General features: G+C 39.9%; 5 protein-coding genes and 1 pseudogene across 10 annotated transcripts; 1 reads left to right on the forward strand and 5 right to left on the reverse strand.

The window, feature by feature from the left end:
* Positions 1-215: 215 nt before the first annotated feature.
* Positions 216-106,199, reverse strand: Armh4 (armadillo like helical domain containing 4). 6 transcript variants are annotated; one of them, XM_076544904.1, is made up of 9 exons: positions 106,095-106,189; positions 99,356-99,418; positions 95,714-97,106; positions 91,780-92,019; positions 89,690-89,881; positions 72,399-72,656; positions 10,427-10,458; positions 2,633-2,767; positions 216-2,422 (listed from the first exon to the last, which is right to left on the reverse strand). In XM_076544904.1, exons 3-9 carry the CDS (start codon positions 97,053-97,055, stop codon positions 2,354-2,356), a joined length of 2,268 nt encoding a protein of 755 aa, XP_076401019.1. In that variant the 5' UTR covers positions 97,056-97,106; positions 99,356-99,418; positions 106,095-106,189; the 3' UTR covers positions 216-2,353. The 6 variants fall into 6 exon arrangements, with proteins under 6 accessions (XP_076401019.1, XP_076401020.1, XP_042140705.2 ...); XM_076544906.1 differs by having other exon boundaries at positions 2,252-2,419; positions 106,095-106,166; XM_076544905.1 differs by lacking the exon at positions 99,356-99,418 and having other exon boundaries at positions 105,855-106,199.
* Positions 106,200-138,954: 32,755 nt separating this feature from the next.
* On the forward strand, positions 138,955-140,427 carry LOC143267126 (armadillo-like helical domain-containing protein 4 pseudogene; annotated as a pseudogene).
* A 52,281-nt stretch (positions 140,428-192,708) lies between these two features.
* Positions 192,709-193,716, reverse strand: LOC102915264 (olfactory receptor 4N5). Its single transcript, XM_006998016.3, has one exon. The coding sequence runs from the start codon at positions 193,633-193,635 to the stop codon at positions 192,709-192,711; it is 927 nt and encodes a 308-aa protein (XP_006998078.3). The 5' UTR covers positions 193,636-193,716.
* A 17,271-nt stretch (positions 193,717-210,987) lies between these two features.
* LOC143267127 (olfactory receptor 4L1-like) lies at positions 210,988-211,917 on the reverse strand. Its single transcript, XM_076544036.1, has one exon. It carries the CDS (start codon positions 211,915-211,917, stop codon positions 210,988-210,990), a length of 930 nt encoding a protein of 309 aa, XP_076400151.1.
* A 48,411-nt stretch (positions 211,918-260,328) lies between these two features.
* LOC143267160 (olfactory receptor 4L1-like) lies at positions 260,329-261,497 on the reverse strand. The gene has a single exon (XM_076544053.1). It carries the CDS (start codon positions 261,495-261,497, stop codon positions 260,559-260,561), a length of 939 nt encoding a protein of 312 aa, XP_076400168.1. The 3' UTR covers positions 260,329-260,558.
* Positions 261,498-275,316: 13,819 nt separating this feature from the next.
* LOC102915928 (olfactory receptor 4L1-like) lies at positions 275,317-276,269 on the reverse strand. Its single transcript, XM_042269992.2, has one exon. The coding sequence runs from the start codon at positions 276,244-276,246 to the stop codon at positions 275,317-275,319; it is 930 nt and encodes a 309-aa protein (XP_042125926.2). The 5' UTR covers positions 276,247-276,269.
* Positions 276,270-288,358: the final 12,089 nt, after the last annotated feature.

The raw sequence follows: 288,358 nt of genomic DNA on the forward strand, positions 1-288,358 counted from the left end.
GCAGACAGTCCTCCAACATCCATGTCACAAGAACAGGATTCCTTTCTTCTTTTTAGCACTAAGTAATAGTCTAATGTATACCACATTTCTTTATACAGACAGTTAAATAGATTTGTACAGAAATCTGCTATAAACTAAGTAAACCCCTTTTCTGTACCTGTGTCAAAGGGGATATAGAGATTGCTGTTAAAGGACAAATTCACACACACGCTATCTTCAGTGTGAATTTATGATGGTTACAGATGACCTTTTTATTCAACAGTTTGAAGAGGCACTATTAGCCCTGAGCTAATCTAAAGCTATAGATTGAGCAGCTCTAGGCATGACTGACCACCAGTTTTACCCATATGTCCTTAAATCAACAGAACCTATTGTTAGTTTGCTACATATGTATTTTCAAGGATGCAGGTGACAGTGTCCCCTCATGCTCACAGCAAGAGACTGCTCTTAGAAAGCATCACTTCCTCAGAAGCAGGATGGCTCTCCTAGTGGGACTGTGATTCACTGATGAGAGTCAGGACTTAAGTTCTACTTTTTTAAAAAAAAATCTGACTTCAACCCAATTTAGGAACTGCTAGCTTGTATTTGTCTCCATGGAACTTTGATTTTTCTTCATCAGCTTTACACAGTTGCTTTCTTGACCAAAAGGGTTAAGCTTACTTGATGAAAACATTTTTTGTGTGTGAGCTAGCCATTATTCAAAAGATAGGTTCCAAGAAATTTTCCCTATTAGATTCCTAGGAATGATACCTAAAATCCATCTGGGAGGGAAGAACTTGTGTGAAAAGTTCATTCATTTAACAAACAAAGAAATGAATAATAAATATTCCTTGACCAAGTAGCCTTGGTTTTAAAGAAGGACCTTCCAATGTCATAATACTTCTCAAAGCACAGAAAGGGCACTGAACTGAAGATGCAGTACAGAGTTTGGTCTAAGGTGGTCTTCATGCTGAGTCCACAGACGTAAATGATGATTGATTCTTTCTCTCCTCCACTTTCGCTCCATCTTCAGTGGAATGGAAAAAAAATTATATGCTCTTCCTCACCCAGAAGCTATGAGGAGTAATTAAATAGACCCTATCAGAGTAGAATAGGCTCTAACGTCTATGAACAAACTCTCCATGGTAACAGCATTATTGGTAACCTTTATCTATCCTTGGAACTGATCCAAGCCATACTGCTAAATACAGTGAGTTACAATTCCCAAATACCCAGATTCAAACAGGGTGTTTGAATGTGTTATTTGGTATAGAAGAAGGAATTGCATTCCAAGGAAAACGAGAGAGGATTTAACAGTCCATCATCCCACATGAGGGACAGCTAGAGCTCATTTGTACATGAGGACTCTGGCCACAGGGCCACCTCCTACCGAAGAATGCCTGCCTTTTGTAATAAAGCCAAGAAAAGACCACTGGTGGCCCACACCTCCCATAGCAAGATCGTAGACATGGAAAAGTGATGCTTTGACTTATCCATGGTACTGGCCACACAAACACAGAACCAAACGTCAGGGACAAACACCCTGGGAGCCTACACACCCTCATCCTTTTTGCTTCTTGGCTAATTTCAGCAATATACCAAAAGAATATTTTGTAATGATAAGCAAATAAAAATCTTTCATCATACCCATTGGACTAACTAACACTATTTAAGACAGCAAGCATAAATTAAGGTTAAGGGTTCATTTAACATATAATTTCTAGTGCATGTTTTTCTTACTAACAGTGAGACTAAGATACAGACAAAAATAATAAAAACTAAGAGACTGGAAGGTTTAATGTAACACTGTGCAAACCTGAACATAACCCTAATAAGCTGCCATATCTCAGGGAAAAAATTTTCATTCCAGGTGGTAACTAGTCTTGGATGCAGACATAGGATGCACTGATGTCTATAAGTCAACAATTTCAAAAAATCAGAGAAAAATTATACGGAGTTTCTCTTCCTTGGAAATTGTCTATCAAAATCAATGCTCTCACGGCAACACCATTCACTGCAGGCCAGTAATCCAAACCAAGGAAAAGGCGATGGAAAAATACAAGATATTGGCTCTACCCAACCCAACTACTCCTACTGAGCACGTGTGCCATATGTCTCTAAATCACAGCCCCTGGTGATGGCAAACACACTACAGAATAACCGAACACTGAATGCTGCATTTAGAGTACAGGGTGTCTCTTCTGCTTAGCACAAGAAAAATCTACTCTCCAGCAGAGACGAGGGCTGGAGTAAAGGCCCAGCAGCAGCAAGGTGGTGAGATATTGTTGGTTTTTATTCATGTATTTTCTTTCACCTTTTTGCCCCCAAATAAAAAATGAAACAATTATCTCATTGAATGAACCCCAAGTCCAATTCAGAATTCATCTTCAGAGCTGTCCGCTAACAGCATCACTCTATCTTGCATGCTGTTGAATTCTCTCTGCTGGAGAAAGAAAAGAGGAAAGCATTAAATTCTTTCTCCTCAAAGCCCAGAAACAGACCCATCCTAAAGAACAGGGGAGTAGCTAATACAAAACACCCTGAGAAGAAGTCTTTCTTGCACCATTAAATCCTCCATATTTTATCAGGCAAATTAGGCAGGCAGTGAAGAATTCTCTGCAACCCATTAGGTTTGCTCTTGTTTCTTGCATACCTTCCTTTTATGCCGTTTGAAGCCATTTCTTCTTCGGCGATTCATAACCTTAATGCTGTAGAGTGCTCCCAAGATGAACAAGGCTCCAGCTATCCCAACCCCAACAGGCACCAGCATTCCAGACATGTAGCCAGCCTGAACAGAGGAGAGAGACAGGTATCAGAATGCTACATAGACCATTGGATTCCAGGTTCCTTGTCCCTGATACGTAGCAGCAGGTTTTTAGATGTGTTGAATTCTTCTGTCTGCTATGTTATAATTTAAAAGGGAACCTGTAACAAAGGTTTGGCTTTGGGGCTTTGGGGGAAGAGCAACAGAGAAAAATAACAACCTTTTTTTTTTTTTTTTTTTTTTTTTTTTAATTTCAAATCCCTTAGAAGTAAGTTCTGAAATAAATCAGCCAGACCTAGTGGCCCCTCCAGCCACTTGATTATGCACATTTGTCAACATCAATTTTTGATGACAGAAATATAATTTGTACTAAAGATGGATGGAGTGGGCTTCTGAGAATGCCAGGGCTATTAAAATGCAATAAATTGGAAACAGCCTGAGTCGCATGCCAAGGAGTTGAAGTGTCCTCTGGAATACTGTGTTCCTTGGAGGGTAATGGAGGACTTCTCAGTTTCTTGGCCTCCCTTCCTTCCTCCGGCTCCCACTCTTCTCAGCTATATTACAATAAAAAAGGAATAATAAAAATGCATTATGAGTAGAAGTTGAGAGCACCATAAACAGCAAGGAAGGGGCAGGCACAGAAATTAAGAGGTGGGTTAATTACTGGAAGACAAGGACAAGAAGATGTGTGTATGCAGAATGGATCTCTGAGGGAAGCAATGTGCCCAGTGAACAAAATTGAAATAGAGTATCTTCAGTCCCAGGGAAGCAGTGGCCAAAAAGGGCACAAAGAGCACTGCCAACTACATGGCTACTTTCCAAGGAGCCTCGGGTGTTTCCAGTATATCCAAGGTAACGATGGACTCCTCAGTCCTCAGCGAACAATGTGATCCCTGCACATCCCAGTGCTTCAGTGAAAATCTCAGGACCTGCTCACTCTTGGAGCAGGGCCCTTGTCCTTAGGTAGATCTTTGCAGCAAAATCCCTGTGGGCTGCGTGGGTATACACTCACCTAGAACATTTTCACGGGAGAGCATAGGCTACACCCCAAGTGGATAAAATACATTACAGCTATAACTTTTAAAATCTAGAATAAGATAGGTATTTTTCTGAGAGAGGATGACTCTTCAACTACTTCTCCTTTTTTTAGTTTATTTAATTTATGTCTGTGTGTGATGTGTATATGTGTGCCTGAGTGTATGTGTGTTGCCAAGTAAGGGCAGAAGACATCCATCTCACCTCGCACTAGAGTTACAGATGGTTGTGAGCCACCACATAGGTTATGGGAACAGAATCTGGTCCTCAGCAAGAGCAGCAAGTGCTCCTAAACCACTGAGCCCTCCTCCTAGCTCCTATTTAATTTCTAATCAACAAAAACTATTTCTAGTGCCTTTCAGAGTGATCCAAAATGAGATAGACAGATAGACAGACAGACAGACAGACAGACACACACACACACACACAGAGAGAGAGAGAGAGAGAGAGAGAGAGAGAGAGAGAGAGAGAGAGAGAGAGAGAGAGCAAGTGAGTGGGAGAAAGATTTTCAGAAAGCACTGAGGTCTGTAGGCTGCGATTCTCTCTCTAAACTTACACATGGAGGAGCAGAGGCCCCCTCACAGAGCAGAACACCCTTGCCTGTGCTCAGCAGCTTCCTCACTGGTCTTGTATTCCAGATTTTTAAACTGGGATAAAATATGGATTTTTTTTCATTAATTTAAGAACAATGGGATTCTTTTAAATCAGTGTAGTGTTTTCCATGGAGAAACAAATTCTAGTCATTCTTCAGCAAATTCATACACTTTGTAGAAAATCAAAGTTTTTCTAAAATTCTTGAAGATTCACTTGAGTCTTATAAAAACTCTATAATTTTCCACATAGAGAAATATTGGACAATACAAAACTTGTGGTGCTCTCATAAAAAATACAGAATTAAAAAAATCAGCTCCAGGAGTCCAGTCAAAGAGAGAGAAGAGGGGTTCTATGAGCAAGGGCATCAAGATCATGATGGGGAAACCTACAGAGACAACCAATCCAAACTAGTGGGAACTCATGAAATTTAGACCAACAGCTGTGGAGCCTGCATGGGACTGGACTAGGCCCTCTGCATAAGCAAGAGTTGTGTAGCTTGATCTGCTTGAGGGTCCCCTTGGCATTGGAATTGGGATTCATCCCTGGTGCATGAGCTGGCTTTTTAGAACCCACTGCCTCTGGTGGGACACCTTACACATCCTTGAGGCAAGGGGAGGTGCTTGGACTTGTCTCTACTGAATATACCAGGCTCTGCTGACTCCCCACGGGAGGCCTCACCTTCTTGTAGAAGGAATGGGGGTGAGTTGAGGGGGGAGGCTGGAGGGACAGGAGGAGGGAAGAGGGGAATCTGTGATTGGTATGTAAAATGAATAAAATTTTCTTAATAAAAAATCAATATTTTCAGTGCATTGAAATGTAACACGTATTAAACATGAAGAATGATGAAATTTCATTCCCATTAATGAACTTTTTTTAGGTTGTACATTCAGAGGACAATATTCTGTTCCTTGGAATATCAACCTGACAACCACTGCCTGAGCCTCCTGCAGATCTATAGTCTAACTCCATACCAATAATGTGGGTATTCCAAAATATGTCACTCTTGTCATATTTCACACACACACACACACACACACACACACACACACACACACACACACAAATTCAGCTGTATCTTTCATTTTTAATGGTATTTGCTTTGCCTTCAAGTCACAAATACATGATAGGATGGGGCTGAAGCCATCAGCCCACCTTCCAACACTATGTCACTACATGTTCTTCAAACTTGACTAAGGCAAAATAAGGTCTTCCTCAGCACTGCCCAATACTTAATTTTTTTCTGAAATAAAATAAGAGGGCATGCACTTATTTTTTAAGTTTTTAATTCTGTCTAGTAGCTTTTTTTGTTCAAAATCAAAATGACCGTGCATATGCTTCCAGAAATGGCATCCAGAAGACACAGTTTACCCATGTGCTTTTCCAACCAAGACTGCACAGAGTGAGTCTAATCATGATAAAATAGCCAGCAAGCCTAAAATGATGGATATTCTATTTTTATATAAAAACTATATTCTTCAAAGATATGTGTATTGTGAAAAAAAAAGATATCTGTAAAATGATGAAAGGACATGAAAAAAGTATGATAAAGGGATATACTACATAATTGTTGATGTGATTTTATACTAGAGGAGAAATAATATTTTTGTAAGTGTCATTTTTGGTCTGTTGAAAAGTTGCACTGCAGATACCAGAGAACATAAATGTGCTGTAGCTATGTTAAATGGGCTCAAGCTAAAACTGCAGTAAGATTTGATAACAGGATGTTCACATTCTTAGAAAATATGCACTGAAGAATTAGGAATAAATAGGCCATAGTCTATGCAATTTATCATCAGATGGTTCAGGTAAAAATAAGGAAGAGAATGTGCCTATAAGTAAAAATCCAAGGTAGTAAAATGTTAGCTGTTGGTGCATCCAGGCTAAAGGTGGTAGGGGGATTCTTGGTGCTATTATTATTTTTATATCTTGCCTATGAATGATAAATTATTCCTGCCTAAAGGTTAATCATTTAAAATACTTTGTAAATGAAAATCTGGCTAGACATACTTGAATTTATGTGTTTGCTTTTGAAATTAATTTGTTCAGAAACATCTGTTTTCAATAAAGCTATAAGAAAAGCTCATGAAAGGCGCTGACGATGTGATTTACTTGGTAGTGTACTTGCCTAGCATGAACAAGGTCTTAGGTTCAATTGCCAGCATCATGTTAACCCAAGCATAATGGCACACACCTGTAATCACAGAATTTGAAAAGTGGAGGCAGGAAGATCAGAAATTCAAAGCCATCCTAAACTGCATAGTGAGTTAGAGGTCAGCCTGGGCTACATAAGGCCCTGTCTCAAACACACACACACACACACACACACACACACCACACACACACACACACACACACACACACACACACACACACGTACTACATTGCCCTGCCTCCGATCTGCTGCTCTGAGATTGGGCCTTGTGTTTTCTATGCAGCAGTACCTCTCCAACTGGAGCACATATCAGATTGACTCATCAGGCTCAGTAACATGGACTATTGAGCCACATCATCAGAGTTCCTAACTCAGGTCTAGAGTGAGATCTGAGAATCTGCATTTCTAACAAGCTCCCAGGGCTTCTGAAGATGCTGGACCAGACTGCACCTTGAAAATCTCTGCTAAGAAATACAACCTGGGTCATTCTTTTCTTCCTTAAAGCTAGAAGAACCAGAATGGCTTTGGTGACCTAACAGCAGCACTGTCTTTATTATACAATCTAGTCAAACATTTTTATTTCTGAGAAGCAATTCTGATGTTGAAAAGACATCAATAGGTAACCAAGATAAGCGTGGTCTAACAAACACCATCAACATGTACAACAATCAGGAACGTTAAGCCTTGAACTCATTGATACATCTATCTTTGCCTCCCCCACAAAATATAGTCATCTGAGAGGAGGAGACCTCAACTGAGAAAATACCTCCATAAGATTTGCTTGTAGGGCATTTTCTTAATTAGTGATTGATGGGAGAGGGCCCAGGCCATTGTGGGTGTGGCCACCCCTGGGCTGGGGACCCTGGGTTCTATAAGAAGGTAGACTGAGCAAGTCAGTAAGCAGCACCCCTCCACAGCCTCTGCATCAGCTCCTGACTCCAGGCTCCTGCCCTGCTTGAATCCCTTTCCCGACTTCCTCTGAGGATGAAATGTGATATGGAAGTGTAAGCCCCACAAGTTGTTTTTTGGTCATGGTGTTTCATCACAACGATAGTAACCCTGATGGAGACACCATGACACATGCAGATTCATATGGAGATAGCAGAGTTGGACATGCCATCCAGAATCATGAGTTATCATTGGAAATGAACTTCAAAGTGGTGTATCATCAAACTGAAGCCATGTAGCCTGTTTTTGTGTCATTACCCATGAGCCTTCGACTGCAGGTGTGATGGGCAGGAGCTTCCTGTTACTCATGATTAACCTTAATATTAACATCAAAAACTTGAAAAATCAACAAAAGGAACAAATCAGAACTTTTGAAAACACCTTCTTTGGTAAAGCTCCTGTAGTCAACAGAGAACCGACATTGGAACATTTCATGAAACTAGATTGGGAGGGTGTCCTGGTTGGGTTTAAGAGCTCCGTTGAATATGGGTTCAGTTCAGTTTTCAGTCTAAGGGACTCGGTGACTTTCACCAGAGGCAGTAGCTAGGCTCCCAAATTGTTTCTGAAAAGGGTAACTAGTAAGAGTTGATATTTGCATGCAGATAATAAAGTTTGCAATATCTAACCTCAACGCAGCTTTACGCCAAACTTTAAGCCTATTTTAATCATTTTTTGTAATATATTTTAGAAATCTTTCTCAGGATATTCTTCTAAATCTTTCTCTGTCCATCTGAACATATCCTTTGACTTAACTAGATCCATAACAAGTGTCAAAAAATGGCACACACTGACCTCAACAGCCTGAAAGTTTCCTTTATCACTTTTAACATGTATGAAAACAAATTAACCTTGCTCTCAAAAACCACATCTATGGAATTTTTTACTGAAAAGCAAGAGGGTAGAGAGAACTACTATAATCACATAATATTAACTGCAATTGGATGTCCTATTCTTTAACATTAAGTTGTAGCAAAATTAAAAACTCGCAATTCCAATATAGGAAAACTTGCTCAAATAATAAAATAAAATATATAGAAATCCATAAGCAGAGATGTTTTTGAGGCTGGGGAACTGAAGGTAACTAAATGTCTGACCATTAAAAAGGTTTTCAAGCAACTGAAATCCCAATTAAACCTGAGCTGAGGCGTGCTAATGGAATCTGACACAGACTACAACCAAGGAATTCAGAATTCCATCAATATTTTGAGGAGTAGTTCCAGTTAAAATTACAAAGTTACCGCCGGGCGGTGGTGGCGCACGCCTTTAATCCCAGCACTCGGGAGGCAGAGGCAGGTGAATCTCTGTGAGTTCGAGGCCAGCCTAGTCTACAGAGAGAGTTCCAGGACAGGCACCAAAACTACACAGAGAAACCCTGTCTCGAAAAACAAAACAAAACAAAAAAAAAAAAAAAAAAAAAAAAACAAAAAACCCATTTTGCCGGGCGGTGGTGGCGCACGCCTTTAATCCCAGCACTCGGGAGGCAGAGGCAGGCGGATCTCTGTGAGTTCGAGGCCAGCCTGGGCTACCAAGTGAGTTCCAGGAAAGGCGCAAAGCTACACAGAGAAACCCTGTCTCGAAAAAACCAAAAAAAAAAAAAAAAAAAAAAAAAAAAAAAAAAAAAAAAAATTACAAAGTTACCAAATGTGGAAACTTGGAGACGATTAAAAGTCAAAAGAAAATGAAAATATGAACCTGGAAAGGAATTAATATTGTCAATCAGTGTGCCAAATGTATGCAGGAGAGGGAAATACTTTTCCATAGCTGGTCATCTCGGCAGAGTGGCTTGCTAGTGCCTCCTGGGAAGCAACATTGCAATAAGCTACACACCTACGTCAGTTTCCTGTTTCGCAGACAGAACTGAACCACACTGCCAATATCCCCTAAAAGAAACTCTACCAGGTAGATCAAGGATATTATTCAGCTGGGTGTACCACTCACTGTAAATGTTTATACATTTGTGACAATCATGGGGTGGCTCAGTGCCTAAGGGGGCTTGCTCTTTGGGCTAGAGAGAAGGCTCGGTGATTGAGAGCCTTGGCTGCTCTGGCAGAGAACCCGGGTTCCATTCCCAGTACCCACATGGTGACTCACAACTGTCTGTGACTTCAGTTCACATACATTGAGGCAGCAAAACGTTTAGACACATGGAATAAAAGGAACAGACCTTTTAAAAAAATGTTTTGAGAGTGCTTGCTCTGCAAGTATAGGATCTGAGTTCAGATCCCAGAGTCCACACTGCAATTAGATGACAGGTCTCTCTCACGCTTGCAACCCCAGTCCTGTAAGGGGTGGAGATATGAGAACTTCTGGGGCTTGCTGGCTGCTAGTGCATCCCAAAGCCACCAGCTCTGGGTCCAGTCAGAGATCCTGCCTCAAATGAATAAGGTAGGGAGTGACAGAGCAGGGCATCTGACTCAATCTGTTGGCCTCCATACTTGCATATATGCACACACATATGAGCATATACCACATGCACACACACACACACACACACACACACACACACACACACACACACACAGAGAGAGAGACAGAGAGACAGAGACAGAGACAGAGACAGAGAGACAGAGACAGAGGAGGTGGCGAGAGGTGCTGAGGCTCCAGAGAATAAGGTGCCTGTCTCCCGTGTTCCCAGTGAAGGAATCTGAAGGGAATACCTCTCCTGCTGGTGGCCCAGAACAGCAAACTGAAGCTCCGTTGTTATTGGTGGTGGTGGTTTTCTTTTTAATTGCAATTTAATTGTAACATTTATTCCTTTCCTTTCCTCCCTCCACACTCTCTTATGCCCCTCCCAGCTATACTTCAAAGCTATGGCCTCTTATTACATGTAATATGTGTTTGTATGTAAACATATAAATTCCTGAACATATAAATTCCTGTGGTAGCTCTGCTGTTTTGCAAATCTTTTATTTGCCCTTTAGTAGAAGTCAAAGGGAAGAAGAGACTCTCCTTACCTTGTCTTTCAGCTTTTCCATCCAGCTTCTCACTAGGAAAAACAAGAGAATCAGATATAAATAGCCATCTCCCACTTACACTTCACAGTATTGCATTAGCTTGTTAACTTGATACACTGAAAGGTTTTTTTGCATGGAATATACTAAAAATATCAACAATATTAACAAAATGACAGCAATGATTTTGTTTTTTAGACTGAGTCTTTCTACATAGCTCTTGCTGTTCTGAAACTCTCTATGTAGACCAGGTTGGCCTTGAACTCAAGAGATTTGCCAGTCTCTGCTTCAGAATGCTGAGATTAAAGGTATGTGCCACCAAGCCCCTTTTTTAGAAGTGCAACTGAGAGCCAAAACACTCCCATGTCATTATCAGATGAATAGAGAATAGTTTGTATGCTAGCCAAGTTCTACCTACTATTCAATGCAGTAGGAGAAGGCCTGAGAGAGAAGGGACAGGGAACCACCCTCTAGGTGCTGTGTTCACTTTGTTCCCGTGATGGTTTTTCTTTAACCTGATGCCTTGTCTGTCTCAGTTCTTAGGATCAAAGAGAATGCTTCACTGAAGCACATCAGATAGCGGAGAACAGGGAAGGAGAGGGCAACGGTCCACCAAGGCAGCCCAGCTCTGGCTTCGAGGAGAAGCATCGCAACCATATTGGAAGAAGAGAGAACGGGGTCAAGAACTCAAGACTCTACAATAGCCACTGTTAATAACAGAAGTAACATGAGCAAAAGGGCTAGACCACCTAAGTAATTTCCTGTAGATCCTGATAACAACAGTTTTGAGTTTTAACAGGAAAAGAGAAAGCTATCATTCAAAGTGTGAAAGGTGACTTGAAGTTGAAGGTGGGCATTCCACCCCTCACTGACTTTTAATGTTAGATTGGTGCTTCAGCCTGCATGTGACTTAGCGGGGAGACAGTGTATCTTCCCCTCATCTTTATTGTCAAGCAAAAGAATTCAGTATACAAAGACAAACATGGGGTTTCTTTATACTTACTTTCCTTTCTGGAAACTTCAACAAGCAGAAAGGAAGGACCCTGAGCTGCCCTTTTCCTTATAGAGCCCGAGAGTAAAGGTTTGAACTCAGTTTGGATACAGTCTTCCATAACGAGCCAGTTCTGCCGATGCAGCGCAAAAGCAGCCATGGATAGTCTGCAAGCAAATGTGCTCAGCTATGTTCTAATGAGCTGTATTTGCAGACGCCGAGATTTGAATTTTATGTAATATTCATGTCACATAGTGATTTTCTTTTAAAATCAAATTAAAATATAAAAAAAATTGTTCACTCACAAGTTATATAAAAACAGGAGGCCAGCCAGAGTTGGTCAGAAGCCGTAACTTGGGGCCCCTGGAGTAAGAGTACTCTACTCAAGATTTAAACACTTCCATTTACAGTCTGACTCCGGAAATGAGTTATTTGATCTTGCCAACATTTGATCACGGCTATGGCTACTTCTTACAAAGCACATGCATTGCAGCACGAGAGCCAGATAAGCCTACACTCACAAGTCAGCTGTGCTGGCTCCTGTCCGTAGTTTAGCACTCCGAGGCTGAATCATGAGGACTACTCAAATTTAGGGTCAGCCTGAGCTACAGTATGAGACGGTGTCTCAAAAAGTGAGATTATGTGTATGCTCATAAAAGAAAAGACGGGGAAACCGAGATTCAGAGAAGCTAAGAGACACCTGCATTCAACTGGTGAATACTCACAGGGATGCCAGTCTAATTTCTAGGAGCGAGACGTCTCTACTACCCATCTCAAATGCGGAGATACTGTTGGCTCTTCCACCTCCTTTAACTGGCTTCAACCTCTTATGCAAAGACCTTATCAAACCTCTCAGGTTGCTCTTCCCTCATTGCTCTGTACCAACTGGGTTCAGACAGGGATGAGGTGACTGATCAGGATAGGATCAGAGTCATAGGAAGGTCAGAAAACACATCTAGGAACTTCAGAACAAGGCCAGGAGTTGGTGCTTCTGGGAGTGAGCCTACCAAGAAGGGAGGGCAGTCATTGACTTTAGAGGAACTAATGAACCTGAAGACCCTCAGGTCCCCCTATGTGAAACACAAAGGAGACAACAATGCTTTGAGAGATCATTGTGAAGATTAGAAGTGTTATATACAAAATTACAGTATAGTATCTGATATAAAATCCGAATAGGAAAAAGAAAGACAAGTGAAATTTGTGGTTTGTGTTACTATATCTCAAATTCAAAACAGATTCCAATGCAAGCAAGAAATATTCAAAATTCATTCATTCATTCAAAAAAGTATTTGCTGGGTATATGGTGTTTGAATGTGACCCATTGTTTCTATAAGAAGTCAGCATATGCTATGGGACCTAGTTCCAGTGATAAGGGGCTCAGCTATCAAATCTCTATGAGGTAGAAAACAAGAAGTAGTGTGGGGTATGAGATAGTGAGGAACAGAGTTCAGAATCAGGAAATAGGGTGGATATTACATAGAGAACAAGGCGAGACAGGTGGGACCAGGGTGACTATTGTCAGACAGAAAGATAAGGGTGGCTTAGAGCAGAGGGAAAGGAGACAAAGGTCAAAGCTGGATTTAAGGCACCTGTAGGCTTTTCCGATATAAGAGACTCATTGCCAAGGGGAACATTTTCAACTTGTGCCTCACCTGGGAAGCTACCCAAGTCTGCAGTTTGTGGAGTTAATTGTATGGAGCCTGTGATGGTTAGATTTCAGGATTTGTTTGGTTGGTATTTTTCAGTGGTGTGTGTGTGTGTGTGTGTGTGTGTGTGTGTGTGTGTGTGTGTGTGTGTGTGTGTGCTTTACGTGTGCTCCTGCCAGAGTGCATGTGTGAAAATCAGAGGATGACTCCAACTTGGGGGATTCATTTCTCTGCTTCTACCATGTGGATCCTAGGAATCAAACTCAGGTTACAGGCTTGGTGGCAAGCACCTTTATCCACTGAGCCATCTCACTGGCCCATGGTGGTTAGTTTTTGTTGCCATTTTTCACAATCAAGAATCACCTGGAAAGTGAGTCTCAATGAGGGTGTGTCTAGATCAGGTTGACCTGTGGACATGTGTGCAGGGGGTTATCATTATTGCCTTAATTGAGGCAGGAAGATTGTAAGTCCAAAATACATAATAAATCTAAAAAGGTTTAGACAGAGGTCTAAAAATAGTCCAAAAACTTGAAGGGAGAACCTCAAGCAATGTCTACAGAGTGGACTAGCATTTTAAAATAATTCTTAAAGATTTTTATGTGTATAAGAATTTTGTTTGCATGTATGTCTGCATGCCACATGTGTTCCTAGCGCCTATGGAGCCCAGAAGAGGGTTCCTGATCCCCCTGGAACTGAAGTTACAGATGGTTGTGAGCTGCCATGCAGGTGCCGAGACTTGAACCCAAATCTGGAAGAACAGCCAGTCCTCTTAACCACTGAGGCATCTCTACAGTCCCTCAAGATAAAATTACTTAAAGAAAAAGAATTCTCAAAGTTTGTAGATTCAAGTCCTAGATGCCTGCGAGCAGAGCACAGGGGTAGCTTTCCTCGCAGCTCCTGAGTAAAAATACTATGTGTAACTAGAGCAGCGCACATCAAAATAGTAGCCGAATTAAATAACAAGAGGCAGAATTAAGGACAATATTTCTTTTATTCTTTGTCTCTTTTGGGACTTGCCACATTATATATAATTTTGTACTACTTCTTAATTAGCAGGAAAACACATTTCCAAAACCCCCACAAAACTCTGCAAACCTTTACAACTTCAAGTTGGTGGTAAATTGCTGACTGTGAGGGGCCACAGAAGCTCAGACTTCCCCACTTGGCTATCTTTCTTAGTGACAGCTACAGCAGCTAGTCCTTCTGAGGCTAGTTCGTGTCTCAAAATTTTGTTTAATGGAAACATCACTATAACAAGACCTCTGTTCTCCTTCAAGTAGGGATAGAAGTATCCAGACAAAAAGTAGGCCTGAATAAAGGCCATGTATAGAAGTTCTCAGCTAACATACACCCCAGTAAAAAGCTGAAGGATTTTTGTCTAAAGGTCAGGGACACAAGAATGCCTAATGTTGCCACTTCTGTTCTATACAGTAGCTGAAGTCCCAGCCAGAGGAGTTAGATAATAGGAAGAAAAAGCCATCTACTTGGTGCTGTGGGATGGTCTGTATGTCAAAGGCTCTGATTGGTCAGTAAATAAAACACTGATTGGCCAGTGGCCATGCAGGAAGTATAGGCGGGACTAACAGAGAGGAGAATTGAGAGAACAGGAAGGCAGAGGGAGACACTGCCAGCCGCCGCCATGACAAGCCGCATGTAAAGATGCCGGTAAGCTATGAGCCATGTGGCAAGGTATAGATTTATAGAAATGGATTAATTTAAGCTATAAGAACAGTTAGCAAGAAGCCTGCCACAGCCATACAGTTTGTATGCAATATAAGTCTCTATGTTTACTTGGTTGGGTCTGAGCGGCTGTGGGACTGGCAGGTGACAAAGATTTGTCCTGACTGTGGGCAAGGCAGGAAAACTCTAGCTACAACTTGGAAATAAGTTAAATGGGAAAATATAAATTAAAATCCACAATCTTTTAAAGACACAACCCTAAAAATGTGCCATGCACATCCATACAGATGGAGATAGAAATGCACAGGTGTATGCCCACAAATGCACAGAGAGGCACACACATGCACACAACATATATACAAAGATATATTATTAACACATGCACACACACAAGCACACATATAAAATCTAGAAGAACTTATAATTGGATTGAGTAGAGTTACTGGATACAAAATCAACATGTGAAAATCTGTAGTATTGCTATACACCCATAAACCATCTGAAAAAAAAGAGGAAAACAATCCCCATTTACAATAGGAATAAAACAAAAAGTTAAATAATCAGGAAGGAATTTTGCCAAGTCCTACAAGATGAAAGTATATAAAGACACAGAAAACTGGAAAGCTGCCCTGTCTTCATGGATCGGAGGAAGAGTTTTAATATTGTTGACATGTCCATTGAACCCCAAACAATCTGTTGATTCACTGAGCTCTTCGACAAAACTCTAATACTATTTTTCACAGAAATTGAAGACACAATCTAATATCCATATGAAACAAAACAAAGGGTTTGAAAATCACTTCTCTGGTAAGTAGTAAATATCCAAACTGTGTGAGACGAAAATAGTTCAAGATGAAGAAGGTAAATATCCTAATTTAAAATAATCCCAGCACTCAGAAGACAGAGGCAGGTGCATCAGTTTAAGGTCAACCCTGTCTATTTAGCAAATTCCAGGCTGCTTGGGGTTACATAGTGAGACAACAACACCCACAACAACCACAAAGTTGAAAGTGGCAAAAAAAAAAAAAAACCCTGAACAGACATTTCCCCCAGACAATGGCCAATGGAAATATACAAATGACTATATTCATGTTTTATGTTACTCTAACAAAAATACCAGGGGCTGGGTAGCTGATAAGAAGAGGTTTATTGTAGCTCAGAGTGATGGTACAAGGTCAAGGGCTGGTTGACCTTGTCTTGTCTAGTGATGGCTCTATGGCATGTTCAAGAGGCCACTCTAAGGAGGGATCTGTGGGTGAGAGCAAACACACCAGAGTGCACATAAAGGCTTTGCTGAGCTGTGGAGAAAAGGGCTAATGAAAAATGGCAAGGGGGGTCCTTACCTGACTCCTCGTTTATCTTCTCTTCTCTGCCTGCAATCTTTGACAAATGTCCTTTCTGCTTGCTTTATGTGTGTCATTTCCTGACTCTGTCACTTGCCCTCTGTGCCTATCTTTGCCCCTTCCTCACTCTAAGGAAGGGAACTGGGGTGGTGAATGTTGAGTGCGTGGGTCCCTGTCTCTCCCATGTGGCTCTCATTCAGACAGAATAAGCTAGAGTTCATAGTTTCATCGTAGCCTGCATATTTTCCAGCTCTTTTGTATGTACCAGGGCTGCAGCACCCAAGCGCTTCTTTGTGCAACAACCGCCTGAGATGCAGAAATCCTGGGTGATTTAAAACTCACAATGAGCAATGCTGAAGACACTTAGTCTGGAGACCATTGTGTCTTATTCCATGCCAAAGGCACCAATTACAAAAGTTACAAGCTGGGAGAAACAAACTAGGTAGAACATTCAGGAACAGGTTTGTTGTGGCTAAAAGTGTTGGAATCAGTTCCTTTTCTCATCAGTGAGAAAATACCTTAAAGAAGCAGGTTAAAGAGGATGATTTATTTTGGCTCATGATTTCAGAGGGGACTGTCGGCCACAGTGGGTGATACATAGTGGAGCTCATGGGAGTGGGAGAATGAAGGTCCTCGCATCTCAACAGATCAGGAAAAAGGAACCAGACAGGAAGTGGAGCTGGGTTCCATACATCCTCAAGGTCCATCTTCCATTAACCCCTTTCCTCCAGCTAGGTCCTACTTCCCAAAAGTTCTACAACCTCTCAAAACAACTCCATGAACTGGGACCAAGTATTCAAATACAGGAACCTATAGGAGACATTTTGCATCCAAATCACAACATACAGCTATGCAGAAATCCACACTGAAGACAAGGGTCCATGAATTACCAGCATATTGGCAGAAATGAATCAAGAAAATAGATAAGGTCATCCTAGGGTAGAAAGTATATATGAGTTAAGGTTCTCCAGAGAAGCAAACCCAGAGAGAGGAAGAGACTAAGAGGGAAAGGAAGAGAGGAAGAGGAGAGAGATGGGGAAAGAGAATTGTGTGTTCATAAGGAATTGGCTCACAAGATTATAAAGGCTGAGAAGCAAGAGCAGTGGTGGCTTGGTTACAGGGCCAACCCAAAGACCTGGGAAACATAATAGTCACTGATATAGTATCAGTCCAAAGGCCTGCAGACCTGAGACCCAAGAGAAGTCAATGTTTCCAGTCTCAAGGTAGAAAAAGCCAAATTCCCAGTTCACAGGCTGTAGGAAGATAAGGCCTATGAGTCAGAGAGATGAGCCAACCTGGAGTCTGCCTGAGGGCCTAGCAGCAGGCTCTATCAGAGGCCCTTCCTGATCGTGCCTAGCCAACGAGGAGCAACCACACAATGTCACCAGATCAGGATACAGCCTGGCTGCTGGGAAGGAAGGTATATAAGGCTCTCCTCATTGCTGAATAAACGAGTCTGCTGTTTACCTTTTAACTGACTACTGGTGTCTGTGTCTTTGACAACAACGCTGTACCTAAGGGGCAGCCATTAGAACCCAGCGACAACAGGCTTCCTACTAGAAGGGATTTTCTTGAAGTTAGCATTTTCATTCTTTTTTGGTTGGATAGGAACTACCTCATCAGACTTTACTCCGTCTACCAATTCAAATGCGAGTGTCACATCTTCCCACCTTCCCTCATCGTGAATTTCTTCTATCTCTGACCCTCCTACCTCTCTTAATATGAATCTCATGAAAATCTTCCCATCCTAACTTAGTCACATCTGCTGTCTCCTTTGCCGCAGGAGGCAACAGTCAGGCTCCAGGCAGTAGGAGGATGGTATCTGTAAGGTAGCCATTGTTCTGCCTATCCAGCCAGGTAAATCTCTGCACATCCCTCTCCATGCTCCACACAGATCCTCAGAGAATCCTTAGCAGCAAGAAGCCCAGGGACAATCCATTCCATTACTGACTTTCCAGCTGCCTGTCTCTTACCTACTCAATACATTTCCCATCTCGGAGACTGCTTTCAAGGAGAACTCTAACTTGGGCAGTAGTCAAATTTCTCTGCCATCAGCGCAGGCTGGCCCTTTGCCATACCACCTTTACTCACTTTATTCGGCAAAACAAAAGTATGAATGTGAGCCCAAGGCAAAAGGGAAGGAGTGGGGGCATACTGGCCAAGTTCAAGGGAGCCATCTCCCTTCATCTAATGGAATTCTAGCTGAAAAATTTCAGTAAGTCTGGATTTGTAAAACATCCCCTTTCTACAAAGTATTATAGCAGGGTCCATTTAGCTCACACTCCATTCTGAAAGGGTCATAAATGCAGCCTCTTCAGTGAAATACTTACCAGCAATTTTCCCAATTATTTCAAGACTTAAGTTTTTGTTTTTTAACCTGAATCAAGAGAAAGAGAAGTCTGTATTTCACCAAAATAAAAAAATGAAGACCACACCCAGGCCATTGTTTTGTTAAAGTGTGTGCACCTAAATTACAGAGTGTTTCTACTCTGTCAAAAACCAAATGAAAACCAGCTCCTTCTCCCCCTCTGTTGCTTACTCATAAGTGCCCTTCGGACCTGAGGAACAAAGCTGTTTTCCAACTTACATACAACACATAAGAATAAGGAAACCTACTGCATTTTAGGTATTAAATGTGTGTTTAAAAAAGAAAAAGTAAACATTGAGTTTTTGGATCTATGGATTAGTCTCTAGAGATCCCAAATTTACCTGCCTTAAAGTCACATAAACCCCTTCTATAATCATTCACTCTTCACATAATTTTAGAACAGCAAGATTCCAATGAGCAGAATGACCTACTTCTTGGCACGGGGCTAAGTGAGCAGTAACTATGTGTTCAAGAAGCAATTAATTCTGAAGGCTCTGAACTGATATTTACAGAGAAGGGCACAGAGAGGCCAGATAACCTAATCTCTACTTTCAAGTAACATTAAAAATATCTTTATTTACTGAGCAGTTAGGCATGATAAGATTCCAAGAGACTGGCTTAAAATCAACTTAGTATCTGCCAGGGTCATTTAATGATAACCGTGCCGATACCAACAAATTATATATGATATTGTTACAACTTCTATGATGAGAAGGTGGTCATAAACCTCGACCATGTGGAAATAAATGGTGCCCAAATGAAGATGTCCCTCCCCTTAAAGGAAGGCATACAACATTACTTCCCACTATTCACCAGAGGAGAAAACAGTCAGTCAGCTTCCACCTCCCACAACTGAGAGAGATGAAGGATTACGGCTTTTTGACTGTGGCATCCTGAAAACACTGCTCAATGCTGAGGTTCCAGATCTCTCATTCACCAGCCCTTACTCCACACTCAGGGGTCAGAACTTCTCTCCTCAAGGTTTTTCCCTCACATTTTAACTACCTGATCTCTCTCCATCCCAGTGGTTAAAAACAGAAAATACTTTATTCTTCCTATATTTCTTTATTTTAATCAATGTGTAATGATTGTATGCATCTGTTGGGCAGGATATAGGAATTTGATATTGGCAGGCAGTGTGTGATGACTGAGTCTAGAGTGATTAGCATTTCTCCCTCCTTTAAAATTTACAGTTTTGTGTTGGGAAGCTTAGAACTCTTCTAAACCTTTGCAAAAATATCTAATAAATTTGTAGCAATTGTGTTCTTCTATATTATTATGTGTTTTAATGTCTAATACTTCTGCCCTACTGTGCTGGGGACACTAGACCTCATTCCTCCTGTGTAACCACAATTCCGTGTCTCTTCTCATATCTCTCCTATCTCCCCTCCTCCTATGCTTTCTAGACTCTGGTAAGCACCAATCTATGCTCTGCTCCTCTGATATTATTTCTAGAGCCCACATATCAGTGAGCTCACATAGCACTTGTCTTTCTGGGCCTGGCTTCCTTCATCAAACAGAAACATCTCCAGTTCCTTCCACATTGCCAGAGATTGCAGAATTTCCTCCTTTCATGGCTGTGGAACACTCTGCCCTGCACACGTTTATCATCTTTATCCAGTGACATTGATGAATACCTCAGTGACCCCATATCCTGGCTGGCTTGAACAGTGCTTCAGTGCACATAGGAGCTGGGTACTCTTTGATACATGTGCTTCACTTCATTTTCTTTAGATATATGACCAGAGTGAGATGCTAGAACCTGCTTTTTTCATTTTTTTTCATTTTACATATCAACCACAGTTCCCCCTCCCTCCCCTCCTCCCGCTTACCCTCCATCTACCCTCTACTCCACCCCCAGCCCCTCCTCAGAGAGGGTAAGGCCTCCCATGGAGAATCAACAAAGTCTGGCATATCAAGTTGAGGCAGGACCAAGCCCCGGCCCCACCTCCACCCCCACTCCCACCCCTGCCCACCTGCCCTCCTATTGAGGCTGAGCAAGGTGTGCCTCCATAAGGAAGAACCCGCTTTGTTCTTAATAGAGAGTTTGCTCTTTTCAAAATTCCACTGGAAGGAAAACAAGTCCAGGTGAGCTGTTTACACAGCCATTGATGTGACACCATCCCCAGACACAGCTGGGACTTTAACAAGAGTTAAAAAGCTCATTAGCCCTGCACACAGCCTTTCTGATGCTTAATTGCTGTGTACAGTGGTAGAGCACGTTAGCTTTAAGGTAGGGCCACATGGCACCCCTCTTCTTTCTATGAATTCTGGGCTTCATTGACAATAGCTATGGTTTGGACCCAGGGCTGAGGTGAACAGGACATTTCCTGGAGACCTCATTTGCCGTTGGCTCTCATCTAGAGCTTTGGACATGATTTTACTTAATCACATGGCGCTCCCACTTCCCGCTGCTTTGACACAGCCAACAGGTGAAATCAATTAGCAGTAGAGTGCTGAATGAACACTAATGTGGTTTTCAACAGTGCTTCAGGGTTTGTTTTCCTAAAGTCCCACTTACCAGTTCTCAAGCCTTCTCTCTCCAAAGTACTAAGCAATGTCAAGCTACACTCTCATGAGAAATTAAGGCAAATATTTGCCTAAGAACATCTGTGCATTGATGGTTCAATGGGGGAAATCTACGGTTCTGTAAGATAAATAAGTCTGCAGATCTTCCATACAGTACAATACCTGAAGCCAACAATATTATACCGTATTCTTAAAATTTGCTACAAGGATAATAAGCCTTTTGCTAAAGTGTAAAATGATGTTATACATATGTATGCACTGTGAAATGATCATTATAATCTGACATGTCTACATACAGGATTGCATATTGTGTTTGTGTATGTGTTGAGAAGACTTACGTCCCATTCTTTAAGAAAGTACCTCTTATGTTAAGGGCTCTTAATAGAAAATTATGGTGATCAGAATGATGGAGACAGGAGGAAACTTTGGGAGGTGGCAGATTCATTTATGATCTTGGTGTTAGAAATGTGCACTTATCCCCAAACTCATCAAGTTGTAGACATGAATCATGTGCAGCCTGGAGATCACTCAAGCATCATGGCAAATATACTCAAGGGTGGAACTTGACTGCCACCTCAGTGAGTTACCTGAACTTTCCTTGGACTCTTGATCTCGAAGGGAAAGTCCAAGGGTCTTGGTCTCCAACAAAGAAGAGCTGATCAGGCCACCAGACTCTGTCTTCTTTCTTTTCAGTTTCTTCAGCGAGGTTTCCCTGGGCTAATGGGAGCAGTTGCTCATTCACTGTGGGTGTGGGGGTGTTACTCTCGTTCCCTTGTTTCTTAGCTACTTGGAGCATAAGCATCTGTACTCACTGTTGGCTGGTTCTGACATTCACTTACTCTCCCTCCTGATGGATCATGTATTTCTTTCATGAATTGGCATTTTTTTTTCTGTGAACTTATTTCTTCAATGGGGGTTGGTTTCCTTACAGATCTTGAATTACAGAAATGTGAAAACAAATGAGTTTCGGGTTTGCCCTTGGTGTGCACACCAGGACCAGGACCCTCACCTTTCTGGTGGTCCCAGATTCCTTTCCCAGCTGGACATCATTGCAATTGTGAGGTCAAGCCTGGAATTTCCAGTGTCTTTTCTTCCTCACCAGTAATGAGAAACTCAGGAAGAGAGGTGTTCCATCAATGTTTCCCAGGCCTCTGTATTGGGTAGGGTATGTCCCTGGACTCTTTCTCTGGGAGTGGGGACAACATTCACAGAACACTTTCATTGCTCAGGAACTCCAGCTCTGCCCCCCACCCTACACCAGCCCAAGGCCATGTCTGTTGGTCACATGTTGGTTTTGAACTCTTTTTCATTCCAGTTCCTGTGTTTGGTCTATCATCTCCATACCCACAGTCCACCACGTATCATCTGGTAGCCACACTGCTTGGGCTTCACATTGCCTCTTCCGGCAACAAGAGAATGCCTGTCAAGATCAGCTGGATCAATATTCTTTGAGAACACCATGGTTTATCCACTATTTACCTGCATTCTACCAGAAGGTGAGAATCCATAGTCACTCAGTCCACTCTGCTGCAGAAACTGGAAATTCAGGTTTAACTTCAAACCAGGTGCTTTCTTTCTTTCTTTCTTTCTTTCTTTCTTTCTTTCTTTCTTTCTTTCTTTCTTTCTTTCTTTCTTTCTTTCTTTCTTTCTTTCAACTGAGATGACATTCTTGTAGCAAAAATGGGAGTTTTCAAGTGACAGTTCAATAACATTTAACACATTTACAATGTTATGCAGCCACTACCTCTAATGAGTTCCAAAATACTTTTAGCACATCATTCCATGATAGCCTCCCTACAAAATCCTCAGAAACTAATAACGTTTTTCTTGACTCATACATGTTCAGAACATGGAATATGAATAGACTTATATAGAACATAACACTATGTCTGTATCCTTCTGTTTAGCATAATATTTTCTAGGCCCATCCCTCCAACTAGTAGCATTCATACAAACAACCAACAAGCATATAAAGATATGCTGAGTGTCATTAGTCATCAGAGAAAGGCAGATCAAAGCCAAGGTGAGATAGTACTTCACAACCGGTTTAAACCAGGAGCCTGTTTATAAAAAGAACAGGAAATGACAAATGTTGGCAAACATAGAGAGAAATTAAAACCACTACAGAAAACAACCTGTCAGCTCCCCAAAAGCTGATCATAGAATTACCATATAACTTATATCTTGCTGTTATGTATATACCCAAAGTGCTGAGAACAGGCCCTTAAGCAAATGTTTGGTCATAAATAATAACAGCAGACCATTCAAATATCCAAAGGAATAAACAACTCAAATATCTGTCAGCTAACAGACAAAACACAGTGGCATATTATCTAGCTACAAAAATGTACCATTTTTACATGCATGAACCTAGAATTATTTTTCTAAGTGAAAGAAAATGGAAGTGCTATATGATAAAAGGTGAGGTAAAGAATGATATGTATCATTCCAGAAGCCAAGGAAGTATCGCCAAGAGGAAAAGAACAGAACTTACATTCCATCAACACATACTCAAACCTCATGCCTCAGTCCCCAGGTGTGGCCCACTTGGTGTTCTTTACTGGAGCAAATGGGGCCAGATCAGCCTATCTAGGGTGCAGAAGTCTTCTTACTGAAAGGATCTCCTGTTTAAGCTGATTCTCTAGAATGACTGGACCATCAGGAGTCAATTCTGGACTTTTTGCATCCGAGCTAGAAGCAATGCTCTATGCCTGATACTTCTTTTCTATTTTTAAATCTCCTCTGTGTGAGATACACATAATATGCACCATACCATCATAAACACTGTACACTCTAGGTGTACAGCTAGATAGCATTAACTATACTTATGCTGTCACCAGCCTTCCTACCATTGACCTCTGGAATACTGACTCCCTGTCTCCTTCCTCCTAGTGACCACCATTCTACACTCTTCCTCCATGACTCTGTCCACTCTAAGCCTTCATATACCTAGAATCATAGAATATCTGCCCTTGTGACTGTCATGCTCTACCTACCATATTGTCCTCAAGGTCATCCATGGTGCAACTTGTTTTATAGTCTCCTCCCTTAAGCCTGAATGATAGACCACTGTTTGTGTGGAACACATCTTATCTATTCCTGATGATGGACACAGGTTGCTTCTACATTTTAGGCACTGTTAATAAAGCTGCTACATGCACATTAGCACATGACTATCGCCTCATGATACTGCTTTCAATTCATTGGGGGTATTTATCCAGAAATTAAATTAGGTTTATAATTTGATATATTTCAGTACAATTAGAAGAGTTCTACCATGTAGCCAATACTGAGAGTCTAATGAGGACCAGGTACTACTGTGCTAGAAAGTAACTATGAAGCCTTCTACATATATGAGTTGAAATGGACACTGCAGTTAGGTTTAAAAGAAACTGAATTCTCTCTCTCTCTCTCTCTCTCTCTCTCTCTCTCTCTCACTCTCTCTCTCTCTCTCTCTCTCTCTTTCTCAAAGCAGCCATAATTAAATCCCAAATCTCTGAGAATCAATTAGCCCACTAGAAATAAAATCTGATTGTCCCTGAGATTCATTTCCACATGCACTTAAGAGTTGTCCAGCTGTGAATGGTCCCAAAGTCACCCATCTACCAAAATAGATCTGTTTTCATCTAGTAGCAAACAAATCCTGAATCCTTTGCAGAGGGAACAGCTAAAAACTTTTCATTTAATTGGCAATGTAACTATCTGCATTATTAATAATAAGTTTATTTCCTTCATAATGTAGAAGTCTAAAGGCCATTAACACCATGGCAAATTACAAATGTGCATTAAGAAGCTAAGCAAATAGCAACCATTTTCCCTGTGGGACAGTGTTACAGGGAAAGCATTCCAAGATTTGTGTGAGGTTTTGTATTTCACACAGAGGTTTTAGAGCAGACTTCAGCAAGAACTTCCACCCCTGGGAACATCCAACTCTCAGAAAGATGATTATTATTATTATTATTATTATTATTATTATTATTATTGAGACAGAGTCTTTCTATGTAGCTCTGGCTGGCCTAGATCTCACTATATAGCCCATTCCAGCCTCAAACTCATAGAGATCCGACTCTCTCTCTGCCTTCCAAGTGCTGGAACAAAAGAAGTGCATCACTACAGTTGGCTGCTCCCCAATTTTTCATGCAAATCATGGTAAACCAATACCCTGAAATTCAGGACCTAGTTATTCACAGAAAGAAAATGACGCCCAGCGGACATTGGACAAATGCACCCTCAACAGTCTTCCCCGGCATTGGTTTCTGCCACACTTGTTTCCTAACTGGCTCCAATAAGCCTTCACCTTGTCCCTCGGACGCAGCCTCATTTCCTTCCAAGTCATCATTTCCCAGGGCCATTTGATACAATTACTTTCTGCTTAAAATCCCTCTAGAGTGTGTTGCCCTTAAGGAAAGGCATAAGCTTGTCTCACAAGATCCTATATAATTTCAGTTCTGTGAGCAAAGTCTGCCACACTTCTAAACCTTCACAGCCACTCTACCTTCTGTCTCCACGTGGACCCTTACTGTTTCCCCCACCCAGCTCCTGGGGCCATCACATCTATGCAGCACAGATGCTCCCCCTGCAATGAGGAATGGCAGGTTCCAGTGCAAGCCCATTCCTGTGGACAGAAGAGCCTTCTCATAAGCAACGAGGGCTGAAGAACTCACAGTGAACCTTGTCCAAACCGTCTCTGAACTGAAATACCATCTGAGTCCTTTTCCACTGGGAAAGAGAGATGAACGTTGTCAGAACCAAAATGGAGTCATCAAGAAAAAGTTCTGCCAATAAAGATTGCCTGACAGGAACTATGCAAGTGGCTTTGCCAGAGCCACAGGCTTCCTTGGAGGCAGCCTCAGCCTCATGCAGAAAGTATTTCTACAAGGCGATCAGCCCAGAAACTGCTTATTTAACTTTGGATCGAGGCCACTGTTGTTATTAATCACCATGGCCACAGAGCACTGTTTCAAAAGTACCTGATGGAACCGTCGTCGTTTTTGTCTTTAAGCATTTCCCCTTGCCTCAACCTCTCTTAGAGGTCAGAGTTTACCATGGGATGGACCACCATCATAATGATCTGCTGATCCCAAATGAGTAGCATGGCTCGCTGGGAAATCCTTAGTTGATTCTTTAACGTAGTCCCATACTCCTCAGTCCTTTTCCTTTTGGCCTTTCCTTTAAGGCAGGTTAGATAGACTTAAGTGGATGGGTGGGCATCATGAAAAGGGAGGGAGTCCCTTTCCCCTGGTAAGTTGTTTGACTTTCTTTCTGACAGTCAAGAAACTCCAACACAAATTGTCAAGCCAAACTGCCTACAGAGATACTTAGTGGTTTTCTTAGACACTGAAGACAAAGATTAAAACAAGTGAACTGTGATAACAGGGCCGGACTGTTTGTGACCTTGATGTTTACCATGTTAGTTCTCCCCTTGAGAGTGAAAAGCATATAGGATAGTTTAGCCCTGGGACTCCACTTGGTTTGGGCTTTGTGCACCCCTCTCTTCTAATAATACACTTGACAGACTGAGACCTTTACCTGCATGAACTAGACCCCTCTCTGAACAACAACACCTAGAAACCTACTAGCAACTGAGAATACCTACCTGCATCAAACTGCATGTACATCCCTCCCTGAGCAGCATAGTAAGTTTCTCCTCTCCCTAGAGATGACCAAATTTCTATTTAATCACAATCCAGTTATGTTTGGGTAAAAGGCTAAGGGCGCTGCTCCAGTCTGAAGTGGTTTTGGGTTCATATAAAATAAGGAAACTGTCCTTTACAAGTGAACTTTTAATGGGGGAATCGCCTATTAACCATCTTATGCCTATGCACAATTGGGTATGCATATATTTAAAACCAAATGCATCGTGGGAAGGGATATGCACAATAGATAAAAGGGTATACAACTTTAAAACTGTCCATCAAAACAGACAACCATCTATGTCCTTAACAACAACAAAATATGTCCAATTTCTCCTTCCTTTAGAACACATAAAAGGAAGCCCCAGGCCATTACCTAGGGCTCTGCAGCTCCCTCACTCCTGTGGCCTTCATGACCGTATACTTCTTTCTGGTCTGTACTGTCACTGTGCTTTGTATAAATAGTCTTGTTATTTTACAATCTGTGTGTCCCTTTATCTGATTCTTCAATAACCTGCCAAGAACCTGGAAACACCCGACCAAAAGCATGGGTCTCACCCCTAAATCAAAACAGTGTGGTGCATTATAAATCACCTTATCATTTCATTTACTGGTTCCTGTTAACTTACTTAATTTTTAAACTTTAATTAAAATTTACAATTTCACTTTCTTTAAACCTACCAAATCATCCTCTTTGAGGAACATAACTTACCAATCCACAGCATCATATGTATAGCCACTGTAAAGATATGTAGCCCCGCCTCCCTTCCCACCACCCATGTCTTAGTGCGGTGTCTGTCTTTTTCCTATGTGATTATCTAAATACTTTATAAACTCGCTGACTCTGCTTTGTTCTGGCTCATCTGAAATCCTCTTCTGTAGTGCACTACCAGCTTTATCTGAGTGGGAAAGATCCTGCCCAGGCTGTGACCTGGGTTGCAGCTGACATTGTCACAGAGGTGGGACCTCCACTGCAGTGGGGGGCGCTCTCCCAACCTTGCCATGTCTCCTGTCTTTACCAAGTGTTACCTCACAACAATCTTTGCCATGAGGAAACACATTTCAGTTTCCTCAGAGACACTGGTAAGACCCAATTCTCTTTTAACTGAAATGAACAAAAAAGGGAAAGACTAATGTGTGGGAGTTTATTTCGATCTGTTTTTCTGAAGATACGTGGACAAGTTGCATTTGCAACAGTTTACCAAATTTTGACACAAATAAATAAATAAATAAATAAATAAATAAATAAATAAATAAATAAATAACTTTGCTCAGGTAAACCTTCTCCCCTCAGTCTCTCAAGTAGCTTGAACTTCAGGTATGGAACACCACACTTGGCTTTGTAAAGAATTTTTAAAATAAAAATCTTTCCCATTGACTCTTTGTCATCTAAAGAGAGACTCATGAAGTAGCCTCCTAGAACAGATAACTATGGCTCACTAAGAGTCTGGGACCAAAAGAAGAGGTTGCTTCTTTACTAAAACAAAACCGATGTAACAGCATACAAAAGTTATCTGCTATCCCACTCATTCCCAAGAGCCTCTCTCTCTCAGTGGATCATGGTTGGGGAAACACACCCAGACTTCTAAGGCATGCTGGGGAAATGAGTATATTGCATGGTGAGGTATGACAACATTGCAGAGGTGATGGAGAGGATGGGGACGGAGACAAATGATGGGAGGGAAGCTGAACAAAGGATGTGCACAGCGGGAAGCTTTTCTCTTTTCCACCCTCTTAAGGCTGGTCATTCCAGGCATGATAGCAAGGAAAGGTAACATGAGGACCAACAGGACCTGTATTGTACACTGTGAGCTACAGTAGTTGTGGATCACCCTGGTACCCACCATGGTTTCTAACTGGTTATGCCCTCTGCATTTCAAGTCAGTTTTTAGGCAATAACTCGTTCCACATTGTAAAATAGTCTACATTTCCTTAAGTGAAAAAGAAACATGGTAGAATGGATTAAATTGTACAACTCAAAAAAATGACATGGGGAGCCGAGCACAGTGCCACACATCTGTAATCCCAGCACTTAGGAGGTAGAGGCAGGAAGATCAGAGGTATCAGTCATCTTCAGGTACACAGAAAGTTCCAGGACAGCCTGGTTACAGCCATAGATTCCCCCTTGCTGCTTCACTCCAGTGCCTGAGTTACCTCTCCTGCCTAGGGAGCAGTCCATACGCTGAGTTATTCTACTTCAATTCTGCCCTTGACAATTACATTGAAATTGTACTTTTCCTCCAAGATCACTTATGGAAATTGCCTCGTTAATTCTCATCACTCCCTTGGACAGTGGGAAATGGACAAGTACCATTATCTCATTTGTGAAGGTGAAGAACAGAAAAAATGCAGAGAACAATCTTGACAGCATTACCCTGATGAACTTGGCAAAAATACAAATACACAAGCCTCATTCAGCATCTCCGTGCTACAACCCATGTAGCTTTAACAAACACCCAAAGGAGCTGTTTCTCATAATCTGCCCAGCACAGTTTATGAGCTCATATTTAGTCTATTCTTTCTTAAATTTGAGAAATATATAAACACATTCTTTCAGATAAAAGTCTGCTGGCCTTCCAGTGCTAACAAATTACTTTTATCATAATGTTATTTCAATAAATGTAGAAGTCTATATAAAAGCCCACTAATCCTGGCAGTTCATCTATATGACAATCAAAATAAGCCAAAAATAAAATCCAACTTTGTGGATTAAGTAGAATTCAGATAAAGTCTAAATTTACTTTGGCCCCAGCCACTGAGGCAGCCTCACCAACTGCTTGGAGCTGGTCTCTACACATGGGAAGATCAGACCACAAGGATGGAGGGAACTTCTCTCCCCTCCATCATTCCCTCTAAACACCAAGGCCCAGCCTTCACTGTATCATGAGCACAGTGAGAAGTTGGGCTTTCCTATAAAAACCTTGCTCAGCTACTACAGAGTCAGTCAAATAACAACTTTAAAAAATGCTGATTCTGATGGGTTTACATGTTCATCTAAATGTGAGCACAAGATTGAAATTTCTCGTGGTGTGTGTTCCCTTAGATGAGCATGAATTCAATGTATCAATTTTCTTTCCAGCAGACTCAAAACATGGGTTTTAATATATTAATAATAGTTAACACCTGGTGCTACACATGGCGCTTTGTAGCAAACACACCGACCTAAAGCCTTTACCTTGATGGACTTTATGTAACATATTCTTTATGTAACATAAGGTGGACCAAGGCATTATATTCATCTGATAATATGAGCACTGGAACAAGAGTAGTAAACCAATTTGCCCAAGATCACACACCTTACCTTGTAAAAGCTGGGGTGTAAGCCCAGAGAGGGGCTGACTCATAGCCTGTGCTCTTCACCGGCAACTACAAAGACATCCCACATGAGCTATTTACCTTCTAAGACTAATGCACAATCTAACTTAGCTCAGCTCCTAAGCTGGACTTTGAGGCCAAAGAATGAAGGGGGCACAAGGTGCAGTAATTTGGACCTTGGGTAAATTGGGGAAAAAGACTTTAGGGAGTCGAGTCTCCAAGTCAAAAGCCAGGTAAATAACCCACTTAGGCAACCACGCTGAGAACTAGGTGATGTGGAAGGATGTGCAGGGATGTCAGGAGAACAGAAACCAAGGTCTGTTCATGGTGGTACACATTTATAATCCTGAGGAACACCAGGAACCCAAGGCTAGCCTGGGCTATGGAGCAAGTTCAAGGTTGGCTGAGCCACTGTGTGGGACCTTGTCTCAAAATAAAACAAAAGGAAAGAGAGAGAAGCAAGGAGAGCAGGGGGTGGGGGAGATGGCAGGAATGAAGCAGAGTCAGGCAGACTCGAGAAGCAGTCCCTGTACAGAAGAGGAAAACTGCCGCAGCTCTGAGTGTGATGAAGAGAAACCCCGTCAAGTTACCAGTTTAGCTGCCACAGAACGCTGCAGAAGGGACCTGCTATATGCTACCTCACAGGACCCCTCCCAAGAGATGTGGAGTCTTATCACAAAAATAACTCAAGCCTTATTTCTCTGAGACAATCAAATCTTGGATGTTGTCACCTGCTGGACATCTATGTGAACTTTGCTAACTTATACTTCTTCCTTTCTGAAAACATAAAGCTGCACCAAGGAGAGGTGGACTCAGTCACAGATGAAGTAACATTAAGTGGCCCTGTTCTTTGATGAGTGACATGCTTTTCCAAAGCATGAAACCAAGTTTTTTTGTGGTGATGTTGGACATCCCTAATATACTGACCAATATGGCTTTTTTCTGTCCTTCACATGCCTCACGGTTCACCTTGAAAGTCAGCGCTTTATGCCTGTCTGCTTCTGGGGAGAACCTGACACACTTTCTAATAGCAGAGTGATTTTTTGAGGTGAATAACAACTCAAAAAAAAAAAAAAAACAGAACAAGGAAAATGCTGGAAATGAGGTGAACAGAAAGAAAGAAGAGCGTGCACACAGAAAGTCTGATAGGATCACGCAAGAGGCAGAGCTTGTGTGGCACACGACATGTAAGACAGAGAAGGGAAAGCAGGAAAGATCATGAAAGCGATGGCAATATCAAGCCAGGAGACAGACGCCATCGAAAGGCAGCTTGAAAAGGCTTTATCCCTTAATTCAACCTTTGATCTTATAAGTAAGAATATAAGCCCACCAGACTTATTGATCCAAGGAGGAGAAACCATCAGTGGTGAGAGATTAAAAATAAAAAACAAAAAGAATAACAACCAAAATCAAAGAAAAAAATGCCATAGAGAATAGACAATCCCCATTGCTGTAAGAAATACTAGATTCTGGACTACGGACAGTACCACAGTCATAGATATTGAATTTCACATTATTTTACAAAAAAAAACAAACAAACTGCCTTATCTACGTCATCATCTTATACAAAAGGGTGAATATTCTAGATTACCAAGTAAAGTATGGAGGCAGACCTAGAAGAATCAGGTGTTTGAACCCCATTGGCCAATAAAGCTATCTGTGGTGATGTGAATCAATTTAACAATCCATGAAGCTTTCGGTGGTCAGGCACTTGCTGGGAAATGGACAGAGGGAAGAAGAGAGTCCATACCTTCAAGGGGTAGCCCTGCCATTGATAAATCACAAGTAGTTACATGCCCAGGAATGACAAAAGTGAAAAATTAATGAAAGAATTAGTTAAGGGAGACTTTTATCACTACCCAAAACTCAGGCAAAGACCTCACTTCATTCCCAGGATTTCAAAGCAATAACCTAGTAACTTAGTGGTTCTGTACTTGCCTCGTAAACCATCCCTTTTAAGGTTACAGGCATCTCCCTGCAGCCCAGAAACTAAGCGCACACTTCTTGTACCGAGTCTCAACCACGGGATGTGGACCTTGAATACTATTTCATTCCCTGTGACTCGATTTGATGCTCCTGTGGCTTATGACTTGAAAGATCTATCCGGAAGTATCTCTGTGGATGGCTTTTTCTCCAAGTAGGTTCTCACAGAGAGAGAATCACAGCAGTGATGTCAAACCTGAATCTCCCAGTAACTTCTCTTCAGTTCCCAGGTCTGCTTCATGGACCTGTCACCATGTCATGGTCCTGTCCCAGTCACCTCACTACTGGCTTCAAGTGGAGCACTTCGAGTGGGTTTGATCTGTGCACTGGTCTTTCAGCAAGCCAGGCAAACACTGTAGTACCACACTATGTAGCCCTGCATTTACCAAGTCCTAGGAATGGAGGACAGATGAAGAGATTCCTTTTTGGGGTCTTTGGTGGCTGCAATAGAACTTATGGTTTCATTGTTCTTGGTCAGCTCAGTCTTATAGTGAGTCCCAGGAGGATCATATTCCCTAAACCCTTGGCTTTATCTTTACTCAAACTCACAGATTCCTTTCTCTTTTCTCGTCAGTTTGGTCATAATCAGTAGTTAAAAAAAGAGAGAGAGAGAGAGTGCATTCTCCCAGGGAAGCAATGATCAAGGAAGAGCCATAGATAGGTACAGATGTACAGACCTATAAAGATCTTAAACATAATAAGCCAGGGCACAAGAGACAGTTAAGCTGTACAATCAGTGAAAGAGAAGTTAACTGCTGATGTGGTCCTGCCTCTCAATGGAATTTGCCAAGTCCTTGATTTTGTTTTGTTTTTCTCCTTAAAATTTAGTTCAGAGAGGCTGGAGGGATGGCTCAGCAGTTAACGTTTGCTGCTCTTGCAGAAGACCCAGGGTTGTTTCCCAGCTCCCCAGCCTGGCTTTGAAACCATACTGAAAGATGCAGCGAAAAGCTGGCTACTTGCACGGTTATACTGATATGGCTTCCTGACTGCATGCATCCATGCTACATAATGTCCTCACACAGAGCTTGGCCTGCATGTCAGTAGCACCAAGGAGCTCAATATAATTTAAGAAATCGCAATATGCATTTTAGTCAAATGCCTGGGGGACAGGGCTTGGAGAGGCATGGGTACACATTATCTGGTGCTCAGTCACTACCCACCAGTAAAAATTTGATGGGAGCTGACTTCAAAACAGGGGCTCAGAATTTTATAGAATAAGTGCTTAACAGCGTGTTTTTCAAGTGGGTCTCTGAGGGATTTGTTTTAGGGATTTAATGTACAAAATAAGATTCCAATGCTCAGCAAATTGCATGGCCCTGCATTTTAATACCCTGTTAAGTGCTCAGACCCTTGCTTGAAAGGCTAGATGATTTTATAATACAGCTCTGTTCATAGGGGTGAGGACAGTTTCTCTTCAACTTGAATGCATATTAAGTTGACCTTGCAGCAGTCACTGGAGGAGATGGAAACTTTTACCCCAAATTTAACTCGGTGATAGAAAAAACGTGCAGAAGGCAACTAAGATGGGATTTCTCCCAAGCAAAGAGCTGCTGAATCATGGGATTGTAAAATGTGAGAAGAGAAAAGACCTTAGGTGTTATTCTCTCGGCTCTGCTCTATCCCCAAAGAAAGACATTTTGCAGTACTTTGAACCAGCTTGGTCCAGTGAATTCCAATTGATTTGCATTTGTCAATCCATAAACACCATTTGGCCATTTGCTTTCTGTAGATAGACAGTTAGGCTTGTTTCTTCGCAAGGCTCATTGTTTGATGAAGTGAAATCACAGTAAATAAAGCCCTTTTAGGTATGTTCCAAGAGAAGTACTGGGAAGAAGTATTGATGAAGACAACCTGAGATGATTGGACAGGGCGAGCTCTCAGAATCGGGAGAGCATCCATCATCCCACATCTTCCACACAAACCAAGCTGAGATGTACAGGGTTCTGTACTTTGGATAATATCATAATTCAAATCTCTGGTTGAAGTAGAGTCAGAATCTGGACTCCCGAGTCACTCCTTCTACTGTGCCACAGACCCTCCTCATCCATGCAGGGTTCTTTAGGTTGGATTTCAAGGACAAGATGACATGCTGTGTAATCTGGCTTTGCCCAACAGCAACAGATCACATGTGTTGTCATACAGTGCCCAGCTGTGCCAGCCTGCTTTTCATTTGCACTTACATGTGACTGAGTTATTGTCAATGAACTGTAATCGCAAGGCCCATTCATGATGGAGGTGGGCACTGTCAGCATTCAGGCATCTGTATTGGCCTGCCCTTAGGGTCCCGACCTCAGCTGCAGCCACCAAGAGCACCCCCTGTGCACATTCGCTACGTTTCCTTATAAAAGGCAGGCCCTGTACACCTCCTGTCTCTTTCTCTTTCTCTTCCTTTGCTCTTGTCCCTAGGGACCGGTCTCTGCCCCCTTCTCTGCTCCTTCTCTCCCCTCCCCTCAATAAACCTTCCACATGGACCCTGCTGTATGGTGTGACTCTTTCCCACCACTCTTAAAATACAACAGATATGTCTCTTTCACACTCTACATTTTTCATGGACTATACCCAGGTGCCAACAGTGCCCTAGGAAACAGCAGAACAAAGCACAAGAAGAAACCTGGATCCCAAATGACCAGAGAATCAGAACCTTCTAATTATCTGGGCCCTACCTTGGGGTCCCAAATCAATACAGTATCGATTCAATACAGTGCAAGCCAAGCGGGGTTAAATATTAATTGCTTGCTAGGATAAGAAGGCTGCTGCTGCTCAACTTTAATAAGAAGTATCACTCTGCATTACCTCTTTGACCAACCTCAGTGCTTCCTACATGAGTGGAAATATAACCAAATATTTCCCTGGGCACACTGGTTGCAAACAATTTGTTAAGCAATATCCACATAGGTTGGATTACTTAATCCTCACAGCTCTAGTTTGTTATCTTACATTTACTGATGAGAAAAGTAAGGCTTGGAAGGATGAATTAATCCAGAATTCACATAATTAATCAATTTTGGGTGGAATTGTGCCTAGATTTGATGACTCTGGTGCAGGCACTCTGAGAGAGAGAGAGAGAGAGAGAGAGAGAGAGAGAGAGAGAGAGAGAGAGAGAGAGAGACAGACAGAGAGACAGAGAGAGACAGAGAGAGGGGAGGATACATTGAGGGATCACATGAATGAAGATTTGTTAGCCTAGATGTTGTGACTAGAATACTACTGGCCCATGAGATAAAAGACTGTAAGTCACACAGGTTATCACACTTGATATGGCGCTAGGCTTATCAGAGCCTAAGTGGCCTCTGGAGTCAATGACAATTGACAATCATGGGCTGGAGAGATGGCTCAGTAGGTAAAAAACACTTGCTTTGCAAGAGGCAGGCAGAACTCTGTGAGTTCCAGGAAAGGTGCAAAGCTACACAGAGAAACCCTGTCTCGAAAACAAAAAACAAAACAAAACAATAAGCAAACAAACCACGTGTTTTGCAAAGATGAGGACCGGAGGCAGTGCACTCCTGTAACTCCAGCCTGGTAGGCAAAAGGGGCAGAAACAGAAGGATCGCCAGGGTTCTCTGCCCACCCACCTAGGTCCAGACCTAGTGAAAGATTCTGTCTCAAAGAAATAAAGCAAAGAGGGATACGACAGGTCAGATGCATACACCACACATATACCAGACAGTTCTAATAGCCTGCAGCACGCATCCCAAGAGTCAGCTGTCACTTGCTCACTGCACTTACCTAACCACTTTTCTTCTGAGAGCAACCACAGTGGGCACAGCGTTAGGGAATGTTCATTCCTTTCCACCACTGTTTTTGTGTCTTGCAAGGGACATTTTAGCACCAACGGTCGAAGATGCCCGCTAAAACTATTACAGCACACCCCAAACTCAAATGTATGGAGCCCCAGTGTGTCATAGGTGAATCACCCGAGATTCTGCTCCAATTTGGTTCTTTCAGAATGAAAATTTGGGAATGTCCATTCCTTTCCACCATTGTTTTCATGGCTTGCTATTAAAGCAGCAGGCAAACAAGAGCTCCATCCATAGATCACAGGAAGGAAAAAGAACTGAATGTCTTAGGACAGCCACTAAGAACACATGAAAGGCATTCTGAGAGACAGGAGACCTCTTTAAACACTGAGTGATGTCCTGAACAAAGGGCAAGAAGTGCACAGTTTAAAGTTGAGCACAGAATCCATCTTATAGACACAAAGAGAAGGGCAAAGTGATGTGATAATCAGAGGAGAACCATGCTAGCATAAGCCAAGGCTGAGCAGCTCAGGCACAGAAGTCTGCATAAAATATGTAAGGGACTATTCTGATGTTCTGTTGTTCTGTGCATCCCAGGGTACATATAAATCCAGGAGGTCATGCTCTCAACGGACCTGCTGAGTGCTGGGTGCTGGGCCATTTTGACAAATACATTGTCCAAGCCAAGGCAGAGATAACGCTTGTAGAAAGGAACCCTGGTGAGGATGCCAAATCTCCTCACAGAGTGAGCTCTGGTTTTGGAGTCACCAGCCTTTTACATTACATAGATGCCAATGCACATTTACATTTACATTCCCTAGACCAGCCCCATGGTCTAGGGAACAGAGAGAGTAAATATGTGTCTTCTATAGAATAGCTCAACTAAAGCTTAACACAAATCATCCCAAAGTACCCTATAAATACCAACTCTCACTCCATCACTCAGCAAAAGTATGCCATTGAAAGCCCTCTGAAGCAACCCCTCTCTGTGTACAAGGCATTCATGGAGAATTAATGATCAGCTAGAGCCTATAGACTTTGACCAGACTGGAAATTATGAATGCCTGGGAAAAGCTCTTATACTCTGGCTTATTTTTCCAAAGGTGGCATCCTGTGATATGCATAGCATATAAAGCCCTTATCTCCCTGGTTTGTCTGGCCAATGCCCCCATTGGCAACTCCAGCTTTAAAGCCATTGGAAAGCAAGTCACAGGATCTTTTGGAAGGATGTTTAAGTTTCAGGCTGTGCTGTGAGCCTACAGAAAACCAAGTGAGAGTCAGAGACACTAAAACATAAAGCCACCTACACCCTGGGAAAGGGTGAGATAATCTCACCATTTTCACACCGAGTGGGTTGGAGCTCAGCCTATTTTAATCAATATTGGATGTGTTTTTGAATCTTACTAACATGATCATGATTTAATCTTTCTAACCACTTTAACTGAGCTGCAGTGCACTCAGTTTTTCATTTGTCTGCCTCCATGAAAAAGGCACTAACTCATCCTCAGAATAAACAGGGCAGTAAAACCTGCACCAGTGACTCAGCTTTGCTGCTGGTGCCTCGTAACGCTGTCACAAATGGGGAATAGCTTGTTCTTGCCTCCAAATACCCCTTACACTACGTTATGTCTTCATCCTAAGGCCATAAAACTTGTAGAACACAACCTGGTCCTGAAGGTAACAGAGAAACTGACTAAAACTGGTAGGGATATAAAGACTTTGTATTTCTTTAATGCTGTGGGATGTTCTGTATGCCCTGTGAGAGAGAGCCCGTTCTTGGGTTCCTCATAGCTTTACCCAGCAGGTCCGTATAGAGGATGATTAGGACAATGGGGTCTGAGTGCAGGTGTCTGAGATGGTCTGCACTTGGCTGTGCTGGGGGATGGTCTGTATGTCAAGTTGCTCTGATTGGTCAATAAATAAAACCTGATTGGCTGTGGCTAGGCAGGAAGTATAGGGACTAACAGAGAGGAGAAATAAAAGAACAGGAAGGCAGAAGAAGTCACTGCCAGCCGCCACCCTGACAAGCAGCATGAAAAGATGCCGGTAAGCCACGAGCCATGTGGCAGGGTATAGATTTATAGAACTGGATTAATTTAAGAACAGTTAGCAAGAAGCCTGCCACGGCCATATAGTTTGTAAGCAATATAAGTCTCTGTGTTTACTTGGTTGGGTCTGAGCAGCTGTGGGACTGGCGGGTGACAAAGATTTGTCCTGACTGTGGGCAAGGCAAGAAAATTCTAGCTACACTTTAATTAAAGAATGTCTTTGTTTCTCCTTAATAACTGGTGAGCTTCAGAAGCTGGTTTGATCACTGGAATCTTAAATTCATTCATCTCTGATAAAGAATAACTAGGTGAGCCGGGCGGTGGTGGCGCACGCCTTTAATCCCAGCACTCGGGAGGCAGAGCCAGGCGGATCTCTGTGAGTTCGAGGCCAGCCTGGGCTACCAAGTGAGCTCCAGGAAAGGCACAAAGCTACACAGAAACCCTGTCTCGAAAAAGCAAAAAAAAAAAAAAAAAAAAAAAGAATAACTAGGTACCCATGACTGATCTTGTGGACTGTCCCTGTGGAGCTACGTCCCCCGAATCTTTGCGAAGGGATATAACCCCAGAAAATTGCAAGGTGAGCTTCTGAGTCAGAATACTGTTTATAAACACCTATGGCTGAGAAGGGCCACTCCCTCACAAACAAGCAAGGCCTGGGGAAGGAGATCTCTGGAGTCTCCACAGTGGCATGGGGGTTTCCTTGGAGTATGCTCAGCGACTGTGTCTAGGGAAGATGTTGTCAGAACTCCCAGGTCCCCTGACTGGCCATGTGTCTGTAATATTTGTGAGCAACAATGAGCTAGGTATCCATGAGCTTTATTCCCTTCTCTCCATCTGAGACTGTTGGTGCATCCTTGACCAATCTCGGCACCTAGTTTACTATTGACAGAGGCCACCTGGACCACATTCCCCACCCAAGCTCCCCCTCCCTGGCTCCATTTGGTAACATTCAGAAGACCCATCTCAGATTTCATGTTATGTTCCCAACCCATGATGGTCTTTCTGACATTGCTGGACAGGAGCATGCTTACTTGCCATTTGCAAATCTTGCACCTAACACTTATACTGGTTCAATCCAAAGGATTCTCCTCCATCGATGAGTCCAGGCTAGAGACACTTTCTGAGGCTCAGTTCAATGGCTATGTCCTGAAATTCTACCTGGTTCATGCAAGACCTTCCTTCAGTTTGTGGACCTGGTACCCCACCCACTAGATTCCAAATCCTACAGCTCTAGCCCCACCTCCTTCTCGTCACAAGTGTCTCTGCATGAAGCCTTGTGTGTAACTTCTGGATTTCCCACTGCTCAGTCTACCTGAGTGGCTGCTTTAAAACAAATCATTTTTGCCTTTTTTTTTTTTATTGCTGCTGTTTATGTGGTGGTCCTGGGAATCAAACTCAAGACTTAGAACATCCTAGGCAAACATTCTCCCACTGAGCTAAACCCTCATCTCAGAATCAATCAGTTCTGAAACCAAGTGTGGTATAGTTGCCTGTTATCATTCCTATGTCTAGCTACCTTGCTGTCCCTTCCAAAGGCAGGGTCTGGTCAATCGCTGTTCTCAAGGGAGGATGTGTCTGAGAGCTGTGACCGAAGCTAAAGCAATGAGGCTGGTCACCTCTACAGAGGCTGGGGAGATGGAAACATCAACCATGACTGAAACTTAATCTGGTAAGGCTTTTTTTCAGCTCCTTAGGAACTAGCCTCAACCCCAAAATCTGATGTGGAAGACTGGGTTTCTGCATCATAATGCACTTCATGTAACTGACTCTCTGTGCCATTCTGAAAGATACCAACTGCACAAACTAAATGGCAGCCTTTGCCTGGGTACAGACCATGACCCGAGACCATGATTCCAATCCAAGTTCAGGAGGGCCCTTTGCTTAATTTATCCTATTTATTCCTCTCACAGTCAGGTTGTCCTTATTTTATCAGATATATCTTTTTAAACAATCTGAGGCTCGTAGAGGTTAATTTATTCAAAATTACTTAGTAAAGCTAAGAACTATTAAGATTCTATACTTGGGCTCCACCCACTAGATACAAAGCATTTGAGGAGATCATTAGTAAAAGAACAGCCAGAGGCAAGGGGGATAACCAGACTGCAACAGAATATAGGGAACAAGGTGGCCATCATAGTCCAGGACTGCAGCCAAGGAAAAGGAACTATGAAGGGACAATGTGTGGCAATAAATAGTATAATGCACATGTGCTGATGTAAGCCATGCACAAGGTACTACAATGAGTGTCTTGGTCTCGCTATGTTCTGATACTTACAGCAGTCCCTAAAGATGGAAATATGGTATTAATGAACACAAACTAAGGCACAGAATTTTTAAATAATTTATCTGAGTTCATTCTGCTAGGGGGGACTTGAACTCAGCAGTAAGGATCCGGAGTCTGCACCGGCAGCCCCTCCTTAGAGGTCCTGAAGACCTACCTCAGCAAGAGCAGCTTTAGTGGAGCTGTACTATCTAGTCAACTTGCAGCTTGCCTAGGAGAAAGGGAGAGGAAGAGAGGTGGAGAGGGAGGGAAGGAGGGAGGGAGGGAGGCTCAAAGTGGGTGCACTGCTCCCCCTGGCAGCCAACACAAGCACTGCAAGCTGAGCGATTGGAAACCATGGAAATTTATCCTTTCAAATCTGTAAAAACCCAAATCCAAACTCAAGCTGTTGTCAGGACCACTGTCCATCCAATACCTCCAGTTAAGGATCCTCACGGCATCTTCTAGGCTCTGGACTAGACTCAGACGAAGACTGAGTTATGGCAACAAAACTCTAGTCAGCCACAGTTTTCACATGACCTCTTTACTCTGTCCAAATGTTCTTCCTCTGGTACAGGCACTAATCACACTAGATGAAGACCTTTTCTATGATTCATCTTAACTGAAAAAATATCTACAAAGACTCCACTTCAAATAAGTTCAAACAATCAAAAGACCTGCGATTTGGGATTTCAGTGTACTTTCTGGGGTAGAGGCCTAACAGAAACCAACGCTGGAACACTGGATCCTAGGACGGCAGAGCTTTAAAGACGAAGATGGGAGAGACAATTTGCATCTTGCTTAAAATAACATTTTATTAAGGATCAGTAGGCAGGGCACGGTTTCTTTCTAAATAAGCAGAAAATCTGATTATCTCCATCCCAAGAAAGGCTTGCCAGGCCATGAATATAATTTTTAGTATTCTGTTTTGATTTAATGAGTTGGAGAAGGACAAGGCCTCGCAGCTTTGGCCAAGAACACTGTGGTACTGTCATCCATCACCACTTCCCCGACTCGTGTCTGCCCTAGTCAAGGAGGAGGTAAAGGCGATGCACATGCCAAGCTGCACAGTTTAACTATCCATCACACGGGCTGACGGAGGCATGCAGTTGTGTGTGCACTAAAAGTGACCAACAGAAACCTACAAGATGCAATGGGTCTGCTTTTCCGTTGATGGGTAATTTTCTTGAGCAGTGTAAATAGATCACAAGCAGACATAATAGAGGAAGCTAGCATCCCACAAGTAGCCAGCCTGGCAAAAGTAAACCAAGACTTGTTCATGCTTAGAATGTGAGTGGTAAGGGGATCAAACACCTAAAATATTGGTATTAAATTTTTGCCCTAATTAATTCAACAAATATTGGCTATCATATAAAGAAACTGTCTTAACGTGTCTATATTCATTCGCTTTTCCTGAAATGCTTGCTTAATAGTTACCCAGTCCTCACTGATTAGAATAGCACCCTAAACATGAACATTCAGCCAGACTCTAAACGTAAACACCCACAGGGCATGAGCAGGCAGTAGTGAGCTATTAATGTGTCTCTAATGTGCTAAGATGCATAGGTGTCACCAATACTGTTCTTTACATTCTCAGCCACTGCAGCCACTGTGAGACTGAACACAGAATAATGCTTGCTTGGAGAAGAAGACAGCATTATCAAGGAATCCTCTTAAAATAAACACAACCCTTTCTATAAAAGGAGAGTGTTTTATTTCAATATGCAAGTTTATGACCGTTACTTATGCCAATTATATTGACATTATACAAAACTATGCAAGTTTATGACCGTTACTCATGCCAGTTATATTGACATTATACAAAACTTCTTTGGAAAGCTTCTTTCTTAAAATTGCCACCAGAGTATATAAAACAGTCTTGGGAATACATTTTTGAGAATTCATAAAAATGCAAGAATTTACCAAACTATGTTTCAGTGCCTGCCATGTTATATGATACTGTGTGTGCTGTGAAGGGTATTGATTTTTTTTGTAAGTTTTAAGACTAATTCAGAAAAAAAAAAAAAAAACAGACAAAACCTAGTTGATCAAGTACAGTAACACTATTTTGAATTTAATATCAAGGGAAAAATGCTCAAAATACCTATTATTAGCCAGAGTACTTTTTGCTGTTGCACTGAGTGGGGCCCCCTGCTGGTTTCAGAATTTCTTCTGAGCAAGTCCCTGGACTCTGCAGGAAGGATTCCCAGCCAGCAGTGCCACCAAACAGCACTGGGGCTACCTGCACACACTGCCTCCTTGCACGATGCAGCCTCTGTGTACCCTTGACCCTCCAACCTCCAGAAGACACCTCCAGTCACAATGCAGGCTGCTCAGGCTCTGCATACCAGGTCTCATCATCTGCTGTCATCCCCAGAGCTCACAGTATTTTTCTTCCAATTTCCCTCAAAAAAGTGAAATACGATGGTGAATTTCTTTAAGCATCCTCTCCCCTGAGCTGCCTGCCTTCCCTCGCAGTGTAGACCCACACTTTCCTCTAGAAGTGACCTCTTTCTTTACCTGATGTGCTCGTTTGCATCTTTCATTTCATCTTTAGTTGTCATACCTATTTACGGGGGATAGTGTAATGTTCCAGTACATGGCTATATCATTGCATTACACCCCATAAACAGGATTTGACGAAGCAACTTGAGTTGTGAGCCACCCTATAGTGAAGCCCATGTGGTAAAGAACTGAAGACAGCCTCTAGCCAACGGGGCCTGAAGCCCTCCTTCTTACATCACAAATTCAAATTCTGCCAACAATTATGTAAGTTTGGAGGCAGGTCTGCTCTAGTGAAGCCCTGGGGTGAGACTCCACCAATCCCTCCAAGCTGAGCTCCTGAAGCAGAGGACCCTGGTAAGCTGTGTCTTGTTCTTCACATTATTTCATCTCCTGAACATGTTGCTATGTTAGTGGTCTCACTGGCCATTTACTTCATGCCAAATGGTCATGGATATTTAGATATGTCTGGGCAACTCCACAGCTACCCAGCGCTACCCAGCGCTACCCAGCGCTACCCAGTGGTGGTTAGGGAGTTTTCTCCCAGGGAGCAATAAACAACTCCTCCACATCCTTCTACAGGTCTAACGACAAACCCAAGATCGACTTCACCAAAACTCACCCTGGGGAACTGATGAGTTGTTAGGCTTAGTTATAGAGCTATGGGTGAGGTGTGAGAGGCAGGGACGTGGGTAATCATAAAGCAACTATACCTGGAGGTGGAAACCCAGCATGGATGAGAGCCCCCCCCCCTGGCTGCACAGATGGAGCCCCTCTGCCCTAGTCTTCACCAGCCTCCATCCTCAGTCTACTCCCTCTCTGAGACCTTGAGACCAACTTCAATTAAGGCAGAATTTCATGTAAGTCCTTGGAAAGAGTGGCTGGATATTTAGGTGAGGGTCCGATGAACCGCCCCTTCCTTCCTTCTCTGGAGAATGATGACAATCAAGGGGCCCAATGGTACCAATCCCCTGCAAGCAGGCACAGCTGAATCCTGATGATGGCAGCTTTTATGCTCAGGACAGCGCTGTGAAACAAGTGTTCTGTCCTAGTGAAGGCAGCTCCCCATGTACAAACATGTGATTACATGTATGGCCCTGCCTCTGCATGCCAGTTGAGAAAGCCAGTTCTGTTCTAAACAGCTACCGTAAAGAGAAGATGGAATCAGGGAGAGGGAAATCTACTTAGCAGAGACTGTTCACAGTTGTCAAAGCAGAGGAGAATAGAATGTTAAGTAAAAGCACTTGCCTAGTGAATGTGGGGTTTCTTCTTGGAGTGATGAAAATACCTCGGAATCAGATGCAGGTGATGGCAGGAAACCATGTGTACTAAATGCCACTGAATTCCACACTTTAAATGGTTGCAGAAGAGGAGGCAAACATAGAGTGAGAGCCAGAGGATCAGGGAGTTTTCTGTGAGGTTGTGTCTCCCAGTATTAACAGAAGCTTCACTCACAAAGTCTTAGTGACGTGAATGCTCAAATCAGAGCTGAACAAGGATGATGCCAATGAACATGCCAGAGTGGAGAGAGAAAAGCACATGGGGCCTCAACCCTACAAAAGGAACGATACAGGCAACTGAGGAAAGTTGGGAATGGGAGAGGCGGTCTTCTCCAAGGAGGAGCACACACATTGGTTCTTTAGTGCTAAATGGTAAGCACTGAAAACATACATACAAGTAACATTAAACAGACTGAACATTTTATATTTAGGAATACATGTATATAAATATGCATATATGCACACAATAACAATTACTGGGAAACAAAGACCATGAACTTGAAGGAGAGTAGGGAAGGGTATATGGAGGGTTTGGAGGGGAAAAAGGGAAGGTAGAGACATTGTAATTAATAATAATCTCAAAAATTTAAAAAAAAATAAAATCTTTTTATTTTCATGTCCCTGAAAATGGCTGTCTGCAAATTGATTATAAGTATCAGCTTTACACACGTGGCCATGATGGGGTGGAATTTCCTTAGTCAGCCTCCCAACAGAAGAGCTCAGTTGCTAACGCCCTTGCATTAAAGGCAGCACTAATGTCTCTACTACAAACTTTACATACAACTTGACATGCAACTCACCACCAACAGTAACTGTCTCTGCCCGAGGCAGGTTGTAGTCTTGAAATACGTTCTTTGCTTCTCAGGATGCAGCACATTAAGGTGCCTGTTATGATTAGGCAGCATCATATCTGACATACTCAGCTGAAATTAAGATACTGTGCAAGCCTCAGTGAGGTCTAACTGACAATTATTTCATTTGGAAAAGTGTCTAATGATTTGTTACAAAGGGACCCAGAAGTGGATTCAGAGAACCACCGAGCCTTGTTTCTCAGTCACCGAGAAAGTATGCTAATTTTTGAGTTAAGTGATATGTAGCCAAAATAAAGTTGTTGATCCTTCCATCATAAGAAGAATCTAGTCCAAAGATCCCCTGGCTATTAGTTCAGTATTTATATAAAAACATCAAAGCAAAAAACAAGCATGTCATTTCTTCTTTCCCATAGTTGCTGAGATTTCCACTGAGGTGTGAAACATGGTAAGGATTATGTCCATCAATGCATGTATGAAGCATACATACATCTGTTTGTGTTTATAATCACAGCAACCACTTACTACAATGTGCCAGATACTATGACAGAACAAAGAAAATACAGAGATGAAAAAGGCATGAGATTTCTGCCCTCAAGAAGCTCACAGTCTTTGGCCAGGAGAGATGGCCCAGCCATCAAGAGCACTGGCTACTCTTCCAGAGGCCCCAAGTTTGATTCCCAGCACCCACATGGCAGCTCACAAAGGTTTGTCGCTCCAGTTCCAGGGACCCCGTTGTTTTTTTAAAAATGGCTCTTGGCAGTCACAGTGGGTGGGAGTTACCTACTGTATACTACATGGAGAGTTTTATTGCGGGTGAGGGAGAGAAGGGAGCTGAGGAGAAATGAGGAAGAAGAGAAGAAGAGAAAAAGAGATGGGAAGAGAGGGAGAGATGAGATCTGAACACAACCTCGTGGGAACAGACAGAGAGAAAGCGGGTGGGCCTATCCTTTTATGAGAGAACGTCACACATGCACAGAGAGACCATGTAGCAATGAGCACTTGAAATTGTCAGAACCCTGAGCAGGTCAAGGTATTGCCTGCATATTGGCCAGGACCCTAAGGGGCGGGTCTGAATGCCCCATTCAACACCAGCACAAGTAGTTCATAGACATACATCCAGGCCAAACACACACACACACACACACACACACACACACACACACACACACACACATACACATATAAAATAAATTTAAAGAAAAATTCAAATATTTTTAAAATAAAGCTCACAATTTTATAAGGAAAACAGTAACAAGTTTAGTACAGTGAGCACAGGGCTGTGGGCAATAAATTAGGGGACAGTTATCTCATAAGGGTTCCCCAAATTAAACCTCTGCATCTGTTGTAGAACAAGTGGGCATCCCACAGACAGAGGAAGGAGGACTGGGAGAGAGAATTCCAGCCATGAAGCCTGGCTATGCACAGCCGTAAAGCATGGAGAAACACAGCACGCTCCAGTCGAGAGGATTTAGAGTGCCAGGTACAGAGTGCACAGACAGCAGGCGAGGCAGCAAAAGGCCGGTCTAACAGGAGGGTGGATCTGAAACCCCAAAGTGCAGAGCTCCGAAGCCATGCAAGGGGAAGTTATATTGTCCTAGAAGCAACTGGGGCAGCTAGCACAAGGTTTTCGTATAAAACAGACTGTAGTGTCTTGTGGGAGTTGTCAGAACCTGATATCAGCACCTCCTAACATGGGGTTCAGTGGAGATGTTGCTATTTAACAGATGATGAGATTGTGTTTCAAAAACATATCTCTGTACTTTTTCTAATCATGGTTTCTATATCTAGTGGAAACACATAAACTGTGAACCAATAGCTGACGAGCACCTATGGTACTGACTAGAACCTCTGGATAAGTGAGACAGTTGTTTAGCTTGAACTGTTTAGGGAGCCCCCAGGCAGGGAGACCAGGACCTGTCCTTAGTGCACAAGCCGGCTTTTTGGAACCTGGGGCCTATGCTGAGACACTTTGCTCTGCCTTGGTGCAGGGAGGAGCGGCTTGGACCTGCTTCAACTGAATATACCAGGCTCTGCTGACTCCCCAGGGGAGACCTTGCCTTGGAGGAGGTGGGAATGGGGGGGTGGGTTGGGAGGGAAGGCTGGCGGGTGGGAGGAGGGAGGACGGGGAATCAGTGGTTGATATGTAAAACAAATAGAAAATCTCTTAATTAAAAAAAAAAATCTCTGAAGCCGTGTGGAGGACAGACTGGAAGTGGAAGTGACTGAACAAAAAAGTGGGGGCATAGGCTGTGCACTCATTTCAGTTTGAGGAAGACAAAGTTGGCAGGGCTTAGATCATAGGAGGAAGGGTCAGACCAGGGGCAGCAACATAAAGAGAAGATGAATGGAATACATGTAAGTGACCTCATATCAGGCAAAACCCCTTTATTTAAATGAAAACACTAAAGGCTCTGAGTGATTAAAGGGTTTCCTCAGGACCACACCATGCTAACAGCAAAGCCAGATCAGTAAGTTGTCCCAACCTACTATATTATTGGGCTTCTGTTTTCAAGTTATAGCATCATCAAATGCTTCCAACTTCCCAACAGACATGAAGGAGGACCCCGGGCATAGGGAACATATCTGCAGGACTGAGGGTCTGATGCCAGCCTGGGCTGAGCTCAAGACCAGTTTCAGCTACACACACCATGAATGACATAGACACTGAGACATACATAAATTAAGAGAAATTGTGGATTCAGCCTTTCAGTGTTCTGAATATTTATTTTGTATTCTGGTATATGTGAACTTTTACTTATCTAAAGAAAGTGGTTGGACAGATCATACCAGACTTGAAGCCATACTTTTTATAAAATCATAAATAAATGAAGGTTTTGAATGCATTTAAAGAAGATGACAGCAGTCTTGAGTTAACTTTTGGGAAAACAAAATAAAGTAGTAATAGCATCAATAAAAATAAGGCACTTGCTTCTGCAAGCTCCTAACTCAAGGCAAGAAGTGTTGCCACTGATTCATTAGAACATATTTCCTTACAACACAGATTTTTAATCCCCTTAAAATGAGACAAACAGATTCAGTTTTACTCATTCAAATGACAGTCTTTGGAAGTCTTAATCAATTGAATTTGGATTTTAAAACATAATTAACAAGCCACTGGAGATACAGGTAAGTATGGAACAGAGGAATTTCATGTCAACCTTTATTTTGTTATTATCTGCTTACACTGCTCAAGACTGAATGCAACGCCTGTCCCTTCCTGCTGGCCAGATTTACTCTCCGCTATGTTTTTGGCTGACTTCAACTCCCCTTGGTTATTAACTCAAGCACTTCACTGTTAAATGAATGAGAATCCTAGGGAAAGACGGACTGCTTCCACATTGAATGTCCCTTCCACAAATCGCATGCTATAAATACTGAGAACTTCTCAAAGTGTTTCAGTGCCAAAGTCAAAGAGGAAGCGGCGTGCATTCACCCAAGAGATATATGGCAGCACTCATAATTCATTTTAGGTAGTTGAAGTTATCGAAGTAGCATCAGGAGGAAGTGGCTATTCCTTATGCCATTCAAATAGTGAAGATGGCAAAGGGGGCCAGTCACCCCGTTTACAAGCCTGTGAGGGTCTTAAACAGAGTGAAGGAACCCAGATGCCAGTTCACCAGTTACGCCTTAACGTGAGACACAGGCACCTTCTCAAACTCCCTTTTAGCTGAGTGTTGACCCTGCTTCTGCACTTCAGTCAGGGGTCTTCTGTTTCACCTAGCGTGTCCCCTGTGGTTATAACAAACTCTACATAGTGGAATCCTTTCTTGGCGGGGGGGGGGGGGGGGGGTCGTCATTACCTCTTTAATTGCTTCTCCAAAATGTTCAAAAAGCCACACCCCTCCTGCTACTGTCATTTTGCAAACCCAGACACCCAGCAAGTGCCTAACATAATGTCATTGCCTCATGAGCATCCATTGGGTGGATGGATGGGAGGGAATGAAATGGAATGATTTGCAAATCAATTTTTCCCTAAAAAGAACTGTCACTATTAGATACATATTGTTCTTTTTGAATAAACAATAGTATGTGTCACAGGTGGTCAATCTGCAACTGACAAGTATGATCTCAGGATTTGTATTTGGGTGGAAAAGGAAAAGGGTAAAACTGGATATCATTATGTTAAATGAAATAAGCCAGACCGACAAATACTGTACGTAGTCTCTCATATACAGAACTTAAATTTAGAAGTGTGTGTGTGTGTGTGTGTGTTAGAGAGAGAGAGAGAGAGAGAGAGAGAGAGAGAGAGAGAGAGAGAGAGAGAATGTGTGTGTGTGTGTGTGTGTGTGTGTGTGTGTGTGTGTGTAGATATGGAGTGGAGGCCATGAAGCTCAATAGGAGATCATAAGAGGAGAGGAAGAGCTCTTAAAGAAATATGGAAAATGAGAAGTAACAGACTATGTTGACATGAGAGCACAAGGGAAAACTATCTCGTGGAAGAGAACTAACCAGAGGGGAGCAGGGACTACAGTGTGTGTGTGTGTGTGTGTGTGTGTGTGTGTGTGTGTGCCGGGAGGACAATCAGAACAAAGGATATGGACACTTAAGTGTAAAATGCTATAAGGAATCCATTCAAGAAACCTATGAATTTGCATACCCACTTTAAGAGCTAAGTATAGAGCTCAGTGACATTGCTCAGCAGGCACATTTCCTTGCTGCTAATCCTGATGACCTGAGTTTGATCCCCAGATCCCACATGGTGGAAGGAGATAAGCAACTCCCAAAATTTGTCCTCTGACTTCCACATGCGCACACACACACCATGACACCCTCCCCCCGTACACATGTACATAAATGAACAATAATAAATCTATCGAGTTTTAGAAAGAGCTATGTTAGGTGACGGGTTTGAGTTTGGAGTGAGGAAGAAATTGTGATGCTTGGGAAAATTTGAAGCTACTTTTCCTCTAATAGAAGTCTGTAGGTCAGACTGCCACGTGCCCCAGTTGACTATAGCACTAGCACCACCTAGTGCTAAAGTTGAGGAAGTGCCAGCTTTCCAAATGCTCATTGCAGATGATGCCTCAGACAAGACCCCAGGGCATTCAGATACCATGTGTCATTATGTATAATCATCCTTAAAGTTTTCTCTGCTTTAAAGAGAGAATGATTCTCTGTTTATTTCATTGCCATGTCCACAGCGAATTAGGCTCAAGACCCTGAATATCAGTTCCTGGCTGCAGCACCCATCCTGGGAGCCTGGCTGAATAAGGACAGGAGGTGATTGTCACAGATGGGCCACTAGAAGAGACATCACTAATTCAGCTCCTCTTGTCCGAATAGCACTTTTAGGTTTATATTTGGCTTTGTGAAATTCCCAGTTCTTTGGGAATTTGTCCCATAAAAATCGACAACTCCAACCTAAATTTTAAAAAAAAAAGCCTGAAACCTAGAATAGTATGAGTCATCTCTATATCTCTTGTATATATAAGATGCTCGGCAGCCAACTTGGTGGTAGAGAAGCTTACATGGCATGTGCCAGGCCCTGGTTCAGGTCCCCAGCACCACAAAAATAAAGGTGCAAAAGATCCCAGAGACAGTACCGGTAGTGATCAGAGTCAAACACCAGCCCCTCTGGTGTCTACACATCTATGTGCAGCGCCTTTGAATTCTACAGGAGTTGTTATCTTAAAAAGAAATCCATTGTTGCTTTCTCTCTGTTCTTTGCTTAATAGGAAAAAAAGAAAAGGGACTCATTCATCAGGGAAGCATTCTTCCCAATATTGTGACATACCTTTAAATAGACTTATGCTTATGTAAGTTGCATGGTGTGACTGTTACTAGTGCAACGGGATTGTTTGCTTAGATTGGGGAGAAGAAAAAGGGGGTGTTGAGAATGGGGGGAACAGGCTGGGAGTGGTGCTGAATACCTTTAATCCCAGCACTCTGGAGACACAGGTGGACGGAACTCTGAGTAGGAGGCCAGTGTGACATAGAGGACCAGTCAGAGCTACATAGTAAACTATATGTGTGTGGACTGTGTGTGTGTGTGAGGAGCAGGGGACAGAAGACAGAGAGGGAGGGAGGGAGAGAGAGAGGGGGGAGAGAGAGATAGAGAGAGAGAGAGAGAGAGAGAGAGAGAGAGAGAGAGAGAGAGAGAGGGAGGGAGGGAGGGAGGGAGGGAGGGAGGGAGGGAGGGAGGGAGGCAGACAAATGTAATGGCTCAGCATTTGAAGATCAAGGCTGGTAACCTGAATTCGGTCCCAGAGCCCTACATGGTAAAAAGAGAGAACTGGCTCTGAAAGTTATCCTCTACACCCCAAATGAACACTTTTTCAATATTTAAAAGTGTGTGTGTGTGTGTGTGTGTGTGTGTGTGTGTGTGTGTGTGTGTGTGTGTGTGTGTGCGCGCGCGCACGCGCGCGCGCGCGCGCGCACACACACACACACACCCCAGCACTTGGAAAGTAGAATGTTGCTGGAGGGCTTCTCTCCAGGTTCCCCAAGCCCCGCAGTCCCACAATCCACGTATAAAATAATCACTCAGACGCTTATATCACTTATAAACTGTATGGCCGTGGCAGGCTTCTTGCTAACTGTTCTTTTATCTTAAATTAACCCATTTTTATAAATCTATACCTTGCCACGTGGCTGGTGGCTTCCCAGCGTCTTCACATGCTGCTTGTCCTGGCGGTGGCTGCAGTGTCTCTCCCCTCAGCCTTCCGCTTCCCAGAATTCTCCTCACTCCTTGTCCCACCTACTTCCTGCCTGGCCACCTACTTCCTGCCTGGTCACTGGCCATCAGTGTTTTATTTATATAGAATGATATCCACAGCATTTCCCTTTTTTTCTTTTTTTAAAAAGTAAGGTTTTAACTTTAACATGGTAAAATTACATATAACAAAACAATTACCGAGCAAGAATTATAGTTACAATATTAAAGATGTCCTATCTATCTTATATTTGTGAGTTTTATATCTAACTTATCTTTTATCATTACTGAGGAAATTACAACTATCTAGTCTTCAACCACATCAAAGACCTGAGAAGGAACATAATGGTACCTGAGAAATGGTAGATGGATGCAAGCAACTTTCGGGAATCTTGCAAGAGTAGACCAAGACAGCTGGCAGCCTGGACAGTCACCTGATGTTTCTCAGCATTGTTGGTGCATTCAAATTGGCTACAGGCCTAGAGTTTCTGACAGACCATTTTCAGAAGCAGGAATTCTGAGAGACCATCTTACCCTGTCTTGGCAGAGTACAGTGGTCGCTTTCCTTGTGTCCCACTTGTCCAGAAAGGACAGCATTGCATTTGTACTGTCAGCCGTCAAGGCAAGGGCAGTTCTTTGCCCAGTAGGCCATTTTGTGCCAAAAAGACAAACTTCCAAATGGAAATGTCTTAGAAGCCCAACATTCTCTCGGGATCAATTGGTGCAGCCAGGAGCAACTGTGTCTCACATCAACAGAATTTTAAGTTATTTAAATGCCATATTCTCTAGGTTTATGAAGTGTTTGAAGATTATCTATCCATCTGAAATATATCTATGTATACCTAGAAGACTTAACTAACATGGCTACAAATATGATTATCATAGATGACTAATTATTAATCTATTTTTAATTATCCATTACAATTTTAAATGAGTTAAACATAATACCTCAAACAAGAATAGAAATATATATATACAGTATAACAAAATTAACTTCAAGTTTGTATCAATTAACTAAAATTTATACCAATGTAAAACATTTTAAACATAAACTAAAATCTATACCAATGTAAAACATTTTAAGAAAGTTGTTCTTTAAAAGTAGGTTCATTAATCTTATCATCTCTATGCCCTTTTATATATCTATATCATATCCCCTTTTCTTTTTTAGAAAGAGATCATATTTATAATCAATCCGTTTTAAATAAAAATATTGTTTTTTCTCTGTCCCACACCAGAGGGCTCTTCTGATTTGGGACAGAAGAATCTCTTAACCATTTTTTTTTTTTTTTAAGCAATATGTCTGGGTTTAGAGGGGGAGTGAGCCAATTCCACCTCTAAAGCCAGCTTGGTATATTTGGGAATTTGGGCGTAGCATCTCTTACTACTTCCTGCTGGAGGGGGGCGCTGTATCTTATGGGGACACAAAGAAAATTTTAGGCCTATGAGGTAGTCCGTGAGGCTGTATTGTGTGAATCAGTTGCCTTGAAACCGCTCTGGATGTTGGATCATCTGGGCCATGGTGTCATCGGAGACCTTTCAGGGGGTCTTGGCTGATGAAACCTGATGTATCTCAATCTGGAACAAATCCACAGCCTCTGACTTTCTGTGGAAACAAAAGCAGAACCTCTTTTCCAAAGCAACATATCCTTAAATCCAAATTTTGAAGTCAAGGTAACTTTAAAATATACATTTTGGCATAACTCAACAGCCTTTGTAATCAAATGTTTTTCTTTAGTTACGAATATTAAAGAGAACATAATCCAGATTCTCTGTGTGGTAGCCATCTTTATGTGACTTATGTTTTATATTACCTTGAGCCCATTGCTTTAAACTGCACCATTCTAAGACTGAAAAGGCGCTGTGGGTGCTGGCTCCGCCCACTTCAGCTTCCCAACATGGCAGTGGGATGTTTTCCGCCAGCTCTGGGAGTCATCAAGTCTCAGAAAAAGTGGGTCTAAACTTTTATCAAAGCAGCGTGTAGCCCAGAAACCTCTTTTTTTTTTTTTTTTTTTTTTTAAATACTAGTAAAGACTAAATCTACCACACAGCGTAATGTGCCGCTGGCAGACGCCTCATTCCCGCCATACTGCCGGTCAAACGCACACGCCAGGAACCCGCCAGTGTTCAAACCCGTGTTTTGCGGCGTCTAGCTGCCCGTATGAGACAAGAAGCAGGAACCTGGTTTTGGTTCTGTTTAGAATTGGTTATTAAATATTCTCAGGTTTAAGGTGGAAACTCGAGCCGTTGGGCGCCATTTGTTGCTGGAGGGCTTCTCTCCAGGTTCCCCAAGCCCCGCAGTCCCACAATCCACGTATAAAATAATCACTCAGACGCTTATATCACTTATAAACTGTATGGCCGTGGCAGGCTTCTTGCTAACTGTTCTTTTATCTTAAATTAACCCATTTTTATAAATCTATACCTTGCCACGTGGCTGGTGGCTTCCCAGCGTCTTCACATGCTGCTTGTCCTGGCGGTGGCTGCAGTGTCTCTCCCCTCAGCCTTCCGCTTCCCAGAATTCTCCTCTCTCCTTGTCCCACCTACTTCCTGCCTGGCCACCTACTTCCTGCCTGGTCACTGGCCATCAGTGTTTTATTTATATAGAATGATATCCACAGCAGTAGAAGCCAGTGAATCTCTATGAATTCAGGGCCATCTGGTATATATAGCAAGCTCCAGGATAGCCAGGGCTACATAGTGAAACCATATATGACAAAACACGGAGAAAACAACATGGATAGCCCAGGCTCAGGGGCTCTACTTAGCAGTTATACACACGAAACAAGTTATGAAGGACCCCCAGTCCCACCTTCCTTGGCAGTAAAATGGATATACCAATAACCCAACATTAAGGTCGTTATAAAGACAAAGTAAAGTCTGGTAGAGGTATGGTAGACATTAAGGGATCAGTAAGTTTCTGGAAGTCTAATCTCATCTCTAATTGCACTAGGATTACTACATCTTTTAGTCTCTTCATAAACCAGCAAGTACCATATTTAAATGGCATCAGCATCCCAAGCAGAGTTGCAGGTTTACAAGCCAAAGGACTGGCTTTCCCTATGATTCTAACTTTACTTTCAGTGAAGAGACTGTGAGGATTGTGGGGACAGCCTTGCTAGGCTGGAACTCATTGTTTCCAGGGCACTGCCCTGGGCTACCGGTGAGAGGGGCTGCTTCCCTCCCCAGCAAGTGTCGCCTTTGTTCCGAAACACTGCCATGTGCCCAGTTCTACACAGTTCAGACTTCTTTGAGAACACCTAGAGAGTAGGACTTACGGGGGAAAGCAATGAATAGGACGCTTCCCGGCAGTTCCCAAGCTGCACAGCAGCAGTGGAGCAGAGTGCGGGTTAAAGGCAGCAAGCCACTTCCTTAGCAGAGGGGCAAAGAGGCTTCATGTGCTCACCTCAGATTCTGAGTGAGTGGCACAAAGAATGTTCAAACAGTACTAGCATGTATCTTTATTTCAAGTCTCTTGAAGCCAACTGATTGTCACCGAGTAATTTTTTTTTTTAAATCATGTTCTCTAGATATAACTAACCCATTGATGCAACTCACTTATAATTTTTGTGTATTTATGTGTGTGTAGGTAAAGGTGAAGTGGGGGTGTGCATGCACATATGTGTATGCAGGCATGAGTAGGCTAGCCAGGGGACAACCTCAGGTGTCACTCTTGGACACCATCCACCTTCATTTTTGTTGTTGTTGTTTTTGTTTGTTTGAAGTAGTAGCTTTGTCTGGTATTCACCAGTTAGGCAATGCACACAGGCACATACAAAATAAATAAATGAAAATGTAATACATTTTTTTAAAGAGTGACAAGTTCATCCCAGGGCTCTTCAGCAAGAGTAGCTGTGTAGCTTTTCCTGAACAGAAACCACTTCTTCTCTTCATCACTCCTGCTTTTTCCCAGTTTCATAGAATGTCTTCTTTGAGGAAGTTTGGAGGTCAAAACCCAGAAAATACTACATGCTCTCTAAGCCACGTTTATCACCTCCACTGCCACTGCCTCTGCAATCCAGTATAGTCAGTCAAGTAACTGATTCCCTCTAACAGGATTTCGGGGTCATCTTCCAGGATCTCTCTTTTTCCCACATCTTGGCTAAATGTGGAAGATCCAGGAAAGTTTCAGAAGTCAGATGGTAAGTGAGGGACAGTGGATCACGAAGAAGATAAGACATACATTCATGAGCGATGGAGACTTTGCAGCTGTTGTTACAGCAGCCAGCCTTTCTTCACAGACACATCCTCAGGTATCTAACAAGCTGATCTTTAGCAATGTAAATCCTGCCAAACTGAGGTTGCAATTTTACCTCAACATGTAAGAAAAATTAACTGAGCATGATGGTGCATGCTTATAATCCCACCATTGAGAAGTGGAGGCAGGAGGATTAGAGGTTCAGTCATCCTTGGCTACATAGGGAATTTAAGAACAACTTAAACGACATGAGACCCTGTCTGAGAAAGAGAGAGAGAGAGAGAGAGAGAGAGAGAGAGAGAGAGAGAGATACAGATACAGATACAGATACAGATAGACAGAAAGAGAACATAATTTGAATTTTGAAATAGGGAAATATAAGCATTGCATATCTTTCATTGGAGTGTTACACCTTTGTGCATTACCTAGTTCCATTAGGGTTTAGAGTATTTTATTATTTATGAACTATTGTTTATAATTTATTTCACAATTGTAGGTGGCTAATAGCAACACAGATCATTCTCTAATTCAAAATTTAGTGGTGGGAATGAGCCTTGCCCTTTGGGAGATTCCGCCTTACATCCTTCACTCACATCAGTAGCTCCTCACTCCAGATAAATCTATGGTTCTTTGATGTCTACATTGAGGCAGTAGTAGCCCCTGGTTCCTTTATGAATTAATGAGATAGAGAAAACCTTTGACGTATGATATCCATGATTACATCTTCTTTTAAAATATATCTTTTAGCAATATGAATTATTGATGGACCCTCAAACAGTCATTTAACCACAGTAATTCCAAAGCCTCCATCCTGTAGGGAGGTGCAATGCCATATCAGTCTTGTGATAAAGGGATCCATGTGGTAGTGTCCCACCCACATGCTTTCAGGTAATTGCATGTCAATCCTTCTATACTGAAAAGTTCTTGTAGTTACTATGGATACTTATTGCCAAAGATCATAAAAATCCACCCTGTTTCAAACTATTGCTACCTTACTTAAGGGTAATTGGAAATTCAAATCCAGTTAATTGAAAATGACCTTCAGCTCTGCAGAGGAACTCTGATGTGGAAGATGTTAAGCTAAAATCTCCACATTGGTGAGCATGCCTTCATCCTTATAAGACCCAGTTCCTTCCCTGGGTCTTAATAATCCATATGTCCATAAGTAACTCTAAACAGTCTTCATGTGGACTAAATTGGAGCTTTTGGATAACCACAGATCTGGATCTTACACCATGTTCTACGAAGAAAGCTTTCTGTGCAAATGAGAAGAAGTGATCTGAGATGAAAAGCCAACCACTGTTGTTATCAGTTTCCAAATACTGAAAAGAAATGGTCACCTTCACAGTCTGCCTTCAACCTCAGGGGATCAGGATGCTTAGCAGTAAGTCCTTTCTCTGACACTAATTGGAGATGCAGGGTCAATTATTGAATTGCTCTGATTTCTATTGTAAAAATGAAGTGCAGGCCTGGGGAATAGGGATAGTGGGTGAAGGGCATTCTGGGCAAGCTTTCACAGCACAAGGTACAGGGGCAGTATATTCCTATAAGCCCAGCATTTGGGAGGGAGAGGTGACAAGAACCCTGGGGATTTCTAGTCACATGGGTGAGTTCTAGGTTCAGCAAGAAGCCTGGTCTCACAGACTAAACTGGAGAGTGATTGAGGAAGATATTCAATATAGACCTTTGGTCTCCTCACACATGTTCATTACATGCACCCATAGGAACATGTGTACACACACACAGAGAGAGAGAGAGAGAGAGAGAGAGAGAGACAGACAGACAGACAGACAGACAGACAGACAGACAGACAGACACAAAGTAAAATGTATTCTTTTTCTAAACATGATTAAGTAAATCCAGTTATATTCTGGGACCCTATTCCAGATTCTTGATACAGTGGCCTTGCATTTGATTAAGTTAATCATCTTAATTAGCATAACCTCAAATTAAGGGGTAAGGACAACCACTTGACTGATTTTGTTTGGACACTGCTGGAAGCCCTGCAGCCTTACCCTGGCTTGCTGTCGTTGTCTTTTTTTTTTTTTTTTTTTTTCTGAGAGAGCAATTTATACTTGCTTCTTCCTTTGTGAATATTTTTTTCAGTTCTCCCAATATTTCTTATTGTTTAATTGCTAGAAGAGCCTACTTAGATGTTTTCACATGTTAATAATTCCCCAACTGATGCCTGCAAGTGCATTCTGATTACAAGGAAATTAGTTCAAAGTATTCCTAGGGTATAATGTGCCATATTAATGTTTTTATTAACTGTGGCTGATGAGGGCATTGGTTTCTGGCTTAATTCCAAGGCTCCCTTTGCCTCTCTCCAAAAGAAAATCAACTAGTGGATTTTGACAGAAGTGCATTTTTAATGAAGGAGATGAGATGTTCTCCGGTTCTCTAATTCGGTATGATTCAGTATGATCCGTTATGAAAATATGGGTGAGGACTTCCAGTTCTGGGAAGCACTGAGTCCCATCACCTCGCTAGCATGAATGAAAGAAATTGAATCAAGATGAAGATTTGACACTGAGATATTCGGGTTTCCAGAAAGACTTTCAAAAATCAAATGAGTCTAAATCTATATTAAACAATCTTTGATACAGGAACCAATGCCTAGAACCTCCTATAGGACATTAAAGACAGAAAAAAGGAAAGAGTTCTCAAACCAGGACCCATAAGCATTTCAGAGACTAGTTAGTTAGACGTGGGAAGCAGAAACAGCAACTCTATTCTCTGGTTTAGGAAATGACAGCGAGAACACAGTAAACAATGTTCATAACCACAGGCAAGGCTAAGCTGTTGTCATTCTTTGGTGGGAGCCTTCAAAAGCCTGTTTTTATAAGGCAATCTAATGAAATATTCTCTCTCTCTCTCTCTCTCTCTCTCTCTCTCTCTCTCTCTCTCTCTCTCTCTCTTTCTCTCTCTCTCTCTTAAACAGAACCTCACTTTGTAGCTCTGGATGGCATAGAACCCAATATATAGTCCAGGCTTGCCTTGAACTCAGAGATCTGCCTTTTTCTGCTGACCTAGTGCTGGAATTGAAGGCATGTGCCACTACACCCAGACAGCCTGGAAGTTTGTCATGGACTATCACTCTGAGAATGAAATATCTGATTTTCATCTGAGTCATAGTCTGCACCAATGAAGGTAACTGGCCCATCATTTCCAAAGTCTGATCATTTCTGCAGCACAAAATAGTTCAAGGCTCATTAAAAAAAAATCTAAGATTGGAGTCATAGCGAAGTTTGGAGATCAGATGCTAAATAAAAAGCACTTTCCTGGTGTCAGCAAAGCTCTGGGTTCACTATCTAGCAATGCTTAAAACTAAAGTCTCCCATGGAAGCACATGCCCATAATGCCAGCACCTGCAGAAGTATCAGAAGTTCAAGGTCACCATCAGCCACATAGCAAATTTGATGCACAACTAGGCTGAATAACATTCTGCCTTAAAAAGAAAAGTCTGAGATGTTGAATTATGTTCTGGAAAATCTAGCCTCAAAATGTTCTCCAGCAAATAAATAGTAAGTATGCAGAGGGATTGGAAGAGGGATGAAGAGCAGAAGTATAGTGATACATAGTGACAAAATGCTACAATGGAACTGCTATTTTGTATTCTAACTTATAAACTTAATTGTTAATTAATGAAAAAGAAAGGTAAAGGAAAAAGAGAAGCAACGTGAAAAAGATATTGTGGAGGGAGGAGCTAGGGACAAGACCCTGGAGGCTAGGGTCTATGTACAGCTAAGTGCCTGGAGCCCGGGAAAAGCACCTGAGTTTGATTCCCAACACCCATATGAACACTGGACATCATGTCACATGTCTGTTACGTTCTGTGTGGCAGGGGCAGAGCCAGCGGATACCTGGAGCTCATGGGCCCACCAGCATAGCCTAGTTAGGGAACTCCAGGTTTAGTGAGAAATGCTGCCTCAAAACACAAGGCAGAGAACAATTCAAGAAGACACCCAGCAATTGCCTCTGCACACATGTCACACACATGCGTGTGCATCACACATATAAATACCTACATCACACACAAGGCCCTTAATGAATGTTAACACAACCAGTCAGAATCCCTCCACTCCCTACTCCTGTTGCTTAATGCAATGGCAGGTTGCATAAAACTATCTTGTGTACAGAGTTGAGACTGGGTTACTAATGTGAGTTTGGAGGTCAGGAGCCAGTTGAAAAGCATTCAAGTTCCTACACTTGCCAGAGCCCACCCCGTGACCCATGTCCTATGTCTCTCATCTTTAAACATACACAAAGTAAAATCAGGCAACAAGGCAATGGGGGTGGTCTCCAAGGCTTACACCTGGATGGCATAATTAGTTACTATTAAAGGTTTGGGAGTTGTTAAAACCACTTGGGTTAATTATTATATAGAAAACTAAAGATGAGCCAAATCAGTGGAGTTTCTACTACAGTGTGATATGTAAACTTGGTGTTAATTTTGAGCATGCAGAGAGAACCCCGTGTCTGATGAGTTACCATTGTACCAGGAATCAAAGTAATGGCCTTTAAACTTCCACCATGAATGTAGCTACCAGAGACAGTGTCCTAGCCTTTTTCCCAACGGGACTGAAATGTTTCAGACTCAGAGTTGCAGCTAGCTCAAAAATCAGCCTTCTCCTACCTTCAAGCAACCAACAATAGTCAGTGCTGGAGGCTAGGGTCTATCTGCTGCCTAAAGGAGTTCAGGTGAGTTGGGTTCCTAAGAAAGCCTTTAACCAGTTCTGAGTGTGGACAGATGAAAGGGAGTCAGACCATTCCCAGAAAGAAGAATGTGGGAGCAAAACTGCCTCCTCAGGAATGGTCCATGCATGTCCCAGTGGTTCTGACTATGGCTGGACCATGGCAGAGCTCTCCACAGAGCAAGTGAAGGAAGCATGGCAGGAGGGTATGACATGGAAATCTTGCACACATCAGGAGTGCAGAAAAGAGATAACTACATTTTAGGAGATGCTCCCATCCTTGGTTTGCTGAACCCTAAGTTACTTGATCTCATTTGAACATTTAATCTCCCCTTGGCTTTTGCTATGCTGTATTTTGACTTTGTATCATCAGCCCTTTGAATTCCAAACACAGCTTTGCCATCCCCATGCAGCTTAACAGTTCCTTTAGAAAATCATACAGCACTCTCTTCAAAGCAAAGTCACTGTGAGCCCTCTGAGTTGGGACCCAATTGCTCTAAAGACTATTTTATGAACCCAAATGTTTCATTTCTTGTCAAAGAAATACTTGAAAGAATTGTTGAAGCACTCGGGGACACACTTAATTGTGAGCACACGTAGCCTTAGCTGCCATGCTTTCTCAAGCAACACTCAATGCAGCAGTATGTTTTCTACTCATTAACATTTGAAATGTAGGACTGGAGGTGTCTCTCAGAAGGTAGAGAGCTACATGCTTGCTACATTCATTGCCTGGCATGCAAGAAGCCATGTGTTTGATCCTGGCACTGCATAGTGTTGACTGCCTGTAATTTCAGCACTCAAGATGTTAAGATAGGATGTGAAATTCAAGGAGATCATTGGGCACATACCCAATATGAGGCCAGCTTGCAATGTGTGAGAGTGTGTCTTTAAAAAAAAAAGCCTTGAACTTGACATTGTTGACATTGTATTAATTTCTTAAAATAAACTTAGAAGGAGGGGGTAGGAGAGATGGTGCAGTGATTAAGTCATGGGGCATGTATTTGTTCATGCAGAAGACCCAGGTTCGAATCCCAGCACCCACATGGTAGCTCACAACCATCTATAATTTCAGTTTCAGAGATCTAACATCTTCTGCCCTTCAGGGCACTGCATTCATGTGGTGCACAGCATGAATGCACACAAAACACCCCCACACAAAATAATAAAATTTTAGAAAAAATGACTTAGAAGGAGAAAGGTATTTATGGTGTTCTGTAGCTGTGGTAGGCAAGGTGAATGGTGTCTTGCTAATGACAGTTGTCTCTATTCCTCTTGAATGAATGAATTTGATCAGTTCTCTCTTCATGAAATCCTGGGGGAGAAAGTTCTTCATATGCCTATTATGCATGTCAGCCTAAGGAAACCACACACACAGCATAGCAAAACTCACAAAACTATGCTTGACATCAATTCAGCTGGGAGGTAAAGAGTGAGACAGAGTTAGAACTCACTATATAGCCCAAATTTTCCTCAAACATTTCAAAATCATCCTGGGATTACAACTATACACCACCAAGCCCAGCTCATGCTATCCATTCTTTCCTCTTTCCAGATACCTTCCCACACCATCGGTGCAAAGAAAACAGTGGCTTATAAATAGCAACATCCAGAGCTGCTCATCACAAGTCTCCTGAAGCATAAAGCAAAAGGAAATCCGTGAACATCCAATTCCAATCAGGCAGCACCTTGTTTTCTTCAGGCTTCTGAGGACTCCTCCTGACTGCTGGTGCTAATGACTTTCTGGGTTTGCAGCCTTCTGGACATCTGGGGGCACAGTGGGGATGAGCTGCAGGAAGTCCATCATGTTGGTGTATCTACCCTATTTATAGCCTACCTCCTGCTAAATATTGGATTGAGAATGCCTCACCAAAATAGTTCCAAAACAAAGTGATAAAAATAAATACATATAAAATTCACACAATAGGAATGTTTAAAATTGTACTTGCTGAATATTTGGATACAGACAGAGAGAAATCTCCAACTACTATTAATCTGTAAGTAACCCACACTTAAATTGGAAAGATCTATGAAGAAATAGTACCTTGAATTTGAAGGCAATATGTCTTAATGTGTTTATGCTCTGGAAGCAGAGAGAGAGATGTGAGAATCTTTATCTCTTCTTTAAATGCAGGCACTAGTGTGTCTGACCTAATACAAAGAAGTGAGGTCTGCATCCAAGTTGTCTGTTTTACCTGTCTGGGAAAAACAGTTCAATTCTCTAAAGAAAAGAGAGTGACTATAAACTATAGTCCAGAAACCTACTTGGGTACCATCTTCTGGACAGAAAGAACAAAAGCATCTGGCAGATGCCTGACCAATCCCAGATACAGGTGTCTACATCCACACCTCTCCAGTCTACATGGAAGAGTTTGTAATGGGACCATGAAGTTTCTAAGGAAATTAAAGTTTGAACACTAAATGCAAGTCTGATGAATATGTGACCTGTAAATGCTGGAAATTTTCTTTTTTAAGGAACACCAATAGCCCTTTGGGACAGAGCTGAGCATATAGCTTACTTGGGAGACTGCTTGCCTACCACACAGGAAACCCCAGGTTTGATACTGAGCTCTGCCAATATCTGGGCATGGTGGTACAGTTTATAATCCCAGCACCTGGAAGGTAGAAGCAGGGAGATCAGAAGGCTATTATTCTTGGCTACACAACAAGTTTGAGACTTTGAGATCAGTCTGAGCTCACAAGATCCTATTTGGGGAAAAAAAAATCCAAACCAAAAGTTTTAATACATAAAATACTACTAGAAGCAATAAGAGTTTTCACTCTTGAAGATTCTATTCATAGTAGAGGTAAACACTTTCAAATCCTCCTTTTCACACCTTTACACGTACTGAAGCTACCTCCCCATGACAGGACTATCAGTAAATGGTAAATTGGGTACTTTAAACTCACAAAGATAGACAATAATTTTTTTCTCTAAATTTGCCAAATACAAAGGACTGGATATTGTAACTGTAATTCTTACTTGAAAACTATTTTCTTTGTATATAATTTTACTATGTTAAAGTTAAAACTTCCTTTTTAATTAGACATAAAGGGGGAAATGCTGTGGAACAATCTTTGTACACAGTAAATATGCATTATTCTCATTGGTTTATAAAGAGATTACTGGCCTATAGCTGGGCAGGGAGAGATTGGGTGGGAGAGCCAGACTAGAAGGATGCTGGTAAGAAGAAGGGTGGAGTCTTGGGAATTGCAAGCCAGATGAAGAGGAAGCAGGACATGTAGAACATGATGTAACAAGCCATGATCCATATGGTAAAACTTAGATAAGAAAAAAATGGATCAATTTCAGTTGTAAGAGCTAGTAAGTAAGTAATAAGCCTGAGCTGTCAGCCAAGCATTTATTATTAATATTGAGTTTCCATGTCGGTTATTTAAGAACTGGTGGGGAGAAAAGAAAAGTTGCCTACAAATGCATCTAGGACAACTATTCTGTAGGTGTAGCATCCAGCTATCTTTCATTGTTCTCTAAGTGAGCCACAGTAGGCAGTCAAGATTGAGGACCTTAGTCCGGGAGATTTGGCCAATCAGCTGTCTCTCTTTGTGCTCCTCACATTGGACTAAGGCACTTTGGGATGATGCTTTTGTACACTGGTTTAATAAAACACTGATTGGCCAATAGCCAGTCAGGAAGTATAGGCAGGATAAGCAGACAAGGAGAATTCTGGGAAGGGAAAGGCTGAGTCAGGAGATGCCATTCCGCCATCCAGGGAGCAGCATGTAATGGCACACAGGTAAAGCCACGGAAAATGTGGTGGTATATAGATGAACAGAAATGGGCTGAGTTTAAGTGCAAGAGCTAGTCAGTGGTAGGCCTGAGCTAATAGCCGAGAAGTTTTAATTAATATAAGCCTCTGTGTGTTTACTGGGATCTGAGCAGCTGCAGCCTGGGCAGGACACAGGAAAACTTCCAGTTACACTAAGGCTTCTTTCTTTCTCCTCATTCCATATACACAATTAATTGCCATGGTCCTAGCAGCCTCCTGAACAATGTTTTAAGCCATAGCTTACCATGTCCTTCATCAAAATGCACAAAGGCACCGACATTTGCTGTAACTTTCCACACTTCTGTTGTCCTTTTTTAAAAACTGTTGCTGCCTTGTAAGCCATGGCTACCCTAATCAGCACCTGTAACTGCGCAGCTACTGGTAGTGGATTGGCTACAAAGGCCATGTCTGGAGGCACAGACTCTTTTATAGCTACCAATGGAACTTATCTAAACCTCTGTCCCTCCAAAGAACCCAAGATTCAAAGGTTGAGATGGAATTCTCCTGAGAGAGACTGAACAGCAAGTCGCTCACCTTTCCTTGCTGGAGTCTCCCCAAAAGCCCTAGTCCTCCTCCTCCTGACTCCCCGCTACCACTTCCTGTCAGCCAGATGCTGATGCAGTCTCCTGACCACAGGTGAATTTTATTTAATCAAACAAAAGTAACACATCTTTGCATCATCAAACAAATGTTCCAGAGCATGAACAAAAGTAACACACCTTAAAATAATATTCCACAACACACTTCCCACTGTCTCTTAGAAAGCAGCTCTTCCTTGCTGCCATAGCATATGCTGCAGGATATTTAAGTATTCAGTCTTAGCTGTGTGATAGTCTCTGTTCCTTTCCCTTTTATCTTGCAAACTACCAGCTAAGGCAAATGATAAAGTGATTCTTGGTGGAGTATCACGCATGAGAAATTTGCAATGAGTTACCGATCCAGATGGCAATTCTGCGTTTTCTTAGGGCCTTCTGGAGGCACATTATTCCAATCCAAGGACTGCTCCACTGGAAAAGGTGACATAAATGAGTGGATAGCAATGAGCCCTCCTAAAGTCACACCTCACAGATGGCTGCCAACTAGAAGCGAAGCAAAACAATGGTGACCATTCTGTCCCCTGCTGTGGAACTACTTGGCCACTAACCTCACATCTATGAGACTGTTCTCTGCTGCAGGATGATTTATGAGATGGTAACATGTCAGCCCTTCTCTATCTACAAAACACAGAGCCCATATTCAGTAGGAATTCAATGAATGTCTCATAGAAAGTAGACACTGAGTGCTGTCCGTGTATCAGTTGCCAGCATTCACCCTTAGACCATTCACTGAATATTTATAATGATTTTTAAAGGAACTCCAAAAATGTTCTATTTTCTCAATCAAGTACCCACTGCAATGTGACACACAGGCTTTTTGAAATAAAAATAAAGACCATTATAATAATTCAGCACTGAGCTAACTAATGGCCTTTTCATATTTCATTCCTCTAGAACATCAATCAAATGTTAAAATGGCCAAAACAGTCTTTATATGAGGAAAGACATGAATTAATACCACATTTAAGCTTTCACCCAGAATTTATGAACTCAATGCATATTTAAAATAAAGATATTAGCTTAACAAGACTAGTTTCAGAAATCTTTAGAGGATAGAAGAGGCACAGATAAAAATGTACATGAAATGAAGACAGAGTGTACACTGGAAATCACTGATGGGTGGTGACTGATACCCACTCCATCCCGTGTTCCAATAGTATTTCCCCTGCCCAGGTGGACATGTGGCTTGATCTCATCCACTTCCTGGAAAGGTGAATGAATACTGATGGAGGCAGAACTCTCTGCACAGGCATATGGCCACGCAGAAGACAGAATTTCAGAAAACTGGGGTCTGTAAATCTGCTGCTTTGTTCTAGGAAGTCATCTATATTTTCTGTTCTTGTGACTTCGTGGGAATTGATTATAATCTATGTAAAGATTTTGCATTATATTTTTAGCCAATCCCAACTACCTACTTCAATCTGTTCATTTAAAAAGAATTATAATTATATTGATTTTAGCCTTTGCTTTGGAGTATCATTTCTATTATAAAAGAATATGTGGTAGTCTATAAATAAAATAACCTACTTAGAAACAGGCACGAATCAGGCATCCATCTAAATCACTATTGTAATAAGTGGGATTGTTTTGTGAAGGGTCTTTGTATATTTGCATTTTTGCTGATTTACTGTGAGAAAAAAGTAGAACTAAGATTAAAATGTCTACATGCTTCCTATTGGTGACATACAGTTCTACTTTCAAAATTATGGAGCTCATTAAGTAGTTACTGGACCCTGTATATGTTTCTTCTTACTGTTGTAATAAGTTAACACAAAATCAGGGGCTTAAAACATCACAAACTAATAACATCATAATTTTAGAGGTCAAAAGTCCAGGATAGGCCTGACTGGGCTCAAATCAATGTTGACGGAATTACATTCCTTCTGTGAGCTAAAGGGAAATCTATTTAATTGGCTTTTCCATCTTCTAGGGCAGTGATTCTCAACCTGTGGATTACAACCCACTTGGGTGTCAAACAACCCTTTTACAGGGCCCACATATCAGATATCCTGTATATGAGATATTTACAATGTAATTCATAACAGTAGCAAAACTACAGTTATGAAGTAGCAACAAAATAATTTTACCATTAGGGTCACCACAGCATGACAGCAAACTATATTAAGGGTCGCAGCATTAGAAAGGTTGAGAACCACTGTTCTAGCGATTTCAAGCATTTCTTCCCTTGGGGCCACATCACTCCAACATTTACCTCCACAATCACATCTCCTTCTCTGACTCTGATACTCTGAGTTTCTTTTCTCTGTTTGTTTATCTGTGGAGAGTTGTGGGTTTTCCTTTATTGTTGTTGTTTTTGTTTGGACATGGTCTCATGTATCCCAGGCTAGCCTTAAACTTCTTATGTAGCCTAGGATGATTTTGACCCTCTCGTCCTCCTGCCTCCTCTTTCATGCACCACCATGCCCAGTTTATGCAGTGCTGATAGCAAACCTTGGACTTTTCCTCTACGCTAACAAGCACTCTACCAACTGATTTATGCCCCCAATATGCTACCCATATGAATACACTGGGAACACTCCTTTCCAGACTAATGTCCCAACTCCCACCTCAAGATACTTTCCTTTTCCACATAAAATAAAATACCTAAAGCCTTTGGAGATTAGGTATGTGCTTCTTTGAGAAGCCATTATTCTACTGATCACAAAATGTACCAGGAATAAGCACCTGATGTGAAGGTACTTAGGACAGTAGATCAATTAATATTACCCCACAGTTAATTTAAAGATATAAAGAGCCAGTTCAGGAAAGAGTTGGGCTAATAGAATTCTAGACTCAGACACTATTCAATCACAATCTTTCTCCAGTGGAAGAAGGCCCAGCTTTAAGGACTCATTCCTATAGCTGAAAGTTTTCCTGGTCCTGTCTGGCTCCCATGGCTCCATGTTCTGCAGCCGCTCAGACCCAAGTAAACACACAGAGACTTACATTAATTAAAACTGCTCAGCCATTAGCTCAAGCCTACCACCGACTAGCTCTTATATTTAAACTCAGCCCATTTTGGTAATCTATCTGTTGCCACATGTTCCATGACTTTACCTGTGCACCATTTCATGCTGCTGCCTGGACGGCAGGCTGGTGTCTCCTGACTCAGCCTTCCAGCCTTCCCACACTTCTCTGCTTATCCTGCCTATGCTTTCTGCCTGGCTGCTGGCCAATCAGCATTTTATTTATTAACCAATCAGGGCAACACATTCACATCGTACAGAGCAATATCCACAGTACATTCCTTGTTTTGAGTTTCCACAAACTCTGCAATGCTAATAACAGTCTGATGAAATTAACTTACTGGAAAATCAATGGTGATAAAACATAAGAGATCTCTAGAAAAATAGTAAATTACTATAGTAAGAAAAAACACTGCTTAAAAAAATCAAAGGGCAAGAGAGATGGTTCAGTGGTAAGGAACACTTGTTGCTCTTCCACAGGACCTGTTTAGTTGCCAGTACCCACATTGGACAGCATATCACTGCCTGTCACTCTAGCTCCAGGGAATTCAATCATCTCTTCCGGCGTCTGTGGCATCTGTACTCATGTGCATATACATGACACAGAGACACAGAGACACACTCATAACCACAATTGAAAAGAAAGTAAATCTTTAAGAAAACACTGAGGACTAGGGAAATCAGATGAAAGCTAACAAATCAGGCTGTCAGGGTGGCTCAGCAGATAAGGTCACTTGTTTTCAATCCTGGTGACCTCTGTTTGATCCCCAGAACCCATATGGTGGAAGGAAGGAACCAGCTCCCACACGTTGTCCCCTGACCTTGACATGTGAGCTGTGGTGGTTTGTACTTACACACACACACACACACACACACACACACACACACACACACACACACTTAAATAAATGTAATTTTTTTTAAAGGCTAACCACTCACTAAATGGGTATCACTAATTTATGAAACTTTAAAGTTCTGCTTGGGCAATAGGATCAGGAAAAAGGACATAAAAGCTATTTGTCCTTTCAGGGCAGTGGTGGCGCACACCTTTAATCTCAGCACTGAGGAAGCAGAAGCAGGTGGATCTCTGTGAGTTCAAGGCCAGCCTGGTCTACAGAGTGAGTTCCAGGACAGACAGCCAGGACTAAATAGAGAAATCCTGTCTTGAAAAACCAAAATAATAACAACAACAACAACAATAATAATAATAATAACAAAAGAAAGAAAAAATAGAGCTATTTGTCCTAAGCTTTATGTCTTATATATCTCACTATTTCAATTGTTATTAAACAAAACTAGGAACAACTCAACTGGTTATGAATGGTGACTTATTAAATAAATGTGACAGAATCATACAACAGAACACTACTCCCACCATAATAAGGAAAAAAAGCTGTCATGGAACACTGTCCCCTAGCCATAGCATAGCCTTTGTCCTTTTATTCAGATTAGCTGTGGTTACCTGCAGACATTCCTGAGCAGGATCCACCCAGTTGAAGGTCCCCCACAGAAAGTGAGAGAAGCATTATCAACCCTGACCTGAGGTTATGGCCACTGAGAGCAACCTGCACTTCCCCCCCAGCTGCACGTAGAGTTGGGAGGAGATAAAGGGAGGTGACATTAAACTCACTAATTCCCCAGGAACATGGATTCAACAGAACCACTCCATTAGTCTGTTGCCAGTACCCCACATAAAGTGAGTATATGCTTGTTCACATCTCTGCAGAAAAAGTTAATGAGGCAATACCAGTACCCGTTCACATGAAACTCTTAAAACTGTAAACTTCTAGCTGGGCGGTGGTGGCACACGCCTTTAATCCCAGCACTCAGGAGGCTGAACCAGGTGGATCTCTGTGAGTTCGAGGCCAGCCTGGTCCACAGAGCGAGATCCAGGAAAGGTGCAAAGCTACACAGAGAAACCCTGTCTTGAAACCCCCCCCCCAAAAAATATAAACCTCACTATACAAAAAATGTCGATCAATGTGAGCCAGAGAGGTGGCTCAGCAGGTAAAGCTGCTTGCCAAACAAGCCCGGTATCCAGAGCTCCATCCCTAGAACCCACATTAGATGGAAGGAGAAAACAAAATCCACAGAATTGTTCTCTGACGTGTCATGACACAGGCACATGCACTCTCCCACATGCATCATACACACAATATTAATAAACAAAATAAAATATATGTAAAGGGCATTGAGACATGGTATTAAGAACACTTTCTTGGTCTTTTCACAGATTCTGTTCATTTCACAGAATCTACATCAGATGGTTCAGAACTGCCTGTAGCCCCAGATCCAATCGATCCAATGATTTCTAGCTTTTATGATGGGTGCCTGCACATATATGGCATACACACACACACACACACACACACACACACACACACACACACACACACACACACACACATAAGCACAAATGAAAATAATATATTGAAAGTAAATGGATAAGTTTAAAAGTAGATGAGTGGTTCATTGGAGCAAAGGGCATTGGGTGGGTGATGGACAAGTTGACTGTGGGGGGAGAACATGGGTGACAACTAGAAAATCCATTGAACTAGCTGGGTGCCGTGGCACACACCTGTAATCCCAGCACTTGAGAAGCTAGGCAGAAAAACCATGAGTCTGAGGCCAGCCCGGGCTACCTACAGAGACCTGGTAAAAGTTAAAAAAAAAGAAAAGAAAGAAAGAGAAAAAGGAAATAATTAAAAACTGCACTTCACTGAATTATACAGTGGATACAATTTACATATGTAATACGTAAATCAATAAAATAATCTCTTAAAATTTTGCTTGCTTTCAATAAAAATTTGTATTTAGGGATATGGTTAGAACACAACCCGAGTAATCATTGCAGCATTGAACTGAAGGCCTTCCACCTTCTCCTGAGCTCCACAGTCCTTCCAGATGCTCATACTAACTCACACATGGCAAACCACTTCCTAAGTGAGGAGAGTTCATTTCCTTGACCAAAGCCCAGACATAGATGCCCTACCTGCTGCTTTTCTGTTAATTTCTTCTATTTGGGTTGTGATTTCAGATACAAGTTCTAGCTATAGAGTTCAGATATCTCAAACTGGTTTTATTGTCCAGACTTGCCTCAAACTTCAACCTTCCAGTCTCTGCCTTCTGAGTGTTAGGATTGACACACCACCATTCCTAAACAGCCTACTTACTTTTTATAGAAATGCAATCTTTCTCCCATCTCTCTAGCAAAATAGCCAAGTCTGGAATACTCATCCTCCTCACACTATATAGTCACAAGCAAAGACTTGTGTGGTTACTTTTCCACTGCCGTGACAGAACATGTGACAGAAACAATTGAAGGGAGGCAGGGGTGCAGTCATCATGGCAGAAAAGCATGATGGGACAGTTCACATCAAGGCAGACAGGAAGCAGAGTAAAGGAAGGGACTTATGACCACATATAACCCACAAAGCACACCACCGCCTAGACATCAAGGGTTCACACTGGCCTGTAGGACACATTTCACATTCAAGGCATTACAGCTATTCAACTGTAGATGATACTGTCATATGACAATACCACTGTGTGGAGAATCACTTCATGTAGAGATTGTTGTGTTTGTCTTTAGCATAATTGGTAACAAATTCTCTTTATATTTTTGTATTCTATCTCATTCATTATAAATCTGTTTGTCAGAAGCGTTTCAAAATAATATTTGTTCACAAGTCAATATTCATATTATTCTGTGTTTATTTTATATTTTGATATATTTTAATACCTTATAAGCTTTTAACACTCTTGTAGAACACACATATTAACATAATAATTAATTAATAATTTGTATTAATATATTAACTATACATGGGAGAGAAAGGATGCCTTAATATATAGTCCTAGTTGTCTAGAACCTCACAATATAGATGGAATTCACCTGTCTCTACTTCTTGAGTACTGGAATTAAAGCTATGTGCCATGACCCCTGGTCCTTACATTATGTATCTTAAATAATTATTGCCCAATACCTGATGTATTTTTTTCAGGAAATAATTCAGTAAGCACTATATGCAAAGTTACAAGCTCTGTCTATACCCTAGAGAGCCATTATCCAGTGTGATCTCTCTTAATTATGTACATAGTACATAAGAAATCTCATCTATACATTCACTATAATTTTTACACCAACTACAAAGTAATAAGCCCAGAATTACATTGAGAACAATATCCCAAATCCACAGTCAAGTTTTGAAAGAAATACCTCCAGAGGTGGCTCAATGACTCTTATATTTAATGTTTGTCCCAGCTGTTAAAGACTCAGAGTATTTTAGAGACAGGATATTTTGGTGAAAAGGTTATTCACCACACATCAAGAGTGAGTCTTTTACTTAGGGATCAACAGCATCTTCCAGCAATTAGAGGAAAGGGATGACTTGGAAGCTTCCGTACAGCAGGAAAGATGCTGTAGAGGTAGGATCCAGCCCATAAGTTCAGAGTCTATCATAGCAACCTGGACCACTCACAGAGAAAGAGGCACATGGCTGGATATGTGACTTTGGAGTGAGATTGTGTTTACAATGAAAAGTCCTAAGCTTCCCAAATGACTAACCCAATACCAGTACCAGGATAGAAACTTCTAGGGAACAAATTCTGAAAGGACAGAGGGTGATAAAAATCCATTCATTTCCTGACTCCAATTCATGTGAACTGCTTGGTTAGGACCCTGGTTATGTATCCCTCCTCCCATGGGAAGACTTTCTACAGGAAAGAAAAAATGGAGATCCTTCCAAAACATCAAGTAACCAGACTGGTAATGAGCATTGGGGAATTGGATTCAGTTATGTAAAAGCACAGATCTAAAATCCTGGAGGAAGTAACTGATAATTTTCCCACAAATAAACACCCATAACCGTAAGCAGATTATGTTTTTCTCTAATAGATGCCAGTGAAATGAAACCTTCGGCAAGGGAAAAGAAGGGATTAGTCAAAGGACACTTACCTAAACCTTGATTCTGCTGCTCCCACTCCATGGTTTCTGGCACCTGGTAGGTTGCTACCTCTAGTAGGGCCATGCTTCCTGGCTCTACGTCAGGTTTCTGGGATGTGATTCCAGGGAGAGTAAACCCCGGCAGCTCCGTATCACCATCGAAGTCCTTATACAAGGAGTCTGCTTCTTTATCATCCTCATCTTCTTCCTCATCCTCCTCTTCTTCATCTTCATCTTCTTCATCCTCCTCATCCTCCTCATCTTCTGCCTCTGGACAAACAGAAATCAAAGGGAAACTTGAAGATATGTACTGAGCATGTACTCAAACATGTTAGTTCTTCTGAAGTGATACAAACAATACAAAATAATCATGTTTACCTTTTAAAACCAATTGTTAAGTCCAAGCTTTATGAGTTATGTGCCTTCTACATACCCAGTGATTTAAACTTTCAGCACCACTGTTACATAAGATAACCACCACAGTTATTAGGATTAAAGTGTAGGAATTGTGGCTGTTAGTTTTTTGTCATATGACACATGCTAGAATCATCAAGGAGGAATGACCCTCAACTGGATGATGCTTTGCTAAGATTGGCCTGCAGGCAAATCTGTGGAACAATTTCTTGATTCATGGTGCGGGACAGCCCACTGTGTGCTGCATTATCCTTGGGCAAGTGATCCTGAGTTGTATAAAGAGCAGGCTAAGCCAGCTATGAGGAGCAAGCCAGTGAGCAGCACTCCTCCTTGCCCTCTGCTTTGGGGTCCTGTCTCCAGGTTCCGGCCTTAAGTTACTGCTTTGATTCCCTTCATGGTAAAACATGAAATGGATTTAGTCTCTTCAGTTGTCCTTGGTCAGGAATAGAAGGCAAATTAAAACAGGAACAAAAAGTTTATAACTAATTTTATATTTCCAAGGCTAGGAAGGAAACATTTATGTTTTCTGGAGATCATAAAATGTTTATCTGTTAAAAATTACACAGACATATAAAAGGACATAAAAGAAATTTCTTTTTTGCATAATATTATTAAAGAAGAAAATTCGTTATTTTGATATATTTCTCTTCCATCTTCTCAATGAATAGAATTCAGCAATGTCACATGAGAGGCAGATGAACTTAGAATGCACTCTCCATGTAGGAGAATAAAACAAAAATCTAGAAATCATTGCACCAATGTCCTCAATCCAGGGCTAAGGGAAGTTATGAAATGGGATATTCACCAAGGATGTCCTTCACCTGTGAGAAAACATCACTAGCATTGTTAAGAGTTAATTTTTACAGCTGAGCCTCCTTGGTGCTTCAGCTGGAGTGGACTGAGGGACCTAAGAGTCCTAATGCAATTGGTTTCACCGACTTTAATTTTTCAGGAATATTCATGTCCTCTCCTCAGTGTAGATTGAGCCCATAAAGGCAATGACTGATGGCAAAACTCACCTAAGGCTTTCTTGGTGTCTCTCCTGAGATATTAACTTAAGAGTCCCTATGGCAAGGAATTCTCCTCAGAGGGCAGAGAAGACAGGAGAACAGAAAACTAAAGCCACCCACAATCCTTCATTGCAACTTTTCCTATTTCCAGACAACTATATACATACTCCTGTCTTTTATCATTTAACGATTTTCTAGCTTGTCAACATATTAATTCTTCGATGGTATGCCACTAAGTGGAAGAGCACATGCCTGGTGTGTGAAAGTTCCTGAGATCAACTCCTAGAACTACAAAAGACAAAGCTTTTCTTCCTCTGTTCATACATGAGCCTTAACTTTGTAGGATCAAGTACATGTAACTGTTGTCAAATTTTAACAGATTCTTATCTAGCATCAGATGGAAGCTGTTCCTGGCACCCGAGATACAGGTTCTGGTTCCAAGGAGCCTATCTTCCCCTCAAGAAGACATAGAGAAAATATGGATCTAGCATCAGGTACAGAGACTGCACTCTGAAGAACACCGTCGGAAAGATAAAAAACACTATTATTTCAAATGGTGAAATGGAGGAAAGCTTTTCTCATAATATAAGGATTGTGTACCAAGATAAGAAACTCTCTTGTGCAACGGAGATCAATATTTACAGGAAGAGCAGCCCCAGAAGAAGGGCTAATAACACCAAGAGCTTTAATGCTGGTGTGCACAGGCTGTGTTTAGAGACTAGCAAAGAGGTCACTGAGGACTGGGGATGGAGCGAGGGGACACTGAGGATATTGGAAAAGATAGGGGTTAGCAGACTTACAGCTCTTCAAAATGACTCAGGCTACAAGACAGAAAATGACCTTAACTGAGCACAGAGAGAAGGAAACCCTCTTGTAACTTAGGGAATGAGCGATGGTGCCTGAAAGTAGATATGATGCAGATCTGCTGAGAACTGGTGATGTAATTTGGAGGTAGTTGCTGCTGCTGCTGCTGCTGCTGCTGCTGATATGAGATAGAAGAAGGAGGGAGATCCCACATCACCAATGGGAATGCAAAGATTATATTCGAATTTAAGAATGTGATTTGAGACACATGGTGTGATAGACATGCCAATGACATCCACATGCAAAGGCTGCAAGTCCAGGAAAAGTCAAAATATGGAAATTTTTGATGGACAACAACAGGGACTAGGTCCTTGCTCCTCTTAGTTTGTTATGACTGAAATGAACTATAATAGTTGGAAGTGGAAACTGTCGGGTCGGGATGTACCTCAGTCCACAGAGTGTTGTTGCCTAGCACTGGTGAAGTCCTGGTTTGATCTCCAGTACCACATAAAACTAGTGTGGTAGCATATGCTTGTAATGCCAGGACTTGGGAGATGAAGGCAGGAGTTTCAGAAGTTAAGGGTCATCCTTAGCTACATAGGGAGTTGGAAGTTGCTATGGGCTACACGAAACCCTGTTTCTTAAGGAAGGAAGAAAGGGAGGGAGGGGGCAAGAGAGAAGAAGGGAAGGATGAAGGAAGGAAAAGAACACTAAAACATTAAGCAGCAGTGTCAGATGAACAATGCCTCGTGACAGTAAGTGATATGTTCCAATTTGAAGAGAAAGAAATGTGTTGTTACACATGGCCAGGAGAGGGGGTGTGTGTGTCTAGACAGTAAGCTCTCTAAGCAAATTTCATCTGTCTGGCCTCTCTCTGATAGAACATCTTAGCAGCAGCTTCATAGCCCACACCAGTCCTTTGTTCTGTTTAAGTCTCTGAGCAACTCAAAAGCCTTGCCAGCAATATTCCAGGAATTCACATTGTTAGCTGAACAGGGAAGAAATTTACAGGCGGTTTTACTTGCAGGCTGCTCCCTTAATAACCACATTGGGTGCTCAAATAATATCAGAGCAGAGCTTTAAATGAGTTTTTTTTTTTCAAACCCAAAACAGTTACCTAATTTAGAGCTTGTTTTTTTTTGTTTGTTTGTTTTGTTTTGTTTTTTGTTTTTTGAGACAGGGTTTCTCTGTGTAGCTTTGTGCCTTTCCTGGAACTTGCTTTGGAGACCAGGCTGGCCTTGAACTCTCTAATTACAAACATATCTTCAGTCTATGGTCACCAAAACCAAGCTTTAATTTTGCTCAGGGCTAGACAGAAACAAATTGCACTGACCTTCTCCATAGGCCGACCTCAGCAAAGACTGACCCAGGATCTCTCATGTAGACACTATTACTTATTTATATTTTCATGTCTGAAAGACCATCACACAGCGAGCACCTCCAGGCTGTCACTCACACATCACAGGAGTGAAGAACCCTTGCAGATGTGTTATCCCTGTCCAAAAGACCATCACACAGCGAGCATCTCCAGGGTGTCACTCACACACCACAGGAGTGAAGAACCCTTGCAGATGTGTTATCCCAGCATGAGGAAAGGTACCAGATCAGGAACACGTGTCCCCAGCCTGTCCTGCCTGCCTGACTCTGCACACCTCCTCACCTGTTCCTCCTGCCTTCTTAGAGAAGCCATTTTTCCTATGAATCCTCACTTTTGCCTATTTGCTCATTAGTTTTTGAGACAAAGGTCTCTATTCAGTGACTTCCCTTCCCCTTTCTAAGCTAAAAACAGAACCTAAGGTAATAATGATGCACGTGAGAAAGCAGATGGCTACCGTGAAGAAGGGAACTTTCCTGACCCCAGTTGTATTAGTTTCTGCCATGTCCCTGTGAAGAACGGGGACATCTCTCAAATGAAGAAATGCTCACAGGTATCTGGGACCCCTATGCCAATAGATTGTTTTTAACCCCAAATTAAGGGACCAGCAAAGACGGCTCAGTGGGTAAAAGCACTTGTCACACAACCTGATGATCTGAGTTCAGTCCCTGAACCCATGATGGAAGAAGAGAACCGGCTCCCATAGGTTGTCTTTGACCGAATACACACATACACACACACACACACACACACACACACACACACACACACACACACACCATGGCATGCACAAACTCACACTCACATGTGTCATATGCATGCACATGCACACACAGATAATCTTAATAAATTGAATAAAATTGTTTTCATTAAAAGCAATGTCTCTAAAAAGAAATTCCACACACGAGAATAACTAAAGCCCCGCGAAAGGTACTGCTTTTATATCCAGATTGTTCTTAAGTTGAGCATGAAATTTGAGTGTGAAACTTAAAAGCCAGACAAGGAAAACTTAAATTTGTTCTGAGGATATGAAGCCATTCTCCAGCAGATGGCTCTCTAAGAGTAGAGGACGCTGAGGAACCTCAGACATTTCCGACTGTCACAAAATCTGTCACCCCAGGGCACTAGCTCATTGAGAATTTGATATATCGCCTAAAATTTCTAAGATCTTAAATATTCCCACCTTTATATTTTTATCATACATAAGATATATCAAATATTTGTGCATATGTATGTTATGAAGCTTAATATAAAATTGCAATATGAATAGCATACATATATACACACCCATATGTGTGTTACCAAGCTTCCTGATATAATAACCCCAGAGAGCTCAGCATTGCACTAAGAATTAGAATGTGGTTAATATTCTTGCACAAGGGCTGAAGTGATGGTGATGAGGTTAAGATACCATAGCACAGTTGCAGAGGCCCAAGTTCAGTCCCTGGCACCCATGTCAGATGGCCCACCAACACCTTTAACTTCAGATCCAGAAGGATCCAGCCTCTAGAGTCAAGTCACATGCACCTGTTTATACAACACACACACACACACACACACACACACACACACACACACACACACACACAAACTAAGTATTTATAATTATAAACACACACATAAACAAACAAAGTGAATATTTTTAAAGGGCTTTAGAACACTTTCCTTCTTAGGATACCTTCCTGATTTATATTGCTCTCCACTATTTTGGCTCTGTCCTCTCCTCCTACATCATAAAGTATAAATGGTTATATTTTCTATATGTGTTCACTGATTTATTTGCTTCCTAGTTCTTCCAGAATCTCAGTCTTCCTGCCAGAATTGTATTTCTTCCTTTGTTAGTAGTTCATTTTTTAAAGTCCATTTTTTCTTAAAAGCATAGGAACATAATTCTCAGCTACCCACTTCTCTCAGCACTTTGACGACAGCATTCTGTCTCCTGGTTTACATTTCCAGTATTCTGCCGTGACATCCATTCTCTGTCTGTTTTTTCTTTGGAAGTAATCTGTCTTTTTTTTTCTGAATTTGTTCCTTCTGATCCGGAATTTAAGAGTCTCTCTTTCTCCTCCTCACACTCTCCATGCCATCTGCTCGGTCATTTTTAGTCTCGTGTTACTCAATTGTGTTTGTGACTTCATTCCTCATGTTTCTGCTATGTGTCAGACAGTGTAGTCCCCACAGTGCCTCAGTTGTCTTTTCTGATACCCTCAGTTAATGATGAATCATCTCCTTGTTATCTCGTTGGAACTCGTTACAAGTCACAGGTTTGTTTAATTCTAATGTATAAGAAGCTTAAGGGTTTCTATTGGGAATTCTTTTTTTTTTTCCCAGAAAGAATCCACATTTTCCCCTCAAAACCAAGCTAGAGTATATTTCTTATAGACTTTTCTGTCTACTTATAAACTCATTTACCCAAGACTTAGTCATCTTGTTATGTTAAAGCCTATCAGGTTTTCTGTCAAAAACTGAAATCCAAATACCATACCTTTAAGAAATATTTATAGTATATACCTTTGAGGTAGACCCAACAAATTGAGTAAGAGATTCTTTTGTTATTAAAATTCCACTTTCAAATTATCAAGTTTCAAATAAGTTTAAGGACATCTGCTGTCTGAGGTACTATTTAAAATTAGGTAAATACTCATGGGGTGGTGAGATGACTCAGGGAGCAAAGGCACCTGCTGACAAGCAAGCCTGAAGACCTGAGTTTGAATCCTGGGTCCCACATGATGGAAGGAGAGAATGAATTCTCAAAGTTATCTGGTCTTCACATGCACATCACACACACACACACACACACACACACACACACACACACACACACCTAAAAGCTAATTAAAAATTACTAAACTCAAGCGATATTACCTATTGGACATTGCCTTCTTCAAAAACTTATGTTCACTTCAATCTGCTGTTCTGAATGCCAAATAAACATGGTCATTGAAGCTTTCCATATTTGTCTGCACAATTTCATTGAAAATATTAAATTTCAAACTTCCTACCGAATGTGCAACAGCAAATATAATTTAAAATTTCCTGAAAAGTCACCTTAACACTATTTAAAAGTGATGTTATTGAGAAAAGAAGAGGTCTGAGACAAGACAATTAGTCTACTTAAAACAGTAGATGAAAATGTTTTAATATTTATTTTACTTCATTTAATTTTCCTTTCTTTAAATCTAAGGGTTTTGCTCTTGATCATATCCTTGTGCCTCTCTGGCTAACAGACTGAAGAGACCACTCAATCCAATGCCACCGGCTGTTGGTAATGAACACCTAGCCTCCTTTCAGCCTTGACCACATACAATCTCTGTTCCCACGCTATCTGCTGTAATTCCTGCCACATTCAAGTATCTTAATGTGGGGATCCCTTACAGCAATAGTGGTGGCTTCTAGACTGTAACTTCTGCTTGCTAAACAATCTGCTCTTGATTCAGATAACAGCCTCTTGGAAACAGGAATAGAAGACTATTCTCTTCCTCCAGCTGCGCAGTGGAGAAGCACAGAGGCTGCATTAGCCTTGTATCCATACATCTCGAGCCATCCAACATAAAATCTTTGATTTCAGCAACTTAGTTACCATAAAAGAATATTTTCTTTAATAAAATGAATAAAACTTGGGTATAAAACTCCACATCCATGCAAAAGATAAATTACAGATTGGACAGGCTGATTATTGACTGCAAAATTTCCAATTTAAGTAGATTTTCCCTTCAAAGTGTAAAAGAGGTCAACCTTTCCAAAATGAGGGGCACGTACTACTTTGTGAAGATTCGTTTTATTTATTATACCTGTGAGCCTTCACTTCTTGAAAACAGAATTTGTCATACCCCTCACTGGACCCAACACTAAGGACCAAGCATTGCCTCTCCCTTGAAACACTCCTTTAGGAAACTGAATGTAGTTTTTATAAAGTTGTACTATGTGTAATGTGTCAAAAGAGTATGACATCATCTTTTAGAGGAAAGGTCATTTGTACCCTGTTGTCATGCTGGGGAAGGTGTCATGGGGGAGATGACACTTTATAAATCAACTCCAGCCAGTGCTAGAGACTGATAGATACCCTGTGCCTTCCTTTTCTCAATTTCCCAATATGATTTAAAGAATAACTTAAGAATACTGAGCTCCTCTTGCTTAATAGAGTGCAAATGTCCATGCACATTCCTTCGAGGATTTGAAATAATGTGTGACCCCTCAGTGGCGTCCATGAAACCTACACAAATTCTAGAAGAATGTAATTGGGAACTATCACCTCATTCACACTGTTTTAAATGCTCAATTTTTGGGGAAAAACAAAACAAAACAAAACACTAGAGTGGTCGCACAAACAGCAAGAGAAGGCAAGCACAAGGGTCATTAAAAAGACAAGCACTTAATTTTACACAACACCTGGCCCTAAGAGGCCATTGTGCATATGACTGGACAGGAAGAGCTGACCCTCCTCCTAAGTAGGATGTAAAGATGACAAATTGAGACATCATACACTGACTGTCACTGCATAGGAGAGCAGATTCATTTGGAGTGTGCAGAATATAAATATAAAACTGAGGCCAGGCCTGATGTCACCTGCAATCCCAGCACTCAGGAAGTTGAGGCAGAAGGATCATGAATGTGTGTGTCCAACCTGGGGTACATTGTAGGATTCTGCCTCCAAAAATTAGAAAATTACTTATAACAGATAAACATCTGAATTGATTCCTAACACACACAAATCAGAATGTTTCACCTAACAGTGAAAAGACTGAGCTTTTCTTAGATCTGGTACCACTAAGCTCAGATGTTCCTCCTGACAATATAAACCATCTGTCTGGATGTGCTCTTCCTGAAACACATTCCACTTCCTACTGTCTTCCTGTCTTGATCATTGCTATTGCCATGTCATCTACTTGGCACCCAGACAAAGACTACATAGGAAGATGTATTTAGTTATAATTATTAAGACCCAGTAGTACATGATAAATGACATATAATTTTAGAAGATGAGGTCATCAGTCATAAAACCAAGTCATATTATATATTTACTCTATGTGTAAAAGTACATTAAGAATATTACATGCAAGATCACATTTACTTTCACAACTCAGGTAGAAATAGCAATGTCTTTGTTTTACAGATGGGAAACTGGGTTTGAAGATGGTAAAAACTTTGGTAAAAATTCAGTGCGTTTTCATGGTGGAGCCAGGACTTACACTCCAGTGAGTCCTTTGAGACCAGAAGCAGGGTCGTTTGCCCAGTGCATGCTGTCACTCATTGTTGGAACTGGCTGGTCTGAGAGGCTTCACAGAGGAAGGGTGTGGACAGAACTAATTCTGTCTCTTTCTCCTCTCTTAATTTTAATTTCATTGCTCTGTTTTTGGAATGATGGAGTTCTGCTGGTTCTTTCCCTACAATACAACAACCTCATTATTCTGTAAGTGAGAATAGTGTTAAAATGTGTAGAAATGAATCAGGCTTTGTCTTGATTAGCTCTGATTGTCAATTTGACACAGCCTAGAGTCATCTGGGAGAAACTGCCTAGACCAGATTGGCCTGTGGGTGTGTCTGTGGGAAACTATCCTAATTATTCATTGATGTAGGAGGTCTCAGACCACTGTGGCGTAGCATCACTTCCTTGGCAGGTTGTCCTGGGCAATATACAAAAACTAATTTATCACAATCCTGCCAGAGAGTTATCAAGCAGCATTCCTTCCTGGTTTCTGCTGTTGTTCCTTAGCTGTGAGTTCCCTGGTTAGAGGTAATGCTGTATGGAATGGCAAGCAGGCTTGCTTTCAGGTTCCTGCCTTGAGTCCCTACCCTGACTTCCCTCAGCTATAGAAACACAACCTGTAGTTTAAAAACAGACAAACACAACAAAACACCTTTTCCCTTCCCAAATTGCTTTTGGTCAGAGTGTTTCATCATGGACACAGAGATGAAACTAGAACAGCTTCTGATGTGGATGGGATTATCTGTGAAGGATGAAATGTACACGGATGTTAATTAGAATTCATCATGAGGCTCATTGAACTGTTTCTTTCCCAGAGTTAAGGGTATGCCCTTCAACCTAGAAGAATGATAGGCAGTGTGCATGTGGGAGTTGGGGGGTCTTTACTTGGCCTCAATAAGCTTATCATGCTGAAGCCAATGAGACTTTTCATACCATTTTAGTAGGAGATATTTCCACAAGACACTATTGCTTGGAATTATCGGTGTAGAAAGAGCCAGCTTGGCTGCAGAAGAAGACACTAGTAAACATAGGCAGAACCTACCAAATCAGAACAAATTTAATGTTTCAAAGTATGATGATATTTAAAAATCTTATATGAGCATTTAAATAGATCTGTCGCATCTTTTTATGACATTTTCTTTGAGAGTCATGTATGCATTTGAACATTAAGAGGGAATATGTTCTAAGTGGGGTGGCTCATGCAAATAATCTCAGAACTTGGCAGGCTGACCCAGGAGGACTGCCATAAGTTCAATGCCGGCCTGGGTTATATAGTAATTTCTAGAAGAGTATGAGCTATAGAATGAGACCTTTCCTTAAAAAATAAAATAAGGTAGGTGGGTACCCGAGTAGCATCATGTTGATAATGCTAGCATGCCAGTGATATATAGACAGTATGCTTACATCCATTCACACCTTTCTCAGGTTTAATAATTTGTACTCAGCACAATGAAATCATCATGTTTATATCTGTAAAGGAATATATATATATATATATATATATATATATATATATATATATACCCATCCTCATACTGAAAACCATGCCTTGATAAAAGGCCAGTGGGTCTGTGGGTAATGGCACTTATTGCCAAGCCTGACAAATGGTGGAAAGAGAGAAATGACTCCTACAAGTTGTCTCCCCAGCCTCCATGTATGCATGGACACACAAAACAAACACACACAATAGTGCAAGTTTAAAATATTCTTAAAAAGAAAAATGTCTTCTCTGCGAATATCTAAAATACTTTTGATGTCTGTATGCAAATATCATAATGAAGCCCATCATTATTAGGATTAGTACATGCTAAGAACATTTTTAAATATCTTGAAATCTCTGCAAGCTATTACATACTTCCAGGCATCATGTTTGCTTCAACTGCAGAAAATCACAACAATTAGAAATTTCTGCTTCAGCTACTTCCCACAGAGACTCTGGACTATGGAGCATGAGCCAGATCAGTCATTCAGAACAGAATCCTCTGTTTGGTACCCGAATATCTCTCCCAAGAGAAACAGAGTACAGCTTCTAATAAAAGGTTTGTTGGCCTAAGACTGAGCACATGGCTGGCTCTTCTGAATTGCCTCTTCTGTCACATCTGTTATTAAAGCTATTTATTTTTAAAGACAGGGTCTCACTTTATATCTCTGGCTGGCCTAGAACCATAGAGATCCCCTTGCCTCCTTCTGCCTTTCAAGTGCTGAGAATAAAGGTATGTCCTACCACTCCCAGGTTAAAACTAATCTTAAAAAAATTATTCATCTCACCACTATCTGAATTAGAAAATTTTGCTTGGTTCAATGTCCATAAGGTAATTTATCATTAGTGTCATACGTGTGATATCTGTTCACTTCTCTGTAACATTTTTCCATATTTGAGGATTTGTCACACCTATTTTTATGTAAGTATCAACATCATAATAAAGAAAGATATTCATGCAAATCCAAATACACAGACATATGAGCATATATGCCTATCCCATATTTCTCTAGCTGGGAGCTAGCATTTTCCTCCTGACCTTGAGTCTCTGTTCATCTTGCATTCTCTTATTTACATATCTATTGTGTATATTCTACTATATCTGTGCTGTGTTAAGTCAAGCTCAATCTCTGATTCTTCTGGGTATTATCTGAGTTGCCAAATACTTTCCAAATGCATTCATAACCAAATGATTAAATAACATAGCTACACCACAGACTATAAACCAAACAAAAACCCTGTCTTTATCATGAGTCCTCAGAGAGGGTGGTTTTTGATGACTAAAGATGAGCCTATCAAGTAGTACTGGGTTGGGCAAGAAAAGTACTCACAATTGTACACACACACACACACACACACACACACACACACACACACACACACGAGTCAATGGAGGGTATCAACTCTGCAGTAACAATGATCCTGAATCATGTAGGTATGTTGACAAATTAATTATTCCCTATGTTTTTAAAGAAAACATACCGAAAGAGTAGAGTGAATGTCAGGTGTCTGTCTTCAGTGGCAGAATTTGTGGATATAACTTCATGATAGTGCATCACAATTTAATTTAAAATATTTTTGAAATACCACTGAACAAGGGAATATTACTAGCAAGCATGTGATAGCCCTTCTGAGTGCTAAGGGATCAGTTGTGCTACCCTGAAGAGCTGACAGATGCTCAGGAGAGGCCAGCCTGTCACAGATGCCAACAGAGAGGAGAGGAGGGGAAGGGAGGGGAGGGGAGGGGAGGGGAGGGGAGGGGAGGGGAGGGGAGGGGAGGGGAGGGGAGGAGAGAACTCAGAGCAAAGCAACAAAAAGACCTACCCTAAGAGGCAATTGATATCTGAAATGGCCAGCAATTTGTTTTTCAAAAGCTGCTACATGAGACCCTTACAAATGATGCCTAGAGGGCTGGAGAGTTAGCTCAGAGGTCAAGATCACTTGCTGCTTATACAGAGGAGCTGGGTCAATTCCCAACATCCACATGGCTGCTTACAACCATGTATAACTCAGTTTCAGGGGATCCAACTCTCTTTTGGCCTCTGTGGCCACCAGGCATCCATGTGATGCCCACACATGCATGCAGGCAAAACACCCAATGAAATTAAATAATATTTTAAGTCAAAAGAACCCTTGAATATCCTCAGTGGAGCTTTCAAGAAAAGTATCTGAGAAACTGTTCTATAATGTCTCCTAGGGCACCTCCAAATTGCTGTCTAATTAACCAACAAGAAAAGACAAAGCTTTTTGACTTTAGTCAAACTGCAAGAAGACCATCGCCTTGCCAAAAGTGTCATTTCAGTTGCCAAAATAAAGACATCCTTTCCAAACACAACTTTCTGTCCCAGCATTTGTGAGGCAGAAGCTGGTAGATCTCTGTGAGTTCCAAGCCAGCCTGGTCTACACAGATAGTTCCAAGCTAGCCAGGGATACAAAGTGAAATCCTCCCTCAAAAAACAAAACACAACAAAGAAACATTAATTTCTCCTGAAATTCTTATGCCATCTGTAGAGAGAAATTTATGCTTTCCCTTGTTTTTATACTGTAGATGAATCATTTTATAATTATTAAACTAAATAAAATATATAAAACATAACCCTCCAACAACAAGTCAAGTACCATTCCATTATCCTTGCATTTATTATAGAATTATTGTTCATTTATTGTATTAAAAAACTATGTGCAATGGGTCATTTGAAACAATGAAGAAATGGGAATTGTCTGGGATAGTGCATTGAATCAACACTGTGCTCATATATTCATCAAACAGGACCAATCCTAACACTGAACTCAAGTTGTCCAGATAGGGCATCCTGGCATTCCTTCATCTCCTGCAGCATCCCAGGAGAGCCTGATCTCTGTCTCCCTGTCTCTGCTGCACCAGTTCCCAATTCCAGACATTTAACAAAGGGGATAAGAGAACAGAAGGAGGGTAATCACAAGACCTGAGATATCTCAGCCTTTAATTTTATAGCTCTCACATAAACTTATTATCTGGCAGAAACAGAGCCACTGCAAATTCTTCTAAATTTTGAATTTCTCTTCTGTAACACAAATCTTAAAAGGTCTTAATAATAATAATAATAATAAATAATAATAATAAATCTCAGAGCCAGATATTGGGGCAAAAGCTGAAAGGTCAGAGAAACAGAATAAGCCAGCCACGTTCTTACCTCTATGAAATCCTCAGCCTCAAGAGAGAGAGTTTCTGTTTACTTATGCCTTATATACCTTTCTGTGCCCTGCCATCTTCCTTCCTTCCTAGTGCTGGGAATAAAGGTGTGTGCCACCATGCCTGGCTCTGTTCCCAGTGGCCTTGAACTCAGAGAGATCCCAATAGATTTCTTACTCCCAAATGCTAGGATTAAAGGCATGTGCTACCACTGCCTGACCTCTATGTTTAATATAGTGGCTGGCTTTTCCTCTGATCCCCAGGCAAGCTTTATTGTGGTGCACAACATAATTACACTCTTCTTTTCCTTTTTGCAATGCTTGGGATTGAACTCAGGGACTCACACATGCCAGGCAAGCACCAGACCACTGAGCTAAATCTTCTGTCTGTAAATGTTGAATTTTTCAAGCAATGTCCTACTTCCTATAGAATCATTGTTGTAATTTTGCAACATAGATTAATTTCCATCTTCTTGGAAGTAAACAAAACATGAAACAAGTTTAAATTATGTAAAGTGAATACATACCAGTTACTGAGTTTTAACATACAGACAGTGGAAGTTTTAAAATATTAAACCTTATTCTGTTTAATATCAGCACTAAATACTCAGCTTAACAACCCGCCAAAATTTCAAGTATGCTTTCAAAAATAATCACAAATTTAAATTAGTATTTCAGTGCACATAGAGACATTAATATCTAAAAATGAGTTTAATTGCAAATAGGTACATATATAAATTTCCCATCATCATATCTTTAAGAATTACATTTGACAAACTTGAATTTAAAAAATGCTGAAATACTAGTAGCGTTATAACTGTACTAAATAGAGTGCTTTTAAAAAATTGTACTGAAATACCTTTTTTTTAAAAAAAAAAGGTGCATAAAAGAAAAATGTTTCTGATAAAGTGAAAAATAAACTATTATCTTTTCAAAAATCAAACTGCATTTTGTGGACATAGCAGAAGACTTACTAAATATGCAGAAGGTGGCATATAGTCACAAAAGGAGGCTTCCCTCGGGGACCAAGAAAGCAAAACTCGCCAACATCTCTCCTATCACTTGGGCAGATGATCAGAGATGCCCATCTGCTCTCAGATCCATCTGGCAGACTGTCTGGGACAAGACCCCTGTCATGAGTTTGGAATTGTGTCCCCAGGAGAGTCGTCCTAGTTTTAAGAAGTGGCACTTACGAACATGGCTTTATTGACAAGCAGAGTCTGGGTGGATAAAGTCAAATTGAGATGAAACTATTAGGGTGGATTCTAATCCAATGATTTACGACCCAGTCAAAGAAGGAAGCTGGAGCAGGAGCATGAAGGAAGACAGTCTTGTGAAGACAGTGGAGCTAGGCTGCCGTGAACCAGAGGGCTTCTGGGACTACCAGAATCCGACTGGGGTGAGGCAGGTCTTGGCCTAGAGGCATTGCAGGGACTATGACCCTGTTATACCTCAGCTTAGAGTTGTGGGCTCCAGAACAGCACATGAAGAGGTTGCTATTATTTTAAGACATTGTGAGCTTGTGGGACTTTTTATGGAGGTTCCGGGAAACTAGCACATCTTAGTCATCATATGTGAGAAGTACAAAAGATAATTCAAGAAAAAAAAAAGTTATCTTTAGCCTCTTTGGGGCTATAAGTTATCTCACACATGATAAATAGATCAGTGGGTTCTGAATTTGCACAATTCCTAGGCTCTGTCTCCTTGGGTGTCTGATATCTAATATGGGCATGTTTTTTTTTTTTTCACATATCCCATTGAGGTAAAGTAACTCAATTATCTGGAGGAATGAATTTGTCTCTTTATAGGAAGACATTCAAATAACACAAAAGATTAAGTGGTTAAGCAAATAAATACACTTTTTTTTTTCTGTGTTTGACAGAGTTTGATGTGTCCTAGACTGGCCTCAAACTCATCTATAGTTAAGTCTAGGCCAGTGTGGATTACATAGTAATACCCAGTCTCAGAAGCAAAACAACCTCAAAAAGCCATTAAAGAATATACGACATAACCAAAACATTATTTTGTTAAGAGTAAATTCACTTCTGGCTTTAATTCTGTGGTGAAATTAAAATGCTTTCCTAATCAAAACTGCAAACTACATTTATATACCTAGTAAAGGCAGAAAACACATGCTGAAAATGGAGATTCCTATTATATCCAGGAGTCTGGTTGGTTCATCTGTTTAAATACATATAGCCCTTTCACCTTTCCGAGAGTTAAACATGAGCATAAAATTGTTATGTTTTTAATACATTGTAACTTAACATAAAGCATGCACCTTGGTCTTTAGGAGAAATTGTATGCTAATCTAATTCTAGGCCTTACAATGTAGGAGAAAAAGTATTTTTTTTTTAACCAAAACTATCTTTCAGAAACCTTGGCAAGAATCATAATTCAGGTCAAAACCTGACAAAACATATTCTCAAAAAAGAAGCTGAAACTGAATTGTGTAGAAGAAAAGATTTCAAACTCCAGGATATCTTTAGGTACATCAGAAAAATTCTAACATATTTCAACACAACTGCCACCATCTACTAAATTTAGAAAATTACTACGGTTTTTACAAGGATAGACTATTCATAAATATATTTTTTCTTTGATGTAATGAGCCTTGCCAAGAGAGCTGCCAGCTATATCTCAGGTTAATTTAAGGAAATCCGATTTTTTTAGATGGTATTCAGAACTAAAAACACGAGGCACTGAGCCCAAAGCAGTGTGGTATCTGTCTTCATGTGATCTGAGAGGGATGTTAGCCTCTGGGACCACGCTGGTCTGCTTCTTTTTTTCCCCAGAATTCCTCTGTGAAATTCTCCGAGCCACTCTTAAAATGTTCTATTTCTCAGTGAGCAGATTACAAGTACCACCCTGGAAGACTATAAGACTTGGCCTGGAGGGATGGCCAGGTGGTTAAGGGTATGTTTCCCTTCTGCGGAGGATCTAAGTCTGATTCCCAGCACACATGGCAACTTGCTATAGCTCTAATTCCGGGGAATCTGATGTTTCTGGCCGCTAAGGGCACCAACACACACATGGGATGCACTCATACAGACACACACATAAATTCATGATTTAAAAAAATGATAAAATGAATGTTTTGTGGGAGGGAGCATCTCTTACACACCCAGCTGAACCTCTTCTTTACACCTGAGAGAACAGAAAATAAAATCCCCAGTACTTCTATCCTTTCTCACCTAGGACATGGCTGGCTGCCTAATAAGGACTTCTCATGCTCTGGATTAGTATCCCTGTAACTAGCCCTCCAAACATCTGCACCTACAACCTGATACTCCTCACCTTTCAGGGTGCTCACTCAGGCAGTCACATGACGGTGGACCCTGTCTCCGTTCTTACTCTTTGTTGATGTACAGCTATGCCTCAATTACATTTTTCATGGCAAAAACCAGTGTCTTAGACAGTACAATTTTGGCACCGATTTCTCAGCGTTAATTAATAAAGAAACTGTTTGTCTCTAGACAGTAATCAAAGATGTTACTAAGAGAATATCCCAGTACTGATTGAGTGATATTATGAAAACACAGTAAACATTTAAACATTCATCAAAACAATCAGATGGAAAATACACCGCTCCTCCATGTAAACCTGCTCTTCTCATCCAGTCTGCATGATGGAACCAACTAAGACACTCATTTTAAATGTTAGTGCCATATCCCACCTATGTAAATTTAATTAGAATCACAAGGAGAGATCCCAGGCAGAGGGTTTTATTAAAAAAAAAAAACAAAAAACTCTTTGGTGGCAGGACAGTTTATCCAGTGACTTAAACTTACATCTACTTATTTGTTTACCAAATATGTGGTCAAAGGTCAAAGACAAGGGTACCTTCAGATTCAAGTTGTTCCAGGCCATAGGAGGGAGCTGTACTGGGGTGGTTGATGGACGAAATAGTTCTTTCCTCAGACTGGAGTGCTGGAGAAACTGTGGGAGCGTCCACAGTCAGTGCAGGGGGTGTCATCGGGGAGCCCAAAACTGGCATGAATTCCTCATTTGGCCCCGTGATTGTGTCCATTAGGTCTACCAAACACAAGAGACAGGACCTGACCCACCAGACAATCGTGATAGAAAATGCTAACACGAGCTTTAAAGGCAAGGAAGCAGTGTCTTATACACAGCAAACTCAGTACTCAGTTCAGCTCCTCTTCTCCCATCAACCCAGCTACACACAGAAAACACCTGGGGTGATACATGGCCTCAAATCGTAATTTTGCTTTTAAAATTTAATCTCCCACTTATTCTATCGACAGTATAACGGATGGCACAGTATTTTGTATAGGGTACCAAAGGCAGAAAATTTAAAAAAAAAAATGCATGAAATTAAATTCCAGGGATTACTTTGGAAAGAACAAGTATGCTTCACCAAATCACATGGAAGAGTCTGAACCTAGATCTGTGACTAAAGTAGACGCTCTTTCAAAGCATCCAAGCTTCCCACATCTAAAGAAACTATAACAATCATAGCTTGAATTGTCAAACTCTCTTCAATTGTCAGATTCTGAATCAGAATCTCTTTGCCTGAGAGCCACAGGGGAAATATATACATACATATATATGCATATATATTTAATACTTAAATATATATATTTAAATTCCCATGACGGAGAGCCACAGAGCCCCTTATATTTCATATGGGAATACAAATTGGTGCAACAACCACTATGAAAAGGAGACATTGGCCTCTAATGTCAATACTCATACATCCTGTGGCCAGCAACTCCCTATGAGAAAGTCCTTCACAGGTCTGAAGCAGAGCATACAGAAGAGTGATCATTATAGCTGTAGTCACAACAGTTATATCTGGAAATGGCCCAAATACAGACAGCAGGAGCACGGATGAACACTGGATGAGATGTGTTTCCAAAATGGAGTATGATACGATGGTCAGAACAACAACAACAACAAAAACAAAAAGCAAAAAACTACAGGACGCTTGGCAACCAGAACAGTAAGCAAAGCCTAAAATGCTAAGTTCCAAAGGATTTATCTCTAGTACAATATTATGTCTTCTAAAGTTAAAAACAGCAAAAAATATGAAATGTGTACTTGTAGTAGTAAGTATGGATACATGAAACCTGGAAGTGGTGTGCAGTGAAGGAGATTATGAAAACAGAATTGATAATCGTGGTTACCAGTCAGAAGAGAGACATTTAGGGTAAGGGTCATCAGATTCCATGAAGGTTATTGTCAAGACTCTAGAGTTGAGTTTTGTGTTGTTTTGTTTGTTTTGTTTTGGAAGGAGGATAATGAGGCAGAATTAGAAAGTATTTGTTATATTTTAAAAATATCTCAATGAATCTTTGCTTAGACAATGATGAAATAGATAAATGAAGAACTATATATATTTCTGAAATATATTTTCTTTCTCTCTCTGTCTCTCTGTTTCTCTGTCTCTGTCTGTCTCTTTCTCTATCTCTGTCTGTCTCTCTGTCTCTCTCTCACCCAAAAGATTCTGATAACCAGAGAGATGTCAAAACTTTATTGCCCTCAAGGGAGAGAGCAGGGCACCTGAGGGTCTATGATATAGAAAGCCCTTTTCATACATTACTTCTTTATCATATCCTAAATAGACTACTGGAAATAAACAGAGGCCTACAAAAAGAAGTTCAGCAGCTTATCTGAGGTCACAGTCTTCCACAGGGCCAAAGGTGGCTTTAAACCCAGGTCCTTACAATTTTTAAATTCCCAACCCTGGCTCTTAAGAGGGAGTCCTCAGGAGGTTTGGACTTGGCGACCAGGAGAGTCACCTAATCCTTTGAGGCTATAATGCATTTTTACAAGCAAAGAGAGTTGACCATCTCTCCAGGTAGGGAACACATGCAAGCTGGTGAAAGGCCAGGTGTCTCACTCATCCCAGTAACTCACAGTAAAGATTCACACTCCTCCTTTAAACACTGAACCCACACTCCCCTACTGACCTTCCATAGAAGAGGTCACTTCAAGAGGCAAAGGGACAACAGTGGTGGAGGCTGGAGTGGCCAGAGACTCCCATCTTCTGGGTAGCTCAGTGGCACCCACATCAGCAGACACAGGAGAGTGAGATGGCATGCCTTCTTCAGGCTCCCCACTGCCTCTGGGAACCTCAATGTTCTCTTGTGTCACCACGGGTATTATGGGGTCTGGTTCTTGAGTGGCCATAGTCATCTCTTGAGTGATGTCTTAAAAGGAGGGAAACATTTTTAAATAGACCAAATTCTAATACATTAAAGTCTCTATGAGGTCAATAAATTGAAAAAGGACAGATAACTCTTTCAGAGGCTGGAACAACAAAGACAACTTGGGAATCAAAGACCAGTAAACAAATGTTACTGTGGCTACTTGGGGGAGTTGTGGAGCAAACTAAGGCAGAAATAAAAAAAAGGAAATGTGAAAACAAACAAATAAACAAAAACTCTAGAATAAAACTGAAGCAAAATAGGAAGATGGCTAGCTGGGCTTCTCAGACATGCTTGAATATTGGTTGAATCAGTCTGCTAAGAAACAAACTATACAAAACTAAGTCACACTAAAATCTCTCCGAAGTATTTTTTCCATATCAATGTTCACATTTGCATATAAAAAGGGGAAAGAAAGTTGGCATTTTAAAACAAAACAAAACAAAAAAATAATGATTACACCAACCAGTGTTCACCTAGTTTCCAGGATAGACAGGCAGAGCAGTCAGGGTATGGTGTGCACTCTTACCCTCCCACATGTGTTAAAGGAGAAGGATCGTGATACCACCCATGGAATCCTGTCCCACAGTGGACAAGAATAATGATGACACAGCCAGTTTACTTGGGTCTGAATTTTGATTCAACCACTCTCTAGCTTTGTGACCTAAGCTAACTACTGATCATCTTTAGCCTTCAGTGTCCTTCACTATTAAATGAGAACAGTGTTTACCTACTGTTTTTTTCCTTCCTTCCTTCCTTCCTTCCTTCCTTCCTTCCTTCCTTCCTTCCTTCCTTCCTTCCTTCCTTCCTCCCTTCCTTCCCTCCCTCCCTCCTTCCTTCTCTTCTTCTTCTTCTTCTTCTTCTTCTTCTTCTTCTCCTTCTCTCTCTCTCTCTCTCTCTCTCTCTCTCTCTCTCTCTCTCTCTCTCTCTCTCCTTCCTTCTTTAATTTTTTTTTGAAACAGGTAAAGTCTTTCTATTCCAAACATGAAATATGGTACCTTGCACAATGTGGTCGTATTGTGTTCCCCAAAATATTGTGTACCTTAATAAACTTATCTGGGGTCAGAGAACAGAAAAGCCACTACTTAGGCAGTGATAGCACACGCCTTTAATCCTAGCATTCCAGAGGCAGAAATCCATCTGGGATCTCTGAGTTCAAGGCCACATTGGAAACAGCCAGGCATGGTGACTCATGCCTTTAATCCCAAGAAGCAAGCCTTTAATCCTAGGGAGTGATGGTAGAAAGCAGGAAGGTATATAAGGCGTGAGGACCAGAAACTAGAAGCATTTGGCTGGTTAAGCATGTGGCTGGTTAAGCATTTGGCTGGTTAAGCTTCAGGCTTTCGAGCAGCAGTTCAACTGAGACCCATTCCCGATGAGGACTCAGAGGCCTCCAGTCTGAGGAGACAAGACCAGCTGAGGATCCGGCGAGGTGAGATAGCTGTGGCTTGTTCTGTCTCTCTGACCTACCAGCGTTCACCCCAATAACTGGCCTCGGGTTTGATTTTATTAATAAGAACTTTTAAGATTCATGCCACAGCACAAAGTAGTTTTTCAATAGACATCTTTTTCTTAATTGTTTTACTTTTACGTATGTTGTTGTGCATGTGTCTGTACACACTAGTACAGGTGCCCATGGAGGCCAGAAGAGGATGCTGGGTTCCCTGGACCTGGAGTTACAGGTGAGCCCACCTGATGTGGGTGCTGGGAACCAAACTCGAGTCCTCTGCAAGAGCAATATGGGCTCTTAACCACTGAGCCTGTTCACAAAACAGTAGGTAAATGAGGCAATTATTACTGAGAGCATATTTGACCACCCAAATAGCCTGGATGTTATCAAATCTACTTTTCTTTTCAGTTTGCAACTGTAAAATCCAAAATATAACAATATAGACTTGCTGGTGTAATGTATCCTAGGGGCCATGTGATTTTATGTTCTAGAAACATAGGTGCTATGGACAATTGGAGCGAAATTATTATTTCATCCTATTTAACATCCTCATGCTTACATGAGCTCAACTCAATGTCTTTTTAAAAGCAGCTTATTCTGTGAGTGATGGTGCATGGCTTTATCTCAGCTTTTGAGAGGTAGAGGCATGTGACCCTCTACACTTTTGAAGCCACACACGGTTACATAGTAAAAAACTGTCCCCTCACAAAAAGTTTAAGTGGAACTTATAAAACATTTTCTGGAAGTATCTATGAAAATGTACACTTTATAGCCCTTTCAGTCTTCTAAAAATGAATTAGAAACTGGGCCCGGTAACACACAACTATAATCAGAGGAGTCAAGAGGGAGAGGCGAGAGAATCAGGCATTAAAGGCCAGCTTTGGTTTAGCAAGTGTGAGTCTGAGCAACTTGAGATAACTGTCTCAAAACAAACCAAACCAAACAAACAAAAACTAAAAACTCAAATAGGCATGTAAACTATTCCATCTTACTTTTGTTATTTATCAAATGATCACTTTTACCATTTTAATTAAATCTCAACAAGACTTTATAAGCCATATTACAAATCTGTTTTTTTTTCTTTTCATTAACAGGTTATTTGACTCAGGTCTTAAGATTTGCATATTCTAAAACAATTGGAAATGAATATATCCACTTTTTACATAGTCTTTCCTTCTGGATACTATTATGTGGCCAACTGCATAATAATAACAAAATCCATCAACAACCAATATTAAGGTTTCACCTTCTCATATTTTAAGATGAGGAGGTCAAGAAAAAGAAAATTCAGAATGAAGCCACTAGATAATTTATATTTTCTTTCCATAGTATTTCTAACCAATTTATTTTGGGGCAAATAAGGTCAGAGAACCAAAGTGGATAATAGCACAGGATAAATTTTACCTAATTATTTTTGGTGAGAAATATCAAAGGTGTGCATATATTTTGCAGTGAGGTATAAATATGTATCATACCTTGTTGTGAAACTAAAACATATACCTGCTTACTTTATATTTTCATATGTATTTATATATTTTCATAACCAAAGATTTGAAGAATATTCAGCTACATTGGTTTCAATGCTGTTGATATATTGACTGAGACATTTGTTTTTGGAAGCTGTTCTGCAGAGGTAGAATGTTCTAAAACATTCCTGGCCCCTAACCAGGAGATATCAGAAGTAACCCTCAGTCAAAACAACTCAAAATATCTTCAAACATTGCCAAGTATCCCAAGGAGGAGTGGGATGTGCAGGAAACTGTTTTTAGTTGAAGAGCTTGACATGTGCAAGGTTTGATTTTTTCATAGAGTAGATATGATTTATTTGAATACTCTGTCTTTGATTAAAACTTGAATAACTGTTTCTAAGTCGTCATTTAAAAATAAAACCAAAGGCTGACTTAGCAGGACACGTCTATAATCTCACTATGCAGGAGGTAGAGAGAGCAGGATAGTCTTATGTTTGAGGTCAACTGAACTACATGGTAAGTTTAAGGCTAAAACCAAAGTCAACAAACAAATTAACTAACTAACTAACCAGCCAGGCATGATGACACACATCTGCAGTCCTAGCAATTAGGGGCAAAGGTAGGAAAATAGTGAAGTCAAGGAATCCTTTCACGATCCCATCTCAAAAAATTGAAAAAATACATAACAATAAAAAATAAATCCAAATTAAAAGTTTTCAAATTGAAAAAAAGTTTGGGGGTATTTTTGTTGTTTCAGTTTTTTACTTTTCTCCCTTACCTTTTAGCACATTTCCTAGTGCCTGATGTGTCTCAGACTCATATTGAGAGGTAGAAACTGCATTCCTTGAGAAAAGCATAGTTCTGTCCTCCAGGGTGGATGCTGCGAAGCCTCGGGCACTTGGGAACAGGTTCACACTGGAAACCTCGGGGTCTTCTGTCAGACTTGTGGGAGTCGAGGAAATTTGATGGGTAAAGACTGGTGATCTCTCTTCCTCCAGTGCAATTATCAGGGCTGTCCCCAGGGGTCTTTCTCCTTCCGGCAGCCCTGGAGTCACCTTGTTAACCTCTGTGGAAGCAGGGCTCCCCTCAATCCCTTCATAGCTCTCAGGCATTCCGTGTGGTGGCTCTGTCATCACTTGAGTCTCTGCACTGTCTCCTGAATCTGGGGTGCTTGTCTGACTCACACTCTCAAACTTGGTGTCATCCCACTCATCACGTGGGACAGAAGAAACTGGGACAGCTGTGCTGACACTCACTGTGACCTTGAGGTCCCCCAGGAGACTGTCAGCTGTTGGATCAATATTTAAAATATCCTCAGGGGTTGCCACCAAGTGTGTGGTGACAGTGGTCTGGGCATTGTCAGCCGGCTTCTCTAAGGGCCTCTCTCCATCAGACTCTGTGTCTGCTGTGGAATCAGCACCAGGAAAGGCAGTGGTCCTCTTGGTTTCATCTGTTTTAAGTTCCTCAGTTCTTGGATTGGCAGTTAGCATTTCTTTGGTATTTATATAGGATGAAGGTGTATTTCCCAAGCTAACTGCTTCCTGACTTTCAGTTGCAAGCAACTGATTATCCACATACTTCAGGAAGTCACGTGTTACATCTGTGATCCCGTCTACAGTGGGCTGGGTGCTAGAACTGCTGTATGGTCCCTCCTGATGAGGACTAAGAGAAGTAGGTGATGAGACAGCAATGATTGACATGACCTTGGAAAGTCTGTGTTGAGGAGACATTCTTTCAAGCTGACTGGGACCATGCCTTTGTTCACTGGTTGAGACCACTGGCTCACTGGAAGAGTGAAGATCAGGGATCTTGAGAAGCCCAGCTCCTGGAAGGTGGTGTTCTTTGTTGACAGGGAATACTTTATCTAATTGCATCACTGATGATCCTGCAGACAGTACCATTGGAGCTTCAGAGGACATCAGCTGGGACATGGACTTTGGAGCAAAGGAGATGTTTTCCGGGTCACCTGTGTCCATCTTCTGAGACTGCTCTTTCTCCCCATAAGCATGTGCTACCTCCATCTTTTCTGCTTTGGGGAAAGCCAGGCATTGTGTGGCTAGGGGGAGGAAGAGAATGCGACAGAAAGCCACAGAGCTGTGCGTCAGAGTTGATCTGCTCATAGTGGACGAGACACACAAGCTGAAGGAGTTGACAGCCCCAGCAATTGAGTCCTGTAGAAAAGTAAAGCAGAGCACACTGTCAGGTGGGCATATTTGTAAGTGAGCTCCTTTAACTTAACCCAGAAGTACAGTGGTCTCCTTGACTTCCTCCCAGAGAAGGGAGGCAGGAGACGCTTGTTCTATTTCTCTGTCCCCTTGAGACGTGGATAACCCAGTTTGCTTTTCCTTTCTGAATTCTGCAGCTGACTTAACTTAGAGCTCCCTGGGAAATGGTACACACAATGACTGTAGAAACAGCACCATGTCTAGGAGATGGAAAGAAAATGTTACAAACACATTTAAAGATCTTCTGTGTTTCTGTGGTCTGCATGCTGGTGTCCCTAAAATTCATGAGACTTAATCATAAGGATGGTGTGGGAGATGAGGCTTTTAGAAAATTCGGTCATGAAGACAGAGCACTGACGAAGGAGACCAGGGCCGCTGTGAAAAAGCCCTCAGACTCCACTTCCCCTCTTGTCTATCATGGGAGGCTCATCAGTACTCAGCTTCTGGGAACCAGGCCCTAACCAGATACCACATCTGCTACTGCCCTTAGCTTGGACTTCAAGAGTCCAGACATGTAAGAGCTGAATTTAAGGGCTCTTGTTGTTCTTCTACTGTAACTGGAGTTGTATACAGTTCCCTTTTCTCTCCCCTCCCAACCCCCAGCTATGGTATCTTGCTACAGTGGTCAAAATAGAAAATATGTTTTAAAATTCGATAAATATCAAAACGTACTGAAAACCAATTATTGTCATGAGTTTAAAAAGGCATGTGATTCATTTTTTAGCCAAAATATACTTTGTAAATGTTCAAACTCTTTGCAACAACAAGAAAAAATATATGCAAAATTTTCATGTTTCAAAATTTTAGAATAAGAAAAGATACTTAGGCAATGTGAACATTTGTTATTTTTAAAATGTTAAATTTTCACTTCTTGCTAGTTAACTCTGGTTTATAGTAATTAGATTTTTTTATAGTCTTCAAACTACTCACATTCTCATTACAGCTAACCCTCCAATTATATATTAAAATAGTTCACCACCCCACAATTTAAAAGTTTGCATTTAATGCACTATCCATTGTGCTATGTATAGCTTTTTGATTTCACATTATTGAAAATTTCCCAAATCCTGATCCCCAGCACAATAAGAAAAGATTGTCTAAGATTCTGTAAGTTTTCTAGAAGATTCAATCCAGAAATTAAAATACAAAAATCACATCCTCATCCTTATGAAGTTTACATTTCTGCTTTTGTTCAAGTGCACTCAACTAATCTGCCTAGATTATGCACATAACTTGAGGCTGTAAAATACAGAAACACACAATTTCATGAGATGTTCTTCCCTGAAGGATAACAAGCTTTCACACGTTATCCCATTTTGTCTTTTATTGTTGTTTTGTTATTTGAGCCAGGGTTTCTCTGTGTAACAGCCCTGGGTGTCCTGGAACTCACTTTGTAAACCAGACTGGCCTTGAACTCACAGAGATTCGCCTGCATCTGCCTCTCAAGTGCTGGGACTAAAGGCGTGCGCCATCATGCCTGGCTCCCATTTAGTCTTAAAGGTCCTTTTACCACAGAAAAAGAGAAAGTCAGCTTCTTGAAGCATGATTTGACGGCTGAAGAACAAAAGAAAACTGGATTTTTTTTTTTTTTTAATGTGTGGAAAGGAATCCACAGATTGAAGCTGAGGCTGCAAACACCAGTACCACCCAGGGAACCATCGGTGAGCTGATCTTCCTGGGAAACCTTGAGTCAGAAGAGCTCAGATGAACAGCATCCAAATCCCCAATGTATAGAAATGGATAAAGCAATAGGCATTTGCCATGCCAGAGCCACTGCATTTCTAGAATGGTGAGCCACACTGAATTTTGACTCCACGGGCTTCTGGGAAATACAGGAAGAGAACCCAGCCGTGAGCTGTCACAGTGCCATGTTCAGAGAGGAACTGTGTCATCCAAGATCATATAGTCAGCAGCTAAAGGAAGCTGAGGCCAGAGAGACTAGGAGAAACTAGGAGATCTCGTCTATCTCTTCAAGTCACCCCACCCCACCAAGACCCTTAGTCAAATGGATACCATTTAAATGGCAAGAATTGGAACAATCTTAACTAAATATTAAGTTATCTCTACATAGCATCATTTTAAAAAGAGAAAATTTGGAGAAGACATTTGATTAAAAAAAAAGAAAAAGAAATAACACATGCCAATGCATACCAACATTTGAGATATCACTCTATTTTAGATGTGCCAGAAAATACCTTATTCCATCGTCAGGTGACATGTGCCTATAGGTGTTTGCCCTGATGTCTCACTTTTCCTTCCTTGAAAGAAAGACAAATGAAAACTGTGAATCAAAAGTGTCCATGGGCAATGAGTCCACACCTTTGGATTTCTGTGGTCTCAGACAAACTGAACTAGGGAACTCTATCGGTATTGAAATAGACCAAAACGCCTTGATAATAACTACAGAAGTTTCTGGTTTGTTTCAGATCTGCTCAGGAAGATATCCATTCTTTTTCCATTTGCTAAAACCATACTAAACATACTAGAGGATGGAAGGGGCGATCTAGGGGCTGGGCCTACAGCTCAGTGACAGAATGCTTACTTAGCAGGCACAAGGCCATAAGTTCATAAAAAGATAGGTCTAAAAGCTTGGTCTAGATGATGCTATGCTTCTGGATAAAATCCAGAGTAGCCCAAAACATCAAGGGCTGTAACAGAGTTTAGAGGGGCATGGACTAGCATTAGGAAATGATTTCTGAATTTACTTATCTTGTTAAAAGCTGAATAAAAAGCTTCAGCTCCTCCTTTGACGAAACAGGGAATTAACAAAACACACTTTGAGAATCCTTACTTCTGTGAGCGTATACTCATGTGTTGTTACCATGAAGCAAACAAAACAAAACAACAAAAACTAAGAATGTTTCTGCCATCTCAGCATGCTCCCTTCAGGGAGTGGAGGTACCCACACATGCGAATAGTACTGTACATTTGATTGTGGTCCTACGAGCTGAGAGGAGAATTTTATGGACAAATTAGATTTGAGTGGAAAGGGGAAAAATGTAAAGGTTTAACTAGCCTCAGCTTTCCAAGATAGAATTCTCCTTTAGGGTCTTATATCCTTCTGCATCTAGAGTTCTAAATGTCTGTGTGCAGGGAAACCTGCCTCAGCTCTAAAGGCTGTTGCTTCTGTGATTAAGTGCTGGCCACCTGCTTTCTAAATCCAATTACAGCAGAGAAAGTGGGGGTGAGCCACAAGCCTTCTGTGTGTCTGTGTGCTGAGGCCAGATGCTCCTTTTCTCCACTAGTGAACCTTAGGAGAAACATCTGAACCTTAGGAGAAAGTGAAAGGATGGCCTGTAGGAATGGCAGCAGCAAGCAGTCTGCCACTCAGAGAAATTAATAGATGATTTCAGATCCCTTCATCTTCCAGGACCAGTGCAGGTCCTATTACCCCTCTTAGGAGTTGGCATTAGACAATGGGAAGTGCATGACATTAGGAAATATGAATGAAGGAGTGACCACAGTCAGGCTGATGATAATATCCTTAGCCCCACAGAAACCATGAAGCCATATTTTGTGGTCTCTGGCCTTTTCTTTGATCTCTCTACACTCTACCCACTATGTGGCTAAGTGCCCAGGAGAGAGGAAATGCTGAGCAAATACTGTCTGAAAAGCCTCAATTGTCTTTAGGCTACTCTGCTGGGAGAAGGGAAAAGGGGATATTTCACTGTGTGTGAGCATCTGCGTCTCGCATTAAATTGTCTCAGTCATCAGAACACTTAAGGAACAACAAGAAGGAATGCTCCTCTACTGTTCATCCCGCGCCTCTGGGTGCTTTCCTTGCTGTGTCTCCCAATGCCGGTTAGTTCTGACAGACTAATCAAACTCCTAACAAGAAGCAGATATTAGCTCCACCCAGCTTAGAAAGCATTTCTTAGGGAGCTAATCGGTATCACTTTGTCTGTCACTCCCCATCAAGCTCCCTAATGGCTTGGCTGTCCTCTAAGTAATTTGCTGCATTTCTGCCACTGGTGGGTGAGCAGATAAGCTGTTCTGTCAAGCACTATCTTTTACAGTCTTGAAGAGACACAGTCCAGGATCTCCTTCTTTGTCCAGTCTGGGCATGATCAAGCCTAAGTAACAGTGAAAAGTGGTATTAAAAAGCAAACAAAGAGAAAACTGTAGCCTTAGACTAAAACATTAGGTTTTCTACACACTTATGTGATCAGTGTTTCCAAATGGGATGAAGAGCATTATTGCTTCAGTGTGTTACCAAAACAAAGACATGACAGGAAGACCAGAATGCTAAACATTTTCATTATGACCAAACTCAAAGGATAAATTGAATTTCATGTCTATTATAAAAGGACCGTGAACACTGTCTTAAGAGTACCGAAGACACAGGTAAGCTGTGACAAGTGGCTGATAGTCACAGAAATGTTGTGAAAAGCTGAGGAGGAATGGAGAGGGGAAAAAAATCACTGCTCTTAGATTTCCTTTGACTACTGGGATGATGGGATTGTAGTGAAGCAGCAGCCTTTTGTGGGTCTGCTCTTTCTCCTTTCTATCCAAAGGGACGCTTGAGCTTTCAAGCAAGGAGGACGGATCCTGTAGTGACTGCTACAAAATATTCATTTGCAACTCAAGCTGACATATAGCCTTCAAGTAACAGATGGGGGTCTTTCCCTGTCTTTTAAAGCCCAGTAGCTACGCAGGTCTGTCTCAGACACAACTGTTTTTCTCACCCAACTTTCAGTATCATCATCAATGTTTCTCTTATAAATGCCAGAGTCCCAACTTCTGTGACTCTGTCCTTCATTGTCCCTCTTGGAATTGTTGCTTCCTAACTGGATCATTCTTATAATTGCCTTCTAATTGGTGACTCTGTCTAGACTCTCTCCTTTGTAATTCATTATAGACCACCCAGGTGGCTTGTTCTTGAGGATAAAACAACAGTGATCAATCAAGAGTGCCTAGTGCTTGGGTAATGCTTTGTGCCAACTTTCGTTAAGTGCATGATGGAAATGTGCCTCATCTAATCCCGCCTAGTGAGGTAGGTGCTACCATGATCCTGGTTATCTTTTGGATGAGAAAACTACATGCTTACAGAGGATAATTAACTTCTTTCAGTGGTAGCATGCAGTTTTGTTTGATCTTTTGGAGTCTTTTGGACTTCAAGGTTCTTACTTTTACCACTCGGCGTCTCTGCCTTTCCAAGACACAGAATGTAACGTTTCCAAATGTACAACCACACAGCTGCACATCTCCTATCCAAATCCCACACCAGGGCCCAGTAAATCCCCACCTTTAGGCAGATACAGCTCCCTCTTGAATGCTTTACTCATGAGCTTTCCTATGGATTTTGTTTCTACCATACTAGACCTGACACTTGCTCTGCCCTGTTCCCTCATCAAGCCCTGACCATGCTTCTGACAGGTAACTGCTGCCCAAAGAACCCCCCTGTCCCATTCTCTGGCCATTTTTTCTCAGCTTCTTTACCCATATTATCTTCCCTGTAAGTTTTCTCACTCCGAACAAGACTACTCTTCTGCACTGGTCTTTATTGTCTACAGTATTTAATAATGCCAAGTAGATGGAGGAGGTAGTCAACAAATAACTGAGGGTAGGGAGTCAATGTAAAAATCACTTAAGAACAAGGAAAAGAGTATGCAGTGTCTGTTTTGTATCAGTTTGAATAGCACTCAGTCTCTCCTTATATGATTGACCACGTGGTCACTTTAGGCTGATTTTTCAATGTAACATTTTCACAGTACCAACAAATTGTGTTATCAATTACACTATATTTTACCTTTAGAGAGTTTCTCTCTCTTTCTTTCCCTCTCTTTCCCTCTCTCTCTCTCTCTCTCTCTCTCTCTCTCTCTCTCTCTCTCTCTCACACACACACACACACACACACAGAGAGAGAGAGAGAGAGAGAGAGAGAGAGGTAACAAGCCTCAGAGCATCAAGTCATCTTGTTTCTCAATTACCCTCTCACCATTTAGAAATCTAATTAGTAGTTCTCTGATTGATGAAGGAAAAAATCCTTCTTTGTAGGTCTCTCTTCATTTTGTGCTTTTCTTGATTCTCATTGATCCATTTGTCATTGTTTTATCTTGTCTTGTTCTAAGTATCAAGGTTCTCCTTGTCAATACTATTTTATTAGTCAACTCTGGACCTATTAATCTAGCCATAGCTCTTGGCATTAAGGCACCCCATTACAGATTCAATGTAATATTGGCAACTGTCACTGGTCTCTAAAACAAGGTCTAAGAATTGGGCTGGATCCATCCTTTACTGTAAATTAAAGAGTTAGAATGACAAATGATCCTTTCAGCAGTCTGTTCCATCACAGTGGAATGACAGAAAATAAAGTAGCTATAAGAAGAACTTTTCCCCCCAAGAGCTGCAGCATCCCAGGCCAGCGCTGACTGAGAAGAGGGTGAGTGGGCAAGTCAACTACAAGCAAAGTGCCCTCTCCACCCTGCAGACCACAAATGAGTTCTTCATCTTGCTCCCTTCCCAAGCTTTAGTCTATTTCATGATGCAAACAAACTAAATATCCATGTTTCTCAATTGCAGAATATCATCCTATCCTTAGAAAGAGAAGCTGGCCTTGGAGATTAGAACATAACCTTCAAGTTCCAGCCGAACCTTGGAAAAAATCTCCACAACAAAATTACCACATGGAAAAATGAAAATAAGGAGACTCCTGCTTAGCCATCATCATCACCACCAGAAGCATCATCATAAGCATTCTATTTTCTTCAAACAGTGGAGGACAGACAAGAACCAAATGACAAAACACATGAAGGCAGTTTGGACAAACTTAAACATCATGCAATGTAAGACATGTCAATACAGTTCCAATGTACAAGTCCCTCAAACTGCAAAGATGGGACAATTTGCAGTATCTACAGAATCAGTCAATTGTGGACTACTTGTTCTTCACCTAACTTCCCTTTTCAGATTTTCAGTGCAGAATCCTTTCCTGAGCAGTTCCCTTCGGCAAGCAGTTGCTTCCGTATCAGACAGTTCTTTTCAATGACCCAATTTGACACTTTATTTCTGTCCTTTGGGATTCACAAACCTCATTCACTTGGCAAGATCTCTGAGCACTAGTTGGCCTTTACCGGAAAGCCGAAAGAAATTTCACAGAGTTTTCTCATTGTCAATAAGTAAACGCAATATGGAAAAATTGGCTGACCACACATATCTTAACTGAAAAAAATTGAGTTTTCATCTTAGAGAATAAACCCTGACTACGTTCGAAGGGCTTCTTCACCTATGTTAGAACAAACAAAATTCAATTAACAAGAATGCAATGCAATGCACGATGTATGATGGCCCATGCCTTTAGTCACATCACTGGAGAGGCAGAGGCTGAGTTCCAGGACAGCCTCATCTTTACATCTAGGTCTAGGCCAGCTGGGGCTACACAGTGAACAGGGATTAACAAGTTTATTTTATCATAGAAGATGAGCTCATCTTCCTCATTTTTATTCTGAACGTACACTTAGCATAAAAATACTTCTATAGTGACAAATTACCAGACAGTCCAGAAGGAAACACCCACAGTATGTAGTCAGAAGCTTTGCTTGAAAACAAAGGCGAATCCACATTTCCCTAATTGGCTCTGTTGCTGTAGCTGCCTGAGACTTAGTGAGCCTTGGGAGTTTTGCAATCAATATTAAGGCTGGTCATAAGCGTGTGGTTCATTATTACAGTCTATGTAACAAATTCAACTTTATCCATAAGAGCAAATCAGTCCAGCTTTAATCTCTACTCTGAACAATGGAACCAGTGTTCTGACACTGTGAAACCTCCCTCCCGGGACTCTGAGTCTTTCTGAATGATGCTGCTAAGGATTTGCTGGCAGTACAGAAGATGCTTAGCCGAGGGAGACCCACAGGAGCTCAATAGATGACTTGTGATCAAGGAAAAACACAAAAAGAAGGGGGAGCCATGCAATTTCTGAGCACGTGTATTGGTCCTCAGTGAAGAGCTCTTTCAGAACTCTGTGGGTGGTTTGTGAAACTTGCCTTAACTCTCCTTAAGTTTCAAAGGAAAACTTCCAAAGGGAAGACATTGGAGGCACTTGAAGCAGCCTTCTTTGGTATCTTCCGCAAGAGATCTGCATTTTAATTTGGTACCCGAGTTTTCTTTCTAAGTAAAGAAAAGAACGTCTCGTCTCGTTTAGGAGACCTCCAAATTCTTGCGAGTCCTATTTTGGCTGCTCTCTTGCTCAGCCAGTTTTATCTTCTAGGTGATTATCATCTACACTGGCTGAACTCTTTCAGTGTCCAGGATGCACACACAGCATCTCAGCACCTCAGGACAATGCCTAGGTGCCACGCTGGAGTACCAAGTGCAGCAAAGCCTTTTCCCAGCCTAACCTTCTTTCTAATTAGGTGACCTTCCCAAGAAGCGTCCTCCATCTGTTCTGAGGGACCCAGGAAGTGCAAGAAGGCTTCAGACATCCCTGCATTAATCATTCAAATGTTTGTTTTTGGTAAAGTAGCAGGACCCATTTTGGAGGCCGCTGCAGCCCCCAATCTCTCCTCCATTGCTAGGTTTCAAGTGTCACAGGGACCCTGTGATCCATGCTTTTGTAAGGAGTGACTCGCAGTCTTGAGGAACTTCTTTTCCACACGGTGGAAATGCGAGAGTGGGTAGGGCAAAAGGAGCAAAGCCCACACAAAAGCAGCCAGCCTGGAAGCTCTGCCCGCACCGAGGCCGCTCCCGGGGACTGACCTGCAAGTCTGGGGTGGAACAAGTAATGCTGGAAGTCCTCCCAGGCCTGCAAGATTCGCCCAGTGCTCACAGAGCTGTCCCTGTTCAGTCGGCGCCTGGGTACCGCGTTCCTGTGAGGGCTCAGGGCGCTCCACCGCCTCCCGCGGGGCTGCCCCACTCACAGATCGACCCTGTACCGCCCTGGAATCCCGCTCCACCCTTGCCTCTCGCCAGGTCTGCAGAAGCCAGGCTTGTCCTCACCTGTGAGCATTCAGTATAGCTGAGCGAGGAGGACAGCGGCAGCGCCGGTGCTAGGCATCCCTGCCTCGACCTACGTAGGGGCCGCCCACACTCCCTGGGCTGTCTGGGATGCCAGAGGGAGGGCGCTTGGCTTTATTGTTTATTCATAAGGCTGAGGCTGAGGCTAGGGATTGGGCAGCGGGTAGGTATGCCCGCCCCGGGGCAATGACAGGCGAAGCCTTAGCGCCACGCCCCTACAGCTTCCACCAGGGCAACTCCACTCCCACAAGCAGCTGGATCAGGGTGGTACCCTGTGCCTGGGACACCACAGGAGACCCTGCCCCCACCTGCCCCTCTTCACATCCTGGGCTTCTGAGGCAGCTTTTTCTGTACCTTCAAAGAGGACACGGAATCACTCTTTCAATCCCAGCAGGAATTTCTCTGGTGCCTTGTAAACAAGGGGCATTCAGTCCCCTGCTGCAGAGTGGTCCCTTTGGGAACAGAGGGCAGCTTAGTGGATCCTCTAAGGTATCTCTTAAAGGAACTCTGAAAGAAATGCTTCTTTCCTATCACTCAAGGAGGAAATAAGAGTGACTAAAGAGTACAGGTTACTGACTCTTGGCTCCTTTTCACACAAAGCAAGGTACCACGTAAGTTGCAGAACAACCTGCCTGAGAGCTCTAAAAAGTGCTATGGATCCTTTGAAGTTGAAGGTTCAGGAGTGAAGTTGATTCAATGACTTAAGGCACGGATGGCCATGTCTGCCATCCTTGAGCCTCTCAGGGACTCAGTTTCTCCTTTTCATTCTCCTAATTGTGAAGACAGAGAAGTGTCTGGAATCTGGGGTTTAGAACAGGTCACAAAGCACTTTCCCTCATTTCTGAGTCATGTGAACTCCCTTCCTCATGATGGCCATTTTAGTCACAGTGGTGTGTGTGTGTGTGTGTGTGTGTGTGTGTGTGTGTGTGTGTGTATGCAAGTGTACCTGTGGGTGTGTAAATATGCATGAATTTGTACATGTACACACACCAACAGCTTTACCAAATAAGGCAACAAGCTCAGGAAATAATTTGGGGAACTTGGGGGTTGATATATTCAGCAATCCTTTATTTAGATAATTCTCAGTTAAAATTTGAATTTCAGATAAACTGTATATAAATTCTAAATTTAATATGCCTCGGTTATCTAATGGGAAATAACTAATTAAAAATTAATATGAGATCTGGAGAGAAAGTTCAGAGGCTACGATCACATGCTGCTCTACTAGAGGACCACAGTTCAATTCCCAGCAACCACAAACACTTCGCAACCCACTGTAAGTTCAGATCCAGGAAATCCAGCTCCTTCTTGTGGCCTATGTGAGCATCAGGAATTCAAGTTGTGTGAAGACATACATTATTCAGTCAAAACACCCATACATGTGAAATAAAGCGTTGTTGAAGTTAGTATTAATAAAAATAGTATCCCCTATTCAACATTTAGGCCACACTATGCTGAAATTACATGGGGTTTATCAGAAATGCAAATATCACTAGATCTGTCAGTACTGGGCAATTACTTGGTTCTAGCTGGTTAAACATGTTTTGAGTCCCAAGAGAATTAGTTAGAGTACCCAACTTCAAAAGCAAAACAAACAGTGATCATACAAATGCTAATAATCATAGAAAAAGTTTTAAAAGTAAAAACTTGGTGTGTAGAGTGACACTATCATGAAAATGAACAGAAAGGGACTGGAGAGATGACTCAGCAGTTACAGACACTGGCTGCTCTTCCAGAGGACCTGTGCTTGATGCCCAACACCCAAAAATGGAAAGCTCACAACCATCTTTAACTCAGGTATGTCAGAATCCACTGCCCTCTACTGGCCTCATTGGGCAATGCATGCATGTAGTATACAGTCATCTGTCTATGCAGGCATAAAAATTAATTAAATAAAATCTATTTGAAAGGAGTAGAAGTAATTCAGAATATATCAACTCTTTAATATGATCCTCAGGTGTTGGCAGAAGGGGCCAGAATCTCTTCTGGGGGTTGTTGGTCTTCTTGACAGAAGAAGTTTAAAGGGAAAATCTGGGCACATCAAAAAAGCAGAAAGCAAACAGTATCGAGGCCTTTCTTTCCTTAGGACTGTTATTGAAAGAGGCCCCAAACTGTTCTCCCCCATGGCAGTTTTTGTCTTCAAAACGTAGGCAATGTTCCAGCCCTTACGTATCACCAAGGAGGAAATACTTAACATTAGTATTACTGTATTTAACCTTATAACCACCAAAGAGATGCTCCATGTAGCCTGGAAGTTAGGATGCATCTAAGATAGAAACAGTGACAGCTAGCTGTATTTTCTGTCCTCAGTTTACTCTTAGCTGTGTGTCCAACAAGGAAGAAACCATGACATGTATTGATGTCAGTTTGCATTCTGGCACACCGAGTGTCATATACCACTACAGAAGAACTATGTGCTTGCTCTCATTGGTTCACTCTTGCCTCTGCGGCCACCTTGAAACCACTGTGAGGATCCGTTTTATCCTCACAATTAGTTACAAGCATCCTGTGGATCTTTATCATTTGCCAAAGGCAAATCCTGATTTATTTTTAATCTAGCTTGACCAGCCAGCACGTGAAAATGAGTAACAAGGAGCTTGGGGATTTTATACTGCTTGAAATCTGTCCCTTCTTTGATAATTTAAAATATGAGGGTATACTGACCACACTGCTCCTGCCACTCTTCTCACAGGAAGCTGGAAACAGTGTGCCTAACCACCTGAGCTCTGTGTGGGAGAACTGCTATTCTGCACCCCTGGAGCTGTTTGTAGAGATCTGTTCCTAGCAGACATCCTGATACACACAGAAATTGCACCTCTGGTCTTGCAAACACATGATCAAGAAGTTTTGAGAAATAACTGGCAGAACTTACAGAGCCTTAGTGCTACTCTTGAAGGAGGATGCTTTTATTAAGTCTGGTTGATTTTCATTTGAAATGAAACCCACAGCAAGGATTTGAGGCACTGGGACAAAATGAAAGGTTAAAAGGCATGTGTGGAAACATACCCACCCAAGGCTGCATTTACTTGGTTCTCCTCAGACCCCTTCAGATTTTATTCTTATTGGAGGTGTAGCCATGGAGTGAGGGAGAAGAAGGAGCAGGTTGGGTATATAAGTCTTTGCTCTGAAAGGTTGTCTTTTCTTCTGGGCAATCCTAAAATTGAGTCAACATGAGTCCTGCAGTTCCTTCCAAATCTTTCTTCCCTGACCATTTGATTCATTCTCCAGTTGGAATTTCCTGGTTGCTTTTGGCATTTTAAGTTGAACTTCTGAGGATTGGTCTTCGATATGGAGTAATATTTCAAGGAATATGCTACTGACTCTGAATATTCAATGGAATTTATGGTTTGTGAGGATGATAATAGTATAAAATGGTTAGAATACATTTTGTGATTTCTGTTGTTTTCTTGCATCCCAAACTCTTTGAAACATTTGGCAGGACCAATCTTAAACTACTTCACTGAAGGTAAACTTACAAAGGGTCTCTGGTGTACAGTTTATCTGTAAGATGAGTTGGTGGAGTAAAATCTGTAATAAAATGGTTTCCCTTAACATGCATTGGAGTGATAAATTTTAATATACAGCATTTGCTTTTAACTTTGAAATATAATGGTTTGCTTTATTTATATACCTACATTATTTAACATTTATCCTGAAATCACACAGATGAATCCTCTGGCTTCTCTAGCCTACCCCCCCCCAAAAAAAATCTCTTATAAGTGAAGGAACTAAATATTGCATGACCTACAGCATCTGTTTTAAACATGTACTGTTTCACCTCTTATTCACTGTTTGTTGATTTTAGAGCCTGAGCTCCCTGATTCAACTGTAATAAATGGAATTTTGACCTTTGTCTTGAAAAGACAAGAGAAGAATGTAGAGGACTGGGGCGGATGCAGAGTGAAGCAAATGTCTAAACCTGTGCCATACTTTAGAGGAATTCTTTAAAGATGAAGTCTGAGGCAGAAACATTTTCAAAACAGAGATCCTTTTTATTTTACAGCATGTCCTTTGTGAAGTGGGTTGTAAAAATTCCTTTTAAAAGTCTTAATCTTCAAAGAATCATGTCTTTCATGGAATAGATCCTTTCATTCCATACTAATATTGGAAACTATGTTCAAAATGGTGTCCACGACATATCTTTCATCTTATGACCTTTCATTCTTGTCTCTTTAAAAACAAAATCAATGAACCTCAGAGTTAATAGTTTAAACATTGAATGTGCAATGTTTATTAGTGAATTAAGTTCATACCTGCTGCTTCCCCCCGCCGGCCCCCAAGGAACTTCTACCCTTCTGAAGAGTATAAGTGAAGAGATTATTTACCAAGAGAAGCAAAACTCAGGACCAATAAACTCCCGTGTTTCTCTCTTTTTCTAAGATAGGTTCTTTCTTTGTCGCCCAGATATGTTTGTCTGAAATGCACAATACTCTTGCTTCAGCCTCTCAAGTGTTGACATGGCAGATATAGGGTACTAGGTCCTGCTCAAAAGAAGCTCTTTTCAAAGGATATCTGGGACACAGAAATAGAACAGCAGGAAGGTCAAGTATTCTCTTGTTGAGTTGTGGACTTGTGATGAAACAGCAGTAGCTTTCTCAGTAAGAGAGCTATGAAGACAGTTACAAACACAGAGAGACTCTCAAAGAGGTCTACTAAGAGTGGTTTGTTGTTTTTTGTTAGTTTTTGCTTTTGTCTGCCTTCCAACAAACAAGGTATTTTAGTTGTCAACTTGACTACATTGGAACTAACTAAAACCCCAAAATTGCTGACCACACCTGTGAGGAAATTTTTGTTAGTTAAATCATTTGAAGTGGGAAGATCCACTTCTACCTTGGATCTTTGAGGTGGGAAGACACGGCTTTAATCCAGGTCTTGTGAGGTGGGGAGATCAGCCTGTAGTCTGGGCCACACATGCTTCCAGAAGCTTATATAAATGTCATGGAAGAAGGGAGCATCTCTTTGCACATTTGCTCTTGCCCTTGCCAGCATATCCATTCCTTCACTGGAATTACAGCCTACTTCTTCAGGATTACAGCATATACCCAAGGCCAGCTGAGACATTCAGCCTTGTGGACATAAAACTATGTGGTTCTTAGACCTTGCATTCACAGGTAGCCATCAACTGGATTAACTAGACCACAGCCTGAAAGTAATTCTAATAAATCCTCTATCTGTGTATACAGAGAGATTCATTCTATAAATTTTGTTAATCTAGAAAATCCTGACTAATAGAACTGCTCATGTTGCTTTTAAAGAATAACATGTTAACACAAAGCTCAATATATCCAAGAGTCCAAGAGGACATTCCACCCACAGGAGGTTGGCTGTGTAAGCATAGTCTGAGAAAGCCAAGCATCTGTGAACATTCTCATAATCTCCTGCTGCTTTTAATCGAAATGATATCAAAAATGTAAACATCTGTTTATCAAGATTTCAATGCAGAATGGAATCCTAACTTAGAGAACTGAGAAAGAAAGAACCGTGGAGGTCAGCATGAGCTACAAAGGGAGACAGTGACCTCATAAACAGAAGGAGTGAGTGGAAGTGGGAGGGAAGGAGAGAGGAGGATAGAAGAAAGAAGGGAAAGGGAGGGAAGGGGAAGAAAGTTAAAGATTGGTGTCATAAAAAGGTTTATTTTTTTTCCATGTAGCTCAAAATTCTTTCAATTCCTATCCTTAAAATTTTGGAAAATTGTATAAGTAAATACAATTATACTTTGTTGTCTTCCCTGAGTACTAGGAAATGTACAGGGCACCATGCCACATGAGTTAAGCTGCTTTTCAACACTGAATTTAGCTCCATAATCAGTCAATCAACAAGTGTTTTTAGGACGTGAAGAACCTAAGTATTGTAATGTAAGGGTATGCTTAGAGAACTTGAATTGATTTGAGAAGTAAAGGTTACTTATTAATAAACATTACTACTACTATACAACATCAAATTTCCCATCTTGTTCTTCAGTGGTCTCTAAGTGGCATTTCATTTCATCTTCTCTCTTCATACTAGCTCAGAGAAGAACCATCTAATGAAGTCTGGGTGGAATGTTAATGTCTTATTACAGTATAAGTGCCTGGAGCTGCCTTCACCCTAGAAAACAGCCCTTTGAAGGAAGCCTCTGTGCTTTAAATAGTCTCACATCTCTCACAACACCTACAACAGCACCCTGACAGCTGCTGTCCAAAAAAGGGTTTTATGGCTAATTTTGTCCAGCAGCTCATGACAAAAGAGGTATGGAGTGCTTTAGTGCACATATTTTTACAAATGAAATTTGAATTGAATTCTACTGGCAGGTAAAGGAAAGTGTGGGCAGTCTCAGCATGACGATGTATCTTAATCCCTTACAAAGGATGATCAACTCAGGTGTAATTTGCTCTGACGCTTGGGGTTTCATTCATTTTTTTCTTTACATCCTATGAAAAGAGGTTGGTTCATGCATATGTGTGGTGTCTGAAACCAGAGAACCAAGCCGTCTGTTGTTTTAATTCCCTTTCTGACCACAAGTCTGCCATCTTCTTTATTGGTGAAAATCATGTTTGTTTAAAGAGTAGCTGTGCATGAACAAGAAATGCTACATGAATAAGACTTTTTAAAAAGAGAGTGGGGAGAAGAAAAGAAGAAAAGAAAGCATTGCTTTAAGCTGAGTCCAGAATTCAAACAACTATGCAGGCTCAAATCTTTTGAAATACCCAGAGCAATGGTTTTGTTTCATTTGTTCTTTCTGAAGACCTAAAACATAAAATAGACATAAAACATTTACTTCACAGAGTCAGATCAAAGCAATTCATCTCTAATTTGTTTACAAAAAATAATGTCAAGTGGTGAAGGGGACGTCCTTGGAATCAGCATGATTGAAAGCATGTTCCATACTGAGAAAATTATTTACTTTGGGACCTGCCTAACTCAGTAGGCACACACAAAAGGCCAAGTAAATTTGTCCCCAGAAGAGTCCCAGCAAAGATAAATGGAGTGGTCATGTGACAATCTTTCCTTCCTCTCTCTTCTTGCTTTTAGGAGTTTTCTGTGAGTGGGATTCAGGTGGTGACATAGTTTCTTTCCTTCTCTTGTAAAAGGCACTTTAAGGCACTCACCATTGTTGATTCTGCTCAGCTTATGACACTCTTCCCAGCTGTCCTTCTCCTAGGAACAAGCATATTTCACTCACATCAGGTTCTCTTCAGTTCATAAAACAAAACAACACACAAACAACAATTTCAGCCAACTTCTCTCTCTTGTTCCTCTCCATTTTCCTTTTGGTTCTGTTTCTCTGATTCCTTTTCTCATGTTCTACTGACTTCCTAGATTTAAATGTTGGTGCTCTTTAATTTTAATGTCTTCTCCAGTGTATATTTTGTACCTTGTTTCAAAGAGGAATGATTGAGCGCTTTGGTCCAACCCTGAGTTTCCAAGTCTTTAATTCCAGTGAGCTGCTGTATTGAATGCAGCCTTTAGGATCATAACAAAATCTTGCACAATATCATACATCATTTTTCTGCAAACTTTATTTACTTATTTTAATTAATTAATTAATTATTTTACTGTTTCCCTCCCTCTCCTCCCAGTTCCTATCCCCCAAACCCCTCTGTTCTCATCCCCCAATCCACTTCTCCTTTGTTTCTGTTAAGGAAAAGGTAGGTTTCCATGGATATCAACAAAACATGGCATATCAAGTTACAGTAAGACTAATCACATCCCCATGTGTTAAGGCTGGGCAAGGTGACCCAGTATGAGGACTAGGATCCCAAAAGTCAGTAGAAGAGTCAGAGACAGCCCCTGCTCCCACTGTTAGGAGTCCCACAAGAGGACTAAGCTACTCAACTGTAACATATGTGCAGAATGTCTAGGGCAGTCCTGTGCAGGCTCCCTGGTTGTCAGGTCAGTCTCTGTGAGGCCCTATAAGCCCAGGTTAGTTGATTCTGTGAATTTTCTTGAGGTATCCTTGACCCTTCTGACTCATACAATCTTTTCTCCCCTTCTTCTACAGGATTCACCAAGCTCTGCTAAGTGTTTGGCTCTGGGTCTGTATCTGTTTCCATCTGTTGCTGGATGAAGCCACACATTTTTAGGTCCATTCTTTTGTCCAAGGTATAAATACAAGCAATTGGCCTCACCCCCTCTCCTTCTTCCTCCATCTGGAAGAAACATGGCAGCAGGAAAGACATATAAAGGAGGTGATAAAAACTAAGCAAGCAATAATATTCCTTGGGAGCAATCATGAGGATAGAGAGCTTTGAGGTGGTGCAGTTGGGTCTTGGGGACCTAAAAGGCATATTTACCTTCAAAAAGACTGAAACAGGGAAAAGCCTCAGCTATTATACTCTAGCATAGCCACAGTAGTCAACATAACGAAAACTTCCACTTCCACGATAGTTAAAAATCTCACCATCGTAAGCTATTCTTCCAAGTCTGCCTGTTGCCATCCCCTTCCCAGACCCAATTTCTCCTTCACTGCTACCATGCAAAATAAACAGTTAAATCTGGCTTGTGTTATGGGCTGAGATGCATCCCCTCAAAATTCATATAATTAAATCCTAATGCCAACATAATGGAGACTGTATTCAGAAGTGGGATCCTTAAAAGGAGTGATTAGATTAAAATTCAATTCAAATAACTCTCATTTTTATTAAAAATAATAAGAGAATAAAGAATGTGGACACAATGAACCATCTGCATGAAGTCATAGAGAGCAGCCATCTACAAGCCAAGAAAGATGTGTTGGAAGACATGTCCTGCTGACTCCTTGGTCTTGGACTCTGCTCCCAGGAAGGGTAAAACAATAAAAAATATGTTGTTTGAGGTTCCCAGTCTGTAAACAGTGCTTTGGGATACAGCCTTAACATGGGTGAGACTTGCTGTGTTCAGGTATCCTTTCTGATTTATGCTCACAAACTCAGCATTTTATTTTTTATCTGCATGTGTGTTTTGCCTGTTTGTATGTATGTGCATGCCTGGTACCCTTGAAGATCAGAAGGCTGCATTGAATCCCCTGACACTGGATGGATGATTATGAGCCACCATGTGGGTGCTGGGAAAACAACCTGCATCTCTTGCAAGACCAGCAAATTCTCAGCAAATTCTGCTGAGCCATCTCTCCAGCTCCACATACCGAACATTTTCAAATAGGCTCCATAATGAAGCAAGATAGTGATATTGTCTTTACTGGAATAAACCAGCGAACATATTGCTGTATCTAAACCAGCAGTTCTCAACCTGTGGGTTATGGCCTCTGTGGCAAACCTCGATCTCTAAAAATATTTACATTATGATTCACAACAGTAGAAAAATTAGAGTTATGAAGTATCAACAAAAATCACTTTATTGTTTGGGGTCACCACACCCTGAGGAACTGTATTAAAGGGATGCCCCATTAGGAAGGTTGAGAACCACTGGTCTAAGCAGAAGTACTAAGCATTTAGTTTCTAATAAGGAACTAAATAACAATTCCAATACTATAGGATTATGCGGAGGGTTGTTTTGTTTTGTTTGAAACAGGTTCTCTTATAGATTTAGCTGGCCTTGAACTTTGTATGTAGCCAAGAATGACTAGACCTTCTGGTTGCTAAAATGATGCTGTTACTTAAAGGATTTAGCATCCTATGAAATTTCATGCAACTAGAACCAATTACATTGCTGAAAATAAGTTGTCATGGTCAGTATCTGGCTACCAGATATATTGAATAAAATGATCACATTTACGGATCTACAAATATTCTGCAGTGTTAGAAGTGCTTCTCATCTGCTCCAGTTTCTTGTTTACTGAATGAGATGCTGTAAGGATGAGACAATGCCCTATGCCAAAGTGGAGCACACGCAGTAACCCAAATCTCTGCATTTGTAATTCAGGACCCTTACTTTCTTGTCCAGGACCAACCTCAATGGCAATGCCCCATTTTGGAGGGCAAGAAACATGGTCAGCGACTTAACTGTAAATTTGGCTTCACAACTATGTATTCTAACTTTCACCAATTCCTCTGTGCCTGCCCTGCTGTTCCTTCCTGTGGCTTCAAGTGCTTGCCACAACTTGTCCTTCGTCTGACTAAGGGTGCTTACTCATCTTTCCAGACTGACCTCGGGCTCCCCTCCAGACCAAGTTCCATTTATGTAGACTGGGTTTCTTCAGAGGTCCATCGCCCTGGCCCATCTTTCAGGTTCAGCTCTCAATTCGGTCAAGCTGTGTGTCAGGCACCCGAACCTGACGTGGAGCTGTGCCTGGCTTGCTTCAGTCACATGCTCCAGCTGCACCATTCATGCCTCAGCCCACATTGTCCCCACATTCTCTGTCCTCCCCAGCCTGTGCCACCACTCAGTCTGCACCCCTGATCTTTCATCTCCCTCGGCATGTACAGTGCTCCAGCCTGTGTGCCACCCCCACACTGCAGCCCTTTCAGATGTTATCCTCTTGCCTTTTTTGAAAAATTTATTTTTATTCCATATTCATTAGTGTTTTGCCTGCATGTATGTCTGTGTGGAGGGTGTCAGAAGTTCTGGAACTGCAGTGGCAGACTGATGTGAGCTACCATGTGGGTGCTGGGAATTGGACCCAAGTCCTCTGGAAAAACAACCCATGGTCTCAACCACCAAGCCATCTCTCCAGCTCCTTCTCTTGACTCTTATGTCCCCTAATTCACTACCCAGTCAGCAGCTACCCAGCCTAATTCCCTCCCAGGTTTGTGTACCTCATCCATAGAGTATATATTCCATCCTATGTTCCCTAGGCTTCTGAAAAACAGAATTCTAACATGTCTCCATAGATCTTAGCATATGAGAGGCACATATATCTTATCTTCTCTCAGTCACTCAAACACTGACTGAGGTGTGAAGAGACCTTGCAGATGAGATATCTCCATGAGGAAAAAAAAAAAAAAAGCAGTGCAATTTGTAAAATCATTCTTTGGACAGTCCCTCAGTTTAACCATATGAAACAAGCGGTAAAGAGATGGGTCAGTGGGCAAAGTGCTTGTGGTACAGTCATGAAGACCTGAGTCTCATACTTAGTGGAGGTTAGGGAGCAGAGGATTACAATACCTGCCAGTAAACACAGCGTCAGAGGCAGAGAAAACTGGATCTGGCTGCCTTATTGGCTGGCTAGTCTAGCCAGTTGGTGATCTCTATGTTCAGTGGCAAACCCTGCCTCAAAAAATAGAGTGACAGAGGAAGACACTCAACATTGACCTTAGGCCTACACACATGTATACGCATCATAACATGCATGCAGTTGCACAGGCATACACTACACACACACACACACACACACACACACACACACACACACACCATACAGTCTGCACCCCTGATCTTTCATCTCCCTCGGCATGTACAGTGCTCCAGCCTGTGTGCCACCCCCACACTGCAGCCCTTTGAGATGTTATCCTCTTGCCTCTTTTGAAAAATTTATTTTTATTCCATATTCATTGGTGTTTTGCCTGCATGTATGTCTGTGTGGAGGGTGTCAGAAGTTCTGGAACTGCAGTGGCAGACTGGTGTGAGCTACCATGTGGGTGCTGGGAATTGGACCCAAGTCCTCTGGAAAAACAACCCATGAGGAAGACACTCAACATTGACCTTAGGCCTACACACATGTATACGCATCATAACATGCATGCAGTTGCACAGGCATACACTACACACACACACACACACACACACACACACACACACACATACACACACACACACACACACACACCATACACACACATACACCTACACACACATACACACACACACCTACACACACACCCCTACATACACACCACACACACCACACAAACACACATACACCTACACACACACACCCCTATACACACACCTACACACACACACACACACCTATACACACACAACACCTACACACACGCATACACACACTAATAGATAAATGAATAGATAAAAAAACAAAAACATAGGACAACTGAGATTCAATTCCAGGATTTTTTTTTTCCAGCATGTTAGAAAGTTTCTTGTGAGAGGGAATGTTTTGGCTTGGTTGAGGTTATTTTTTTTTTTTAAAATCGGGGTCTGATATAGCCCAAGCTGACTTCAAACTTTATGCTGAGGTAGCCTTGAATTCCTGACCCTCCAGTGCCATGATTTCTCGAGTGTACCACTGTACCTGGCTTGGGTTTCTTTTGGTGATGAGATCAAAGCAGGTTTAATTTGTGGAAAGCATGGAAATCATTGTTTGGCCAGTGGCTATATATCATAGCTCTTCACTTCATCCTCTCTAGTCTTCCAGATATTCCATTGTGTTTTATTTTCTTTGCTTATGCTTGCTTGTGTCCTGACACAAGGTCTCACCATATAAACCTGGCTGGCCTGGAACCCACAATGTAGACTAGGTTAGCCTTGAACTCACAGAGCTCCATGTGCCTCTGCCTCCCAAGTGTTGAGATTAAATGCACACTGGGCTTTTGGCTTTTAAAGTATTAATAGGCATTTAGTTGCTATGAATATGCAACCAAAAATGCCCATTTATGCTTTTGTCTTCCGCAAAAAGAATTTATAATGAATGAAAATATAAAATGAGTAGAGTTGGGTATAGTAGCACATACATATAATCCCAACACTTGGGAGGCTGAGTCAGGAATATCAAAAGATGTTCAAGGACAGCTTGGACTACAGAATAAAATGCTGAAGAAAGGAAGGAAGAAAGGAAGAAAGGGAGGGAGGGAGAGAGGAAGGGAGGGAGGGAGGGAGGGAGGGAGGGAGGGAGGGAGGGAGAGAGGGAGGGAGGGAGGAAGAAAATGTGCTTTACAGCAATACTGATACACAATGGAAATGCTAATCCATGCAAACCAGGAGAGGTGACTGGTCCCCAATATCACCTAGCACAGCAGACTAAATGAAAAGAGGACAGAGAAGGAAAGGAAGATGGAAATCTGTTTATCAGGACAGTCTAGACCTGCATGACAAAACCGAACAGCAGAAACTTTGGAGCCAATTTGGTATAAACCAGTTCTTGCCATCTACTGACTGCATTTACCTTGGGCAATTCACCTTACCTCTCTGGTCATAGCCATCCAAAAAACAAATAATAAAATCAATCTCCTCCATTGAGTGTTATTTGTAATACAGAACATAAGTCCAGATCACCAAGGAGACCTGAAACTGTTAGTGCCTTTCTCCTTTTCCTCTTTGGGCTTAGCAAAAGGCAGGATGTGTTCCAGCATTCTTTTAGACATCTGGACAGAGCCTAGGACCAGGGACTACAAAAGAAAAATAGTGGAGGGGTTCAAGTCTGAGCCAGGTTCCTGTTCAGCTGGCTGCAGGTTCTTGGAGGAATCTGTAGAGTAAAATGCTCATGGGAAGGGAGATAACTCAGGAGTGGGGTCGGCAAGAAAGGCACCAAACACTGCGATCAAATACAAAAGGGTATTTATATATTATTACGGTGTTGTGGACAAGCACATTAAGCTTGCAGTTCTAAGCTATGGCCTTGTCCCAAGGAAAAGTATTTAATAGTAGATGCATGAATACTGGGAGAAAACCTGTGAATGGGTCGGGACTAGGGAGTAGAATGAGGCTTACAATGCCCTGTGAGTGAGTATTATCAACAAAAGTCATTGAGTCGGAGACAGAGAAACCTTTGTTCTAAGATCAAGATTTTAGGGTATACTCCTTAAATAAACTAAACAAAGAGAGGACAGGACTTTGAGGACAAAATAACTCAATTATCAACCGGATAGATATAAGAGCAAGGTCAGCTCTGGAGGAACAGCTGCCACATGGAGCTGAGTCACTGTGACCTGATGCTGAGTCAGCAGAAGACAGGCTCTCTAATTGTTCTCCAGGGCTGGGGCAGGGCTAAATGCACAGATGGAATCCACAGGGACACTGTTGCACAGTTTCCTGACCTTGTGGAGAGAAGGACAAAGATTCTCAGCAATCTCAGGAGCTTTCCAGCCAATGGCTGAAGCCAAATTCTTAACACTGTTTTCAGAGTCTGATAACAGGCACCAGTTACAATACTTCTTTGCTGTTCTGTCTTTCCCACCCAGGGAACTTGTTCTAAACAGTTTTCTATTGCACCTTGGACCTAACGAGTTAGAGTCTACACGTGGAACAAATCAGTTGTACCAGACGAACATGATGCAAACTCAAATTAGAAATCCAGAGTCCAGAGTGGAGAAGCTCTTCCAAACTTGGAATATTTGAGGCCTGCATAATTGGCAGTAGTTAGCTCATTTCACTTGCCTTAGGAAATAGCCAAGTGCTAATAACCATGACTTTGAGGCAGAACCAGGTAACTTAGAGAAAGAGGAAGAGTGTGAAGAAGGGGAGGGAGGGAGAGAGAGAGAGAGAGAGAGAGAGAGAGAGAGAGAGAGAGAGAGAGAGAGAGAGAGAGAGAGAATATAAAGATACAAAATAAAATATGCCATTTTAACCATACCTAAGTTTGAAATTGTGTAGCATTAACTATGCTGTGCAACTAGACCCTCTATGTACAGCCATCTTATGTCTACAGGCAATATATTTGTGAATTCAGCCACATGGCAGATAGAAAATAGAAACTGCCTGCAGTAAATATGTACAGATTTTTTCCAGTCACTAATGTCTCTGAGAAGCACTTTTCCCCCCAGAAATTGAGAACTGAAAAATTTTACCACATTGTTCTCTCAGCTCAGATCTCCAGTGTTAAGCAAATCAAGCAAATAATCCTAACAATTTAAGCAAAAAGCCCACATCCTCACCTTAAGTGTTGCATTCTCTGCCAAAGCTGAAGTTAGTTTTGTTGGGAGTGACTTCTGTGGGCTGACATTAAGAAAGAAAGAAAAGAAAAATTACACCCTTTTCTGGCTTCCCTAGGACACTGGCCTGATAGAATGAAGTTAAGCACTCAATAAAAATCATGCCCTTTACAAAGTAAAAGAGGGGGAGAAAAGGGCCATTTATAATGTGTGGGGGATGAAATGAGGAATATGGCAATGGCATCAACCATCCAGGACTGAACCTGATTCTCCTGAACTACAAATAGGAGCTAATCAGCTCACCATCTCCATAGAGCTCACCTGGCTAAAACCAGCAGTGACAAGAGGAAGCAGCTACTTCCATTCTGGAATTAAAGACTCAGAAACTCAGGGTTGGACCAAAGGGCTCAATCATTCCTCTTTGAAACAAGGGATAAAGTACACACTGGAGAAGACATTAAAATTAAAGAGAGGAAGGAAAGATTGTCACATGACCACTCCATTTATCTTTGCTGGGACTCTGCTGGGGACAAATTTACTTGTCCTTTTGTGTGTGCCTCCTGAGTTAGGCAGGTCCCAAAGCAAATATTTTTCTCAGTATGGGACATGCTTTCAATCATGCTGATTCCAAAGACGTCTCCCCTTCACCACTTGGCATTATTTTTTGTAAACAAATTAGAGATGAATTGCTTTGATCAGATTCTGTGAGGTGGAATGTTTTATGTCTATTTTATGTTTCAGTTCTTCAGAAAGAACAAATGAAACAAAAACATTGCTCTGGGTATTTCAAACGATTTGAGCCTGCATAGTGTTTGAATTCTGAATTCGGTTTAAAACAATGCTTTCTCCCCCCCCCCCCCACACTTTTAAAGTCTTATACATGTAATATTTCTTGTTCATGCACAGCTACTCTTTAAACAAACATGATTTTCACCAATAAAGAAGATGGCAGGCTTGTGGTCAGAAAGGGAATTAAAACAACAGATGGCTTGGTTCTCTGGTTTCAGATACCACACATATGCATGAACCAACCTCTTTTCATAGGATGTAAAGAAAAAAAATGAATGAAACCCCAAGTGTCAGAGCAAATTACACCTGAGTTGATCATCCTTTGTAAGGGATTAAGATACATCATCATGCTGAGATTGCCCACACTTTCCTTTACCTGCCAGTAGAATTCAATTCAAATTTCATTTGTAAAAATATGTGCACTAAAGCACTCCATACCTCTTTTGTCATGAGCTGCTGGACAAAATTAGCCATAAAACCTTTTTTGGACAGCAGCTGTCAGGGTGCTGTTGTAGGTGTTGTGAGAGATGTGAGACTATTTAAAGCACAGAGCCTTCCTTCAAAGGGCTGTTTTCTAGGGGGAAGGCAGCTCCAGGCACTTACACTGTGATAAGACTGCTGTGAAATAATCCTTTTTTACACTGTGAAGATTTGTTGCTGTGATTGGTTTAATGAAGAAGCTGACTGGCCAATAGCTGAGCAGGATAAAGTTAGACCAGAAAGCCAAACTAAGATTGCTGGAAAGAAGAATGTTGGAGTCAGAGGAGTTGCCAGCTAAATTCAGAGGAAGCAGGAGATGAATGTGCCATGTTTAGAAAGGTAAATAAGGGGTATGGGTCAAGTTAAAAATGTAAGAACTGTTTAGTAACAAGCCTGAGCTATTGGCTGATCATTTCTAATTAATATAAGCCTCAGTGTATTTATTTTGGGAGCTGCTTGCAGGACAGAAACTTTTGTCTACATGAGACATTAACATTCGACCCAGACTTGGTCAGATGGTGCTTCTCTGAGCTTGTATGAAGAGAGATGATGAAAAGAAATGGCACTTTGGAAAACTGATGAAGAGGATGGGGATTTTGATGTTTTCTAGTATTAACAATGGTTATTATCAAGCTAAATTCAATATTGAAAAACAGCATAACTTATGTGGCATGGTGCCCTGCCTATTATCTAGTACTTAGGGAAGACAACAAAGCTTAATATTATTTACCTACCTAATTTCCCAAAATTACAGTGATAGGAATTAAAAGAGAATTTCCAGCTACATAGAAAAAGAAACATTTTTTATGGCATCAATTTCCTCCTTTCTTGCCCTTCCCCCTTTCCATTCTTTCTTTATTCCTCCTTCCTTTCCACCCTCTCACCTTCTCCACCCCTCCCTTCTGTTTATTAGAGAAGTATCTCTCCTCGTAGCTCATGCTGGCCTCCACGGTTCCCTCTTTCTCAGTTCTCTAAATGAAAATTCCATTCTGCATTGAAATCTTGATAAATAGATGTTTACATTTTTGACATGATTCTGATTAAAAGCAGCATGGAAATATAAGAATGTCCACAGATACTTGGCTTTCTCAGACTATGCTTACACAGCCAACCTCCTATGGGTGGAATGTCCTCTTGGACTCTTGGATATATTGAGCTTGGCATTTACTTTTGAGTTTTATTCTTTAAAAGTAGTGTGAGCAATTGTATTAGTCAGGATTTTCTAGCTTAATGGAATTTATAGCATGGATCTCTCTATATATACAGATAGGGGATTTATTAGAATTACTTTCAGGCTGTTGTCTAATTAATCCAGTGATGGCTGCCTATGAATGTAAGGTCCAAGAATCACATAGTTTTATGTCCATAAGCCTGAATGTCTCAGCTGGTCTTGGGTATATGCTGTAATCCTGAAGAAGTAGGCTATAATTCCAGTGAAGGAATGGATGTGCTAGCAAGGGCAAGAGCAAACAGGTAAAGAGATGCTCCCTTCTTCCACGACCTTTATATAAGCTTCTGGAAGAATGTGTGGCCCAGACTACAGGCTGATCTCCCCACCTCACAAGACTTGGATTAAAGCTGTCTTCCCACCTCAAAGATCCAAGTTAGAAGTGGCTCTTTCCACTTCAAATGATTTAATTAACAACAACTCCCTCACAAGTGTGGTTAGCAATTTTGGGGTTTTAGTTAATTCCAGTGTAGTCAAGTTGACAACCAAAACAGCCATGTTTGTTGGAAGGCAGACAAAAACAAAAACTAACAAAAACCAACAAACCACTCTTAATAAATCTATCTGGAGTCTCTCCATGTCTGTAACTGTCCTCAAAAGTCTCTTATTAAGGAAGCTAACTGTGTTTCATCACGAGTGCACAACTCAGCACAGATTCAAGCTCAGTGTTTCTGAAATCTAAAGTAATAGAGAATATGCGACTCTCTTGTTCGTCTATTCCAGTGTTCCAGAATACCCCTTGAAGAGATCCTTCTTTCAGTGGGACTCCTCTAAGGTATGGCACTGGTTTAGACATTTGTTTCACTCTGCATCCGCTCCAGTCCTCTACACTCTTCTCTTGTCTCTAAATTCTTTTCAAGACAAAGGTCAAAATTCCATTTATTACAGCTGAATCTGGGAGTTTGGGCCCTAAAGACAGCAAACAGTGAATAAAAGGTGAAATGATACATGTTTAAAACAGATGCTGTATGTCATACAATATATTGCTCCTTTACTTATAAAGGTTTTTTTGGGGGGGAGGGGGGTGTAGGCTAGAGAAGCCAGAGAATTAATCTGTGAGATTCTAGAATAAGTGTTAAATAATGTAGATACATAAATACAGAAAACCCTTGCATTTTGAAGTTAAAAGCAAATGCTGTATATAAGATTTATCACACCAAAGGCATGTTAAGGAAATACATTTTATTACAGATTTTACTCTACCAACTGCGGTGATATTTAATCTGTGTACCCTAATAAAGTTTATCTGAGGAAAAAGCCAACCACTATAGTAAACATAGAGGTAAGGCAATGGTGGCATATGCATTTAATCCTATCATGTGGAAGGCAGAGATCCATCTGGATCTTTGTGAGTTCAAGGCCACACTGGGAACAGAGCCAGACGTGGTGGCACGTAACTTTAATCCCAGCACTAACCATAAAGGTCTGGAGGTCTGTACAGACAGACAAGAAGTGACAGAGCTGGGCAGGAAGAGGAACTTATGTAGCTGGGAGGAGAGACCAAATGAAATGGCAGAACAAAAAGACATATAGGCGTGGGTATAAAGGAAGTAGGTCTCTTTGGCTGAGGATCTCCAAGTGATAAGAACCTGGCTGGCTTCTTTCTGCTTTTCTGATCTCTCCGTTTTAACCCCAATATCAGGCTCGGTTTTTTTTTTTTTTTTTTTAATTAATAAGACTGTTTAGCACTTCATCTTACAACCAATTTATTTAACAGATACACTGTACACCAGAGACTATTCTGTAAATTTACTTGCAATGAAGATTGTAAGTAAATTTAAGATTGTAAAATTGGTCCTGCCAAATGTTCTGAATAGTTTTGGATGCAAGAAGACATCAGAAATCATAAAATGTATTCTACAATTTTTTTTTTACCGTTTTATACTATTATCATCTTCACAATCAGTAAATTCCATTGAATACTAAGAATCCATAACATATTCCTTGGAATACTACTCCACACCAAAGACCACTCCTCAGAAACTCAACTAAAACAACAAAAGCAACAAGGAAATTCCCACTAGAGAATTAATCAGGGAAGAAAGATTTGGAAGAAAGTGCAAGGCTCATGTGGACCCACTTTCAGGATTGCCCAGAAGAAAAGACAACCTTTCAAAGCAAAGACTTTATCCAATGTGCAAATGGCTCTTCTACCCTCTCCCTCCATGGCTACACCTCAAATAAGAAGAATAAAATCTTCCAGGAAAGGCGCAAAGCTACACAGAGAAACCCTGTCTCGAAAAAAAAAAAAAAAAAAAAAAAAGAAGAAGAATAAAATCAGAAGGGGTCTGAGGAGAACCAAGTAAATGCAGCCTTGGGTGGGTATGTTTCCACACATGCCTTTTAACCTTTCATTCTGTCCCAGTGCCTCAAATCCTTGCTGTGGGTTTCATTTCAAATGAAAATCAACCAGACTTAATAAAAGCATCCTCCCCCAAGAGTAGCACTAAGGCTCTGTAAGTTCTACCAGTTATTTCTTAAAAATTCTTGATCATGTGTTTGCAAGACCAGAGGTGCAATTTCTGTGTGTATCAGGATGTCTGCTAGGAACAGACCTCTACAAACAGCTCCAGGGGTGCAGAATAGCAGTTCTCCCACACAGAGCTCAGGTGGTTAGGCACACTGACTCCAGCTTCCTGTGAGAAGAGTGGCAGGAACAGTGTGGTCAGTAATACCCTCATATTTTAAATTATCAGAGATGGGACAGATTTCAAGCAGTATAAAATCCCAAAGCTCCTTGTTACTCATTTTCACGTGCTGGCTGGTCAAGCTAGATTAAAAATAAATCAGGATTTGCCTTTGGCAAATGATAAAGATCCACAGGATGCTTGTAACTAATTGTGAGGATAAAAAGGATCCTCACAGTGGTTTCAAGGTGGCCGCAGAGGCAAGAGTGAACCAATGAGAGCAAGCACATAGTTCTTCTGTAGTGGTATATGACACTCAGTGTGCCAGAATGCAAACTGACATCAATACATGTCATTATTTCTTCCTTGTTGGACACACAGCTAAGAGTAAACTGAGGACAGAAAATACAGCTAGCTGTCACTGTTTCTATCTTAGATGCATCCTAACTTCCAGGCTACATGGAGCATCTCTTTGGTGGTTATAAGGTTAAATACAGTAATACTAATGTTAAGTATTTCCTCCTTGGTGATACGTAAGGGCTGGAACATTGCCTACGTTTTGAAGACAAAAACCACCAAAGGGGAAGACAGTTTGGGGCCTCTTTCAATAACAGGAAAGGAAGGTCTGGATACTGTTTGCTTTCTGCCTTTTTTTTTTTTTTGGTTTTTTGGTTTTTTCGAGACAGTGTTTCTCTGTGTAGCTTTGTAGACCAGGCTGGCCTTGAACTCACAGAGATCCACCTGCCTCTGCCTCCCAAGTGCTGGGGTTACAGGCGTGCACCACCACCACCCGGCTGCTTTCTGCTTTTTTTGATGTGCCCAGATTTTTCTTTTAAACTTCTTTTGTCAAGAAGACCAACAACCCCTAAAAGAGGTTCTGGTTCCTGTTGCCAACACCTGAGGATCATATTAAAAAGTTGATACATTTTGAATTATTTCTGTTCCTTTCAAATAGATTTTTATTTGTTTGTTTGTTTGTAAGTTTATTTTTATGCCTGCGTGGACAGATGACTGTATACTACGTGCATGCATTGCCCAATGGGACCAGTAGAGGGCAGTGGATTCTGACATACCTGAGTTAGAGATGGTTGTGAGCTTTTTTTGTTGGGTTTTGGGAATCAAGCACAGGTCCTCTGGAAGAGCAGCCAGTGTTCTTAACTACTGAGTCTACTCTCCTGTTCCTTTTTGCTCGTTTTTATGATAGTCTCACTCTATACACCAAGTTTTTAACTTTTAAAGCTTCTCCTAAGATTGGCATTTGTAAGATCACTCACTGTTTTGCTTTTGAAGTTGGGTATTCTAACTACTTCCCTTGGGACTCAAAAGATTTTTAAGTAGCCAGAACCATGTAATAGTCCAGGACTGACAGATCTAATAAATGAAATACAAGATTCCTAGTGATGTTTGCATTTCTGATATACCTCCTGTAATTTCAGCATAGTGTGGCTTAAATGTTGAATAGAATGTATTAATGTTATTTATACTACTTCATAAAACATTTTTATTCCATGTGCATGTGTATTTTTTCCTGCATGAATTTATGTGTGCATAATTTGCATGCCTAGAGTGGACACAAGAAACAAGGGGGCATTGGATTTCCTGGAGTTACAACTGGTTGTTAGGTATTTGTGGTTGCTTAGAATTGAACCTTAGTCCTCTGGAAGAGCATCAAGTGACCTTAGCTACTTAATCTTCTCTCCAGTCCATATAGTAAAAATGTTCTTAATTAAGTATTTACCATTGGATAATCTGTGCTTACTACATTAAAAATTAGATATAGTTTAAAAGAAATTCAAATTTAACTGAGAATTCTCAAAATAGATGTTTGCTGATTTCTCAATCTGCAAAATCTTTCCTGAGCTTCTTTTCTTATCTGGTAACAGTTGTTGGTGTGTGTAAATGCATGAATTCATGCATAGTCTCTCTCTCTCTCTCTCTCTCTCTCTCTCTCTCTCTCTCTCTCTCTCTCACACACACACACACACACACACACACACACACACACCACATACACTTTCTTGCTTTACCAATTAAGAGGCAGCAGCTTTCATAATGTGTGAATTTACTGATTTGACCTGCAGATAACACATTTCCTGGTTACAGTCAGTGAGTATGTTGTGGTGGATAAGGATAGTTTTTTACCACTGTCGTGGACCAGCAGCAGAAATTGAGATAAAACATATCAACCAGAGTGTTTTAAAGTAGTGCTCACAATTTGAGACAGGATAAAGGACTATTATAAGTGAGATTCAAAAAGATTGTTTTAGTTTCAGTACACAAGTGACATAATTTGTTGTAAATGGAGAGAAGAACTTAAAAAACTATGGAAAGAGCTATTGTGGAGGTTGCCAGTGTTAAGTTGGTCTAACAAGTGACACTCATCATTTCTGGCTTAGGGGGTGCCATAAAAAGTGATATATGAACAGAGACAGGAAGATGCCAAAGAAGTCTGGACCAGATGAAATATGTATGTGGGTCAGGCCCTGATTATGAGGGGAAATATCACCTTGACCTCTCACCTATTTCTTGGAACTCTGGATTCAACATCCACCACTCAGGTTGTTTTCACTAGTACCATTAGTTACCAGAATTTAGGTTATTCTGACCAATTTGGTGTGCTAGCTGTAACTTTACCATACTATATAATATTATTTTATGAGAAAACATGACCTAATTTTCTTTTTTTTTTTTTTTTTTTTTTTTTTTTTTTTTGGTTTTTTGAGACAGGGTTTCTCTGCGTAGGTTTGCGCCTTTCCTGGAGCTCACTTGGTAGCCCAGGCTGGCCTTGAACTCACAGAGATCCGCCTGGCTCTGCCTCCCGAGTGCTGGGATTAAAGGCGTGTGCCACCACCGCCCGGCCATGACCTAATTTTCAAAACCCAACTTTAAAAGAAAATGCAAAAACATCACTTAGTTGGGTGTGGCTGACTGGCAGGAGAACTGGTCACAACACAATGCGTTATCTATGAAAGTTGAGCACACATAGAATACAGATTTCATCCATCAATCAAATTTAGTAATGTTTCATTCAAAAACCATTTGTTCGCTACCTTTCAAAACCACAGAGCTGTTCTATTCTGAAGGGAAGTGTGATGACTAAGATGACCATGCATAATCTTGCACATTAGAAAGTGTAGGAGCCAAAGAAGAGCAAGGGTTTACAAATAACCACACACTAGTACACACACACACACACACACACACACACACACTGTGACTAATACAGCCATCATGAAAAAGGGAGTTCACAAGACTCAGAACTGAGGGAAAGTGCTATGTAACCTGATCTAAACCCCAGATTCCAGACACTTCTTAGCCTTCACAATTAGGAGAATAAAAAGGGGAAATGAACTGAGTCCCTGAGGGGCTCAAGGATGGAGGACATGGGCATCCCTGTCTTAAGTCATTGAATCAACTTCACTCCTGAACCTCCAACTTCAAGGGATCATAGCACTTTTCAGAGCTCTCAGGCAGGTTGCTCAGTAACTTATGTGGTACCTTGTTTTGTGTGAGAAGGAGCAAAGAGTCAGTAACCTGTACTCCTTAGTAATGCTTATTTCCTCCTTGAGTGATAGGAAAGTACATTTCTTTCAGAGTTCCTTTAAGACTCTCCTTAGGGGCTCCCTTATGCTGCCTCAGAGGACTGAATGCCCCTGGTTTACCAGGCACCAGAGAAATTCTTGCTGTGGTTGTATCATGGGCCACAAGAATATGAAATAGGAGTCCAGCTGTATATAATAAGCTATACCTTGATTGACCAAGGAGTTCTTCAAGAGGGAAGCCATTTATCAAGGACTATTTGGTGTTATTCAGCTTTTAATATGTATCAGCTGTCTTCTGCTATAAAATTCTTGTGTGCTTATATACTACTAGGCCATATGGCAAACAGAGTAAGCTTCTCAGACCTGCTGCTGATCTAGTAGGTAACACCCCTGCAGAGCCTAGGAGGCAGGCAGACTGTAGATGCATAGCTTTGTTTCTTGTGCAAATGAAGCTCAGGCCTACTAGCACTGCAGAGCTATTGACTCAGGGACAATAGGGCTTCCCGCATAACCAGGTGCAGTAAAGACTGGAGCAGAATTCCTGGTCCAGGCAGAGCAGGCGTGGCCAAAGAGAAGAGTTTCTGTAGGTGGGAAGGCAGACTGGCTCAGGCGCCAAGGAGTAAGGAGCACGGAAGGAAAGACGAAAGACAAAGGAACAGGGGACGAAGATGAGATCGGAAGCATAGAGCTTAGTTAGTACTTTGAGAGGACAGTAAAAGTAGATACAGAGAGGAGATGAATGTGAGGACGGAGCTGAAGCTGTACAGATAGAATTTTGTCTTAGAGAAATAAAGTAAACAGACAAAAGAGCATTGTGTATACAAATTCTTTTCCCTTAGATAACCCCACACACACACACACACTGGATGTAGCATCTTCCCCAGTAATCTGGGAGGGATTTTCTCAGGTCAGGCCCCTGGGAAAATTTCAATAAGGTTGAAACTGTGCTCTGGTGTCCTCTTTGAAGGTACAGAAAAAGCTGCCTCAGAAGCCCAGAATGTGAAGAGGGGCAGATGGGGTCTCCTGTGGTGTCCCAAGCACAGAGTACCACCCTGATCCAGCTGCTTGTGGGAGTGGAGTTGCCCTGGTGGAAGCTGTAGGGGCGTGGCGCTAAGGCTTTGCCTGTCATTGCCCCGGGGCGGGCATACCTACCCGCTGCCCAATCCCTAGCCTCAGCCTCAGCCTCAGCCTTCTGAATAAACAACAAAGTAAGCGCCCTCCCTCTGGCATCCCAGACAGCCAAGGGAGTTGGAGGCCTCTGTGTGGGATGCTGCTGTGAAGCCCCCTGGTAATGGAGCCTGCACTGTCCTCTGCGCTCAGCTGTGCTTAATGCTCACAGATGAGGACAAGCCAGGCCCCTGCAGACCTAGGACAGGGGCAAGGGAGAGGGGGAGTCCTGGGCTCTGTGGAGTCCCCTGGGAGTGAGGCAGCCTGAGGCTCAGCATAGGAGTGCCCTCAACCCTTCCTTGAATTTATCACCCAGTTGCCTACTCTGCCGCACTTACAACTTAGGTACAACAGAGAGGCACTGTCTTGAGGTGCAGAGATGTCCCATGTGCATCCTGCTCACTGACAGAGTCCAGCCAAAGTAGATGCTAATCACGTAGAAGCTAAAACGCTGCCTAAGCACGGGAGCAGCCAAAATGGTACCCTTAAGAATCTGGGGTTGTCCAAGATGAGACATTCTTTTCTTTCCTTAGAAAGAAAATTTGGGTGCCAAATTAAAATGTGGATCTCTTGGGGAAGATAACAAAGAAGGCTGCTTCAAGTGCCTCTGAAGTCTTCTCTTTGGAAGTTTTCCTTTGAAACTTAGGAGAGGTAAGGCAAGTTTCACAAACCACCCACAGAGTTCTGAAAGAGCTCTTCACTGAGGACCAATACACGTGCTCAGAAATTGCATGGCTCCCCCTTCTTTTTGTGTGTTTCCTTGATCACAAGTCGTCTATTGAGCTCCTGTGGGTCTCCCTCAGCTAAGCATCTTCTGTACTGCCAGCAAATCCTTAGCAGCATCATTCAGAAAAACCTCAGAATCCCGGGAGGGAGGTTTCACAGTGTCAGAACACTGGTTCTATTGTTCAGAGTAGAGATTAAAGCTGGACTGATTTGCTCTTATGGATAAAGTTGAATTTGTTACATAGACTGTAATAATGAACTACACGCTTATGACCAGCCTTAATATTGATTGCAAAACTCCTGAGGCTCACTAAGTCCAAGGTAGCTATAGTAGCAGTGGCAATTATGGAGATGAGGATTTGCCTGTATTTTCATGTGAAGTTTCTGACTATATATTTTGGGTGCTTCCTTCTGGACTGTCATACCAGAGAAATTTGCCACTATAGAAGTATTTTTATGCTAAGTGTACGTTCAGAATAAAAATGAGGAAGATGAGCTCATTTCTATGATAAAATTTACTTGTTAATTGAAGATGTGCTTCACTATATTCAGTGAAGGAAGATAAGTCTCAAACCTGTTGCCAAGGCATGCACATAACTTACTTCCTTATGAACCAATCTGGAGTCTGCGGGAGGGCCTAACAAAACATGCTGTCAGAGGTCTTGATCACACCTTGTCAATAAGAGGCAACAATGTAATGTCAGCAGATTGGGACACAGCCTGGCTGCTGGGAGGAGGGTATATAAGGCTTTCCCCTGCTACTGAATAAATGAGTCTGCTGTTTGCCTTTCACCTGACTCCCATTGTCTGTGTTGTTGATACTTTGCCTTTTCTCTTCCCTCCCCGGAAGGAGACTTTAGGACCCAGCAACAATTCAGGAGCTCTTATTTTACCTTTCAAGTTATATGTGGCTTTCCCCCCCTTCCTTTCTTTCTCCCTTTCTTTCTTTTTTTTCTTCTTGAGATAGGGTCTCACTATGTAGTACCAACTGGCCTATACTTAGATGTAAAGATGAGGCTGTCCTGGAACTCAGAGAGATATGCCTGCCTCTACCTCTCTAGTGATGTGACTAAAGGTATGGGCCATCATGCATGGTGCATTGCATTGTTGTTAATTGAATTTTATTTATTCTAACATAGGTGAAGGAGCCCTTCAAATGTAGTCTGGGTTTATTCTCTAAGATGAAAATTCAATTTTTTCGGTTAAGATATGTGTGGTCAGTCTAATTTTTCCATATTGCGTTTACTTATTGACAATGAGAAAACTCTGTGAAATTTCTTTCAGCTTTCCTGTAAAGGCCAACTAGTGCTTAGAGATCTTGCCAAGTGAATGAGGTTTGTGAATCCCAAAGGACAAAGATCACGTGTCAATTTGCATCACTGAAAAGAACTGTCTGATATGGAAGCAACTGCTTGCCGAAGGGAACTGCTCAGGAAAAAATTCTGCACTGAAAATCTGAAAAGGGAAGTTAGGTGAAGAACAAATAGTGCACAATTGACTGATTCTGTAGATACTTCAAATTGTCCCATCTTTGTAGTTTGAGGGACTTGTACATCAGAACTGTATTGACATGTCTTATATTTCATATTTAAGCTTCTTCAAACTGCTTTCATGTGTAATGTCATTTGTTTCTCATCTGTGCTCCATCCTTTGGAGAAAATAGAATGCTTATGGAGATGATACTGTTGGTAGTGATGATGATGCTTAGCATGAGCCTCCTTATCTCAGTTTTTCCATTTAATAACTCCATTGTAATGATTTGCTCAAGGTTCAGCTAGAACTTGAACGTTATGTTCTAATCTCCAAGGCAAGCTTCTCTTCCCAAGGATAGGATGATAGTCTGAAAGTGAGAAGCATGGATATTTAGTTTGTTTGCATCATGAAATAGACTAAAGCTTGGGAAGGGAGCAAGATGCAGAACTCATTTGTGGTCTGCAGGGTGGAGAGGGCACTTGGCTTGTAGTTGACTTGCTCACTCACCCTCTTCTCAGTCAGCACTGGCCTGGGATGCTGCAGCTCTTGGGGAACATATTTCTTGTAGCTACTATATTCTCTGTCATTCCACTGTGATGGAACAGACTGCTGAAAGGATCATTTGTCATCCTAACTCTTTAATTTACAGTTAAGGATAGATTCAGCCCTGTTCTTAGATTCTATATCGGAGACAGTAATAGTTGCCAATATCACATTGATTCCAGAATGAGGTGACTCAATCCAAAGAGCCATAGCTGGATTAATAGGGCCAGGATTCAGTATTAAATATTTTACAAAGGAAATCAGGTGAAAATCAAATATTCTATATTTGACTATGCCATAGATACATCAAATTGCCCCTATCTTTGTAGTTTGTGGAACATGTACAGTAGAATGGTACTGATACGTCTTATTTTGCTTGATATTTAAGCTTTTCAAACTGCTCTCATATCTGCTGTCATTTTTGTCCATCCCTCATCCTTAGAATAAAATAGAATGAGTATAGTGACAATGGCGGTAGGGTTGATGATGGCTTAGTAGGAGTTTCTTATATCCACTTAGTCATGTGAAGCAATAATGCTCTTCATCTCAGTTGAGAACTCAGTGACTGAGTGTGTGTTCACCAAAATCTCACGATTAAATCTAAAGTTACAGTTGTACTTTTTTTTTTTTTTTAAACATTTTTTTTTATGGTCTTTGAAGCTTGACTATGCCCAGACTGGACAGAGAAGGAGATCCTGGACTGTGTCTCTTCAAGACTGTAAAAGATAGTGCTTGACAGAACAGCTTATCTGCTCACCCACCAGTGGCAGAAATGCAGCAAATTACTTAGAGGACAGCCAAGCCATTAGGGAGCTTGATGGGGAGTGACAGACAAAGTGATAGTGATTAATTCCCTAAGAAATGCTTTCTAAGCTGGGTGGAGCTAATATCTGCTTCTTGTTAGGGGTTTGATTAGTCTGTCAGAACTAACCGGCATTGGGAGACACAGCAAGGAAAGCACCCAGAGGCGCGGGATGAACAGTAGAGGAGCATTCCTTCCTGTTGTTCCTTAAGTGTTCTGATGATGGAGACAATTTAATGCGAGACGCAGAGGCTCACCCACAGTGAAATATTCCCTTTTCCCTTCTCCCGGCAGAGTAGTCTAAAGACAACTGAGGCTTTTCCGACAGTATTTGCTCAGCATTTCCTCTCTCCTGGGCACTTAGCCACATAGTGGGTAGAGTGTAGAGAGATCAAAGAAAAGGCCAGAGACCACAAAATATGGCTTCATGGTTTCTGTGGGGCTAAGGATATTATCATCAGCCTGACTGTGGTCACTCCTTTCATTCATATTTCCTAATGTCATGCACTTCCCATTGTCTAATGCCAACTCCTAAGAGGGGTAATAGGACCTACACTGGTCCTGGAAGATGAGGGGATCTGAAATCATCTATTAATTTCTCTGAGCGGCAGACTGCTTGCTGCTGCTGTTCCTACAGGCCATCATCTCACTTTCTCCTCAGGTTCAGATGTTTCTCCTAAGGTTCACTAGTGGAGAAAAGGAGCATCTGGCCTCAGCACACAGACACACAGAAGGCTCGTGGCTCACCCCCACTTTCTCTGCTGTAATTAGATTTAGAAAGCAGGTGGCCAGCACTTAATCATAGAAGCAACAGCCTTTAGAGCTGAGGCAGGTTTCCCTGCACACAGACATTTAGAACTCTAGATGTAGAAGGATAGAAGACCCTAAAGGAGAATTCTATCTTAGAAAGCTGGTTGAGGCTAGTTAAACCTTTACATTTTCCTCCTTTCCACTCAATCTAATTTGTCCATAAAATTCTCCTCCCAGCCCACAGGACTACAAATCATATAATGCACAGCACTAGTTTACATATGTATAATTCAGCTGTCATTTGGCTTAAAAGGGCTTATTAAGAAATGTTATCACTTTTACTATTTTCTACAGTGAAAATATTTGACTGTTTAAAATAACCCTGAACTTTTGAATTATAACCCATTTTTATGTTCAAGCTACCTGTATATTATTTCTCCTGCAGTTGTACATGAAATGTTTTTACATTCAAAAAAAGGACAAATACTATGAAATATATAGAATATACAAATTCATGGAGACAGAAAGATTAGACGTTATCTCAAGATGGAGAAGAAAGTAGTGTAGAGAAATGATTTCCTAAGTACAGAATCTCTGTTTTGTATGATGAAAAAGTCCCACAAATAGATGGTAGTATCAGGACATAATATCATAAATGTAATAAATCAATATAATTAATGTAATTTATGAATATCATAAATATAATTATTGAATGAATACTGTGAATGTAATCAATGAATACCACAAATGTAACTAATATCATGAGTGTAATTAATGAATATCTGTGGGAGCCCGTTCTGGGGTTCCTCGTGGCTTTACCCAGCAGGTCCAAATAGAGGATGATCAGGACCACGGGCCTGAGTGCAGGTGTCTGAGATGGTCTGCACTTGGCTGTGCTGGGGGAGGAGGTCTTTTGCTCCACCCCTTGGCGTCTCTATAAAAACCCTGGACCAGAGACAGTCCGGGCCCGTTGGAATAGGTTCCAGGCCCTCTCGAGGCTATCCTTTATTTTCTATCTGTTTATCTCCACAAGATTCTCCGCTATAAATCCTTCTATCTAATATTTCCTGCTGCTCGCACTCAAGAAAACTCTGGGAAGCTGTGGGGGTGGTGGGTAAACGCCCCACAAATATCATGAGTGTAATTAAAAATAAATAAATCAATAAAAAAGAAAAGAAAAGTAAATTCAGAAATCATTTCCTAATCCTAGTCCATGCCCTTCTAAACTCTATGATAGTCCTTGATTTTTTGGGCTACTCTAGATTTTATTGAAAAGCATAGCACCATATCGACTAAGCTTTTAGACATATCTTTTTATGAACTTATGGCCTTGTGCGTGCTAAGTAGGCATTCTGTCACTGATCTATGGGTCCAACCCCCAGACTGCCCCTTCCATACTCTAGTTTAGTAAGATTTCATCAAACGAAAGAAGAATGGATAGCTTCCTGAGCAGATCTGAAACAACCCAGAAACTTCAGTAGTTATTATCAGTGTTTTTGTCTATCCCAATATCAATACAGTTTCTTAGTTCAATTGGTCTACACAGAAATCCAAAGGTGTGGACTCATTTCTCGTGGACATTTTTGATTCACAGTTTTCATTTTCTTTCTTTTAAGGAAGAAAAAATGAGACATCAGGACAAACCCTCTATAAGCACATGTTACCTGGCTATGGAATAAGATATTTTCTGGTAAATCTAAACTAGAGTGACATCTCAAATGTTGACATGAATTGGCATGTGTTATTTTAGACATATTTTGCTTATTATGCTGGGGATTAAGACTTGGGAAATTTATAATAATGTAAAATCAAAGGGCTACTCCCAGCACCATGGAGAAAAAGTGCTACAAATCTTTGAATTGTGTGGGAAACCAACTCCCACTTTTACCCAGGGTACTCTTGAGGCAAAAGAAATGAGAAACTTGTAGATAGAAAGATAGCGGAGATTGTGACAGACAGAAACACAGAATAGCTTGGAGAGGACCTGAAACAATTTCCACCGGCCCCTTGTGTTTCTTCAAAAGGGCTTTTTATAACAATGCCATGAGGCAGGACAAAAGACCTCCTCCCTGTTAGATCAAAGCATACCACACAGCCAAGACAGACCCATCCAAACACCTGGTAACCACAGGCATGGTCAAACCATCCCCTAATGCAGTCCTACTGGATAAAGCAAGCTCAGATCTCATTAGGAAACCTCTGTGTTCCCCCACAGAATTGGAAAGAAAATTAGCTGTTTTAATCCATAGTTGTTGTTTTAACTTTAATAAGAATGTGAGTTGTTTGAAGAATATAACAAATCTATTTATTATAAATCATAGCTAACCATCAAGAAGTGCAAATTTAACATTTTAAAAATAACATTCATTCACATTGTTAAGTATCTTTCCTGAATCTGAAATTTTGGAACCTGAAGCTTTTGTGTATAATTTTTCTTGTTTGTTGCAAAGAATTTGAATATTTTTAAAGTATATTTTGGCTGAAAAACCATTCATATCATTTTTATTTTTTATTTTATTTATTTATTTATTATTATTATTATTATTATTATTATTATTATTATTATTTGCTTTTTGAGACAGGGTTTCTCTGTGTAGCTTTGCGCCTTTCCTGGGACTCACTTGGTAGCCCAGGCTGGCCTCGAACTCACAGAGATCCGCCTGGCTCTGCCTCCCGAGTGCTGGGATTAAAGGCATGCGCCACCACCGCCCGGCTATATCCATTTTTAAACTCGTGAAAATAACTGATTTTCAGTATGCTTTGATATTTATCAACTTTTAAAACATACTTTCCAGTTTGACCACTGTAGCAAAATACCATAACTAGGGTGGGAGTGAGGGGAGAAGAAGGAAATTGTATACAACTCCAGTTACAGTAGAAGAACAACAAGAGCCCTCAAATTCAGCTCTTACATGTCTGGACTCTTGAAGTCCAAGCTAAGGGCAGTAGCAGATGTGGTATCTGGTTAGGGCCTGGTTCCCAGAAGCTGAGTATTGATGAGCCTCCCATGATAGACAAGAGGGGAAGTGGAGTCTGAGGGCTTTTTCACAGCGACCCTGGTCTCCTTCGTCAGTGCTCTGTCTTCATGACCGAATTTTCTAAAAGCCTCATCTCCCACACCATCCTTATGATTAGGTCTCATGAATTTTAGGGACACCAGCATGCAGACCACAGGAACACAGAAGTTCTTTAAATGTGTTTGGAACATTTCCTTTCCATCTCCTAGACATGGTGCTGTTTCTACAGTCATTGTGTGTACCATTTCCCAGGGAGCTGTAAGTTAAGTCAGCTGCAGAATTCAGAAAGGAAAAGTAAACTGGGTTATCCATGTCTCAAGGGGACAAAGAAATAGAACAAGCATCTCCTGCCTCCCTTCTCTGGGAGGAAGTCAAGGAGACCACTGTACTTCTGGGTTAAGTTAAAGGAGCTCACTTACAAATATGCCCACCTGACAGTGTGCTCTGCTTTACTTTTCTACAGGACTCAATTGCTGGGGCTGTCGACTCCTTCAGCTTGTGTGTCTCATCCACTATGAGCAGACCAGCTCTGACGCACAGCTCTGTGGCTTTCTGTCGCATTCTCTTCCTCCCCTTAGCCACACAATGCCTGGCTTTCCCCAAAGCAGAAAAGATGGAGGTAGCACATGCTAATGCGGAGAAAGAGCAGTCTCAGAAGATGGACACAGGTGACCAGGAAAACATCTCCTTTGCTCCAAAGTCCATGTCCCAGCCAATGTCCTCTGAAGCTCCAATGGTACTGTCTCCAGGATCATCAGTGATGCAATTAAGTAAAGTTGTAAATGGAGGCTTTTCTCTGTCCTGTCCCATTCCTCAGTCACTTCCCAAATTACCACCCAGAGGCTTATATTAATTATAAATGCTTGGCTGATGGCTCAGGCTTATTATTAGCTAGCTCTTACATTTAAAGTAACCCATATTTCTTATCTACGCTTTGCCATGTGGTTCATGGCTTGCCACCTCATTTTCTACACAACTTGCTTCATCAGTGGCTGGCTGGCATCTTCCCCTACGATGCCTTTCTTCATCTCCTTCCTCAGTTTGATTGTACCACCTAGCTTTATCTTGCCTCAGCATTGGCTAAAACTGCTTTATTATCAACCAATGAGAGAAACACACAAAAATAGCATACAGAAGGACATCCCAAAGCATAAAGTATTGTCATTCAACAAAGAACACTACCTTCCAGGAGCTGGGCTTCTGAACTCTAGCTTTCCTGATCTTCACTCTCCAGTGAGCCAGTGGTCTCAGACAGTGAACAAGGTCCCAGTCAGCTTGAAAGAATCTCCCCTGAACAGACACACTTTCCATGTTAATAATTGCTATTTGATTATCTGCTTCCCTCAGTCCTGAGCTTGAGGGACCCTAGCACCCACTTCTAGTACTCATTCCATTTTAGAAGGGATCACAGATGTAACATATGACTTCCTATAGTATGTGTATAATCAGTTGTTTGTAGCAGGAATCTTAGAAGGTTTTATTAATAAAAACAAACTCAGGGCATGGCATTAGGGTGAATGCTGGAAGATCAGAGAAGCAGAACAAGCCACAGCTACCTCACCTCACCAGTTCCTCAGCTGATCCTGTTTCCTCAGACTGGAAGCTTCTGAGTCCTCATCCAAATGGATCTCAGCTGAACTGCTGCTCAGAAGCCTGAATGCTTAACCAGCCAAAAGCTTCTAGTTTCTGGTCCTCACGCCTTATATATCTTTCTGCTTTCTGCCTCACTCCCTGGGATTAAAGGCTCACTTTCTGCGATTAAAGGTGTGAGTCACCACGCCTGGCTGTTTCCAACGTGGCCTTGAACTCACAGAGATCCAGAGGGATTTCTGCCTCTGGAATGCTAGGATTAAAGGCCTGTGCTACCACTGCCTATCCTCTATATTTAATATTGTGGCTGTCCTGTTCTCGGACCCCAGATAGGTTTATTAGGGTGCACAATATTTTGGGGAACACAATACCACCACAGTTGTTTGCATCTGAAAGTCAGGAAGCAGTTAGCTTGGGAAATACACCTTCATCCTATATAAATACCAAAGAAATGCTAACTGCCAATCCAAGAACTGAGGAACTTAAAACAGATGAAACCAAGAGGACCACTGCCTTTCCTGGTGCTGATTCCACAGCAGACACAGAGCCTGGTGGGGAGAGGCCCTCAGAGAAGCCGGCTGACAATGCCCAGACCACTGTCACCACACACTTCGTGGCAACCCCTGAGGATATTTTAAATATTGATCCAACACCGACAGTCTTCTGAGGAACCTCAAGGTCACAGTGAGTGTCAGCACAGCTGTCCCAGTATCTTCTGTCCCACGTGATGAGTGGGACGACACCAAATTTGAGAGTATGAGTCAGACAAGCACCCCAGATTCAGGAGACAGTGCAGAGACTCAAGTGATCACAGAGCCACCACACGGAATGCCTGAGAGCTATGAAGGGATTGAGGGGAGCCCCACTTCCACTGAGGTTACTAAGGTGGTACTTTGATATCAGTATCTGCTGATTTTCAGTTTATAACATCCTACCGACTTTAATGCATAGGAATTTGGTTTATTTCAAAATATTTCCCTCCTTCCCAGTTATCACTCAGAGATAATAATGGCCGTTCAAGAACCAGACACTACTGGGTGACACAAAGACATATTGAGATTCCCAGAGGCTGTGGGGAGCCTGAGGAAGACACATCATCCCTCTCTCCTGAGTCTGCTGACGTGGGTGTCCCTGAGCTGTCCGGAAGATGGGAGTCTCTGGCCACTCCAGCCTCCACCTCTGTTGTCCCTTTGCCTCTTGAAGTGACCTCTTCTATGGAAGGTCAGTAGGGGAATGTGGGTTCAGTGTTTGAAGGAGGAGTGTGAATCTTTACTGTGAGTTACTGGGATGAGTGAGGCACCTGGCCTTTCACCAGCATGCATGTGTTCCCTACCTGGAGAGATGGTCAACTCTCTCTGTTTGTAGAAATGTGTTATAGCCTCAAAGGATGCGGTGACTCTCCTGGTCCCCAAGTTCAAGCCTCCTGAGGACTCCTTCCTAAGAGCCAGTGTGGGAAAATGTAAAAATAGCAAGGACCTCTGTTTGGAGCCACCTTTGGCCCTCTCTTAAGACTGTGGCCTCAGGTAAGCTGCTGAACTCTTGTAGGCCTCTGTTCATTTCCAGTCGTCTACTTAGGTTATGGTAAATGTTTAAGTAATCTGTGAAAAGTGCTTCCTATTTCATTGGCCCTCAGATGTCCTGCTATCTGTAGGGCAACACAGGGTTTTTATTTGTTTGTTTGTTTATTTATTTATTTATTTTGATTTACTTCTAAGTTTTTTTTTTGGTTTGGCTTTCAAGACAGTGTTTCTTTCTTTAGCTTGGCTGTCCTAGAACTAGCTCTGTCAACCAAGATGGCCTGGGACTCACAAAGATCCACCTGCCCTTGCCTCCCAAGTGCTGGGATTAAAGGCGTGTGCCACTACTGCCCAGCATTTTGGTTTTTTTTTTTTAAATAGATTTTTTGAAGCAATATACTCTGTTTACAGTTTCCCCTCCCCCTACTCTTCCCAGATCCTCACCACTCCCCAACCCAATCATATCCACACCCTTTCTTTCTCTGTCTTATTAGAATAAAAACAGTCATCTATAACATTTAAAAAAAATGTGAAATAGAACAAACAAACCAGAATAGGACAAAAGAACCAAACCAAAAGAAGCCAAAGACAAAGCACTAGAAATGTATATAGATGTAGGGACATATGTACATACAGAAATCCTGTAAAACTACAAAACCAGAAGCTATAGAATATTCACAAAGGATTTGTAAGGAAGAAAAAAGAGGAAAGGAAGAAATCCTAGCAAAAACATAATGAGGCAAAGAACCTACAAAAATGCCATTGAATTCATTTTGTATTGTCCGTGTACTATTGTGTATGGATCCTGTCCTTAGAAGTGATTTGTACACCCAGTGACACTCAGTTGGAGCAAACCAATTTTTTCCTTTGCTAACAGTTATCTATTGGAGAAAGCATCCAGATTATGGACGGAGCCTTGTGTATACTGCTCTTCTCAGTGCAAGGACCCTTCTGGCCCAGACCTGTGCAATCTCTGTTCATGTTGCCACAGTCTCTGTAATTTTATAGGTATGTCTGTCCTGCTGTATCTATAAGGTCTTGTTTCTTTGGTGTCCTCTACCTCCTCTGGCTCTTTCCATCTTTCTCCCTCTTCCACTTTATTAGGTTCCCATAAAACCCCTCAAATGGCCATTTGTTTTAGCTATCCCCCTTGTATTTCCCCATCACCCCATCTTCCTTCCACCTCTCTGTTTGATCCTCTTATTCCAGTCTCCCCGACGTGTTCATTCACAATTATCTATTCCATTTCCTCTTCCTAGTGAGATCCAACCCTCTCCACTAGTCCCGTTCTCTATACCTAGCCTCTGTGGTTATATGGATTGTAGCCTGCTTATCAAAGACTTAACAGCCAACATATATGTAGATGCATTCCACATTTGTCTCTTTGTGTCTAGGCTACTTCTCTCTGGTTGTTTTTTATTTCTAGCTCTATCCATTTACCTGTGAATTTCATTTCTTTTAACAGCTGAGTAATATTCCATTGTGTAAATATACCACACTTTCTGTAACCATTCCCCCATTCATGGACATATATTCTATTTCCAGTTTCTCATTATTATGAATAGATTAGTATGGGTTGTTATCAGACTCTTAGGAATTAAAAATGCATATCTATATATATGCATATATAATTTTTGGTCTTCATATCTCTATTTCAATTGTTCAAGTAAAGATTACTGTTTTTTTTTTATTCATTGAACTGTTTTTTAACATTGTAATAAATACTTTCTTATCCTGCCTCCAAGTTCCCCTTCCAAAACAAAACTTGTCTAGAGCCTTGGTAATAACCTTCATATAATCTTATGATCCTTCTTCTCAGCCTCCATCCTCTGACTTGTAATCAACATCTTCAATTTTGTTTTCATAATCTCCTTCACTCCATACCACCTCCAGGTTTCTTGTATCTATACATACTATTACAAGTACACATTTAAAATTTTTTGTAGATTAAATTTTAAAAGCAAAATTATGACTTGAGCCTGTGTATCATCCCAGGTGATGAAGTGTTTTCTGTGTGTAGCTGGGTTGGTGTGAGAAGAGGAGCTGAACTGAGTACTGAGTTGACTGTGTATAAGACACTGCTTCCTTGCCTTTCAAAACTAATGTTAGCATTTTCTGTCATGATTGTCTTGTGGGTCAGTTCTTATCTCTTGTGTTTGGCAGACACCATCACTGGGCCAAATGAACCAATACCTATTTTGGACTTTCCAATGATGCCCTCTGTAATGACTGTAGAAGCTCTCACAAATTCCCCAGCATGCCCTTCTGAAAGAAGAACCTTTCAGACCATCAGCCACCCAAATATAGCGGCTTACTATGGGCCTGGAACAGCCTGAATCTAAAGACATCCTTGTCTCTGACCACATATTTCAGAAACAACAAAGAAGACACTAGTTTAATTCACTAGGTAAACTAGCCTAGTAAAATGTGGCCCGCCACTGTTTGCCCACAGCCTGTGAGCTAAGAATGATTTTTACATTTTTAAATGGTTGAACAAAAATGCAAGAATAATATTTTTTGACATGTACAAGTTATATAAACTTCATGTTTCAGTGTTCATAAATTAAGTTGTATTAGAGTCCAGTTACAGGTCTCATTTTCATGTTGTATATGTCTACTTTGGGGCCATAGCTCAACACTGTGAAGTTGTAACAAATACTAAATGACACCAAAAATGATTATAGTATTGTCCTTTAAAGAACAAGTTTACTGTCCCTGGCGTGTGCCTGTGTGTGTGTGTGTGTGTGTGTGTGTGTGTGTGTGTGTGTGTGTGTGTGTATCACATACATAATACACTCATACATACATACATACATTCATACATGTATGTATGTGATCCTTAACTACAAATGAATATTAGACTCATCCTGGAGAGATTTTAATGACTCCTTCTGCCTGGGGTCTCTCCAAGTGATTCCAATTAAATTTACAAGGGCAGGATTAACATTTAAAATGAGTGTCTTAGTTGGTTTCATTATGTAGACAGGATGAGAAGAGTAGGCTTAAATGGAGGAGCTGTGTTTTTCTATCAGATTTTTGACGGAAGTTTACATGTGTACTGTGTTTTTGCAGAGCCATTGACAGTGCTGGGTGATTCTTTTAGGGAAAAAAATCTTTGAGTTGCTGTCTAGATATAAACAGTCTCTTTATGAATGAATGCTGAGTAATTTATGCCAAATTATATTATCTTCAGCCATGCAGAATGTAAGGAGGCATAGCTGCTCACCAGCAAACAGTAAGAATGGAGACAGGTCGCACAGTCCTGTGACTTTGGGAGTGAGCACCTTAAAAGGTGAGGAGTTTCAGTTTGGAGGTGCAGATGTTTGGAGGGCTAGTTACAGGGATGCGAACTCAGAACACGGCGGAGCCCTTAGGCAGCTAGCCATGTCCTAGGTGAGCAAGGGCAGAAGATGCACTGGAATTTTGTTTTCTCTGTTGCAGGGAAGGTGGTACCCCTGGGTGTGTAGGAGATTCTGCAGTGGGTATTCACTTTCTTTTTTTCAAAAGGTTTACTTATACTCCGTTGGCTAAGTTCATTACAGTGCTACAATTGGATATCATACCACCTCTATTTATTTTACTTCATTTTTTTTTTTAAAGGCAAGATCTCACTTGGTACCATGGACTACCATGGTACCATACATATAACCCAGGCTGGCGGTAAACTTGTGGCAGTCCTCCTGTTTCCTGCCTCCCACGTTCTGAGATTACAGTCACGAGCTGCCATACTTGGCTCATATTACCTCTTGATATTTAAATTTATGCATTGCCCCCACTCTGGAAAAGATCAGAAAAAAAAAGATGTGACGGATCTATTAAATACTCACATAGGATTTTTAAGACCATCACATTTGGAAACATTAAATTGTTTCTGATTTCTAGGTTCTGCCTATGTTTACTAGTGTCTCCCTTGGCAGCCAAGCTGGCTTTTTCTACACCGATGATAATTCCAGACAGTAGTATCCCATGGAAATATCCCTTACTAAAATGGTATGAAGAGTCTCATTGGTTTCAGCATGATAAGCTAATTGAGGTTAAGCAGTGACCCCCATCTCCCACATGCACACTGCCTATCATCTTTCTAGAACAGCAATGGGAGAGCAGCTGTTCAACCATCAGAGATAATCCCATCCCCGACAGAAGCCGGTTCTAGTGCCATCCCTGTGGCTGTGATGAAACACTTGGACCCGAAGCAATTTAGGGAAGGAAAGGGTTTACTTTAACTACAGGTTACATTCTATTATTGGGGAAAAATCAGGACAGGAACTCAAGATAGGAACAGAAAAGCAGGCATGTTTACTAACCTACACAGATTTACCTCTAACCAGGGAACTCACAACTAAGGAACAACAGCAGAAACCGGGAAGGAATGCTGCTTCATAACTCTCTGGCAGGATTGTGATAAATTAGCTTTTTTATATTGCCCAGGACAACCTGCCAAGGAAGTGATGCTGCCTGACAGTGGTCTGGGACCTCCTACATCAATGAATAATTAGGATAACTATTTATTATCCTAATTATTTATTGATATAACCACAGACACACCCACAGGCCAATCTGGTCTAGGCAGTTTATCCCAGATGACTCTAAGCTGTGTCAAATTGACAGTCAGCTAATCAAGACAAAGCCTGATTCATTTCTACACATTTTGACACAATTCTCACTTACAGAATAATGAGGTTGTTGCATTGTAGGGAAAGAACCAGCAGAACTCCATCATTCCAAAAACAGAGCAATGAAATTAAAATTAAGAGAGGAGAAAGACAGAATTAGTTCTGTCCACACCCTTCCTCTGTGAAGCCTCTCAGACCAGCCAGTTCCAACAATGAGTGACAGCATGCACTGGGGAAATACCCCTGCTTCTGGTCTCAAAGGACTCACTGGAGTGTAAGTCCTGGCTCCACCATGAAAACGCACTGAATTTTTACAAAAGTTTTTACCATCTTCAAACCCAGTTTCCCATCTGTAAAACAAAGAGATCGCTATTTCTACCTGAGTTGTGAAAGTAAATGTGATCTAGCATGTAATATTCTTAATGTACTTTTACACATGGAGTAAATATTTAATATGACTTGATTTTATGACTGATGACCTCATCTTCTAAAATTATATGTCATTTATCATGTACTACTGGGTCTTAATAATTATAACTAAATACATCTCCCTATGTAGTCTTTGTCTGGGTGCCAGGTAGATGGCATGGTAATAGCAATGATCAAGACAGGAAGACAGTAGGAAGTGGAATGTGTTTCAGGAAGAGCACATCCAGACAGTTTTATATTGTCAGGAGGAACATCTGAGCTTAGTGGTACCAGATCTAAGAAAAGCTCAGTCTTTTCACTGTTATGTGAAACATTCTGATTTGTGTGTGTTAGGAATCCATTTAGACGTTTATCTGTTGTAAGTAATCATCTAATTTTTGGAGGCAGAATCCTGCAGTGTAGCTCAGGTTGGACACACTCATGATCCTTCTGCCTCAACTTCCTGAGTGCTGGGATTACAGGTGACACCAGGCCTGGTCTCAGTTTTATATTTATACTCTGCACACTCCAAATGAACCTGCTTTCCTATACAGCAACAGTCACTGTATGATGTCTCAACTGTCATTTTTATATCCCACTTAGGAGCAGGACCAAATTTGACCAGCTCGTGCCTTGAGGTGACAGATTTTTGTGACAGTTGGGAATGTCTGAGGTTCCTCAGCATCCTCTACTCTTAGAGAGCCATCTGCTGGAGAATGGCTTCATATCCTCAGAACAAATTTAAGTTTTCCTTGTTGGGCTTTTAATTTTCACATTTAATTTCATACTCAACATAATAACAACCTGCATATAAAAATAGTACCAAGTTTTTACATAACTGCAGTTTAATATTGCTTAACAGCAAGGAAACCTGAGACTTGTGTGTTAGGTAATTTTGTCCTTGTGTGGACACTGTAGCATGTATGTACTCACACAGACTAAGATGCCTATGGAATCACTAGGCAAAATAATCTTCTGAGAATACCATTCCTGTATGTAGTTCATTGTTGACCAAAGGTCTTTGTGTAATTTGTGATTATAATGTGTAAAAAGATAAACATGGTGCTCTTCTCATGAAGAAAAAAAAAAAGTAGTACCATTCCAGGGGCTTTAGTTATTCTCGTGTGTGGAGACCTTTTTAGAGACATTGCTGGTAATTAAAACAATTTTATTCAATTTATTAAGATTATCTGTGTGTGCATGTGCATGCATATGACACATGTGAGTGTGAGTTTGTGCATGCCATGGTTTGTGTGTGTGTGTGTGTGTGTGTGTGTGTGTGTGTGTGTGTGTTCGGTCAAAAACAACCTATGGGAGCCGGTTCTCTTCTTCCATCATGGGTTCAGGGACTGAACTCAGATCATCAAGTTTGTGTGACAAGCACTTTTACCCACTGAGCCATCTTTGCTGGTCCCTTAATTTGGGATAAAAAACAAATCTATTAGCATAGGGGTCCCAGACACCTGTGAGCATTTCTTCATTTGAGAGATGTCCCCGTTCTTCAGCGGGACATGGCAGAGACTAATACAACTGGGGTCCGGGAAGTTCCCTTCTTCACGGTAGCCATCTGCTTTCTCATGTGCATCATTATTACCTTAGGTCCTGTTTTCAACTTAGAAAGGGGAAGGGAAAGTCACTGAAAAGGGATCTTTGCCTCACAAAACTGATGAGCAAACAGGCCAAAGGTGAGGATTCATAGGAAAAATGGCTGCTCTAAGAAGGCAGGAGGAACAGGTGAGGAGCTGGGCAGAGTCAGGCAGGCAGGACAGGCTGGGGACACGAGTTCCTGATCTGGTACCTTTCCTCATGCTGGGATAACACATCTTCACTCCTGTGGTGTGTGAGTGACACCCTGGAGATGCTCGCTATGTGATGGTCTTTCAGACATGAAAATATAAATAAATATTAGTGTCTACATGAGAGATCCTGGGTCGGTCTTTGGTGAGGTCGTCCTATGGAAGAAGGTCAGTGAAATTTGTTCCTGTCTAGTCCTGAGCAAAATTAAAGCTTGGTTTTGGTCACCACAGACTGAAGGAGACATGTTTGTAATTAATAAGAAAAGCAAGTGCTAACCTAGAGGGCAAGTCTGGCCTTGAACAAACTTATTTCAAGACCTGCTGTGATATTATTTGAGCAGCTAATTTGGTGATTTGACCAGCAGCTTGTAGGTAAATCAGAGCCTGTTATTCTCCCCCTGTTAAGCCATCAACATGAGTTTATGGGATGATGTCAGCAAGGCCTTTGAGTTCCTGGGAAGCTTAACCCCTCAGAAGAACAAAGGATCAGCGTGGGTTATGAAGCTGCTGCTCAGATGTTTTATCAGAGAGAAAGAGTCCAGACAGATCAAATTGGCTTAGAGGGGGACTGTCTAGACACATTTTTTTTGTCTCTCCTAGCCATGTGTAACAAGATATTTCATTATTTCCACTCTGAACATATGATGTAATGTAACCATGCATCGTTCAATCTTCTTACACAGTTACCTAATACTGCTGTTCAATATTACAGTTTTCTTTACTTTCTTTCCTTCCTCAAGAAACAGGGTTTCATGTAGCCCATGGCAACTTTCAACTCCATATGTAGCTAAGGATGACCTTGAACTTCTGAAACTCCTGCCTTCATCTCCCAAGTCCTGGTACTACAAGCATGTGCTACCACACTAGTTTTATGTGGTACTGGAGATCAAACCAGGACTTCTCTAGTGCTAGGCAACAACACTCTGTGGACTGAGGTACATCCCTACCTGATAGTTTTCACTTTCAACTATTAAAGTTCATTTCAGTCATAACAAACTAAGAAGAGCAAGGACGTAGTCCCTGTTGTTGTCTATCAAAAATTTCCATATTTTGACTTTTCCTGGACTTGCAGCCTTTGCATGTGGATGTCATTGGCATGTCTATCACACCATGTGTCTCAAATCACATTCTTAAATTCTCATATAATCTTTGCATTCCCATTGGTGATGTAGGATCTTTCTTCCTCTTATGTCTCATATAATAATAATGAGCAAGGATCTATCTTCAAATTGTATCACCAGTTCTCAGCAGGTCTGTATCATATTACTTTCAGGCACCATTGCTCATTCCATAAGTTCTAAGAGCCTCTTCATGGGTTTCTTTCTCTCTGTGCCTAGTTGGGATCATTCTCTGCCTTGCAGCCTGAATCATTTTGAAAAGCTGTAGAATGTCTCCTCTCTCTCATCCACTGGACTCCTGGAGCTCGGCCTGGCACCTGGCCATGGATCTCTGCATCTGCTTCCATCAGTCACTGGATGACAGCTCTATGATGACAGTTAGGGTATTCAGCCATCTGATCACTGGAGTAGGCTAGCTCAGGCACCCTTTCGACTATTGCCAGTAGTATAAGTTGGGGTCATCCTTGTGGATTCCTGGGAACTTCCCTAGCACTCTGTTTCTCCCTATTCCCATGATGTCTTCATTTATCATGGTATCTCCTTCCTTGCTCTCCTACTCTGTCCCTGTTCCAGATCAAACCTCCTATTTCCCTATATTCTCATCCCCCATCCCTTTCCCTTCATTACCTCCCCTCACCCCCTGTTTGCTCATGTAGATCTCATCTATTTCTCCTTTGTCCGGCAATCCATGCATCCCTCCTAGGGTCCTCCCTGCTAGCTAGCCTCCCTGGAGCTGTGGGTTGCAGTCTGGTTATCCTTTGCTTTACATCTAGTATCCACTTATGAGTGAATACATACCATGTTTCTCCTTCTGTGTCTGGGTTACCTCACTTAGGATGATATTTTCTAGTTCCATCCATTTGCCTGCTAATTTCATGATATCATTGTTTTTTACTGCTGAGTACTCCATTGTGTATATGTGCCACATCTTCTTTATCCATTCTTCAGTTGAGGGGCATCTAGGTTGTTTCCAGGTTCTGGCTATTATGAGTAATGCTGCTATGAACATAGTTGAATAAGTGTCCTTGTGGTATGATTGATCATGATGGGAAAATGTACAGAGAAGGGCAGCCAAACTAGTGGAAATGCATGAACTGTGAACCAATAGCTGTGGCGCTCCCATGGGACTGAACTAGGCCCTCTGGATAGGCGAGACAGTTGTTTAACTTGAACTGTTTAGGGAGCTCTCAGGCAGTGGGATGGGGATCTGTCCCTGGTGCATGAGCTGGCTTTTTGGAGCCCACTGCCTATGGTGGGACACCTTGAGCAGCCTTGGTGCAGGTAGGAGGGGCTTAGACCTGCCTCAATTGAATTCACCAGGCTTTGCAGACTCCCCATGGGAGACCTTGCCTTGGAGGAGGTGAGAATGGGGGCGTGGGTTGGAGGGGAACACTGAGGTTTGTGTGGGAGGAGGGAGGTGAGAGGGAATCTGTGGATGGCAAGTAAAATAAATAGAAAATTTCTTAATAATAAAAAATAAAATTAAAAAAAAGAAAAAAGAAAAGCTATAAGTCTATCAACCCCTATCTTTTCTGATATCCTTAGTGTTCCCTTGCCCCTTACCCAGGCCTCAGTGACTTCTTTGCTAGTCTCTGAACACAGCCTGTGCACACCGGCATTAAGGCTCTTGGTGTTACTAGCCCCTCTTCTGGGGCGGCTTTCCCTGTAAATATTGATCTCAGTTGCACAAGAGTTTCTTATCTTGGTACACAATCCTTATATTATGAGAAAAGCTCTCCTCCATTTCACTATCTGAAATAACAGCTTCTGGTGATTTCTGTCTTCCTGACAGTGTTTATGAGAGTGCAGTCTCTGTACCGGCTGCTGTATCCATGTTTACTCTGTGTCTTTTTGAGGGGAAGATCAGCTCTTGGAAACCAGAACCTGTGTCTCTGATGCCAGGAACAGCTTCCCTCAGATGCTCCATAAGGATTTGTTAAAATTTGACAACAGTTACATGTACTTGATCCTACAAACTTAAGGCTCATGTATGAACAGAGGAAGAAAAGCTTTGTCTTTTATGTTTTAAGACTTGATCTCAGGGCCTTGCACACACTAGTTGTATGCTCTTCCACTGAGCTGCATACCAGCGAAGAATTAATAAGTTTATAAGCTAGAAAGGCTTTAAATGATAAAAGTCAAGGGGTGCATATATAGGTGTCCTGAAACAGGAAAGAGGCCAATGAAGGATTGTGGGTGGCTTTAGTTGCCTGTTCTCTTGTCTCCTCTGTCCTCTGAGGAGAGTTCCTTGCCACAGTGACTGCTGTGTTTACATCTCAAGAGAATTACAAGAAAAAAAAAAAAAAAGCTGTCAACAGCCAAAGTTTTTTATTAGTTCATCCACGGTGAGGAGGGAACTTGGAAACTCTTGGAAAATTAAAATCAGTGAAACCACTGATTAGGACCCTTAGCTCGCTCAGCCCACCTATATGAAGCACTGAGCAGGCTCAGATGTAAATGTTAACTTCTAACAATGTTAGTGTTGTCTTTTCACAGGTGATGGGCATCCTTCCAAAGTATTCCATTTGGCTACTCTCTTTAGCACTGGATTGAGAATCTGGTGCAACTATTTCCAGGTCTTCAGTTTCTTTCTCACTGGGAGACTAAGATTGAAATTCATCTGCCTCTCTTGTGAGAGTGCTGAATTTTGCTAAGTGATATAGAAGACAGAAAATAAGGTGCATCAAAACAATGAATTCTTATCTTTAATATTATAATGTAAAAAGACATGAGTGATTTATTTTATGTTCTTTTATGTTCTATCAGGGCAATTTCTAACAGACAAACTTTTTATATATAGTTTTCATTAAAAATTTATATTTTTAAAGTTAGGGAATTTCCTCACTCCTGTTTTCTAGACATCATAAAATATTTATCTGTTCCCATTCTGTGGGCTGCCTTTTTGTCTTATTGACAGTGTCCTTTGCCTTATAGAAGCTTCTCAGTTTCAGGAGGTTCCATTGATTAATTGTTGCTCTCAGTGTCTGTGTTACTGGTGTTATATTTAGGAAGTGGTCTCCTGTGCCAATGCATCCAAGGCTACTCCCACTTTCTCTTCTATGCGGTTCAATGTAACTGTATTTATGCTGAAGTCTTTGATCCATTTGGACTAGAGTTTTGTTCATGGCGATAGATATGGATCTATTTGCATTCTTATACATGTAGATATACAGTTATGCCAGCACCATTTGCTGAAGATGCTTTCTTTTTTCCATTGTATAATTTTGGCTTCTTTGTCAAAAACCAGGTGTACGTAGGTTTGTGGATTAATGTCAGGGTCTTCAATTTGATTCCATTGATCAATGTACCTGTTTTTAAGCTTCTTCTATGTTCCATCCTTTTCCTCTGATTGCAGGTAGATGGCACTGAGCCCTGAGTAAGAGCCTTATTCTCTTAAGATGTGGTGAGTGACTTAATCTAAATTATACTCAGTCTTTAACAGCTGGGGCAGACATTAAGTGTAAGAGTAATTGAGTCACCTTGGGAGGTATTTCTTTCAAGACTTGACTGTTGGTTTGGGGCATTGCTCTGGATGCAATTCTGGGCTTATCATCCTGTAGGTTGGTATACAAATTGTAATTAAAGTGTAGCTGAGATCTCCTACCAATTATGTGCATAGTTAGTAGAGATCACAATGGAGGAGATAATGGGCAGAGCTTATGACTTGCATATTGTGCTTGCCGATTATTCCTGAACTAATGCATTGGATATTGGACAACAATTATTTAAGATATGTTATATAAGGACTGGGTGCGAAGGAACATAACATTAGTCCCAGCACTCAGGAGGTAGAGGTAGATGAGTTCCAGGCCAGCCCAGTCTACATAGTGAGTCCAGGATAGACAGGGCTATATAGTGTGAGTCTCTCTCTCTCTCTCTCTCTCTCTCTCTCTCTCTCTCTCTCTCTCTCTCTCTCTCTCTCTCTCTCTTCTCATATATGTGTGTATATATAAGAGTGTTAAAAGCTTATAAAGGCATAAAATATAATATCAAAATATAAAATAAACATAAATTAATACAAACATTGATTTGCAAACAAACACTATTTTTTAGAAATGCTTCTGGCAAAAATGTTCAAAATAAATGAAATAGAATACTAAAATATGCCGGGCGGTGGTGGCGCACGCCTTTAATCCCAGCACTCGGGAGGCAGAGCCAGGCGGATCTCCGTGAGTTCGAGGCCAGCCTGGGCTACCAAGTGAGCTCCAGGAAAGGCGCAAAGCTACGCAGAGAAACCCTGTCTCGAAAAACCAAAAAAAAAAAAAAAAAAAAAAAAAAAAAAAAAAAAAAAAAAAAAAAAGAATACTAAAATATAAGGAGAATTTGTAACAAAATAAAAGATAAATACAAAAGTTTAATACATGAAGTGATTCTCCACACAGTGGTATTGTGATATGACAGTATCATCTACAGTTGAATAGCTGCAATGGCTTGAATGTGAAACGTGTCCCACAGGCCAGTGTGAACCCTTGATGTCTAGGTGGTGGTGGGCTTTGTGGGTTATATGTGGTCATAAGTCCCTTCCTTTACTCTGCTTCCTGTCTGCCTTGGTGTGAACTGTCCCATCATGCTTCTCTGCCATGATGACTTCATCCCCTGCCTCCCTTCAATTGTTTCTGTCTCATATTCTGTCATGGCAGTGAAAAAAGTAACATGTGTAACCACACAAGTCTTTGCTTGTGACTATAGAGTGTTATGAGGATGAGTTTTTGAGACTTTGCTGTTTAGTTAGAGAGATGGGAGAAAGATTACCTTCCTATAAAAGTAGGTAGGCCATTCAGGAATGGTGGTGTGTGAATCCCAACACTCAGAAGGCAGAGACAGGAAGGTTGAAGTTTGAGGCAGGCCTGGACTATAAAGATTTGAGATCAATCTGAACTCCATAGCTAGAACTTATATCTGAAATCACAACCCAAGTGAAAGAAATTAACAGAAAAGCAGCACTAGCTAGGGCATCTATCCCTGGGTTGGGTCAAGGAAATAAACTCTCCTCACTTAGGAAATGGTTTGCATATACGAGATAGTATGAACATCTGGAAGGACTGTGGAGCTCAAGAGAAGGTGGACAGCCTTCAGTTAAATGCTGCAAAGATCATTCAGGTTGTGTTCTAACCATGTCCCTAAATTCAAATTTATTATTGGAGTCAATTTTTTAAGAAATCAATTTTATTGATTTACATATTATATATGCAAACAGTATCCACTTCAATGTATAATTCAATGAAATGACTTTTTAAATTTTTCTTTTTTTTAATGTTTACATGGTCTCTGTATGTACTCCAGGCTAGCCTCAGTTCTTCTGGCCACAGTGCTGGGATTACAGGTATGTGCCACTGCACCCAGCTAGTTCAATGGGTTTTCTAGTTGTCACCTATGCTCTCCCACCATAGTCAATATGCAGAACATTTTCATTACCCATCCAATGCCTTTTACCCCAGTGAACTACTCATCTACTTTTAAACTTATTCATTTATTTTCAATATATGGTGATATTTTATTTGTACTGAAAAATGATTTTATTTGTATGTTAATAAATAAAGTTGCCTCAGGGTCAGAGCTAATAGCAAGCCATAGCAGAAGCTGGGCGGTGGTGGCACACATCTTTATTCCTGATCACATGACAGGCAGATCTCTGTGTGTTCAAGGATGCAGCCAGCATGGAGACACATGCCTTTAATCTCAATACCAACCATAGAAGACATGGAGGTCTGTATAGACAGACAGTGACAAGGAGGTCATGTGGTTGGGTTTACAACCAATGAGAAGGCAGGACAGAAAGTCAATAAAAAGACAGATACACAGGAAGTAGGTCTCTTTCAGAGGGGAAGGACAGCAGCGGCAGCAGCGAGGGGTAAAGAAAGAGTTTTAGTCTCAGCTCTTAGCTACTGCTCTGACCTCTTGGGCTTTTAACTCTGCATTTGGCTCTGTGTTTCTATTTAATAAGACTGTTACATCTACATCAATATATTACTTTCATTTGTGCTTTTGTATGTGTGTGTGTGTGTGTGCGTGCCTGAGTGTAGGTATGCCATTTATGTGCTAGTGCCCACCACAGAAGCTAGAAATCATTGGATCCCCTGGAGCTGGGGCTATAGGCAGTTCTGAGTCATCTGATGTGGATTCTGTGAACTGAACTCTGGTCTTCTGAAAGACCAAGAAAGTGCTCTTAATGTTGAGCCATGTCTCAATCTTTTTACATGTATTTTATTTTGTTTATTAATATTGTATGTATGACGTATGTGGGAGAGTGCATGTGACCTCCACATGTGGAGGTCAAAGGACAATTTTGTGGATTTTGTTTTCTCCTTCCATCTAATGTGGGTTCTAGGGACTGAACTCTGGATACCAGACTTGTTTGGCAAGCATCTTTACCTGCTGAGCCACCTCTCTGGCTCACATTGATCGACTTTTTTTTGTATAGTGAAGTTTACATTTTTAAGAGTTTCATGTGAACGGGTACTGGTATTGCTTCAGTGACTTTTTCTGCAGAGATGTGAACAAGCATATACTCACTCTATGTGGGGTACCGACAACAGACTAATGGAGTGGTTCTGTTGAATCCATGTGCCTGGCGAATTAACGAGTTTAATTGACTTTCTCACAGTTATGTAAGGGAGGAGTTACTTATAGGAGTACAAGTGATCTCCACACAGTTGCATCACTGGGAAGTTGCACCCCAGTGTGGATGATAACCCCCTAAAAGCTGCACAGATGGAATGTCCCCTCTATAACCTGTCACCTCCCTTTATCTCCTCCCAAGTCTATGTGCAACTGGGGGGGGGGGGGAGAGTGCAGGTTGGTCTGAGTGGCCGTAACCTCAGGTCAGGGTTGATAATGCTTCTCTCACTCTTTCTGTGGGAGACCTTCAACAGGGTGGATCCTGCTCAGGAATGTCTGCAGGTAACCACAGCTAATCTGAATAAAATGACAAAGACTATGCTATGGCTAGAGGACAGTGTTCCATGACTGCTACTTACTATTTTATTTCTGGCTTTTTTTCCCTTGCTGTAGATCTTGAGATCCAACTATGTCATGTTCGTCAATAATTTCCCTCTTATGGTGGGATTAGTATTCTGTTGTGTGGTTGTGCCATATTTTATTTATCTAGTCACTGTTCATAACCAATTGAGTTGTTCCCAATTTTTGTCTAATAACAATTCAAATTTGTTTGAAGTTATGTAAGGCGTAAGACTTAGCACAAATAGCTCTTACGTCCTTTTGTCCTGTTTCCTGATTCCGGTGCCCAAGCAGAATTTTAAAAGCTTTGTAAATTAGCAATACCCACTTAGTCTTTTGAAAATTTTAATTTTAATCAGGTGTGTGTGTGCGTGTGCGTGTGCGTGTGCGTGTGCGTGTGCGTGTGCGTGTGCGTGTGCGTGTGTGTGTGTGTGTGTGTGTGTGTACCATGGCCCACATATGAAGGTCTGTGGAAGACTTGTGGGAATTGATTCTTTCCTTCAACCGTGTTCTGGGGTTGAACTCATATTACCACCTGTTGGGAGCTATGTGGCCTAGCTTCAGACCAGTGCATGAGTGCTTGTCCAACGAGTCTCCAGATGAGGCAAAGCTCATGGGGACAGTCTCACTCGGCAAGGACTGGTGAACCTCGGGACAGCACAGCATAATGCTGGGACCCTGCGGCTTGCACACTCTCTTCTCTTTCACAATATTGATGATACTCTTGGAGGTCTTTAGTGTCACTTTGCCAGTCACAGGTGGTACAGATGTGAGCATTCCTGGAAACCTCATTTTTTCCTCAAGTATTTTCTCCTAAAATTCTTTGGGAGCTGATGCTTCTCAGGTTTCTTGTCTGGGGATGCCAGCTGTCACTTCAGACCCCGGGAACTGTTCTGATTCAGTTCTGACAGGATGGGAAGCAGATCACCCTTATTTCTATAAATATGGTTTGTTAAGTTCTGAACATTATTGCAGTTCTTGAAAATGTGTGCCTATGTTTATCACCTTTTAGTTTTATAAAAACAGGATGCACCTGGCTCGACATTTGGCCAAACTAGCAAAATAGTACTGTTTTGGTTTTGGTTTAAAAGATATTTTGATGTATAAGTTGAGGGAAAAAAATCATACTCAACATATTTGTTTTTGTTTGAGGTTAACATTGGAGGGTGGGAAAATCATGTTTGTTATTATGGAAAAACATGTTTGTCTTTGAAGTGTAAAGACAGCTCGAGCTATTCTGGCTGGTCACTTATGTGAAACTCAACTGGTGGTCGGACATTTTATTTCTTCTCTCTGACCCTCCTCCCCCATCTCAGGACCTGAACCTTGGCTACAGTGGGAAGGAAGTAATCACTCTTGGGACCAAGAGCTTTTCCTACTGAACATCCTTGGCAGCCTGATTTGTTAGCTTTTAAGTGATTTCCCTACTCCTAAGAAGTTTATGTAGAGATGTTTTTTATTTTTAATTATGAGTGTGAATCTATGTGTGTCTAGGTGTGTGTGTGGTATATTCCTATGAGTGCAGGTATCCACAGATGCCAGAAGAGGGGTTTGGATCATATAGATCAAGAATGACAAGCATTTGAAAGCTGTCCAATGTGCATACTGGTAGCCAAACTTTCACTTCCGATCTCCCCACTTCTACCTCCTGAATGCTCTCCCTCCTGAATACTAGAATTATATAGATTTTTTTTTCAGAGCTAGGTATGCAAACCTGGGGTTTCCTCTGTCCTGTGTAGTAGGCAAGCAGTCTACCAAATAAGCTATATGCTCAGTTCCCTCCCAAAGGCCTATTGGTGTTCCTTAAAAAGAAATCTTCTAGCATTTACAAGTCACATAGTGATCAGACTTAAATTCAATGTTCAGACTTTAATTTCCTTAGAAACTTCATGGTCTCATTACAAACTCTTCCATGTAGACTGGAGAGGTGTGGATATAGATATCTGTATCTGGGATTGGTCAGGCATCTGCCAGATGCTTTTGTTCTTTCTGTCCAGAAGATGGTACCCAAGTAGTTTTCTGGACTAGAGTACAAGGCCAATCTCTTTTCTTTAGAGAATTGAACTATTTTTTCTAGATAGGTAAAACAGGCAACTTAGATGAAGACCTCACTTTTTTATATTAGATCAGACACACTGGTGCCTGCATTTGAAGTAGAAATAAAGATCCTCGCATCTTCCTGCCTCCAGAGCATAAACACATAAGGCTTATTACCTTCAAATTCAAGGTATTATTTCTTCATAGAGCTTCCCATTTAAGTGTGGGTTACTTGCAGATTAGCAGTAGTTGGAGATTTCTGTCTGCCTGTATCCAAATATTCAGCATGTAGAGTTTTAAACACTCCTATTGTGTGAATTTTATATGTATTTATTTTTATCTCACTGTTTTGGTCCTATTTTTATGAGGCATTCACAATTCAATATTTAGCAGGAGGTAGACTATAAATAGGGTAAATACACCAACATGATGGACTTCCTGCAGCTCATCCCCACTATACTACCAGATGTCCAGAAGGCTGCAAACCCAGAAAGTCATAAGCACCAGCAGTAAGGAGGAGTCTTTAAGAGCATGAAGAAAACGAGGTGCTGCCTGATTGGAACTGGATGTTCACAAATTTCCTTTTGCTTTATGCTTCAGGAGACTTCTGATGAGCAGCTCTGGATGTTGCTATTTATAAGCTACTGTTTCCTTTGCACCTAGGGTGTGGGAAGGTATATGGAAAGAGGAAAGAACTGATAGTATGAGCTGGGCTTGGTGGTGTACAGTTGTAATCCCAGGATGATTTTGAAATAAGTTTGAAGCAAATCTGGGCTATATGGTGAGTTCTAGCTAGTGTGGGCTACAAAGTGAGACCCTGTCTCACCATTTACCTCCCAGCATTCATAATATCAAGTATAGTTTTGTGGGTCATTCTATGTTGTGTGTGTGGTATTCTTAGGCTGACGTGTAATAATAGCCATGGGAATAACCCAGGATTTTAGGCAGAGAGAAGAGAACAAATTCATTCATTCAAGAGAACTGTGTCATTACTAAGACACCATTCACCTTGCCCACCACAGCTACAGAACACCATAAATACCCTACTTTCTGAGTCTTGCTTTGAGAAAAATTAGTACAATGTTGACTCCAAGGCATTTTTTTAAAGACAAACTCGCATACTACAGTCTGGCCTCAATCTGGCCACGTGGCCTATGATGTTCTTGAATTTCTGATCCTGCCTCAACATCTTGAGTGCTGAAATTTTAGGCAGTCAACACCATGCAGTGTTAAGAATCAAAGTCATGACTTTATGCATGCTGGGCAATACATGCAGCATGCATGTATCTCAACCCTCTGAGTTACACCTCTAGCCCTACATTTCAAATGTTAATGAGCGGAATCCACAATGCTGCATTGAGTGTTGCTTGAGGAAGCATGGCAGCTAAGGCTACTTACTTGTGCTCACAATTAAGTGTGTACCCGAGTGCTTCAACAATTCTCCCAGGTGTTCTCTTGACAGGAAATGAAATCTTTAGGTTCAAAGGAGAGTCTTTGGAGCAATTGGGTCCCAATGCTGAGTGCTCACAGTGACTTCACTTTGCACTGAGCACTGGGTGATCCTCAAAAAGAACTGTTAAATTGCACTGGAGATGTCAAAGCTGTGTTTGGAATTCAAAGGGCCGATGATACAAAGTCAAAATACAGCATAGCAAAAGCCAAGGAGAGATTAAATGTTCAAATGAGATCAAGTAACTTGGGTTTCAGAAAATCAAGGATGGGAGCATCTCCTAAAATGTAGTTATCTCTTTTCTGCACTCCTGATGTGTGCACGATTTTCATGTCATACCCTCCTGCCACACTTCCTTCAGTTGCTCTGTGGAGAGCTCTGCCATGGTCCAGCCATAGTCAGAACCACTGGGACATGCGCCGAACATGCCTGAGGAGGCAGTTTGCTCCCACATTCTTCTTTCTGGGAATGGTCTGACTCCCTTCCATCTGTCCACACTCAGAACTGGCTGAAGGCTTTCTTGGAAACCCAACTCACCAGAACTCCTTTAGGCAGCACATAGACCCTAGCCTCCAGCACTGACTATTGTTGGTTGCTTGAAGGTAAGAGAAGGCTGATTTTGAGCTAGCTGAAACTCTGAGTCTGAAACATTTCAGTCCGGTTGGGAAAAAGGCTAGGACACTGTCTCTGGTAGCTACATTCATGGTGGAAGTTTAAATGCCATTACTTTGATTCCTGGTACAATGGTAACTCATCAGACACAGGGTTCTCTCTGCATGTTCAAAATTAACACCAAGTTTACATATCACACTGTAGTAGAAACTCACCTGATTTGGCTCATCTTTAGTTTTCTATATAATAATTAACCCAAGTGGTTTTAACAACTCCCAAACCTTTAATAGTAACTAATTATGCCATCCAGGTATAAGCCTTGGAGACCACCCCCATTGCTTTGTTGCCTGATTTTACTTTGTATATATTTAAAGATGAGAGACATAGGACATGGGTCACGGGGTGGGCTCTGACAAGTGTAGGAACTTGAATGCTTTTGAACTGGCTCCTGGCCTCCAAACTCACATTAGTAACACAGTCTCAACTCTGTACACAAGATGGTTTTATACAACCTGCCATTGCATTAAGCAACAGGAGTAGGGAGTGGAGGGATTCTGACTGGTTGTGTTAACATTCATTAAGGGCCTTGTGTGTGATGTGGTTATTTGTATGTGTGATGCACACGCATGTGTGTGACATGTGTGCAGAGGCAATTGTTGGGTGTCTTCTTTAATCATTCTCTACCTTGTTTTTTGAGGCAGCATCTCTCATTAAACCTGGAGTTCCCTAACTAGGCTATGCTGGTGGGCCCATGAGCTCCAGGTATCCGCTGGCTCTGCCCCTGCCACACAGAACTTAACAGACATGTGACATGATGCCCAGTGTTCATATGGGTGTTGGGGATCAAACTCAGGTGCTTTTCCTGGGCTCTGGGCACTTAGCTGATTGATCCATGTCCCTAGCTCCTCCTTCCACAACCTCTTTTTCACGTTGTTTTCTCCTTACCTTTCTTTTAACAATGTGTCATTATATTTTATTCTTCATCCTTTTCCCCACCATTCCATCCACTTTGTTTTTACTGTAGAAAATTTTGAGGCTAGATTTTCCAGAACATAATCTAACGTTTAAGATTTTTTTTTTTTTGAGATAGGGTGTCATTCAGCCTAGTCCAGCTGTACATATGTTATGTAATGGAAGATGACCTTGAATTTCTTATACCTCTGCAGTGCTGGAAATACAGGCATGTGCTTTCAGGCTGGACTTATGTGTTGCTACCTATCAAACCCAGGGCTTTGCAGACATCAGGGAAGTACTTTTTATTGGATTTTTTTCTCCAAACTGAGCTATACCTCAACCTTTAGATATCTTTTTTAAGAGTGAGTGTTGTGCCTTGAACTACTCTATGCTATAGGACAGTTCGGACCTTAGAAAGGATGAGTCAATTGCCTTCATTGGTGCAGACTATGACTCAGATGAAAATCAGATATTTCATTCCCACAGTGATGGTCAATTATAAACTTCCAAGTAGTCTGAGTGTACTGGCACATGCTTTCAACCTTATCACTAGGACAGCCGAAAAGGCAGATATCTGAGTTCAAGGCAAGCCTGGTATACATCCTGGGTTTTTGCCCAAGCCTACATAGTGAGACACTGTTTTAAAAAAATAGTGAAAAAACTCCAAATATTTCATTAGATTGTCTTATAGAAACAGGCATTTGAAGGCTCCCACCAAAGAATGACAATAGCTTAGCCTCGCCTGTGGTTATGAACATTGTATGCTGTGTTCTCACTGTCATTTCCTAAACCATGGACTAGAGTGCTGTTTCTGCTTCTCATGTCTAACTAGTCTCTTAAATGATTATGGGTCCTGATTTGAGAACGCTTTCCTTTTTTTCTGTCTTTAATGTCCTGTAGAAGGTTCTAGACATTGATTCCTGTATCAAAGATTTGTCTAACATAGATTTAGATTCATTTCATTTTGAAAAGTCTTTCTGGAAATCCAAATATCTCAGTGTCAAATCTTCATCTTGATTTAATTTCTTTCATTCATGCTAGTGAGGTGATGGGACTCGGTGCTTCCCAGAATCTGAAGTCCTTACCTGTAGTTCCATAACAAATCATACCAAATTAGAGAACTGGAAAATATCTCATTTCCTTCATTAAAAATGCAGTTCTGTGAAAATCCACTGGTTGTTTTTCCTTTGGAGAGAGGCAAAGGGAGCCTTGGAATTAAGCCAGAAACTAATGCCCTCATCAGCCGTAGTTAATAAAACATTAATATGGCACATTACACCCCAGGAAAATACTGTGAACTAATTTCTTTGTAATCAGAATGCATTTGCAAGGATCAGTTGGGGAGTTATTAACCCGTGGAAACATTTAAGTAGGCTCTTCTAGCAATTAAACAAGAAGAAAATATTAGGAGAACTGAAGAAATGTTCATAAAGGAAGAAGCAAGTATAAATTGCTCTCTTAAAAAAAAAAAAACAGACAGTTAGCCAAGATGATGTTGAAGGGCTTCCAGCTGTGACCAAACAAAATTGATCACGTGACTGCCCTCATCTCCAGATATAAGGTTATGTGAAGCTAATTAAGCTTAATGAAACGCAGGGCCACTGCTTTAAGAATTTAGAACCAAGTCCCCAAACGTAACTGGATTTACTTAATCTGCATTAGATAAAGAATGCGCTTCAGCTTTCAGTGTGTATGTGTGTTTGTGTATGTGTCCCTGTGGGTGCATGAAGTGATCATGTGTGAAGAGGCCACAGTTTCTATATGATGTATTTTCCCCAATCACTCTCTGCCTTCGGCTGTGAGACAGGATGTCTTAGAGTTTCTATTGCTGTGAAGAGACACCATGACCATGGCAATTCTTATAAAGGAAAACATTCAATTGAGGCTGGCTTACAAGTTCAGAGGTTTAGTTTATTGTCTTCACGGCATGAAGCACAGGCAGACACGGTACTGGAGGCAGAGGAGAGAGCTCTACATCTGAAATGGCAGGTAGCAGGAAGAGAGAGACAACTATTTAAGATTGCCCAGCAGACCTTTCACCCACTCAGCCTACTCCCCTGGCCTGCACTTCACTTCTACAATAGAAATAAGAGCAATTAAGTAATTGACCTTCCAATTCAGTTCATATGAAGATTGTCTACAGTCACTTATGGACATATGAATTATTATTATTATTATTTTTTCGAGACATGGTTTCTCTGTGTAGCTTTGCACCTTTCCTGGAACTCACTTTGGAGACCAGGCTGGCCTCAAACTCACAGAGATCTGCCTGCCTCTGCCTCCCGAGTGCTGGGATTAAAGGCATGCACCACCACTGCCCGGCTGGACATATGGATTATTAAGATCCAGGGAAAGAAATGAAAATGAAGGTATGCTAACCATTGTGGAGACTTTGACTTAACACCTTTTACATCTGAGTTTCTCTACAAGACTGAAAATCATTTTGAATTAAGAGTACATGAATTTTCAAGTGGCCCATGAGTGAAGGTAGCTAATGTTTGAAACAGGCTAGTGTTTTTTTTTATTTTTATTTATTTATTTTTTTATGAATTCTTGGCAGTAAGTATCCACAACAATTACAGGAACTTCTCAGTGTAGTAGGTTTGATGTACAAATACCCGAATGCTTAGGGGACACCACCACATGGATCCCTTTATCACAAGACTGATAGGGCATTGCACCTCCCTACAGGAAGGAAGCTTTGGGATTTCCATGGTTGAACGAATTTTTGAGGGCCTATCAGTACTTAATATTACTAAAAGATATATTTTAAGAGAAGACATAATCATGGCTGTCATATGTCGAAGATTTTCTCTAATTCATTAATTTGTGAAGGAACCAGGGGCTACCACTGCCTCAGTGCAGACATCAAAGAACTATGGATTTATCTGGAGTGAGGAGCTACTGATGTGAATGAAGGATGTAAAGTTAATTCTTTTCAAAGGGCAAGGGTCATCTAACCACTAAATATTAAATTAGAGAATGATCTGTGTTGCCATCAGCCATCTACAGTGGAAAGAACTGTGGAATAGTTTGTAAATGATGAAATATTCAGAAGCCTAAAGGAACTAGGTAGTGCTCAAAAAATGCAACACTCCAGTGAAAGATATTCAATAGTCACATTTCCTTATTCCAAAATTCAAATTATTCTATTTGTCTATCTGTCTATCTGTCTATCTGTCTATCTATCTATCTATCTATCTATCTATCTATCTATCTATCTATCTATCATCTCTATTTTTTGGAGACAGGGTCTGTACTGGCTGGCTTTGTGTGTCAACTTGACACAAGCTAGAGTCATCAGAAAAGAAGGAGCCTTAGCTTAGGAAATGCCTCCATAAGACCTAGCTGTAAGGCATTTTCTTAGTTAGTGATCAACCAGGGAGGGTCCAGCCCATGGTGGGTGGTAACATCCCTGGGCTAGTGGTCCTGAATACTATAAGAAAGCAGATTGATAGCCAGGTGGTGGCAGCGCACGCCTTTAATCCCAGCACTTGGGAGGCAGAGGCAGGCGGATCTCTGTGAGTTTGAGGCCAGCCTGGTCTACAGAGAGAGATTCAGGACAGGCAAGAAAGCTACCCAGAAAAATCCTGTCTCGAAGAAACAAAAAAGAAAGAAAGCAAGGAAGGAAGGAAGGAAGGAAGGAAGGAAGGAAGGAAGGAAGGAAGGAAGGAAGGAAGGAAGGAAAAAAGGAAAGAAAGAAGGAAAGAAAGAAAGAAAGAAAGAAAGAAAGAAAGAAAGAAAGAAAGAAAGAAAGAAAGAAAGAAAGAAAGAGAAAAGAAAGCAGGACGACTGTAGCTCTTACTGCCACTAATGAGGTAAATGAGATAAAAAATGCAGTTCAAGGGCCTCAACTGAGAATGGCTGTAGTCAAAGCCTTGTTCTGGGTTTTCATCTGGAGATGAAGGATGTACCCAGTGTGCCCTGGAGCTGCAGTGCATTACATCTCCATTGAGGATGCTAATCATAATGGAACAAATCTATATGAAGAGAGTATTTGCCATACACTCTGATTTCTTCATTCTGTTCTGTGGACCTTAATTTTATGGGGAAAATATAATGCATAAATAGCTTCATGTGCTCAATAGAAAGAAACACTATATTCACTTATCAGGACCAAAAAAATCTTTCTGAAACAGAGAATGTGAGGGGGCCTTGACAGTAGAGAGGAGATGGCTGCCTTTAGTCAGGTGTAAGATCGGACCCTTGATCAATTGGTTGTTCACTAACTGAGAAAGGCATGTTTGAAATTCAGTTTTTGTTCCTTTTCTATATAAGCATTTAGCTAAAATCCAAGCTAGATACAAATATGAAGTGAATTTTTAACATGTTGCTTGCCCAGCTGAAGATATTTTATTACATGTAAATGCCATTACAAAGTTGATTTTGTTGGCTCTGTGTTCAATTTTATTCAGGCAGGAGAACCATCATGAAGAGTTGAGGTACAACCACATCTACCCACCAAGCATGTGAAGAGTAAAACCCAATTCGGAGATCCTTCAGACTTTACAGCCTTTTAGTTTGTTAAGATTGTTCAGGTTTTTTTTCACATCTTGAGGAATATTTTTAGTTTCTCTCTCTAGCTAATTTAGTCTCTGTAGTTTTGTATTTGGTTGCATATTTATTATAATTTTTTAAAAATGTTTCATTTGAGGAGCTGGAGAGATGGCTCAGCTAGCAGTTAAGAGCACTGACAGAGGACTCGGTTACATTCCCAGTACTCACATGCCAGCTTACATCCGTCTGTAACTCCTGTCCCCAATGCCCTTTTCTGGCCTTCTCGGGCACCAGGCATGCACAGGGTTCACAGAAATGCAAGCAACAAACAAACAAACAAAAAACCCAAACACTCATACATATAAAATAAAGTAATAACTTGAAAAATGTTTGGTTTGAATCTGTGTGTTCTTCCATCTTGCCTCACACACACTTCCATGCTCTGTTATTTTGATCCCAAGTTAAAGGTGCTAGTGACCACGATGAGGGTCTCAGATTTTTAACTTTGTAGTAATTATATCAAAACCACATGAGTAATGATAAATAAGTAAATAAATGAATAAACACAAAGTAAACATATTGCATTTTATAGATTAAAGCCATTGGCTGTCAGTAAGGCAATGTATGCTAAAACTGGAGATGTTCACTTTCAAAAATTCCTTTGAAAGCATCCTGGTGCTCTGGTCTCTCTCTATTAGGAAAGTCTTTGTCATTTGGAGCTGGGGTGAGTGTCTTGCTGTCAAAGGTTCCACATTATCATTTTATACTGTGTGTGTTCTAGAGTAGAGGGGGAAAGATGCCTTATGTTTTAAGGGTTCCAAGTCTGATTTTAAGTTACACTATGAAGAGACTGTTACCTCCTGCAATTTGGAGCCATTTTGTTCATACTTTTTTTTAATTGCATTAATTTTAGAGCCTCTTTTCAATTGAATAATACCTATAATTTTGTATTTATAGTTTGTGCTGTGAATCTGAATTCTAATGTTGAAATAGTTATCACCATTCACTGGACCAGTCCAAAACATTTGAATGTCTTTAAGTATGTCGTATGTTTGCGTGAGAAGCAAAACACCAAGACTAAAATGTAATGATTTAACTTTTTATAGCTAACTTCTGTACTCTTTGGCATTTTGTTCCTGTACTTCTTCTCAGTCATACTAATGTGTACTCTTCTTTATTATACTTAGAATATTTTACTTAAAAAAAAAAAGAAAGAAAGAAAGCAGGCTGAACAAGCCATGTGAATCAAGCCCGTAAACCCCACCCCTCCATGACCTCTGTATCAGTTCTTGCCTCCAGGATCCTGTCCTGTCTGAGTTCCTGTACTGCCTTCCTTTGGTGATGACAGCAACATGGAAGTGGGAGCTGAATAAACCCTTTCCTCCCCAACTTGCTTTTTGGTATTTCTGTTTGATCACAGCAATGGAAACCTTGACTAAGACAAGGTCTCATGTAGTTTAAGCTGTCCTCATACTTCTTATGTAGCCAAGGATGACTGAACCTCTAATCCTCCTGCCTCCACTTCTCAATGGGATTATAGGCATACACCATCATGCCAAGTTAATTTTCCTTATATGTTGAGGTAAAATTATAGCCTTAGTTTGGCAGCATTTACATTGCTAACGATCAGCTTGTTGGATACGTGGGGAATGTGTCGGTGAGGAAAAGTTGGCCACTGTATAGCTTTAAAGTCTCCATCGCTCAAGAGTGTAGGTCTTACCTTCTTCATGATGCATTGTCCCTCACTTACCATCTGACTTCTGAAACTTACCTGGATTTTCCACATTTAGTCAGGAGGTGGAAAAAAGAGAAATTCTGGAAGGTGGCCCTGAAATTCTGTGTTAGTGGAAAGCAGTGACTTGATTGTATTGGATTTCAGGGGCATCGACTGTGGAGATGGCAAGTGTGGTAAGTGAGGTAAAACTGGCTTGGAGAGCATGTAGTATTTTCTGGGGTCTGACCTTCACACACTTCCTCAAAGAAGACATTCTAGGAAACTAGGAGAAAAAAAACCAGGAGTGATGAACAGAACAAATGGTTTCTTTATGGCATACAAGGCCTAAGGTGAACACAAGAAGCCCCTCTTACACCTTTGCTAAAGAAGTTGCTTACTGCACTTTTCCCAGCACACCATCCTTCCTCCACCTTTTGGCCTCACTAGGTGTAAATGTTACAGCTCTGAGGGAAAGGTATTCTGGGAGTTGGGAGCCAAGGACTACAGCAAAGTTACTCTGCACAACAAGCCTCACATAAGAAATGTATTGTGGGAAGCACAGGTGGGTGGCTGCCTCTGTTTGAGTGAAAAGCATCAGGGAACTGAGTATGAGATGGGCTCATATAGGGTTTCTAGAGGAAGGAGTTTTCCAGGGTGGCCTGACATTGGAAGGATTTTTGTGACTTGGTGTTGGAGCAAGTTCTGGGTTTAGTAGGATTCTGTGGCCTCATCCTGGGGCAAAGTCAGGGATGGGTGGGGTACTGCGCTCCAACAGTAACACTTACTCCTAGTGGAGCCAAAAGATAGAGGAAGGATGGTTGTCAACTCCACTGCTACATCTGGAATTAACTAAAACCCAAGTGCCTTGGTATGGGCATATCTACCTTTAATGTGGACCATGCCTTCTGGTGGCAGCATATATGAAGGACATTTAAAAAGAAAGCTTTCTTTCTTTCTTTGCCTATAACCCTCACTCTGGCTAGCAAGTCCATTCCGTTACTGGTATTGGAGTCTACAGTAAAGCATATACTAAAGACCAGCTGAGACATCCAGCCTTGTGGGCTGAACAACTACTGGATTCTTGGACTTTCTTTTGAAAGACAGCCATTGTTGGACTAGCTGTACCACAGCCCATAAGGCACTCTAACAAGCCTCCTTATTGTTATCAGTTCTGTTCCTCTAGAAAATCCTGACTAATACAAACTGTGGTAGTAGTTATAGAGCAATAGAAGTACAAAGATGAATTTTTTAAGTATATGTAATAGGCTTTCCTATTTTCTGACCCTTATAGTACTGAGGCCTCTCCAGTTACTGAAACTGGTCCCAGAAGCTTAGAGAATACAGAATGAAAGCCCATTCTATGGACTATTATATAAAATTATTAAAACAAACACATTTGATTACCTGATTTACCAATTGTTGAGGGGCAATGGATTTGATGACTTTACAAATAAAAAACTTTTGACTATTTGTGAAAAAAAAAAACAGAAAATAATGATGCTGATTGATTGCTTCTAGCATCTCTGGCTAAATTGACAAGGGAAAAGAATGAGCTCTGTGATAATATTAACCAACTTCTCAGAATAAAATGAAAGACAACAATGTGCTTAGTGATAAAAATTGACTTAAACAGTCTAAAGGTTTACAAGTGTGTCCTGGAAGCGAATCTTCTCTCCAGCAGCCACAGAGCTCAAGTTGTGGAAAATAAAACAGAAGCCCTCATTATTATAAAGTTGCCTGAATTGCAGCTAATGTTTGAGTCCCAAGCTTGGAGGATGTTGACAGTAGGAGTAAAGGCATTAGCTGGCAAAGGATACAACCCTGTGACTTGGACTAGGGATGTATCAGAGGATCCTTACTGAGATTGAGAACTCTGACACCTCAGATCCTCTGGGGTTAATCTCACCCAAGGAAACAGTCTCTACACCCTCAGCAGAAGATGCTCTCCCTCCCCAACCCCAGAAATACCATCTTTTCTGTCTTTAACTGAGGAAATTAGTCCTTCATCGTCTACTAACCAGCTGTGACTTTTTCTTAAGAAGATGTCAAGCAAAACAATACTGATGTTCCTCAGGGCCCACCAATAGTTACCTCCAGACTTATAACCAGGCTTAAGGCTAAACAGGCTTCTAGAGGGGAGATAGAAAGTGTAGTCAATGAGGAGTTACACTACACTACTGAAGAGCTTAATGAGTTTGCTAATTCATTCAAGCAGAAGTCTGGGGAATACGTGTGTGAATGGATTTTAAGGGTGTGGGATAATGGTGGAAGGAACATAAAACTGGATCAGGCTGAGTTTATTGATATGGGTGCACTGAGTGGAGATTCTAGGTTTAATATGAAAACTTGCACAGTTTTAAAAAAATAAAGGGTCAAAAGTTTGTTAGAATGGTTGGTTGAAGCACTTGTCAGAAAATGACCTGCTGAAACAGAGTTGGGATGCTTGATATACCCCTAATATTGATAAAGGAATTTTTAAGGTTCAGGAAAATTGCAATATTGGAGTGGGTACACTATATTAAACATAATCATCCACAGTGGGAAGGCCCAGAAGACATGCCCTTCACTAACTGTATAAAACAAACAAACAAACAAAAATGATGAGGGGGCACCAGCATATTTGAAGAGCTTTGTTGTTGCTCTTTTCCTTGCTGCAGACCTTAGGGTTGGAGACACTGCTTCTCAGTTGGATGAACTAAATTAGGTGGGTTCAATTGGGCTCCAAAGGAGCAAGGGCCAGGTGACAGCATTGAATTGCCAAAGACAAGGTGATTATAGTTATTTTAATGGACAATACAGGCAGAGCAATGTCCATAATAGCATAGGCAGAGTGATTTTTATGGTGGCATGATTCATACATACCTATGGTATTGGCTAATCAATAATGGATTCAGGCATGAAATAGATAAGAAACCTACTACATGTTTGATCTGTGTAAGCAGAAAAATTCTCAAACAAATGAAAGAAGGCTACATGGAATTAGAGAATCTCTAATTCCTATGGATAAATTTCCAGACTTGAGCCAGTTTGCAGACCCAGAACCCCTTAAATGAGGGGATGGTCAGCTTCCTCTGAGTAAGGACCTTGATAAAACACCTAAAAGTTTTACAGTTAGTCTTTCTCCAGTTCCTCTGAAGAGGGACCTACAGCCTTTTAGAAGGGTAACTACACACTAGGGTAAAGGAAATACTAAGACTTTTGGGGGTCTATTGGATGCTGGTTCTGAATTGATGCTGATTCTGGGAGGCTCCAAAAAATTTCTCTTGTTAAAGAAGACCTTATGGAGGTCGCATAATTAATAGAATTTTGGCTGACATCCAAATTGCAGTAGGTCCAGTGAGTCCCTGAACTCCTCCTGTGGTTATTTCCCCAGTCTCAGAATGCATAATTGGTTAGATATACTTAGAAATTGGCAGAATTCCCACATTGGTTCCTTGACCTATGTAGTGAGGGCTGTTATGGTTGGAAAGGCTAAATTGAAGCCTTTAGAGTTGCCTCTGCAAAAAAAAAAAAAAAAAAAGGAATGGGTCAAAAGAAGAAGCATCACATCCCTGGAGGAATTACAGAAATTAGTGCCACCATCAAGGATTGAAAGATGCACATCTCTCTTTAACTCTCCAATCTGGCCAGTGCAGAAGATGAATGGAATAGGAGAATGACAGTTGAGTATTGAAAATTCAATAAATCACTGACACTAATTGAAGTTGCTCTACCAGATGTAGTGTTCTTACTTGAGCAGTATATGTTATACAGCTATTGATCTAGCACCTACGTTTTTCTTGGTACCTGTTCGTGAGGACCACCATAAACAATTCATTTTCATTTGCAAAAGCTCAACAGTATGCCTTTATAGTTTTACCTAAACAACGTGTTAGCTCTCCAGGCCTGTAATATCAAAAGTTAGTCTGATGGGATTTTTTTAATTTTTAATTTTTTTATTTTATAATTTAATTTAATTTTACATATCAGCCACAGATTCCCCTGTATTCCTTCCCTCCCCTGACTTTCCCCCAGTCCAACCAATTCCCATCTCCTCCAGGGCAAAGACTCTCCTGAAGATTCATTTCAACCTGGTAGATTCAGTCCAGGCAGGTCCAGTTCCCTCCTCCCAGGCTGAGCAAAGTGTCCCTGTGTAAGCCCCAGGTTCCAAACAGCCAGCTCATGCACTAAGGACAGGTCCCAGTCCCACTGCCTGGGTGCCTCCCAAACAGTTCAAGCTAAACAAATGTCTCACTTATCTAGAGGGCCTGATCCAGTTGGGGGCTCCTCAGCTATTGGTTCATAGTTCATATGTTTCTATTAGTTTGGCTATTTGTCCCTGTGCTTTTTCCAATCTTGGTCTCAACAATTCTCACTCATACAATTCCTCCTCTTTCTCACCAATTGGACTCCTGGAGCTCCACCTGGGGCCTGGCCATGGATCTTTGCATCTGCTTCTCTTAGTCATTGGATGAGATTTCTAGCACGACAGTTAGTTAGGGTGTTTGGCCATCCTATCACCAGAGTAGGTCAGTTCGGGCTTTTTCTCAACCATTGCCAGTAGTCTATTGTGGAGGTATCTTTGTGGATTTCTGTGGACATCTCTAGCACTTTGCTTCTTCCTATTCCCATTGAGGCTTCATTTATCATGGTCTCTTTTTTTTGTTCTCCTCTGTTCTTGATCCAGCTGGGATCTCCTGCTCCCCTAAGCTTTCTTTCCCTTGACCCTTGCCCTTTATTACCCCCCACCACCACTTTCAGGTTGTTCATGTAGATCTCATCTATTTCTCTGTCATTGGGCAATCCCTATGTCTTTCTTAGGGTCCTGTTTTCTAGGTAGCCTCCCTGAAGTTGTGAGTAGCAGTCTAGTAATCATTGTTTTACATCTAGTATCCTCATATGAGTGAGTACATACCATGTTTGTCTTTCTGAGTCTGGGTTACCTCACTCAGGATGATTTTTTTCTAGATCCAAGACAAAGCGACAGCCTACAGAATGGGAAAAGGTCTTCACCAATCCCACATCTGACAGAGGGCTGATATCCAGAATATATAAAGATCTCAAGAAATTAGACATCAAAATGCCCAACAGTCCAATTAAGAAATGGGCTATAGAACTAAACAGAGAATTCTCAACAGAGGAGGTCAAATGGCTGAAAGACATTTAAGGAATTGCTCAGCATCCCTAATCATCAGGGAAATGCAAATCAAAACAACTCTGAGATACCTCCTTATGCCTGTCAGAATGGCTAAGATCATAAACACTGAAGACATCTTATGCTGGAGAGGATGTGGAGCAAGGGGAACTCTCCTCCACTGCTGGTGGTAATGCAAGCTTGTACAGCCACTTTGGAAATCAATATGGCACTTTCTTAGAAAATTGGGAATCAATCTCCCCCAAGACCCAGCTATACCACTCTTGGGCATATACCCAAGGAATGCTCAATCATACCACAAGGGTACTTGCTCAGCTATGTTCATATCAGCATTGTTTGTAATAGCCAGAACCTGGAAACAACCTAGATGCCCTTCAACTGAAGAATGGATAAATAAAATGTGGTACATATACACAATGGAGTACTCAGCAGAGAAAAACAATGACATCATGAGGTTTGCAGGCAAATGGATGGATCTGATGGGATCGTGATCATCTGTTTTTCCACAAAATTTCACATTGGTCCACTATATTGATGACAATATTCTGATTGGACAAAATGAGAGGAGGTAGCAATTCCTTTGGACTTGTTGCGGGGGGCACATATACACATCAGAAGATGAGAAATAAATCCAATCAAATTTCAAGGCCTCTGCCTCAGTGAAATTCTTAGGAGTCCAGTGGCGTGGGACATGCACATAAATTACAAATTCTTTTTAAGTGAAGGATGGATTTTGCACCTGGCCTCTCCAAGAAAGAACCATAACATTTAGTGGGCCTTTTTGGGTTCTGAAAACAGCACATTCCTCACTTAGGTATGTTATCCTGGTCCATATACCAAGTGACTCAGAAAACCCCTAGGCTGGATTGGGATTTGGATCAGGAGAAGGCTGTTCAACAGGTCCAGGCTGCTGTGTGCTCAACATTAATGGATATAAAATCAAAATGCCAGTGACCCAGAAAAATATTGATGGTATTCTGCATCCTGTAGTATTAACTATTCAGCCAAAATGTAATTCTTTATGTAAAAATAAAAAACACATCCTCCTTGTTAGTTTGCAAAAATGTTTTCATCTTTAATAAGTACTAAAATTATATGTATACTAAATAATTATTTTCTAATGAATTTCTTTATAGCTTATTATCAACAAATATTTGACTTATATAGCTGATGTGTGGTGTGTGTGTGTGTGTGTGTGTGTGTGTGTGTTGCATAAAAATTTTGTGGGTAAAAGGGGGTCACCAATGGAAAAGGCATACATCCTGGTCTGTGCTAGATGTCTCGGTGGCACTTCTCATCTTTTTGAGTTGCAGTTTCCCCATGCACAGTAAGCAAAGCCTGTCATCTGTCTCCTCAGCGAACACTGGACTTACCTCTCTCTGCCCTCCTTGCCCCAGCCAGCAACAAGTCTTGTATATGAGTTTATTCTTAGCTGCTCCCGCCCCCCCCCCCAGTTTTTGCACTTCCAGTGTGTCCTCCACATGGTCTCAGAGATCTATTTTTGAAACACAATCTCATCTCATCTGTTAAACAGCAACATCTCCACTGAACCCCATGTTAGAAGGTGCTGATGCCAGGTTCTGAGTGGCAACTCCCACAAGACACTACAGTCTATTTTATATGAAAACCTTGTTCTAGCTGCCCCAATTCCTTCTAGGACAATGTAACTTTCCCTTGCATGGCTTCGGAGCTCTGCACTTTGGGGTTTCAGATCCACCCTCCTGTTAGACCTGCCTTTTGCTGCCTCGTCTGCTGTCTGTGCGCTCTGTACCTGGCACTCTGAATCCTCTCGACTGGAGCGTGCTGTGTTTCTCCATGCTTTACGGCTGTGCATAGCCAGGCTTCATGGCTGGAATTCTCTCTCCCAGTCCTCCCTCCTCTGTCTGTGGGACCCCCATTTGTTCTACAACAGATGCAAAGGTCTAATTTGGGGGAACCTTTGTGATATAACTGTCCCCTTATTTATTGCCCACAGCCCTGTGCTCACTGTACTAAACTTGTTACTGTCTGTTTTCCTTACAAGATTGCTAGCTTCATTAAAAAATTATTTGAAAATTTCCTTTAAATTTTTTTTATGTTTATGAGTATTTTGACTGGATGTATGTCTGTGTACTACTTGTGTGACTGGTGCTGAAGAGGGCATCAGTTTCCGTGGAACTGGAGTTACAGACCTTTGTGAGCTGCCATGCGGTTGCTTAGAATCAAACCTGAGACCTCTGGAAGGGCAGCCAGTGCTCCTGACAGCTGTGTCATCTCTCCAGGCCAGAGACTATGAGCTTCTTGAGGGCAGAGAATTCACGTCTTTTTCATCTCTGTATTTTTTTTTGGTTTGTTACAGTATCTGTCATGTTGTAACACTGTAAATGGTTTGCTGTGGGATGTTCTGTATGTCCTGTGGGAGCCCTTCTTGGGTTCCTCGTGGCTTTACCCAGCAGGTCCGCATAGAGGATGATTAGGACCATGGGCCTCAGTGCAGGTGTCTGAGATGGTCTGCACTTGGCTGTACTGGGGGATGGTCTGTATGTCAAGTTGCTCTGATTGGTCAATAAATAAAACCTGATTGATCGTGGCTAGGCAGGATGTATAGACGGGACTAACAGAGAGGAGAAATAAAAGAACAGGAAAGCAGAAGGCTGAGGCAGAGAGACACTGCAGCCGCCGCCATGACCAGCAGCATGTAAAGATGCAGGTAAGTCACCAGGCTCGTGGCAAGGCATAGATTTATGGAAATGGATTAATTTAAGCTATAAGGACAGTTAGCAAGAAGCCTGCCACGGCCATACAGTTTGTAAGCAATATAAGTCTCTGTGTTTACTTGGTTGGGTCTGAGCGGCTGTGGGACTGGCAGGTGACAGAGATTTGTCCTGACTGTGGGCAAGGCAGGAAAACTCTAGCTACAAATGGTTATTTCGAGTATGGAACAAATGGACAAATATATGCTGCACATATGCATGGATGGACATAATTACTACAGTGTTTCACACCTCAGTGGAAATGTCAGCAACCATGGGAGAGAAAAAATGGGTTGCAATTTGGCCTGCTTATCATTTGCCTTGGTATCTTTATGTATATCCTGAACTGATGGCCAGGGATCTTTACACTAGATCTTTTAAATCATTCTTATGATGAAAGAATCTACAACCTTATTTTGGCTACATAATTCTAAATCAAAAAGAATTAACACACTTTCTTGGTGACTGATAATAAGGTGCAACTTTCTCTTGTCTTATTTCTATGAATCCACTTTTGGGTCCCTTAGTAACAAATCATTAGACACTTTCCCAAATAAAATAGTTATCAGTTAGACCTTATTGAGGCTTGCACAGTGTCTTAATTTCAGCTGAGTAAGTCAAATATGATGCTGTCTAGTCATAAAAGGCACCTTAACGCTGCATCCTTAGAAGCAAAGGACATTTTTCAAGACTACATCATGCCTCAGATAGAAACAGTTACTGTTGCCAGTGAGTTGCAGTCTATATGTCAAGTTTATAGTGGGAAAAGTAGTGCTGCCTTTAATGCAAGGATGTTAGCAATTTAACTCGTCTGCTGGGTGATTAATGAACCTTCACCCCCATCATGTCAACAGGTAGAAAGCTGATACTTATATTTGTTAGGGTCCTAGAGAAGTCCCACAAAAAACACCATCAGCAAGAGCATTTATTATCTCAAGAGTAAAGGTACCAGCATGCTGGGGCCACACAGCTGACACAAAGGCAAAATAGTGAACCCAAGAGAGGCTCTCAGGCTCCCTTTAAGCACAGCTAAGGGGAGTTTCTGGGACAGTTAGGTCATTCTATTTATGATTGGCGTATGTGACTCATGATCATATTAGTACATCTTAACTGGCTAGGGATAGCAAAGGTTGATTAAGGTATAGTTTTTCCATTTGGGGGCAAGCCTAGACAAGTCCCAGGCTCTGTCCTTATTTGGTTATTACCTTGAGCTACTATGGAGGCTAGTTCAGGGCTAGTATTTGCTATCTCCCTCTTCTCTGCTGTCAGGGGTGTTGAGATTGACTGTCCTTTGTTCATGGCTTCCTCAGAAATTGCCTGTTCAGTTTCAAGAAGTAGAAACTGGGTTATTAGGAGCCTGCCACGGTACTTGCCTGAACTTCTCAATATTAAATCTGGAGTTTATTTGAGATTATTAATTAATTACAATGTTTCTACCTTCTCTTTCTCCTTTCCAAACTCTCCATAAATCGTTTCCTGCTTTCCTTCAAATTCATGGCCTTTTTTCCCACTTTTATTGCATGTGTCTTAGTTAGGGTTTTATTACTGTGAAGAGACACCATGACCACAGCAAATCTCATAAAGAAAACATTTAATTGGGGTGGCTCACTTAAAGTTTCAGAGGTTCAGTCCATTATCATCATGACAGGGAACATAGCATCGTGCAGGCAGATGTGATGCTGGAGCTGAGTCTTATATCTTGCAGGCAGCAGGAAGTTGACTGACTGTCACACTGAGTGAAGCTTGAGAAAAGAGACCTCAAAGCCCGCCCCACAGTGACACACTTCCTCCAACAAGACCATACCTACTCCACCAAGGCCACACCTCCTAATAGTGCCTTTCCCTTTGGGGCCAATTTCTTTCAAAACACCACGGCATGCATATATGTTTATATATAAGCAGTCTTAAATGGGCTGGCCATTTAAGACTGAGGAGCATTTGACATTGAAAACCAATTGGTGTGCTCTTTCCAGTGGAAAATATAACCCCTCCCATTTCCAGCTTTCCTCAGTTACCTATAGTTCTTTGTGTAGGTCGAGGCCTCGTGTGCTTTTCTCTGTCTGCTTTGGACTATTCATTGGTATCATCCATCTTTGTTTAGCTCATGTTTTGTCAGTTGTGATACTGAGATTCTATGTGCTAGCTTTATTATTATTATTATTATTATTATTACTTGGCAGTCTCACAGCAAACTCTGATCCTCTGGCTCTTACAATCTTTTTGTTGTCTGTCTTCTGCAATTGTCCTGAATTTTAGGTGTGGGAGTGTTTTGTATATTGTGATTGGACTCTGCATTTGGATATGTTGTGGTTTTCTGTAGTGTTCTCCATTTGCTGCAAATGGAAGTTTCCTTGATGATGGGTGAAGACTACACTTATCTGTGGGTAGAAGGACTAATGTTTATAGATCATTTTTAGGGATCATACTGGTTTAGTAAATTAATGGTTATAGTTAATTAATGGTCAATAGTCATGATTTCACTAGCAATGATAGAAATTCAGGTTTTAGTACCAAGCATGGTCTCCCTGACACCAAGGTACACAGCCACTGCTGCACCCATTTCTAGGTCTCCCTGAATTCTCCCTCTTTTACTACTTGCTCAGTAGAACTCCAGGGGCTCCAGCTCCACCCTGTTGTCCTTTAAGATGGCTTTGAAATACTATTTTGCCTTTCTTAGTGGATGTGGTCTAGTTTCTTTCTTCTCTACTAGGTTGAATATTCTGGAAGTTAAGAGCCTGTTTATGTACAGTTAGCTCTGTGGAGTCTAAAACAAGGCCTGTGGTAACACACACAGAGCATCAGTGAGGTTTTGTTGAAGGAATGAGTGACGTTCTCAGAGTGAAGTGCCCACCTACACAATCAAGCCTCTCTCTTGCATTGTGTTTACTTGTTGTAGCATGATGTTGACGGCTGAGGCTTGAAAACTTCTAAAGGACAGCTCAGAGGCCAAGAAGAGATCCCATCTCATCTCAGTTCAGATGTGTCTGAGTTTATTTGGGGTAGTGTTTTCCTTTGATTCTTTATTTTTATGTTTGTTTGCTTAGTGTGTGTGTGTGTATGTGTGTATGTGTGTATGTGTGTGTGTGTGTGTGTGTGTGTGTGTGTATGTATGTATGTGTATGTGGACTCATGAATCCCAACTGTACATGTGTGGAAGGCAGAGAACAACTTGCAGGAGGGAGTCTGTTCTCTCTTTCTACCATGTGGTGTAAGAATCCATCTCAGTTTGATAGTAGACATCTTTATTCACTGAGCTGTCTTGTTGGCCTGACTTTATTTGGATACAAATGACTTTACACTTTGATGTTTCTAAAATTGTGAATATATCCTGTAGTGTATACATAACTTTAATGTCAATGGTAAATTTTATAATCAGTAACATTCATGGAATGTATGGTTTGGAATTAGAATATAATAAGATGCTCTTAATTATCCTTATAGAAAAGTAAACAGGTTGATCCTACTGTATGATTCCCTTATGGTTTAAAAACACTCGCTGAACTCTTTGAAGCGTCCCATCTACCTCTGTCCTTACCTCTTGAGACAAATTCTTACATATCCCAGGCTGACACTGAACTCACTAGATAGCTAAGTGTGGCCTTGAGTTTCCTATTGTCTTGGTTCAACTTCTCAGGTCCTGGGGTTGTAGCTTTGTACTGCCACACCTAGCTAGAATATTTTTCTTTCTAATATGAAATTTTTCAAAAACAGGTAAATTTATATGCCATAGCATTGTCTATTAACGGTTTAAAGTGTGGAATTCAGTGGCATATAGTATACACGGTTTTTGATGCTGTCACCTGCATCTGGTTCTGAGGTATTTTTATCACTCCAAGAAGAAACCTCACATCCATTAGGCAAGTGCTTTTACTTACCATTCTCTTCATCTCTGCTTTGACAACTGTGAACAGTCTCTGCTAAGTAGATTTCCCTCTCCCTGACTCCATTTTCTCCTTACGGTAGCTGTTTAGAACAGAACTGGCTTTCTCAACTGGCATACAGAGGCAGGGCCATACATGTAATCACATGTTTGTACGTGGGGAGCTGCCTTCACTAGGACAGAACACTTGTTTCACAGAGCTGTCCTGAGCATAACAGCTGCCATCATCAGGATTCAGCTGTGCCTGCTTGCAGGGGGTTGGTACCACTGGGCCCCTTGATTGTCATCATTCTCCAGAGAAGGAAGGAAGGGGAGGGTCATCGGACCCTCACCTAAATATCCAGCCACTCTTTCCAAGGACTTATATGAAATTCTGCCTTAATTGTAGTTGGTCTCAAGGTCTCAGAGAGGGAGTAGACTGAGGATGGAGGCTGGTGAAGACTAGGGCAGAGGGGCTCCATCTGTGCAGCCGGGGGGGGGGGGGGGGGGTGTCTCATCCATGTTAGGTTTCCACCTCCAGGTATAATTGTTTTATGATTACCCATGTCCCTGCCTCTCACATCTCGCCCATAGCTCTGTAACTAAGCCTAACAACTCATTGTTTCCCCAGGTTGAGTTTTGGTGGAGTTGACCTTTGGTTTGTCGTTAGACCTGTAGAAGATGTGGAGGAGTTGTTTATTCCTCCCTGGGAGAAAATTCCCTAACCACCACTGGTCAATCACACTGTTGGTAGTTGTAGAACTGCCCCAGGAGTATCTAAAATATCTGTGACCATTTGACATGAAGTAAACGGCCAGTGAGACCACTAACATGGCAACATGTTCAGGAGATGAAATAATGTGAAGAGCAAGACACAGCTTACCAGGGTCCTCTGCTTCAGGAGCTCAGCTTGGAGGGATTGGTGGAGTCTCACCCCAGGGCTTCACTAGAGCAGACCTGCCTCCAAATTTATATGATTGTTGGCAGAATTTGAATTTGTGATGTAAGAAGGGGGGCTTCAGGCCCTGTTGGCTAGAGGCTGTCTTCAATTCTTTACCACATGGGCTTCACTATAGGGTGGCTCACAACTCAAGTTGCTTCATCAAATCCTATTTATGGGGTGTAATGCATTGATGTAGCCATGTACTGAAACATTACACTATCTCCCATAAACAGGTATGACAACTAAAGATGAAATGAAAGATACAAATGAGCACATCAGGTAAGGAAAGAGGTCACTTCTAGAGGAAAGTTTGAGTCTACACTGGGAGGGAAGGCAGGCAGCTCAGGGGAGAGGATGCTTAAAGAAATTCACCACCATATTTCACTTTTTTGAGGACATTGGAAGAAAATTACCATGAGCTCTGGGAATGATAGCAAATGATGAGACCTGGTATGCAGAGCCTGAGCAGCCTGCGTTGTGACTGGAGGTGTCTTCTGGAGGTTGGAGGGTCAAGGGTACACAGAGGCTGCATCGTGCAAGGAGGCAGTGTGTGCAGGTAGACCCAGTGCTGGTCGGTGGCACTGCTGGCTGGGAATCCTTCCTGCAGAGTCCAGGGACTTGCTCAGAAGAAATTCTGAAACCAGCAGGGGGCCGCACTCAGCGCAACAGCAAATAGTACTATGGTTAACCACATGTGTTTCGATCACTTTAAACATTTTTTATTAATTCAAAATGTAATCAACAACATATTTGTCTGGTTTTGTTCTGAATTACTACTAAATCTTTCAAAAAAATCACTGACACCCAGTGTATATTACATAACATGACTGTAAAAAAGAAAGTTCGGCAAACAATCAAGTTCTTTTTTTCCTTTCATTTTTCTTTATTAAGAAATTTTCTACTCACTCCACATACAGATCCCCCTCCTCCCTCCTTTCACCCCCCAACCCTCTTTTCCAAGTCACCCCACATCCCCACATCCCCTAAATGGAGGTCTCCCATGGGGAGTCAGCAGAGCCCAGCACACTGAGCCCAGGCAGGCCCAAGCCCCTTCCCACTGCACCAAGGCTGTGCAAGGTGTCACACCACAGGCACCAGATTCCAGAAGCCTACCCGTAGACCAGGGACAGATCCCAATCCCCCTGCCTGGGTGCCCCCCAAACAGTTCGAGTCAAACAACCGTCTTCCATATCCAGAGGGCCTAGTCCAGTCCCATGGGGGGCTCCACAGCCACCGGCCCACAGTTCATGGGCTTCCACTAGTGTGGCCAGTCATCTCTGCACGTCCTCCCATCATGATCTCAACGTCCCTCACCGGCAGCATCTCTCCTCTCTCATCAATTGGATTCCCAGAGCTCAGCCTGGTGCCTGGCCGTGGATCTCTGTATCGGCCTCCATCTGTCACTGGACAAAGGCTCTATGATGACAGCTATGTTATTTGCTGGGCTGGTCACTAGAGTAGACCTGTCCAGGCACCCTCTGGACCACTGCTAGCAGACCAAGGTGGGGTCAACCTTGTGGGTTCCTGAGAGCCTCCCCAGCACCCTGCCTCTTCCTATTCCCATGAACTATTGAGTTCTTAATGAATTCTCAGAAGTATATTCCAAAGAATGTTTTACATACTCTGGTGGGAATAGTAGGCAAAGAGCTTTTCAAAAAGGTTTTGAGTAATGTCAATGACAGTCATTCACTTGCTTATTGAAATAGAACTCTCCATGTATAGAAAGAGTTGAATTTATTTTAAAGGGATTCCTGCTTCTTGGTCCTTGATAATGCTGTCTTTTCCTTCAACCAAGACTTATTCTGTGTTCAATCTCACAGTGAATGCTGTGACTGAGAATGTAGAGACCAGCTCTGGTGACACTTATGTGTCTTGGCACATTAGAGACACATTAATAGCTCGCTACTGCCTGCTCATGCCCTGTGGGTGTTTACGTTTAGAGTCCAGCTGAATGTTCATGTTTAGGAATCAGTGAGGACTGGGTGGGAGCAATTAAAAGAGAATTTCGGAAAAACGAATGAATACATAAAAATCAAGACAGTTTCTTTATATGATAGCCAATATTTGTTGAATTATTTAAGGCAAAATTTTAATGCCAATATTTGTTTGACACTCTCCCCCAGCAATTACTCATGTTCTAAGCATTGGCAACTCTTGGTTTACTTTTTGCCAGGCTGGCTACTTCCGGGATACTAGCTTCCGCTATTATGTCTGCTCATTATCTAAGCAGCTATTTACACTGCTCAAGAAAGTTATCCATCAACCGAAAAGCAGACCAACTGCAGCTTGTAGAAGGTTTCTGTGGGTCACTTTTAGTGTTTGCACAACTGTGTGCCTCTCTGTCAGTCCATGTGATTGATAGTTAAACTGTGCAGCTTGGCAGGTGCATCGCCTTTACCTCCTTATTGACTAGGGCAGACACGAGTGGAGCAGTGGGGATGGATGACAGTACCACAGCATTTTTGGCCAAAGCTATGAGACTGTGCCCTTCTCCAACTCATTAAATCAAAACAGAATGCTAAAAATTATATGCATGGCCTGTTAAGCCTTTCTTGGAATGAAGATAATCAAAATTTCTGCTTTTTTTTTTTTTTTTAAAAAGAAAGAATTGTGACATGCCTACTGATCCTCAATAAAACATTATTTTAAGAGAGGTATAAATTGTCTTTCCCATCTTCATCTTTAACAATCTACCTTCTAGATCCCTTAGTTCCAGTGATGGCTTGAATTATGCCCCCTCTTACCCAGGAAGTTACATTGAAACTCCAAATTTCAGTTCTTTTGCTTGTGACCTTATTTGAAGTAGAGTCTTTGTATATTTATTCAGTAAATAAGAGTCATGGAAAATGTATTGATCTAGCATGGCTAGTGTCTGTACATGAGAAGTGACATTTGGACACAGTGAAGAGGTCATGTAAGGAATAAGGCTTACTAGAATTTTGCCATGAATCAAGCTTTCCATGGGGCTTCCAGAACCCTGAAGTGGCCAGGAAGAATCCTTCTTTGGAGGCATTGGATGGAGAGTGGCCCTAACAACAACTTGAGTTTGGATTTGGGTTTTTATAGATTTGCAAGAATAAATTTCCGCGGTTTCCAATCGCGTAGCTTGCAGTGCTTCATGTTGGCAGCCAGGGGGAGCAGTGCACCCACTTTGGGCCTCTAGCTCGCTCTCAGGTTTGCCTAGACAAGTTGGCTAGACAGCATGGCTCCCTTAAAGCTGCTCTTGCTGAGGTCCCAGTACCTCTAAGGAGAGTCTGCAGACTCCAGATCCTTATTGCTGGCTTGAAGTGTCTGTCTCTTAGCTGAGTTAACTCAGATACATTATTTAAGATTTCTGTGCCTTAGTTTGTGTTCATTAATAACATGTTTTCATCTTTAGGGGCTGCTGTAAGAATCAGAACACAGTGAGGCTAAGACACTCATTGTAGTATCTTGTGGATGGCTGGCATCTGTAGTGATATTTTATTTGTGCTGAGATGTGGTGATATTTTATTTGTGCTTTAATAAAGTTTACCTGGAGATCAGAGGGAATAGCAAGCCATTTTAAATAAACAAAGAAGTCAGGCAGCATACACCCTTAATCCGATCACTTAGCAGGCAGGATCTCTGTGTGTTCAAGGCCACACTAGGGAAAAGAGCCAAGCATGATGACACACACCTTTAATCCCAGTACCAACCATAGAGATCTGGAGGTCTGTACAGACAGACAGAAAGTGACAGAGCTGTGTAGAAAGAAGAAGTGAGGTAGCCGGGCTAAGAGAGTCAAGGAGAGGGCAGAAAAGCAAGACATATTAAAGCCTAGGTAGACAGGAAGTTGTGCATTTGGAAGCTGCAGAGTTGGTGAGGTAAGGTTGGCTGGTGGCTTTCCCTAATTCCCTGATCTAAGGCTTTCATCCCTATATTTGGCTTTCTGATAGGACCCGGTTTGTCTGCAAGTTATGCTCAACATTGACAATGGGACCTCAGAAAAACTACAAAGCTTCTGTACAGACAAGGAACCAACAGTTGAGTAAAGAGAAAGCCCAAAGAGTGTGAGAGAATCTTTGCTGGCCTTACATCTGACAGAAGATTAATATTTAGAATGTACTAAGAACTCAGAAACCAATCAGAAAAACAACCCAATTATTTCATTAAAATATAATTACATAATACTCCACCCCCATGGTCTCCTTGCATCCCATCAAATTCATAGGTTCTTCTCTTCTTAACTATTGTCATGTTCACATATACACAAATCAATATAAACACACTCCACTGAGTCTATTAGTGTTGGCTTAATGCATGTTTCTAGGGCTGACCCCTTATTATTGGATAACCAGTCAAAGGGCTGATCCCTGGGAAAACTCATTTTTCTTCCCTCAGAAGTTGGTAATGACTAGAAAAGAATCTCTCTATGTAACATTATACTCAAAATATCAAAAGTACAGAAATTAAAACAAAATAGCATTTAAATGACAAAAAAGAAGATTACAAACACAAAACTATCAGAATAAGAACCTACTTCTCAGCAGAATCCTTGAAGGTCTGGAGATCATGGAGTGATGGATTAAAGACGCCAAGGAAGACACTAGATGATGGAAAGCACTTTCATGCTTAAGGATCAGAAGAAGTAATATTGTGAGAATAGTTACTCTGCTAAAAGCAGATTTGATATAATCCTAGTTAAAATTGCAGGGCCATTTTCACAGACACAGAAAAAAAAATCCTAAAATTTATATGGAGGCACAAAAGACCAAGGCTAGTCAAAGCAATTATAAACAAAATGAATACTGTGAGAAGTATTGCCATCCCTGATTTCAAATTGTACCACAGACACACAGTAGTACAACTGTACAACACAGCACTATCTGAAAGAAACAAGACAGTTGGTCAATGGAAAGGAGACTGCAGATAAAAGTCCACACTTACTTACAAGTACTTACTTTTGATAAATTGCCTAAAAATATACATTGGAGAAAAGATACCTCTTCAACAAATGGTGCTGGAAAACCTGGATGTGAACATGCAGAAAAATGAAATCAGATTCTTATCTCTCACTATGTACAAAATTTAACTCCAGATGGATCAAGGAGTGCCACATAAAACCCGGCACACAGAAACTGCTAGAGGCAAAAATATGTAGTGTGTTTCAACTTGCAAGCACAGGCAAGGGCTTGTTGACCAGGACTCCAACAGCACAGAGAAGAAGACTAGCAATCAACAAATGTGATCTCATTAAACTAAGAATTTTCTGCTATGAAAACTGTCGAGACAGTGAATAGGCAACCCACAGGAAATAAGAAAACCTATGCCATATGTATATACATTTGACAGAGAAGTAGCATTTAGAATATACAAAGAAGTGAAAACACAATATTAAGAAAACAAATAACCCAATTAAAATTTGACAATGGAGCTGAACATAAAGTTCTCAAAACTACGAGTAAATACTAAACATAAGAAATGTCTAAACATCCTTAGACATTTTAGAGAAATGCAAAATAATTACTTTAAGAGTTTGTCTCAGTCTGGTCAGAATAGCCATTCCAAGAAAAATGAATGACAATAAATGCTGACATGGATGTGGGTATGGAGAATTCTTACTCACTGCTGCTAGGAGCACAGCCCACTTGAAAATAATTCTGGATGTTTCTCCAAAAAGTAGAAAAAGAGCTATCATGTAACACAAGTATATCATTCCTGGAAATAAATCCTGCTATAGAGATAATTGCACATTCATTGCAGGCTTATTTATAATAACTATGAAATAGAATGAATCTAAATGTACATTGACTAATAAATGGATAATGTAAGTGTAAATCACATATACAATGAAATATTACTTACATATAAAGAAAGGTGAAATTTGCAGGGAAATGGATAAAACTAGAAAAAAATAATACACCGGGTGACATGACCCAGGTACAGAAAAATATACTATGTGTTCCTCCTTATATGTGGATTCTAGTTTCAAAATTCTCTTTTGTGTGTTTAATTTGGAATATCTGTGGAAACCAATACACAAGAAAGGGAGTATCACCAAGTAATCTGTACAGGGAGTGAGGAGAGCAGATCATATATAAAAATGAAAGTACACAGTGATAATACTGGAGGTGAAAGACATAGAAAATAGGGGTTGAGGGCCGTAAATGAGGAGGCAGAGAGGAAGGGGCAACCAAAATGAAAGATGTTTGAAAAATTAACCCATAAAAATCAGTAGCTCTGTTATATACAACTGACAAATGGACTGAGAAGAAAATCAAGGAAACAGCACACTTCATAATAGCCTCCAATCATCATCATCATCATCATCATCATCATCATCATCATCATCATCATCCTGGGGTGTGTCTAACCAAGCAAGTGAAAGATTTGTATGATAAAAAATTCAATTATTTCACTCCCTGGAGGGCCACGACCCAGAAGCTGGAAGCTGGATAGCTTAGAGACCTAGGATAGAACCAAACATTACTGGCAAAAAAAAATTCCTAATGATATTCTACTATGCTTTTAGATTGATGCTTAGCCCAATTGTGATCAGAGAGGCTTCATCCAGCAATAGATGGAAACAGATCCATAGACCCATAGACAAACATTAGGTGGAGCTTGAGGAATCTTGTGGAAGAGGGGGAATGATTTGCAAGACAGAGGGATCAGGGACTCCCCAGGACAACTTACAGAATCAGCTAACATGAGATCATAAAGGATCACAGACACTGAACTGACAACCAGGGGACCTGCATGGGTCTGACCTAGGCACTCTGCATATATGTTAAAGTTGTATAACTTGGTCTTCTTGTGGGGACTCCTAACAGTGGGAGCAAGCGTTGTCTGACTTTTTTTTTTTTTGCCTGCTTTTGGGACCCTTTTCCTCATACTGGGTTGTCTCATACAGCCTTAATATAAGGGGAGGTGCCTAGCTTTACTGCAATTTGATATGCCCTGTTTAGTTGATATCCATGGGAGGCCTGACCTTTTCTGAATAGAAATGGAGGAGGAGTGAATGCAGGGGCTGGAGACTAGAAGGAGAGCAGGGAGGGAAAACTGTGATCAGGATGTAATATATGAGAGAAGAATAAATTTAAAAATTAAAAACTTCAAGTCTTTGAAGAAAGAAATTGAAAAAGGTACCAGAAGATGAAGAGATCTCCTATGCTCATGTATCAGTAGGATTAACATAGTCAAAATGGCCATCCTACCAAAAGCAATCTACAGATTCAATGCAATCCTCATCATAAATTCAACACAGTTCTTCACAGATCTTGAAAGGACAATTCTCAACTTTATTTAGATAAACAAAAACTCAGAATAGCGAAAGCAATCCAGAACAATAAAGGAACCACTGGAGGTCTTACCATTCATGATTTAAGGTTTTAGTACAAAGGTATGGTAATAAAACAGCATGTTTTGGCATTAAAACATGTGTTGATCAATGGAATTGAATTGAAGACCTAGACATAAATCCACACACCTATGGACACCCAAGTTTTTATAAAGAAGGCAGAAATATACACTGGAAAGACAGCAACTTCAATACATGGTGCTGGTCAAACAGGATGGCTGCATTTAGAAGTATGCAAATACATCCATACTTATCACCCTGCACAAAACTCAACTCCAAATGGATCAAGGACCTTATCACAAACCAGGTATACTGAACCTGATACTCTTCATGTATTGGCACTGTAGAAGACTTTCTGTACAGAACACCATTAGTGCAGGGGTTGGGAGTAGGAAAGTCCCTGCAGATGTCACGGTGGAAATGAACCACAAAGAAGAGAAAAGGAAAACTCAGGTTAGTCTAACTTAGCAGGTCTAGATCAAACTTCAGGAGTTGGATGCCACGTGGTTTATTGTTAGCAATAGTATGGGAAAAATCTGACACATTAAAGCAGCACATGCCAGAAAATTGTTAACTACCAGGATGATATCTGAGCAGCAAACAATCTATAGTAACTCTATTTTGTACAACTGTGGTCCCAGACAAAAACCCCTTGATCTATAATCTGTCCTGCCTATAAAATATGCTAGGACAAAGGTGGCACCAAACTTGTGGGTGTAGCCAACCAATGGCTGATCTGACTTAAGGCCCACTCCAGAGATGAAACCCATACCTGACACTCCTCAAGTGACCAAGAATCAGAGACCATATAACACCGAGACCTAGGGTTAAACCAAATACAACTGATATAAAAAAGCTGACAATAAAATGATTCCTAATGATATTTTGCTATACACAGAGATTAGTTCTTTATTCAGTCATCATCAGAGAAGCTCTCTCTTGCAGCAGATGAGAGCAAATACAGAGACCCACAAACAGATATTTTAATATATATGGAGAAAGAGAGAGAGAGAGAGAGAGAGAGAGAGAGAGAGAGAGAGAGAGAGAGAGAGAGAGAGAGAAAGCATGGAACACACAGCTTGAAGTGGGATGTCTCTATCAAATCCCTCTCCCTCAAAGCTCAGGAAATCCTGAGGAAGAGGTAGAATATAATGTGTAAGAGCCAGATGATAGAGGACACCAGGTAAACAAGACCCTCTTAATCAACTGACAAAGTTCAAATGAAGCCACAGAGACTGAAGCAACAACCACAGAGCCAACATAGGTTTCCACTAGGTCCTCTGTATATATATTAGAGCTTTAGAATTTTTATAGGACTTCTGAGTGTGTGAATGAAGCCTTCTCTTGGGGGCTTTTTTGTGTTTGTTTGTCTTGTCCAACCTTGATGTGATGTTTTTTGTTTTAACTTATTACATTTTATTTTGTTAAAAACATTTCTAAAATATAATAAAATACTTTTGAAGAAAAAAGTGATAATTACATTAATCAATTTTTTCTCTCATCTGTAGGTAATATATTGCATGTGACCACATCAAATATTTACATATACTCACATACATGAAATACACACACACACACACACACACACACACACACACACACACACACACACAAAATATTGGAAAGCAAAAGTTTGGCACAGAGAAAGGAGGAGATTTACAGTAGAGGAGAAGAGGCAGGAATGAAGAAGGAGAACGCTTTGTGATGAGTACCGCTAAAGCACATGATACACTTGAAAGATAGTTTCATCATAAATCTAATCACTATATACAAAGAACATGCCTTAGTAAAAATGAAAAAAAAGAAAGAATTAAGATGAAAAACAATGCGTTATTTATCTCAAATATCATTCTATAGCTTTTCTGAATCACAATATATAATCAGTTAAGGAAAAGAAAATTATGAATAAGTAAATATTGAAGCAATATATCAATACTACCCAATTTTTATCATTGAGCTTTAATGAAATTTATCATCTTTATCACAGATGATAAACTAGACAACAAGGAACATTTTTATTCATCCATTGCTATAGATATGTTGTATTCAGAGTCCTGCTAATTCAGAAACGCAAGTTTATGCTCCAAAAATTTAAGCTCAGACTGTAACCGTGAATTCTTGAGTCTGGAGTGGAATTTAGGAATCACAGTGTGGATTATTTGTTTCTTGTCACAAGGTGTACTTTTCCAAATTCTAACTGATCAAATTCATTTCCCATGAACTGAATAACATGTATTTCATTCAGTCACAAAGCTAATGTGAAATGTCTTACCTTTTATTAAAATGCATAATTGCATTTTGTTCTCTGTGCTATTATTTAAACCTACTGATTCTGGCTGAGAAGTAGCTTCCTTACCATGTATGCAATGACATTGTGAATATATATTTATTGTCCTCATTGCCTCCAGTCAAATATATGATAAATGTTTGAGGTTTTTTTTTTAAAAAAAGAAAATTGAAAATTGGAAACTTATACATAAGACTGTTCATCTAGCCTGACCATGGGGGATTATTCGAAAGAGCATGTTAAGTTTCTCTTGGATTCAAAGAAAGAATTTTTGTAGGTCACAAGTTCATGAGCTCATGTGAATTTCTCTAAAGAACACATTGCCTGGGAAGGTCTAATTGAAGTGATTGCATCACTAAATCAACCTGTCAGAGATGATAGGCTTGATGAAGTTTAAATTCACTTGTTTTAGCTACATCTGAAGGTTTATAATAAATGTAATAGCTAAATGTTTATACAAATAAAATCAATATACAAAAAATATATCATGCTTACTCTTAGGGTTATAAGAAAATTCATACATAATTATTTTTAACCTAGAGAAAAAATATCTTTTTATAATGAAGTGGGAGCTAAATATAATAACTTTTTGATTAATAGTGTCTTTTTTTTCTATTTTAAAGATCCTGGTTGGTTTGGAGTATTTTGTTTGTTTGCCTGTTCGTTTTGTAAGAAAAGAGAGCAAGAAAGGGCATGGACTTGTGCAGGTAAAAAGGTAAGGAAAATCTGGGAGCGGTTGGGAAACAAACAGTGATCAATATATAATATATAAATAGAATTTTTTCAGTTAAAAAGAAAAATAGAGAATGTGGTAGGAAAATGAATATGACTGAAGTCCAAGGATATATATGTGTGAAAATGTCAACATGAAACCTATTATTTTGTACGCTAAACTGAAAGTATGTAAAAATTGATGAAAAGGAAAAATAGTCCTCAATAAATTAATGGAAGTTTGGAATCAACGAATCCACATTTATAATTTCAAATTTTATGCATAACCTCACAAAGATTCGACGTTAGCCCAGCATGTAACGGGCTGGTGGGGTGGCTCAGTGGGCGAAAGCATTTGTCACCACGCTTGACCCCTGAGGTGGATCTCTAAGACTCACATGGCAGAAGAGAACAGGCTATAGGAAGCTGCCCTCTGACCTCCATATGTACACACACAGATAACATAATAAAATACATTATAAAACATTTTTTAAAGGACAGAATAGATGGTGACCCTATAGCTTTGTGGTTCAACAACGCAGTTAAATAACTAAACTTTGAAAATCTAATAATGACTTAAGATGATTTTTCTTTTCATTGGTTTTGTTTTGAGACAGGGTCTCATTATGTAACTCCACTAACTTCAAACTCCCTGGGATTGTCCTGGCTCAGCTTCTCTCTCAAGCACCGTCAAACTACAGGACCATGCCACCAAGTACAGCTTGAAAATGCACCTGCTTTGTGTTATACTTCATTGACAATTTCTCTGTGGCTTTTGAACAATTGTAACTTTCTTGAAAAAGCACAAGGAATTGGGGGTTTAAATAAATAATAAATACATTCCCATATTTATTTCTAAAACCCAAAGATGCTGCTAACATATTTCTTACTCTGTATCAGTATTGGATATTTAAATTTTTATTTTGTTTTATTGTAGTTCTCATGATACTAGAGATGAAATCTAGGGTACTGTGTATATCAGTTGGTATATCTACCAACTGACCTACCACTGAGTCTGTTTAGCTGACATACAGTATAGCATCATTTGTGAGGTACAAACATGGTGTGTGTGTGTGTGTGTGTGTGTGTGTGTGTGTGTGTGTGTGTGTGTGGTGAGCAGTGCTATAATAAAAATGAGATAGCAGATAACTGGAAATCCTAATTTCATTTCCATTGAACGTGTGCTTGGTGGATGATATAGAAAGTTCTTTTATATATTTTTTAAAGAAACTTCATACTATATTTTGTAAAGAAACTACATATACATATATATATATATTTTAAATTATAAACTCTAAACTATATTTTTTAAAGAAGCTACATATAGTGATGATGTAAATCTATATTTTCTCTCAGGAATTAGTATTATTTTTTTCCCATAACTGTTACATATACTAGAATGAAATACTGGCAAATTGATAGAACTCCACGATGAGATTAATAAAACATGAATGAAAAAAATTTGATCCATGAACTGGCAAGATTTCTCAGCAAGTAAATGCACATACTAGCAAACCTAATAATCTGAATTTGGATCCTAGAATTCACATGTTAGACAAAGGGAATAAAACCCTTAGTTCATGGGCTGGAAAAATCATTATTGCTAAGATGTCTCTACTGTTCAAAAATGTCTTGAGATTCAAAAAAATTTGCTAGCAAAATACCAAGAAAATTATTCAAGTAATAGAAAAAAATTAACATTACTATAAGATCAATATAGTAGAAAGAAAAGTGGAGTTTTAGAATCATAAAATGTTTTATGATATATTCTGGTAAATACTACAATTATTCCACTTTCCTCTAACTAGTAAAACTAAGTATTGTGTTCAGGAAAAAAAATATATAGCAAGTAACATTCCATTTAATTGTATTTTATTACTCATACATAGTTTTTTATACAGAATTGTCAGTATTTGTCTTAAATCAAATATAAAACATTGAATAATCTTTACATATTTCAATGATATTTTAAGATTTCAATACTTACAGTTATCTAAAATCTAAAATATTTTGTTCTTATTTATCTAGGTTAAGTTTTGCTACTCTATATTCCTTAACTATGTGGTAGGTATTCTAATCCATTTATGTTTTTCAGATGTGCCTAAACCTTCAAATCTTTGAGTTCCTATGCTTTCCATGATGCTTATTTTGTTTTATGATTGTGCTTTGTTTCCCCTAAATACTCTTAATTTCAGTTCAATATCATTCAAGAACCTGCTTTACAACCAAAGCTAAGGCCATCTCTCCGGTCATAATACTATTCTGAAAACACCAGAGCACTGATTCTGGTGAGATTTTTCAAGTTCAGTAGTTTGGCTTGACTTCATTCTCTTGAATATAACCCTGAGAGACCTAGAATTGTACCTGCCTTATCCACATGCTTAGAATACTATCAGAAAACTAGAAGCACATAACGCAATATTTGCTAAAGAACTGATTCAATCTGTGCATAAATACATAGTTTAATTCATTTAAAGAACATTTTCTCACTTTTTTGTTTTCTCTTTCTTTTATCCAGTCAGCAGACCACATACTGATTTAATAACTTCCTCATAGAAGTTTTCACTTCCTGGTTGCGAAGTGTATAGATCACAGGATTCATCAAAGGAAAAATGACTGTGTGGAAGAGAGAAACAACTTTGTCAGCTTGGAGAGCCCGAAAGGGGCGGGTGTAGATAAAAATGGCAGGCCCAAACATGAGAAACACGATTATAATGTGGGTGGTGCATGTAGAGATAGCTTTGCTCTTCCCTTCAGAAGAGTGTCCTTTGACATGGTAGAGGATGACAGCATAGGATGACAGGAGACCCAGGAAGCATAAGAGGCTAAGCAGACCACTGTTAGAGACCATCAGAAGCTCTACTGCAAAGGTATCAGTGCAGGCTAGCTTAATGACCTGTGGAACATCGCAGAAAAAGTTATCCAACTGGTTTGGGCCACAAAAGGGCAAGTTCACGATAAGAGCCACTTGTACAATGGAATGAGCAAAACCCCCAAGCCACAGAGCCAACAGTAACACATAACAGACTCTAGGGTTCATGAGAGTGGAGTAGTATAAAGGACGACATATAGCGATATAACGATCAAAGGCCATCACAACAAGAAGGAACATTTCTCCCGCTCCAAGAAAGTGCAAAAAAAATAGCTGAGTGATGCAGGCTTTGTAAGAAATGATTTTTTTCTCACAGAAGAAATCCACAAGCATCCTGGGAGCTACAATGAAAGAGTAGGAGGCATCCAGGAAGGCCAAGTTTCCCAGGAAGAAGTAAAGTGGGGCTGTGAGTCCAGGGTCTGATCTAATGGTGAAAATGATAAGAAAATTTCCAGGAAGAATTATTACGTAGAAAACTGAAAGTAGTGCAAAGACCAGGAGTTGAGTATCTTGAGATTGGGTCAGGCCAAGGAGGATGAATTCTGTTACTACTGAGCTGTTATTGGTCTCCATCACTTCCTAATCTATAGAATAAAACATGGTATGTGTTATGCATGCCTTTTCTTCTGTTTCAAAGATTAAATCTACATGAAAACAATGATTGCCATAACCAGTGCACCACAGCTAAAGGCAGCTATGTTAAACCCCCATCTTTCCTAATCCCCACTAAGACACTGTTCTTCATAGATACTCTCATTTCCATTTCACTACATGCTTGTACATAACTGTAATTTTATGAGGATGGGCCAAATTTCACAGCTATGTCAACCATTCCTTTTGTTTTATTTTATTTTTTCTGTTGGTGGTGACTCAATGTTTTGCTAGAATAGTTGCTAGATTTTTGTTCCTTCTTTGTATCATCATAGAGAAAACTGCATTTGAAATTGTTTCTCTACTTCAATTCCTATGACATGCTTCCATTTAGTTCTTATTTCCTTTCTGAATTATTTAATTGCTGATTCCCATCACATTGTTGTTTTGTTGCCCACATGCGTTCTAACTTCCAAGCATGTTGTTAGGATCTGAAATAGAATCCGAACCTTCACTTCACATATAGGCATCCTCCTAATTAAATTTCTGACCAGCCCAAACCTACATGTACATCCTGTGCCTAAATTCTTGTTATTGCTTTTCAGGTGCATTTGCTTTTGATTTATCTTAATATACTTACTCCTATATCTCAGAATGGTACCAAAATGATATATTTTCCAAAAAAATTTTGGCATTATTGTACCTATAATCAGTACATGGAAAAATTATGATGACCTCAACTCATAAAACAGAGCAGGAAGTGGACATGAAGAAGATATATTCTAATATGGTTCTTTGGTAATTGAGAAAATTGAAAATTTGTCATTAATTTTAAATATATAATGAGTTAACTTTTTGGTTATCATTGAGAAGTGATAAGGGAAATGTGTATTCATTTGTTTAAAGATAAGGAAATTATTAGTGTTTCATTAATAATTGAGATTTTGACATTGTTTATCAAAACATTCTTTCTCTTGTAACTTTTGTCCTAGTAAGAGTTATATTTGTTAGAGAAATTTATAATTTAATTTTCATCTGAATACTTTTCTTCAGAGTAGAGTGTATCCAGTCCAGAGATGTGCACATTAAGATCCATTTTTACATAAAATAATGGAACTTCTATCTCTATGTCTAAAATAATCTTATTTTGTGCAATAATATATAATGCCATAATTTTAAAAATTCATTTTGATAAGTAGTCATATTTTGTGGGATTGTGCATACTCCATTGTTAGAGTATATGGCTTAAAAGACAGATTAACATTTATTACAACAAATAACTATAATGTCACATTAAAAAATGATGTCCATATACTTGAACTAAAAACAATATTATGCTACAGTTACAGATGTAAGCAATTTGGAAATAGAAAAAGCAATGAATTGCTGCTAAGTGTTAAAACATAAGCCACCTGAAACAGTATGTGTTTGAAAGGAGATAGTCACAAATGAATTCATGTAAACTCTCCATAATAGAGCATTTACAGAGGCAGAAAATTGATTAGGCATTGATTAGGGTGAGGCCTGAAATGGAGGTTTACAACATATATGAGAGATTTCATATGATGAAAATAGTATAGAAATGTGGACAATTCCTAAATATATTTATAGTACACTTAAATTGTGAATTCTTATCTAATGCTGATTATGTTAACATGTTTAATGTTGCCATTTAATTTTGAGGGGTAATTTCAAAGAGGATAGATTTTTGTTTAAAATATGGCATAAAGTATTAATAATCTTTCCATAATAGCAAGAGAAAGGAAGAAAGATAAAGGTCAGATTGATAAGTCCCTAAAGAGAATTCATGAGAAATTCTGACATCATTTTACATTACTTCACATATATCTGAACTTATAGGTGATTAATAACGTGCAAGTAACATTCAGATGTTATGGCACAAGTTTGTGAAATGTGTGGGCACATATTTGGATACACCAACACATACTGAAAAGCATACAATCACATACTTAAGAAGTGAATACAGACTGAAAGAGCAAAAATCTCTGATTCTCTTTGAACTCATTGAAGAGCTTCTTTGCCATTTTATTTTATTTATACATCTGCTGAACATCACTTTTATACCACACCTACCTGTAAAAATCTCTCAGAAAAATTAGTTCAAAGCCCTATTTCCTACTTATACATTGTGACATTGCAACATTGATGCACAGTTAATCATCTCAGTCTTCCCTGGAATTGTAATTTGAAAACTTAAGAGTGCCCGAGGGTGGTCTTCTCCTTCCATCTTTCTTTGCCTTTTTTTCTGTGTCCACCTTGGTCCCTCTTGCCTATCATCTGGAAGTAAGCCTGTGTTGTTATTTAACATCTTTGACCAACCTCTTGTCTTCTTCTCTTCCCATTTCTGTGTTTGCTTCAGTGACTCCCAAATTGTGCTGATCCCAGTAACTGAGAACAGAGGTGTAACAAATGGACATTTCTCTGTACAAAATAAGTTCAAAGGGGAAAAGTCTGAAAAAAAAATGTACTGCAAAGGAACAAGTGTTTTATTCCACTCAGTTGAGATGATGAAGGATTGTTCACGTAGGCTAAGGTAGAAGTCTTAATTCTTAGCCATTTCTAAATTTGCTTGTTTCAATAGATGAAAAAAAAAACCCAAAATAATTGGTATTGAAAATACATGTGCAGAACACACAGCATCGTTCCCATTTTCTCAGAGTTCATTCACATAGGCAGTCAGGATACACTGCATGCACTCATTCCTAAAGCTAAGGGTTTTGGAACAACATTTCTCTCCTACCATCCTATCTCGTTCTCTATCATCTTTGTGGGTTCCTTCTTTCTCCATTTCATTCCTGACAATTCTGACTTTATTTCTTGTACTCTTTTACATGTGTTTTTGGACTCATTGCTTATCTTTATTTTTCTTGCAATGTATTCCTCCAATCCTTCTGTCAATTTCTCTAATCCTCTCATTTTCCTATATTCTTTCAGCTATTATTTTTTGCTTTGTTCTCTGCACTTACCAACTAATTATGTTCAAACAACAATTAGTGATAAAAAGAAGCCATGAATTTGGGGAAAAAAGAGCAAAGAGTTCTTGGAAGAAGGAAAACTAAGGGAGAAAATTATGTAATTAAATTATACTCTCAAAAAATAAAATAAATAATTAAATTTGTGCATATACACAAATTCTTCTTTAAATTATAATGTCTGGCTCACTTTACCCATGAAAAGGAGCAGTAGGCACAGTAAATACTTCCAAAGTGTCCATTTTGGTGGGTTTATTAATGATTAGAAGTGTTTCTCTCACTTGTCAGTGCTGAGCCTTTTCTTCTGAATTTTCTCCACTTTGAAATGTTTTAATCCAACATGAATTACTCTCCATCCTCTTCCATATTTTTCCTCTTTCTAACTCATCTTGGAACAAATGATGGTCTTTGTTCACAAAATACAGCTCTAGTTATTAGATTCGCTAAATAACATGTTTTATGTGTAATGCAGTCACTACATAATTTTAGAAAAGACATGGGTTTTTTTTTGGTTTTGTTTTTCTTGTTTGTTTTTTGTTTTGTTTTGTTTTGAGACAAGGTTTCTTTATGTAGCCCTGGCTGTCCTGGAACTCATATTATAGACCAAGCTGGCCTCAAAATAAGAGATTCACCTTCCTCTACCTCCCAAGTGCTGGGATTAAAGGTGTGTGCCGCTACCATCTGGCAAGACCTGGATTTTTAAAAGTATGCAATTACATCTAACGAAAGAGATGGATTTATCTGCTTTTCTCAAAAGTAGAGAGCATCAAAATAAAATAGCATGATTAGCAGTCAGTGTCTAAATTGCCCTACAAAAGAATTCAGTGATGAGTAAAATTATACTACAATATCATGAATGGATATATTAGTTGAGATTCTGTGATTGTCCTGGTGTTGACCCCAGGATCTCAGACAGATTTATGTAAATATGTGATTATTTGACTAAATCACTCTTTCTTAATTTCAGTTCTCCAAATTTGATCCTTACATTATTTTATGCTATGATCATGTATAAAACAAGAAACAATTCACATAAGCAGGAATACAAGATAGTTATAAAATCAGTGAAATTCGTTGTGAGACTAAGTTTACTTACATTTTCTAATACAATGTGATTCATTTTGGCTCAGAATTATGGAAGAACAGTCATTTGTATTAGACTCAAATTAAAGTTAAGTTTGGGAATGCCAAAGATATTGTTATTGCACCTTGTTTATAATAAAATGTTAGCCTGTTTAAATTAATTCTGGGCATCAGATGTAGCAGGAGTATTATTTCATGAGAGGGTAGACAGTAGTAAGCAGCTGAATTTAGTGGTCATTCTTACTCTGCTCTCATGAATTTCAAGGCAAAAGTCGTCCCAGAAAAAATATACTTTTCTATTTCTTATTTCTATGTATTTCTTTTAAATATAAATAATGACAATAAAGGTTCACCTTAATAGGAGTCCAATATTTTCAATCAAGTAGCTATCCTTTCCCATCAACTGGGAAAAAAACCAACTAATCATGTAAAAGCTTTCTTTAAATGTGTTTTCTCATGTTGGTAAATCTGTAGATTGTGAAATCTCCTTTTTACATTTATGATGCAAAACAAAATGTGCTTGGGGATTTTATTAGCACCTATTTAATACAAAAGGGAATTGATAGAGCAACAACTCAAGCAGGTGCAACAGCCACAGGTCCATTTTAAATATTAATCAAAGAAGATGGCATCTAAGACCTCACTGTTCATGATAAGGCTTAAAATTTTCCAATTATCACTGACATCTGTAATGGTCTGGCACTTAAGTTCACAAGGGAAGACAAACAAGATATCCATGCATGTAACAACAATCTATTCATATTTTTGAAGATGTTAATAAATATTAGTTAATAAGATTTAGACATATATTAGGTGAAGAGACAGAAAAATTGTCCTGTACCATGTATCATTTTTAAAAGATTTATTTATTTGTTTATTTATTAAATACATATAGTATTCTATCTGCATGTATGCCTGCATGCCAGAAGGGGGCACCAGATCTCATTATAGATGGTTGTGAGCCACTATGTGGTTTCTGGGAATTGAACTCAGGACCTCTGGAAGAACGGCAGTGCTCTTAACCTCTGAGCCATCTCTCCAGCCTCCCATGTCCCATTTTTTAAGAAATAATGCTCTTCAATAGAAAACCTTTATGGTACATTGCAGTCCATTCTTCTTGGAGTGTCCTCTTAAACAAAAGAATACATTATTTGTTTTAATATTGTATTGACATATATTCATTTTTGTTTTTTATATATCTATTCACTTTAGGATGTATGATTCATGTGTTTCTTTTTCTCAGTTAAAGAGTAGTGGATGTTTTGTTTCATTTTGCTTTGTTTTAGCTTTTTTTTTTTTTTTGCCAATTGGTTCTTTGCCTGTTTTTTTAGATTTTCGTGCTTGCATTTTGTGTGTGTGTGTGTTTTTCTCTTGTCTTTAAAGTTTTTTATTTTTTTTCTTGGCCTTTGCATTGAGAGAGAAAGAAGGAACATAAATTAGGTGAGTAAAGATATAAGGAGGATCCAAGAGTTGCTGTGGGAGGAAAAATATGATCAAAATATGTTGTATTAAAGCAATTTGAATAAAAAATTTAAAGACTAGTACATAAAAGCAAAATGTTAACACAAACTTTTTGTTTTAGTTTTTCTTATTAATTTAAATGAATGTGAATATTGTTGAGTGTTTCTAGTGTAAAAAATATAAATTTAATTTTATGAGATAAATGCAATGCACTCAAATATAGCTTTATTTAAATTTTTGTCCAGTTCGGCCACAGATACAGTAATGTTTAAAAGTGAATTAAAGAGGCAAGAAGACTAGGATCATTTTTAGCATTTTTTTTCTCATGGAACTGTATTTAGATGGATAACATTTCTCTACTGAAAATAAATAATTCTATGCTTATATCACTATGCTTGTGTGAAAATACATGAAATAAATAAACTCCAGAAATAGAGTGATTTAGAAGCACAGAAAAAAATGTAATGAACAAGCAGAAGAAACACAATGAAAGACAAATATAAAACAAAAACTTAGAACCACCCTTGTGGTTTGTTCTAGGAGCACGTGTCCCTTCTGCCTCCCAACACTACCTCTTGCATACCATCTAGCCAACTTGTAGGTAATGCCAACTTGTGCTGCAAGCCCCACCCACTTCAAGAACTCTCGATTGTCCCCAACCTCATACGGAAAGTTTGAATTCCTACTCACTTCCACTAACTTCACTCCACACACCCCCTCAACCTGTACCTATTTAGTCCTTTCCCAGAGCTCCAGTTTACATTGCTAACTCCACCCACCTACCACCCGAGAGCCCTGGCTTGTTCCCACCCCTAACCTAGAAACCTAGACTCCTCCCCAAATCCACTCTACTCATTCTAAGCAGCTATTCCTACCCCTATCAGCTTTGTGCTCCTGGTTCATTCTATGAGTAGACACCATAATCTGCTCAGCCAGCAACACCCACCCCCTCTTCCTAACACCACCCCTCTCTAGGCAAGGCCACTAAGACCCACGTCAGCAGTTCCAACCCTAGTCTGACCAGAAGACCAGGTATCCAGCACTGCTTTCTTCTCTTCCCCTCTTTGCCCTTCTTTTTAAATAGGGTCCTAGAATTGCATTGCCAACTCCACCAGTGCCCAATGCCTGAGTAAAAGTTTCCCAGACTCCCGAAGACTGACTGAGAATCCTATTATGCTACACAAGCTCTCTTCCTGAGCTTCAAAATCTTGCCTAACCCAAAGTGAGCCAGGACTACTCCTAAAACCTCATTCTGGTATCAACACTGAATTGTTCAAAGATTGATTAACCTGCTTCCCCACTCCTTGCCCTACCCTAATTCTCAAATATCACTCAGGTTCAACATCCAGTGTCCAAGCTTATTCTGTTCAGCCATGTGCATGCTGCCCTCAACTTCTAGGCTTTGACCAGTATACATATCCTGTGAACTAGGACAGATCCCCCCCACACAAATATTTTCATTCCTTATGCCCTTCATTCACCTTCCAGGTTCAGCCTGGCTTCATCTGACCACCTTTCTAAAGCCCAATATCTAGCCTGGATTCCAATCTAGTGCCTATTCTTGTCCGGTCAGCCCCATCTTCATAACTTTTAATGTTCAGGCTTGGATCAAGGCATACATCAAGCCCACTGAATCTACCTGACTTCATTATACCCATGCCATGTTCAACCTCCAAGCCCAACCCAATCTGCACATTCTATGGTGTCTATCCCAACAAGCTGTACCTATATCAGACATAAAACTAACAAAAAAGTCCACATGCTCAGGTTTCATTACAAAAATACAAACAACATGAAAGAGAAATAAGGAATATTTGCCCCAAAATCTAGCAACCTAATATGAAAGTTCTACAAAAATTATCCAGATGAACCCCAAAACAAATAATTTTTTTAAAAAACACATAAACTTCATCAAATAATTTAAAGAGTTCAAAGAAGACTAATAGAAAAAAATGAATACCCATACATGAGTAAGCATAATTACAGCAATCAGATATTAGACAGAGATTTCAAAAGCATTTACTGGAGAAAAGACAGCATCTTCAACAAATGGTATGGTGAAAGTAGATTTCCAACATGTGAAAGAGTGAAATTCGACATGCATGTATTACATTGTACAAAATTAATTCAAAATAAATCAAATACCTCAATATGAAACCTGAAACTGTTGGAAGAACATAGGCAGTGACCTACAGGATGTATGCATAGAAAATTACTTTGTTGGGCTGGAGAGATGGCTCAGAGGTTAAGAGCACTGACTGCTCTTCCAGAGGTCCTGAGTTCAATTCCCAGCAACCACATGGTGGCTCACAACCATCTATAATGAGATCTGGCGCCCTCTTCTGGCCTGCAGACATGCGTGTGTGCAGGCAGAACATTGAATGCATAATAAATAAATAAAAAAAATCTTTAAAAAAAAAGAAAATTACTTTGTGAGTAGGACCATACTTAACTAGAATATTAATGCCAAAATTTACAAGTTGGATTGCATAAAACTAAAACACTTCTGTATAGATACAATATAGTGCAGAGTAATCCCACAACCCACACAATAAAAGAGACTCTTTGCCAGATATATATCTAAAAGAAGATTAGTATCTAGAGTATATAAAGAATTCTAAGAACAGAGAGCCAAACAAATAAATGACTCTCAAAAGTGGGCTTGGGATCTGAACAGAGAATTCTAAGAAGAAAATTGGCTAATACATATGTAAAACCTTTTTCCATGTATAACTGACCTAAACAAATTTTTATTCAAAATAGGCAAAACATAAAAAATTACAAAAAGCAATATTTTTGGCTGGAGAAAGGAATGAGAACAGTTCAGAGACTAGAAAGAAAAATGGTTCCAGAATTATAAGAGTCTTTCACAGCGGGGAAATGTGGCAGTTAGTAGCAGACATGATATGTGTAGCAGAAGCAGAGGTCTGATGCATCTCTACCCAATCTACCCACATGTACAAGGCAGAGAGAGCAGACTGAGAATGGCTCTGGTCTTTAAACTCTCAAAGCATGCATGTAGTAACATCCTTTTTTGACAAGCAAGGCTACACCTCCTGAATCTCTACAGTCATACCACCAACTATAGCAACACTACACCTCCTGAATCTCTACAGTCATACCACCAACTATGGGCCAAACTCATATGCCCAAGAATATTAGGGACATCTCATTGAATCCACCACACCGCATAATTATTTTTATGGCTAATGGTAATGGAATTGTTTCACTTATTCCTTTTTCAGTTGTCTAATTTACTGGAAAATAAGTTTTTACACTATGTCCTCATGATATTCAGGATTTCATTTTAATCCGTTTTAATGCCTCCAAGTTCATGAATGTGGGTTTTCTCTCTCCTTTTTCTTAATTTAGCTAAGAGTTTATCAATTTTGTTCATCTTTTCAAAGAACCAGCTAATTTCCATATTTTCGTGTGTTTATTTTTGTGTATATCTGCTTCACTAGCTTCTGGCATGCTTGTAATTGTTTCTTCCCACCTACTAGTTTTAAGTTTAGTTTTTTATCTTTTTTCTGAGCCTTAAGATATATAATAATAATATACGTGTGTGTGTGTGTGTGTGTGTGTGTGTGTGTGTGTGTGTGTGTGTGATTTCTCAAATGTTTTGATGTACTTAGTAATATAAACTTGCAACTTAGGATTTGTTTTTTTACAGATTTGAAGAGGTTGTGTCACTTATTTTATTCAATTATAGCTTTTTAAAAAATGCTTCTTGATTTCTTCAATGACATGAAAGGTGAAATTCTCCATGAGTGCTTTCTGTAGATTCTGTTGTTGCTGGCATCTAGCCTTAGTCCATTATGGTAAGATGGGATGTCATTTCAGTTTTCCTGTATTTTTTGAAACTTGCTTTGTGCCCTAATATGTGTGGAGAAAGTTTTATGGGTTGCTGAGAAGAAACTGTATCCTTTCATTTTTGGTGGAATGTATAATATATGTGTAATGTATGTTAGGTCCATTGATTTATAATTATCATTTAACTCCAGTGTTTCTCTATTAAAGTTTTATTTGGATGAGATGTCTATTAGTGAGTGTTTAGTTAGGGTTTCTATTGTTGTGCTGAAACACCATGACCAAAAGCGAGTTGGGGAGGGAAGGGTTTATTTGACTTACACTTACATATTATAGGCCATTACTGAAGAAAGTCAGGGTAGGAATTCAAGCAGGGCAAGAACCTGGAGGCAGGAACTGATACAGAGGTTATGGAAGTGCTGCTTATTGGCTTGCTCCTCAAGGCTTCCTTTGCCTGCTTTCTTATGTAATACAAGACCATGGTTGGCCGGGCCTTCCTCCATCAATCACTAATTAAGAAAATGCTGTACGGGCTTGCCTATAGCCTAATCTTGTAGAGGCATTTCCTTAACTGAGGATCCCTCCTCTCAGATGACTTTGGATTGTGGCAAGTTGACATAAAACGAGCCAGCACAGCGAGAATCCAGTATTGATGTCCCCTGCTATCATTGTATTGGGATTATTCTCTGGCTAGTGATATTTGTTTTATGGAATAAGGTGTGTACTTTTTGGGAATTATAATATCTTCTTGTTGGATTGTTCTGTTTATGAGTGTGAAGTTTCCTTCTATTGTTTTTGTTTTGAAGTCTATTTTTTCAGCTATGAAAATAAGTGACTTGTATTTTTCTTAATTCCATTTGTTTGCCTGGAATGTCTTTTTCTATCTTTTTCTCTTAATGTGTCTGTCTTTGATAGTGGTCTATTTTTCTTGGAGGCAGCAAAAGATTTATCATGCATTTCAATTCAATCTGCTAGTTTATGACTGTCTTGTATAATTGTGATCATTGATATTATTCAGAGTTAGTGTAGAAAATGTGTATTAATCCATAATTTTGTGTTTTCTAGATTTCTTTTAATTATCCTGGAATTATTATTTATACCGTGGTGTTTTTAGTTTGTTGGTCTCTTTGTTCAGACCAAAGTATTCCTTGTAGTACCCTCCGTAGAGCTGGCTTAGGTGTTATTAATTCCTTTAGTCTACTTTTATCATGGAGAGTTTTCACCTCTCCTTCAGTTTTAGTAGATTTTTATAGATTAACAGAAATGCTTTAATTTAAGATATAAGAACTAGATAGCAAGAAGCCTGCCAGGGCTATACAGTTTATAAGTAATATAAGTCTCTCTGTGTTTAGTTGGATCTGAGTGGCTGTGGGAGCCAGGTGGACACAGGAATACTCCAGCTACAGGTTTGTTTTGTTGTTGTTGTTGTTTTAGATTTTTTTCTTTTTATGTAGTGTCATTTGGTTGGTCTGATCTTTCACAGCATGGACTACATCTTTCCAGACCTTCTGGCTTTAGATGTTTCTATCAGGTATTATTCTGTTGGGACTGTCTTCACGAGTGATTTGACCATGTTTCTTGAAGCTTTTAATGCTTTTTATTTTGTCATTGGTTTTAGGGCTTTAAATATGATATATCATGGGAAGCTTCTTTTCTTTGATTTTACTTTCTTATCTTTTAAAGATTTATTTTCTTTTAAGTATGTATGTGTCTGGGGAATATGTACACAAGAATGCAGTTCACTAATGAGGCCCAAACATGATATCAGATTCCATGGAGCTGAAGTAACTGGTGGCTGTGTACTAGGTGGGTGCAAGGAGCCAGAATCTGGTCTTCTGGAAGAGTGGTCCATGATTTTAACTGTTGAGCCATCTCACTTGTGAGAAAAGATTATTTTATTGCTCTAATTAGTATTTATTGGCTTTTTTGTACCCAGCTGTGCATCATTTTCTTTAGATTTGAATTTTTTTCTTTGTGATTTTATTGAAAATATTTTCTATGGCTTTGATGTTGTAATCTTCTATTTTTTTGCCCATAATTCAAGTATTTGGGCTTTTCATGGTGTTTCACTGTATTCCATTAGTATTTGTTTAATATATCATTGACCTTCAGTGAATGATGCAATTACTCTACCTTTTCTGCTAGCCCCAATACTCTGTTTTCAACTTGGTCTAGTTTATTGGTGATACTTCCCATAGAACTTTATAAATTATGATCATTTTTTGTAAATTATTAATCAGAAAGTTTTTAAAAATTGCTTCCATTGCCATCTGCTACTGTGGGATTAATAAGTTTTGGTGAATATATATGATCCTGGTTCTCTCTCTCTCTCTCTCTCTCTCTCTCTCTCTCTCTCTCTCTCTCTCTCTCTCTCTCTCTCTGTGTGTGTTTCTATGATGGATTTCGTACATCTGTAGTTGGTTTGTTGGTTGAGTTTTTCTTTCTTTTGAATTTTTCTTTAGTTCAAGTTTTCTTCTTTCAATGTGATTGCTTACGGGGCTTAGAATAGGATTAAGTTATATTAGAACTGAGGTATCGTTTTCTATGTTGGATTAGTATTTAGAGTTGGAAAAACTATCTACAGAAACTCATGTGCTATTCTGATTCATTCCCGCTCTCCTCTTTGAATGTGCAGTTTGTGCTGTGAGTTGTGGTATTCCCTGTGAGCCTGTGTCAGATCAGGCTATCACCATGGGTCTATGGCTTCCACTGCATGAGTTGTGGAATGCCTAGCATTTATAAACCTTACATCTGTTGTGGGATATTTGACCACACCATGTGAAAGCCACCTTCTGATTGGTTTAATAAAGAGCTGGATGTCTAATAGATAGGCAGGAGAGGATATCTGGGACTTCTGAGCAGAGATAGGAACTCTAGGAAGAATCTGAGAGGTGGAGAATTCACCAGTGGGACACTCGGAAGCCAAATGAACAGTATGGAGGAGAGGTAACAAGCCATGTGGCAGAATGTAGATGAATATAAACTGGTTAATTAAAGAAATGAGAGCTAGTTGGGAACAAGCCTAAGCTAAGGCCAAATGTTCCTAATTTAAGAAGAAGTTTCTATGTCATTATTTGGGAGCTGGTGGTCCAAAGAAAGTCCAAATACATACGTCCAGACAGCCTGACTTCTTTGTTCCACAGCTTCTAACGTTACAGCTTATGGAATGCCCTTCATCCATGTGAGCTTTGTCTTACATTAGATACTGTTACAACCATGGATCTACAGCTTCTGCTATGAGTTGTCAAACTCTGAATCTGTGGGCTTATTACTGTTCAAATTTTGACTTCATCGTGTCTCCACAGCTTCTACTATGAGTAGTATAATTGCCTGTATCAATCAAAAACTTCACCAAAGAATTCAAGAAATTTAAACAAAACACAAGGAAACATCTTAATAAACTCAAGGAGAAAAATCCTAAGAACTAATGTCTGAGTGATGCCCAAGGAAACGTGGTTGATGGAAATAATGAAGACAATCCAAGATTTGAGAATGGAATTCAATCAGGAGTTATAAACATTGAAGAGGACTCAATTTGAAATGAAGATAGAATTGAAAACTCCAATAGCTCGAGAGATCTCAAAAAACTTACAAATAGGTTGAACAAAGCAGAAGATACAGAATAAGATCACAAAATAAAATAGAGGCTCTAGTACAAATAAGCAAGAAACATAAAAAATTTGAACAAAGGAAAAAACACAGGAAATGTGGAATATGATGAAAAAATCAAAGTTTTGAATTATAGCATAGATAAAGGAGAAGAATCCCAAATCAATGACATAGGTCAGGTTTTGAACAAGATCATAGATGAAAACATCTCAAAACTAAGAAAAGACATACCCATGCAAATATAATAGTCATACAGAACACCAAAATAGATAAGATTAGAAAAGAAAATCTTCATGGTGTATCACAGTTAAAATTCTATGTATACATACAAAAAAATGTATTGAATGCTGCAATTGAAACAGCACAAGTCATATATAAGGGGTAACCCATTAGAATAACATCTAAAAGAAACTTTGAAATACAGAAGAGCCTGGAGCAATGAATTCCATGTCCTAAAACAACACAATATCTAACCTAGACTAATGTGTCTAATCCAACTATCTGCCATGATTGAAGGAGAAAAAAAACTTTCCACAATATAAGCAGTCTAAAAATTTATATCCAACAATTCAGACCTGAAGAAAATACTAAAGCATTATTCCAGGCTAAAAAGAATAATGAACATAGCATAGAGACTGTGGAAAGAAATAATACAAAACCATGATTATTAAAGCACAAAATACCACTGAAAATACAAAACACAATGCCAAAATCAACAATACAGTAATTGCAATAAAACAACACCTTTCAATAATCATTTTTTTTTTGGTTTTTTTATTATTATTATTATTATTATTTTACAACACCATTCAGTTCAACATAATAGCCACAGAATCCCCTGTTCTCCCCCTCTCGCCCACCCCTCCCCCCAGCCCACCCCCCATTCCCACCTCCTCCAGATCAAGGTCTCCCCCGAGGACCGGGGTTGACCTGGTAGACTCAGTCCAGGCAGGTCCATTCCCCCCTCCCAGACCGAGCCAAGTGTCCCTGCATAAGTCCCAGGATTCAAACAGCCAACTCATGCAACGAGTCCAGGACCTGGCACCAATGCACAGCTGCCTCCCAAACAGATCAAGCCAACTGACTGTCTCACCCGTTCAGGTGGCCTGATCCAGTTGGGGGCCCCTCAGCCTTTGGTTCATAGATCCTGTGCTTCCATTCATTTGGTTATTTGTCCCGGTGCTTTATCCAACCTTGGCTTCAACAATTCTCGCTCATATAAATCCTCTTCTTACTCACTAATTAGACTCCCAGTGCTCCACCAGGGGCCCAGCCGTGGATGTCTGCCTTCAGATTCCTCAGTCCTTGGATGGGGTTTATGGCATCTCAGAAAATGGAAAGATCTTCCATGCTCATGGATAGGCAGGGTTAACATAGTAAAAATGGCAATCTTACCAAAAGCAATTTACAGATTCAATGCAATCCCCATCAAAATACCAACACAATTCTTCACAGATCTGGAAAGAACAATACTCAACTTCATATGGAAAAACAAAAAACCCAGGATAGCTAAAAGAAACCTGTACAATAAAACAACTTCTGGAGGCATCACAATCCCCGACTTCAAGCTCTACTATAGAGCTACAGTAATAAAAACAGCCTGGTATTGGCATAAAAACCGACATGTGGATCAAAGACATCAATAATCATTTTAAATATTAACGGCTTCAATTATCCAATCTGAAGAAGTGATACACTGGATGTGGCTTGAGCATGTATGAGACCTCAAAGCCTTAGCCTGTGTAGAGGCCAGAAATTATAAAGGGAGTATGACTGGCCAGGGCAGAAGCTCAGCATCAGCTGTTAACTCCTGCCCTTCTGCATTAGGATTATCTTTCTAAAGACAATCTGTGATTTGTTTTCCCACATTACCTGGAACCACTATATTTTTGAAGATGAATTGAACACACCGTTCTTGTGTTATTATCATTTACACTTGAGTGTATTGTCTGATCATGGTAGAATTGTACAGATCCACCTTCCCGTTGTTCTAGTTTGAACATCCATAGAATTTGTGTAGGAGTTGTGTTGTATTCCAAATGTGTCACAATGATTCCCTGTTACCTTAGCACACAGGAAATTTCAATAATTGATTCCAGGTCTCATTAATACAGAGGAACCTTTCTCCCACTCAACATGGTTTCTTGAGTGTGGCTCCCAGATATTTGCCTAGTTTGGTGTTCAGAATCTCTCTCTTTCATCTTTCCTTTCACTCATTGTCCGGTTAAGTGTCAGATGATGCTGCAGCCAGATAGTCAATCCTAGGGCTGGAAGGAGAAAATCTCATCCTAGAGGCTGCAGAGAAGAGTACTCTGCTTTCATATAAAAATATTGGGGTGAGGAGCCGGGCGGTGGTGGCACACGCCTTTAATCCCAGCACTCGGGAAGCAGAGGCAGGCGGATCTCTGTGAGTTCGAGGCCAGCCTGGGCTACCAAGTGAGTTCCAGGAAAAGGCGCAAAGCTACACAGAGAAACCCTGTCTCGAAAAACCAAAAAAAAAAAAAAAAAAAAAAAAAGAAAAAGAAATATTGGGGTGATTGTTTCCATCTGTAGAATTCACTAGGACACTAGAAGGACCCTAGCCCTTCAGTAACTATCAGGACCCAAAATGGTAGATGAATGGCCACTTATAGTTCACAGAGCTTGTTTCCATATAATGCACTCCTTATGCTTCCATTGGCAACCCTAGATTTCTGTCCCTCCATCTGCCTCCCAGTTCCAACTGGAGCCAGATGGTAGGTAACAGTAATGCATAAATCAAGGACATTTGCCCATTTCCACAGAGCCACAGGATTGGCAAGACAGGGACCTGTTGAATGTATAACCAAATAGACAACAGTCCTGGTCCCATTCAGCCAGAGTGACAGGCCCTGGCAGTGAAGGAACTCTGGTTCCAAAGAAAGATTTGGAAATATAGACCCACCTTTTCTGAAGTTTCTATTGAGTTGTTCTAATAGTAGGGCACTTCAGTGAAGTCACAGACAAGGGACAAAACAAGGGAAAGCTCTTTCATGTTGCAATTTTTGAAGTGTAATGTCTGCATAGAGTCATTCACTTGCATTTGGCCTGAGTCAGAAACATACTAAGATGATCACACAGTCCATATTGTACTTTTGTGATTTGTTGTTCTCGTAGGTACCACAGTATCTTGGCCCTACAGGGATTGACAGAAGAACTTGTTCATAGGCCAGATTTAGTTTTTTGAGTTAGCACTGCATCGTTTTCTTAGGAAAATGTATTTGAAAATTGCTTAGAGTTCATCCTCCATCAGAGTGGTTTGTCTATGAGAGAGACAGGTCCTAGAACTTCAATCAAAAGCAAGGAACTTAGGGAAGGACAGAAGCCCTATTTTCTTGTTCTTCCTTGTTGTGGGATATTTGATCACATTGAGAAACCTAAGACTGGTAATAAAGTCAACCTTGGGTCAGGCGGCAGAGCCCGCAACTAAATGACAGGAATTAGCCATGAGGAGTGTAGAGAAACCAGGAAGATGAATAGAGAGATGCATAGGAAGGAGCAGGAAGGGACTTGGAGTTTGGCATTTTTTTCTGTTTGTCATGGCTGGAGAGATGCTTTTCTTGTTGGGTCTCTGGCCAATAAGGAAGATCAGATGGTTGCTCCTCAGCCTCTCTGAGCTAGCAGGTTTTCCCCTCAACATCTGACTCCTAAGTCTTTATTGGCAATTAGAACAATAGAGATGTAGTTAAAAACTGTATTTGGTGGCAGCCACAGAGCCTCTCCTGGCAGGACCAAAAATCCACCAGGCTGCAGCTTGAGTGGCAGGGTGTTGATGCTGGGGCCACAGAAGTGCAGATGGTATTTTAAATATTTGTAGATTTGTGTGCAGCCACTAAGCTGATGGAAAAACAAAACTCCCTGGTAGTTTGTCTCAAGCTAGGCTGGGGACTTTGGCACTGTAGACAATTGTGTCTTTGAAGAAGATACTGAGTCCTCCTTAGAGCTGGCCATTGTCATTGAAAGTCTGAGTGACAAATGGCTTCTACGACACTAAGCTACCCACATTAGAACGGTGTGTCAGTTCTACATGTATTCATAAATATATGAATGGTGCTATATTCAGTGTCAGGTTTTTACCATAATTTGTCTTATTTGCCTTGATTTAAGGAAAGTTTTCTTTAGATTTGCTGATTCACACAAGAGGAAAAGTTCATTATTGGAAAATATTCAAAATAAAAATGCTGAAAAGTAACATTAAACCATCCTTATCAATGAAACAGAAATACATTTGTATAGATTTCTCTTTATTCATGTATGATACAAACATAAAAGTAAAATAATACATTATCCATTGTCTTTAATTTATCTAGCCATGCTATTCAAAGGTTAGGGTAATTATGCACTGCTCAATCTATAAGTTCTACACAAAATTAACTTCTCTCATCCACAATTTTCTCATGGCTTTTTTCATTTCCTGATTTCTCAGTGTGTAAATAAGAGGGTTCAGTAAGGGAGTGATAACAGTATAAAGTACAGTAAGCACTTTACTGCTTGCAAAACTGCCAAATGGCCAGGCATAGATGAAGATACAGGGTCCAAAGAACAGAGTGACCACAATTATATGGGCAGACAATGTAGACAGAGCCTTGGACAGCCTGCCAAGTGATTTGTGCCTCACAGTTACCAGAATGACAGTGTAAGAAACAAGCAAGAGGATGAAACAGATGAAAGACAGCAACCCACTGTCAGCAATGACAAACAACTCCAGAGTGTTTGTTTCAATACAAGCAAGCTTGATCACCAGGGGGAGATCACAAAATATGTTATTTACAATGTTGTGGCCACAGAAAGGCAAGTTCACTGTCAATACCATCTGGCTCATGGTGTGTATGAAACCAATGGTCCAGGAAAGTATTACAAATATATTCAGCAACCTGTGACTCATGATTATCCTGTAGTGCAAGGGTTTGCATATGGCCACATATCTATCAAAGGCCATGACTATCAAAAGTGTCATTTCAGCACCCCCAAACAAGTGCATGAAGAACATCTGAGCCATGCAACCCCATACAGAGATGCTCTTGTGTTCTGCAAGCAAGTCTCTGATCATCTTGGGTGTTGTGACAGTGGAAAAACACATGTCTAGAAGCGAGAGATTTCCAAGAAGAAAGTACATGGGAGAGTGAAGGGTAACATTAGCTGTCACTGTGACTATAATAAAAGTGTTGCCCACCACAGTAGCAAAATAGATCAAAGAAAATGTCACAAAGAAGAAAGTTTGAAGTTGCCAACCTCCAGAAAATCCCACTAAAATAAATTCTGTCACAGCTGATCCATTTTCATAATCCATTTATTCCATTCAGAAAGCTTCTGAAAGTTCTTAAAATACAAGAAGGTGGAAAACAAAAGCAAACCACAGTTACTGTCAGTATGTTTGCAGTTTTACTATTTGTTGACAATATCAACTGATGATTTGGAAACATGCAATGTCTGACATATCAAGATATCAGAGTATAACTGGAAATGATTTTATGCATCACACCCCTTCAAAACAATATTCTTGTACAAAATACAAAGCATTTGAAAGGAGAAAGTTCTATCATTTTATCTTATCAAATGATATATTTTAGTCAATATTCATTTTTCCCATTTATTTGTTCACATAGAAATAAAAATAAAGATTAGATGGTAATCATTGTGAACATTTCCCTAAAACCATAACCTTTCAGATTAAGTAGATGATTCTGTAATTTATTGGATAGTTTTAAAGCAGCCACGTCAGAATTCATGTATTATCACATAAACACAGTAGTTTATTTACAAAATTTTGTCCTTACAAACTCCCCCTTCAGAAAACGAATTATACAAACTAGTAATGTGATTTAATAGCAAGATTTAAGCTGTGTGTGCGGTAGGGCATACCTTTAATCCCAGCACTCTGAAGGCAGACAAATCTCTGATTTAGACTAGGTCAGCCAGGGCTATACAGAGAATCCCTGTCTCTAAAAACCAAACAAAAAGACTCAAATGGGCATGGAAAGGTTCCTCTAGTGAACTGCTCCTTTGTAGAAAGTTGAAATCTACTAAAATGTTATGATTTGTGGAATATATGTTTGCTGTGGAAGTGGAATCATGGTTAGAGATGATATTGGCAATTTCAGACAGCTGATATAAATGAAAAAATTGTTATATAAATTAATGACTTGCATGCTGTTTCTTTATACTGACTCAGTCCTTACTGGTAGGATCAATCTTTTCAGTATTTGGGTTCTGGTTTAATGAGCCAGAGTATCAAAATGTCATCCAACTGCATATTTACTTTATTGTAAATAATGATGAACAGTGGTCTATAAACAGTTTTATATTCCTTTATAAAAGATTAGATAGTAATAACTGATTATTTTGTCTCTAATATATCAGGGTCTCCATTTCATTGGATTCCTCACAGGTGATTCAAATATAAAAGAAATGTAGATTCATAACAGTAAATGCTTACCCTATATTTGTAGAGATCAACAAAGACAATCTAGTGTTTTTGAAAGAAACAGACACAAGTTAGAAAATAATTTGTACATGGAAACCAATCTTCAAATTCATTAAAAATAATTTTTTCCTTTTAATATTTTTTGACATTATATAAAAATCCCAAGAAACACAGTCCTGTACTCAGATGGTTTTATGCTTATGTTCTCAAATGCTTCATTGCCAGTTGACAAAGAAGGCCTCTTGTAAACGTATGTGTTTGCGTCTGTAGGAGCAAATTACAAGGTGTCTCAGTTTCCATGTCTAGATTCTGCTTGTGTTACAATGTTTAATGCTAAACTATTTTAACTAGGCTTTTCAGACATCATTTGTAATTTTTTGAGTAACAAAACATTATTAATTACAGTAAAGTGATTGCTAAAGGCTAAGCTCCATTCTACATATTAGTGGATGTTAAAGGTGTTTAGTTTTCATAAGACAAATGATGCAAGATTATTATTGTTGCCATGTATATATAAGGAAGCTATGATGAACCATATTGACACTTTGACAATTATAGCTAACAAGAATGAATGCACTAGTACTTAAAACTAGTCAATCTGACACTAAATCTGGGTTTATATCAACATGCCATCTGCCTCCAAATGGAAAGGTTATATTACATTATCAAACTGATAAATGTTCTTTGAACTCCTATGTCTCATATGGATTTCTTACAAGATACAATTCACCAAAAAAGAGATATATTAAAATGTAATTAAATACAACTGTTCTTATATAAGCAATATCTGTTATGCAGAGAGTTTATAATCTAGAAATACATGAATATATATATATATATATACATGTATATATATATATATAAAATAAGCTATGTGAGAAAAGCCTTAATTTAGTGTAGAACTTACCCAAAACAAAATCAATATTATTTCCTTGTGACACCTTTAAAATTGAAACAAATTTATGGTCAGTAAATAAAAAAGGATGTGATATGAATAATATATGAATATTTATAAAATAGAATGTGTTAAGTACATCTTTATAGTACTCTCCAATTTCTTGAATTCAAATACATTTCCCTCCAAAATAATCAAAACCATGTTGTAGATCAAATCTAATTTTTTTAACATTTATTGTAGTCTTTTGTTGGGATATACATTTTTGGCTTCCTTGTTTATTTGGAAAATAGCTATTCTGCTTTTCCTACTATGGGGACTATTCATGTTAAAATGATTAAACTATTAACATTTTCTTCTTTTATTTGAATGTAAAACATCTTATATCTCTTCCCTTTATAAAATGATCACTGTTTTTTTTTTGGATGTATGGACATCTATATTTTTATAGAGGTTTTCTAGATATCTAATTTAGAACACAATTTCACCACTATTTCCTTCTCAAATGATGAATATACACAATTATGTAGGTACTCTGTCAACCATCTGAATCTTGAAAATAATAATAGTCCTTGTCTGTAATTTTAAATTGTAGAATGAGCTCATTGAGTGATCATATAAAATTTCTGGTATTCATCATAATTAGTCATTGACAAGCTAATGCCATTTTTTCTACAGTATAATCTGGAGAGCATATTTTCTTTCAATTTTCACAGCAATTATTAATTCTAGCTTACTGTGAAGTAGTGTTAAGTTAGTTCTGAGTTGGAGGATTTGATGCCTCAAAGGCTAAATCCTTCTGTCTGGCCAACACAATTCGTTAAAATACCATCTTAGTCTTAAGAAATTTAATGAATTAGTTTTCCCCAGTATTTTCACTTACCTTTCCTAATATACAATATGAGGATCATCATATACAAAGTAGTATTTAAAATTGAAAATATGCTTTCTATTTTTCAGGCCTGAATATCATTCTACAGAGTATCTTTCACTTCCTTTAAAGATGTGGACCAATTACTGGAAACAGATTTTTGGGAGTACTGGGAATCCAAACCTCAGTGGGAGTTGTTAAAAATGAGGCTATTGCGACTTTAGCATGACCAAGAGAGATGCTTGCATTTAATTCTTGGTCTTATAATGAGCTGTGTTTCTGCATAGGTGGTACCATGATTATAACAACCATAAAATTCTTGGTGTACTGGTGGTGATATAATAAGTTTAGAGTCATTTTATTGAATGAAATTTTTTTCTTATGTTACCTCAAATCATTCCACATTTCCATTTTTGTGGATAATTTTCAAAGAATATTCCTAAGCAATTTTGTGCAATCTTCAGCATATAATTATGCATAAATTAAGTTGTAGATTGTTTAGGAAATGAAAATTTTGAATGATTAAAAATTGTTTAATAATACTAGAGTAAATATCATATACAATCTCAAATTATAATACAGAGCTATCATGATGACAATAGTATGATACTGGAACAAAATCAGACACATAGATCAACGGAAAATAGTGGAATACACAGATTATAATTCATGCATTTATAGCCACTTGTGTTTTTAAAAGGAGGCTCCTAAAACACCACACATTGGAAGAAAGACATTATATTTAACGAATGGTATTAGGAAAAGTGGATATGTACATGCAGAAGAATAAAATTTATTTTTATTCATTACCCTACACATATCAACTCAAAATAAATCAATGACTTAAAAAAAGACTGTGTACTTTAAATCTGGTAGAAGAAAATTTAATTAATACATTTTAATTAATACATATAAGCATACAAGTGGCAATGAAGGATTTTCTGCATTCTCAGGTGGTAGCACTTTGGGGAGGAGCTTTAGGAGGTGTAGTCTTGCCAAAAGAAGTACATTACTGAGCTTTGAAGTAATATAGCCTTGCCCTACACCCAGTTCACCCTCTCTCTACTTCATGCTAGTCTTTGTAAAAGTGATCTCTCAGCTTCTTACTCTTAATGTCCTATTATTATGCATTTTACCATGCCTCCCCACTATGATGGACTCTTACCCCTCTGAAACCCTTAACCTAAACTCTCTCTCTCTCTCTCTCTCTCTCTCTCTCTATATATATATATATATATATATATATATATATATATATATATATATATACACATACATACATACATATATATATATACACATACATACATACATATATATATATATATATCCTTGGTCATGGTATTCATTATGGTTTGAATAGGTATGGCCCCCAGAGACTCATGTGTTTGAATACTTGGCCCATAGGGATTGGCAATTTTAGGAAGTGTGGCCTTGTCAGAGCAGGTGTGGCCTTCTTAAAGGAAGTGTGTTAATGTGGAGCCATGCTTTCAGATTTCATCTTTGCTTAAGCTAGGCCTTGTGAGGTAGTTCACTCCCTGTTGTCTAAGAGTCAAGATGTAGAGCTCTCACTGCCTCTCCAACACCATGTCTGCCTGCCTGATGCTGTACCTCATGCCATGATGATAATGGACTGAACTTCTGAACTGTAAGCTACCCCCAATTAAAGGTTTTCCTTTATAAGCATTTCCATGGTCATGATGTCTCTTCACAGCAAGAGAAACCCTAACTAAGATGGTATTTTATCACAGCAACAGAAAATTGCCTAATAAAATGTAGTTTTGTAGGCATCAAAAAGATAGATCCTATTTTCTAATCTATTATGACTATATTTTTTACAGGAGAATTAAGATCATTAATACTCAGAGTTATTATTAAAATTTTCTATTCCTCTCATTTTTTGATTTTGTGGTTTTTTTTTAAGGTTTCTTTTGTTTAACTGTTCTGGCATTTTTTCTTTGTTTCCTACAGTCCCTTGTCTGTTTTTAATCATTGTTTTCCTATTGAAAGATTTCTTTTAGTATTCTCTGTAAAGCTGATTTACTAACCATAAATTCCTCTCATCTGATTTCATCTTGGAAAATTTTCATTTCTTTTTAATATTATTAAATAATTTTTCTGAGTAGAGTCTGGTGTGACAGTTATTTTTCAGGAATTTAGTATGTCTTTGAAGGACCTTCCAGCTTTAAAGACGTCTGTAAAATAATCTTTCATTGTTCTTGTAAAATACACATTTATATTTATTTTAAGTAGCACCATTTTTGCACTTCCATTTTGCCCCCCATCCCTTCCATGTACTCCTGTACTCCTCCCACTCCGTTACAAAATTATGACTTCTTTTTTATTTTTTATATTAAATTATATATTTTAATATACTATATGACACATACATGTATATATTATTAGCACATATTTATTATACAGAGTAAAGGGTATCCTTGTGAATTATTATACTACATAATGTGCACTTTGTTTATAATCATCCCCATTACTCTTTGTTTTTACTCATTTTATATACTAACCACAGATCTCTCTCTCATCCCTCCTACCACTACCCCCACTACCACCTACCCTTCACCCAACACACCCCTCCTCCCCCAGGCTAAGCTCTCCCTAAGTGGAACAGCTAAGCCTCGTATATTCAGTTGAGCCTGGACCAAAACTTCCCACTGCATCAAGGGTAAGCAAGGTGTCCCACCATAGGTAATGGGATCCAGAAAGCCAGCTCATGTGCCAGGGATAGATTCTGATCACACTGCCAGGGGCCTCTCAAACAGACCCAGCAAAACAAATGTCTCCTGCATGTAGAGGGTCTAGTCTGGTCCCATGCAGGTTCCACAAATGTCGGTCTAAAGTTTGTGAGTTCCTTTGAGCTTGGTTCTATTGTCTCTGTAGATTTCCCCATAATGATTTTGACCCTCTTTGCTCATATAATTTGTCTTCCCTCTCTTTGAGTGGACTCCCAGAGCTCAGCTTGGTTGTGGATCTCTGCATCTGCTTCCATCAGTTACTGGATGAAGGCTCTATGATGACAGTTAGGGTATTCACCAATCTGATTATCAGGGTAGGCCAGTTCAGGCACCCTTTCCACTATTGCTAGTAGTCTAATCTGAGGTTGTCCTTTTGGTTTCTGAGAATTTCCTAGCATCAGATTTCTCGCCATAGTGTCTCCCTCTATCAAGATATCTCTTTCATTGTTCTCCCACACCATCCCTCCCCCACCTCGACCATCACATTCCAACATATTCTTATCACCCATCCCCTACCTTCTATTGCACCTGCTACCCCTTCCCAATTTACTCATGGTGATCTCCTCTGTTCTTCCTTTTCACATTGATCTATGCATTACTCTTAGGGTCTTCTTTATTTCCTAGCTTCTCTGGAGCTATGGGTTGTAGTCTCATTATCCTTTGCTTTACCTCTAGTATCCATTTATGAGTGAGTACATACCATGTTTGTCTTCTGAGCCTGGGTTACCTCACTCAGAATATTTTCTAGTTTCATCCATTTGCCTGCAAATTTTATGATGTCATTGTTTTTTATTGCTGAGTAGTACTCCATTGTGTATATGTACCACATTTTCTTTATCCATTCTTCAGTTTTGAGGGGCATCTAGGTTTCTTCCAGGTTCTGGCTATTATCAATAATGCTGCTATGAACATAGTTGAGCAAGTGTCCTTGTAGTATGATTGAATATCCCTTGGGTATATGCCCAAGAATAATATCACTGGGTCTTGGGGTTTATTGGTTCCCAATTTTCTGAGAAACTGCCATACTGATCTCTAAAGTGACTGTATAAGTTTGCACTCCCATCAATAGTGAGGAGTGTTCCCCTTGTTCCACACCCTCTCCAACATAAGCTGTCATCAGTGTTTGTGATCTTAGCCATTCTGACAGGTGTCATTTTAATTTGCATTTTCTTGATACCTAAGAATGTTGAGCAATTCCTTAAATGTCTTTCAGCCATATGGGATTCTCTTAGAATTCTCTGTTTAGCTCTGTAGCCCATTTATTAATTGAATTGTTCAGTATTTTAATGTCTAGTTTCTTGAATTCTTTATATTATTTTGAAGATCAGCCCTCTGTCAGATGTGGAGTTGGTAAAGATCTTTTCCCAGTCTGTAGGCTGTCGTTTTGTCTCATTTACTGTGTCTTTTGCCTTATAGAAGCTTCTCATTTTGAGGAGGTCCCATTTGTTAATTGTTGCTCTCAGTGTCTGGGCTACTGTGTTATATTAAGGAAGTGGTCTCACATGCCAATGCTTTCAAGGCTACTTCTGACTTTTTCCTCTATTGGGTTTGATGTAGCTGGATTTATGTTGAGGTCTTTGATCCACTTGTATCTGAGTTCTGTGCATGGTGATACATATGGGTTTATTTGCAATTTTCTACATGTTGACACCCAGATATGCCAGCACCATTTGTCAGGAGACGAGTTTCTGCACTGCTGCTGTCATTGGACTACAAGACCAGGAAGCCCAGGGTGTCTCTGTTCCTGTGCACTAAGAATCCATTTTTTTTAAAATAAGAACCCCTGTGAAGCTTTATCAGGTCTATGTGGATCAATGCCTGATGGCAGGTGGTAATTGTAGTCAGAAATTTTCATGTGTCTCTCCTGGTGTCATAGCTGCTCTGACCCAAGTAAACACACAGAGGCTTATATTACTTACAAACTGTATGGCCTAATGGTTCAGGCTTTATGCTAGCTAGCTCTTACAACTTAACTCAGCCCATTTCTATTAATCTGTGCATTGTCAGGTGGCTTCGTGGCTTACTGGTACTTTCACATCTTACATATCCTGTGGTGTCTCACAGTGTTCGCCCCATTCTCCTTTCTTCTCCTTTCCCTTTCTAGTTTGAATGGACTGCCTAACCTTATGCTGTCTTACCATTGGCCAAACAGCTTTCTTTATCAACCAATAAGAGCAACACATATTCACAACACACAGAAAGACATTCCACAGCAATTCCTCTGTGTCATCTGATGACCTACAGAAACACTTTCTACCAGAAATCTCTATTGGCCAATATAGGTTGGGATTCATGAAGGCAATTTAAATTATCCTTAATGTCTTCCATTCTGATCTCTAAAGAATTAATATTAGTCATGCTGCAGCCATAAAATCAGGGACAATGTGAAAAGACTAAACCTATGAAAAATATGTAGAAAGACAGAAGAAAAACAGCTCAGAAGCACAGAATATATTTTTTAACAAAATCATAGAAGACTTTTTTTATTTAAATAAAGAGATACCTGTCAAGGTGCAAGAAAAACACAGAATACCAACCAGATAGGATCAGAAAAGAAATTCCTTATGATACATAATGTCCAAAACAGTAACTGTACAGAACAAAGAATGGTACTAAATAGGAAGACCAAGTAACATATAATAGGATAACACCTGGCATTCTGATGGAGACTATGAAAGCCAGAAAGGTCAGGACATATGATCTACAAACTCTGAGGAAACATAGATGCTAGCTCAGGTTATTTTAACCATCAAAACTATCAATCACAATTGGCAGAGGAAGAAATATATTACATGACAAAAAAAAATTTAAGCAATATCTATCTACCAATACAGCTGTACAGAAAGACATTAGAAGGAAACCATAAGTCTGAAGAGTTTAACCTACAACTAAGAGGTCACAGGGAATAAATAATCTAAGAACTCAAAAAAGAGACAAATACTCAAAAATAACAACAAAAAAACCATAATAGAAATAAATAAACACTGCACACAAAGCAGTATCAGTATCAATAAATACTGCTCACTAAGGATGCTAAATATTGATGGTCTCAATTCCTCAATGAGAAGACACTACCAGATTGGATTAGGAATGAGGCTCTATTTTTACACTGCATTGAAGATACACATTTTTCCCTCATGGATAGACATGAAAGGTATACAAAGCAAATGGACACAAGAAGGAAGCAGGTGTAGCTATTATAATATGTGACAAAATAGTTCTCAATACAAACTAATCAGAATAGATGGAGAAGGATACTACATACTCATTAAAGGGAAAACCACCAAAAGAATATTACAATTATAAACATTAATGCACCAAAGACAAGTGCACCCAAGCTAATGAAAGAAACACAACACAGATAAAATAATGTATTGATTCTGACATGATAGTGGGTGAGTTCAATACTCCACTCTCACAAATAGACAGGTCATCAAGATAAAAATAAGCAGAGAAGCACTGGAGTTGAATGACATCATATAAGAAATGGACCTATCACACATGCTCCAAACTTTCAACCCAAACACTATATTTAATTCTCTGCAGCTCATGAAACCTTCTCCAAAACTGACCACATAGGTGGAACAGAAGCAAGTCTCAACAGATATAAGAAAATTTAAATAAAACACAGTATATTATCTAACAACCATTAATTAAAGAAGGATTTCAACAACAATGGTAACAGCAGAAAAGATACAAACTCATGGAAAGTGAATTACTCACTACTGAATGAAAATTGCATTAAGACAAAATTCAAGAAGAAAACTAAAAATGTTTACAATGAAAGAGAAAGAAATTGCAAGATACTTAAACATACAGCAAGTTCCTAGCACTAAGTTCTTTTTTTTCCTAGCACTAAGTTCCTACATTTAAAAAAAAAAACTGGAGAAATCTCATATTAGTAACTTAATGACACAACTGAAGATTAAAGGACATGAGGAATTAATACCCCAAAAAAGTAGATGACAAGATAATAAAAATCTAGACTTAAATCAATGAAATAAAAAAGTAAACAAATAAACAAAAATATTTACATTAAAATAAGAATAAGTCACTTTCTCCATACCCATTCAAACTAGTACTATTGTCTTAGCTAGAGCAATAAGACAATTGAAGGAGAACAAGTAGATACAACTATGAAAGAAAGAAGTCAAAGTATCCTTACTTGCAGATGATATGATTTTATACATAAAAGATCCCAAAGATGACTCTAGGAAATGTCTACATCTGATAAACACAGAAAAGTAGCAGGATACCAAATTAACACACTAAAATTAGTAGGCCTGAAGAGTAATCCTAATCAGTCTTATTAAATAAAAATCCAGAGTCAGATATCCAGGGTATAAGCTGAACGATCAGAGAAACAGGGCAGCCAACCATTAGAGAGTTCTTACCTCTACAAATCCTCAGAGCAAAAAGGGGTGATCCTGTCTCTACAAATCCTGAGACTTAATTGGAGGGAGGCTAGATGCTGTCTCTTCCTGTCTTATATTCCTTTCTATGTCTCTTTATTGCTGGGATTAAAGGCATGCACCACTACCACCCGGCACTGTTTCTCATTTGGACTGGTTCAATCTTTTGTAGCCCAGGTTGGTCTTGAACTCCTGATCTTCCTGCTTCTTCCTCCCAAGGAGGGAGGAAAGGTGTGTGGCACCACTGCCTGGCCTCTATGGTTAACTAGTGGCTAGCTCTGCCCTGTCATCTCTAGGCAAGCTTTATTTGTCAGGACACAAACAAAATATCACACAGCATAGGCTTATGTACAAATGAAAAACATACCAAGAAAAACATCCAGGAAACAGCATCTTTCACACTAGCAAAAGAAAAAACAAAAACCCAAAAAAGAAAAAGCAAAAAAATCTTGAGATAATTCTAGTCAAGCAAAAAGTAATAATAATAATAAAACAACCAGAAAATGAAAAATGTTCCATGCTCTTAGATCAATTAGATTAATACAGTAGAAATTGCTATTCTATGAAAAGTAATCTATAGATTCAATACAATCTCCATTAAAATTCTAAAACAATTCTTCACAGAAATGAAAAGACAAGCTTCAGCTTTACACAGAAACAGAAAAAAAAAAACCAACAGGATAGCTACACAATCCTAAATAATAAAAGACTGCTGGTTTTCAACAAAATCTCTGACTCCTGAGTCTTAATGGTAAAATCATAAGATACAAACTTATGCAAAAGCCATTAGTGCCCATTGTGGGTCATGAGGTCATGCCAGCAAGTTCTGCAGCACCTGTGATCACCAATCCACCACACATTCACACAAGACACTCTGACCCTGTGTGCTTCTGCTGCCACAGCGTATCCTGGCCCCAGAGCACCTCACAGCCCTGGGCCAGAGGCAGCTGACCATCTCATTTGCCAACTGATGACATAACAGCTACCACTGCTGTGAACAAACTATATCAGATTTGGTGAGACACCTGGGAAATCGTTAAGGAGAGTAAAATGATAGTAAAAAGAAAAATCTTTCCCATATTAAAGATAGGAAATATCAAAATGCAGGGAATTAGGCCCCTATATAGTGCTACTGTAGATGGCTTGCAAATGGAAGCAATAAATGAGAGGGATGAATGATATACCTGGGATTGACATAATTACAATAATTGCCAATTGTTAACTCCTATTGGTTTGGTAATTCACATTTTATCCTTCATGGCCATGGTGGTTTTTTATGCCCAATGTAAAAAGTAGTTTGATAATTCTGACAAATATGAAATGTTGACTCATAAGATACAAGTTTTAGAAAGACTTACTAATGAAAACAAGAAAAATTTGACTAAAAAGATACAAGCCTTAGAAAGACTTACTAATAAATATTAGAATACTAAGACATAGACAGAGGAACTTAGACAAGAACCTATCATGAACCACATAATTAAACTTAAGAGGAGTGGATTAAAGTCTTTAGAAAACCAACCTTAGCTTATCCAACTCTTATACAAGAATAACCAGCAGATGATAGGTACCCCCAAGGTTATGAGGAAGTTAAATGAAATCCTATAGAAATATTAGATTTCAAGAGACTTAAGTCAGTGGCTGTTTTATATAATATGCATTCAGTGTATGTGAGTCAGAAATTAAATTCATGGGTGACTCAAACTAGAATTATTTCTCAAGATTGGAAAGATTTGGTGTCAGAAGTATTGGAAGCTGGTCCTCAGTTACAATGGCAAACATGATGACTAGAGGAAGCTAGAATCATAGGACAATGAAATAGATCTAGGGGCATTTAATATTTCCCAAGATCAGTTTCTAGGCGAGGAACAATATGCTGAATTACAAAGGCAGCTTGAATTTGATGACCAGACCTTGGGCCTATATAATTTATGAGCCTTAAATATGTGAGACAAGGTTGAAGAATCAGAAAAGAGGTCTGAGTCATTTACTAAAATTATACAAGTCCCCACTAACTGCTTTTTTTTCTTTTTTGTTTGTTTTTTAAAAATGTTGACATCAGCTATGAATAGAATAATATCAGATCCAAAAGTCATATGACTATTAATTGAATCTTTGGCTTTTGAAAATGCTAATGCAGGCTGTAAAGGGTGATTAGCCCTCTACAGGTAAGAGCAGCACAAATAGAATGAATTAGAAACACAGCTGATATTGGATCTCATCCTTATGAAACAAGGTTATTCTAAAAAGTATTGAAGGCAAGGTGTTTCTAGAAACAAGATTTTTTTCTTTTTCCTTTTTCCTTTTTTTTGAGATAATTCAAACAGAGGCTCAGTATTCTGGAATATGAAGAAGAAGTGGCAAAGGAAGGCATTGGACTAATGATTACAGACCAACCATGTACAAGCAGGATAACCCTTTGCAGTGGGGAAACTACTGAGGGGGCCTCCAAGAGGCCTTGATATCAAATTTGGTTCAAGCATTCCCTATCAGCACTAGAGAAACTCATCCACAAACAATTTCAAGACTTAATGTCTGTTGTTAAAAACAACACTGATCTACATGTGATCAGAGCTAAAATAGCTTCAATAGAATAGACATATGTTCAGGAGAGACTAGAAAAAAAGTATTTTGACAAACTGATATAAATGATCAGGGACCAAAACTAAAAACACAAATAAATGGCATTGCAATTGTAGGCTTTCTGGACATAGGTGCAGATGTAACAAAAATTTCACCAAATTTTGGTATCCAGATTGGCCTCTTCAGAAGGTAAATATTCAGTTTTTAGGAATTGGAACTTTCTCTCAGGTAAAACAAAATATGAGGCAGGTCAAGGGTATAGGGCGAGGAGGACAGACTAGGAAAATTTAAGCCACATGTAACTAGCTAACATATCAATGTATTTGTTGGGATATGACTTGTTAAAGCAATGGAAACACAAATTAACATTTCTCCAATTTCAGAAACAAACCATAAAATAAAAAATGCTTTGGAACAAAATATTAAAAGGTATTTTCAAAAATAGTCACAGACCATTCAGGTTGTACATGGGTAGGGCACAACAGCTGTTGGTCTTTCAAAGGTACCAATAGCCCTACTTTTAAAATGGTTAACTGATAAATCTATGTGGATATAGCAATGGCCTATGACACCAGAAAAATTTCAAACACTAGAACAGTTGGTACAGAAGCAGGTAAATGCCCAACATATTGAAGGATTGACCAGTCTTTGGAATTCTCCTGTATTTACCATTAAAAAGAAATCTGGAAAATGGAAAATGCTAACAGATCTGAGAGCTATAAATAAGGTGATTCAGCCTATGGGCTCTTTACAACATGGAATTCTCTTGCTTTTCTTATTAGCTAAGGGATGGTTTACTATAGTGATTGATTTAAAAGGCTGTTTTTTGTTTGTTTGTTTGTTTTTTCGAGACAGGGTTTCTCTGTGTAGCTTTGCACCTTTCCTGGAACTTGCTTTGGAGACCAGGCTGCCCTCAAACTCACAGAGATCCGCCTGCCTCTGCCTCCCGAGTGCTGGGATTAAAGGCGTGCGCCACCACCTCCTGGCAAGACTGTTTTTTTTTTAAAACAATACCTTTACAAGAGCACAACAGAGAAAAATTTGACTTCACAGTGCCCACTTATAATAGTTTTCAACCTGTTAAAAGGTACCAGTAGAGGGTCCTGCCACAAGGAATGCTAAACAGTCCCACCTTATGTCAATATTTTGTACAACACCTATTAGAAATTATTTGTAAATGTTTTTCTCAATCTATAATTTAACATTATATGAATGATATCTTACTGGCTGATTCAGATGCAGATACCTTAGTAAAAAATGTTTGATGAAGTAAAGCAAATTTTCCCTTATGGGGAATTACAAATTATTCCTGAAAAATACAAAGAGGAGATTCTATTACCTAAGATATAAGATAGGTTTACCAAAAATTCAACAACAGAAAGTACAAATCAGGAGAGATCAGTTATAAATTCTTAATGATTTTCAAAAATTTCTGGGAAATATTAACTGGATATGGCTCACAATTGGATTAACTCTTCAAAAGTTAAGTAATTTATTTCAAGGTGATAAGGACATCAATAGTCCAAGAAAATCATCAACTGAGACTGAAAAAGAAATGGCTTGGTAGAAAAAAAATTGCAAGGTGCCCATGTGGATTGCTTAGATCCAGTGTTTGATTGTAGTTTGGTTATTTTACATTCTAGCCATTCTCCCATAGGAATTCTTATGCAGAAAGAAGAGAATATCTTAGGATGGATATTTCTAGCACACAAATAGAGTAAAATATTAAAATCTATGTGGAAAATTTTTGTGAGTTGATTTTAAAAGAAAAATGAGACTTCATCAGTTAGCAGGAATAGACCCAGCAGAAATTGCCTCATTATGGGCAGAAAATGAACATTGACAAAAAGCCTGAAGTAAATTTTGGGAGATATTAGCAACAAATATTCCAAAAGCAAGAGACTCCATTCTGTAAAAACAACTAATTGGATTATCCCTCATATAGAAAAGCACCACTAATTTCTGGAGCCCATATATTCTATACTGTTGCAAATTGATCATAAAATGCAATTTTAAAGGCAGGAAAATTAAAGTTGTTCAATACCCTTATGATTCAGTTCAAAAGTCAGAACTAAATGCTATTCTCATCATATTATTAGATTTTCCAGAACCTCTTGATAGAGTTACTGTCTCTCAATATGCAGAATTGTTTTACATATTGAAATCACTGAACTATTTTCAGATGATACAGAATTCTCTTTGTAATTTATTCAGTTACAACAAATAATCAGAAATAGAAATCACACATTGTATATAACATATATCAGATCTTATATGGGTTTACCAGGCCATCTAGCACAAGGTAATGATGAAATTGATCAGCTATTGATAGGAAATGTGTTAGACTCCTCTGAATTTCATAAGAAACACCATATTAACAGAAAAGGTTTGAAGAAAGTTTTTTCTGTCACTTGGCAACAAGCCATGGAAATGTTCTTTTTGTTCTTTGTGTCACCAAATTCTATTACCTTCAGGAAATAAACCAAAGGATACTCAAAGAAATGGAATTTGGCAAATAGATGTGTTTAATTTTCCAGTTTTTTGGAAAATTAAAGTATGGGCACCATACCATAGATACATAATCAGAATTTCAATGGGAAATGCTTTAAGTTCTGAAAAATGCTGATTCTATATTTACACATTTGTTAGAAGTTATGGACATTATGGGGATAGCTGTACAAATTAAGATGACAATGCAGCCGGGCGGTGGTGGCGCACGCCTTTAATCCCAGCACTCGGGAGGCAGAGCCAGGCGGATCGCTGTGAGTTCGAGGCCAGCCTGGGCTACCAAGTGAGCTCCAGGAAAGGCGCAAAGCTACACAGAGAAACCCTGTCTCGAAAAACCAAAAAAAAAAAAAAAAAAAAAAAAAAAAAAAAAAAAAAAAAAAAAAAAAAAAAAGATGACAATGCTTCAACATATGTTTCTAGTAAAATAAAACATTTGCACATTACAACATGAAGAATATTACAGGCATACCACATAATTCTACTGGACAAGCATTTATAGAAAAATGTAGTTACACTTTAAAAGATATTCTTAATAAACAGAAATGAGTAATAAAGACCCTTAGGAAAAAATTACACAGTGCTTTATTATCTTATTTTTTAAATGTTAATGAAAAAGGGATAAGTGCTGTGGAGGGACATTGGATAGTAGAAAAAAAATGCTAAATTAAATCAGCCTGTATATTGTAAAGATGTGTTGGCCTCAGAATGGAAACCAGCACATATGTTACATTGGAGAAGAAGTTTTGCTTTTGTTTCCACATAAAAAGAAAAGTTATGGATAACCTCAAGTTTTTAAGGATTATGTTTGAAGCTGGCTTTGGAGTTGGGGTATAGCTCTCTTTTTCTCAAATCCATGAATGCTTATTAAAGGAAAATCCAAGCTCTAGGCTTTAGGCACAGGGTAAAACCAGTGCCCCCATAACCCACCCATTACAACCTCAGGTGTAGACAGCAAGCAGGACTCCTGTAGCCATGCTTGGTCACCACAATTCCCCACCAAACCCTGCAAACTACAAGCCTCTATCCACCCCCAAATCCACCCATCATCTGGAACTGCAGCTTTTCCCTGAGAAACAGACTCTGCCAGCTACCATTGAATCAAGAGCTCCAATTGGACCAAGATTTGCTCCCTAAGACACAGACACCATTTGCACTAATGGGAAGAAGAGATCGGTAGGTGCCAGTGCAAAAATACATTCAACAACATAAAGAGCATGATGGCACCACTAGAATCTAGTGGTTCTACATCAACAAGACCTGAACATCCCAATATAGAATAAGCAGAAGAAAATGACTGGACAGATGTTATGCAGATACTAAGAGACCATGGATGCAGCCTAGACTATTAAACCTAGCAAAACTCTCAATCACCATATATTGGTGGAATTATTAAGGCCACTCCACATGGTTAAAAGGGAGGTTTATTTTGTGGGGTAACTTACAAGTGAAGGGATAGGTAACAGGGTCTGGGAAAGGTGTGGTGCAGTCCGGCAACGGTGTTCTCTGGAGAACTCTGCTCAGTCAACCTCTATCATCCAGGGTCCAGGAACCAAGAGAGCTGGCACATCCAGATCTTGGGTCTTAAGGGTCCTCTCTTGGCCCTGCCTTATAGGCATGACAGTTACCGAAGCCTCAATGGGGGTTGGAACTTCCAGATCAAGGCTGGAATGGCTACCTACTGCATCTCCCCCTTTTGTCTATTATGTTTAGGTATGTTCCTTTTATTCCTGATCTCTCCAAGACCTTTATCACGAAGGGGTGTTGGATTTTGTCAAAGGCTTTTTCAGCATCCAATGAGATGATCATGTGGTTTTTTCTTTTGGTTTATTTATATGGTGTATTACATTGACAGATTTTTGTATGTTGAACCATCCTTGCATTCCTGGGATGAAGCCTCCGCCTTTTGTATAAATAAGAAGGTTCTAACCTAATACAAGACTATATACAAAGGAGTGGTTATCAACTACAACCAACGCAAACAATATCAAGCAAGAAACATACTAAAATTCAGAGAAGTCGAGAGCATAGGTAAATGGTATGTTACAGAGATCAATCCAAAAGGTGTCCTATCCTAAAGAACCTGAATCTAATACTTAATATGTTCTATCATATATATATATATATATATATATATATATATATATATATATATATATATTAAGTTGTAACTATAACTGCTAGTCTTTAATGCCATCAAAGACCTGAGAAGGAATATAATGGTACCTGAGAAATGGAAGATGGATGCAAGCAACTTTCAGGAATGTGCAAGAGTAGACAGAGACACCTGGCAGCTTGGACAGTCACCTAATGTTTCTCACCATTGTTGGTGCATTCAAATTGGCTATAGGCCCAGAGTATCTGACAGATCATTTTCTGAAGCAGGAATTCTGGAAGACCATCTTACCCTGTCTTGACAGAGTTCAGAAGTCACTTTTCCTTGTGTCCCGTTTGTCCAGAAGGACAGCATTCATATTGTCAGCAGTTGAGGCAAGGGCAGTTCTTTGCCCAATAGGCCATTTTGTGCCAAGAAGACAAACTTCCAAATGGAAATATCTTAGAAGCCCAACATTCTCTTGGGATCAGATTGGTGCTGCCAGGAGCAATTGTGTCTCACATCAACAGAATTCAAAGTTATTTAAATGTCATATTCTCTAGGTCTATGAAGTGTTTGAAGATTACCTGTCTATCCAACCTATGTATGTGTAAATCTGGATAAACTAACGTAACTATAGAGATGACAGGCATAGGTGATTATAAATCTGTAAGTCTTATCTACCTAAATAACCTAAGGACTAAGGTTTCATGTAAACAAGGTAAAAAGTCTATAAGCAAATGTATGGTAAAGGATGATGACTTCAAAATTGTGACAATACACAAGATATTTATAACAGAGGTAGGAATGTATAGTGCAATATGCAAAATAACAATAATCCTAAATATATATCAATATACAAAATATCCTAAACAGAGGTAGAACATACATACAGTATGACAGATATAAATTTACATTTGTATCAATATACAAATATTTCAAATAAGAGTAGAAATATATGTACATTATAACAAATATAGTTCTGTATTTGTATAATATACAAATTATCTTAAATAGGAATATAAAAATAGTTTATATTTGTATCAACATATAAGAATCCATAACAGTACAAATTATCTAAGGCTGTTATTTTACTAAACTTGTTTACTAGTACATACAACAATCTACCATAATATCTTATATCTATTCGTTCCACTTCTTCTTTTCCTTTTTTTCTTTTGAGACACTTTTTCTTTTCTTAAAGAGAATACTGAGTTTAATAGTTTCTTCCACCCCCAACCCTATAGCCATCATCCATAACCCTGAGAAATATGAAACCTTAGGGACAAGGGGCGTCATTTTCTTAGAATTGCTTCCTGATGTTTAGGGGGTGATGGTATCTCTGTTGGGTACTGTAAGAAAGCTCAGATAGTTAAATCTCAGTTAGACTAACTGTAGATTCCACAGCAAGTCTCAGAGTAATGGGTAAGATTGTTTGAAATTCTTGCAAGAAGTGTATGATGATGATTACCATGGCATCATTCTGGATTGGGTAGAGTTGTTGTTGGGGCCCCATCTTCCTTCTGGAGACTTCAGGGATTGCTATTGGAAAAACTTATTTTTTATCAAAATGGAAAGGTTGGATTTAAAGATGACATGACATGTAAGAAAGGATTCTGAGAAATCAAAAGTAAGCATGGAGAGAATTAGAATCCTGAAGACAATGGTCCCTTTTTATTGTTTATTTATTGTTTCCTGCAGAAACAAAAGCAAAACCCCTTCCCCAACATAAGACATACCCAGGTTTCCATTCTGAGGTCAACACATCTTTGAAATAAACCAGTTGGTTTAGCTCAGGAGTTTTGTCTGTTATCCAATGTCTCTCCACAGCTGTTGTTCCTTTGTCATCAGCATTGAGAAAATTCAAGGTTAATAAAGCACTATGCAATTTATTTCTAGGAGTCATTGTTACCTGTTGCTGTTTATTTAGCATATCCTTTAAAGTTCGATTGGATCTTTCTATGACTGCTTGGCTTGTGGTATTCGGTGGTATACCTATAACATGCTTTATATTGTAATAAGAAAAGAACTGTCTCATTTTATTGGAGACATATGCTGGGGCATTGTCTGTCTTAATTAGTACAGGTATTTTCATGATGGCCATAACTTCTTTTTTTATTTATGGTTTTTTTATTTTATTTTATTTTTTTAGTAAATTTATTTTACAACACCATTTAGTTCAACATAATAGCCACAGATTCCCTTGTTCTCCCACTCTCGCCCCCTCCCCCTCCCCCCACCCCAACCCTCATTCCCACCTCCTCCAGATCAAGGTCTCCCCCGAGGACCGGGATCGACCTGGTAGACTCAGCCCAGCCAGGTCCAGTCCCCCCCTCCCAGACCGAGCCAAGCGTCCCTGCATAGGTCCCAGGATTCAAACAGCCAACTCATGCAACGAGCCCAGGACCCGGCACTAACACACAGCTGCCTCCCAAACAGATCAAGCCAAATGACTGTCTCACCCGTTCAGGGGGCCTGATCCAGTTGGGGGCCCCTCAGCCTTTGGTTCATAGATCCTGTGCTTCCATTCATTTGGTTATTTGTCCCTGTGCTTTATCTAACCTTGGCTTCAACAATTCTCGCTCATATAAACCCTCTTCTTTCTCACTAATTAGAATCCCAGTGCTCCACCAGGGGCCCAGCCGTGGATGTCTGCATCCAGATTCCTCAGACCTTCCTTGGATGGGGTTTATGGCACAACTAACAGGGTGTCTGGCCATCCCATCACCAGAGTAGGTCAGTTCTTGCCGTCTCTCGACCATTGCCAGCAGTCTTTTGTGGGGGTATCTTTGTGGATCTCTGTGGGCCTCCCTAGCTCTCTGCTTCCTCCCCTTCTCATGTAGTCTTCATTTAACATGGTCTCCTATTTCTTGTTCTCCCTCTCTTTTCTTGATCCAGCTAGGATCTCCCACTCTCTTTCCCCATGATGGCCATAACTTCTAATAGGTGTATAATTACAGAATCATCCTTTTCAGAACTCATAGGAGTTGCCCACTGAAATCCTGAATAGTATGGTATGGTGTACATACATTAATCTTCCAAATTCTGCAAAATGAAACACATCCATCTGCCAAATTTCATTTTTTTGTAAACCTTTTAGATTGCTCCCTGCAGGTAATGGAGTTTGGCTATAGAGGGAACAAGTACGACATTTTTTTCACAATATCCTTAGCTTGTTGCCAAGTGATAGAGAAATCCTTCTTCAAACCTTTGCTATTTAATGGTGTTTCTAATGAAATTCTGGGGCTTCTCGCACATTACCTATTAGTAACTGATCAATCTCATCATTATCTTGTGCTAGAGATCCTGAAAGCCTTGTGTGGGATCTGATATGTGTTATATATAGGATGTTCACTTTTTCTGATGATTTCCTGCAATTGTATGAATAATGAAGTTAATTCTGTATTATCAGGAATAAATTCAGCAGTTTCAATATGTAAAACTACTCTCTGCATATTGAGAGTCAGTGACTATATTGAGGGGTTCTGTGAAGTCCATCAGTACCATAAGAATGGTGTATAGTTTTGCCTTTTGTACGGAGATGTATGGACTTTGTACCACTTTACGTAAGTTTCCTGATTTGTATCCTGCTTTCCCTGATTTATTTGCATCAATATAGAATGTGAAGACTCCAGAAATTGGCTTTTGTCATACAATGTGAGGAAGAACCCATTCAATCTTCTTTATGAATTCTATTCTCTTGCTTTTGGGATAATGGTTGTTTATCTTTCCCAAAAAGTTACTGCAGGCTCTCCGCCAGTATTCATTATCTTTCCATAGTGAAGAAATTATCTTTAACTATTTCCATTTTTATATTTAAATATTTATCCATTATCTTTAACTAATTTTCTCATTAGTTAAAGGTACTACAATTTCTGCTGGGTCCATTCCTGTCAACTGGCAAAGTCTTAATTTACTTTTTGAATCAAATCAGAGATCTTTCTATATAAGTCTTAAATTTCTTATTTGGTTTACAATGTAGGCATTGGTTTAATTTTTTTCCACAGTGGTTGGAAATTTTCGTACCACGTTTGATTTGGAGGCCTGCAAGAGGCCCCCTGAAGTGTTTCCCACCAGTAAAGGGTTGCCTTGTATACCTATTTTTGATCTGTACTCACTGGTCCAATGTCGGCCTTTGCCACATCTTCTACATAATCCAGGAGGTTGGGGTCTCCTCTTTGGGCTGTTTCTAAAAGTAGTATTACCTCTAGGAGCACCCCATGTACAGCTTTTACTTATATGACCTGGTGTTCCACATTTAAAACATTTGGCACCATGGGGCCTTCTTTCATCTCTGGGATTTGTCTCTCCTATCCAAGCCTCATTACTGTAGTTAAGAAACTCAACACCATTAGTATACTGAATCCATTCTTCAAAGGAGCTGATCTGACCTTTAATGGTATTCTTTTGCATTCTGCATTAGCATTGTCAAACACCAAGGACTCAGTTAATACTTTTCTTAATTCTTTATCTGACACAGCTTTTGTTATAGGTGTGTTCAGCTGTGTAAAAAAATCAGTGAAGGGTTCTTGTGGTCCCTGAAATATCTTTGTATATACCTCAGTTCATTTTCCAGGTTCTGAAAATTTTCCCCAAGCATTTAGTGCTGCTGTACAGCATAGGGATATTGTATGCTCATCATAATTGGCTTGTACATTTCTGTCAGCGAAATATCCCTCATCAAGTATTTGATTTGGGAGATCACAAAACCTCAGAGTTTACCTTGTTGTTATAAATTTCTTGCCTCTTCTCTCAACCAGCTTTTCCACTGTAACTGCTGCCTATATTCTAGAATAGCTGAAATTAACTGATGCCAGTCATCTGGAATGATTCTATGTGAGGTAGACCACGGATTTACAAGACTGGTGCTCTAACCCCTGAGCTATAGGGCCACACTAGACCACGAATTTAACATCTGTCTTATATATGTGGAGTGTATCCTATACATAACTACTGCTTCCTTTATATTTTTAAAAGTCCCTTGTTGAAATTGGTTGTAATGTATATGTCATATATGGCTCGGGGTGGGTGTTATCTGCTGGTTTCTCATGGATGATAAGAGGATAAGCCATTGTATGAGAGCCATTTGGAGATGTTACAACCTGTATGGTCTTGCCCTTCTGCTTATTAAGTCCCTTGTCATGTTTACTGAGAGTTTCTTCCAGGGCTTGCAAACGAGCATCTAGAGTCTGTTCTAGGGAGTGAATCTCCTCTCTTGCAAGGGATTCCAGATATCTCATGGAATCATGGAAGTTTTTATGTTCTTCTGAAACACATGATTCCATGGACCTTATCTGATCAATTACTGATAATCTTTCTTATATAGTGTCTGAGTAGCCACAACTTCACTCTGGAGAGTTAGTGCTATATCTATTAAATATTCATATTTATTGTCAATAAAATCAATTTTGTGTATAAGCCTATTTTGTAAATCCTGGTTAGCAGATTCTAGAGAAAGAATCGTTTTTATGTAAGCCTTCATTGCTATCTTTTAAAGCCTGTATCAGTCCAAATAATGACTTATCTTTGTTCTTATTATTAAACCAGTATTTGAACACTGCATGAATTATTACAATGAATGCCAAAATGGTACAGGCCAGATACGCCTTAGGAAGGTCATATATTTCCAGGAAAATGAAATTCATCATATAGGCAAAAAGGTTTTAAAATTCTTATGAGGTAATATTGTTGGCCATATTAAAAGAATTACTCAAAATTTGTTAGTTTTAAGGTATAAAATTATCAAGTACTTTAACTTGAAATAAGATGCTAGTTTGCCTATCTTACCTTTCTGGTTTTGGGGGTGTAGTAGCACTTTTCAGCCAGAAAGAGGCATTGGTATAGCTCCAAAGCAGGCCCTGTTGAATGCCTTGGCTGGCAGCAGAGTGAGCACAGGCAGTAGGCAGTTCTCCTGGTGATTCCCTGGAGCTTCAGGGCATGGAGAGTTCCAGGCCGCTCTAAGCCCCTCTCTGCCTCTACAGACAATAGGTCTGCCAGCAGGCTTGGCTCTAAGCCCTCTCTGTGCCTAAGTAGGGTGCCACCAGGGACAGTGCCATGTCTATTTTAACTAGGTGAAATTGTGGAAGCCTTGGGCTAGGGTGGGAAGCCAGCACTCAGGGAGGAGGGGGAACACCTTACTCACAGCGTTTTTGCTGGTCTGGGGGCTAAACTTGCTATGGAACTGAGACCAGATTAGCTCCTTTTCAGGAATGGAACCATGTAGGTTTTTCCTGGTTTTACGGAGCTCTGCAGGCAGTACCCTGCAGCTTCAAGTGCCTGCCAGCTGGGGAGGAAGCTGAGGGTGGGAGCCACCAAGGCCTTGGAATTTGCCCCACCTGAGCGCCAGATATTGGTGATATTATTAAGGCCATTCCACATAGTTAAAAGGGAGGTTTATTTTTGGGGGTAACTTACAAATGAAGGGATAGGTAACTGGGTCTGGGAATGGTGTGGCACAGTCTGGTGGTATGCTAGAGAACTCTGCTTGGTCTACCTCCAGCGTCCAGGGTCCAGGAACCAAGAGAGTTGGCCCATCAAGATCTCTGTCTTCAGGGTCCTCTCTCGGCCCTGCCTTGTATGTGTGACAGTTACCGAAGCCTCAATGGGGGTTGGAACTTCCAGATCAAAGCTGGAATGGCTACCTACTACAACCATAGACAGAGTAAAGAAAATATGACATGATGAAGCTGGATTTAAACAATACCTATCCACAAATCCAGTCCTACAGAAAACACACTAGAAGGAAAAATCTAACCTAAGGAAGTTAGGTACACCCATGAAAACAGAGGTGATAGATAATCCCACACCAACAAATCATAAAGAAGGGAAACACACAAAACTATCACCAAAAAAAATAATAACAGGAATTAACAATCACTGGTCATTAATGTCCCTTAATATCAATGGACTCAATTCACCTATAAACAGACACAGGCTAACAGAATGGTTATGAAAACAGAATATATTCTTCTGCTGCATACAAGAAACATACCTCGACTTCAAAAATAGATACTACCTAAGAGTAAAGGGCTGGAAAAAGTCTTTCCAATAAAATGGACTTAAGAAGCAAGGTGGTGTAGCTATCCTCATAGCTAACAAAATAGACTTCAAACTAAAATAATTCAAAAGAAATTAAGAAGAATGTTACATATTCATCAAAAGAAAAATCCATCAAAATGAAGTCTCAATTCTGAACATTCATGCCCCAAATACAAGGGCACCCATATATGTAAAAGAAACATTACTAATGCTTAAACTGAACATCACACCCCACACACTAATAGTGTGAGAGTTCAACTCCCCTCTCTCACCAATGGACAGGACTGCCAGACAGAAATTTAACAGAGAAATAAGGGAACTGACAGATTTTATGACTCAAATGCACATAATAGACATCTGCAAAACATTCCAACCAAACACAAGAGAATATACCTTCTTCTCAGAACCCCATGGAACCTTCTCTAAAATTGACTACATACTCAGTTACAAAGCAAATCTCAACAGATATAAACAAATTGGAATAACCTCCTGTATTTTATTGGACTACCATACTTTTAAGTTATAATTCAACAACAATACAAATTATAGAAAGCCTAAAAACTCATAGAAACTTAATAATGCTCAACTGAATCACCACTGGGTCAAGGAAGAAATTAAGAAAGAAATTAAAGACTTCCTAGAATTCAATGAATATGATTGTATGACATACTCAAACTTATGGGATACTAAAAAAGCAGTACTAAGAACAAACTTTATAGCATTAAATGCCTACATAAAGAAGTTGGAGAAATCTCATACTAGGTACTTACCAGAACACCTGAAAGCTCTAGAACACAAAGAAGCAAACTCACCCAGGAAGAGTAGATTCCAGGAAATATGCAAGTTGAAATCAATAAAATAGAAACAAGGAGAATAGTACAAAGAATCAATGAAACAAAGAGTTGGTTTTTTGATTAAAAAAAAAAAAAGATAGACAAACCTTCCTCCAAACTAACTAAAAGGCAGAGAGAGAATATCCAAATTCACAAAATCAGAAGATGTAGCAGGAATCTTAAAAGTTCTTGTTAATAAAATCAAACCTGGAGCCAGTTATTGGGGTGAAATGCTGGATGGTCAGAGAGACAGAACAAGCCACAGCTAACCTCACCTGGCCAACTTCTCAGCTGGTCTTGTTTCCTCAGACTGGAAGCTTCTGTGTCCTCATCCCAATGGCTCTCAGCTGAACTGCTGCTCAAAAGCCTGAAGCTTAACCAGCTAAAAGCTTAACCAGCCAAATGCTTCTAGTTTCTGGCCCTCACGCCTTATATACCTTTCTGCTTTCTACCTTCACTCCCTGGGATTAAAGGCTCGCTTTCTGGGATTAAAGGTGTGAGTCACCATGCTTGGCTGTATCCTTGAACAGATGGATTTCTGCCTCTGGAATGCTAGGAATAAAGGCATGTGCTACCACTGCCTATCATAAGTATTTAGTGGCTTTTCTGTTTTCTGACCCCAGATAAGTTTATTAGGGTACATAATATTTTGGGAAACACAATACCAACACAAGAAACAAAAAGAGAGACATAATAACTGACATTGAGGAAATCTAGAAAATCATCAGGTCATACTTCAAAAACGTGTACTCAGCAAAATTGTGAAATCTAAAAGAAATAGGTACCATATACCCAAATTAAATCAAGACCAGATAAACAATTTAAATAGACCTACAACTCCTATGGAAGTAGAAGCAGTCATTAAAAGTCACCCCCCCCAAAAAAAAGCCCAGGGCCAGATGGTTTCAGTGCAGAATCCTACCAGAATTTCAAAGAAGAGCTAGTACCAATACTCCTCAATTGTTCCACACAATAGAAAGAAAAGGAACATTGCCAAACTCTTTCTATGAGGCTACAGTTACCCTGATACCCAAACCATACAAAGATGCAACAAAGAAAGAGAATTAAAAACCAATCTCCTTCATGAACATTCATGCAAAAATACTAAATAAACTACTGGCAAACTGAATCCAGAATCCAAAGAACACATCAAAAAAAAAAAAAAGTCACCCATCATGATCAAGTAGACATTATCACAGGGATGCAGAGATGGTTCAACATATGAAAATCTGTCATTGTAATCCATCATATAAACAAACTGAAAGAAAAAAACCACATGATCATCTCATTACATGCTGAAAAAGCTTTTGACAAAAATCCAACACTCCTTCATGATAAAGGTCCCAGAGAGATCAGGAATAAAAGGAACATACTTAAACATAATAAAAACAATTTATAGCAAGGTGATGGCCAACATCAAATTAAATGGGAGAGAAACTCAAAGTGATTCCACTAAAATCAAGAACAAGACAAGGCTGCCCACTCTCCCATATCTATTCAATATAGTGTTTGAAGTTCTAGCTATAGCAATAAGACAACAAAAGGAGATCAAGAGGATACAAATTGGAAAGGAAGAAGTCAAACTTTCACTATTTGTAGATGATATGATAGTCTATATAAATGACTCAAAAATTCTAACAGAGAACTACTAGAACTGATAAACACCTTAGTAATGTGGCAGGATACAAGATTAACTAAAAAAAATCAGTAGCCCTCCTATACACAGATCATAAATGGGCCAAGAAAGAAATCAGAGAAACAACACCCTTTCTAATAGCCACAAATAATATAAAATAACTTTGGGTAATTGTAACCAAACAAGTGAAAGACCTGTATGATAAGAACTTTAAGTCCTTGAAGAAAGAAATTAAAGAAGAGGTCCCCAAATGGAACAATCTCCCATGCTCATGTACTCAAAGCAATCTACAGATTCATTGCAATCCTCATCAAAATCCCAACACAATCCTCCATGAACTTTGAAAAAACAATACTCAACTTCATATGGGCAAACAGAAAACCTAGGATATCTAAAACAATCCTCCACAATAAAGCAACTTCTGGAGGCATCACCATCCTTGACTTCAAGCTCTTCTATAGAGCTGTAGTAATAAAAACATCTTGGTATTGGCATAAAAACTGACATGTGGACCAATGGAATCAAATTGAAGATCCAGACATTAGTCTATACACCTGATTTTTGACAAAGAATCCAAAACTGTACAGTGGGAAAAAAGAAAGCATCTTCAACAAATGGTGCTGGCATAACTTCTTGTCAATATGTGGAAGATTGCAAATAAATCCACATCTATGATCATGCACAAAAATCAAATACACGTGTATCAAAGACTTCAACATAAATCCAGCTACACTGAACCCAAAAGAGGAGAAAGTCAAAAGTAGCCTAGAAAGCATTGGCACAGGAGACAGCTTCCTAAATATAACACCAGTGGCACAGACACTGAGAGCAACAATTAATGAATGGGACTCCTGAAAATGAGAAACTTCTGTAAGGCAAAGGACACCATAAATAAAACCAAACAACACTCTACAGAATGGGAAAAGATCTTCAAAATACCACATCTGACAGAGGGATGATCTCCCAAATGTATAAAGAACTCAAGCAACTAGACAGCAAAAGAGCAAAAAATCCAATTAAATAATGGACTACAGATCTAAACAGAGAATTCTCAAAAGAAAAACCCAAATGGTTGAAAGACATCTATGGAATTGCTCAACATCATTAATCATCAGGGAAATGCAAATCAAAATGACTCTGAGATACCATCTTACACCTGTCAGAATGGCTGAGATCAAAAAACCTGATGACAGCTTATGTTGGAGAGGATGTGGAACAAAGGGAACAATCCTCCACTGTTGGTGGGAGTGCAAACTTGTACAACCTCTATGGAAATCAGTATAGCGGTTTCTCAGAAAATTGAGAATCAATCTTCCTTAAGACTCAGCTATACCACTTTTGGGCATACACCCAAGGGATGCTGAATCATACTACACAAACACTTGCTCAACTATGTTCATAGCAGCATTACTGATAACAGCAAGAAACTGGGAGCAACCTAAATAACCCAAAACTGAAGAACGGATAAAGAAAATGTGTTATATATGCATTGGAGTATTACTCAGCTGTAAAAAACAATGACATCATGAAATTTGCAGGCAAATGGATGGAACTAGAAAATATCATCCTGAGTAAAGTTACCCAGACTCAGACTCAGAAAGACAAACATGATATGTACTCACTCATAAGTGGATACTAGAGGTAAAGCAAAGGATAGTGAGACTACAACCCACAGAGAGAAGCTAGAAAACAACCCTAAGAGGGATGTATGGATCACCTTGGGAAGGGGAAACAGAAAAGGTCCCAATGAATAAACTGGAGTAGGGTGGCAATAGAGGGTAAGGGATGGGGGATGAGAACATGAGGGAATGGGATGGTGGAGCTGGGGGAGTGATGAAGTAGGAGGGCAATGAAAGAGATACCTTGATAGAGGGAGAAATTATGGGGTAAAGGAGAAATCTGGTGCTAGGGGAATTCCCGGAATCCACAGGAGGACCCCAGATTAAACTACCAGCTATAGTGGTGAGGGTGCCTAAATTTGCCTACCCTGGTAATAAGATTTATGAATATCCTAACTGTCATCATAGAGCCTTCATCCAGTAACTGATGGAAGCAGATGCAGATATCCACAAGCAAACACAAGGCTGAATTCCAGGAGTTCAGTTGAAGAGACAGAAGATGGATTATGTGAGCAAGGAGGGTCAAGATCAAGAAATCTACAGAGACAACTGAGTCAAGCTCAAAGGATCTCATGAACTTTAGACCAACAGCCCTGGAACCTGCAAGGGACGAGACTAGGCCCTCTGTATACAGGAGACAGTAGTGTAGCTTGGTCTGTTTGAGGAGCCCCTGGCAGTGTGAACAGAATCTATCCCTGGTACATGAGCTGGCTTTCTGGATCTCATTACCTGTGGTTGGACACCTTGCTCACCCCTGATAAATCCCAGAGGGGTTTGACCTGCCTCAACTCACTGTACCAGAATTAGCTGCCCCCAATGGGAAAACATACCCTGTTGGAGGAAGGAATGTGGGGTAGGGGGAGAAAGGCAGGAGAGATTGGGGGAGGAATGAGAGGGAGATCTGTTGTTGGTATGTAAAATGAATAAAAAAAATTAAAAAGGAAAGAAAATCCAGTATCTCTGTCTCATATCAGAAGAATCACCCAGTATAGGACAGAAGAAAACGAAAACTAAGAAAGAGACTATTCTATTGCCACTAATCTCATAATCCTTTCATTTTATTTTGATCCCCTAAAACTTCTCTTAATCTATTAATATTATCTCCAAATCCATAAGATTATAATGTATATATAAACTTTTTGTCATTGTATTGTTTGTCATATAGAGTACTAATTCTAGAATAAGCTTCATCTAGTTTTTGGTACATGTTTTTGGGTTTGAGTCTGAAGCAGGTAACTAGAAACTAAGTTTGTGTACCCTGGATGTACTTAACAGACTGTGATCCTCTAACCTTTAAGAAATCTGCAGCATGTGGCATTAAAATGTTTAAGTTTTCTGCAGTGAACCATGACCATTCCTAAAGTGACCTTTGAGGTCTCCAAGATGATGGTGCTCTGCAACAACAAATCCACCTGGATTGTGATAATGCCATTTTGATGACAAACATCACCCAAAAATTAGCTTCGAACTACAACCTGCTCAGGACAATGTGGCTAGCTAAGATGACCCAAACTCACAGACTACTCCAGCCTGGACTTTAGTTAAGCCCTGAACTTTCCCATTACTCGGACCCTGGAAAACAAATGATACAGCTAGCATTTCCAGGACTTGACCATTATCTCAATTTTCTCAGGGTCCCCTAAGGATGCCATTGCCCCCAAATCAGGAAGTAATTTTAATAACAGGACACCCATGTTCCCAAGACATGGATTGAGTAGATTTGATTGTTCCATTGGTTATGGGCATTTCTAATGATTTAGGTGGGTTACAAGTTGTTACTCAACATGGTCAGGGAGGAAACTAAACAGAGGTGTTTAATTTCAGGGATCTCCTTCTTTTTCTTTTCTCTATCCTTCTTTCTCTTCTATCTAGTGCTAAAATGGGTGGTGGGGATGAATAGAAAGAAAGGGGGAATATAGGAATGATAGGATAAAAGGGTAGATTATTTAATCTTTTAAACTAAAAAGCACCTATTAGTCTCAATTATTTCACATTGGATTAAATTTTTATATATTGACACAAATTTAAGATTATTTTTGTTACAACATGCTGTATATATGTTTCTACTCTTGTTTAAGGTATTGTACCTATGCAGCTCATTTAAAAATATGATGCAAAATTCTAGTCTTTGAAAGCTATTACAAACCTTTTAGGATAATTAAGAAATGCTGGTTAGTAGCTAGTCACATATTACAATCAAACTTGTAGTCAGGTGAGGTTTGTTTTTAAGGTTAAACAGATATATTTTAAATAGATAGGTGGTCTTCAAACACTTCAGATATCTACATAATATGGCATTTAAGATGTTTTAATAACATAGGTTCCTTTTTTATGACATGAGACACGTCTGCTTCTGGCAGCACCAATCTTCTTTAAAGAAGATGATGGACATCGAAGAAACTCCACATGGAGTTTACTTTCTTTGTGGCAAAAGTTACCCACTGGGCAAGAAAGTGCTCTTGCCTCAACTCCTAAGAGTATGCTATCCTAATTGGACATGCAGGACACAAAGAAAGTTGACTGCCAAACTTTGCCAAGACAATGTAGGCCAGTCCCTAAAATTTTCTGTTTCCCAGAAAAGTCTGTTAGATATTCTATTCCTGTAGGCTGAAAATGGATGACCCAACATTGCAGAGGAACACTGGATGACTGTCCAGGCAGCTGTCTGTCATTTCTACAGATTTGTGGGTTGCTTGCTCTGCACTTTCTGTTTACTCAGGTAATATTATATCCTTCTCATGTTTTTAATGGGGTTGAAGAATAGATAGTTATTACTGGGCATGTCTTGCTGTATGCTGTGAATGTGTTGCTCTGATTGATTGATGAATAAAAGGCTGATTGGACAGTAGCCAGGCAGGAAGTATAGTATAGGTGGGATAAGCAGAGAGGAGAATTCTGGGAGTGGAAAGACGAGTCAGGAGACACTGCCAGCCACCACCATGAGAAGGAAGATGTACAGATACCAGTAAGCCACAAGCCATGTGGCAGGGTATAGATTAATAAGAATGGGTTAATTTAAGATGTAAGATCTAGCTAGTAAGAATCCTGCCAGGGCCATACAGTTTATAAGTAATATAAGTCTCTGCATGTTTACTTGGGTCTGAACAGCTGCAGGAGCTGGGTGGACATAGGAAAACTCCAGTTACAAGTTACAGTTTTGCTGTTTTCTTTGTTATAATTTTTTAAAAAAAAAAAAAAAACTCAAAGCCGGGCGTTGGTGGCGCACGCCTTTAATCCCAGCACTCGGGAGGCAGAGCCAGGTGGATCTCTGTGAGTTCAAGGCCAGCCTGGGCTACCAAGAGAGCTCCAGGAAAGGCGCAAAGCTACACAGAGAAACCCTGTCTCGAAAAAAAAAAACCAAAAAAAAAAAAAAAAAAACTCAAAAAAGAGATGTAAAGTTTATAAAGGTTCAGAGATATAAAACCTTAAGTTGTTTATCTTAGAAAATATTTTTAGGTCTAAAAAGTTATTTTTAGGTTGGTAATACAAGTTATGATAGAAACTGATTTATGTACAAAACTTTGGACTGACCAAGATAGGAAAAGTAATAGAATATTTTCTCCAAACTTGTCAAATACAAAAGAACTGGACATTATGAATGGAAATGTACCTGTAAATTGTTCTTATTGTATATAGTTTTGCTGTGTTAGAGTTAAAACCATTTGTTTTTATATAGACAAAATATGGAAATATTGTGAGATATTCATTCACACTGTGACCCAAGAGATGATGTTAATTAAATAAAATCATCCTTGGTCAGGAGGCTGAGCCAGCAACTACTTGACAGAAAGTAGTCAGAAAATCAGAGGGAGTTGGAAGACAGAGAAATACACAGGAAGTAATAGGTAGAAACTTTGAGTGAGGCAATCATTTAGGTTTGGTGCAGAGGAAGGATGTCCTCTTTCTGAGATGATGGATGAAGAGGAAGTTCAGCTAGTTGCTCCTTAACTTCTCTGAGCTAGCAGGTTTTCATCCCAGCCTCTGACACTCAAGTCATTATTGGTAAAATCTCAAGATATAAATTTAGATTAAAAACAGCATCACAGTCTCCAACATAATCCATTTTTCACTTTTGTTGTTTCATTCAGTATCCTCTAAGGTCCTCTTGTATTGGTGGGGGTGCCCAAAACAGCTTGATCACGCAGCTGCCATGACATGACAGGTTTACTGGTAGGCAACAACTGGATCCAGGAAAAAGCCATCAGCTGACCCCACCCAGGGAGGGCCTGAATCTAAGGGGAAATACATGACATTCCAAACATTTCCAGCACCCCTAGACAAATGTCAGCTCATCATAGTCCTGACCCCTAAAAATCCCCTCCTCTAGAAAATCCCATCCTGCCCAGGTTCAGGGCTCTCTGCTATCATCATTGCCTCAGACAGAACAATCTCCAAGCTTGAAATAAAGGCTCTTGGTTTTACATATGGGGTTCAGTCTCTGTGGTGGTCTTTTTGGGATCCCCAAGATCTGGGCATAACTGTCCTTTTAGGGCCTTCATTAAGGAATGCTTCTGCCACACATTCCAGGTCATTGGTCACTCTTCTTACGAGGAGGAAGATTCCACTACCCCTTGACTGGTGTCCCCTACATGACTCGAAAGCCAGAACAACATGGACTACCATGTTTGACTGTCTGCATGTCCCCCTTGAATCATATGTCCAGTATCTTTTGTTAATTCCTTAGGTCTTTGCAATTCACAAGTTAGAAGATTAAGGTGTGTGGAGTCTTATACTGAGTATGTTCTCCCATTTATTTCTCTGCAAGTTTGACTTTTTCTCAACCTCCTTATCTCTTCAACACAACATTTGTCTGCAATAATAAATATCCAGGTACTCTTTTTCTCTTTAAACTATTTATTTTTCCCTTACTGTTCTTTTTCATTGTAAACCCCCATAAGGGTGATTACAAACAACCATGAAATAGAATCAATATTCTAGGCTCTCTTGAAATCTCATCCTCTGAAGAAATCAGCCATTTACTTTTTATTTTAGCCTAGGGGAAATTCTTAAGGCAAGGTTAAGAAGCTGCCACATTCTTTCCCAAAATACAACAACAGTAACTATTTACTGTTAGAGTCCTCACTTCCCTCTGAAGCCTCTTGATTTGGGGCCTCCACAGTCCACATAGCTCTCAATTGTCTTCCAGCCTTCTACTAATATGAATTGATAAACCCAGATTATATCATTTAACCACTTCTTTTCTCCAAATTCCCTAAGTCTTCCACATTCTTCAAAATCAGTATGGTAGGGTTCTTCAGAGTAATGCTCCATTCCCAGGACCCATTTCAGTATTAATTACTTTTCTACTGCTATGATTAAAAAGATAAACAAACAAGAAACCAAAGAAACTTATTTTTAAAAAGCTTTTAATTGGGACTACAGTGTTAAACATTTAGGGTCCATGATGGTGGAGTGAAGGGATGGCAGCAAGAACAACTGAGAAATCACATATCAAACCACAAGCAAAAATCAGGGAGCACAGTAGTGGTAAGAAAATTTTGAAGCCTCCAATAACTCCCCATGCCACAACATATTCAACAAGACCACAACTCATAATTTTTCCCAAACAGCCCTAACTTGTATGATATTTGGGGCCCCATTTTTATTCAAATAACCACAAGTTCTAAACTATTTGATTCCTTCCTTGTCAAATCAAAACATCTTTGGGTGGTCATTTCAGAATTATAGTTTATAAGTGTTGGGTATTCTGTGTTATGTGAGCCATTCAAAAAGGAGAATCACCTCAGAATGTAATCTTAGGCTCTCTTGCCACAGAAAGGAAAAGTTTCTGAGAACTGAACCTCAAGCCTTTGTTCAGAAGCATATTTATTGGCTGTACACAAAGGTTGCATTTGGGTTACAACAAGTTCCTCATACCAAAGCCATATGCTGTATTCTATATGCTCATTGAAAGAAGTCATAGCATCACATATCCACAACCTTTAGTCCTTATTGTGTACTGTTGGCAGGATCCAATTATTCTGTGCCTGGATAGTTTTGTGACCAATGTCATGAAACAAATAGGTAACCTCCTCAGAAAAACAACTCTAAAAATCAAAGAAAACAATCCCTGTTCTCTACTATGATTTCTTCAAGGTCTAGATACCTTCAACAAGCACTACTACATTCAACTGTTACCCTAGATACAGTGAGAATCAACGGTTACATTCTAATGTTTACCCTGGATACAATGACTCTACTAAATTTCCACTATATTTCTCCCTTTTGTTTAAGCAATTTTGATTATGTTGGTGACTGTGCAACCACATAGTGAATACTGCCATTTCTCTATTGTGCTCTCTCACAGTCTTATGTAGATAAGCCAGGATACATTTTAAGTCAGTAAAATTATTACAGAAAGAAATAGGTATAGTAATCATTAGAATAAGAAACCTATTAAACTGATGCATAGGATTGAATGGAGCTAAGATACCTGCAATTCTTCCCATAACATCTATCCCAGATACATCAGTTAACTTACTAGCAAATGTTTCCTTGATTTCTTGGTGTAGATCATAAATCATTTGAGAAGGATTAAGGTGACCCAATAAATGCATTTCAACCCTTTCCCAAACATAGTTGTCTTCATTAAATCTTAAATGTGTAATACAATAAGATATAACATTCCAATCACATTTCAATTTCATGTGTTCTCTCAATGTGTCTAACTGATCCCCCATTAGAATTACAGCTTGTCTCAAATCAGCTATTTCATTAACTACTTCACTATCTATTCTATTTTGCTGAACCAAAGTTCTGCAAAATGTTTATACCAGTCTCTAGTAAATTCAACAATCTGAATTTCCTTATACCAGTACAGCCATCATAGCACTAGTAGTCAGTGCAATAAATTCCCATAACCACAGCAATAATCAATCCAATCATTCTCTGAGTTTTTCTTCATAAGGTTTCACTGAGTTTCTGGACCAGAATCATCACAGGTGAGTCTTAACATGACCTTGACAACTTTTCCAACATCCAAGCTGCTGGCCTTGCTCTAAGAATAAATATATAAACTTTCAGAAGTGGCATACAATAACATACTAGCATTGATATGGGTATGAAGAATACAGTGCTCACAATTAACCAATAGTTATAAGGGTGAAATTGTATAGGTTCTTTCAGTAATAAGATAATGTTAACGTGCTACAAGGCAATGAGTTTGACTTAATCTAAAGGACAAAAATATGCTTACCCTTAGTAATGTTTAACCCCCCTTTCCATGCATTAAGACAATGTAAGGCATTTGCTTATTTCCACAAATTAGTCTTAATTGAATTGTCAAATTGTAACATTGGAGCTGACATCTCAACTCCATTGCATTGGATAAGTTCTTCAAGTAGAAATAATTTCTGTAGTTCCGTTCAAACTATACCCTTGCCATCTCAATTCTGAGGGAGAATATTTTCCTTAAGGGAAGCCATGACTTCTCCTTGGGAGATATTAACAAGCACCTGGTAGTTCTCACTTTTACATTGTTCCCAATATGTTAAGTCAGATTCCTCGATGGTGACCCACAAAATGGCAGATTTATGGAACTAGAAATATTAATCTCCTCTAAAACCAGATACATGGAGCATATAAAATTTACTATGAAAATATTGAGTAGTATTATGAATAACTAAAGATAGCCAAATTTGAAAAGTTATACTTAGACAGTCAGTACCATTACCAATACAAACAGGAATTTCTTGTACACCATGAGTATAATTTGTAACTTTTACTTCAGATTTAGCAGGTCCTCTGTGATTATAAGAACTGGGTAGCCAAGAGGATTCATTGACTACAAGAAGAATATCTGTATCTTCCCAACTTACCCCTTTGTTAATAGGAGGATTGGGAATATAAGCCCAGTAAGTGAGATTGGTCCCTGTTACCTATACAGTTATCACAAACAGCATTCAGAGGTTCCCTAGTCAGGTGAACTATTGCTTTTCCATTTTCAAGACAATTCCTTAAGCTGCCCCCAGGTAGGAGGATCAGCCGTCTGCTTTAAAGGCTTTCTGTGTCTCTTTCTTTTCAGAATTGTATTATCTTTGTCAACAGCCCAGGCATCCAAGAGAGCTCTCTTGTTCATGTTGAAATTTCATTAAGTTTGATTGTATCAACAACTTGTCTCTTGCAGAAACATAAGCACAACCTTGACACCACTGTAACACCTTCCTTGTTTTCTATTCTGATGTCAAAACATCCTTGCTGTATTCAGGCTGACTCAATTTAGCGGTTTTTTTTTTGTTTGTTTGTTGTTGTTGTTTTGTTTTGTTTTGTTTTTTTTTTCTTTTTCCCCACAGTCCAATGCCTTTCAGCAGCTGTTGTCCCAGCTTCATTAGCATTTAAAAATTTAAAGTTAGTAAAGGCTTATGTAATCTATCTCTGGGAGTCTTCATATCCCCCTTTTATTTATAAGTATCTCTTTTAAAGTGTGGTTAGATCTTTCAACACTTGCTTGTCCTGTAGGATTATATGGTATCCCTGTAATGTGTCTTAGTTATATTGTACAAAACATTGTTTCCTTTTACTCAAAACATAAACAGGAGCATTATCAGTTTTAATTTGTATCAGTATGCCCAATGTAGCCATTGCCTCTAATAAGTGTGCAATTTATTAGAAACAACTTTTTCAGAACTTAAAACAGATGCCCATTGAAATCCAGAGAATATACCAATGGTATGATGAATATATTTTAATTTTCCAAACTCTTCTAAATAAAATACATTCATTTACCAAATTTCATTTCTTTGGTACTTCCCTCAGGTAAAGAAACTCGACTATACAAAGAACAAGTAGGACAATTCAATTCTTTAAAATAATTCCTTTAGTTTGTTGCCAGATTATGGAATTTTTTCTTCAAGCTTTTATTATTATCATGTTTTTAATGAAAATATATAGCTTCTAATACATTTCCTCTTAGTATCTGATTAATTTATCCATTTCTTTTTACCAATGGCCCAAGCAATCCCATATGAGACTGAATATGAGTAATATAAATTGGGCAATTCCTGTTCTGGATTGCCTGTTGAAGCTGTATCAATAATTAAGTTAATTCTGAATTATAAGGAATAAGTTCAGCAGTATCTATATACAATATACCTTCTGCAGATTGAAAATCAGTAATTATATTAGAGACTTATTAAAATCTAATAAAACCATTAGAATGGCATATAATTCTGAGTTTTGATTGAAGCATATGGACTGTGGACTATTTTACATATGTTCCCTGCTTTATTACCAGCCATTACTAATTTACTGGCACCAGTATAAAATGTAAGAGCCCCAGAAATAGGTGATTTTTTTTTTCACTACATAGGGTAGAGTCCATTCAGTTCTTGTCCTTCAGGTCTTAGACAAGTACTAAAGGTTGAAAAGCTACAACTACAGTCTGAGCTTAATACCTCATGGTCAGAGTATATCACAGCTATTAGCACTTTTAGTACTTGGTACATTTTTCCTATTCTCACAAACATCAGAGCATTCACTAAGCAAGCATTCTATTTTAGCATTGATTTCTTATAGGGAACTTTCAAGTGAAGTGACTCTATTTTGTAAGACAGCTGGACCTTCTGAAGTTTAGTCCCCACCTACAAAGCAATTTTCCAGTGTACAAACCAATTTCCCTTGGTTTCTTAAATTTTTCCAAGTGACTTGTTGACAAATGGTGCTAGCACTTTAATATTTCCTGAAAGGCAAGTTGTTCCTCTGTTCTTAGTTCTCAGGAGGTGAGGTTAAGCTTTCTAGCATTGCTTTGAAAAGAATCTGCATTCTGAGCTGAAAAAATGAAGTTGCTGGGCAGTACCACCATTTTTAACTGCAAAACTACATTTCCCATATTGCCTTTCTCTCCCATGTCATGCTAGTACTACATTTCTGAAGATGCTTTTTGAGCTACATTCCCCATGATGTCTTTCAGGTCTGCCACACTTCTTTTTCACTTTACAGGATTTGTTTATACAGCTTTGCTTTTCTCAATGGGAGACTTGAGTCAAGCTTTTTTGCTTTTTTACCACAGGAAATCGAGAGATGTCTGTTCTCCCTGAGCTGGCATTGATGGATATTTTCCTTCCTTCACACTGTTCCCAAAGTGAGTAATGCTTGTCTGTGTGTACTTTATACAGGTATTTTGATACCAGAAGCAAAACCCTTCAGGACTTACCTGGTCAGTGAAGGAAAATGAAAGTACTTAAGATAAAGCTTTTTCACAGCCATTTCAGAGAGACTTTTTCCCCGGGACAGATCTTTGTCTTGTCCCCACTTATCTCTGCCCCCCCATACAGAGTCCCAGATGCCTGTTCTGTTCTTCTGATAACTGCTTCTGGAGGTAGGAGCTTGTCTTCCGGATTCTGCCTCAGCTTTTCTCATGCTGCCATTGCAATTACTGCTTGGAACTAAGACCTTGCTTTTTTGTGCTAGCAGCTTTCCCAAGATCCTGCAAACTTTAGGAAGGAATCTGCCCTGTTCTAAGTGAGTGAAATTTTTTGCTCTTACAGAAAGATAATCTGAGAAAGAAAGGTCTGAAAGGCTTTTTAGTTTTTTAGAGAGAGATAAAGTTTTTCCCAAGAAAGCTTTCATTTTTTGAGAGAAAAAGACTACCACATTTTCCTAAGACGTATGTTCTCTAAACTTTGGCTTCATGGCCAAGAGGAAACTAGTTCTGTTGGTACAGTGTTTCCATACAGTAGCAGTATCAGCATAGTGAAAAGTTGCATTTCAGTTGCATTTGCCTCAGGGACAACTCTTTCCCCTGCCACCGCTTGGGACCAAAAGCTTTCCACAGGAATCTTTTTCTCCCTATTTTTTTCCTCTGATTTTTCGAAGTTTGTGTTCCTAGCCCCATAGTTAGAAAATTAAGGACATGGTTCCTCCATCTTGTTGCTTATCTTATTCTCTTACCCAATATTCCTAATCTACCTTTCTCTAAATTTTTGTTATACTATATTCTTACCTTCTACCTTCTACATTATATTACCACATTATCTTACATTTTTCTTTAATTTTTATAGATAGAATTTAATAGGGAGAGAAAAAGAAGGAAACAACCTCGAGAGATATATTTATGCTGCAGCCTTACTTTCCAATGTTGGCATTTCGCTGCCTCAATATCACTCGCGAGGTTAAAACTCCTGACCTTCACTTTCAGTACAAAAATGAACCAGTCCAACTGCTTCTTCTGGGGGCGTTCTCCCCAAGATTTTGCCAAGTCCCTGTTCCATGCTTGGGTGCCACCCACAGGAGACCTGCCCCCAAATTTTCTCCCACGGTACAGGCAAATGACAAATACGTAGACAGAACTATAGAGGAGAGAGACGGTGAGAAACATAGGATAGACTAGGGAGAGGCCTGGGTCAGAACCCATTAGCCCCTTCTGTCTCTACTAAAGGACTTTTAAAGGAACGCCAAGAGATGGAGCAAAAAACCTCCCCCCAGCACAGTCAAATGCAGACCATCACAAACACTTGGTGCACATGGTCAAGTCATCCTCTAATGCAGCCCTGCTGTGCAAAGCAAGCTCAGATCTCACTAGTAAGGTTTTGTGGGCTTTCACACAGGAAAAATATGCAGGGTACCGTAATTTGTATTACATATTCGGATTTAATGAAAGATTTCACTAGATTTGATTATTCATATAAGGGAAATGTTCATTATTTGAAAATATTCAAAATAAAAATGCTAACAATTAACATTAAACCATCACTATAAATGAAACACTAATACATGAGTATCAATTTATCTTTATTGGTATATGGTTCAAATATAAAAGTAGAACAAGGACTTCCCTTCTGGACCAGAGAGGTGAGTGCCTGGGTCCAGCCAGGACCCCATCCCTGGCCACCAGCCATCCCGGGAGGACCTGCCCAGCTTGGCGCCGGGTTCTGGCCACCGGGCAGCTCCCCTTCTAGCCCCACCGGGAGCGATCCCCATTTCCAAGCCCCCGGCAGCCCCTGCAGTCTCCGCGCCCTGCCCCCACGCCCATCTGCCCAAGACCCCACCCACTGCCTGAGACTTAGAGACCGGCCCCCAGCTCCCAGCCTGCCCCGGACGACTTCCCTTCTGGACCAGAGGTGAGTGCCTGGGTCCAGCCAGGACCCCATCCCTGGCCACCAGCCACCCCGGGAGGACCTGCCCAGCTTGGCGCCGGGTTCTGGCCTCTGGGCAGCTCCCCTTCTAGCCCCACCGGGAGGGATCCCCATTTCCAAGCCCCCGGCAGCCCCTGCAGTCTCCGCGCCCTGCCCCCACGCCCATCTGCCAAGACCCCACCCACTTCCTGAGACTTAGAGACCGGCCCCCAGCTCCCAGCCTGCCCCCGACGACTTCCCTTCTTGACCAGAGGTGAGTGCCTGGGTCCAGCCAGGACCCCATCCCTGGCCACCAGCCACTCCTGAGAGGCCTGCCCAGCTTGGCGCCGGGTTCTGGCCACCGGGCAGCTCCCCTTCTAGCCCCACCGGGAGCGATCCCCATTTCCAAGCCCCCGGCAGCCCCTGCAGTCTCCGCGCCCTGCCCCCACGCCCATCTGCCCAAGACCCCACCCACTTCCTGAGACTTAGAGACCGGCCCCCAGCTCCCAGCCTACCCCCGACAACTTCCCTTCTGGACCAGAGGTGAGTGCCTGGGTCTAGCCCGGACCCCATCCCTGGCCACCAGCCACCCTGGGAGGTCCTGCCCAGCTTGGCGCCGGGTTCTGGCCACCGGGCAGCTCCCCTTCTAGCCCCACCGGGAGGGATCCCCATTTCCAAGCCCCTGGCAGCCCCTGCAGTCTCTGCGCCCTGCCCCCACGCCCATCTGCCCAAGACCCCACCCACTTCCTGAGACTTAGAGACCGGCCCCCAGCTCCCAGCCTGCCCCTGACGACTTCCCTTCTGGACCAGAGGTGAGTGCCTGGGTCCAGCCAGGACCCCATCCCTGGCCACCAGCCACCCCGGGAGGACCTGCCCAGCTTGGCGCCGGGTTCTGGCCTCTGGGCAGCTCCCCTTCTAGCCCCACCGGGAGGGATCCCCATTTCCAAGCCCCCGGCAGCCCCTGCAGTCTCCGCGCCCTGCCCCCACGCCCATCTGCCAAGACCCCACCCACTTCCTGAGACTTAGAGACCGGCCCCCAGCTCCCAGCCTGCCCCCGACGACTTCCCTTCTTGACCAGAGGTGAGTACCCGGGTCCAACCCGGATCCCATTCCTGGCCACCAGCCACTCCTGAGAGGCCTGCCCAGCTTGGCGCCGGGTTCTGGCCACCGGGCAGCTCCCCTTCTAGCCCCACCGGGAGCGATCCCCATTTCCAAGCCCCCGGCAGCCCCTGCAGTCTCCGCGCCCTGCCCCCACGTCCATCTGCCCAAGACCCCACCCACTTCCTGAGACTTAGAGACCGGCCCCCAGCTCCCAGCCTACCCCCGACAACTTTCCTTCTGGACCAGAGGTGAGTGCCTGGGTCTAGCCCGGACCCCATCCCTGGCCACCAGCCACCCTGGGAGGACCTGCCCAGCTGGCGCCGGGTTCTGGCCACCGGGCAGCTCCCCTTCTAGCCCCACCGGGAGCGATCCCCATTTCCAAGCCCCCGGCAGCCCCTGCAGTCTCCGCGCCCTGCCCCCACGTCCATCTGCCCAAGACCCCACCCACTTCCTGAGACTTAGAGACCGGCCCCCAGCTCCCAGCCTGCCCCTGACGACTTCCCTTCTGGACCAGAGGTGAGTGCCTGGGTCCAGCCAGGACCCCATCCCTGGCCACCAGCCACTCCTGAGAGGCCTGCCCAACTTGGCACCAGGTTCGGGCCACCGGGCAGCTCCCCTTCTAGCCCCACCGGGAGGGATCCCCATTTCCAAGCCCCCGGCAGCCCCTGCAGTCTCCGCGCACTGCCCCCACGCCCATCTGCCCAAGACCCCACCCACATCCTGAGACTTAGAGACCGGCCCCCAGCTCCCAGCCTGTCCCCGACTGCCATTCTGGACCAGAGCTTGCCCCTGACTTCCCTTCTGGACCAAAGAGTTGGACAAGAGAACTCCCTTTTGGACAAGAGAGAGAGTCTTCCTGAGTCTGTCAGCTCTTTGTGAAACAAGTCCACTGATAAGACCAAGAAGGAATCACAAGGAGATGGGCAGACGTCAAAGCAGAAGTACATACAGCAAAATGAAGAGCAATACAGCATCACCAGAACCTAGCTCGCCTCCAACATCTAGACCTGAACACCAAAAATTGGAAGAAGCAGAAGAAAGTAGCCTTATGAGTAACTTCATGAAGAAGGTAGAGGCTTGTGTAGAGGAAAAGACAAGAAAATTGGAAGAACGCTGTAAACAACTAGAGGAAAGGGCAAACAAATTAGAAGAAAACAATAAAGTCCTGGAAGAAAACATTAAAATCCTGGAAGAAAACAATAAAGCACTGAAAGAAAATCATGAAAAAGCAATGAAACAAACAAAGGAAACAGTCCAAGATCTGAAAAGGGAAATTGAAAAAATGAAAAAGACACAAACAGAGGGAAGGCTGGAAATAGAAAACCTGAGTAAAAGATCAGGAACTTCGGATGCAAGTATAACCAACAGAATGCAAGAGGTGGAAGAGAGGATTTCTGGCATTGAAGATACAGTAGAAGAAATAGTTCCATCAGTCGAAGGAAACACTAAAGCCAACAAAGTCATGAACCAAAATGTCCAAGAAATCTGGGACACCATAAAAAGACCAAACTTACGAATTATAGGGATAGAAGAAGGTGAAGAATACCAACTCAAAGGCACAGAAAATATATTCAACAAAATTATAGAAGAAAACTTTCCCAACTTAAAGAAGGAAATGCCTATGAAGATACAAGAAGCCTATAGAACACCAAACAGACTAGACCCCCAAAAAAAGTCCCCTCGACACATAATAATTAAACAACTAAATGTACAGAATAAAGAAAGAATATTAAGAGCAGCCAAGGAAAAAGGCCAAGTGACCTATAAAGGTAAACCCATCAGAATAACACCTGATTTCTCAATGGAGACTTTGAAAGCCAGAAGGACCTGGACAGATGTAATGCAGACACTAAGAGACCATGGATGTCAGCCCAGACTAATATACCCAGCAAAACTTTCAATCATCATAGACGGAAGGAACAAGACATTCGAAGACAAAGCCAGATTTAAACAATACCTATCCACAAACCCAGCCCTACAGAAAGCACTAGAAGGAAAATTCCAACCGAGGGAAGTCAGATACACACTTGAAAACACAGGCAATAGATAAAGCCACAACAGTAAACCCCAAAGAAGAGAAGTACACACACACTACCACCAAAAATAACAGAGATGAAGAATCACTGGTCATTAATATCCCTTAATATCAACGGACTTAATTCACCTATAAAAAGACATAGACTTACAGAATGGATACGAAAGCAGGACCCATCCTTCTGCTGCATACAAGAAACACATCTCAAATTCAAAGATAGACACTACCTAAGAATAAAAGGCTGGGAAAAGACTTTTCAATCAAATGGTCTTAAGAAACAAGCAGGGGTAGCCATCCTGATATCCAACAAAATAGACTTCAAACTAAAATCAATCAAAAGAGATCAAGAAGGACATTACATCCTCGTCACAGGAAAGATCGACCAAGATGAAGTTTCAATTCTGAACATATATGCCCCAAACATAAGGGCACCCACATATGTAAAAGAAACATTACTAAAGCTTAAACCACATATAAAACCCCACACATTAATAGTGGGAGATCTCAACACCCCACTTTCACCACTGGACAGATCTCCCAAATCGAAACTTAACAGAGAAATAAAGGACTTAACCGATGTCATGACCCAATTGGACCTAATAGATATCTACAGAACATTCCATCCTAACAAGAAAGAATATACTTTCTTCTCAGCACCCCATGGAACTTTCTCTAAAATCGACCACATACTTGGCCACAAAGCAAATCTCAACAGATACAAAACAATCAGAATAACCTCCTGTGTTCTATCAGATCACCATGGTTTAAAGCTAGATTTCAACAACAACAAAAACTACAGAAAACCTACAACCTCATGGAAACTGAATAATGCTCAACTGAATCACCAATGGGTTAAGGAAGAAATAAAGAAAGAAATTAAAGACTTCCTAGAGATCAATGAAAATGAAGACACCACATACCCAAACTTATGGGACACTATGAAAGCAGTGCTAAGAGGGAAATTCATAGCACTAAATGCCCACATAAAGAAGTTGGAGAAATCGCACACTAGTGAATTAACAGCACATCTGAAAGCTCTAGAACAAGAAGAAGCAAAGTCTCCCAGGAAGAATAGACGCCAGGAAATTATCAAAGTGAGAGGTGAAATTAATAAATTAGAAACTAAGAGAATAATACAAAAAATTAATGAAACAAAGAGTTGGTTCTTTGAGAAAATCAACAAGATAGACAAGCCCTTATCCAAACTAACCAAAAGACAGAGAGAAAGAATCCAAATCAACAAAATCAGAAATGAAAAGGGGGACATAACAACAGACATTGAGGAAATCCAGAGAATTATAAGGTCATATTTCAAAAACCTCTACTCCACAAAATTGGAAAACCTAAAAGAAATGGACATTTTTCTGGATAGATACCACATACCTAAGTTTAATCAAGACCAGATAAACTATTTAAATAGTCCAATAACCCCTAAGGAAATAGAAACAGTCATTAAAGGTCTCCCAACCAAAAAAAGCCCAGGACCAGATGGTTTCAGCGCAGAATTCTACCAGATCTTCAAAGAAGAGTTAATACCAATACTCTCTAAATTGTTCCACATAATAGAAACAGAAGGAACATTACCAAACTCCTTCTATGAGGCTACAATTACCCTGATTCCTAAACCAAACAAGGATGCAACAAAGAAAGAGAACTACAGACCGATCTCCCTCATGAACATTGATGCAAAAATACTCAATAAAATACTGGCAAACAGACTCCAAGAACACATCAGAACAATTATCCACCATGATCAAGTAGGCTTCATCCCAGGGATGCAAGGGTGGTTCAACATACGAAAGTCCATTAATGTAATACACCATATAAACAAACTCAAAGAAAAAAACCACATGATCATCTCACTAGATGCAGAAAAGGCATTTGACAAAATCCAACACCCCTTCATGATAAAAGTCTTGGAGCGATCAGGAATACAGGGAACATACCTAAACATAATAAAGGCAATATATAGCAAACCAACAGCCAACATCAAATTAAATGGAGAGAAACTCAAAGCAATTCCACTAAAATCAGGAACGAGACAAGGCTGTCCACTCTCCCCATACTTATTCAATATAGTACTTGAAGTTCTAGCCAGAGCAATAAGACAACATAAGGAGATTAAGGGGATTCAAATTGGAAAGGAAGAAGTCAAGCTTTCCCTATTTGCAGACGACATGATAGTATACTTGAGTGACCCCAAAGATTCCACCCAGGAATTGATAAAGCTTATAAACACCTTCAGCAACATAGCAGGATACAAAATCAACTCAAAAAAATCAGTAGCCCTCCTATATACAATGGACAAAGAAGCTGAGAAGGCAATTAGAGATACATCACCCTTTACAATAGCCAAAAATGACATAAAATACCTTGGGGTAACACTAACCAAGCAAGTGAAGGACCTATATGACAAGAACTTTAAGTCCCTGAAAAAAGAAATTGAAGAAGATCTCAGAAAATGGAAAGATCTTCCATGCTCATGGATAGGCAGGGTTAACATAGTAAAAATGGCAATCTTACCAAAAGCAATTTACAGATTCAATGCAATCCCCATCAAAATACCAACACAATTCTTCACAGATCTGGAAAGAACAATACTCAACTTCATATGGAAAAACAAAAAACCCAGGATAGCTAAAAGAAACCTGTACAATGAAACAACTTCTGGAGGCATCACAATCCCCGACTTCAAGCTCTACTATAGAGCTACAGTAATAAAAACAGCCTGGTATTGGCATAAAAACCGACATGTGGACCAATGGAATCGAATTGAAGACCCTGACATTAACCCACACACCTATGGACATATAATTTTTGACAAAGAAGCCAAAAGTGTACAATGGAAAAAAGAAAGCATCTTCAACAAATGGTGCTGGCATAACTGGATATCAGCGTGTAGAAGGCTGCAAATAGATCCATATCTGTCACCGTGCACAAAACTTAAGTCCAAGTGGATCAAAGACCTCAACATAAATCCAGCTACTCTGAACCTGCTAGAAGAAAAAGTAGGAAATAGTCTTGAACGCCTTGGCATAGGAGATCACTTCCTAAATATAACACCAGTAGCGCAGACACTGAGACAAACAATCAATCAATGGGACCTCTTGAAACTGAGAAGCTTTTGTAGAGCAAAGGATACGGTCAACAAGGCAAAGCGACAGCTTACAGAATGGGAAAAGATCTTCACCAACCCCACATCTGACAGAGGACTGATATCCAGAATATATAAGGAACTCAAGAAATTAGACATCAAAAGGACCAACAGTCCAATTGAGAAGTGGGCTTTAGAACTAAACAGAGAATTCTCAACAGAGGAATCCCAAATGGCTGAAAGACATTTAAGGAATTGCTCAACTTCCCTAATCATCAGGGAAATGCAAATCAGGACAACTCTGAGATACCACCTTACGCCTGTCAGAGTGGCTAAGATCAAAAACACTGAAGACACTTTATGCTGGAGAGGATGTGGAACTAGGGGAACTCTCCTCCACTGCTGGTGGGAATGCAAGCTTGTACAACCACTTTGGAAATTAATATGGCGCTTTCTTAGAAAATTGGGAATCAATCTCCCCCAAGATCCAGCTATACCACTCCTGGGCATATACCCAAGAAATGCTCAATCATACCACAAGAGCACTTGCTCAGCTATGTTCATATCAGCATTGTTTGTAATAGCCAAAACCTGGAAACAACCTAGATGCCCTTCAACTGAAGAATGGATAAATAAATTGTGGCACATATACACAATGGAATACTACTCAGCAGAGAAAAACAACGACATCACACGGTTTGCAGGCAAATGGATGGATCTAGAAAAAATCATCCTGAGTGAGGTAACCCAGACTCAGAAAGACAAATATGGTATGTACTCACTCATAGGAAGATGCTAGATGTGGAACAAGGATGACTAGACTGCTACTCACATCACCAGTGAGGCTACCTGGAAAACGGGACCCCCAAAAAAAGACACGGAGAAATGGACAAGATCTACATGAATAGCCTGGTCATGAGTGGGAACAATGAAGGGCGACAGTCGAGGGAAAGAGTGGGAGATCCTAGCTGGATCAAGAAAAGAGAGGGAGAACAAGGAATAGGAGACCATGGTAAATGAAGACCACATGAGAAGGTGAGAAGGGGAGGAAGCAGAGAGCTAGGGAGGCCCACGGAGATTCACAAAGATACCCCCTCAAAAGACTGCTGGCAATGGTCGCGAGACGGCAGGAACTGACCTACTCTGGTGATGGGATGGCCAGACACCCAAATAGTGGTGCCATAAACCCCATCCAAGGACTGAGGAATCTGAAGGCAGACATCCACGGCTGGGCCCCTGGTGGAGCACTGGGAGTCTAATTAGTGAGTAAGAAGAGGATTTATATGAGCGAGAATTGTTGAAGCCAAGGTTGGATAAAGCACCGGGACAAATAACCAAATGAATGGAAGCACAGGATCTATGAACCAAAGGCTGAGGGGCCCCCAACTGGATCAGGCCACCTGAACGGGTGAGACAGTCATTTGGCTTGATCTGTTTGGGAGGCAGCTGTGCATTGGTGCCAGGTCCTGGGCGCGTTGCATGAGTTGGCTGTTTGAATCCTGGGACTTATGCAGGGACACTTGGCTCGGTCTGGGAGGGGGGAATGGACCTGCCTGGACTGAGTCTACCAGGTCAACCCCGGTCCTCGGGGGAGACCTTGATCTGGAGGAGGTGGGAATGGGGGGTGGGCTGGGGGGAGGGGTGGGCGAGAGGGGGAGAACAGGGGATTCTGTGGCTATTATGTTGAACTGAATGGTGTTATAAAATAATAATAATAATAATAATAATAATAATTAAAAAAAAAAAAAAAAAAAAAAAAAAAAAAGTAGAACAAGCCGGGCGTTGGTGGCGCACGCCTTTAATCCCAGCACTTGGGAGGCAGAGCCAGGTGGATCTCTGTGAGTTCAAGGCCAGCCTGGGCTACCAAGTGAGCTCCAGGAAAGGCGCAAAGCTACACAGAGAAACCCTGTCTCGGAAAAAAAAAAAGTAGAACAAAACATTATCCATAGTCATTAATTTACCTAACCATGGTAATCATATACAGATCAATTTATAAATTCGACATGAAGCTAACTTGTTGGATCCATAATTTTCTCATGGCTTTTTTCATTTCCTGATTTCTCAGTGTGTAAATAAGAGGATTCAGTAAGGGAGTGATAACAGTATAAAATACAGCAAGCACTTTACTGCTCGCCAAACTGCCAAATGGCCAGGCATAGATGAAGATACAGGGTCCAAAGAACAGAGTGACCACAATTATATGGGCAGACAATGTGGACAGAGCCTTGGACAGCCTGCCAGGTGATTTGTGCCTCACAGTGACCAGAATGACAGTGTAAGAAACAAGCAAAAGGATGAAACAGATGAAAGACAGCAGCCCACTGTCAGCAATGACGAACAACTCCAGAGTGTTTGTTTCAATACAAGCAAGCTTGATCACCAGGGGGAGATCACAAAATATGTTATTTACAATGTTGTGGCCACAGAAAGGCAAGTTCACTGTCAATACCATCTGGCTCATGGTGTGTATGAAACCAATGGTCCAGGAAATTATTACAAATATATTCAGCAACCTTTGACTCATGATTATCCTGTAGTGCAAGGGTTTGCATATAGCCACATATCTATCAAAGGCCATGGCTATCAAAAGTGTCATCTCAGCACCCCCAAAGAAGTGCATGAAGAACATCTGAGCCATGCAGCCCCATACAGAGATGCTCTTGTGTTCTGCAAGCAAGTCTCTGATCATCTTGGGTGTTGTGACAGTAGAAAGACCCATGTCCAGAAAGGAGAGATTTCCAAGAAGAAAGTACATGGGAGAATGAAGGGTAGCATTAGCTGTCACTGTGACTATAATAAGAATGTTGCCCACCACAGTAGCAAAATAGATCAAAGAAAATGTCACAAAGAAGACGGTTTGAAGTTGCCAACCTCCAGAAAATCCCACTAAAATAAATTCTGTCACAGCTGATCCATTTTCATAATCCATTTATTCCATTCAGAAAGCTTCTGGAAGTTCTTAAAATACAAGGAGATGAAAAACAAAAGCAAACCACAGTTATTGTCAGTATGTTTACACTTTTACTATTTGTTGACAATATCAACTGATGATTTGGAAACATGAAATGTCTGACATATCAAGATATCAGAGTATAACTGGAAATGATTTTATGCATCACACCTCTTCAAAACAATATTCTTATACAAAATAGAAAGCATTTGAGAGAATGAAATTTCTATCTTATCAAATGATGTATTTTAGTCAATCAATCTTCATTTTTCCCATTCATTTGTTCACATAGAAATAAAAATAAAAATTAGATGGTAATCATTGTGAACATTTCCCTAAAACCATAACCTTTCAGATTAAGTAGATGATTCTGTAATTTATTGGATAGTTTTAAAGCAGCCACATCAGAACTTATATATTATCACATAAACACAGTAGTTTATTTACAAAATTTTGTCCTTACAAACTCCCCCTTCAGAAAATGAATTAGACAAACTAGTAATGTGATTTAATAGCAAGATTTAAGCTGTGTGTGCGGTAGGACATACCTTTAATCCCAGCAATCTGAAGACAGACAAATCTCTGATTTAGACTAGGTCAGCCAGGGCTATACAGAGAATCCCTGTCTCTAAAAACCAAACAAAAAGACTCAAATGGGCATGTAAAAGTTCCTCTAGTGAAATGCTCCTTTGTAGACAGTTGAAATCTACTAAAAGTTTATGATTTGTGGAATATCTATTTACTGTGGAAGTGGAATCATTGTTACAGATGATGTTGGCATTTTCAGACCAGCTGATATAAACAAAAATTGGTTATATAAATTAATGACTTACATGCTGTTACTTTACCTTGACTCATTCTTTACTGGTAGGATCAATCTTTTCATTATTTGGGTCAGGTTCAATGAGCCAGAAAAGCAACTTTGTAGGATTAGAATGTCATCCAACTGTATATTTACTTTATTGTAAATAATGGTGAACAGTAGTCAAAAAATAGTTTTATATTCCTTTAAAAGATTAGATGGTAATAACTGTTTTATTTTGTCTCTGATATATCAGGGTTTCCATATCATTGGATTCCTCACAGTTAAGTTATTCAAATATGAAAGAAATGTAGATTCGTAACAGTAAATACCTTGCCCTATATTTATAGAGATCAACAAAGATTATCTAGTGTTTTTGAAAGAAACAGACACAAGTTAGAATATAATTTGTATGGAAACCAATGTTCAAATTCATTAAAAATAATTTTTCTTTATTTTTTTTGACATTGTATAAAAATCCCAAGAAACACAGTCCCATACTCAGATGGTTTTACACTTATTTTCTCAAATGCTTAATTGCCAGTTGACAAAAATAGTCTTCTTGTGGTAAATGTATGTGTTTGCATCTGCTAGTTTAGAAGCAAATTACAATTTGTCTCAGTTTCTATGTCTAGATTCTGCTTGTGTTACAATGTTTAATACTAAACTATCTTAACTAGGTTTTTCAGACATCATTCATAATTTTTTGAGTAATAAAATATTATTAATTATAGTAAAGTGATTGCTAACTGCTAGATTTCACACTACATATTTAATGGATGTTAAAGGTGTTTAGTGCTCATAGCAGACACAATGATACAAGAGTATTATTGTTGCCATGTATATATAAGAAAGCTATGATGTACCACTTATTGACACTTTGACAATTATATAGCTAACAAGAATGAATACTAGTACCTAAAACGAGTCAACCTGACACTAGAATCTGGGTTTATATCAACATGCCATATTCCTCCAAACTGGAAAGTATATATTATGTTATCAAATTGATAAACATTCTTTGAACTCATGTTTCATGTGAATTTCTTAAAAGATACAATTCAACAAAAAAGAAATATCTCAAAAATGTAATTAATCACAACTGTTCTTATGTAAGCAATATCTGTTATGCAAAGAGTTTATACTCTAGAAATACATGACTATAAAGAAAATAAGCTATGTGAGAAAAGCCTTAACTTAGTGTAGGACTTATTCAAAACAAAATCAAGATCATTTCCATGTGACACCTTCAAAACTGAAACATTCTGATCAGTAAACCAAAAAGGATGTAATATGTATAATATGTGAAGATTTATAAAATGAAATGTAATAAGTTTTTCTTTAGAGTATTTTCCAATTGTATGAATTCAAATACATTTCCTTCCAAGACAATCAAAACCATGTTGTAGATCAAATCCACTTTTTTTTTTTTTACATTTATTGCAGTCTTTTGTTGGGATATACACTTTTGTCTGCCTTGTTTATTTGGAAACTAGCTATTCTGATTTTTCTTACTATGGGGAATATTAATGTTAAAATTATTAAATTACTAACATTTTCTTCTTTGATTTGAATATAAAACATCCTATATCTCTTCCCTTTATACAATAATCACTGTTTATTTTGCATTTATGGTCTAAGAATTTTTTTTACAGAGGTTTTCTAAATATCTAATTTAGAACACAATTTCACCCTCTATTTCCTTTTCAAATGGTGAATATACACAAATATTTACATACTCTGTCAGCCACCTGAATCTTGAAAAGAATATTAGCCCTGGTCTGTAATTTTAAATTGTAGGATGAACTCATTAAATGAGCATGTAATATTTCTTATATTCACCATAATTAGTCACTGACAAACTAATGCCAATTTTTTTTCTGCATTATAATCTTGAGAGCATATTTTCTTTCAATTTTCACAGCAATTATTCATTCTAGCTTACTGTGAAGTACTGTTAAGGTAGCTCTCAGTTGGAAGATTTGATGCCTCAAAGGCTAAAGCCTTCCTTCTGGCCAACACAATTCATTAAAATACCATCTTCATCTTAATAAATTTAATGAATTTGTTTTCTACAATATTTTCACTTACCATTTCTAACATACAGTATGAGGAGCATCATATTCAAAGTAATATTTAAAATGGAAAATATACTTTCTATTTTTTGTTATGGCCCGCATCCTATTCTACAGAGTGTCTTTCACTTCCTTTAAAGATGTGGACCAATTACTGGAAACAGATTTTTGGGAGTACTGGGAATTCAAACCTCAGTGGGAGTTGTTAGAAAATGAGGCTATTGCAATTTAGCATGACCAAGAGAGATACTTGCATTTAACTCTTGGCCTCATAATGAGCTGTGTTTCTATCTGTGTGGTGCCATGATTATAACAATCATGAAATTCTTGATGTACTGGTGGTGATGTAATAAGTTTAGAATCATTTTATTGAATGGAATTTACTTTTCTTACATTATTATAAATTATTCCTGTTCATTTTCATTTTTGTGAATACTTTTCAAAAAATATTCATAAACAATTGTGAGTACATCTTCAACATATAATTTATATATAAATTAAATTGTAGATCATGCAGGAAATGGAAAATTTGAAAGATTAAAATTTACTTAATAATACTAGAGAAAATATCATATACAATCTCAAATTATAATACAGAGCTATCATGATGAAAATAGTCTGATACTGGCCCAAAACCAGACACATAGATCAATGGAAAAATAGAAGACCCAGATAAAAATTTATGCATTTATGGTCACTTTTTTTTATAAGGAGGCTCCTAAAACACCAAACATTGGAAGAAAGACATTATGTTTAACAAATGGTATTAGGAAAATTGGACATGTACATGCAGAAGAGTAAAACTATATTTTTATCTCTCACCCTACACGTCAACTTGAAACAGATCAAGAACTTCATTATAAGACTATGTACTTTAAATCTGGTAGAAGAAAAATTAATTAATACATGTCAACATTTAAGTGGAGATAAGGACGTTTTGCAGTCTCAGGTGGTAGCACTTTGGGGAGGAGCTTTAGGAGGTGTTGTCTCGCCAAAAGAAGTACATTACTGAGCTTTGAACTTACATAGCCTTGCTCTACACCCAATTCACCCTCTATCTACCTCATGCTTCTCTTTGAAAAAGTGGTCTCTCCGCTTCTTATTCTCACACAATGTCTTCTACTTTTTACCATGCCTCCCTAGAATGATGGACTCTTACCCCTCTGAAACCCTTAACCTAAATAAAATTAACTCTCTCTCTCTCTCTCTCTCTCTCTCTCTCTCTCTCTCTCTCTCTCCATATATATATATATATATATATATATATATATATATATATATATATATATATATTGCTTTGATCATGGTATTTGTAGTGGTTTCAATAGGTATGGCCCCCAGAGATTCATGAATTTGAATGCTTGACCCTTTGGGATTGGCAATTTTAGGAGGTGTGGCCGTGTTAGAGGAAGTGTGTTAATGTGGAGCCAGGCTTTCAGGTCTCATCTTTGCTTAAGGTAGGCCTTGTGAGGTAGTTCACACCCTGTTGTCTAAGGGTCAAGATGTAGAGCTCTCACTGCCTCTCCAACACCATGTCTGCCTGCCTGATGCTGTGCTTCCCGCCATGATGATAATGGACTAAACTTCTGAAGTGTAAGCTACCCCCAATTAAATGTTTTCTTTTATAAGAATTTCCATGGTCATTGTGTCCCTTCACAGCAAGAGAAACTCTAAGGAAGATTTACTGACCTCTATGACTTACTGACTCATGCTTACTTACCATTTCTGTATGTTAGTTAGGTTGACCAGACTTACAGAAACATATGTCAAATGGATAGGTAATCTTCAAAAACTTCATAGACCTAGAGAATATGGCATTTAAATGTTTTGATAACTTAGAATTCTGTTGACATGAGACACGATTGCTCCTGGCAGCACTGTTCTGATCTCAAGAGAATATTGGGCTTCTGAGACATTTCTGTTTTGAAGTTTGTCTTCTTTTTGGTACAAAATGGCCTACTTGCCTAAGAACTGCTCTTGCCTCAACTGCTGATGGTATGAATGCTGCCCTTCTGGATGTGTGGGACCCAAGGAAAAGTGATTTCTGAAATCTGCCAAGACAGAATAAGATGGTCCTTCAAAATTCCTGCTTCTGAAAATGATCTGTCAGATACTCTAGGCCTGTAGCCAATTTGAGTGCACCAATGATGCTGAAAAACTTTAGGTGACTGTCCAGGCTGCCAGCTGTCTCTGTCTACTCTCGCAAGACTCCTGAAAGTTGCTTTCGTCCATCTCCTGTTTTCTCAGGTATTATTATGTTCTTTCTCAGGTCTTTGATGTGGTTGAAGACTAGATAGTTACAGTTACAGTGTCCTCATATCTTAGCTAGAACATATTAATGCTAGAGTCTGAATCATCAAGACAGGATAGCTATTGAAGTAATCTCAGTAATTTGCCATTTGCTTATGTTCTGGACATTTCTGGACATTTAGCATGTCTTTCTTATTTGATGTTATTCTTCTTGGTTGTAGTTCTATTTTGTTTATGTTACTACCCTTTGTTTTTTCCTGGACAATATTCATTCTTATTGTATGTAGTTTGTATTAAGATTAAAACCTTCTTATTTTGACAAAAAGGGGAAATGTGGTATTTGCTCTGCCCATGATCTTGGGCTATATGACCCAACGAAGATGATGCTTCCTGCTATTGTACATGACCTCTGATAGGAGGTTAGACAAGGGTCACATGCCCCTCCTCCCTGCTTCTGCCAGTGAGGTGGATTCGCTCCCAGTCAGATCAGAGGACGACTTCTATTGTCTAATCCGTTCTGTAATTTTGAGTGTAGTTCCTCAATTTATATCTTAATAAATTCTGTTAACCCCCCCCCCCAAAAAAGAGAAACTCTAGACAGTATTTTATCACAGCAATAGAAAATTACCTAATACAATGTACTTTTCTAGGCAGCAAAAGGATGGATCCTATTTTCTAATCCATTATGACTCTATTTTTTTGCATCTTTTTTTCTTTTCTTTGATATTTTATTTTTTTCCTTTTATTTTATTTTACAATATCATTCAGTTCTACATATCAGCCACGGTGATGGCTCAGCCATTAAAGACTAGGCTCACAACCAAAAATGACTCTATTTTTTACTGGGGAATCTTTTATTTAACTATTCTGGTATTTTTTTCTTTGTTTCCTGTAGTCTCTTGGCTGTTTTTATCACTCTCTTCATATTGAACTATTGCTTCTAGTATTCTCTGTAAAGCTGGTTTACTAGCTGTAAATTCCTCTCATTTAATTTTATCTTGGAAAATTTTCATTTCTTTTTAATATTATTAAATACCTTTTCTGGGTGGAGTCTACTGTGACAGTTATTTTTCAGGAATTTCGTGCATCTTTGAAGGCCCTTCTGGCTTTAAAGACTTCTGTAAAGTATATATTTATATTTATTTTAAATACAATTGCATCATTTTTACATTTCCATTTCATCCCTCCCACCTCTTCCATGGACTCCTCCCACTCCATTACAAATTCATGACATCATTTTATTTTTTTATACAAATTTATGTATTTTAATATACTATATGCTATATACATGTATATATTATTAGCACACATTCATTGTACAGAGTAAGGGGTATCATTGTGACATTATTATACTACATAATGTGCACTTTATTTATAATCATCCCCATTACTCTTTTTTATTAACTTTACATACTAATTACAGATCCCCCTCTCATCCCTCCTCCCGCTTTCCCTATGACCACCTCCCCTACACTCTACCCACCCCTCTTTCCCTCCACCACCAAGGTAAGTTTTCTCATGGGGGGACAGCTGAGCCTGATACATTCAGATGAAGCAGGACCAAACCACTCCCCACTGCGGCAAGGGTGAGCAAAGTGTCTGACCATAGGTAATGGGATCCAAAAAGCCAGCTCATGTACCAGGGATATCCTGACCATACTGCAAGGGGCTCCTCAAACAGACCCAGCTACACATCTGTCTCCTGTATGCAGAGGGTCTAGTCCAGTCCCATGCAGGTTCCACAACTGTCAGTCTAAAGTTTATGAGTTCCTTTGAGCTTGGTTCAGTTGTCGCTGTAGATTTCCCCATCATGATCTTGACCCCCGTTGCTCACATAATCCCTCTTCCCTCTCTTTGACTGGACTCCAAGGGCTTGGCCTGGTGCTATGTTGTGGAACTCTGTATCTGCATCCATCATTTACTGGATGAAGGCCCTATGATGACAGTTAGGGTATTCAACAATCTGATTACCTGGATAGGCCAGTTCAAGTCGTCACCACTGTTCCTAGTGGTCTAATCTGGGGTTGTCCTTGTGGATTCTGAGGAATTTCCTAGCACCAGATTTCTGCCCATAGTGTCTTCCTCTATCAAGGTATCTCTTTCATTGTTCTCCCACACCATCCCTCCCCCAGCTCAGCCATCAAGTTCCAACATGTTCTAATCATCCATCCCTTACCTTTATTGCCCTTCCTCCTCATCTCCAGTTTACTCATGGGGATCTCCTCTGTTTTCCCTTCTCAAGCAGATCTGTACATCCCTCTTTGGGTTCTCCTTGTTTCCTAGCTTCTCTGGAGCTGTGGGTTGTAGTCTCATTATCCTTTGCTTTACTTCTAGTATCCATTTATGATTGAGTACAGACCATGTTTGTCTATTTGAGTCTGGGATACCTCACTCAGGATGATATTTTCTAGTTTCATCCATTTGCCTGCAAATTTCATGATGTCATTGTTTTGTTTTTTTTTACAGCTGAGTAATACTCCATTGTGTACATGTACCACATTTTCTTTGTCCATTCTTCAGCTTTAAGGTATCTAGGTTGCTTCTAGGTTCTGGTTATTATCAATAATGCTGCTATGAACATAGTTGAGCAAGTGTCCTTGTGGTATGATTGAGCATCCCTTGGGTATATGCCCAAGAGTTATATCATTGGGTCTTGGGGTTGATTGATTCCCAATTTTCTGAGAAACTGCCATACTAGTCTCCAAAGTGGCTGTAAAAGTTTACACTCCCACCAACAGTGAGGAGTGTTCCCCTTGTTCCACATTCTCTCCAACATAAGCTCTCATCAGTGTTTTTTATCTTAGCCATTCTGACAGGTGTAAGATGGTATCTCAAAGTCATTTTGATTTGCATTTTCCTGTTGCCCAAAGATGTTAAGCAATTTCTTAAATGTCTTTCATCCATTTGGGATTCTGTTGAGAATTCTCTATTTAGATCTGTAGCCCATTCTTTAATTGGATTTTTTACTATTTTGCTGTCTAGTCTGTTGTGTTTATATATTTTGGAGATCAGTCCTCTGTCAGATGTGGGGTTGGTAAAGATCTTTTCCCATTCTGTAGGCTGTTGTTTTGTCTTATTTACTGTGTCCTTTGCTTTAAAGAAGCTTCTCATTTTGAGGAGGTCCCATTTATTAATTGTTGCTCTCAGTGTCTGTGCTACTGGTGTTATATTTAGGAAGATGTCTCCTGTGGCAATGCTTTTTAGGCTGCTTCTGACTTTTCCTCTATCAGGTTCAGTGTAGCTGGATTTATGTTGAGGTCTTTGACCAACTTGTACTTGAGTTTTGTGCATGGTGAAAGATATGGATTTATTTGCAATCTTCTGCATGTTGACAGCCAGTTCTGCCAACACCATTTGTCCAGAGACAAGTCTCTGCACTGCTGTTAGCATGAGACTGCAATATCAGAAAGCCCAGTGCAATTCTATTTCTGTGCTTTAAGAATCCTTAAAAAAGAATCCCTTTTAAGCTTTATCAGGTCTTTGTGGATCAATACCTGATGATGGGTGCTAATTGTAGTCGGAAGTTTTCCTGTGTCCCTCCTAGTCTCGTAGCTACTTGGATCCAAATAAACACACAGAGGCTTATATTACTTACAAACTGTATGGCCTAATGACTCAGGATTCTTGCTAGCTAGCTCTTACAACTTAACTTAGCTCATTTCTATTAATCTATGCATTGCCATGTGACTTGGTGGCTTACTGGTACTTTCACATCTTGCTTCTCCTGGTGGTTGCTTGTAGCTTCTGTCCCACTTTCCTTTCTTCTCCTCTTTATCGAGTTCGAATGTACTGCCTAACCTTATTCTGCCTCATCATTGGCCAAACAGCTTTATCTATCAACAATTCAGAGCAACACATATTCACAGCATATATAAAGACATCCCACAACAATTCCTCTGTGTTATCTGATGACCTATAGAAACTCTTTCTACCAGGAATCTCTATTGGCCACTATAGGTTGGGATTCATAAAGGCAATTTTCATTATCCTTACTGTCCTCCATTCTTGTCTCTATAGAATTAATCTTAGTCTTACTGCAGCCAGAGAATTAAGGACAATGTGAAAAGACTAAACCTATGAATAATATGCAGAAAGGCAGAAGAAAAACAGCACAGAAGCACACAATATATTTTTTTTAAAAATCATAGAAGAATTTTTTTTCCAATTTAAAGAAAGAGATACCTGTCAAGATGCTAGAAGAGCATAGAATACCAAATGGTCAGGACCAGAGAAGAAAATCCTCATGATACATAATAATTAAAAAGTTAACTGTGCACAACAAAGAATGATACTAAATACAGCAAAAGGAAGACCAAGTAACATATATTAGCAGAATACCTGGCATTCTGATGGAGACTATAAAAGCCAGAAAGGTCAGGACATATGATCTACAAACTCGGAGGAAACTTAGATGCCAACTCAGGTTATTTTAATCACCAAAACTATCAATCACAATTGGCAGACGAAGAAATATATTCCATGACTGTGGCAGCCCGTTTTCAGGTTCCTCGTGGCTTTTACCCAGCAGGTTCGCAAAGTGAGGATGATTAGGACCATGGGCTTGAGTGCAGGTGTCTGAGATGGTCTGCACTTGGCTGTGCTCGGGGGGTGGGAAGGTCTTTTGCTTCACCCCTTGGCATCTCTATTAATGCCCTGGGGCAGAGACAGTCAGGGCCCATTGGAAAAGTTTCCAGGCCCTCTCGAGGCTATCCTTTATTTTCTATCTGTTTATCTCTGCAATATTCTTAGCAATATAAATCCTTCTATCTAATATTTCCTGATGCTCGCACTGAGGAAAACTCTTGGGAGTTGTGGGGTTGGTGGGTAAACACCCCACACATGACCAAAAAATAATTAAGCAATATCTATCTACCAACCCAGCTGTACAGAAAGATATTAGAAGGAAAATATAAGTCTGAAGAGGTTAACTAAAACTAAGAGGTCACAGGGAACAAATAATCTAAGAACAATGAATCAAAAGAGAGTAAAATACTCACAAAAATAACAAAAATTAACAGGAATCAATAAACACTCCTCAGAAAGAAGTATCAATAAATGCTGCTCACTAAGTACTCTAAATATTGATGGTCTGAATTCCAGGGTCAGTGGTCTTAGGGGGCCTTGCCTAAGGGAGAATTATCCACCAGGGGAATGCCTCCTGGTTGGATGACATCATAAACCTCATTTGCCACCTGTTGCTCCTGACATGGCCACCTGCAAGGAATCCAATGTTTGGGGACATTCAGAGATATTCCTTCTAAAGTGAAGAATAAGTTTTTGCACTTGGCCGATTCCACCACTAAAAAAGAAGCACAACATTTACTGGGCCTATGTGAATCCTAGAGATTACACATTTCTCATTTTATGTGTACTCTACCATATACAAAATGACTTGGAAAGATGATGGTTCTCAGAGGATACTGGAATAGCAGAAGGCTCTTCAATAGGTTTAGGCCACTGTGAAGACTGCTCAACCACTTAACCCATATAATCTAGTAGACCTGGTGATACTTGATGTGTCAGTGGTAGATAGGTAAACTATTTTGAAGACTTGGGAGATCCCCTATATGTAAATCACAGAGAAGACCTTTAGGACGAAAGAGCAAGACTATTCCATTAGCTCAGATGATTATTTTTCCTTGAGATACAACTTTTGGCACACAATTGGGACTTAATGAAAACTGAACATTTAACAATGGGCCACCAATTTACCATGCAACATGAACTTCCCTTCTTTGGCTTGGTATTAACTAAAAAATTAATCCCTAAAGTCGAGTATGCACAGCAGTAATCTGTTAAAAGTAAAGGTATATACATGATCGCACCTGAGAAGATTCTGAGGGCTTAAGCAATTTACATGAATTAGTTGCCCAAATGTACAGGTTTCTACTGTTATAATACCTTTTGCTCCCATGAATGCACTTATAGTTTAATGGGGTGTCTCTCTGATTGTTTGAGTGAGGAAGAGAAAACCAGAGCAATGTTTGTTGATGAGCCTGCATTTTATGCACACACTTTCTAGAAGGTAAAACTTGTACACTATAACCACTCTCTGGAACAATCTTGAAGAAATCTTGAAAAATCTTCACAGTGGGCACAACTTTGGGCAGTACACATGGTTGTACTTTTGCTTGGAAGGGGAAATGGCTAGATGTATAATTGCTTACTGGTTCATTGGCTGTAGCCAATCATTTGCTTGATTGTCATGGACTTTCAAAGAACATGACAAGGAATCTGGTGAAAAAGACTTTTTTGTGAGAAATATGTGCATAGATCTCTTTGAATGGGTAGAAGATTTGAAGATACTTTGTCCCAATAGGTGACTTCAGCTAAGGAGGAAGTCAATAATCAAGAAGATAGGATAACACATTCTGTCAACAGTCAGCCTCATTACCTGGTTATTCCTGTATTTCCTAGTGAGCCCATGAAAAAAGTGCTCATGTTGATAGAGATGGAGATTCTTCATGGGGTAGAGCTCTACTTATCAAGACTGATCTCACTATATCTACTGCTGAGAGCCAAATCTGCCAACAGCAGAGACAATACTAAGCCCCCAATATGGCTTCATTTTCCAGAGTTACCAAACAATAACCTGGAGACAAGTTAACAATATTGAATCAATTCTTTTGTAGAAATGGCCATGCTTTGTCCTTACTGAAAGAGATACTTATTCTACTTTTGAATTCGCCTTTTCTGCACTAATGCATCTGGCAAAACTATTATCCCTAGATTTAAAAAATATCTTATCCAATGTCATGATGTTCAACAAAGTAATGCTTCTGACATAGAAATTTACTTCACAGCCAAGAAAATGCTACTGCGGGCCCACATCTCCCATAGCCAGGATTCGTGGGACTAGGAATCAAGGAGTGTAAATGGGAATATTTCCTTTCACTATTATGCCTAATTATCCACTAGGAAAGTTTTTGTTTCCTATTCTAGTGACCTTATAGTCTCCTGCCCTAGAATTTTTGGTTCCAAATTTGAGAGTGCTCTAGCTGGGAAAGATAACAAATATTCCATTGAATTGGAAGCTCACACTTGCTTTGACCATTTTGAACTTCAAATGCCCCTAATCAAACAGGCTTCTTAATGAATAATGCTGTTAGGAGGGGGTGATTGATCCAAACTACCAAGGGAAATTGTTCTGCTTCTCCACAATAAGAAGCCGTGTCCCAGCAAATGCTAAGGCAGGCCGAGGAATGTTCTGCATGAGGCAAGAAAAATATCTGGTTCAACACAACTTAGTTAGGTGGTCTTGTTTCAAATTTCTAGGGTCTGACCCTGAGCATTTTATTTTTCACATATCTAAGGAACTTTTTTTTTTTTTTACATGATAATGATTACAATAAAGTCAGTATGAGAAACCACAGTCAGGGTAAAGGTCTATGGAGGAAGAATCAGGGATAAGCATAATAGTAAACTCTTTTGCCAGTATATGGGACCTCTTTCATAATAATGGGTTCTATTGATTGAGAAACAGTACTCAAGGGTCTGGGGGATTCTGTTGACTTCTGGCCCTATAGATAGCCAAAGATCACTAGGTTATTAACTACATCCAATTCTAGTTTTCCAAGCTGCTATCTGTGAGCACAAGGAACTTGTGCCCTCTACATTATAGCCCTGAGTTAGTTCCTTGAGTTAGCACTTGAACACTTCCTTGGGAAAAACATACTTGAAAATTGCTCAGTCAGAGTGGTTTTTCTATGAGAGAGCCAAGTCTTTGAGCTTCATTCAAATTCCAGGAACTTAGGAAAAGTAATAGGCCCTCTTTTTCTGTTCTTTCTGGTACTGTTTATCTCAGCTAAGCTTGTGAATTTGGTACTCTAGATAATCCTGTCTCTGAAGAAGCTATTGAATTCTGCTTGGGTGTGGGAGGCCAGCTCCCACCTTTTGAAAGGGTTCTTATGAGGAGAACAGAGGGATAAGAAAATATTAGATAGAAAGATAGGCCTAGCCAAGAAGAAAAACAGAAACACAGGATAGCTTTGTGAGAACCAGGGTAAATACCCAACAGCCTCTTCATTTATTCAAAAGGGCTTTTTAAACAATGCCCATGGGAGACGCAAAAGATCTCTCCCTTGCAAGATCAAAGCAATAACGTACAGCCAAGTGTAGACCCTTCCAAACACCTGGTAACCACAACCATGGTCAAATAATCCCATTATGCAGTTCTGCTGGGTAATGCAAGCTCAGATTCTGTGACCCTGAGTAAGTTCTCACTAGCAAGCCTCTGTGGGTCTTCACACTTGGGGCAGGTCACTGTCATCCAAAGTACAGAGGACCAAATGGCTGCTGCCGCCAGATCTGACACTGGACTAGCTGCATTAGAACTCTGTATCTGATGAAAGCATATATATTACGAATAGTGCCATATTTAGTGTCAGGATATATATGCAGGGTACCAAAATTTGTATTACATCTCATGATTTAATGAAGGTTTTTGTTAGATTTCATAATTCAAATAAGGGAAATGTTCATTATTAGAAAATATGCAAAGTAAAAATGCTGAAAAATAACATTAAACCATCACTATGAATGAGACAATAATATATTAGTAGCAATTTCTCTTTATTGGTATATGGCTTAAATATAAAAGTAGAACAATACATTATCCATAGTCATTAATTTATCTAACCATAGTAATCATGTACAGTTCAATTTATATGTTCTACTCAAAGCTAACTTGTTGGATCCATAATTTTCTCATGGCTTTTTTCATTTCCTGATTTCTCAGTGTGTAAATAAGAGGGTTCAGTAAGGGAGTGATAACAGTATAAAATACAGCAAGCACTTTACTGCTTGCAAAACTACCAAATGGCCAGGCATAGATGAAGATACAGGGTCCAAAGAACAGAGTAACCACAATTATATGAGCAGACAATGTAGACAGAGCCTTGGAAAGCCTGCCAGGTGATTTGTGCCTCACAGTGACCAGAATGACAGTGTAAGAAACAAGCAAGAGGATGAAACAGATGAAAGACAGCAGCCCACTGTCAGCAATGACGAACAACTCCAGAGTGTTTGTTTCAATACAAGCAAGCTTGATCACCAGGGGGAGATCACAAAATATGTTATTTACAATGTTGTGTCCACAGAAAGGCAAGTTCACTGTCAATACCATCTGGCTCATGGTGTGTATGAAACCAATGGTCCAGGAAAGTATTACAAATGTATTCAGCAATCTTTGACTCATGATTATCCTGTAGTGCAAGGGTTTGCATATAGCCACATATCTATCAAAGGCCATGACTATCAAAAGTGTCATTTCAGCACCCCCAAAGAAGTGCATGAAGAACATCTGAGCCATGCAGCCCCATACAGAGATGCTCTTGTGTTCTGCAAGCAAGTCTCTGATCATTTTTGGTGTTGTGACAGTAGCAATACACATGTCCAGAAAAGAGAGATTTCCAAGAAGAAAGTACATGGGAGAATGAAGAGTAGCATTAGCTGTCACTGTGACTATAATAAGAATGTTGCCCACCACAGTAGCAAAATAGATCAAAGAAAATGTCACAAAGAAGACGGTTTGAAGTTGCCAACCTCCAGAAAATCCCACTAAAATAAATTCTGTCACAGCTGATCCATTTTCATAATCCATTTATTCCATTCAGAAAGCTTCTGGAAGTTCTTAAAATACAAGGAGGTGGAAAACAAAAGCAAGCCACAGTTACTGTCAGTATGTTTACAGTTTTACTATTTGTTGACAATATCAACTGATGATTTGAAAACATGCAATGTCTGACATATCAACATATCAGAGTATAAGTTGAAGTGATTTTATGTATCACAACATTTTAAAACAATATTCTTGTACAAAATAGAAAGCATTTGAGAGAATGAAAGTTCTATCATTTTATCTTATCAAATGACATATTTTAGTAAATCCTCATTTGTCCCATTAATTTGTTCACGCAGAAATAAAAGTATTAGATGGTAATAACTATTTTGCCTCTAATTTATCACAGTCTCCAGTTTCAGATTCATCGCATTTGGGTTATTCAAATCAATGAGGAATATTGAATTGTAACAGTAAATACATTGCTCTGTATTCAGTGTGTTTGGAACAAACAGAAGCATGGTAGAATTCAATTTATACATGGAAACCAATCTTCAAATTTATTTTAAAAATTTAAATCCTCTTTTTATGTTTTCTAAAAGAAATGCAGACCCAGACACAGATGGCTTTGAGCTTGTGTCCTCAAATGCCACACTGCCAATTCACAACAAAGAGTTCTTGGGGTAAATGTTTGCATCTGCTGGTTTAGGGGCAAATAACAAGGTGTCTCAGTTTTCATGTATAGATTCTGCTTGTGTTGCTTTGTTTATTGCTAAACTAGCTTACCATGATCTTTAGACATCATAATTTTGGAGTAATAAAACATTATTAATTATAGTAAAGGGATTGCTTAGTGTTAGGCTTCATTCTAAATATATAATGAACATTAAAAGTGTTTAGTGTTCATAGCAAACACATGATACAAAAGCATTATTCTTGCCATGTACATATAAGGAAGCTATGATATACAATTTATTAACACTTTGATGATTATAGCTCATAAGAATGGATGCTTGTACTTAAAACTAGTTAATCTGACACCAGAATCTGGGTTTATGCTAACATGCCACATGCCTCCAAAATGGAAAGGATATATTTTATAATCAAATTATTAAATATTCTTTGAACTCATATGTTTCATGTGAATTTCTTAGAAGATACAATTCAACCACAAAAAGAGATATCTTAAAAATATAATTAATTACAATTGTTCTTATGAAACAGTTATACAGAGAGCTTATAATCTAGAAACACATGATTAAAAGGAAAATAATCTATAAGAGAAAACCCTTAACTTAGTGTAGGACTTACGTAAAACAAAATCAAGATCATTTCCATTTGACACCTTCAAATGTGAAATAAACTTTATAGTCAGTAAACCAAAAGGGTATAATATAATAATATATGACCAATTATAAAATAAGTGTATTAAGTACATCTTTATAGTGCTATCCAATTGCTTGTGCAAATGCATTTCCCTCTGAGATAATCAAAAGCATGTTACAGATTCATATCTAATATAATTTTCATTTATTGCAGTCTTTTGTTGGGATATACACCTTAGGCTGCCTCATTTATTTGGAAAATAGTTATTCTGCTTTTCCTACTATGGAGAATTTTCATAATGAAATTCTTAATTTATTTACATTTTCTTCTTTAATTTGAATGTAAAATATCTTATATCTCTCCCTTTACTTAATGATCATTTTTTTCCATTTATGGTCTAAGAATTTCTTTTACAGAGATTTTCTAAATAGCCAGTTTAGATCACAAAATCACCCTCTATTTCCTTCTCAAACTGTGAACATACACATATATTTATGTACTCTGTCAGCCACCTGAATCTTGAAAAGAACAATAGCCCTAGCCGGTAATTTTCAATTGTCTTTTGAACTTCTATCCATATAAAAGTTCTTATATTCACCATAATTAGTGAATGGCAATCTAATAACACCTTTTTTTCTGCAGTATAATATTGAGAGAATATTTTCTTTCAATTTTCACAGTAATTGTTAATCTGGCTTACTGAGAAGTGGTGTTAAGTTAGCCCTCAGTTGGAGGATTTGATGCATCAAAACCTAAAACCTTCCTCTGGCCAACACAATTCATTAAAATACCATCTTAGTCTTAATAAAATTAATGAATTTGTTTTCTACAATATTTTCACTTACCTTTCCTAACATACAGTATGAAGATCATCATACTCAAAGTAATATTTAAAATTGAAAATATGCTTTCTATTTTCTGTAATGGCCTGCATACCATTCTACAGAGTATCCTTCACTTCCTTTAAAGATGTGGACCAATTACTGGAAACAGATTTTTGGGAGTACTGGGAATCCAAACCTCAGTGGGAGTTGTTAAAAAATGAGGCTATTGCAACTTTAGCATGACCAAGAGAGATGCTTGCATTTAATTCATGGCCTCAAAATGAGCTGTATTTCTGTCTGTGTGGTGCCATGAATATAGCAACCATAAAATCCTTGGTTAACTGGTGTTGATGTAATAAGTTTACAATCATTTTATTGAATGGAGCTTCCTTTTTCTTACATTACCTCAAATCATTCCTGTTAATTGCCATTTTTGTATATATTTTTCAAAGAATAAATTCATAAACAATTTTGAGTACATCCTCCACATGTAATTTATATATAAATTAAATTGTAGATCATGCAGGAAATTGGAGATTTGAAATATTTTCAAAAATTATTTAATAATACTAGAAGAAATATCATACTCAATCTCAATCTATAGTACAGAGCTGTTGTAATTAAAATAGTCTGATACTGGCACAAAAGCAGATGCATAGATCAATGGAAAATAATAGAATAAGCAGATTAGAATTCATGCATTTATGGCCACTTATTTTTTTATAAGGAGGCTCTAAAATACTGCACATTGGAGGAAAGACATGTTTAACAAATGGTATTAGGAAAACTGGATATGTATGTGCAGAAGAATAAAACTATATTTTCATCCCTTATTCTACACATCTCAACTCAAATATTTGAAGGACTTCCTATGAGACTGTGCACTTGAAGTCTGGTAGAAGAAAATTTAATTAATACATTTTAATTAATACATATAAGCATACAAGTGGCAATGAAGGATTTTCTGCGTTCTCAGGTGGTAACACTTTGGGGAGGAGCTTTAGGAGGTGTAGTCTTGCCAAAAGAAGTACATTACTGAGCTTTGAAGTAATATAGCCTTGCCTTACACCCAGTTCACCCTCTTTCTACTTCATGTTTATCTTTGAAAAAGTTGTCTCTCTGCTTCTCACTTTCACACAATGTCTTCTGCTTTTTACCATGCCTCCCCACTATGATGGACTCATCCCTCTGAAACCCTTAACTCAAATAAACTCTTTTTCTAGAAGTTGCCTTGGTTGGAGTATTTTATTGCACCAACCAAAAGTTACCTAATGCAGGAGCAAAAAGGGGGATCCTGTTTTCTAATTGAATCTGACTATGTTTTTTACTGGGGAATTAAGATTATTAATATTCAGGACTATTACTGAAAGTTGTCTATTTCCTTCCATTTTGTTGATTTTGTGGTATTTTCTCAAGTCTCTTTTGTTTAATTATTCTGGCATTATTTATTTGTTTCCTGTAGTCTCTTGGCTCTTTTTATCATTCTCTTCATACTGAAGTATTGCTTCTAGTATTCTCTGTAGAGCTGGTTTAGTAGCCATAACTTCCTCTCATCTGTTTTTACCCTGGAAATTTTTCATTTCTCTTTAATATTATTAAATAATTGTGCTGAGCAGAGTCAGTTGGATAGTTGTCTTTGGGACTTGGAGTGCATCTTGAAGGCACTTCTGGCTTTAAAGGTTTCTGCGTAATAGTCTTTTCTTATTCTTTCTTTAAAAATAAATATATGCATTTATTTTTATTACAATATAATTGCATCATATCTACACTTCAATTTTATCCCTCCCACCCCTTCCATGTACACCTCTCACTCTATTGCAAAATCACGTCCTTTTTAAAAAAATAATTATCACACATGTGTATAATTGCACAGATATGTGGATACAACCAGCTTAGTACATTTAGTGTGGTGAGTATTTATGATTTGTGGGATAATTACCTGTTTTTTTTTTTTTATAATAAATTATGAACAATGGATCTTCCTTTACTAACTTATTTGACCTTTCTCTCTGGCTGCTTGTATTCCTTGTAGAGCCAGTGTTCTGTTATTCATTACATCTTAACTAGATTATATCATGAAGAAATTCTTTGATGGTCTCATCTGTTTTGTGTTTGGTCAATCTCATATATATATAATATATTGTATTTGGTCAATCATATATATATATATATATGTGATTGTATATATATACACATGAACAAGTCATGACAAGTCAGATGGGGTTATCTTTTTCTAGATTTGGGAAATGTTCTTCTAGTATTGTACTGAAGATAATCTCTCCTTTATGGCATCCTTTAATAACTAAAGCACTAAATGTACAGAGCAAAGAAGGGATACCGAAAACTACAAAAGAAAAAGATGAACTAATGATTATTAGGGTAACACTGGGCTTTTTGATGGAGACTGTGAAATCCAGGACATATATGTCCTGCAAACTCCGAGAGAAGATAGATGCTAGCTGAGGTTACTCTGCCCACCAAAACTATCAACCACAATAGGCAGAGGCAGAAAAACATTTCATGACAAAACCAATTTAAGAAGTTTCTATCTACTAATCAGCTATACAGAAAAGCACTAGGAAGAAAACACAAGTTTGAACAGGTTAACTACAACTAAGAGGTCACAAGGAAAAGTTAATCTAAGAACAGTAAACCAAAAGAGGAGAAAATACTCACAAAATAACAGGAATCAATAAACACTGCTCACTAAGAACTCTAAATACTGATGTTCTCAATTCCTCAATGAGAAGACACAGATTACCAGGTTGGATTAGAAAATAGGCTCCACCTTTCCTGCACCCAAGATACATATTTCTCCATTGTGGATAAACATCACCTCAGGATAAAAATATAGAGAAAGTTATTCAAAGCAATGGACTCAAGAAGGAACTTATAATAGCTACACAAGAAGGTAGTAGCTATTATAATATCTGACAAAATTAGCCTCCTAACCAAAACTAATCAGAAGAAATGGGGAAAGATACCACATACTCATTAAAGGAAAAAGCCTCCACCAAAAGAATATTACAAATATACATATTAATGTACCAAACACTAGTGTACCCAAGTTAATAAAAGAAACACTATCACAGACAAAATCACATATTTAATCTCAAATCATGATAGTGGGTAATGAGTTCAATACTCCACTTTCACAAATAGACATATCATCATGACAAAAACAAAACAAAGAAACATTAGAGTTAACATCATAAAGTAATTAGACCTATCAGACATGTGCAGAACATTCCACCAAACACTATATTTTCTTCTCAGCAGCTCAAAAACTTTCTCTAAAATTAACCAATATGTGAACACAAAGCAAGTCTCAACAGATATAAGATATTTTAAATACTACCCAGCATCCAATCTAACCATCATGAATTAAAGCTAGATTTCAACAACAATGAAGATAGCAGAAAGAACACAAACTCTTAGAAACTGAATAACTAACTGATGAATGAAAATTGGGTCCAGATAAAATTCAACAAGAAAAATAACAACTTTTTGCAATGAAAGAGAAGGAAGTACAATGTACTGAAACATATAGCAAGTTCATAGCTCTAAATTCTTGCATTTTTAAGTATAGAGAAATCTTATTTTAGTAACAATGACACACCTGAACACTCAAGAACAGCATGAAGAATTAGTACCCAAAAAAGCATAGAGAGCAAGAAATAATCAAAATCTAGACTTAAATTGATGAAATAGAAATATGTAAACAAATAAACAGAAGCATTTTTACTAAAACCAGGATCAAGACTTTCCCTCTACACCTATTCAAAAAGCACTGTAGTCTTAGCTAGAGCTAAGACAACTTAAAGATATGAAGTGGATACAACTATGAAAAAGAAGTCAAAGTATCCATACTTACAAGTGATATGATTTTATACATAAAAGACCCCAGAGATGACACTAGGAAATGTCTAGAGCTGATAAATACTTACAGAAAGTAGCAGAATACCAAATCAACACACTAAAATCAGTAGGTATATGTACAAATGAAAACTGTAACAAAAAGACATCCAGGAAACAGTACTTTTCATAGTAGCCAAAAAGAAAACAAAACAACCCTTGGGATAATTCTAGCCAAGCAAGTGAAAGATGTTTTTAATAAAACTTTCAAAGTTTTATTACTGAAGAAAGAAACTGTGAAAAAAACCAGAAAAATGGAAAAGTGGCCCATGCTCTTGGATCAATAGGATTAATATAGTGGAAATGTCAGTTCTACCAAAAGTAATATACATATTCAATGCAATTCCCATTAAGAGTCCAACACAATTCTTCACAGAAATGAAAAGACAAGCTTCAACTTTATACAGAAACTAAAAAAATCCCAAGATAGCTAAAAACAATCCTAAATAATAAAAGAAGTGCTGAAATTATTGCCACCCCACATTTCAAGTTGTGTTATAGAGCTATAGTAATAAAATTAAACTAGTATAGTATAGGTATCAAAACAAACACATTATCAAGGATTCAAACTGAAGACATAGGCATAATCCTACATATCTACAGACACCCTATTTTTATTAAAGAAGCAAAAAAAAACAAATACACACAAGAAAAGACAGCATCTTGAATAAATGGAAGTGGTCAAAATAGAGGGCTGCATGTAGAAGAATCAAGTAAACCCGTATTTGTCACCCTGTGCAAAACTCCACCCCAAAGGAATCAAGAACATCAACATCAGACCAGATATCCTGAATCTGATAAAAAAAAAAAAAAAGCTGAGACAAGTCTTGAAATCATTGACACGAAAAATATTTTCTGTAGAGGACCCTAATAGCACAGGCTATAAGTCAAACAAGTAATAAGCAGGACCAGATGAAGCTGAAAATCCTCTGCATGGCAAAAGACCCATGGGTTAAAGTAAAGGGCACCTTACAGAGTCAGAAAATGTTTACCAATTATGACTCTGATTGGGGCTTAGTATCTAAAATCTAAAAAGAACTAAAAAGGGTCTGGAGAGGGCTCAGTGGCTGGCAGTGTGACCAGGTTCTATCCCTAGTGCATGAGCCAACTTTCTGGATCCCATCACCTATGGTCAGACACCTTGTTCACCCCTGACAAAGCAGGGAGGGCTTGGTCCTTCCTCAACTGAATGTACCAGGCTTAGATGTACCCCGGTGGGAGAACTTACCCTGCTGAAGGAGGGGATGAGGGATGATGGTGTTTGAATCTTAGATTGCCTTTTAATTTTAAAAAAATGGATGGATATAATGGTGAAAGCGGAAAGATCAGAGAAGCAGAGTATCCAGGCACTAGTTCTCATCTCTATGAAATCCTCAGCCTAAAGAGAGAGAGAGAGAGAGAGAGAGAGAGAGAGAGAGAGAGAGAGAGAGAGAGAGAGAGAGAGAGAGAGAGTTTCTATTTCCTCATGCCTTGTATACACCTTTCTCTGTCCTGCCATATAACTTCCTGGGATTAAAGGCATGTGTGCTTCCCAAGCAAAGGCATGAAATCTCAAGTGCTGGGATTAAAGGTATGTGCCACTACTGACTGATCTCTATGTCTAATGTAGTGGCTGGCTCTGTCCTCTGATCCTCAGGCGAGTTTATTAGGGTACACCATATATCACAACAGGATTGGGGGGAAGGTGGGGGAGAGAGAGGAGGGATGAGAGGGGTATCTATGGTTGGTATGTCAAATGTATAAAAAAATTTGTAAAGATCTAAAAAAACTCAACATTGAGGAAAAAAACTATCAAATTAAAAATGAGATGCAGAAGTAATTAGACAGTTCTCAAGAGATGAAACACAACTGACAGAGAAACACTTTATTAAGGAAAGGTTCAATATTATTAGCCAGAAGGAAAACTAAAACTGCTTTGGTATTTCATCTTGCACAATCAGAATAGCCAAGATCAATAAAAAAACAAGCGCTGATGAGAATGCGGGCAAAGTGGAGCACTGCATCACTGGTGGGACTGCAACTGGCACAGCCACTATAGAAATCAGTGCTGCAGTTCCTCGGGAATCTAGGAAGAGATCATCCTCAGGTCCAGCAATACCCATCTTGGGCATATACCCAAAGGATTCTATATTCCACTACAGGGATAGATATGTGTTCATCCACTTTTGTTACTGTTCTATTCATTATAGACTGAAATTATAAACAGCTTAGATGTCCATATCTAAGTGTTTATTTATAATATCCATTATCCACTGATAAATGGATAATAAAAATGCCATACATTTATACAATGCAATATTATTCAGGTGTTAAGAAAAATGAAATGTAAACATTTGTATGCAACTGGATGGAGCTTGAAAAATCAATATGAGTGAGGTAATCCAGACCCAAGAAGACAAGTATTGCATGTTTTCTTTCATATGTAAGCTTTCAAGCTTTTGATGTATGTGCTGCATTCTAAATCATCATAGAGGTTAGGTCACTTAGTAAGGAACCAGTGGATAAGATGGGATCTTCCATGGAATGGTAAATAAAAGATAAAGAGAAAACTAAAATAGAAATATTAAATAGGAATGAGATAGAAGAATAAAGGAGGAAATATGGGGAGGATGATTAACACCAAAAGCCATTTGAAAAACTGTGTAATCTCACTACAGTAGAAATTTCCATATATATATGGAAGAAATATTAATGGAGTGATCAAATATTGGGGGAGATAGTGCCCCAAGTAGACATCTTATGCCATCAAGTAAAAACCTCATAGACTAGTGCCAAGACTACTGGCCGCTCTTTATAACTTTATAATAAGGCCCTATTTCTGAGAACAATATTCACTTACATCTTCAACCATTGAGAAGTTCAACCAGTACATAAATAGAAACTTCATTCCCTTTTACTAGTGTTCATGGTGCTGAAAGATACATTGCACGCTACTTTGGGAGAAAGGTAATCACCCAGTTAAATGTTCTGAGACCTGCTACAGTGACCATCCTGCCTGGTGTACTAGTGTAATAGTAGCACTTTTGGGGGTTGTTGTTGTTTTTATTTATTTATTTTGCTTTTTTTAATTAAGAAAATTTTTATTCATTTTATATACCAACCATAGATCACCCTCTCATCCCTCCTCCTGCTCTCCCCAGCCTTTCCCCCAACCCGCCCCCCCCCGTACCCCCCCTTCCCGTCCCCTCCTCCATAAAGGTAAGGCCTCCCATGGGGAGTCAGGAAAGCCTGATACATTCAGTTCAGGCAGGTCCAAGCCCCTCCCCCTGCCTCAAGGAATGCAAGATGTCCCACCATAGGTAATGGGCTCCAAAAAGCCAGCTCATGTACCAGGGATAGATACTGATCCCACTACAAGGGGGCCCTTAAACAGACCAAGTTACAAAGCTGTCTCATTTATGCAGAGGGCCTAGTCCAGTCAGTCCCAGGCAGGTTCCACAGTTTTTGGTTTAACGTTCCTGAGTTCCCACTAATTTGGTTTGGTTGTCTCTGTAGATTTCCCTATCATGATCTTGACCCACCCCTCTTGCTCATAGAATCCCTCTTTCCTCTCTTTGTCTAGACTCCTGGAGCTCGGTCTAGTGCTTGGCTATGGATTTGCTTCCATCAGTTACTGGATGGAGGCTCTATGATGACAGTTAGGATATTCACAAATTTGATTACCAGGGTAGGCCAGCTCAGGCACCCTCTCCACTATTGCTAGTAGTCTATGCTGGGGTCATCCTTGTGGATTCCTGGGAACTTCCCTAGCACCAGGTTTCTTCCTATCCCCATGATGTCTCCCTCTATCAAGATACCTCTTTCACTGAGTAGTACAAATGTTATGTGAGAAATCAAGTACTTTTTATTGGATTTAAAGCAGATTCCATGAGATGGAACCCATACTTGACAACGCTAAGGTACCAGGAATCTGAGACTAGATAGGTCATGGGACCAGCAGAAAGCTTACGATTACTATTCTGTTAAAGGAACAGAGAAATTAAAGTTAACTAATGTAATAATTATATACCCATAGATGAGTGCCTCATTCAACACACATCAGAAAAGTTTCTTCAATTTAGTATGAGAATTAACAAAGAGACCCACAAATGGACAATGCTCCAAGAGTGAGAGACATTGGAGCTCTCACTCCTAAATGTTATATCTTCGTCAATCCCATGGATTGATATAGAAGAGGAAGGAAGACTGTAAGAGCTAGAAGTGGCTCCAAAAAAAAGAGAAAAAGAAAAGAAAAGCCAGTGTCTTCAAGATAAGCAGGAGAGATGCACATATGTACTAACAGAGTCTGTAGTGGCACAAACCAGACCTATACATGTGAAGCCAGATGGGGTTGCAGCATTGCATAGGGAAATTAGATACAAGGTCCCATCCTTAACCAAAAGGTTAAGTATCTATCTATCTATCTATCTATCTATCTATCTATCTATCTATCTATCTATCTATCTACTATCTATCTATCTATCCATCTATCTATTTATCATTAATTTTATTAATTTGCAGTGGGTCTTCAGTGGCAAAGGGAAAATCAGTTTTTTCCCCCAATGGAGTCTAACTAGGTATATAAACCATACTCCAGGGCAGTCCCCATGTCCAAGAGTGGTTGGTCAATATTAAACTCAATTGTTTTGGGGTTTTCTTTGTCTTTTGACTATTTGCTTTGATTTTTATTTTTATGTTTTTTGTGAGTTTTAAAAAACTTTCTTTTTAAAAGAGAGAAGAGAACATAATGATGGGAGGGTGAGGAGACAGGGAGCATCCAGAAAGTTTTAGGAATGATGAAGCACATGAAAATACATTGTTAAATAAATAAATAAAGCATTTGGTTAGGCTCTCAGTTCATGAGGGCTTGAGTCCATGATGGCAGAGCAAAGGCATGAAGGCAGGAACAGCTGAGAACTCTCCTTATCTCTTTCAACACAATATTTGTCTTCAATAATAAATATCCTGGCACTCTTTTTTTCTTTAAACTGTGTATTTTTTCCTCATTTACTCTCTCATTGTAAACCCACATAAGGGTGATTACAAACAACCATGAAATAGAATCAGTATTCTAGGCTCTCTTGAAATCTCATCCTCTGAAGAAATTAGCCATTTACTTTTCATTTAGCCTCAGGCAAATTCTTAAGGCTAGGTCAAAAAGCTGCCACATTCTTTCCCATAATACAAGAATGGCCTCCAGCCTATTTACTGTTAGAGTCCTCACTTCCCTCTGAAGCCTCTTGAATTGGGACTCCACAGTCCACATAGCTCTCAGCTGCCTTTCAGCCTTCTACTAACATGAATTGATAAGCCCAGATGATATCATTTAACCATTTTTCTTGTCCACATTCCCTAAGTATTCCACATTTTCTAAAAATCAGTATGGCAGGGTTCTTCAGGGCAATGCTCCATTCCTGGTATCCACTTCACTGTTAGATACTTTTCTATTGCAATGATTAAAAATGACAAACAAACAAAACACCAAGGTAACTTAAAAAATAAAGCATTTAATTGGGCTTATAGCTAAAAAGGTTGAGGGTCCATGATTGTGGAGTGAAGACATGGCAGCAAGAAGAACTGAGAATTCACATCCCAAACCACAGGCATGAGTCAGGGAGCACACTAGTGTGGGGAAGATTTTGAAGCCTCAAATACCACCCTATACCACACCATATCTAACAAGACCACACCTCATAATCCTTCCCAAACAGCTCAACCATGTATGAGATTTGTGGTCTATTATAATTCAAATCATCACAAGTTCTAACCACTTGATTCTTTCCTTGTCAAGTCAAAACATCTTCTTGGTGGTCATTTCAGATTTATAGCTTGTAAGTCAGTACATTCATCCCTAGAATTCTGAATACAACAAAATTCTGATGGAAGATGTTAAAAGTAAATATATGTTATATATGCTATGAGTGCCTCAAACTCAGCTTTACCTGGAAAATTATTCATAGGTCATAAATATCTCTATCAATGTTTTCTTAAGCCAGTGGCTTTACCATGTTGTTGAGCCAATTAATTTTAGACAAATGTGAGATAAGATCACTTCTGGAGAGCACTAATTTATAGAGAACATTATGGAAATTGCAACAAAAATTAGAAAC

Source organism: Peromyscus maniculatus, chromosome 9, assembly GCF_049852395.1.
Source record: "Peromyscus maniculatus bairdii isolate BWxNUB_F1_BW_parent chromosome 9, HU_Pman_BW_mat_3.1, whole genome shotgun sequence".
In the NCBI taxonomy this organism is placed as follows: domain Eukaryota; kingdom Metazoa; phylum Chordata; class Mammalia; order Rodentia; family Cricetidae; genus Peromyscus; species Peromyscus maniculatus.

Bases quoted from the DNA above. Each gene is read 5' to 3' on its own strand.
- Armh4 (XM_076544905.1), bottom strand. From the start codon at position 97,055: ATGAGCAGATCAACTCTGACGCACAGCTCTGTGGCTTTCTGTCGCATT. The intron at 89,882-91,779 runs GTCAGTAGGGGA...TGTGTTTGGTAG, and splicing joins AGTGACCTCTTCTATGGAAG to ACCTAATGGACACAATCACG. The intron at 2,768-10,426 runs GTAAGGAGAGTC...TCCTCTGTTCAG, and splicing joins TGGAAAAGCTGAAAGACAAG to GCTGGCTACATGTCTGGAAT.
- LOC102915264 (XM_006998016.3), bottom strand. From the start codon at position 193,635: ATGGAGACCAATAACAGCTCAGTAGTAACAGAATTCATCCTCCTTGGC.
- LOC143267127 (XM_076544036.1), bottom strand. From the start codon at position 211,917: ATGGATTATGAAAATGGATCAGCTGTGACAGAATTTATTTTAGTGGGA.
- LOC143267160 (XM_076544053.1), bottom strand. From the start codon at position 261,497: ATGGATTATGAAAATGGATCAGCTGTGACAGAATTTATTTTAGTGGGA.
- LOC102915928 (XM_042269992.2), bottom strand. From the start codon at position 276,246: ATGGATTATGAAAATGGATCAGCTGTGACAGAATTTATTTTAGTGGGA.